Here is a 224,771-nt window from a genome sequence, read left to right on the forward strand (position 1 = left end):
CAGCTCAAAGCAGCCTGGCCTTTCTCCTCTGAGCTCTGACATCAACGAGGCATTTTTACCCAGTAGATCAGCAGATACTGAATACTTAGACCAACCCATCAGGCACTTTCAGAGTCACTTAAATCACTTTCTTCCCCATACAGATGCTCAGTTTTACCTTCAGCAGGTCATCTTTACCACATCTTTTTGTTTGTGTTTTTAAAGGGATGCCAAATGCTGTCATTTTTCTGTAAAGCAAATTTACCTTGCCTTTGGGTATAAATAAAGTTACCTTGACCTACCTTGACCTTGACCTTGACATCTATATGTCCAGTGAAGTTGATGCCGTATGACTGGCTGAACAGATTGAGTGAACAGTTGTACCTAACAAAGTGGCAGATGAGTACATTTAGGCTTACCCTATTGCACTGCTATCTACTTACAGAGGCCAGAGTTCAGCAACTGGTTCCAAAGTTCATGCCTCCTGTTTAAAGCCTAATAAATCATCACAAATCACCATTCTAATCAATTTATGTGCTGCACTTTAAAAAGTGACCCCGAACTCTTAAGCACTAATAAGAAAAATATAAATGAAAAAACCTTGATGTTTTTGTAAAAACCCCCAAAATTTTAATTTTTTTCTCTTGATAACGACCAAGATGATGTCATAGATGCACTGACACCAATCAAAATAAAGAGTTTTTTTTGTCCCAGCACTGTGAATCAAATCTGATAAGAACACACACACACACACACACACACACACACACACACACACACTGAGGTGTTATTATATTCATCTACTAGTATGATGTAGGATTATTAAGAATAACTGAGGAAAATCATTATGAAAAATCATGACCAAAATATATATATTTTAAAAAGAATGGAATACAATACCCTTTTACTAATTTTATAAAGGAGTGATAGTACAAACTCACACAGTAGATGCAGAGATATCTTCACAGAAAGATCATTAAACACTGAATGCATTACAAGTTGGAAAGAAAAATTTGTTATCTGTCACATTCTCACTAGTTATCACTTCAATTTACCAGAGGCATCGTATCAGGTCATTACAATCAAAAGTCAAAGTACAAACTGTCTTTTATTGACTGCAGTAAAGGTGGTGTGGAAGTAATCAAGTAACAATGCTGTAATTACCTCTTAGTAATATTTGGAGGTTAGTAAGATAAATTGCAAAACTATTTAATTGCTGTTCATGTTATGAAACTATAGCAGCCAGTTAGGCCAAATAAAGACTTGAAACAGGGACAAAAGGTAGCTTTGTCAAAGTTAACAAAGCTAGTGCTAATGAGTGCCTTGTAAAATATAAATTACTAGGATTATATATACATGCTTTGTCGTAAATTACAATTTAGCAGCAAATTTACAACACTGGCACCGCAGTTGGTAGATTATTACCACAATTAAACACAACAGCAGCGAGCAGGGCTTAAAGTGTGAGGAGTTTTTGAGCTGACGCACATACCGCTAACATTTGGCCTTTGCAGCTGCTACTGCTCACATTTTTATGTGAATCCTGTAGCTTCAACCCCAGCTGTATTTTGGGCCAAGGAGTGTACAGTGAATATGGAAATGTCACTGATACTGACACTGACTGGTGAACAAGATCTAAAATATGATCTGTGTTATTTCATCATCTGTGTCTTTCGGTTTGGATTTACCCGCTTCATTGTTAAATGGAAGTGGCATCTCTTGGTGACTGAGAGGAACTCTAGAGGTATACAGAGAGTATTCAGTATTCATGTAGTGAGCTGTGCAGCTCCGAGTGCAGCTTTACCGCTCAAGAATGCAGCTATAGTGCCCCATTGTCCATGGACACAAGCTTAATGACAATTAAGGACAATACCCGCAGTGTTTTGTCCTCTATCTCGTCTGCTCTCCCTAAGAATGCATCTTAAACCTCATCAACATTGTGCTAACAGTGCTATTATGTTTGAAAATCCATTCATATTTATCATTTTTCATAATATTTATTGCATGAAAATGTTTTCTTGGTGGAGTAAGTTATGTCGGTTATTCATGTTGTCAAAAAAATCATTTAGAAACTAACTTGGTCTCCCCTAGCAGACTGGGGACTTGTGACAGCCTCACATGTACAGTAAAAACTAAACTACAGTTTAAAACTACAGTCACCAGCCATAAAACACACATGTAGTTTACTGCAGCAGGTACGTTCACATTAGGCAGATGCCATACAATAAAACTATCACAAGTGACTGAAAACAAGTAACATAAAGATCTGTAGCAACTCTGAACAGGTTGGATGAAAAAATGTTAAAAGTTAAGCAAGGGTAACGGATAAAATGCAGGAAATAGACAAACGAGAGAGTGCTAAGACAACAGAACGTGTTTGATAATTATTCTAGGTAAACCATTTAACTTATTAGCTAAACATTACTGATGAAAGCTTGATTTGTTTCGCTAATGCTATGGCTAGCAGTTAAACGTTTAGCTAGCAGTTTTGGACGAACAATTGAAACAATGCAAGCTAAACTGTTAAAGGTGAACATGAAACAACAATGAATGGTAAAAACATAAAAATAAAAAGTCTAAATAAAGCTTAAAATATGTTTAAATGAACACATTTTACCTCGAGAAGTCTTGTGAGGTGGTTTTTGGGCTTGGGTCCATCTGACAGGGTTGTGGGGCTACAGATGGTGATAGTTTTGGAAACACTTTTGGTAAAGGTAACATTATTTTCATCTCTAAAGCACATAAAAACATACATCCAGTTTGTTTTTAATGTTATCCCACAAGTCAGTTGATGGAGACCTAAAACAGACGGATTATATTTTTAGTCAACAATACTTAACAGTGACAAAAACTCATTCTGGTGGATTGCATGCATGCCTATGCAAGTTTTGGTTTTTTTAATACTCATAAACCTAATGTTGTTTGAAAATATAAATAAAGTTAATAAAGTTTTACAGTTCTGAAACTTTGCTGACACTAACATTGTCCTCAAACTGTCCTAAATAGAAAGTTTGGGGTCCTCTATGAGGCCACACTAAGGATGCATTGTTAAATGGACCATCATTTTCATGCTAGGCACAAACTGTGTGACAATGAAAAGATTGAGCAGTAGAAAGGGGCACCCATTCAAACAACTCCCTCCTTTCTTTTCCCCCTGCAGAACAATGCAACAGTGTTTAACTGTGCCAGATTCGCAGAGGGGAGTTGCCCTCCTGTCATTTATCAGCGTATCCTTGAGGTCATGCAGCTATCGGCCTACATTTGACACCGTCTTTAAATGGCCACATCAGCAGACAGATAATCAGTGAGATAAAGAACAGCATCTTCCATGCCAGCTCAAGGAGGGGTGGATGTGTATAAATTGAGGCCTTTGGGGAATCACAATCTCACGGTCTGCTGTAGCGCTTCATCATCAGCTGCCTTCAACCCGACGAGCCTGCAGCCATGTCCTTTAATGGAACCTGGAAGATCGACCGCAGTGAGAACTATGTCAAGTTCATGGAGCAAATGGGTGAGTGTGTGTGAGAGCACTTGACAGTGTTTAGTTCACTGTCAAGCCATGCACTTAAACTCTGTTTTTTCTGAGCCTGGCCGTGTGAATTTATGAGGATAATGTGTGTAACTGTGTTTCCATAGAGTTCAGTATGGTTGTGCAGGTGCTGCACAGAGCAGTGAGATGTTAGGTTTTAATGTAGTTGTTGTAACAGCATTCATCTTAGGACTGATTATAACACTAATCACTATCATGTGGCTATAAAATCACCTCAAGGGGTTAATGACCAATAACTATTCATTCAACAATCCAGTTTCATATTTCTATGCTTTTTTGTGTTTTACAAGGTGTTAATCTTGTGAAACGCAAGGTGGCAGAGCACGACAACCTGAAGATCACCATCGAGCAGAACGGGGACAAGTTTCACGTCAAAGAGTCCAGCACTTTACGCACCAAAGAGGTTGACTTCACTCTGGGCGTTCCGTTCGACTACACCCTGGCTGATGGCACTGAAGTCTCAGTGAGTGCGCTAAAGAGAAACATTACTGAAGCACAGGCACTTGGTCAAGGTGCTGTTCCATAATTGCACAAAGGCAACCAGAAATGGTTTGTTTTAGGAAAATCTGGCTTGTTTTTAAGAATGATGGATTCTCTGCTAATGGAAATAGTGGAAACCAGCTGCAGTTAAAAGCAAAGGAACAGTTTCCAGTGAATAATTCACTCTGCGGTGAATTAAAAGTCGCTTTTATGCAAATGTAAAACAGTAAGGGAGAGTGTTAAAGAGTGCTTTGACTGTATATTTTTAACCAGGGTGCATGGGAGATGGAGGGGGACATGATGAAAGGCAAATTCACCAGGAAAGACAACAACAAGCTCCTGACCACTACTAGAACTCTGGTGGGCGGAGAGCTCGTGCAGGTCAGTAGGTCCAAAGGTGTCGATCCCGAATTCAGTCCCAATAAATAAACGTCTCCACAAACCATTGACACTTTTTGTCTTTGCAGAGCTACAACTATGAAGGGGTGGATGCCAAGAGGATTTTCAAGAAGCAGTAACCTGGATATTGAAGTTCAAATTTTATTTTTATATAAATCACACAGCCCAGTGAACTGTATCTGAAGTTATTGTTGGCATTTAGCTTATTTTACAAGAAGAATTATGGTCACCATGTTCATGAAACACTGAAATGGTCACACAGCGCAGTTAAATTTGCATCCCTTTTCCTGTGAAAGGAGAAAACAAACACTAAACAGCATCCTGGCAGTGGATATCTATCTGTAGCAGTAGCTAAACATTCAAATGGGTTTAGTTTTATTTGTCTTGGAGGGGTTCGGGATTTTCCGCACATCATAGTTTCAACAAATTTCACAGGACTCATTCATTGGTATGGTGTAGGTTATCCACAGTAATGGCTGTTTTCAGGTAAAGCTCCACAGCAACATGAAATACATGAAATGTTATTGTGTGTGTTCAAACAGGGGGAAAAAATCAAATTGCACTAATGGTTCTCATGTATCAGATTGTCCTCTACAATAAAGCATGTTTATTATGTCACTTGAGTTTAGTGTTGGTGTTATTAAATGACTGAATTGCATGTGAATTAAGTCCGATAAATATAATCAGTCAAGATTGTCTTAACAGATGTGATAAAAGTCTATAATCTTAGTCATATTGCTTCCATGACACAAGCACAAAGCTCATGCCTCTACGATATCATTTTTTACGAGCATCAAAAGTTCTTCATCAGGGATTTAAGTGAAATACCACGTTACCATTTCAGACTGCTTTCCAGTCACTCTTATAGCGCATGATTGGAGTGTGACCTTCTGCTGTCATGTGGCGGCCCTTATGTGCTATGTGGAGAACTAATGGTTCATCACATGGTGGTTTTCTAGAAAGTGAACAATGATTTTCATTCAGGGACAAAAAGCTCATGGCTGTTTTTAGCCACGAAGGGTGTAAAGAGTAAGAGCATGTATGTAATGAGGCTGTCTGACCACAAGAGGGAAACCCGTGCCTCCTTTAATTTTACTGCTGTAGATACAGCAGCACAATACGAATTCTAGGACCTGCCAGCTTCAGAAAATGCTAGATAAAAATGTTTTTTATGGGTTTTTTCATTATTTGTACAAAAACACAAGAAATGGCAAAGATAATTATTTGATCATTCTCGGCATGTGCGCAGTATTGAACAAGAGGGGTATAAAAAAAGCAAAAAAAGTGGCAAGCCTAAAAAAAACTGTTTACAGAAGATGAAAAGTATCATGAGATTTTGAACCACTATACAGTTTGGAAAGCTCATTGGTAACTGCTCCATTTTACAGTATGACGATGATCCTAAACACACTCCTAAAGAAGTAAATGCAAACCTAGAAAGAAAAACACAACGACACACTTTCAGTCATGCATTGGCCTCCCCAGAGCCTGGACCTGAACATTGAAGCAGTGTGGGATCATTTTACAGAGTGTGCTGCACAAGGCAGCCAACATCCAAAGAAGCGCTTTGAATGTCCTTCAAGATGCCTGAAGATATTCCTCAAGATAACTTAAAGAAATTACAAGAAAGCTTGACAAAGTACAAACTCTGTTTTTGTTTCTATAAATCTCAGCACCCATTCCCATTTTCATAGTAAAATATAACAAATGGTGGCTCAGGACTTTTGCACTCTGCAGAGACAGTGCCTGATGGACAGGTTCGGTAAGTCTTCACGCCTGCGTAGTTTAACTTTTGTGATGTTCATCATGTGCAATTTAAGCAAAATTAAGCAACAGGTTTCCAGTATTTAGAACTTCCACTGCTCAAAGTGCTTGAGTTTTCCAGTCTTTGGCAGAGCAGGCATCAACATGACACAGATTTCCTTACATGGGCATCTTGGCTAATAATTATCCTACTGAAACCCAAACTCTTGTTTTGAGACCCGATAAGTATAGAAACTAAACTGCTTTTGAACAGGGAGTCATCAGATGTTACATGCTTAAAAAGAAGAACTCCTATGAGTTACAATAGCTTTATTTTACGGAGCCCCACAGGGGACATGGGAGAAATAAAAAATTAAGACGGAATTTTGCGGGATCTCGCAAAAGTTTTGCGAGATCTCGCAAAAGTTGAATTCCAACAATGGCGGCAGCTACTTAGTTGTAATATTACTCTTTCTGGGTCACAAAATACATTTTTAAGATATTTTGAGGCGTGAATGCAGTTGTGTAAACGTCAGATATCTGCTCGGTTTACAAGATATCACATATTTGCAAAAGTGCTCCGATGTTTTCGGATATTGTATGAAACTTTTGCGAAATCTTGCAAAAGTTTTGCGAGATCCCGAGTTAGTTTTGCGAGATCTCGCAAAAGTCCGTCTTAATTTTTTTTTCTCCCATGTCCCCTGCGGGGCTCCGTATTATTTGCATTGCAAAGCAAAGCAATAAATGTTTTATTGGGCTGAATGAAGTATATGAAAAGCCAAAACATAATACCAACAGTACATCATCATGGTCTCAGGACTCTGTACTGTATAGTTCTGAGGTTTGTATGGACGTGGTAGGTGATGTCTTTAGATATAAACCATAAGTCCAAATAAAGTAAAACCAATAAAGTGTTAAAGTCTTATTGGCTCTACAATGATAGACTGAGAAAGAAAGAGTCTAATATCGATCGATGGCAACTTCCCACTGAGTCCTGAGTGGCACCCTTTTTCACAGAGGTAAAAGCCCTCCACGAACAAGGCTAATCTGGCAGGGGCTGGGCTGCTTTGAACACCAGTTTTCCGCTGAACCCTCCTTAGGGAGGAAAGTCCCTGGAGACCTGTCAGATGCTGGAGGGCTGAACAGATTTCAGTGCAGGGAAAAAGTGGGCCGCCAGGGCTTCTTTTCTCTGTCAAGATGTGCAGTCCACACTCATTTTATGTTTTTGACGTTTAAATCAGCAACATTATGGGATGCATCTCCATCACTGATTAGCCTGATACAAGACTTCCATGCAATGGATAGGATCACCTTATAAAGTGTAAAGTTCAGATTTTACAGCTGTGGCAGTATTACAAGTTAAAATATTTTTTGACCTGTATTAGCAAATGAAGGCTTTCATTTTGTCCTATTGCTATGTATACACACATAGAGAGAGAGAGGATTATTTTTACCATAACGAAGATGTGTACTCTTTATCTGCCACTGGTTATGTGTGAATCATAAATGCTTTGTAATATCTGTACCACTAGGTAGCACTGTGGAGCTCTTTATTGTCTGAGAAGAAGGTCCTCAGCTGCTCTATGATGTCATCCTAAGCCAAGTTACCATATGAAACACACCCTGTTTACACAGACGCACACACCCACGTGCATGCACACACAAAGCCCCACTACACAATTATTGGATCTCAACTCAAATTATTGGAATAATATCTCTGGTACTTATCTGGCATCCAGTAGAGTTAGAGTGAAATCAGTGGGAAACAGGAAAGTCGTGGGAGAGTTAGCCTTTAGTGTTTTGATTGCTGTGAGACTGTGGGCGCAAGGGGCCCACCCGAGGGAGGTGGAAGCTGTGGATGAGAGGGGAGGAGGAGGAGGTGGGGAAGGAAAAATAATAGGAGGACAAGAAGAAGTGTGTGTGTGTGTGTGTGTGTGTGTGTGTGTGTGTGTGTGTGTGTGTGAAGAAGAGGAGAAAGAAAGGACAACACAGGGAGAAGCCACTCCTCGCCCAGCTCAGCCCCTCTACCGCAGTGAAATCAAATTCACTGACTCACTCTGAAGTCGTCAGCTCATGTGAAAGACTAACGATCACAAAGACACTGACGGCGTGCTGGTGAGCATCGGGGCTATTAGTTGGCCAATGCTTCCAAGAAGACACGGCCCAGCTTTAGCCAATCACTGTTTGGACAGTGACTCTGCAGGCCTTTGTAGAGACGCATGCAGACTGCTGGATGATGAGTCAGTAGACAGTCAGCACAGATTCCAGTCTTACTATAAACAATTCATGCCAGCATACATGCTCAGATGTGACTTCAATTCAGTTTTATTTATACCGCGCCAAATCACAAAATCACCTCAAGGTGCTTTATATTGTAAAGTAGATCCTATAATAATAAAAACAGAGAAAACTTCAACAACCATATGACCCCCTATGAGCAAGCACTTTGGTGACAGTGGGAAGGAAAAACTCCCTTTTAACAGGAAGAAACCTCTGGCAGAACCAGGCTCAGGGAGGGGCGGGGCCATCTGCTGGACCGGATGGGGAGACTTGTGCCAAACATGTTCATTTGAAAACATTATTGTGTGAAAAGTATGATGATGATGATGGAGCTGAGACAGCTGGCCATTGGCTGGCCTTTATGAGATGAGACATTAATAGGAAATATATCATCAAGCCTTTATAATTTTTCATCCATAAATCAGAATTTCTATTAGTATTATTAGTATCATTATTAGTAGTATTAGTATCTCAAAATCTTGAGTTACTCAGAAGTCAGTTGAAATTTTGAAATAATTATTCGAACTTGCTAGTTAGCGCTGCCTTATGTAAATTTTTATTTTCATTTTATTTATTTTTATTTTGTTTTTACATTTCTATTTATTTTTCCATTCATTTTCAGTAGTCATAGTCATTAGCATAACACACACAATTATTGTCAATATGATTTAAAAAACCATATATATAAAAAATAATTAGTAACAATAAAATCAACATCCTAGTATTATCAGCATGAGCGTGTTAGCATGTACTTATTAACTGTAAGCTCAGTTGCTAGCATGTATGCTAACATGGCAGTGGAAGCTTTTTTGCTGTTTTCTGCGGTAGCTGATTGGCTTATTCTCTTTGTGTGTCTACAACTAATAAAAGGGGCACAAATAAAACCCATTAGAAACCAGCTAGGAAAGTATTAAATGTGTTAAACATCAGTTTTTAGCTGAATGTTTGTTAAGCAATGCTAATGTTTGGTCTGTATTTTACAGGCACGATCCCAAAAACGAATTCAAGTATACAAAAACATACATATTCAGGTAATGTATTAAACCAAGGAGAAGATTTTTAATTTACCTGAATTTTGACTGTTCACTTCAGTGACATAAAATAAAAATGCTTGTCAGCAAGTCCATTTGTCTGACATCCTGCAGCCAGAACAGCATGAGACAGAAACACCTCTTTAATGGGCTTGTCAAATGGACTAACACCATTACAAAGTGTTGCCGGTTGGGCGTATGCATGCATGCACCAAGATGATTACGTACCTTTGCACAAGCATTTTCGTCCTTCACTTTGCTCTGCACCGACACCCTGCGTGAACGCCACCGGGCACGGACGAGTGTGTGTCGTGTGAGAAGCTGTTGTGTGCCACCTGGTGTGACTGAGCTGACAGGAGAGTGGAGACAGTGAAGAGAGAAACTAAATTGGCTGTGGCCTCTGTCTCAGGAGTAGCCAGCCCCTGGGTTAGGCGGGCTATTCTTATAGAGGGCAGTGAGAGGTTTCCAGCTCTCCTGATACACAAACCATTTTATAGAATCCCACATCATGTTTTGATGGTCTACTGGGATTACGAGGGAGGTATTATCCAATGAAAAGTGTAAGAATGGAAGAGGAAATGGAACTATACGAAGGTGGATTTCTCTGTGGGTACAAGGCCACTTCTAAGAGGAGCCAAAATTACCAAATGCAGTCTTGAAGTCTAAAAATATCCTATGATGTAAACCATGGCCTGTAATATAAAGGCCCAGGTAGTACCAGTTATTTACATAGTTATTAAAAGACTAAACATTGGCAAGTTCACAGGATACTGCGCTTCAGTGAGCCTGCTCAGATTGTTAGCACGTAAGAGGAACCAGTTAGCTTAATGGTTATTAGGTTTGCTATAATTATCCTGTGACCAAAAAGCAAACAATCAAACAAAAAAATTTTGATTTCATATTTTCTCATCAAAAATACTCTTGTGCCATTTCATTAGGTATAATGTTCTACTGCTCATTAATGCTACTGTCTAATCAGCTAATCAGTGACTGATGTAGACATGGTTGAAACAACCTCCTGAAGTTCAAACCAAGTAGAATGAGGAAGAGAGGTGATTTGTTGATGCTAGACATGCTAGTCTGAATTTGAATCCAGGAACAGCAGATCTGCTGGGATTTTCGGACACTACCATCTGCTCACTTAGCAGTTTTCTGGGTGAAAATACCTCATTGATGAACATTCAGAACCACATTCAGAGAGTAGGGTCCACATTTGGTGTAAACATGAAAGCATGGATCTATTCTGTCTTGTATCAGGCTAGCGGTGCAATGGTTTGAGGGGCATTTCCTCTTAGTAACATCTGAGCATCATTGAAACACTACAGCCAGCCTGAGTATTGTTGTTGACCAGGTCTGCCCCTTTATAACCACAGCAAACCCATCTTCTGATGGGTCCTTCCAGCAGGATGACGCACTATGTCACAAAACTCAAATCATCTCAAACTTGTTTCTTGAACATGACACTCAAATGTCCTCCACAGTCACCAGATCTCAATCCAACAGAGCACCTTTGTGATGTGGAGGAACAAGAGATTCTCATCATGGATGTGCAGCAACTGTGCGATGCTTTCATCCCCTTGGATGAATAAAGACAAAAATCTCTGAGGAATGTTTCCAGCACACTGATCGATCTGTGCCACCCCCATCTGTCCAACCCAGTACTAGCAAAGTGATATATATATATATATATATATATATATATATATATATATATATATATATATATATATATATATATATATATATATATATATAATATATATATCAGAGTTTTATCAGTGTCTTCACATTTCAGAAAACTTGCACACTCTGAACAAATAAGGTAATCATGACAGCACAGATAATGTCAATCTTTAATGGCAGATGGCCTGAAATGTCTTCATTTAACATTTTCATAAAAACGTCTCATTTTGATCATCTCCTTTTTTTTTGTTTCAAACAAACAAACCTCTGCAATTCACTGAAATACAGTTTCTCCTTACAGCGGCTAAAGTACATAAATATCAACAGTACTGTATGCATTAGGAAAAAGGAAAAAGAACACGCACACACACATGCCGTGAACATGCACTGAACACACAGCTACACACGCGGTATACTAAAACAAGTAAAGAAATGATTTGTCACTGACAAAAGGAGGGGGAGGAGTCGTCTTATTCGTTTTTTCAGGAACTTTTGTACGGTACCGCTGGCGAAACACAAAAGACCCATTCGTTCGAGGAGTATATCTTCTTCTTCTCTGGATTTCACAGTGAATGATGCAGGTAAAACAGTATTCACATGTTACATACAGTATGCTCCAATCGGACCGATACAAACGAAGGAAAAAGCTCTAGTAATTCTTACCAAATGAAAATACAATTAAACTTACAATAATACTTACAATGAATTATATGATGGGCGTTTTCTATGAACCTTAAAAAGACAACACCCATTAAAAAACACACATAACATTCACGCACGTTGTATAAATACTTGTTCTAATAAATCTGAGTGCCACACTTGGCTTAAAAATGTCTGTAAAAGCAAAAATAAAAACCAAAACAAAAAAACCCTTCAGCTGATTTAATAGATATGATGCATATTATCATTAATTACAAACACTTGGCTACTGTATGATTCAACCAGTCCGATATAAGTGTACACAGAGGGGCTAAACATCACAGGGGACACTTGTCTCCTTACGGCGTTTGATTGTCACATCAGCGTGAAATGTGACTTGGCCTTCGGAGACTGGTTTCGTATTAGCGAATGAAGATTTTGGCGTCAAGATGTCACAGAAATATGATCACTCGATGATATGTCATACAGCAAAGACGTTATTGCAAGATTACAAAAGACTGTTTTATCTTTTCCTTTTTTTATACATCTCACTCCAATCATTATTATGTAAATTCAAACTTTACAAAAGCAGGTTGAATCACAGCGGCTCCCTAAAAATAGACAAAAGACACAAATCGCTTAAAGTGAATATCCTTTCAGATGCAGAGTGGCTCTTTGGAGTGACACCAAAAGGGACATGCTGCAAAAATAATGTCATACTTCATAAGAAATCAGACTGAGGACTACAAAAGTAGTCAAAAATGGAATAACCACTAGCCTAGATAGCTCTCCAGTGTAAAAAAAGAAAAAAGAAGAAAAAGCTTTGGTCTTGTTTCTCTATACTGTGCTGCTGTCCTCCACAGCGAAGGAGCGATTTCCTAATTATAGCAGAGCTCAGTTTGCCGCGTATTGCCATCACGCTATACGTGACATTGGGGTCACGCTACCTTCCACCGGCGATGGCTTTTTCCTGTCAGTGCCTCTTTTCACACATCTGATTACCTCAAACAGCCAAACTACGAGCTGGATCAGGTGCGTTTTGTCACTCAACGTTAAAATCGCTTCAGACAAAAGACTTCTGTGTTTCGTTTCGTCGGGTAAAGACGCCACAGAGGGACAAAAACCCCCCCAAAAAAAACAAAAAACACAACACATATGAGCGAATCAAAATTCCTTTTGGAGCAGAGACAAGAGCAAACTGGCAGGACTGCTTTGGTATAGCAGGGCGACTTGTTGTTTTAAAATGGCACCGAACAGAAAGGGAACAAAAAAAGAAAAGGTATAAAACGTCCTCACAAGATTTAGCACAACATAAATCAACCCAAACAAAACCGTTTCAAACATCGTCTTGATTACAAAAATACCTTTTTGTATTTCTTTAAAATATCTAAAAATGTACAGCATTGTTTTTTCGTTGTTTTCTCTCTCACGCTCTATTTTTTTTGTTTTTTTTGCAAAGTCATGCGTCAACATGTAATTTCATAATCATAATAACATTAATATGAATGATATACAGAATAGTAATAATTATAGTCATATAATAACATTACTCAGTAGCACTTTAGCCACACTTCCGGGCGTCTGCAAAGTGGCTGCATAAAACAACGTTTGCACTCCTTTTAGGTGGCCGGCTTTACACCCGCACGTAGAGGATGCAGAGACCAGCTAGGCGGGCGATGCAGTCAGTCGGTAAACAAAGAGCGCGGACGCCTTTGTTGTGCATGCCTGGTACCTTTCACGGAGGTGTCAGAGGAGGTGTAGCCAAGCGCTGCCTGTAAATTTACGTAACAGTATAAAAAAGATTTGGAGGGACTTTCGGGGAGGGGGGGGACTCGATGTGTGATGGAGGCTGGGGTCTAGTATGTCCTGAGGCCCATGAGGCTGCTGCTGCCTGAAAGAGAAAGACAGAACGACAGCAGGGTGAGGCTGAAGTTCGCAAATGTATAATGGGAACACCGGGGATTACGTGGAAACACTAACAGCCGTAAAAGTCACACAGATTTTTTTAAATCCCCACCCGATCCAGTGCCAAGACCACACCCACATTCAATGCACGCGCGCTCTATCTCGCGCTTAAATTCTGGTGTATTTGTTCAAAACATTTCGCAAATCTCAAACATGCACAGATGAAAGTCGACACGGTGTCAGTACAGTTTGGCGCTGCTTCCTTCATTCAAGTGGATGTTTTTGACTGATGCTGTCTCTCAAATTTGTATTTTTTATTTTTAAAAAAAGGACTTTCACACCTTTTCCTGCAAATCTACACTTTCAAAACCCCCCGTCTCCCCTGCAGGGGCCCGCTACACGGGCGACGAGGTGCGATCTACACCTTTTGTCCTCGCCTGTTGGGATCAACGGTTGTGACGTTCCGAGACGTAGAACTCACCGACGGTGCGCTGCTCCAGCAGCTGGAGTTAGGTCGGTCCTCCTGGTTTCTAATAGGACACGAGAGGCAATCGGCAACGCCCGTCACAGCCGGCCACGGCCACCATCACACATCAGGAACCTGAGCACACAAAAGGAGACAGTTGGAATAAATCCTTTTGATGATGTTTCAGAGGAGTGAATTTTGGTTTTATTTCAACAAAAATGTATGATTTTTAAATGTTCTCAAGCTCTTCGATTACTGGTATGACAAAGTTCAGCTGCATTGAACACACTGGTATATGTTTGAAGGGCAACGCAGCAGCTTATTAGTGTCAGTTTTACAAAGTTACAAAGTTGTTAATCGCATGATTTTGTTACTTTCACTACACAAATTCTCTATTTATTTGCAAAAGAGAGAAAAAAGATAAACACAACTGTCTAACCTCATGGAGCGAAGACAAAAATGGCAGAGAGGTCAACAACTTTCGAATGGTGGTGATTACGTGGTGGACATTACTTAGAATTTGTTGCACAAAGGGGAAATCATTTCTGACAGTAAAGGGACCCATGCCCAGGAACGAGATCCATTCTTTCCGATTGCCTGTAAAGGCAACACAATACACAATATTACAGAGCAGGTATCAAAAGACCCCTGGATCCAGAGCGATAATTAAGCTGATTGTACAGTGTGGTGCAAAAGTCTTGAGCCTCCCATAATTTCTCTATATTTTACGTCTGAGGAACAAGACTTTCTAGTCATTTTTAAAGTGGTCTTGTGCAATAGTTCTCCAAGCTTTCTGAAAGTATTTCAAAGTTTTTCTTTGAACACTGGCTGCTGTTTCACTCATTTAGTCCAGTTCTTGACCATTTCGTTTATTTGCATATCCATGTAACACTGACCTATCAAACATAGAAAAGGCACAAAAATCAAGGGATGAACTAGAGTTTTGTCTACATAACTTGTTCTCGTTTATTTAAATACATCTACAAAAATGTCAAAGATAATAATTTTGAAGGGTATAAAATAGTTATTTCTTCATTTTTCAGCATCTCAAACACACTTTTACAGAAACATACCTAGATGGAAAAACACACAATGACACAGTATCAGTCAAGGACTGGCCTCGAAGCAGTGTGGGATCATCGTGATAGGAAACAGAACAAAAGGTAGCCGACGTCTAAAGAAGAGCTTTGAATGTTCTTCAAGAAGCCTGGAGAACTATTCCTGAAGACTACTTAAAGAAAATTTTAAAAAGCTTTTCTAAGATAGTTCAGACTGTGTTGAAGAATAAAGGTGGTCATACCAATTATTGAATTTCAAGCTTGTCACTGTTTTTTCCTTATATACTGTATTTCCATGTATTTTTGCACGTATTTGTGCAAATTTCTGTGCCTGTTTTCAATTATCCTGGCAAAATATAAAGAAGTGAGGGGTGACTCAAGACTTATATATGTATATCAATCTGAAAGACTGATTTTAAACAAATACAGAGATATGCACTGGTTCAGACATAGTAAAGGAAATCTTGCCTATGTTATACTACTATAGTGACTTCTGTGTAACATCCTTTCTGGCTGGTTTTCCTGTGTTGACGCTAAAATAACAACACAAAAAACCCCACTATCATATGTCTGCTCTACACATTAAATCAGGGATTTATGCCGGTATGTGTGCACATGAAAGGCTTAATGCTGTGTCATAACCTGGCACTTATGTGGAAATGTATCCTAGGCAATGTTGTGGAGTAACACGACAGTGATCTAAGCAGCAGTGTAACTAATTTCTTTGTTACAGAGGAAAAATCAATAGTGTATCTTGTTTCTTTAAAATCAGTAGCTCAAAAGAGACGAAACCAAGCAGCAGAAGACATCTTAAGTCAAGACTCGAGCCACATACAGAAGCCCATTGTCCAGCAGTTTTGTCAGGACGTGTATTACACAGTTTTATTTGTGAACTATTATTGTAATATCATGTCCATTCAGAAGTCTTTCAAGCTCAAAGTTTTGCATTGTCACAGGATGTCTGCCTGACATGATCTTCCACAAACCCCCAACCTCCACACTTCAAAGAGAAAGGTCAACCATGCAAGCTCCCACACCAGATGGATCACCAAAAATAGGAATTTGAGTTTGGGGGGACTCGGTGGAACAATAAACAATTACTAATCCAAATATGACCTTAAGAGAAAGAAGGAGCTGGATAGACTGTTCAGAGAACAGTGCGTTTTTGAAGGGGGATGGCTGGCCTAGCTAATGCCCCATTGCGTGTTCAATCAGGGATGAGGCAATCGATGCGTTATACAGCCGCTTGGCTAAACTGATGCGACGCATACTTCCAGAGCACCCTGTTTGTTCTGGCTGAGACACCAAGGTTAAAGATTGGGTTGATCATTGAACATGTCTGTGCGGATTAGGGAAAGGTTTAGTGATTTGTCGGCTTAATGTGTTACATCCAATAACTCGGCCTGGGCGCATGATGTGAGATAAGTAAACAAGCAGTTCTGAGTGTGGGAGGTGACTCGGTTTCTCGTGAATGTGTGGGTTGTTTCCTTTTTTTCCCAAAATTTTCAACCAGGTTTCGTGTCGCAAATGTTCGTCCCGGTGTTATCACTGACACGGTGCTGCAAATGAAGAAGAGAGGACCTTTTTGTTCTTTCTTTTTATGTCTGTAAAATTTCTCTTTCAACATGTCTTTGTAAACTTTGGGTTTCAGATGAAAAAAACCTCCCAAAAATGTCCCTCGGATTCCTAATCTGCCTTTAAAGGGGTCAAAAAAATCTACAGTTTACAAAATGAACTCAGGCTTGATGTCAGTTTTTGTGAAAAAATGATGAAAAAGCAACAGCAACAACAAAAAACTGTAAAATATATCTAATATCGAGCTAAAACTTCAAACACACCCCTGTGGTCCTTTAAGATCTCTACCTGCGCAGCGTGGCCATGAAAAAGATCGCCGTCTGAAACCCCTTTAATCCGGGGAAAAGCCTTTAGGCCCTGGCTGTGTTTCTCACATACCAGCAATAACTGCTGGAGCTGGGTGGTGATGAATGCAGCTGCTGACATGTATCCAGCTCCTACAAGCTGGTGCCACAGTGCAGCTACACTGTACTATACACTGTGTGTGTTTGTGTGTGTGCATGTGTGCATCTGTCAGCAGGGGGTGGAAGAATAAAGTCCCACTTCCTTATTAGAAAGGGCCCCAGCTGGCCCTCAGCTCTCCTCCAGTGGGAGTTAGTGCAACATTGTGCAGGAACCATGGGTTTTGTCAGGCTATTGGCCAAAAAAGCTCCTGAAGGCAGGCAGCCAGGCTGCATACACACGCACATTTGTCTCTTTCAGGGTCACACACAGGCATGCATGATAGGGGTTTTACACCCCCCTACACTTCCTCACCATGTCTTGTCAGATGGAAAATCCGGATTACCTTTCCCTCCAGTTCACTGGGCATTAATGTCCACTATTAGGTTGTCTTTGGAACCTAAGACCAGAGCACGAATGTCAAATATAGTTCAGGTTCTCAAACAGCCAGACGACTGACCAGACAAAGCCTCCTGGGGGGATCACAAGAACAAAAACTTAAAGCCTCTAATAAAAACCAGTAGCTGCTTAAACTTGCATGAGGTGCTGTAAATAAAGTTGTTGTTTTGTTAAACAGCACTTTCCTAGAGAGGCAGGAAGCCAGGTGATTGGGACAACTCATTACCAGTCACGCCTGAATGCTACCTCACTTCCAGCTGTTCACACATGCACATTCAGGCCTGCAGTTACGCTTCCTAAGTCGCATACTCAGACAGTGAGTGGTCTCCGTTCGTCGACAAGTAGCGACCGACCACAGGCCTCTCTGAACCGCAGAGCTGCGGGCTTTTGTGAGCGTGCATCTCTCAAGTTTACCCAGTTAGCTTTAGCAACAAATTCACAAATCTTGTCCTTTCTGCTGTTTTTGTAAAGACAATATCAGACAGATTGCACAACAGTGGTGCAACACAGACGCCTTCTTTCCCTAACCTCTGTTCAAGTTTATTCTTGTAGTCATGCAGCTAAAAATATTTCACAAGTATTCTGCCCAGCAGATTACATTGCACAAATCAGTTATACCCTCATCACAGCCAGCTTCGAGACATCGAGTGCAAGTCGACTGCATTTATTTGAAATGCGACGAAGGCCTAAAGACACTTGTAAGGATTAACTGTTTGTTTGCTAAGATGCAAAATGTCAGGGGCAGCCTTCAGTAGTAAGGTTAACTCAACAAGGCAGACACTGAGCTACATAAGTGTCATTCAGTTTTACTATGGCAACATGGTTACTGGGGAGATGTGTTTTAGAGCATCAGTAATATCCCTGCAGCTCTACTTTGAACACAAGTAGCACATGTGTAACATAAGCTACTCTTAATAGATTTATTTATGAGACTGCTTTTGTCCACTGTAAAATCATCTCTTCTATCATTTTAATTAATACTGTAGCTTGCATTATGCTGCAATACACCTGTATATAATATATATTCTTGCTTCCCCACCTATGGTTTAGGATTGTGTTTAGGAAAGCTTGTCTTTCTAGAAACCAGATTGAGGATCGAGGGAAAGAAACCTTTAGAGGTCCCACGTAAAAATTTGTGTTTAGTGATTCTAGGAGGATGTTAAAGTGTTTATTTAGAAGCATTCAGGCAATATTGGAAGCAATATAATTGGAGTGAAAGAAACAAAAACAAATCCCCTTAAAGCCGAGGCAAGTAAATCAAGAAAGTATCGGCGTGAATAGATGCAAGTAAGCGTGAGCTGTCTTCTGTAATGTTGATGAACCGAAGCTTTTCTTTTGTTTGCATACCGTGTGTGCTCGTCTGTCTGAAGCTTTATGTTTGAACATGTAGTAATGCTGCACACTGCATAATTTGTGTGCTCCTGCACCAGTCACCTGTAATTATAACAATATTCTGACTGGATGTCTCGGCTGCACTTTGCCCTCCACCGTGAGCCGGATGTGGGGTCGTTGCTGTTTCACTCAGGGCCTAATATCCACTGGGGCAGCCTGACCAGCCAAACGACTTCCTTCTGGTTTGATAGAGAAGTAATTATTTCCTCCAAGCCCCTCCCTCCTTCCTCTTTTGTACACCCCACCCACCCCCCACCCACCGCAGGCAGAGAAGGAGTCATAGAAACATCCAAATTACTCAAATGGCTCGTTTTCCTCACACAGCATGTTTACATGTCAAGAAACGGACATGTAAGCTATGATGTAGGCTTCGAAGGAGGTGATGGAGGAGTAGCACCAATCAACAGCTTGATGAATGTTAGGCTCCACACTAGCACCTCCACCACCACCCACCCACTCCCTGCTGACTCCCTGTGGGGTTGGGGCAACATGTTTCTTCCTGTCCTGAGACTGAAGGGAGGGTACTGGTGACAGTGCGACTGGCGCCACATGCACACACACAGAGTCAGAGCCAACAGAGATACACAGACTAGCAGGGGATTTGTTTTGCTTTGTGGTTTTGTTTTTCTGCAAGCACAACAGCGTTCAGTTTGTCTGAACCCCCAAGCAAAGCGCACGTGCTGCATTGCTCATGCGTGGTTATAGCTGACTCATGTACTTATCAAAGCACTTATTAGCACCTGTGTACCGTCTGCCGCTCCACTAAAATTAAGTCATCTGTAATTTATTTGAAATAAAGATCCCACGCTAATCAGTTTCTAATAAAGATTCATAAAAACGGCCCTTCCAGCAGTACCCAGGTACCTCAGTGGTTCTGGGTGAATATTTCCCATTTACGACCTTTTGGATCACGTCCTCCGTCTCCCTCGGCCCCATCTTTTTTATGCTTCTCCACTGTGCACTTTGTCAGAATGCAGAAATGCCAAAAACAGGGTTTTAAATTAAAAAATGTATTTCATCCTGCCAGGGTTTGACAAAATGACAAACAGCACCTAATATCTGTGCTATATAACTAACAACATTACACAACAATATTCCGTGTTTATTATAGCAATGCAAGAGCGGGTGCATAATAATAAACTTTCCCTCACACACAAGTATAATAAATATCAGCCGTCTTTCCGCTAGGCAGGTCTAATTTCCTCTGATCCTCCATAGAAAAACGACTGAGCACATGTAATCATATCTTAGAACTATTTCACTGCAGAAACCTGATGCTTGTCCTGAAATTGTAAAAAAAATTGATCCTCATTAACTAAGGATGAAACACAAACAAAATCCAACTGTGTGGCTGCTTCAAAGACAGAGACCAGTTCAACTCAATTCAGTGTTATTTATGTAGTGCCAAATCAAGGTGCTTTATATTTTAAGGTAAAGATACTACTGATGCAGAGAAAACAGAGAACTCCAACAATCATATGACCACCTATGAACAAGCACTTTGGCAACAGTGGGAAGGATAAACTCCTTTATAACAGGAAGAAGTCTCCAGCAGAACCTGGCTCAGGGAGGTGCAGCCATCTGCAGTGACCAGGGGAAGAAAAAAAAGATTTCTTCCTGCTAAAAAAAAGAGTTTTTCATCTCCACTGTCACCAAAGCGCTTCCTCGTAGGGGTTGTCTGATTTTTGGGATTTCCTTTATATTATTGTAGGGGCTTTACTTTAAAGTTTTAAAGGATTCGTCTGTCAATGCATTTTAAGGTTTTCAGAGCTTTATTCCCACTGTGAATGGACAACTTTGAAATAGCTTAGAAAAAATAGCTTAGCAGCTTTGGTCGAGACAATTTGAGCACTTGACTTTACTTTTCAAATTAACGGTTTAAATCTTGTAAATTTTCGTCTGAACTTTGGCTGGAGTAGAGCTGATGTAAAAAGCAGCACAGAACAGAAATAGCCAGGTTAAATGTCTCAAAACTGTAGTGCGAGTAGTGAAAGAACTGAGTGACTTTCCCTGCAGCTGTGTTGCCTTTCAAAGCAGCTAGCATTAGCATTTTAGTCATATTTGCAAACCTCTTCTCGGTCTGATTTATTAAACGTTGGCATTGGCACTCATTGTATATTCTGTTTGACTTGCTGCTTTTGATGCCTGAGATCAACCATAACATCAATGGGAAAAGTCGACCCTCTGTACCTTGTGACCAGAGTGGGGAAAATAATGGAGTTCCCCTTTAGATCGCACCTTTCATCTCCTATGATCATGTGTGAGGAGCGTGTGTGGTTTCATCGAACCACAGGCTGTACTTTTGTTAGCAATTAGTATATATGTTTTTGACGTCTACTAGAGGAAACGTGACTAATTAGCCGGTTAGTTTGGCAGTTAGCAGGATGGACGTTTTGTGAGGTTTGAGGGCCAAAAGAGGTAAACACGCGTGAAGTAACACCCCGTGATATTCCTGGCATGTGTTTAAGATAACTCTACTTCTGTTTATGCAAAGTGTCATAACATTTACAAAAGAGGTTTCACACCAGAGTATGTACACTTCTTTGACGCAGCAGGGCAGGGAGCTATGTGTGCGTACGAGTGTGTGAGTGTGTGTTTGTGTGTGTGCATGTGTGTGCTGTTACTCACACATACTTCAGCAGAACTGCCTGGACTTCCATCCCTGAGGAGTTCCATCTGCAGGCGGGAGCCAACGAATCTAAACACACATAATCACATATTAACATAAAACTGTGGAGCCTAAAAGGTGAGCTCATGTTAACAGAAAGTAGATTGACCATCTCGCAACATCACACGGCAACGATCACTTTGCACGTGTCAGAATGTGTGCGTGAAGGGCGGCTCAGTCGTGGCCGCAGAGGAGACTGCTCGCCCTCTGTTTCTTTTGAGAGACAAGAGGGAGATCATAGTATTTAAAATTATACAAATACAGATCGTCTCAAAAGTGAGATCTGCAGGGAAGAGGCAGAGGGTCAGTCAGTGTGGGGTCGTTGGGGTCAGTCAACTGGCCTGACATGAATATACGACTCGATGTGTGCCATCTCAGGTAAGCAGATGCACACAAAAAAGATGCATTTAAATGAGTATTCGCAGTTTCTGTCGCTCTCTGCAAGCTGGTTCTGCCAAAGGTTTCTTCCTGTTAAAAGGGAGTTTTTCCTTCCCACTGTTGCCAAGTGCTTGCTCAAAGGGAGTCAGCCGATTGTTGTGGTTTTCTCTGTTTTATTGTGTTTACAATATAAAGTGCCTTGGAGTGACTGTTGTTGTGATTTGGCACTATATAAATAATACTGAATTGAATTGAATAAAAAAAAAGTGATGCAGCTAAAAGTGGCTAATGCTGCCAGCTGGGAGCAGAAGCTACACTGCTGTAGCTCAAGATCAGTCTCAGTGAATGTGTGTGAAGTTTTTTTGTACTTTTGTTTGATGCCTCAGTTTTAAAATTGTTTGAATAGAGTATCTCCCTCTGTGTTTAAAAAGTATTACAATGGCTCATTCTTACTCATAATATCCTACTCATTGTTATTTTCGTCTAGCGTCTTTACTGTTGTGGTTATTGATTATCTCCACTCATTACACTCATATTTCAGCTGTAATTTACTTGCAATTAAAACATTTAATTAATTGACATAAGTAGTTTTCTTTATTTATTTTCGAAATCTCATTAAACATCACAATAATAAGATTAAAGAGAATTCTTTTGGCTAGATGTGATTTCTGATAGCCACATATTGTTTTTCCTTAAACAGCAGCCAGGGTAAGGCAGCAGAATTAGCAGTCTGATGGTTTGCATGTACAGAGTAGTCTGAGAGATGATGTCCCAGCCTGAATTATAGCCTCAGTTCGCCACTGAGTCTGACGTCCTCAGGGCGGGACCTCTTCCATTAATTTAATACACTTTGGCTTCGTTCCTACTACTCTGTTAGTGAGCAGAACACGTAGCATGATGCTCTAAAGGAGGACAACCTCAGCCAGAACATCCACAGTAAAACACTGACACTGTGTTCTTCCACTCGTCAGATCTCTTCCACTATATTGTACAAATGTGATTAACTTCGTGACATTTGATTTGGGTCTTTTGAAAAAAGTGCAGGACATATAGAATTTTCCCCATTTCATTTCTCTTTTTAAAAATCAAGCAGTAGCTAGCTATTTGCACTAGCCAGTGGTAACATTAAGGCAACCATGAAGGACTAGCATAGGAAATAGATTTGGACTGGAGTGACTGGATCCCGTTGGGCAAAGGGTAGAGAGCTCTGCAGTGATGGCACAGCTTTAGCCCTCATTGCTTAAATGGTTTGGAATAAACTGACTCACTAAAATCAAAAACATCTTTCTTGTCGTACTTATTATTTTTCCAGTTTTCCCGTTTAGCTCAAGGTCGGTATCTGCGGTAGTGATCACGGTATCACTAATGTGCACAAGTTTGACCGCTCTAAACATCAGTAACTATGAAAACATGGCAATATGTAGGCTGGTAATTAGTTAACTAATTATTTTGGTGTATTATTATTGTGGGCTTCACAGAAATGCGCACTGCTGTCTGTCCCTCTGGTCCATTTAAAGGGCCAGTTTCTTCAAAATGACCAAAGCTGGCAGGCTTCAAAGAATACATACATCATTCCCATCCAGAGCACAGGCACTGTTTTACTGCTTCACCACGAGAAAATGGAAATATACTAACTATTATAACATAACATGAATTGATTTTCTCGTCCGTCCTCGTTTTTTCAGTTATCAGCTGCCACTGGTGTGAATATACTCGATGCATGTGGGAAAATGCCAGCTAGGCAGATTCTTGCATTCATTTCAAATGCTGACATCATCTGAGCTTCAGCTAGTGTTTTCGCCCAGAGGCCTTTATACTTAAATAACCTTAGTATCTATATTATAAGTGGAAATGCTCAATTTTCCCTCGAGCAGAGAAAAGCAACACCACATGACTGTATAACACATTGAGTTTGAAACACTGCAAAGTGAGCAGTGAGAGCTTGCATTCAAAACCGTACATACTGTATGCGTGGCATTAAGACTGCATGAGGGCCTGCCTGCATCAAACGCTCTTCATGAGAAGAATTTCAAGAGATCGATAATGAACTTTAACATGAACTCACAGCAGAGCTGCGCAGATTAGAAGACCTCAATAAACTGGATCATGGCTGGTTGGAAAAGAAGGATTTGCTATAATTAATGAGGTAGATGGAGGTAAAATGATCCAAACCCTTTGTACAGCTGCAGATTTTAGCTGTGCAGATTAAGCAGCTACAAGATCTGAAAACTGTGTCCTGTGATGCCATTTTTAACATTATCTTGGTGTTGAATTCTTTATTTCATACTACCTGGTGGTGCAATGGTATCACTGTCATCTCATTGCAAGAAGGTGTCTAATTTGAAGCCAGCTGTGACCTCTCTGTGTGGAGTTTGCATGTACTTTCTGTGTGGAGGTTGTCACACAGTCCAAAGACTTACACAGTGGGTTAAGTGGTGATTCTAAATTATATGTGGATGTAAATGTATCCATGCATGGATACATTCAGGATTTTAGTCTAAAATAAAAAGCAAAACAGGACAAATCAGTTTCAGTTTGAGGAATTTATTTTTTACTGATTTAAAAAAGTATCATTTGGAATTTGTGGAAGAGTTATTTTTCCTGCTTGGACCTCCTAAAACTCAGCCCAAACCACAGGCTCCATTATGTGACATGCAGTTTGAGAGTGAGGTGAACAGCTAAGTTTACTTCGATTTCTGGAAGGTGCTGGGATCGGGTAACAGCTCCGCTGAGAAGGGTTGGTGAAAATGGACTGACAATTCAATTATTTATAAACTCACTAATTTCAGCACCAATGTAACAATTAAATTATACCAAAATTCTGCCTTCACTGTGCTACTGGTGCAGCAGATGAACATGACTGATCAGTATCAGCGGCAATAGTTATATATATGTTTGCACTTGAAAGTGTTTCAATAAAAGTCAACATGAAAACCTGCAGCCAAAGAAAATGTGTATTTAGATGCTTTTATAGAGAAGCAGCTTGTTTACACTGATGAAACTGAGTGATGCTGGGTATACATTTCCTTGTCTGTAAGGAAAATAACTCCCCAGCCCCAAAAATAGATAGACATTTGATTTAAACATGACTGTGTTTAACAGTGACAATGGGTCATGTGTGCTCTGAGGTGCACCTGTGGGATGAAGCAGAGAGTGATAACAGGGCTGACGGCAGCAGGTCTTTGTGAGGTGGGCTAGGTGACTGAGGCGGCGGTGGCGGTGGGGGAGGGGAGGTGGGTTTACCTGAGCGTGGAGCGAGGAGGGGTAGGTGAAAGCGGGTGGAAGGGCCGGCGACAGCTCCGCCGGGTACAGCGGGTATGAGGCCCACACGTCTGGGCTGCTGGGATAGAGAGCAGGCACTGTGAGCTCATCTGTGGAAAGAAGAAGAGGAGGAGTGGAGTGAGGAGAGTGGCAAGTGGATGGGTGGGGTGGCTAGAGAGACAGGGTGGAGGTGGCGGTGATGGTGGTGATTGTGAAGGTGGGTGCTGGGGGAATGTCAGTTGTCTGAAGTCGCTTCCTCTTGTTTAAACCAGAGACTGGGAGACAGACAGAGATACTCAAAAAAAGGGTTTTTTTAGAGGTAGGAGTAAAACTTCTGAAATTTGAGTTCATTTAGATAAGTTTTAAAATAACTACCCAAATAAAACTAGCCCAAATGCCGTTCTACACAACAGACCTTCTTCACAGTGGGTACTTTGATGTAATATGGTTGGTAAATACTGTTACAATAATCGTAACTGCAATCACATTACATATATCTACAATATTGTATGTTAAAGGCTGCTGTTAAAGGCTACATAAAGCTTTTGTGTTTAAGCATCATTCAGGCATCGAATAACCTCAAAATACATGAGAATAATAGTTTACTTTTTTGTTCATGATCTAATTATGATGAGGTGGTCAGGCTTTTCACAAAATGATTTTATTTTCTCTTTTTGATTAATACCTCCTGAAGAAACACAGGTGTTACTACTCACTGTAATTAAGGCTGCGTACATAAACAGAACAATGCCCTCATTACTGACATTAGTAACATCTGTGTTTATTTCATGTCAATACAGCCGAGAAAGATTTATTTTCTAAACTTGCAGCTTAACTACTGTCACGAGACAGAGACTGTCTACATAACTTTGAGTGTTTTTGTGGTTTGCTTCAGGCTGGAGTAAGAATGATCCATTCATTTTTCCGTAATAGAAAATATGTTTCTCTCGTCAAAGCTAACGTTAGCTTTGAGGAAAGCTAAAAGCTAACAGCAATTAGCTGTTAGCTTTACTACCTACATGTCTAACCCAGCATTGCTTAAAATGCTCAAGGCTATCAGAGGCAGCTAGAAAACCCAATACTATCAGCCACCACTAAACTTCATTTACATGTTCCTACATACGAGTGTTTCCATATTATAGCAACGAGTCTGGTTCCAGTGATTGTAAAACACATCGTTAAGACGCTTGAGGCAAAAGGATAATTTACATGAGTTAAGAGGCTGCTCATCTCTGAAATATAGTTATGTTTTAGACAGAACTATGATGATCCTCTTAACTCAAGCATCGTGAACAAGCAATTAGCTAGAAAAGCTAACAGCTAATAAATACTGCATTTATTAGCTATAGCTAATTGCTACAGCTAATATTAGCTGTTCATAATAAATACAGTATTTATTTGTATTAGCTTGTTGCTGAACTTGTTGCTGAACTTGATGAAGTTTCTGCTTTATCATCCCAAGCCAACAGTACCTATGAAAGCCTTGCTTAGCTTACAACATTATTGTGAACGTAGCCTTAGCTTCCCATATGGAAAAGAAACAGAAAAAACTTATAAAAGACTTGCATCAGATGTGGCCTACCTACTTGAATCATATAAGGCTTATATGATTTACTAATGAAAAGTGGCCACTTTCATATATTTTTTAGTACCGGTAAGTATCCAAAAAATACAAGTTTCATTTATATAATTTTTCTGGGGATCTTATATCTGTTTTCACTCTTGTATGCTTTTTATACAAGTTTCACACAAGACAGATACAAACGTTATAAGATTTATATATATCTTTTCCATATGGGTTACACTGTTTGATTATGAAATTTTAACCCAGAGATTTTTAGCCTTAGTATTTAGAAAAATGTCTTTACTATAAATCATCATGTAAATATTTAAAATGCCTTTTACAGAACCAGTATGGTCTAAAGATGTTTCTTTTAACCAATGCAGTGAACTAATATTAGCTTCATTAGCTTCATATATAGATAGTTGGACCTGCCATCGCTTTAGCCAGGAAAACTGATGTCCATCAGCCACTAATGTTATTATCTAGTCGCTTCTGAAATGCAGGACCTTTAGTTTCACAAATTAAAAATTTCAAGGGGAAATTTTATTAATTCAAAATGCACATGTATTATGCAAAAACCTTGACAGTATCTGAGAACGGTCATTGACACTACATGATTAGATTTCATACTTTAGGAGAGGTTGAGAGGAAACAATGTCAGACATCACGATTTACTTGCTAAATCAAGTGCAAAGTGACTGTGAAAAACGAGCATCGGTGCATGAGTTAGGAGACGGTGCTGAGTCGTACAGAGCGGGTGAGCATTTAAAAATGCAGGGAAAAAAACACAGCAGCTCATTGGATAATTAGCAGATAATCTCGAGGAGCATTCCCTGTGCTCTCCATGTCTCCTGGTAACCATTTATCCAAGCATGATCACAAAGATGGCTGGTTTAAACATCTCTTATCAGGAAATGACAGCAATTTCTCTCCTAGTGATTACGTCACGGTTTCATTAATCGTTTCCTTCCATTTTCCTCCGGGGCCTCATGCACACACCCTTTCCCCGGCTATAAAAAAATAAAACGATCTAAGATAAAAGCAGCTTGGTCATACAGGAAGAATGTACTACCACAGCTGGCCTATGTTTAACTATCAATAGCTGATTCTTTCAAAATCCTTAACTCTTGGAAAAATATTTAACCACAAGAAAAAAGAAAAAAAAAAGGTGGAAAGTCGCATTAGCAAATTATTATACACACATTGTACTTGAAGACCTTGAGTCCAAGTTATTAGAGTAAACGGTTAAAGCTGAAACATGCTCTGTTAATGAATCACTAGTCTAACATCATCAGTTAACACATCACAACGACAAACAGCATTACACGCCCGCACAAAATTAACGTTTCACAGAGGGACAAATACGTAAATGTTTAATTTAGGGGCAAACAAAACAGCATTCAATGAAAGAGACCTGCAGCAGACTCAACAGTCTCCTTTTCATGCACATTTACAACAACAGCACAGAAAAGCACCTCGATTACAAAATAATATCCTAAAAGGAAACAGCTGTCCAGTCCAGTACAGCCAGAGGAAGTAGCAATGCAGACGGACAATATGTAAAAGTAAGACAAACTCAGCGACAGCCGGGTAAACAGTCGGCGTACTCACATGGGTCTCTGCTTATGAACTGTGGCCCGGGGCTCTGCTGGGAAGGAGGGGGGTTGGGAGTGCCAACCAGCTTGTTTTTGGCCATCTTGGTGTTGGCCTTGGCGAACTCCAGCCGCAGAGTCTGGGGAATCTCTGGGTCAAATCGTACCCCCTGAGATTAATGAGACAGATATGTTAGCGCAAATATTGTTTAGTGGAAAGCTTTTAGGACAGGTGAGTCAGAACTGAGGGAGCACACTGACAGGGGTAATGCATATGGACAAGTCTTTAAAAAGGAAATATGAAGCATTTTAGCCGTGAGATTGTATCCATGTCTTAGCACTGAAAGCAGGTGTCATGAGTCATTCATCCCCAACCCCCGGGCCACGGACCGGTCCATGAGTCGTTTGGTACCGCGTCGCAAAAGTTGAGTCTCCGGTGTGAAATTTATGGTTTTCAGGGTTTTTATCGTTAACTCTGTTTCCCTGGGTGTTGTAGTTGTGTGTCTTATTTTGAAAGAAATATTTACACGTTATCAAAGCGACCAGAGCGCATTAAGGGGCAGAGAGGAGGATGTTACTCTCAATGTTTTTGGCGTATTTCAGGAGGACGCTGCTAATAAAGTTACACAATTACACAGTGAATTCGCGTTTATTATTATATTTATAAAATACCAAAGTTTTTGTCTTGGCAGTATAATTTTATTCTGTTGTATTTATTCACGACACCTCAAAGGCCGCTCCGTGAAAATACTGTCTGACTACTGTCTGACATTAAACTGGTCCGTGGGGCAGAAAAGATCGGGGACTGCTGCATTAATCAAAATCTGAGTTCTGCCATATCTGATATTCAGGGGTGCTTGAATTATGTTTTCATTATTATATGCAGTTGTGTTGAGGAATAATATTTCCTCAACACAACTGCATATAATCAGATTTATTGTTGTGATTAAATCAAGTTCATTTTCACAGCTACTATAACTTCTACATGCATGTTGTTGAATAGTAGACAGGTTGTTGTGGCACAGACAGAATACTGGAACCATGGATATTTCAGTTCTTGCATTTGGTTTCAACTTATCTTAAATTTCGACCGTTTACATATTTAAAATGTTTTTTTCCTCACATACTGCTCCCAGTCGAAATATAAGCACAGACAAGCTGTTTATAACGTTCTTATCTGTCTTTTGCTTTCCTGGAAGGTTTAGTGAAGTGAAATTAGCGCATGATCAGCATATGATGACGCTTTATGATGTTAAAAATGCAACAGCTAATACCTTGGTTTGGCAACCGTGCATTAAAGAGGCTGACCAAATAAATAAGTCTGCTCATCAGTGAAGCGATGATGTTATAAATAATAGGGAGCGACTGACAGACGTGCCGCCTTGTGCCTTTAAGTAGTGACGAAGCAGACTAATTTAGCCCACAGAACTTATTAGATAACGCGTACAGTTTCCATTGCTGCACTTCCTGTCTTGTTATCTGTTGTTTAGCTTGATCTGGAATTGTCACTTTGTACAGTACAATTTACTGCTGAAATCTTGGCGTGACGAGAGCGTTTTCATTTGTTTAGCCTTTGAAGCTGCTTATTCTGAGCGACACATGCAATGGGAAATCAGAACTTGATGACACAAACCTGGCTGGCGCATGATGTCATTTACAACACAAGCAGACAAGCCACAAGGCCCTCACTCTGTTCCCCACTGAATGCAGTGTAATTTAATACCATGACATCAAATACCCTGACATACGTCAGGCATCACCGCTTAGAGTGAGCCAAACATTTTGGCGAATTCTTGAGATGCCACTGCTCACGACAGGCCAAAGGAAAAAGCTGCCCTGCCATCAGATCTTCATCAAACATCTCCACATATGGGGATTAAAAAAACAACAGGAATGTGGCATCGTCAAAGTTGCTATTCATTTACTCCGCTTGGACACATTTTTACCAGGAACTATAAACGCCCTGAAATTAACCTCATTTGATTGCCTGTAAACGATACAGAAAAGCACGAAGGTCAGATCAGCGGAGGAGAAAAGCAGCCAGGAGTGCAAGTTCTCGGCAGCAACCGAGAACTTGCACTCATCCCTGCAGGCTCGGGCGAAGCAAGGCTGAAACAAGCGAGGGATGACTCTTCTCATGAAGGGGAGGGAATTAACTGGGATTGCCTCGGCTCAGCGCACTCGCGGCTTCTGCCAGTAGAGGCTGCAGAGGTGTAATAAGCTACATGGCAATAATGAGGCCCGAGCACACCTCTGCTTGAAATGTGTTGGAATATCTACCTCGAAATGTCTTTTTATAGCACCTTCTCCATGTAGAGCTTTGATTCTGACTGTTGGAGGTAATTCAGTTTTTTGTTTTCGAGGCTCACAGCTTGGAGGGAATATAAGAGAGCTACTATGATAGGAAACAAATCCCCAAATTCTCCCACAGTTTTCTGCGTCTTGCCCATATTTCAATATGCAGATGGATGTTTGCAGAATCTGGCTTATCTCCATATGACCCCCCGGGACGTAGCTTTCCCTGAAAAACAAGAGCAGCGTTGAATTCTCAGCCCCACTGAGCCCTTCTACGGAAACAGTCTCGCTGTTGTTGGCTCATAATAAGATGATAATTTTTATCCTTTGTTCAACTCTCTGCTCTACCTTTGACGAGCACCGATATCTCGACATCTGAGAAAGCTGACACACCGCTCGCGCTGTCACGGTCCCACTTAAGAGGAGGGCCGTTAAAGTGATCCGCTGCCTTGATAAAGACATCAACAAAAACTTAAGAGGCAATCGGAGGAGGGCGGTGCATGGTGAAGACAAAAACAACAATGGAAAAACAAAGGTGTAGGAGACAGGCGGCGTTCATTACCGTCCGTCTACACTTTGTTTCAAGAGAGTCGAATAAAAACCGCGTGAGAAGATGAGCTCTGTTTTGTGTTAGAGTCTGCCTCATCAAGGCTTTCTACTGAGCCACATTCTGAAATACGAGAGATTAAAATTAAACCCTAGATCAATATCTTCTATTTTTATGTGGAAGAACAGCTAATTTTCTTCTGACCTTGCAGGATCTCTCGCAGAGCTTAAAGTAAAAAAAAAAAAAGACTTTATTTACTCAAACAGAAACATTCAGACACACGCTATTTTAGAGCAGCTGTGATATATTTGCCTTCGCTGCTTCACTTTTCAGCTTTTTCCTCATGTGATAGAAAACGCTTTTCCCCCGCTTTCAAATACATTTGCACTAAAGGCAGTAAAAAAAAAAGAAGATGAGATTTCATGAGAAACACTAGAGCTGAGCTGGAGCACAACGAGGGCATGACACTTACGTTCAAGGCATTCTTAGCAGCCTCCGCCTCTGATCGACTGTCAAAACTGACAAACCCCACTGGCTGGGGAGACAAGGAGACAGAACAAAAGAAAGAAACATGGTTTAAGGCAGAAAACTGAGTCGGCATTTCTGTCTGAGTGACAAAGACATGTTTTTATATATATATATTTTAACATCTTAGCATACCCCACCCCCTACCTCTCTGCCTCCCTCTCCCTCTCTCCTGTTTATAAAACCATTGCGACAGAGCGGGGAGGGGGAGGCGGAGGGCGATTGGAGGCTGGACGCACTTTCATTGTAGAGTTCATCATTCGGCTCCCCTTTGCCCAAATACGGGCAATGCAGGAGTGAGAACAAGCATGTAAGAGTTTAGTGTGAGACAGGCAGAGAAGGGAGTAAAAGCTGAAAAAGGAGAAGAAGATAGAAAGGGAGGGGGGGGGGGGGAATTTCAAGGGTTAAAGGTGAAAATGAAAGCAAGTGGGGCAACGGGTAGAAAAAGTTGGGGGTTTTTTTCTTAAAGACCTCCTCAAACAGGCCTGTCAGTGCAGCATTTTCTCATTCGCATCTGTTTCACCCACACTTGTTTTATATTCCAGCGACATCGCTTCAAAGCCAGTAGTAAAGGTGAGGAGAAATAAAACAGGAAAAAAACACACACTCACAGGGGTGTAGGTGCGGCTGCAGGATTTCTGACTGCAGATATGAACAGAAAATACATATTTTTGTCTTGTATGTGGATGGGGACGTTGGGAGAAGGTGGTGGTGGTGGAGGTGGTGGTGGGGGAGAGATTGCAGAAAACTCTAAACATGTTATTCCCATGGGGTCACACTGCTGCGTGTGATCTGGAAAAGCAGTCTAGGGTTATGGGAATTCTGAAGAAGTGCAGTGGAGGAGGAGGATGTGGAGGAAAAGAAAACCCCCGAAAAGTAACACAAAAAGAAAAGAAAGACTAAGTGAAGACGTCAGGAGGAGGAAGCATAACAGGAATATAAATAGAAAGGCTCTGAGATCAGGCTTTTGCTATATATGGACATGGCTGGGAGTTCTTGGACTGGAAGAGAGAAACGGAGATCGATCGATTTGCGTGGCCATTGTCATTAACATTAACAAGGAGGAGAGCTGCTCCAAACAAACCCTGAGGAAATGGGGGGCAGCACTTTGTCTTAACATAAGCATCAGTTCACAGCAGTTCTCTCGCTGAAGATGCCACTTAGGCTGGAGAAACATCGCTCCGAGTCACAGTTTAATCACAAAGGTAAAACAGGTTGTGAATTTCATCATAGTCTAAAAGCCAAATATTCTCCAGGGGCTGAAAATTAAGCTAGTGCAGTTTCTCTAGTGACCACTTGAGGCTGCCAACAAAAGCGAGTCAATCCCCATAGACTCTCATGTTAAAATGTCCTACTAAACAGCATTAAATAGCATCTTACAGCAAGCTGTTCAAGTCTCGGTTCATAGTTTCTTCCTTCATAACAACTATATCATACATGATGTTTTTAATAATTGATCCGTCTCGATAGGGTAAGGCTGAAACTCAGGGGAGAGGCTGCTTCGACTGGCAGGTGTGCCAAAACAGGTAGCTGCAGCTTGGCTAACTTAGGTGGAACTATCTGACAAACAACACAGTCTGCTGTGAACAACACCAAAACAACAAAAGTATCGAGCCACACCTTTTAATCTTTGAATTCGGCCACTTTCAGGCCCACTGCCACACGTGTATAAACCTTGACTGTAAGAAAATAACTGGCAACAAAATCACCAAACAAGTGAGAAGAACCGTTAATGCTAAATTAGACTTCAATCATAGATACATACATTAGAATGAGTTTTTCTGAATGCACGCAATAGCAGTGAAACAAAAAGAGAGAGCCTAAAGCTTTCCTTTGTACTTGGTTTCAGGAATAGTTTTAAGGTATTACACTCAGCAAGTTCAACCCAAATCGCTTTAAACCCTTCTAATGAGCATGTCATGTCTTTATGAGAAACAGTGTAAAGTGGCAACAAGTAAGCTGACATGAAGCTAAATTGCTCCACTCTGGACGTGGACACCTGCCAGCTGGGCTCATTTTCAGTCCCGCAACCCTGGAGGCAAAACTCAACCATCAGTGCTGCTCTTGTCAAAACGCTCACTTTGACACCTCGAAACTCTTTCCCCGTCTCTCTTCCTCGTCCTCACACAGCCCACCAGTCGACTCGCTGTAACTACAAGCACTACATCCGACTGCCAAAGGCAAGTTGGTGCAACACTTTTCCCCTCCTATCGTTCTCCCTCCCCCCGGAAACCTTTGTTATTTGTTATTTTCTTTTCTATTAAAGGCACTTCCTGCTAATCCTTCTTTCTCAACAAGCTAAACACACAAAGAGAGAAGAAAAAGATGCAAAGGTGTCGATGAGCAAGAAGTAATGTGGACAGTAACAGTGTGACCAGAGACTGACCGGCTTCATTCAGGAGTTTCTTTGAACACAACACAGATCCAAGACTTGTTAGCATACCTGTTTAGAAGTGAGCTTTATCAAGGAGCCTTCATAGCCCTGAAAAAAACAGAAAACAAAATGTCAGAAATACACATAACAAAGCAAAAATTCAACTTTAGTGGCTAAAAAGCTGCAAAACACGCAGGCTGCTTACACTTACAAAAGCTTTTTTGCTAAATTACTCAAAAATGTTGGCATGTTGGGGTCACGGAGGACTAAGCTTGGCAGTTTCACAGGTCACGGCGCTCTTATGAAGACCATATGGACTAGATTGTTGTGTCTTACCTGATTAAGCAAGATTTACTGCTTTCAACACTTGTGATGCAAACCATTTACTCAGAGCACATACCATGAACATTGCTTAAGTGAGCGATTAGATGCATTAATCACTTAAACAGCGCTGCTGCTGCACCATTAAGGCGCGTTAGTCTTGGTCGATAGTTCAAAAAGCTTGCAACATCTACATGTATTCACCTGAACTAAACTCTGGGGGTCTGTGTTCTTGCAACAAAGTTGGAGCTTCTGAGGTGAAGCAAACAGCTTTGTTTTTGTTTCGCAGGCATTGAGCCATTTTTCCATGAGACATAAGCTTCTCATGGATCAAGATGTGATTGAACGTCGGCTTTAAGAACACAGACACTTGAACCTCGCGGGAGAGTTTCCATTGCCGTTTATTTCATCACCATTAATGGAGGTCCCATTGACTGCTGGAAAGTAAGCTGCTAAGAATAGCAGCAGGCCATCCATTTAAAACATACAAACATACCTTAAATGGTCTGAAGAGGAGATAGAGCTCCCGCGGTTTAATATCCAGTGGTAGCCCACTGACAAATAGTGTTCGGACCTGAGGAAGACACGAGAGAGACAAAGATCATGTATTTTTCATTAACCTCCACCAGTTATAAATAGCTACATTGCCTTTCTGACAATAACAGATGAGGTTAGGAGGAAAAAGAACAATGAGCATGAGTTAAACAGTTACCGAGGCTGGCTTTACACTGAAAGATAAACTTTTTAAATCCAGATACGGGTATCTTTCAGCTCTGCAAACACACTAAGACACACAGTGCGTTCTACAGTAAGAGCATTGTGTTCTCCTGTGTAATCTACAACCTGCTGTGTTTTATGGTAACCCTCCCTCGCAGCTCTAGCCTCTGTTTTACATTTGAACTTTTCAACTTGAAACTTGAGCTGGCATTGCTGGGGAATTATAATGTAAATGTTAGCTACAACAGACTAAATGGAAATGTAATTGTTGTGGTCCACAGCCCATAGTCAGAGAAGGTGCAAAACCCTCAGGGTGCAAAATAAGAATAACTACAAAAGTGCTTTCAGGGAAGGACGGGGTTCTTATGTTATTACATGCGATGATGATGAGGAGGAAATGCACGCAGCGTGATCGCTGGAGGTGTGCTGAAGGTAAAACTTTTTAAAGCTTTTCATTTCAAGTGTGGAATCTCTAGTGTTTTTTAGGGTTTTTTTAGAGGATACAAAGTGCATAAACCCCCTAAGTGTCAAACCTTAGATGATAAAAAATAGTTAGGTGACGTCAAAGAAAGAGATACCAGACATGCTTGAGTGGGGGTTAACTCACCTGCACAGAGACTAGCAATAAATCTGGAAGTTACACAAGAAGTTTGGTACTGCTGTCAGATCTGTATAATATATGTAAAGCAAACCTAAGCAGCAAGTTAGCTTAGCTTAGCATTAAGACTAGAAACACAGAGTACAACCTACTATGTGTTTGTCTGCAGATTAGGTTATTAATACTTCTGAAGCCGCTATATTGATCTCGTTTCTTCTAAATGCTTTGCATGGCTTGACTCTTGTTCAGTTTGTAAGCATGCTAAAACATACCAACGAGTCCAATATTGATTTCCTTGCATTCCTTTCACAAGTTAAATGTTTAGTATGATAAGGTGAGCACCTCACCAAGGCCTCAGTCACACAGGCCTTTGCTCGCTGACAGAACATTTAACTAAACAATACTTCGTAGAGATTTCCTTCCTTTCAAGATTCATGAATAATTAATACCATCCTGGTTTGGCAAAACAATAACAGGAGTTACCTTAAGTTAATTAGTCAGGCTCGCTATACATATCAATTATCCCTGACATGGAAACAGTATTGATCGAATGGTTGGGTGACAGATGCATTTGTTCCACATTATTGTTCAAAATAATATTTCTAGTGACGCAGAAGGGGTGTAAAAGCACAAATCCTTCAGTTATGCAATCGGCAACCTGGCTACCAGATCTAAAAAACAGATGAATACAGCAGTAGCCCTGTAACACACATTAGCCCCAGCCGCAACATTTATGAAACGCAGAGCAACACTATAGGATGCAGATGCTGGGATGCCCCACCACAGCCCGTGAACGCAGATCCCGTTACACTCTGGAAGCAGCAAAACAGTGAAAGTTCTGTTAGTTGCATGTAATTGTAGACACATCTGCCCTTAATGAAGGGTCAGTCCAGGAGATGTTACACATCTGTCTCCTATTAATGCAACAGCTGTACTTTTGCTTTTAACCTCCATCAAGCTTTACAAAACAACAAGCAAACAAGAGAAAGAACTCCCTATTATAATAAAATGTTACAAAATTAACTGGCTCATACGGGGAATAATGGGTACTTTTAAAACTGTTTAATTGATTTAATGACATCATCGGCCAATACTGGCCTGTTGTGAATGTATTGGTATAGGTTATTTTTCTAATATATATATATATATATATATATATATATATATATATATATATATATATATATATATATATATATATATATATATATATATATATATATATATATATATATATATATAGGTGTGCCAGCATGCAATCTAAGAAAACAAATCAATCCTGACTCATACCTGGAACTTTCACCGAATGAAAGATCTTGGTTCAGGAAGACAAATGCTTCAGCGCACAGAAGACAATACAATCAAACAATGCAAACACACACCCCTGCAAACGTCACAACATCCCACAGCATGATACTGTAATCTGATTCTGTACAGGGCCCAGTTTAGAATAAAACCGTAGCTATGCAATTACACAGAGTATATTCAAAGCTCCCAGATTCATTAGATAGTGGATTCACAACTCAGGGGACAAAGGAACTGCTGAACTCACATGGCACCTCATTCCCACATGTAACCTGATACGCAACAGTGAAGCCAAAGGCAGAGCAACACACAAACAAAGGAGCTTAGCAACTAGGAGAGCGAGAGCTGGCGAGTGCCAAACCACCCATCCATCCGGAAGAAGAAAAAAAAGAGAAAAATCTCACCTCAGCGACTTTCTCACCTTTGCTCTTATCTTATCTGAGCTGAGCTGAACCCTGCAGGGCCGTCACTGCGCTCTGTCTCTGGCAGTTCTGTTTAAGTAAACTCAATTGAAGGTCTCCTTATATGGAGTTACATGGGAACAAAGAGTCAGAAAAGGATGGTATCAATCAGACACAAGCAAGGTCAGTCTCTGACAGCTGTTGAGGCTGATAAAACTAATAATGCCGTAGTAAAAAAAAAAAAGTGCTGTAAAAATAGAAACGGTGCTCAAGCTCTAAAAATCTAAAAAGAATAAGAAAAACTCTTTGAGATGAAGACAGATAAGTCAAAAGAAAGACACCAAAGCTTTCAGATTTGAAATCTCTATCAGGGACGGTGTTTGTTTTCTCTGTCAGCTTTGCCGTTACAGTGAGCATTACTCTGCACACGACCGCAAAAATAGATGCCAAATTCATCCCAAGTGAACGACGTCGGGCTTTCGCACCGACGCGGTTAAGACGACAGATTTATACGACGCTCTTTTTAGGAGTTGTAATTTTACTCTAGGTGGAAAAAAGCCAAGAGTGAACGTCAGAATTGCACACGTTAAGAAAATCTTAGTCGTCTAACCCTTCCTTGCCAAGCTTCCTAAGATCTTATCTGTGATTTAAGTCCTGTCTTCAGCCTTGATAATAGCCACTTAGGAGCTGGATGTGATGCACGAGTAAGACAAACACAATGACTCCTGTGCACACTCGGAACAAAAGGACATTCTTGGCTGTCTTGAACCTCATTCCTGAGACTTCCTGACGTCAGCTGTTATGATATATGATAATTTTTTCCGGTGTGTGTGTGTCCAGCGTGGAGCTGGCTGCACACACGCTGGATACAGGATGATTCACAGGTAAATCTATCAGCTGCTCTCTTCTTCAGACATCTGCTGCTGATTATAATATCAGTCTATATTTATGCCTCTATCAGGTTGGCTTAAAAGAAATAAATAAATAAAGGGAGGGAGCTGTAAAGATGCTCCCACCAGGTAAAGTGAGACATCAAACTTTCATGATGCAGTAAACTAAAGCGAAGGTCAAGCCGGAGGTTGAGCAGATTGTGCAGATTTGTAAAAAAAAGCAAAGACAAACCTTCGGCCGCTGTTTTATTGGGTCTGTTTTTATTGGTTCCCCGTGAGTCACATACCTATATTTCCATAGTGCTGAGTGGCCTGGTTTAAGCCTTTGAATCGCTGACCATTTATGGCGTGCTCAAACACTATCACGCAGGCAGGTTTCGATCAAAAACAGCAGTCCCTACCTACCACAAGCCAGCTGAGTACTTCCCAGCCGGCGTGCCAGTGCAGTTCCCTGGCAACGCCTTAGCGGTGCACAGCAGAGTGCAGAGCCCCAGGCCAAAAACATCAGATTCTATTAAGGCCACTTCTGCAGCAAGTCCTAGGGGATCTGTGCACCTCTAATCAGAGATCTTTGACTCAACAAGCACCGGGTGAGGTCATCACCCTATTGATATGCTATCATTGCCGTTGTTGCATCCTATGGATGGAGGGAGGAGCCTGTGCTCATAATAAGACTCAAGTGCTGTGTTGAAGAGGAAATCTGTTTTGTTGTTGTTGTGGGTTCAATCATTATTTCACTATGATTTGAAAGTCTTTCAGCTGGCACTAGTATTTCAGCATCAATCTATGACAAGTATCAAGGCTAGCTGGATCTCTGTGAGATGTCAGAAAACAGTAACACAATGAAATCACGATTTCCTAGATCATACGTCAACATGTGCATGTCCCTTATTGAAACAACAAAGATATACTGTATCTGTGTCTTTGTATATGAAACTGGGAGATCTGGATGGTCGAGTCAGGTTATTCAGATTTATTATTTCTGTTAACAGTGCCATGCATTGGGTTAAGCCCCAAATAAATACTTTATATTTTGCTACTCTCAAAGAATTTTCACTTTGCTTATATTCCATAAAATAAAGATGGGCATCTGAAATAACAATTTATTGGAGACTTGTGGCATCCTAGCTTGCATTTGGCAGATCTTGCACTGGACTTCATATTTTTTTATTTTCTGGTGGCGATCCACGCAGAACTCTGTAACAAACTCGGGGAGCATTTGCATTTTTTCTACTGTTAGTCTAATCTCACACACAGTTTTACTCTACTAAGTAGTTAATAGTTAAACTGCTGTTGGAAAACAATGGAAATACACACTTTAAGACATGAACTAGGTTCTTTTTGATGATTTATGGAGTTTTCAAATATTAGGAAATCATAAAAATAATCAAACCTTTGCACACAAGTTTTTTGAATCAATAGTAATAATAAGAAGAATGTTTTCGTATGACTGAACCAACAAAAGGCCTCAGACGTACTTCCACCAAACAGCCACAATTTTATGCAGATTTAATCACCAAAGCCACATCTGACACCACAGCTGTTTCACAGCCATAACCATGACTGAAGGCAACACCAGTCGAAATGTGTACAAATGAACGTCGAATTTTCTCCAGTGAAGACGCTGCAATTCAGCAGCCGTTACGAAGAGGCCCGATTTGTCTAAGTGGACAACCCCGTAACGTATTAATGTGTCATTTCTATTCAGCTTACGTTGTAGACTGTTAAATTTGTTACAGCAATTGCCTGAAATGCCTCATTATATCCGGCTGCACTATGTGGCTCTCTCACATATTTGCCCTGACTTTAATTGAGTGCTTTTTTGACCGCTCGTTCTGGCTGAAATGAGGGACGCGACCTTGGTGCAATGTGAGAAGATTACTATGTGTTTCGTTCTCCCTCCCTGCGCGTGTGCGCGTGCGCGCTCGACAGCCAAGTTAATAAACGGAGGTCCTTCGAGCCAGAAGTGGCAGGACACGGCTCTAACCTTGAGGAGAGGGTACAATAGCATAACGTAGCAAGTGTGCATGCAACAGTGAGGCGAGTACCTGCACATGAAATAATAAAAGAAGAAGGAGAAGAAGAGAAAAAAAAAAGCTCAGAGGAAATGTTTCATTGCCCGTCCACCACGCGGCTTGCTTTCAAATCCACCCGAGTCCTTGTTCTCTGTGACCGAGCTAAAAAAAAATCAAAGTGAACCCGTAAGCCCACGTGAGCACAGGGCAGGTTGAGTTTTCTTGCATCAGATGAGCACGGCGTGATTAAAACCCAGCCCGACTGACAGACTCCCACACCCCCTGAACTGTCACTGCTCCGGCTTGACATCACTCTCCATCATCCTCACAAGTTTTTCCTCTTCATCTTCTATCAGGGAATGTGAGGAGTGAGCGACCGCAGGCCCGGGAGGTGTCAAACAACCATTAATGGATGACTCGGTTTTGCCTCTTAATCGCCAGGGTTCAACGGGTCAAGTTTCACATTTGGGGTCGGAGGTCGCAGATTAGCCCGGGGTTACTGTGCACGTCTGGGGTCAACTGTGAGACTGAGCACACTCCTAACGGCTTTGTTTTTCCTCTGTCTCTCTCTCTTACTCCCACAAGTGCTTTGGACGAGCAGTTCCTGCTCAGTAAGGGTCTGTAAATGTTCCAACAGGTTAACCTTTAAAAGACATTTAAAACAAACGGCCTAGGAAAAGCGAGCAGGCGCCCGCTTCAGTTTTTCCTTCTTTTGCTCTTTTCTTCCTCCCACCATAACACTTCCACTAGCTTTTAATCTAACTTAGAAAATAACCTCTTCTCTTGATCATGCACAGATGTCTTTTATTTCTCATCAACCCAACAAACGACCCATTCAAAGAGTTCATCAAAAGTCTTTCATACAAACGCCATTCTCGTCTTTCCCTTTGTTATCTGATGACACTCGCTGAATGGACTTTAAATTCCTAAGTGCTCATTAACGTGAACTAATCTCCGCATCAGCCTTTCCCGAACTTCCTTTGTTGTCGCCTACCCAACAAGGATACCTTAGACTGTTTAGTGTTGTGGTTGGTTGGGTGGGCAGAGGGTTAAAGCGTCTTGCGCAAGCGGAGGAACAAAAAACAACAGGAGGATACTCAGTCATCCTCGGCGTCACCATGAAGAAATCCTAGCCTGCTGCTAACAAGTCGTTTCCTTTATGCGTTGCAGCTGTTTCTTTTGGTTTGTCATTGATGGCACTAAGTGATCCCATATTTTCATCTGCAAATAATGACTGCTTTTTATCCATCCGTCCATCCATACAGCTTCAGCATTTTTGGTGCAATTCATTGTTTTGAGAATCAAAGGTCAAAAAAGGAAGGCATGATTGCAGAATATTACCCTATAATAAAAACCACAGCAGCTTTTCTTAAATCTTTCAGCAACTCTTTACAATTTTTTAAGCATTTGGACAACACAAAGGGTTTGGACGTGTCAGATATTGGCCACTAACACCGGTAAATGGTTTTAACCAACCAACAGAGAATGTTAAAGACTCATATAGGCTTTCTAAGACTGATACCAGTGATTTAAAATTATAATATAATAGATGATTTTTTTTCTTTCAGGTACATTAAACAAACAGATTTCCATATTATGTGTAGTTATTTATGAGTATTTACTAATTACTCACAAGTAGGGCAGTTGCAGAGCGCCCTGTAAAGGACAAACTATGCAACATCAGCACTCATAACATGGTTGAACTGTGTTTCTACTTTTTCTTTTTTCATCACTATTATAAATGTCAGTGCTAATATTACTGGCAAATAACTACTATTGGCCAATAATATTGGCCTGCCAATAATCAGTCAGGCTGTTGTACATGGCATCTTATTTTCCAAGATGGTCAAACCAACAGGGCCACAGTGTTATCAGCCAATGCAGATATTTAGCTGATATCTTGGGGATATCTAGTAAAAACACACAAAATCCCAAACATAATTAGTTTGCTAGCATACACAACAAAACAAATAATACATTTTAGAATCTAGAACTAGAAAAATACCATTATTAATTATTAGATAAGTCATTATGTATTATATTATATTATATTATATTATATTATATTATATTATATTATATTATATTATATTATATTATATTACAGTAAATTCTGAAGTCCTACAGTCAGCAGCTTTACTGTGACAAGAGAAAAAGCTAGTTTGCTATGGGTAACATTTTCTCTAGTTTTTTCAGGTCTGACCTTGGATTGCTAATTCTTGCTGGTCAGCCAAAGGGCGGCTGGCACGCAGCTGCATAGTCAGACTGGCACGTTTCTCCCTGGCTAGATTGTGTCTTTAAGGCTCTTCCATGTCCATAAATGGTCCCTATGTTCAGAGATCTCTGCGTCAAGAGTCCATGGCCCTGAGAAGGGATAAGGAGTTTGTCTGGTGGGACTAAATTGGGTGCACGGGAGGGGGGGTAAAAAGAATGGAGAGCTATGAAAGTGCAGAAGAAGAGAGAAATTATAAACAGTTACTGGGGTGGAGGGAGGGAATGTGGGAGGAAATGAAAAGAGTACGATAAGGAGGTAGCAAGGGAAGAAAAAGGGTGGGACATAGAAAAGGACGGAGGGAAGGAAACAGAGGGGAAGGGAGATAAAACTGTAGAGAGGGAGTAGGAGAGGAGGTGGGGGGGCTGGTGGCTGGGCACAAAATAAAGAAAAAATGTAATGCGCTGGGCCACCATGTGCTGCCAGCCTTGGCATTGGTTGTACCAGTCTCTGGAACTCTAGTGAGGGTATCAAATGCCATTCTTGACTTAATTTTCATCATCGGCAACCCCTCGCGGCCTGTGAAGGAAACAGACCACTGCCTTCAGGATAGAAAGGTTTCATCCCAGCATAAAGGTGATCACTCAGAACAACTTTGCATCGATTGGGAACGACCCTTCCTTTTAAACTGGATCAAAACCATTCCAGCAAAATGCGACCTACTGCAGAAAAAGCACTGGACGGCCTCATCGTACGGCCCTAATTACTTTTGTTTCCCTTTAATTTATCGAACACCTGAGCTGAGACAATGTGGAGAGCATAAAAGGAGAGCGAAGGCAGGTGCAAAGAGACAAAGATGGGATACTGTATACAATAAGGCAGATAATTATAGCTCATGAGTAAGCAATATTAATCAGAGGTGACAGATGAAGTGCATAAACACAGTATTACCAAGCAGAACAAAATGGCTGGCGCTGTCTAGGAAAAAAGCGCACGCTTCCTTCTGCTGTGCAGCATGTGATTTATTTCAAAGCAAGTGACAGGTAAGGTTTTTAAAGAGGAGTAATATACATATAGAGGTATGTATAATTATCCACCTGGATACAGTTATTATCTCTGACTTTTGTCTTTTCCCCTCACATCTGTTTTTCAGGCTCTTTTGCCAGCCGGCTGCTCCTGACGCTGAGCCTTGTTGTTGTCTTTTCAAATACCTCTTGTCGCGCAGCTGACAAACGGCTAAGATAAGATGACAATTCCCTTGGCGCTTTTATAAATAAACGCCAAACTATCAGACGGGTAGATAGAGCAGGGTTTTACTGCTTGCCTGAGCCTGTATAGGGATTTTTTATCGTGTATATGTCTATATATCTGTCTGACATAGGCTACTTCACAGACAATCCTTTGGATGTTTTTTCCCTATCATGGCCACTTTACCCTCTATACTCCCCTCTGGTCATGCTTCTTGTCATAGAGAGTTAATATATCCTTGTGCCCTTTTCATAGATACATGCACATGTACAGACCACACACATGCCCACGCCACCGCGCTTACAGACTGGCACCGGCCTTCATCCGCTTCACCGTGCTTCTCCAGCAGCGTAGCTCCCCACCTACATCTCTTCATGGAAAAGGTCACGGTGGCCACATGACCTGCTATTTGAAGAGGACCTGCTAGATACCCAAAGCAGGCCAAGCACAATCCAATTACACCCCAGGGAGATACGCCACATTTGCTGAACTCTGCTTGAGTGATATTCGGTTTCTCTTCGGGCACTTGTAAAGATCCACTTAAATGTTTATGATCAGCTGGGAACAAGAATCAACAGATGTCTGACAAGTTTCATACTTCTGCTGCCTTTGGAGTGTTACATCCGGGGGAGAGACAGCTCCGCTTTCATGTAAACTACGATTTCGAGTAAGAGACTGTTTCACCTTGTGGAGGAACAAATAAAAAGAGGGATGTTCTGTGCTCAGTCATTTGTCAAAAGGCAAGAGGTTGGCTGGTGGACCTCCAAGTTTGGTGTGGGGAGATTCAACTTAAGTAAATACACTTTAGCTGGAGGGCAACTGACATCAAAGAGGTGAAAGGTCAATCTTCATTGGGTGAATCGGTCAGCTACAAAGCATTCCATGTAGTCATACATACACCTTTTCTCTCTGTAGTGAACTGCCTACCAAGTGCTAGAAAATCCAGGCGAAAGATCCCCATCAGACCCCAGAGCCAAAGGTTACGTGTAACAAAGAGAGGATTTTGTCTTATAAACTGTCTATAAGTCCAAACATGGTCCTTTCTCAGTAACAGAAGACCAGAAGACTTTATTCAGTTAATAGCCTTAATTACTAACAGATAATCAGTGTTGCAAATCACTAAAATGTGCTCATTGTGCTTACATGTGGTTTTCAAATAGGGTTGCACACAAATAACTGCCTCACTTCAGTAAATAACATGCCATTTGTCAGTATAAAGATTTTTTGCATTGCCTAAATGCTCAAAAACAGCAATTAATAAAGATTTAGTAACGTCTCCAGAAAATTTCACAGTCACTGGATTCCAACTTCTATTTATTTTCCCAGCAATCAGGTATCCGACTGATCAATAAATCAGCTAATCGTTTATAAACTGATGGGATTAATTTGAGGTGAACTGGGTTGTTTCTTCAGTGTGCCCCCGTTGTCATGGACCGTCTCCTTCCTGATAACACATCTGGAATTAATCACTTGAACTCGGGGTTTTCTGAGTACACTCCACATCGCTGCCGCCGCCGCGGTCAAGACTACAGAAAAAACACGCTAGGCCGATCTATTAAAAGCATCTTCGAGTCAAGCTTTGGAAAACCCGCTCCAGGTGTCTTGTCCATACAAGGTCTGGAAACCGGACCTCGTTCAAACTCTTATCTTTTGACATTCACCAATAAGGCGACGGCGTGTCACCTCGGCAGCATCGGCGAAGTGAAGTGCCACAGTACGCGAAAGCATCCAGAACACCTGATAATGTCGCTTATCAGAGCGGCTCATGAGATTAGATGCTGCCAGGCCCCCGAAACCTGCATACCTTGCCTGCAACAAGACCATGTTTGGTGAGCAGCGGTCCGCAGAAGATAAACATTAAGCATCGTCGAGCTTTCGTGTACACAGACGACGGCATGCGGGGTTGAGCAATGAAGCGGGCACGAGGAGCCGAGCTCGCTGCGGTGCTTTAATCAGTGATCCATTGAGTCACATACTACACTGCCCAAGAGGAGGGGTGGAGAGCTGCTGCTGCTCAGCATGTGAGAGTCATACCAGCAAGGCTGTTAAACTTTGGCTCTCTTGAGGTTATAGTTTATGGTTACCTCTGTGGTGCTGTTGCTGGCATTTTTATGCTTTCTGCATCAAGTGAAGGGACATTTGTGCAGACCAGACTTTCACGCAAACCCCCCCAAGACAAGTGAAACTAAGTCAAAGCGTGAATTAGTCTGAGTACATCCGCACGGGCCTGCAAAAAGCTTGAATATGTATCTGCGCTTGTGACAAACTCCCTGCTCCTCTGCATGCAACACACACCGTTCCACAAAAGATAAAGTGGTGCTGTCTGACCTTAACGTTAATTCACCCAAGTAAATGTAAGTCCCTGCCGGTCTGGATGGCTTCCAAACATTTCCAAAACCATTAGATCTCTCTGGCTATTAGTCTCCTTTTAAGGTCTCTGTCTGCCTGCCTTTTACACAACCTGCACCTCATCTCTGAGCTTATGGACATCACAGAATTTTTAATAGCTGGGTAGAAGTTTGAAGCCTTGTGTCTTTGGCGAACCACAGCTGCAGCTAACACAGCTTATTTCCTCGTAGACCTATCCTGCAGTTGAGATCTTTGAATAATCTGAAGTCCTCATTTAACTGTTTGGTCTTACAAAAATGATCCGTAAGCGGCGTGACTGTAACCGAGTGTCACGAAAGCAAAAAGAAAAGAAGCAAATCCTCACATTTTGAAAGCTTTCGTGCTTTAATATGATCAGTCGCTCATGAGAATGAGCAACTAAACATTTCAGCTACAAAAAGCTTGTGTCGATAGTAACAGATCAAGTGCTTTTCTTGTGTTTTGCCCTATTTTGGTTTAATTATAGCTGTGTTGTGCTCAACTTAATTCAAAACAGGCAGGTGCTTAAGAAGGTGCTTTAGACAAAAAACTCAAGTATTTCTCTGGCGTCAGCTTCTGAAATGTGAGTATTTGCCACTTATGAGACTTTTAATTGGACATATTTGCAGTTTGTACAGTTAGATGGTCATACACAGACATCTTTTGGTGCTGAGTAGTCATCTTTCTTTTGTTGAATATGTTCATTTTACACGGAGTAGTTGTTTTTTATTAGATTCAATAACAAGAATACCCTCAGGGCCGTGTACTGGTTACAGAGCCCTACTTGACTGACGTGTTGTTAGTAAAAGGAGAAGGTGACACAAGCTTTAAACTCAAACTCCCTAACCTCAAGAAATCAGCTCTTTGGTCTTTACCTCATCTGTGTGGTGCTACAGCAGTTCCCCCGCATCCATAGCAACCTCAACAGTGGACCAAATATGGTATTACAGCAGGCTGGCTACATCTCACTATTCAGTTACAAAGTGTCTAACGCTACACTGAGACCTAATCAAATTGCTCCAAGAGAAATATCTGATATAATCTGATACACCTTCCTTACATCACTCGACTGCGGATGTGCAGAGCTCTGAAATAACAAGTCTGTCATTTGAAGAGAGATTCATCTGAGCCAAAGAAAATCGCCTCATGCAAGGAGAGCCGTTACAGGCTTATTTACCAAAGAGGAGATATTGTTGGGCCGGATTGTGCAATGTTTACAGAGGAGAAAGGGAAGAAATGAGGCTATTATAGAGATAGAGAGGAAAACATACTTTGAGAACACGTTAAATGGATTTCCACCAAATGTTTTTCTTTCTTTCTTTTTTTTTTTTTGGGGGGGGGGGGGGGGGGGGGGTAAACAAAGCCATTCTGTTTGTGTTTAGATGTAATTAGAAGAGGCTATTCTTGCTCCACTGTAATGCAGTGGGCTCTCTGTTACAGCCTGCTATTACCTACATGTTGCAGCGGCAGTTGTTTCAACTTCAATTGCTCCCTCAGCTTCAGTGAAAACTAATTCGCCCTGGCTCTGAATTCCCTTTACTACTGCTTTCCAGTGCTGTGTGAAGTCTGGCTTTATTGTACAGTAAGACACAGCTAGCAATGCCGTAGCACAGCCAGGAAAAACACAATCCTGACTTCAAAGTTATTCGAGACTTGCTAGTTAGTGATTCATCAGTGCTTCGTGCCCTTCCCTGTTCTTGCTGCTGTTTTTAAATTAAAAAAAAAAATGACGGCTAACTTCAACAAGGCTACAATACAATTTAAAGAAAAGTAGAGGAGAGACGTAAAAGTGAAGACAGGTGAAGAATTCAGTGCAATAACAGCGCATTACCTGCAGGAAACCGGTGATAGATGCTGTTATGAGCGAACCATACAGTCGGTCTAATAATGTAAACAGCAACACTGGAAACTTTTATGAGGTAAAACCAGATTACGGCACAGAAAACAAACAAACCAGCATACGAGCTACACCTTAATGAATACAGGAGTGGAGGAAAAGAAGCAGTCGCTGTTAGCATGACTCGGTTTTTATTAAGGATGTCATTACGGGTCAAGGAGCCACCCACAGTATCACAGACAGACGCTCGAGCACCTCGGGCTCGCATACGTACCTCCTCCTCGTGGTTGGTGAATTCACTCGGCTCGTTTTCTTTCTCGGGTTTGTTGTTATTCATTCTGAGCGGGACTCTTTCTCACTTTCACTCGGACGGCTCTTCTTTTCTTTCCTTGTTTCCCCCTCCTCCTCTTCTCTCGCTCTCTCTGAATCTGCTTCGCGCTGCGCTTCTTCTCCAGGACCCACAAATTCAAAGCACCCTCCAACAGTCCGCGCGCGAGCCCGCTGTCCCCCTACTGACCCGAACTTCCCACTAATTTGGCCACATCAATGATGACGGATAAACCTCATTAATTTATATATATATATATGTACATATATATAATTACAATAATTCGCTGCGGCTGATGTTGCTGTTGAGTTGGATATTCCTCGGCATTCTCTAGAAAGCCTTACTTTTCGTCTTTTTTTAATTAGTATTATTTTTCCAGAGCCTCTTGCTGTTGCTGTTCCCCAAATGAAATACAGTAATGTTCACCGGACCGCGCCGCGAGCAAACTTCTCTACCCATCTCCTGCGTGCGGCAGGGGAGGGGAGGAAGAAAGGGAGGCGGAGAGCGGAGGGGAGGGAGGGGTTTGGTGTTGGTTGGGTGGGATGCACCCTCTGCTCGGCTTTATCAAGATTTATCAAGTGCTGCAGGAGCTTCAGTGGAAAATCTGTACCAATCACCTTTTGGACCACATGAATGTTATATCTGTCACCACAGCACATATTCTTATATGTCCTGGTTTTATCCTTTGTTTTGTTTTTCATCAGCTGCTCTGGGCCTTTATTACACGTGCATGTTCTTATAGTGTGTGTTTCTTATATATTTACTCAATGTCAGAGGTGTCAAACTCATTTTACATTGTGGACCACGTACAGCTAACTTTGATCTAAAACTCCTCTTCCTGTCAGCCTATAGAAGTTTAACCACACATTTAACCCCACTTTTGTTTTAATAAAAGAAAAAGAAATATGTGAAAAAATAAAAATTACACAAAAGGTTCTGTTAGCTACGTAAGAAATGTGGTTATGTTTGTATTTATTTGTTTGTTTGTTTGTTTGTTTGTTTGTTTGTTTGTTTTTACTGTGAAAAAACATAGGAACTTGAACCAGATTGGAGTCTTTGGTGGATCTGTTCTGGCCCCTGGGCTTTATGTTTGACACATCTGCTGTATGTTTAAGTTGTGATATTTTATATGAAACCAATTAAGCATAAAGCCAGGAAAAAGTAGAACTATTCCCTTCAAATGAATCTAAATTGAAAAACTGATTTTCCTCACATTGTGTATAAAGAATATTTTTTTCAAAAGTCTTTCGTTTGGTAATGTCCAGACCTTTATTAGACCTCTTGAGAACATTCATAAACAAAGTATGGACACAGTTAAAAACACAGTCAAAGTATCTGGGGAAATCACAGACTGTATATAAAAGATGGCATCAAACACTGTGACATCACACTTTGGTTCGTCGGCTTTTGTTATGAAGCATAATCCTCCACTGCAAAACATGAACAAGGTTTACAAAATAGTCTTAATTTATTATTCAATATGAAGTGAAACGGGTGACTTAGCCTATAAACTCAGAGGTCAGAGCAGAAAGCTGTTTTCTGATAAACGTGTGTATGACAGGAAGTCTTTTTGCAACTACAGCTATCACCACCTGGCTTCTTTCAATAGAAAGCAGATTTAACTTTCTGCACTGGCTTCATTTGTCAGAGACAGAAGCTACATTCATGTTTATGGGTGCAGCCACAGGTTGTAAGGGATTAATCACATGGACACAGGTACTTGTTAATTAGTCCAAAAATAACATACAAAAGGCTCTACAATTAAGATAATCCACACTATCACTGGATAAATGTATAAAAAATGCTCCAAAGGCTCTAAACACTACAAACATGGACAAAAGGTCAAAAGGAGTTCATGGAGCCTGGCTGACACCTAGCAGCCTAGTCAACCACACACTTAACTTTAAAACGATGTAAACTGATCAAATGTATTTAAAAATTCAGTATCTGTACAGTTGTTATGTAGGGAAAATATGTTTTTTAAACTATGTGTTTAGTTTTGTAGTAAACTTGGGCCATTTGACTAGAAGTCTACAGGGACTGACTCACGTTTAAAATCAGCCTCAAGTGGACATTTGAGGAACTGCATTTTATGACTTTAAAATTTGACTTCAAGGTTGCTGTTGGGGATTAAATTCAGCTGAAATGATTCAGCACTCAGCAGTACTACTACATGCATGTTTATTGTTTTTCTCCCCCCCACACACATCTATACATGTGAGATGTTCTAGTCACTCACGGTGACCAACACTTTTAAGTCTCACTCACATTCGCACCTACAGGTGCTTTTAGGACTGCAAGATGAAAACTCATATAAAAATGAATCACCAAGGCTCAAAGCCAAAACTTTATTGCAGTGGGGAAACAGCACAAATCAGCACACTGCTGTGCCACTGAAAGTATACACGAGGCGTGTGAGATTGTGAGACAGTCTTTTATACTGAGTCTTTATATATTGGTACTCGACACATGAGCAGCCTTGTATAACCGTTAAACCCTGATCAGTAAGCAGCTATTACTCGTAGTATATTTTTCAAATGCGTCTTCATGTTGCCATATAGTTTTATGCACCATAGTTTCAAAGTCACTGATTTTACTGTATGTCTATAACCTGTTGACTTATTAACCAAGTTGCACTGCAAACATGGTGAGCATAAAGGCATGCCCACTCAGGAGTATTTCTCCCCTCTTGAAACGCAGAAGTTAGCAAAATTCATTGTCTGCAAAGCAGGAGTTACAGACAATTATCAACCTGACTGCTTAATAAATTTCACGTGGCTCTCAGTTCATCAGTTCAAGGCCTCGGAGGGCTTCTGCCGTTTCACCCGAACGGTTCTTCTCAGAGTTAGAGCCCGTCTCCGTGTGGATTTACAGTGAGCAGGTTGAAAACAAAAGAGGAACTGGAGATAACACCTGTAAAGTGCTCAAGATTGGAGCGTGATTAGTTGCGTCACTTCACGGTGAGCTCACTTATAACCTCAGGGTGCAGGGGTAAAAAACAACAACAACAAAACAGCTAAACCCTGGAGGTGTGGGAATAATGGAGAAATACTAAAAGTTAAAATATTAAAAATGTCACTGGTGTTGCCTGCTGTTGTCTACGGTGAGGGCTGCAGAACAGCCTTAAAAGCGGCGATCAGGTGACAAGGCAGCCTCGAATTGTTTTTACCGTTTCAAAACATTTATTTTGAGCAACTGCCTCACTTTGTATTCCGCCGTGAAAAGTTCAGGAGCTGACAGCAGCTCCGTCGTGGGGACTTTGACTATATGTTGCGTGACACTTATTGCACAGGACAGGAGCTCGCTTTTTTATGACAGCCTGCGCAGAAAAGAGAGAGAGTCTGTCTTTTTTTGCTGAACTTGCACCTCAAAGGCAACAAAAGAAGGAAAAAGCAGTCGTCGTGGATGGGTCGTACAGATTTCTGCTCTTTCCCCTCCCCGATCACGTCTGTATCAATTACGCCGCGTCTGAAGCGCGCGCGCCGAAGAAGGGACACGGCAGAGTCTTTTTATGCTGATGAGAAGCGGCTGATGGGAGAGGGAGGAGGGTCTCGGAGCCTTCGAAGCAGATAAAAATGGAAATGTTCCCCTTTGCTTCTCGACACCCCTGTATCAAAGCTTCCAGCCCGAGTCTGGGGAGCAAGGAGGGGGAGGAGAGGTAGGAAGGCGGAGGAGAGGATGGGATAGGAGTTGAGGCGGGGTGACGGAGAGAGCGGGGTGGGGGAGATGTCCCAGCTGTGTTTGACAGGTCTCAGGGCTGAGCTGTGTGGTCTGATGCTCGGAGAGGGAGGGTGCCCACCACCATAAAAGCACACACACACACACATGCATATATAAAGACAGACAGACACGCTGAGGATGTGTGTGTGTGTGTGTGTGTGTGTGGGGGGGGGGGGGGGGGTTGAAAGAGGAGCCGGCAGGAGACAGACTGGTCACGGTGTCCTGGGTAACATGTCAGCAAGCTTTGACATGGTCCAGCCCAACATGAAGATATCTCTGTGTTATCTAAGGGGCTGCTGGGTTAGCAAAAAGCAACAATGTCAGGCAGGCTGCTCAGAGAAGCTTTGTTTCTTTGAGAGTTGATAAAAACAGAAATAGCGTGCATAAATCTTGTTAAAGAGTCGGGGGAAGAAGGTTAGGAGTAATACTTGAAAGCTACAATTGGGAGCCAGTAAAGTTGGATCAGCATAAACATCATCTAACCCAGCTCTGTTTGAACCTGAAAAAAAAACAAAACAGGCACCTACTAATAACTCAGTTCTTACCTTATTATATTGGTTTGATATTTCACCACCTTCCCTGAAGTTCTTTTAAAAGAGCCCTGCTGGGGAATTTCCTCAGAATCAGGTCTCAACAATGTCCGAAGACTTCTCGGCTCACATGTAAAACACAACAGGAGACTACTGAAAGCACTCGAGTTTGGTTTAGCTGTCTGAGAGGGCTTCAGGAATCAGACTTCACACAGATTTTGTACTAGGGACCTGGCAACACAATGTGTGTCATTTGTGCCTTCCTATACATGCATCTCCACTGGGAAATGTCTGGGAAAGCTGAGGCCAGGGATGCATGTGTGAAAACAGCTGGTGGCTCTTGTGGAAGTGAAAATGGAAAGGCATTTTTGTAGCACTTCCCCAGTCTTACCGACCACTTGAAAGCGCTTGACTACGCCTTTCAGTACAGCCCGTAATTGTTTCATTCTTATTTTATTATTCCAAACAAAAAGTGAAAGTAAGAAATTTGTTGCTGCACTGCTGCCAGATCATTAGCACGTAATAGCCCAATATGTAACTCTTATAACATAAAGTGTAATTTTTACACTCTTTTTTTTGTTAAACAGATCAAGCACACGAGCCTTTGCATAATAACTATTTGTCTTTAGAGATCAGCAGTTACCTTTTCTCTGAGCCAGACCAGCTGTTTCTTTACTGTTTCCACACTTTATGCAAGACTACAAGCTGAAACTGAAGCTTAAAAATTTTCCCAGTATCCTCCCATTGTTTCCCAATATGTCAAAGCACTGCTTCAAGAACCAGAGAACTTTTCTGTAACAAGCTATTCAACAACCAAAAGCTGGAGTATTGAGATACAGATTATCTAGTACCTTCTTCTGGATCAGTGACTCATGGCTAAAATGCCAGCTTGATATTAAGCCCAAAACAAAAATCTATCATGACACATCGCCGATGTATTGACCAGCGGTGGATCCCTGAGGGAGGACTCCCGTGGATCTTGCAATCCGCTCAGTGAGCACTGCAGTCAGATGACTCAACAATGTCTTGCTTTGCCTGTAACTCTTCCACACCCTTTCTTTGCATTCCAGCAAACTCCTTACAAATCAACAGTTAGTATCTTTATCCTGTATTACCAAAAGAAAAAAAAATCAGAGGATGAACAATGTTGCTAGATGTCAACTGTAAAAACTGTCTGTAAACCTAGTAGATCAGTGTTTGGCAGGGCAATGCACTTCACCCCTTTGAGTGATGTGGGATAAGTGGCTCTCATTGGGCTTGGAGCCAGGTCATTCCATTCCTTGGACTTACTGATACAGAGTGTTCCTCCCTTATTCTCGCTGCCCTTTGATCTTCCTCTAAGATCACTAATGAGCAATTTGTGGTCAGATTGACCCGCTCTAATTGGGCTAGAGAGGTTTGGTGCTTTGTTTCAGTTTGATCAGTCCTTTTCGCTCTAATTAATTACCCCCACCTCCGCGCCACAAAAAAATCACACTAAGTGACAATACCAGTAATTTTTTTAAAGCTTTTTTTAATGGGCGAGCTTGTTCTCTTTCCTTTCTGTCCTTTCAAGTCGTTGTGCTCAGAGATCGCTGCCTTCAGAGACAACATTTTGCTGCAATAAAGCCTTCTCTATTTTTTACTAAGCCACTGAAGCCTTTTTTAAGCAGTGTCTTTTCAGCTATGCCTTTGCCTCTGGGCAGCCTCTGTGCATACTTATTAAATGTGCATACTGTGTTAGCTTGTAAAGTATGTTTTGATCAGTTTTCCCTGATAGCCAGAATCTGTAACTATTACGTCCATGTTGTACAGATCCTGTCACCCGCCATATCATGAAAGGAACATAAAACACAGAAGTCAGTATGGCTGACTACAAATCCAGAAAAAAATTAGAAGACAAACATTTCCTTAACAGTGTGGACAAAAGGAGGGGATGCCTGACTAAGTTCCTGGAAATCTACTAAGAATAGAAAAAAATAAAAAACATTTTGTGCTCTCTTTTCTACAATGAGATTCAGTTTTACTGTGGAGATACTGTAGCTTTTCTAAGACTTTAAGCCACGACATATCATGGGAAACATTATTTTAATCAGGGTGACCAACTGTCCTCTTTTCCCCGGACATGTCCACTTTTCACGTTCTGTCCGGGGCGTCGGGGGGGATTTTCGAGATTAATAAAAATGTTTCCTGTATTCCGACAGAGGACCCATGTGTGAGGAATGCAGTAGTTGCTCAAATATTGGTGATAAACCAAATAATTGCGCTGCTTAATTAGCTTTATTTAATTTAGCTGACTGGTAGAAAAAAACTTAAGCAACTTGCAGAAAACAATGATTACCGTTTCGTTTTGTTTCGAGAATCCATGTTAGCTTTATTTACGGTTACATTAATATTTCAACAGTATTAACAATATTGAAGTTGGACTGAACATAGCTTCATCATATATTGTTGTGCCACGTTTATCACCTAAGATTAGACTTTAGGGTCAATGTGAACCACAAGTCTAGCCCATAAATGTGCCTAACCTGACTCATCAAAATACCTTTCTGTCTTTATGTAATGGACCTGCAGTTGTGTGAAGATAAAACATCCTAAGCAAGAAGGCACAAACTTTTGTCAATAGACACTACCATAAACCTTAGTGGTTCGCTGGGCAGAGGACGGGTTAAGTAGAGAGCAAGGCATTGTGTCAATTCCCAACTGTTGACATAAGACATTGTAATGGACTCTGATGTTCCCTTTGAATGTTTTTGAGTGGTCCTAAAATGTCTTGGGACAACTACTCTTCTGTTGTATAGCAGAAGTAATAAAAGGTTAAAATAAAACCAGGGCCCTAAAGCCTTTCTCATTCCTACTGCCTTTAATCATTACTGAACAATGTGCAGGTTTAAAAAAAAGTAATTTGCTTTCTGCAGGTTGCTTTGACCAGCCGAATTACTTGGCACGTATGTTACATTGGCCTTTGCTTAAAGTGGATATAAATTATGTATGTATGGTCATTGTCATTTTTGCTCCATTTCGTTCTTGTTCTTTGATTCTTATTCTTGTGAAGTCACCATTTTAAGCTATCGTGATGATATATTTTTTTAATGAAATATTGATTTGCAGTGCAGAAAAAACATGTTCTTAAAAACTGTATTTTGAGTACAATATTTAAATTTATACAGGGGAACATCTGCGTTGAGGATGCTGAGCTTCATTTATTTATTTCACGCATTCTTGTCTTTTGTCCATTAAGTCCTTATTTCAGTGCCATATATGCACATATAAAATGGAAAAATGTAGAATTCATTTATGTAAATGGTAACATTACCATGCGAACAGGCCGGTGCTCAGGAGAGGCAAGGGCAATGGATGAGAGAAGGAGGGAGATGGAGAAACAGACAAATATTCTGTGGCAAATGGAAGCATTTAGTGCGACATTCACCTCAAAAGGTCCTGTCATCTTAATCTCAAGAACTGTCACCATTGGTGGGCAGAGTAAAAGACCTCGCCCAAGCTGGTAAACATGCTATGACTGAGTGCTTCCAGACCAAGAAGCATCACTTTTCTTGGCCTGCAATCAGAGGGTTTAACCTGGGACTTCATGATTCAGTTCTGAATCCTCTTGAAGTGTTGACCTATTTGTAAAAAACAGAAAACAAAACCCAGGAAACTTAATTAATAACCTGGAAATCTGCACCACTCGCTCATCCATCTCACAAGGTCTGGGGTCTAGCAAGCTTTATTCATCAAGATTGAGGTTGTAGGTTTTAAATAAACCTTCTAATTAGAATAATATAAAAAAATAAAAAAATAAAATTGCACTTATCAACACTGAAGCAGTATTTTTTTGGATAGTCTGTATTACACAGTAAGCCTTAATATTAATCAGACGACATCATTAAATATCCAAAAATGCTCCAACAGCACAAACAAAGTGCAAAGGTCCAAATACGTGACTCATCGGTTCCAGTTTCGCATCAGGGTGTGAGAGTCGGTTCTCATTCCCAGTGTGTAACATACCGACAATTTGTCACATCCCGAGGCGTCTCATAGTAAGGTATCCTTCTGCGTCCCTATGAAACGCGCCAGATTGTGGATGGAATTCAATAGAATGACGCTCCTGGCAGTAACACAAGTTTTTGTATTCCAGCACTAACCCTAAATTTATCCCTAACCTTAACCACAAGCTTAATCATATTAGATAGTGTTTTCCAAAGTGATTCATGATGAGAAAGTAAAATAAATGTACATGTCTAGATTAATTCCAAACTGTTCTCATGTTTCCGAAGACGTAACATACTGATAATTTTTCACAAGTGTCCATCACAGCCACTGTCTGTTCTTTTCGTACTTCTGTTTTCTGATGTTTGATGTTGTTTTCACACTTTTGCCATTTCTGGTAAACTTCATTGACACATTCCCTTCCCTGCTTTGGTCTACTTGTCAACCAATCAGCATTGGACTGATGCACCCACATGGAGCATGCTATTGGGATTTCAGAGGACTGCATGTAAGCACGTTTACATTGGTTGAAAAATCCTATGTGTAGCCTCTCAGCTAGCATGGGTAAGTTAGCCAGTAAGCAATTAAGTATGCAGACTGACGCAGGTAAGTATACTCCAGTGGTACATTACATAGAACAAGGTTAACATTATTTCTTTAACTTGGCATGTCTATAATGAGGTACCACCAATGTTCCCTCTAAGCTGCGCGTGTGCGCAATTACGCAGGCACGGTCTCTGCGCACAGAAAATCTGCGTTGCGCACAAAAAAGAAAAAATCTAATCTGAATTGAAATTAAAATGAATACTTTAACAATTCTGTTTTGCAGTGTTAGTCTCTGACTGGCTGCTGCCGTATGGCATTAGAACGATGCCACCATATCCGATAGTCCAGCCAATGATTCACATTCGTATATACGCAGCTAATCAACGTCGACAGGCTATGACAGCGGTGTTTTGAGATGTGAGAGATTTGAGATGTTTAGTGCAAATCTTGTGTACTTAGTGTGTAGTGTAGTCAATAGTTTTGTTGTGTGTCAGAACAATGAGGCGACAACTGAATGTTACAGGTGTTACAGGAGCGATACATCCTGTTGTCAGGCCTGCAGGTATCAGGCTGTTGTTCTCCTTCATCTCATAGTGGACAGAAAGTATTTTTTGGAGTGGCACAAATAATTTGTGTGGCAGAAAATTTGATGCAGAAGAGCTGATTGTTCTGTAAATAGTTTGAAATGTTTATTTTAAAAATGCCTTGGCTGCATTTTTAGGTAAACAGCTGCAAAAAACTTTGTTGTTTGCATAACTTGGATACTTTTTTGAAGAAGTAACTATATAATTAAATTGCCCAACATTGGTCATTATATACTGTATTTTGCAGACACAGAGTTACAGGACTCTCTCCCAGACCACAGACTCATAATACAAGTCAGAGCTTTATATATATATATATATATATATATATATATATATATATATATATATATATATATATATATATATATATAGAAAGAAAGAAAGAAAGAAAGAAAGAAAGAAAGAAAGAAAGAAAGAAAGAAAGAAAGAAAGTTGTGTTTTCAAAATTGGAGTTCAGGTTATTGTTTACTTACAATAGTGTTAACATGCCACACAGGTCATGAACAATTTTTTTTTAAAATTTTCATTGTATGTGGGCTAAAGCAGTTAATTAAAAGTAGTCTAACATAAATGTAAATGCTGTAATTGGATTATTTTAATAAACCAGGTAACTTGGATGGATTTGATGCTGGCGTGACCACAGTGCACACGTCTGCTGTTGCTCACAGTGGTCCAAGGGACCGCTCAGGGAGTTTGTGTGTTCGCTCAGACACATGAAAAATTAGAGGGAACATTGGTTACCACTACTACTACCATGACCTACCACTACTTTCATCCCACATATACTACTAAAACTAAGCTAACTTTGGCCATGTTAGCTTAGTTGGCCTGCTAGCTTATGAGAGCTTTAATTAAAGCTATTTTCTGCAGTGCCAATCATATAAAATAATTTTACAATCACACATTTAGAAAAACATGCTTTCAAGCACATGCTGCATTGTCTGTAAATATCTTTATGTTTACTGCATTACTTGGATCTAAATGTCTCCCAAGTAAAAGTGTAGGTGTAAGCTAGCAAGCTGTGTGGTTGTAATGGCTTGCTGGTACACTGAATGGAAGTGATCCATTTATCATTCCACCAGTGCTTTCCCTGCTGTAAAGTCAAAATGTTTGCCAAGCAAAAAAGTCTCTTGGCATTAGGTGCGCATACTGAAGTGACAGTCAATAATGGTTAACCAGCATCAAGCAACACCTGCCACTGGAAAGTGGCTCAATGAATACCAGCAACATACCACCCGAGAGCAGCAGGGAATGTGACATATGCCACTGAACCAGGAGTGGCATACCACTCCACACTTTTCAACAAGGGTGTCACTTGGTGTTTAGTCATAAAATAAAGTGCTGTATGTACTGAAACCGCGCAGCCACAGTAATTCAGATTTGACCAAAAGTGCTGCACTAACCGAGTGACGCTGTAAGCCACAGAGCCAGGCAGCTAACACGGCAAAAAAGGCATGACATCCAGAGGTTGTGGGTCCCCTTGTGATGAAATTAATTATTTCTGTGGGACTGCAATGGAAATCACTGCGGCCTATAGGTCACATTTCACTTTTCGAAGGTGGACCGGACCTGGATGCAAAGGTCAGCTGTCAGAAAGCTTTTATGTCCTCCAAAAGCAACTGGTGGCCTGTTTGAACATGACGGACTACAGTGGATTAGACCAAGACTCTCTGACTCTGACTGCAAGTGCTGCTGAAAGCACCATAATAGCTCATTAAAGAGCAAGAAAACACATTCTCTCACCCTTTTTTTCATACCAATAGTTACATGTTTCCAAACGGTGCTGGCTCACATTGTTTTCCAGCAGCCTGCTCAGTATCCAGCACTGTTTTCCCATCTAAGATCTCATACTTCTCTTTGTTTAAGATAAGACATTATGGAGTGTTCAAAGAATGCTGCATATTGTAGCTAAAGCCAAATAAAGACTTGAGATTTAAAAAAAGAAAAAAGTGAATACCACTGCAATCTAGAGCAGCCCACTTTAACAAATAAGTGGAAGCTGGATAATTCAGTTTCAGAACTGTACAGTAAGGGAGGGGTATAAATAACTGCTTCCAAATATAGCACAATATTTGAACTTCCCCTCACATTCCTGCTATGAGCTGCTATCACCATGGCCATTTTGCCTGCGTAAAGAACCCACTGCAGATTAAAGGCCACACCAGCCCCCCATGAGGTGTTTGTCACTCTCCACATCCGTGCAACTGTGCGCAGCATCTGTCTTCCTTGTCACATTAAAGTAAACTGACCGCTTCAGCAACACCCCAAAATAAAAATGAGGGTAGTGGAAAAAAAAAAAAAGAAAGCTGAAGAAGTGAGAACAGAAAAGAGCCTAGACGTGGCCCCGGCTGCACTCCGTTGTTGAAGTAATTAGCCCCCTGGTTGACGTGCACTCCTCGTGGGACTCCACCGTGACATGTTCAAATGAGTATTGGCAATGTGCGACACCAGCTGTGGGCCTCCTGCAGGGAGCCGCTGTAGCATGCACTGAGCACGACACCAGCCCTTTAGACTCCGAAGAGCATGAGCAGTGGCCTTGAGCTTGTTTTACAGCTAAAGGAAGCAACTGTAAACTGTGACTTCTGAACTTTTTATGTCAGGTGATTCAGGCGGTGATGCTCTACTGACTGTCCACCAAACACACACACACATTCAAATCTGTGTCTGTGCTACAGATGGGCTCAGCAACTCTAAAAGGGGGCTTAGACACGATGAGGGGAGGGCAGCCAGGCATTAATCAGACCCATTCTGCAGCAGAAATTGAACCACACCCGCTCTGTGTGGAATTCCCACTCTACCCACCCACAGCACCAATTTGGTAACCCCTGGTGGGAGGACACATGACTGGCAACACCAACATATCCAAGAAAGGGGGCTGCCACACCCATCCTTATCTTTTCAAGGCCTCACTTTTGCTCAGTGACTGCATAAACGAGTCACAGCCAAATCACGCTTCATTTGAAAGGATTATATTTAACCACACACAAACTCGATCGTGTGAGTATTATTTCTAGAACACACACAAAAAAGATATTTTTAGTCGTGTTATTTAAGAACGCTGCTTTAATTGGATATTTTGCATCACCTGATGAAACAAAGGCTTCGTAGCCAAGAGCTGCTCAACAGTTCCTCCTAGTGGTCGAATAATATTATTAAAAAAACTGAGCTTGAAAGGAAACCTATTTGAATCTTTACTGCATTATTTATGCCATTTTATTGGAACATTTATAAACATAGATGAGACACATTAGCATAAACAGACATGATAAATTTGAGATTTCAGGTCCAAAGTAGATCATAAATAGTCACAATATTGATCTAAAAAGCGAAAGTGCACGTGGTTGTTTTCGTTGGATCCGTGAAGACGGGCATGGAGAATCAGAATCAGACAGCGAAATGCTGAAGTGTAAGATAAGTACACATGAATTCAAGTGAAGTGCACGAGTAAGGTGTCTGTGTGTGGAGGTGCTTGGGACTGCAGGAGGTTTCAGTCCTCTGGATTCTCATTAGTTTCTTACAGGCGTGCCGTTTCCTTTCACCGTTTTCTTCAGGTGGTGGTAGTTGGGCAGGATCTTCATGAGGAAGTCCAGCTGCAGAGTCTGAGGCTATGTGATTAAAAAATAAATTAAAAATCATCCCAGGTTATTACAAATGTGCCTACAAGCCAGCAGAACCTGGAGGATCGCAGACAAGCATCAGCGTGAAGCACTGACCTGTGGCTTTTCACTCTGCACACGCCTGATGCAGTTTGATCCGTAGACGACTGTGTTCTCCGGCACGACCTCGCACGTGTTGATTTGACAGCACGCGCCGACGATGCAGCCGCTGGTCAGGATCACGTTTCTCCCGAGATCAGCTGGGAATGAACATTACAAAAACACACTGTCAAAAATATGAAAACTGGGCTCACTGTAAAACCATATTTACATGTGAGTTTTAGTGGTTTTTGTAGATTTAAGTAAAGACATGTGAACAAACAATGTGTCTTTGTGACAGGCTGCTAGTAACATAGTACCTAATGATGCGTTGTTGCAATCTTTGCTAGGTTTTCCATTATGTGTTGTGACACTGTCAAATACAAAGTTCATCTCTGAGCAAAGTGACTTTCTGCTTGAATGATTTATAGGTTGGTAGTGAGTGGCTTTAAAAGACAAATGAAAATGGTTAGGTACAAGGACTGGACTGGAAATGGGTGAAAAGGCAGCCAGTATCCAAAGAGAAATTTTAAAAGACCTTCAGAAAGCCTGGAGAATTATTGCTCAAGAGCACTTTAAAACATTGTAAGAAAGTCTGGATCCTTGGAAGCAAAATATCAAGAACTCAGGGCGGGGTCAAGACTCAAGTTTTTTCTAATGTTAATGCAGTACTTACCCTTGGACTCAATCACATTGTTGTCTCCAATTTTCAAAGCTTGAGAGACTGTGTCAGACTTGTCAAGGACTTCAACCAGTACATCAGGGGAATGAAACAACTGATATGTAATCAAAAGATATTGCATACTGACTTATATTGCTGTTTTCATACGTGCTTTCCCTTATTTTCTGTCATATATATTGTTACAGTTGTGAGTAAACATGGACAAATACTAAATACTAAAGTCAGCATATGTACAAGTAATCCCTGTGACCACTGAACTGGATAGCTCAAAAATAGTCATCTCAGGCACACAGCTCTAGCTGTGACCACAGAAGCTCCACCCACCAGCCATTCAATCCTTCTGTTTGATAGGGACAGCCAATCACAAGGAAGTTGTCTTAATATGATGGTTCTTAAAATTTTTCCACAATGTCCGCTTCGGAAGCCAAAAGTTTGATTTTTTTTTAGGTTTTTTGTTTTGTTTTGTTTTTTTTACAATAAACAATAAAATAACAAAGATCCAAGATAAGTTTGAATGTGATGTGATGCAGTATGTTAAAAACTAGCCAAAAATGCATACCAAGGATCCCAGCTGAGCACAATTACAAAGAAGCGATGACACAGTGATGAATAATCAGACTTTCCCATATTTGAAATGTTTGTTATCTTAACTTCACTGTCTTCAAACATTCTCAAAACTATGTCAAAAAGAAAGTTGTTTATTTAACAGTTTGTGGGGCATAAACTGCAACTAAACATGGCACTACTTTGTCCTAAACCTCTCGGGCGTGAGAGGAAAATCCCTGCTCAGCACAGGGGTGCGACTCGGCCAGTCAGCCAACAAAAATTGCTCCCTTTGGCACTGCTGGTAACTTTTCCGTCTTTAGCCTGAGGCGATGACGCTGTGTGAGTTGTGATCATTGGTTTCCTGTAAACCTGGTGGAGTTTTTAATCAGAGATTTAATCATTTACGAATGTGCTGCTATGACTGAGTATTTTTCTACTAAATCACCGTCTTTCAAAGAATTGCCACAGTTTGACATATTCGAGTTAAAAATTCATAAAAAATAAACAAAGAGAAATTGATTAAAACTGCTTAGTGGCATGGTAACCTACATGTTTTTAAATTACCGGAAGCAAAACCGTTTTCACACGCTATGCCAAAAAAAGAAAGAAAAAAAAAACTGGCCTCCTATTTCTTAACTAACCCTTCATAAAACAGTTCATGTCACATTCAAATCATGTCCTCCAAATCAAATGAGTCTCTCACAAGGAGGCCTGCACCACATGTTTGAAAACAGCTGGGTTGAGTGGATGAATTTAGAGGCAGCACAGTTACTTTTAGAATAGTTACTAGAACAGTTACTTTTTAGAATATAATAGGAGTGTGGAGTAGATAGAAATGAGCATTAAGGAATTGCACTGTACTGTATGTATATAGTATGTGATGAGCAAGTCAAAGCCTGTTAGTGCTCTCTGGTGGACAAACTCTATATGGACAACAATATTCCCAAATGAGAAAAAGCATTTAACTTATAAAGCAACAACAACAAAATGTAAACGATAATTTAAAAAAATAATAATAATACAAAAATCAGGATTGTATATATTTATTTAATAGGCTAATAATTATAGAGGGCCACGAGTGCCAAAATGAATCAAACAAATACATCATTAAATGTGTCATTAAATCATTAAATTGGAAACAAACACAAATAATTAATTAAATGTATTATATTAATTGATATATGATTAATGATTCATGTATTTAATTAATTATTAATTTCCATTTTAATTAATTAACCACACATTTAATTAAATGATTCATTACGTATTTATTTAATTATTTTTGGCATCCGTGGGCCTACATAAATAATGGCTATTGTTACAGCAAAGGATACCACATCCAACTTCAAACACATTGTTAGTCCCGATTGTCATGGCCTTTGGCTCGACTCCCTCCGAGTCTGGCATTATATTCTCTGGATAACTATTAAGAGACATTAAAGGGATGTAAGCGTGCATGAAAATGATCACTCAGGAAAAAATAAATTTAAAAAAAATAAAAATAAAAGCGAATAAATAAATAAATAAATAAATAAAAGTCACACATCACCTATGGGTTACCTGTTAATGATAAGCGCCTGCTCCTCTATTAGATTCCCCTCTCCGATGATTATAGGCCCTGCTTCTGCTATGATCCGCGCTTTTGGGTGGACCACTGTTCTAGCGCCTGTGAATGAAGAAGAACTGGATTTACATGGAGCTTAAAGCAGCAGCTGTAGATTTCTTTATTCTTTCTTTTTATTTTGAAGGTAGTAATAATATAAAAGACTCACCGATAGTCACATCTCCTCTTATTTCGCTTTCAACACACACAACGGCTCCAGCGGCGATTTTAGCACTGCAGGAAAACACGCACAGACACACACAGATATACCGAGATCATCATTCAAATAAACGAGGACTACACGACAGCGAGAATAAGCAGCACATATAGATCATCGCCTGGCTGCTACAGTGTCAGCCAGTGCAATACATGGAGAATATGATTGAACATTTTAATTTCCTGACATCTGTCATTGCTTCAAAATACGCCACGCACGGTGCAGTGCAGGTTGGAAAGCAGGGGGGTCTACCTTTTCTGTGCCATTAGTTGCTTAGCGTCGGACATCTTCGTGATGAAGAATGAATTGATCCACGGTCGATTATTTATCCTTCAACTGGGGAGCTCTTGGGTTGATTGCATCTGTCTGGCTGGAACATCGTTTCCCCCCTCTGCTGGGACTCCAACGCTAAAAACGAGGTGCACGAAGTGCAGATTGCAACTTAAGCGACGCACAGTCTAAATTATCTGTGATTTCAAGCCCAGTTTAATGAGCACCAGAAGTTTGTTTGTGTTTTTACACACTCACGCTGACATAAAGATCGCCTCCTTTTTGCTGCACTGTCGGTGTGCCTCCTGCAGGGTGCAACAATCACCAACTTTTGGGAGCTGATGGAGCTGTACAGTGAGCCAGTGACATTGATGCCTTTAACTAACAGAGAGGAAACTCTGTGCTGACCTGCTTGTTCATTTAGTGTCAAATACTCTCACATTTTTGTGTCTACTGATTTCTCCCGGAGAGCGTAGGCTTTTTCAGAATAATCCAATTTCTGCCTTTGGATTGTCCGATAAGTGGGATTTATATTTTGTAAAGTCAACCGGAGTTCACTAGGAATAAACCGGAAATTGAACAATGTGTTATTTTCAGATTAAAACGATCTACTTTGCCATGTTTAAAACAAGCTCAGTTCAATTTTCTAGTCATTACAAAGTGCATCTGATGTTTGTTATGTCCCCCTATTATTATTATCATTGCTATTATTATTATTATTATTATTATTATTATTATTATTATTATTATTATTATTATTATTATTATGAGAACTTGACTCGTCTTGTTAGGTCTCTTCGGGCTTCTTCAGTTCAAAAAATAGATTTGTTAGGAAATGTCATGTATTTAACCCCTTGTGGGTGTTGTGCCCTTTGGAGGTGGTCTTGAAGTCTGTGGACCCACTCTTAATCGTGTGAGTCGTCCAATGAATGTAATTAAAAAGGCTTGGGTCATCATTGTGCCCTATACTCAGTGTTGGGGAGTAACGGAATACATGTACCGCCGTTACGTATTTAAAATACAAAATATGAGTAACTGTATTCCGTTACAGTTACCGTTTAAAAAGGTGGTATTCAGAATACAGTTACTTTGTTGAAATAAATGGATTACACTGCGGTACTTTCCTGTTTCATATTGTCGCGGGTCAGGACTGTTTGGGTTTTGTTTGACAGCTGTGTTACGGTTGCCATGGTTACAGGGCGACGCTCTCTCTCTCTCTCTCTGCGACTGTGTGTTTCCTGGGTGAGAGAGCGCCTTTTCGTTGTTGTTGTGCTAAGCTAACAGGCAGAATGCTACAAGCATAGCTTCGGTGTTCGCTGTTCGCGTTCGGTGTGAACACACCGTAAAGAATGTAGCATCATGGGCAGTGTAGTCCGTGTTGAAGGGAGAATGGACTGCCATACACGTTATGGGTCTGTGAGCGCGAGGAGGGAGAAAAAGGGGAGTGGAAAGGTACGAGTTGTCATCGAGGAAAAACGGGAGCTGGAAGCATGTAAATATAATAATAACCACTTCAGCCAAGAAGAGTGCCTGACGAGCCCAGTTGTAAGTAAGCTATTAAGACTCGACTGTACACCGTGTTCGTGTTTTCCTCCGAAAACAATAAGTTCCGTTGGAGCAGTCTTTCAACGCCTCTCTCTGTCTCTCGCAAGAAAAGTTGACCCACACAACAAAGTAAAGCTATTTTTCGGCTACGAGCCGACAGGGACCCCGCCGTATTAGTCAGAGGTCCCTTTACTAAGGTTCGGAGCCGCGGACCTTCAGTAATAGTAATAAATCACACAGCAATAGTACATTCACGTAGTTGTAAACAGCATGATAATATATTAAGTAATCTAAAGTATTCAGAATACGTTACTGTCATTGAGTAACGTAACGGAATACGTTACAGAATACATTTTGGGGCATGTAATCTGTATTCTGTAATGGAATACATTTTAAAAGTAACCTTCCCAACACTGCCTATACTATTATGCGACCTAATGAGGTCATCTGAGGCAAAGTGTGAGTGGGGGTTGAAGGGATTTCAAGATGGCATTGTGGGTGGCTGACAGCTTTCGTCATAAGCCATGATCTCCTTTTGATGATGGTCCTTTACAGTGGACATAAATAGCCTCCTTTACCCCTTTTTCAAGACACATGTCTTCTCAGTCCAAAATGTGAACATTGACATCCTTGAAAGACTGACCTTTATACTTTAAGTGCTGGTGTATTGTTGTAAAGCAGATACTTTCAGCCAGAGGTTTCTTCCTCTTAAAAGGGAGTTTTTCCTTCCCAATGTTGCCTGTGGCTGCTGGGGTTTCTCTCTATATTTTTTAGGCTCTTTACCACACATTGAGGTGACTAAGTTGAACACACCCACATTTTGATGAATGCATAAGAGAGAAACTTGGGGTTCAGTGTCTTTTCCGAGGATACTCTGACATGCCAGGGATCAAACCACCAACCTTCCAAGATGACCTGCTCTGTCTCCTGAACTAGAACCAGGACCACCCAACAAAGGACGTAGGAGAAGGAGCTTTCAGTGGGGAGGAAAAGAGGAAGACCTCAGAGGAGGCTCATGTATGTAGGAGGACATGCAGACGGTTAGTGTGATAGAGGAGGATGCTAGGAATGATGGGGACTGCTAAATGGAGCAACTAAAGAAGATGAAGAAGAAGGTGGTCACTTCTGTATACAGATTAATTTAAAATAAATAAAAACTCTTGTAACAACAAACAGCATGTTGACTACTGTGGGTTTCCCTTCTTGAGCGGCGCTGAATAAGCGACATCATTTTCCGACTTTTATTTTGAAGTTAAGCAGCGGAAGTCCAGCTGGTTATTCCGTCATACTTGTCGGCTGTTGAGTTTTGAAGGAGAGCGAAGCGTGTCAAAGCGAGCTGCGAAGGGGGAGCGCGCAAGTCGGAGTACATTAATTAGACCGCAGCTCGTTTGAACACCGGCTTCCGTACACAATACAGCTTAAACACAACTTAAGTGTACCGTTAATATATACATTTAAAAAAAAAAACAGCCTTCCTGAAACAGCAGGTATATTTTTTTTATGCCCCTTCATTTCTCTCTTGTTCTTTCTCTAATGAGAGTGAAGAAGTGGGTCTAGCGGCGCGGCGGGGGAGCTGAATTTCACGCGTTCGCCTCAACTTTGTGGAAATATGTGAAGTGTGATAAATGCCACTGGAAAATGGAGCAGTCGGCTACTCTGGACATAGAGACTCTGAAGGTAAGCCCGTCACAGTGGAAAAAACACCTTTTTTAGTCTTCGTTTTAATTGGAACCGCGCACGTGCACAGGTGGCATTAATCATAGCTTAAGGCGCATGTCCAGTTTGGCAGCATTAAAGGGGTTTCAGGCGTGTTCTGGCCGGCAGGAGGACACCTGTGGATGCCTGTGACATTTTTATCAACGTGGATGATGTTGTTCGTTTTAAATGCAGCAGCTCAAACTCGCGCAGAGTCCTCTCTGCAACAGGTGCGCCCTCCGGCTTCAAGTGTTCCTGTTAAAGAAAAAAACTCCCAGCTAATTAAAGATGAATGGAAAGTGTCTGCTTCTCTCTACAGGCAGTAGTGTGATTAATAACAACTGACCAGCGCTCAGGCACTTCAAGAAGCCTGTCTGCATGGACTCCTTCACACATCTCCCCCTGCTCCTCCTCCCCCCCTCTTCCTTTGCACTACACCTCATATTGTATGCATCCTGCTCTTCAAGAATCACTGTAATGTGACAGCCTATGAATATTCTGCTGCTATGCTTTCTCATTATTATTCCAGCCTAGCAGTGGAGGCAGTAACCTCTGGGTACAGTATGTGCATCTTGTCAGTTCTGCAGCCCCCCCCCCTCCAAAGAAAAAAAAAAGAAGCTACTCTGAAGCCCATCACCCGGTGGCTGGGTGACTCTTATCAGTCGAGAAACCCCTCCTGCCCCGCTCAGAGTCCGTCCTGCAACTTTTCCTTTCACCATTTCCTCCCCGTTTCCTGCGAAGGCTGTGCTCCGTTGAATCCTCTGAATTGACACTGTGTTATCTAATTAAAACAGAGGCTTTGTTCGGGGTGCTTTGTGACAGTATTTCTGTTGATAACGCTGCGCTCAGTCTGGCACTTCACCCTACCCCTGCCCCCAGTGCGTTCCTCTGATGAATGCAAATGATGACTACGGGGTGCTGTCCAAAATGGCCCCGTTGGCTCTCGAAGGATTTGCCAGGGATTAGCAGGGAAAGCTAGTTTACTGTGGAGAAGTGTGTGCCTGTTTACATCAGCAGTTTGTCGACTGTCTCGCACACCATCACTACCACGTTCCAACCTCCCCAGAGCTGCTGAAGAGACTTCACACCAGCTCTCGACTGTAATTAACGATGCGAGGGTCAGAAGGTATTGTCGGCCACATGATAGGTGAGCCACGGCCGGCCTGCCCATGTTGCCACAGCGTCCTTGAGTAAGGCCCAAATTGCTCCCCGAGGCAGCTGCCGTTTGTGTGCGCAAGGAAAACACATTGTGAAAACACTCTGTAAGAACCCATCTACCTCTCAAAGGCTCTGTATAAGTGCAGGCAATTTGCCATTTGAGGGAAGTGTCTTCAAAAGCAGAAAGGAAACTCGCCCCCAGCCCCCCACCCAAATGGCATCTTCAAACAGCCTGTGATGTGATGCTCACTCTTGGTGCCTGTGAGTGCTCCGACTGAACAGCTGCGACCTTTTGTTGCGCTGGGCTTATTGGAGATCTTTGATCCCCGCTGGTCTCGTACTTACAGTAGAGTTACCTTGTTGCTTTGACTTTTTAAGGAAGCGCGCGCCCGTCCATCGATTTGCCTAGAAAGGGCAACCAAACCGCAGAAGATGAACCCACTGACAAACTATTGTATCTCCTGCAGAGATGAAGGAGCCGCAAAAATTGGATTTCGCGTACAAGTGGAATGACTATTGACAGCAGCACCACCCTACCCACCCCTCGCACCCAAGTGCTTGATTGTCACATCAACAAAATGTGAGAGAGTAACGTCGATGCGGCGAGCTTGGCTTTGAGGAGCGTAATTGGCTTTCCCGCTTACAGTCGTGTATTCAGGCTCAACTGTGCGACCTTTTTGATTGAACTTTCTGTCAAAATAAAAGCCCAAAGAACTGAAATAAATAGGTGCTTTAATACTGTGTGTCAGACTTGGAGCTAGATCGTGTCCATCTATTTTCCGTGCTGCTGCCTCAGCGATTGTGCAGCGCTCGCACGCGGGATGGACGCGTACGAGCTTTCCAGTCATTAGTGCGTCTCAAATGTTTTCTTACCTCCAGCTGAGGCAGCCCTGTGGGACTCCAGTGGCACCGCTGAGCGAGAGAGCGCTCGCCGATTTGCTGATTAACATTATCAAGCATTAATAACGTCTCATTTTCTTTCATTAGGGGCTTCTCAGCTGTATTTTGCTGCCTCTGCAGCATGTCGTGCATTTGATCAAAGCAGCGTGTAGAGTATCACCCTCTGTGCTAATTGCTGAAGATGAGGCACGCCAGCAGTGGGAAGGGACTGCTGGGTAATTGCTGGCTTTGGATCCAGCTTTAAGGTCTGTAGTGAAAGCAGGACCTAGTCCCACCCTCGAGGCGAAAAGTAAAGTGACAGATTCAGATCTCAGCACAAACTTAAATGGGATTGATGAAGAGGCATGTGCAAGGATAACTTTGGTTGTGCAACAAATCCACGCGGATGTTTCCAGCACACTGTTTCATCTACAGAGATAGCAGCTTTTTGGCCTTTTGTACCTCAGAGAAGCTAGTTTCTGTGTAGGCGTTTACTTCCTATGAATAGAACCTGCATGTAAAACAGGTTGTAGATGGTAAACCATCTGAGAGGATTTCAGACCCACCTGTTCACGATAATTCGTTGACATTTGTCTTGAGTGCTGTAGAACATATTTCGATGATTTCAGCACTGATAGCTCTGTTAAATTACATACAAATACAAATCGGTACCTACAGATTTTAGCCATCAGATTAAAATCATTCTCAGACCTGCAATTGTGAACACAAACGTATGGTTGTTGTCAGTGGTGTAAAGCTTAATTGTTTATTTTCAGAAGACTCTAAAGCTTCGAGTCTCATTTTGGTTAAACTACATGAATACTCAACAATGGTCAGATTATTTTTACTTTAAAGCAGTTCTTGTGACCTGTGCAAAATTTAAAAGGTCATTATTATTATTATTATTATTATTATTAACAATAATAATAATAATAAATCCTTTATTTAAATTCGTGTGATCTCTTTTTTAAGAATGACCTCTGTGCAACATATTATAACGACACATGCTTCATCACAAATTTACACACGTACAAGAGTAGTTGTTGCGCGTGGGGGATCGATACAGCATATAGTGTTGTGACATGTTGCATGGTGATTATGTGTCGATACAGGGTGACCAAATTTAAAATATTTATTAAATAAATTAAAATCCTCTGGGAATAATACGAACTAGAGGGATCATCCCATGCACCACCATCCTGTTATAATGTTAGCTGAGCAAAATTACATTAAATTGGCTCAACTGAAAATCCGTCCAACACTGGGTACACTTAGTTTGACAAAGCTGCCTAATTCAGACAAAGCTGATGGAGGAGTTGCACCAGTAAAAATAGGAAGGCATCATCGTTCATCTACATCTAAAAACAAGAACCAGTGTCTGCCTGGTGATTGTATTGAATTTCAATTGTGACCGCTTTTGATGACAGGGTGATGGCACAGGTCGCCTGATAGGAGACAGCTTGTCTGCAGGCAGTCACAGTCTGACTTGGACTGACTGCAGTCACTCTCAGATTGTCAAAGGGTTGCAAATAACTGTTGTCTAATTTACAAACAGATTGCCATCAGTCTGAAAGAGTCTTTGTCGATGAGCACAACCTGAGGGGACTCAGCTCGTTGCCAGCTGCTTGTACTCTGGTTATATTCCTGTAGAACAGGAAGGCTGATGAGGGCAAATGTCATAGTTAATTGTGAGTTTACGTATATGTGATGTTTGGTGCTTTATCACAGTTAATTGTTGTGTTATTAGAAAAAGGCTGCATGTAATTGCCAGCTTGACCCCCAGTCAATCACAGACTGATATACGTGATAACAGGAATTGTATTTTTGATCTAATTTTTCAGTAAAAAAAAAAAAAAATACAATTAATAATTAAAAAATCAACAACTTTATCTCAGTGGATACAGCATATATTGGCAAAGATTAAGTTTAAGCACATAATTTAGAGTGGAAAATTGTTATAAATCACAATATATGTCGTTGCAGTACTAAAAATCTGAGTAATATTGCATCGTGGGGTTTCTGGTGATTATCCTGTCTTATGGTTGCCAGTGAATAGTGTCAGCAGGTAAACAGGTGGCCTTTGTAGTACAGACTTTTAAACAAGTCGTAATTCCAACACAGAATCAAGAGGCTTTGAAGTGGATGTAGAAGCAGGCATATAAACTAGATGTAGAAAGAAAATACTTTGATGAATTGCCAAATGCACTTGAATGGCCATTAAGATATCTGGGTTTGCCTAAAATGTAGACTTAAATCTTCAGTAGTTTTTGCTTAAACCCAACCTATGTATCAACTGATATTAGCTATTAGCTAGATGTATCGGTATCAGTTTCTATAACAGCTCATAAATTAAAGTTTAGAAAAGTAAAGAAGAGATGGAGGAAACACCCTTCAACAATGGTATCAGTGTTGATGTTGCCTGCTTTTTCCACTAGAGGTCACTCTGCAATTTCTCTGTTGTCAACACGTGTTTGAAACAACACAAACACAACATCCGAGTGGAGTTGGGCAAGAGTAAACGAGTAATCCACAACTTGTTGGTACAATAAAACATTAAAGTTTATAGTTTTCTCTTACTAAGGACTCATAAATAACTGCACCTAACAAATGTCAGAGATTTGCTTTGTCCGAAAGAAAAAATATATTAAAATAGATTTCTAAATCACCAAATGTCAATGAGGGGCTTAAATGCCCCGTTTCGGCTCTACTTTTACCTTCTTTCTAATTGCACAACTTGTGATATTCTGGGCCCATCATTAAAAAACTGAGAATTAGAGCAGTTCTATTTGTTATCAGTGTTTTCTTCTTAAAAGTCACTGTTGTTTCTTACACTTTGATGCAATTGGACATCTTCATCGGTCCAGGCGTGCGTGTTTGTGAGCGTCAGCTGTGACCAGCATGCTGAAATGACAAATTGACAAAGTGCCAGCCACTATGCACTCCTCCATTAGCTCTATGAATAACCAAGCTTTAGGAGGCAAGAGTGGACCAGGGTAATATATGCATTAAAAACCCTTGCAAAGAAATCACAGGATCTGCTAGCATTGGGAACAGTGGGTTGCCATAGAAATTACAAGTGCTGAAGTTTCCCCTAGCAACAGTGGATTGAAAATAGACTAAAAGTGTCCAGCAGGGCCATGGCTGTAGGCTAAAAGATTGGTTGGAAATAGTTTTTTTTTTTTTCTTGGAGTTATTAATGTTGATAGGTCCTCTTGGATACCAGTTGTGTAAAGATCTCATGATAATTTTGAGGGTTCAGTAGCTCAGGTCAGTTTTGTGTAAACATCTTCCAGTGTTGTGAAAAGTTGTGGCTGTGAAAATGACTTGCATGACTACACAGAGAGTTGATTTTATGCCTCTGTGTAAGCACCTCTCATAGTGTTCTTGTCCCTCAGCTGTATTGCTGGTTAAATTGGAATCACTGACATTTCTAGGCCAGCGATATGGGTCATTTGTATTTGCTGCTAAGTCGCAACATCCATTTGTGAGACATCTGCCAGCACCAGCAGATGTGACCCAAACTATCCATCCATGGAAACAATCACTTGAAGAGTGGATTAGGTTGTTTAACAGCAGAAAGCTTGTGGGAGTCTTCTTTTAGATGCCGTATTGCAGCGAGGTATGCTGCTATTTGCAGGTATTAGTATTTTCTTCAAGGCTTAGCTGTCCTATGTTTGAATGGCTTTTTTTTTTTTTTTTAAAGGATCCATCACAGCAGTTAATGGCTATTTTAATTATTGAATGAGCTGTCAACATAGAAAAGGGGGTTTATTGTACTACATAGGGTGACAATGGTGGATGCTGGGCTCAGTCTGAAGTATGACTTCAAACTGCTCTAAAGGTTGTTTTTTTTTCCAGAGCAAAATAATGGTGCCAACATGGAAGTGGCAGAAATTGCAGTTTCTCTTGGTCAGGCATGTCAAACATAAGGCCCGGGGACCAGAATTGGCTTGGCAAAGGTTACGTCCACACTAGCCCGAATAGATTTGAAAAAACGGCGTTTTTGTCGGAAAACGCTCCACGTCCCCCTAGCGTTTTCAGCCAGAGTTGTGCGTCCACATTGAAATGGCCGAAAATGCTTACGTTCTAGTACTGCGCATGCGCGAAACGCATTTCTGTCTGCCGTTTATTTACTTTCCGGCTCTTTGAAACGTCGCGGCAAAATGTTGAGCAAAAGCACCGAGTTTTTTAAATATACTGTTGGTGTTTTTATAGACTTAAAAAAGGCGTTTCATACAATTGATCATTCTATATTAATGAATAAACTAGAGAGATATGGCATAAGAGGGATAGCATACAAGTGGATGAAAAGTTACCTGGATGACAGATATCAATATGTCGAATTCAATAATGTAAAATCTAAGCAGTTGAAGGTAACTTGTGGCGTTCCTCAGGGCTCTGTGCTGGGCCCTAAATTATTTATATTATATATAAATGACATATGTAGTGTTTCCAAACTGTTAAAATGTGTATTGTTTGCTGATGATACCACTCTGTACTGCTCAGGTAAAAACTTAGAACAGCTTCTGACTACAGCGGAAAAGGAGTTAAATATATTAAAAAACTGGTTTGATGTAAATAAGTTATCATTAAATATAAAGAAAACAAAATTGATTATTTTTGGCACTAGACAAATGAAAAATGTATCTAAAATAAGGGTTAATGGAATTGAAATTGAAAGAGTGTACGAAAATAAATTTCATGGAGTGATAATTGATGATAAGCTGAGTTGGAAGTCTCATATAAACCATGTGAAAACAAAAATGTCAAAAACCATTGCTATTCTCTATAAAACAAAGCATGTCCTGAACAAAAAATCATTATACACACTTTATTGTACTCTGTTGCTTCCATATATGACTTACTGTCTGGAGATATGGGGTAATGCATATAAAACGAACACTCTTCATATTTTCAAGTTACAAAAAAGAGCTATAAGAATTATAAACCAATCAAACTATATAGAACCAACTAACATTTTGTTTATTAATCTGAATACCCTGAAATTTTATGATTTAGTTGAATATAAAATGGCACAGATAATGTATAAAGCACAAAATAACTTGCTTTGCCCCAGTACTCAGAAGCTGTTCAAAGTCAGAGAAAGTCAATATGACTTAAGGGGAACAGATTTCTTTAAAAAAAACAAGATAAGGACAAATATAAAGCAGAGATGTGTTTCTGTTAGAGGAGTTAACCTGTGGAATAGTTATGATAGTGATTTAAAAAGGTGTAGTTCATTTTCCTTGTTTAAAAACATGTTTAAAAATAGAGTATTAGAAAAATATATAAATCAAGAATGAAAAGAGCAAAAAGGAGAAAAAACAACAACAACCTCTTGATTCTTTTGCTTTGATGTAGTTACTTATCTAAGGTGGAAAGTTTTTTTTTCTTTGTTTTTTTTTTTTGTTTGTTTGTTTGGTTTTTGCTTTGTTTTATTATTTTCTTCAAGCCCTGTGTACAGGAGCTGCATACAAAAAGATATTTTGTGAAAAGGGTTGGCGTAATAAGCAAATGCTTCAGCCAATACCTTTTGATTAGCCTTGTCTCATGCTTTCTTTCTTTATGGTAGATTTTTGTTCTGTTTTCACTGTTTTTTTTTTTTTTCACTGTTTTCACTGAGATTTGAATTTGAATGCTAATCAATAAATCAAAAAATCAAAAATAAATAAATAAATAAATGGACTAACAATGAGGTGGAGTTGTTGCTGCGAGTAACACAAAAGTACAAAGTTGCAAAAGTGAGTGAGAATTAAAGAATTTGAAGAAAAGCTATGTGGAGCATGTACAGACTGATATTAATCTTTAATAGGGCTGTCAAAATTGAGAGCAAACAAAACAGCTGCTGTATAATGCCCTCCGCTATCTTAGTTTAATTGGTCACATGACTGCATCATCATTTTAGAAAGTCTCAGTTTTCGCTGTCCACACTGCGACGTGAAAGCACCTTTTTCAAATGTATGCATTTCGAGAGCGTTTTGAAAACGCTGCATTTTCCATGAGCGAAAATGCCAATTTATGAATGAAACCATGTTAACTTCTGGCTGCAATAAACCAAAGCGGCGGCAGATTCAATTCAGTATTTCAATAATATTTATTCTCAATATGGGCTAGAGGGCTATCAAATAAAAAAATAAAACTTCTTCTTTTACATTTCAAAAGGGCTTTTGAGAAAGTTTTCTCAAGTCCTTAAATTAACAAAAGAAAGTAGTTTGAGTTTCCCCTTTCATTCTTTTTCATTAACAACATTTCACATGTAACCAAGCTCAGGAAACACTGACAGCAGCTCTTTTCTCTCTTTCTGTTTCCCTCACTTACTTCTTGGCACGTCTGCATCTCATCTCGTCACAGACTTTTCTGTTTACGCACCTGCGCACACAGACATTTTCAATGAAGTGACATGACTGGCTGATTAGCATCACGTGGATGAATTGCATTGGTGACCTAGGTTTGGGACTGTCTGTGGGTTTGTGACTTACCAGTGTCAACTATCATAGTTAAAAATAGTGTTGTTAAGTGTTGTAAACAAAAACTGATTAATATTGTAAACAGGCGATGGTTACTCACCAGTTTATTGCATCTTTCAGTAACCAGTGCATCCTCAGCTTATTGACACACTCCAGTAGAAGAAGGTGACTGCTCCTAACAGCATTCACTCCCTCCTCTCACTGAAACTTCTCGTACTCACTAGGAAGAGACTTGCCTCCCACAGCAAACATTGAGAGTCAGACTGAGTCACTCACACAAGTGCAGTTAGGCTATTAAGTGTTGAGTGAAGCAGTTGAGACAGGCGAACTGTTGTGGACTTAATTTTGGATTTAACTACCAGTTTATTATCTGTTCTTTCTCTCTCTGCACGCTGTTTAAATGCCCCGCTGTGCCCCATCCCTTGGCTTACAGGTGGGCCTGCAGTTTGTGCTGACTGAGTATTTGTTGTGGTTTAGGCAGGAATATTTTGCTAGCATTAGAAACATGTATTCTGGTAATGTCATTTGATATGCCACCAAGCACCTCCTTCATTCCCATAACATCAAATACCTCAATCCACTGAAATAAATGGCCATATTTGCCATGTAGTATAAAACCTATGTTCACAGTCCTCTCTTAAATGCTCACACTGACCATTTTTTCCTATTCTTGGCTCTGCATGATGTCAGTGATAAAAGATATTCCGAATACGGTCATGCTCACAGCTCTGGCTGTGAGCACAAAAGCCCCACCCACCTGCTGCTGATGAAACCTTCTCTTTAAAAGGGGCATCCAGTGGGAAGAAAGTTGGCATGAAGGGGAGGGGAGAAGGGAAGGGGAAAAAAAACACTTTTTACACACAGAGGATAAACTGGGGAGCTGCACGAAGGCCTGGTATAAGATAAAGAAGGATAAGTGTGAGTCATGAAAACTCTCTAGTAGAGTTCAAGAATAAAAATATGGAGCAAGGAATGAGCAGTAGAGGTCCCATTTACGTGTGTGTGTATATATAAAATATTACAGAATAGTTATAGTGTATACATGATGTGATAGGTTGCCCCTCAGTGCAGGAAAGCTATAAGATTAATTCATGTTTTGTCCCCTTGGTCTTTTGAATATCACATTCTTCAATGAAGTCACGAGTTGGAGTTGTGGAGTAAAGAATCTGAAAAAAGAAAGAAAAATGCAGGCGTTTCCATGAACTCATCCGCAGCCCGAAGGTTGTGTCTATTTCTAGCACCAACCTTTTACCACCACTCCACACACTGCCTGATGATGCAATGCTGCACAGTTGTACAAAAACACCTTCAGTGTCTCTGCTTTTATAATGACTAAAATTCATCAACCGCTCACCCTTGTAAGAGATATTGATTTGTTGCAACAACACAATACCTTCACAGACTGCGACTCTGGCCTGACTGTTAAAACAGATATTGTTCCCTCCCTCTATAAGACTCCCTCTATAAGTAAGACGTCTGCAACCATATATATATATATATATATTCTGCTTTACCGTGCTCAAACCTTGGCAAAGTAGTTGAGTTCTTCTTGGAAAAAGTCTTTACCCTGCTGAGAGTCTTTGCCCGTTCTGCCACAGCTAATGAAAGCCTGTCAGGGGGGGAAAAACACATACAAGCTAATGATGCCTGCCATAAGTGTCTTATCAGAATCAGAATCAGAATCAGAATACTTTATTGATCCCTGGGGGAAATTATTTTTTGTTACATTATGCTAATGGCATGCTGAGTGTGAATAAAGCATGTGGGGCATGGCTTTACTTGTGCATGCATTACACATCTGGGGGTCTCTCAGAGGGGAACTGTGCACAGGTGTGTCAGTTATGGATGTGTGTGTAATGGAATTAAAGCATTTCATACTGCTTTGATAAATTTATAGTTTCTGCTTTGTTGGTCTAAAAAAAAAAAGTAGAAAAGAACAAAATTGACATAATAAAACGGACGTTTTATCTTGGATTGTATGGGCTGGTATCTTTTCTTCATGTATATCTATGTGAGTGAGTGGCATGGCAAACTTAGTATAAATTCAGGCCAGCTACAGCTGAGCAGAGCAGCTGAGAGCTCAGCCAACCTTGCACCCTGTGATCGAGAGTTTCACGCTGTCAGCCAGCGGTCACGATCTGCTGAAGAACAGCGACTGCTCGCCCTCATTCGGACAGCCGCACTTGACAGACATCATCTTCTCTGATCTCAGATCAGAGCTCCCATGTCGCAGCTTCTTCGTGGCTGGCAGGCACCTAGTTATTCAGGCAGAGTGGTGAGGCACTTTGATGGCGCAAAATCGACCCTTCAATCAAATTCCAGTTTATCCTGTTTTGATTGATGTGGAGTGGATGGAAAAACACAGAAATGAGCATCGTAATTTAAGCTGTGTTATGTGGATGGGGTGAAGTGGAGCACTAAATTCTCTGTCATGTTTTGTTATTTTGGGTTCAGCAGACTGCATTAAAAAAAATGAAAGAAAAGTGCATTTTTATTTATTTTTAGTTGTTTTTAACGTTACACACTAACAGTGCCTCATTGGACATTGTTCCATCTCACAGTTAAGACCCCTAAATGCTGGCATATTGTAGAAAAAAGAAAAACAAATGTTAGTAAGAAATCAGCGTAAAGCTTTGAAGTCATAGTGTGTAGAGGGCCATCACTGTCCACGAAGCCAAAAGCTTATTGAAGTGATTTTAAGATCTGCTGGTGCCTATTTGTACAGGACAGACAGAACAGAGCAAAATGAAGATCTGAAGGGACTCTAGCAGGGCTTTAACCCCCCTGAGCACATGTTCAGATCTTTTAAGATAACGATCTGTGATGACTGAGTGTAGACATACGGCATTGTTCAAAATTCTTTAGACGCCCTTAATTTCTTTATAATTTGCTTCCCTTTTAAAATTGGTCTTGAGCAATAGTCCTACAGGCTTTCCAATGGTCTTTCAAAGTTTTTCTGTGGACATTTGGACATTTCCACGTCTGCAGAAAACGGTGGAGGCTCAGTGGTGTTGGAAACAAGCGCAGTGAGATTTTTGCTCCATTGTGTAAAAGTTTCTTGCCGAAGACAGTTCAGGCTGTGATGAAGAATAAAGGTGACCTTACACGTTATTGACTTTAGAAATTGTTTTTACTGTATTTCCATGTATGTTTGCAAATATTTCAATAAATGTCTGAAGGCTATTTACTATTTTCCCACCAAATACAAAGTGATGAGCAGTGGCTCAGGACACTTCAGTGTCTCCGCAGTGCTAAACATGCCTGTAGCTTAAGTTATCGCTTTGGCGTGGTTTGAATCTCCAAAAGGAGGCAGCTTTAATGATGTAGAGAGAAGAGCTCGCCTTTTTAGCCTTTTACTTATTAAAGATGGCCTGATCCGGCTTTCTTCTAGTTCCATAGTGATACCTCGACTGTGTGTATCTGCTGATAACAGGAACTGAGCCGATACCAGTGTTAAATTAATAATGGGTGACCATAACTGAACAACAGAGACCGAGAATCATTGTTATATGTGTAAAGAAACATCAGACTCAACTTTAAAGATCCTTTCAAACTTTGTAACATAAAGTTTAAGAAAAAAATACATCCAAGAAATTTCCAGAATTTTTGGTTGATATCAACAAGATAAATACAATGGAACAGCAATGTACTTGTGTTATGTATCTGATTTATTTGCATCGGACTGACTTTAAAAATCACAAAGTGAATGCTACTGCTTCATTGTCAAACAGCTACGGAGCTGACAGGAGACAGCTGAAGTGAAATATTATTTAATGGCATTGACAACACGTTACTTTATCACAAGTATAATGAGAGCTTAAAGCAGCGTCCTTCTAACGTCTTGGACAAACTCTCTGAACAAAGTGAGAGTGAGTGAGAGAAAGAGAGAAAGCCACATCTGATCTTTTCACCCATGATGGCTCACTTTAACCACAGTTTGTTCTTACGTGAAACAGTTTTGCAAACATACAGACAGAAGCTGTTGGTGTAGCTACAGTGAAACACCTCCAACTCCAACAGAGAAGTGAACTGAGGGGACTGACACCGGATGATTGTCAGAGAGATTACCTTACAATATAAAGCGCCTTGAGGCGACTGTTGTTGTGATTTGGTGCTGTATAAATAAAACTGAATTGAATTGATATGGGCTCCATCTTTTTGGGTCTATATCAGGCCGATATCCAGTCCAAATATCGAGTCGGCACAGCCCTATTACTTATGCTAATTTACCTTAGACTGTACATAAAAGATGGCTATCACCTTTTGACTTTCTGGCCACACGATTTGAAGCCTCAGAGTTGGTGCACTGGCTGGCACATTTTTGTTTTTGTAACCATAGGTGAGTGTTTGCAGATAGCTGCTGGGCACAGCTACCCATGACCAACAAAATCCAGATGATTTAGCTTTAAAAAAAAGATAATCTGTAATATTGATTTGAAGGTATAAATTCTTATCTTGTGTTGACTTGAGGCTGGAGTTGACCCATGGTCACTGTCAAAACACACTTAATAGATAAATCATTCATCACAGTAATTGGTTGTAAAAATCAGAGGGAGTTTCTAAGTTGCATACTGATCAGCAGGGCTTCGTGCATTATGTTGGTCTGTGCCGATGTCACAAGTATTTTACTTGGTTGTTAACAGTGTGTTTTCTCAAACGTTAATTTAGGTGGGCTGGATTTACAACGATGCAAAACGAGAACATCGCCGAGAAGCTGAAAATGGCACAATGACCATTTTCCTCTCGATTATCTCGTTCTCATAATCATTGGAAGTCAAATTAATTGAAAAAAAAAATAATTGAAAATAAAATAGTCTGGGCAGAACTCCTATACTTAAGTCGTGTGCTGACTGCCTGTGGCAACCGTCGCAGTGTGTTTCACATCTTGTGCTGGATGTAGCTCCATAAAGCCAGCCATGTGAAATATTTTCCACTGAAAGGTTGATGGGTAGTAACATTGTGAAGTTCTCAGCCCGAGGCGAATGCTGCACAGGTCATCTGCAGGAAGCCGTTGCTCTCAGTGACTTTCTTTTCCAAGTACTGGAATGACAAAATGTCAACAAGTAATTAGCAGTGAAAACAAAGCTGTGACACGTTATTAAGCCGGTACAAATGAAGTTTGATTTTTAAAGAACGTAAATACAAGAAGAAGAGAAAGGTCAAGGACCTTGTTTTCCAGAGTGTAGCTTACATTAATCACTATGATTAGCTCGTTAGTATCTAGTTTTGGCTGTAGATTTATGCTCATTGACTTGCAGTATATGCTGTTTAAGAGCTTTTCCACTTCGGGGCCAGTTACTCCGACAACTGATGGCTTTTCTTCTGATCAATGAATGTTGACAGACGATCCCTCTTTCCTTCAGTGGGATGAAATGCACAACCTTTTAAGGCTTTGATTTGGTTTCTTATGTTGTTGTTTTTTAATAAAATTAAGTCAGAAAATGACTTTGTCTTTTGGACACAGCTTGATTAATCACTGGGCTACTGTGCTTGTGTTTCCAGGTTTATGCACATTGCAAACAACCAATAAATAAATTGGCTATTTGCAATTTTCTCAGTAGAAATCTGTAACTGTGGTCTAAGATGCCGAGATATAAATTCTTAATCTAGTGGTAATACCCTAGCTGATATTCATGCCATGCTTTCATCTTTTGTTTTTTTGCGTAGTGGCACTACTTTAAAAAAAATTGTAAAATAACACAGCCGTGCCTCAGCATAGAGTCATTTTAGTGGCATTTGCAAGGTAATAACCACTTAGAATATGGGATTGCTTCTGTGCGGAGTGAATATATCCTTGACAGCCGACTAACACACAGTTTTTTTTTTTGGTTTGTTTTCCAGATTACCCAGGAGCAGTTTATTCTTGCATCCCAGTCCCTGCACCTCCAACGACCAGGCTGTGATGCCGTGTACCCGGTGGGTTTATACGGGTGGAGAAAAAGATGCCTTTATTTCTTCCTGCTACTGCTCCTGGTCACCATGATAGTTAACCTGGCCCTCACTGTCTGGATCATAAAGGTTATGAACTTCTCAGTGGTGAGTACAGCACGGCAAACACACACTTTGAGTTATCAGAAGGAAGCCTATGATCTCATCATTAAAGTCGACATATGAATAGATTCTGACTGATGTTAATATTTGGTGATTTAAAAAGTTGATTTGGGCCAGTAATTATTTTTCTTGCAGGCACAAAAAACATAAACTGATTTTTTTAATAACATTTGTTACATGTATTTATTTGTGAATTCTTACTAAGATAACATGACTGCTGTTTAAAAATGATCTTGTTTTATTGTCACAACAACTCGTGGATTACTGTGCCCAGATCAGCTGGTTCTTTCCAATCTTTCCAATCCAGTTTATTTATAGAGCACTTTTTATTGAAAACACAAGTTTGACAAGGTCTCATACAAAGGAGCAGTACACTCTCAAAAAGTCAGTGAAACAAAAAAACCCTTACCAATAATATTAATAATTCATTCATTCATTCATTCATTCATTCATTCATTCATTTATTTGTTCATTTCAGGCACAACAAAAATACATATATTGAACATAAAGTGCACAAAACAAAAACAAAAATTACCTGAAAAGGAGTGGGACGAAGAAAACTTATTAAATCCCACCCGTGTACTCACTCATCAACAAAAAACAATAAGCTTCCCGCAACTAAATAATAAATATAAGGTAAGAAAACACCATTCTGATTTAAATACCAAGGAACAAAGATGAGTTTTAAGATGTGTTTTAAAGGGAGCCAGTTTAGCTCAGTGAGTGAGCAGGTGACCCTGTGCCTTGTTTGGTATCATCCTTTTCAGCACAACCTCAGTTGTGTTTTCATTTTGACATACTGTATTAACACAATTGATCTAAAATTAGACAAAAAAACAAAATCAGAGTAGAAAATGTTATATTTTTTACTGTAACAACCAAAAACATGTTTAATGAATCATATTTCATAACTTTAAATGCAAATATAAATAGTCAAATCTAAAATCCTATGCACAAGTTTTGCAAACAAAGTTTGCAGTTATTTATTATTTCCATCCATTTACCTTTTACCTTGATTTTTTTTAAATAACCATTTCAAACTATTTACAGAACAATCAGCTGTTCTGCATTCAATAAGATGCCACACAAATTATTTGTGCCACTTAGGGATGGGTATCGTTTAGATTTTATCTGATACCAGTGCCAAACCGGTACTTTTGAAACGGTGCCGGTGCTTAAACGGTGCTTAAAGAATGGAGAACACAAACTTTGTCCAAAAACCTCTCATGTTTAGCTGTTTTTTTGTAAAAAGATAACAATGTTAGCCTTTTCTGTAGCTATAGGTTGTATTAGAGAATTTGCAGAATTTATCTGCTTGTCTTGCATAAAATGAAAGGCCAGTTTGAGACCAATATTAGCCACTGTGGTTTTAATATACGGCTGCAGAAGGCCCAGGATCAAGAGAGGAGCAGCGCACTACAGCAGTGGTTTAGGGAAGCTGACATCATTATTTTTATGGACATGTTTACCATTTCTATGCAGATAACACCCAAATTTACAACGCCATGGTTAAAAAAAAAAAATCAGTCCCAGCAGGAGACGGTAAAGAGGAAAAAAGAATTCCACATGACAGAGAGGCTAAGGAAGACAGTAGCTGTGTCCCGAAACGTAGGCCGCATCCTCCTGAGGCCGCATTTGTAGACCGATTATGTCACAGTGACGCGACAAAGGCTGTCTCAATTCGTAGACTCCTACGAATGCGGCCCACAAATGCTTCCTCCTTTTCCCCAGATTTGAAGGGTGGGTCGGGTGTATCCTTCATGGCCCAGCCAATTCCAGTTTCCAACAATGGCAGCTGCTACTAAGTTTTAATATTACTCTTTTATTCTTTGTGGGTCACAAAATAAACTTTTAAGATAGTTTCAGGCGAGAATGTAGCTGCGTAAACTTCAAATATCTGCTCGGTTTATCAAGACATCACATATTTGCAAAAGTGCTCCGATGTTTTCGGAGACGTCTGTTACCCACCAGATCGATAGCGAGTTGGGGGTTCAAGGGTCACTAGAACAGCGGACTCCCGTCTTCATCGTTTTCAGACCCCCAATGTCTTTCGCTACTCAGGTTAAACATGATATGTAAGTCACTCAGATAACTTAAAAATGTTATTGTTTGGCTTTTTTCAGTGTTTTATTTGTTCCTGAGTAAATCGGTTTGGTTGAGATCAAAGTTATTAGATTAGATTTGATTAAATAAAACTTGATTAATCCCTCGGGTGAGTTCCTCTGGTATTTTCACACAGCTGGATAAACATCAAACAGAAAACTGATTAAAAAGAAGTATGAGGTGGTCAAGAATTTCGGCAGTGTCCTGTTATATTTTAGACAGCAAGGAGCAGACAGCTGAGTTTATTAAACTCCACCGAGACAGCGGTGACGCAAATCTGAAGGCTAGACCGTCCTATTTCAGTCTTGCACTTCCGGCTTTTTCTTTGAAGGACCCGGCCTATGTAGACCGCTGCAGAGTCACCAAAGTGGACTACTTTTGTTTGTGGCTTTCCAAAAACATAATGCCTACAAGGAAGTTGGTTAGTGCCCTCTGGTGGACAGACTATGCAATGCCAGGACTCATAATATTGGTGGAATAGTGTTTCTCACCTTGCTTGTGTAATTTTTAAATGTTTATTTGCCAGCTGATAAAAATCCCAGTAGATATATATCAGCAAATGGATAATATTGGGCAATAATATCCGCCTGCTGCTATATCAGTCCCGCTCTAATCTGAAGTATGAAGAGGAGTATTTGAATAAGCCAGGGCTTGTCTGTGATTTGTGGACTCCCGTAGATAGAGGGAGCGGTCATGATTTTGGCTGCTTTGCTGCCTTCTGATTCCTAACAGGTGCCCATTATTGAGGGGAAAATGAATTCCCACATTATCTTGCAGAATAATGTCACGGTGACTGAGTAAAGTTTGCAGGAAAAATAAATCTCCGACTGAATTTCATCAGACAAAAAAAAACAAAACAGTATTGTGTTTGGGGTGGCCTGAGAGGAAATCTTATTTCTGTATGTGCAGGTAGATATTTGAGACCAGCACTAGAGATCATATATTTATACATATATTCATAGGATCTCTAGTGCTGTCCTCAAACATGTAAAGAAAACTGGTCCAGAATTTCTCCTTAAAGCTGTCCGGCTCTCCTTCAGAGCTGTCAGATGTGCACGATTAAGCTCATTGTTGCAAGGAAGGCTTGTACTCTTATTAAATCCAGCATCACTGAAATGAAGTGTTGGTCTTAGCCCGTCCTCCTGTGCCTATCAGAGGTGTCGACCGCTAACTCAGTAGGAGAACCATAATGCTGTATCCAGAACAGCATTTGTGGTGTGCGTCTTGTTCTCTCAGACACATTAACAGTCGTTGGAAGCTTTTATTGCGCTTAGAGCAGGCTAACAAGTTGTTGGCAGCACTGTCTTCGCTTTACCGTCTTTACCCTCTCTGATACACTCCAGTCTGTGCTGTGTTCCAACCCTCTCCTATGAAAAGCATTTATAGTAATAACATAATTATATAAATCAGACAAATCAGCCAGTGTATAGCAGTTAGATTTGATTGAGACTGCTTTAGTGTCTAAACTAAACAAGTATTGACAGCAGGGTTACAAATATAGGGGATCAAATATATAACGGGCATCTCGTGCTGTGTACTGGATTCGTCTGGATTCTGTAGTATTAGGAAAAGCCTTGGCAGCAGAACGTGTTAATCTCAAGCAAAATCCAAACAGGCAGAAGCTGCGAGCTCCTCCCGTGACATTTTCAGGGACAATGCACACAATTTACCATTTTGTCAACAAATTCCCAATGGCAGCACCCCTCCCAACCCCCCAAACCCCCTCGACTATTACAATCACTCCTCTGCTCCTTCTTCTGTCATCAATCTATGTCATGAGTGAAAGACCTTATCAGTGGTGTTGGTGTTGCTTCAGAAAATGCACTTCGCTGCTCCAGATCTCTCAGGACTCAGCAAGTTTCATTAAAAAAAAAAAAAAAAGCATAACCGTAGCTTCTAAGAACCGCACCACGAGGGCATTGCTGTTACATTTTAAAGTTGCCACTGATTATCATTTATTAAAATGAGACGGTATTGGAGAACTTGCATTAAAAAAATAAGTCACTTTGAACACTTGGTGCACGCAACAATGCTTGATTTAAAATAAAGCAAGATTTTCCACTCAGCAGCCATATTGACAATCCTATCAAGGGAAAAAATCCTCAACATTAAGTTTCATTTTCTCCAGTACATAAAAACTGCATTACTGCATTTTGTTGCGGCAAAATGAGATTGTCAAGCACAACAACAAATTTCATTAAAACCTGCTATAAATGTTGCCAGAAAGAGTCAGTCTGCTATCAGTGAGTGATTAAATGGAGTCAAATTGGTAATATAACTGTAATAAATCATGAAAAATCTCATATCTGTTGTTGTCTACGTAGACAGAAATCCACAGAAATATAACCAGACTATAACCAGCTGGCAGTCAGTTGGGTCGAGTCCCCTGGAGTTGTGTTCACTGACAAAGACTCATTTAGACTGACGGCAACATGTTGGTAATCTGTCTATAAATGAGACAGCAAACCTTCAACAATCTCTCTCAGAGCGATTGCAGTCAGTCCAAGTCAGACTGCAGCTGTTTGCAGAAAGGTTGCCTCCTATCAGGTGACCTGTGCAATCGCCCTGTCCTCAAAAGTGATCTTGAGTGTGCAACACCCTCATGTTCTGGGTAACCACTTAGTCTGCCACACAATATGAAAAAATTCAAAACAGTCATCAGACAGCACCTGATTCTTTTTTTTTTTTTTTTTTTTTTTTTTTTTTTTTGGAGATGTTGCTCTCCTATTTCTACTCATGTGACTGAGCCATTAGGTTTGGCTGAATTAGCTTTGTCAAGCTAAGTGTGTCTATTGCTGGATGGTAATTCAGTTAAGATAATTTAATGTAAGTTTTTTTGGCTAACATTATCTCTGGATGGTCGTGCATCAGATGATCACTCATATTTGTAGTATTTCCAGAGAGTTTTCATTTAATTGTTTGATGAAATATCGATATTTGGTATCCTTGTATTGATACAGTATCGTGGTAGTACAGTTTGTTTGTTTTATTGTGGTAACATGGTTTGACATGTAATATGTTGTGTAAATACAGTATAAGTAATTGCTCAATGATAATTCCATCATTAGAAAAGTAATAGACTGTCTTGCGTGTTCACTATGTTAATGTATTAGCAGGTATTCTGTTTGGCTAGAGATACACCACGGTGCTTCTATCATAACTCTGACAACCTAATCACACATTCAGTTGCTTCTGAATTTGACTCTCTATTCTGAATTTCAGTAAAAGTAGTTGTTCAGTATTTATAATCTCCAGGATGAACATTATTAGCTCAGTTCAAACAATGATGTTAAGCACTATGATGTAAGGCCAACAGGGATTCATTGCAGGTCTAGCAATCAAGCTCTTAAGACTTTGAGTCAACTATTAATCTTAGGATTAATAATCCAGTGGGACGGGATAAACACTCACCACAAAGCTGCCCGGTAAATCAGAAGTCACAACCTGAATGTTTCCAGCAAGCTGAGTGTGTGAATATCTCTGCGGTTACATCACACGGGCAGCCTGATGATGCACACTACTCAAAAGCATTGATTGTTAAAAATAAAGTTTCTCTGAAAATGCTTTTTTCCCCTCTAAATATGGGAAAATGGATTATGTGAGTCAATCCTTTTTGAAGTCACTGGTCTGAAAACCATGTGGGCTGTTTTCCCTTTTTATTTATTTATTAATTTTTTTCTGGGTGAAGCTATGTGCGTGTGCTATCTTGGATCCTCTGACTGGATCAAATAGGATGATAAAGCAGATATGTAGCATTAAAGAAACAACTCCAAAACTTCTGCCCGTCTGTCGAGGGCAGAGGGGGTAAAGCTCAGGTTGTTTTTGGCTCTACAGTTTCTCTTTTAACTGTGGCAGGAGTTCCTCCTCTGGAACATCACCCTTTGTTTCACTGATGCTGACGGTCTCCTTTAGCCTTTGAACATTATCGAACTGGGGCTGTTTGTGACGCCCTCCTTTTTCTCCTACCTCCCATCTACTTATTTAAGTGACTGCAGCGTGTGCTGAATTCTTCACACCCACTATGCCGCCTCCTTCCAGCACAGCAGCAACTTCACAGTCTGACCTCCACACTGCCGCACACACCTCCGAAACTCCCCTGACTTTGTTCTCCTGTCTGTCCCTGCTCTTTGCTCTCATGCATGATGGCGCTCTCCCTGCTTTTCTCTGCCTCTGTAATTCACTCCATCCATTTGTGCCGCTAGCACTATGGACTCTTTCAACACATCCCTCAGGGCCAATCTGTTCATACACATCTCTACAAAGCTGCCCTCACACTTCAGTCTGCTCATTGTGGTGCAGCTAGGCATAACCTTGTCCAATTTCTACTGAATTATATACAGCCCAAAATCAGCCCCCGAGTAAATGTGAGGTGAAGTTGCGGGATCATGCTTCATTTCATACAGTATTTGGTATTTCATTTTTTTTTAAAATTGATGTAGCTTCTGTTGAAACGGGATGGCAAAGAATCAATTTAAGTGCAAACCACTGGGCTGTTACCTGTGGAGAGAGGTAGGACTAGCTGTACAGCTAGATAGTTGAAAAATCAGTGTGACTTTTATTGGGTGAAGCAAAAGATCCCACCAATGATGTGCTGCTTTTCAGAAAGTTCAATCACACAGATGGCCAGACAACTTTTAAAGCTGAAAAGTTTAAATTTAGCTTCTTACTGCAGGAAAATCTCAAGTGAAACAAATTCGTTATTAACGACCCCTATTTTGTTCATTCTAGCATTAATTAACAGCTACGGTTACCCAGACGTTGTGCTATTAATAATGAAAACTTAAACGTGAAATCCTGAACACGTGGAAAGGTAGTTAAGGTGGAACAAATTTCTTTTGAGAATCAATTTTTTGAAAATATTTTTCTATTTCTATAGCAAAACACAAACTAAGATGCATTGAACATATTTACAGTCCGGACAATCAGAGAGAAAAATTAATTAATTAATTAAAAGTAAAGAAATTACTTAATTAAAACAAATATAGCAATAAATAAATAAATGAACAATTTAAATAATTTTAAGTACTAGTATTGGGACAATAATGCAACACACAAAAATAAGCTGATAATTACCAAAATCCTTTTTTATGTTAACACCATTTATTTCCAAATGTACAGTTTTACCAAAAAAGAAAAAATGAGTAAAGCACATTGTTGCTTTTTTAATCAAGATACCAAATCAGTTATTTTCTTGCGTTCCTGAGTAGAAGAATCAGCTTTAGTGGTTAAACTTGAACGTTGAACTAGTTTTAAGCAACTTTTTTGATTTCCCGAACTTCCTTGTTTTTATATATAGATATGTATATAAGATGTTTATTTGTTCATACCACATACTTTTTATTTTTTAATTTTATGAATGATGGATGTAGCCTCAATGACACATCCCATTGTGTAGCCAAACCATCAAAAAGTATCAAAGATGGTACAAAACAATGAAGCCAGTGCAAAATGGCTTAAATCTAAACACCACCACGATAGTTGTGGCTACAGAAAGACTTCCTGTCCTATAGAAGTATATGAGAAAAACAGCTTTCCGTCTTGACCTCTGTGAACTCTTTCCTGCAGAGTTTATGGGCTCAGTCACACAGTTTGAGAAGCGCTTATGTAAAACTTGAAGGTGAGTAAGATAATGGATAATAGCTGGAACGGGCCATCTCTGCAGAATATGGATGTCTTTAATGTCACGTGCCTCTCCTTTCTAATGGTTTTCCTGCTATTACATGCCAAGTGTCTGATTTGACTGTTAAATTCTAATACAGCGCGCTGCTTGAAATGTAAGTTGGTCCTTTTTCAAAGAGGAGTTGGCTGGCTCTTGCAGTTATTAATCATTAAACCGTGTGTGGCGAGGAGCATCTTGAGCCGTTTTGATAGCAGTTAAAGAAAGCTGGTGTGTAAGTGGCAGTGACTGTCAGGTCCCATATGGTTAAAAAAGCTCTGTTGACATTGTTCGCAGCCATTATTTTCCACAGCAGTGTCTTTAATTTTGTCCAATTTATCACACGTGCCCATTTATGTAAATGCAGTGGACAAAACATTAGCAGCAGCTTTGAATGTATCACAGTGCAGTACAACACTACCCACTTTGACCTTGGTAAGAAGAAAACTCCCAAAACTTGCATATTAATATACAATATTGAGCTAATACTATTTCATGCAAATCAGCAGGACCATAAATCTAATTTCTTTCTTATTTCCATGAGTCTTCTCAACATTCGCTTCCATAGCTGCCACATTAGTCTGTTCCTCCTCAGTTTGCCTCCCACTGCATGCAGCCTGTCACCCTGACAGTGCTGAGTGTCTGTGGCATTGTCACCTCGATGTCATGTCCTACTTCTTCCCTGTCACTCAGCCCCGCTGCCTGTCCACCGGCCTGTCTGCTACACAACAGCTTGAGCTCCGTCTAATGTACTTCACCGACGCCAGGATCCTTTTTTTTTTCTTTTTTAAAAAACGTTTGGGAAGCTATAACCCTTTAAATCAAATCAGGAAAATGAACACAGCTTCTTACAGTGTCACTGATGATCATGACTCTGTTTCAGGATGGAATGGGAAACCTCAAGCTGAACCAGGATGGGATTCGCATGGAGGGAATCAGCGAGTTTCTTTTGCCTCTGTATGTTAATGAGATTCAGTCCAGAAGGGTAAGTTGCTCCCTTTTCTCACCAGCTTCAAGTTGCTTGTTGATCAATACTCTGATGCACTAGGAATAAGTACCATTGACTGAAACGCATGTGAAAAGCTCTCAGGGAGAAAGATGTCTCTAAAGCTGCAGACAAGTTCATATTGATCTTTCACTGTTGAGGAAGTTATGATCAATTTATTATCAACAAAGGCCAACGTTCCTCCAAGCTCAGACTTTATGCATGCCTGGGTTTAAAAAATAAAATAAAATAAAAGACGACCCCTTTCCTCTCTGTGTATTACTCCTTTCCTCTTCGGCTTCCCTCATTTCCCGTCGTCCTATTATCAGGGCCTCCCATCGGCAGGAGGTGGGTAATAGGCTGCTTCTCAGCTCCTCTCAGGCCACATACAACCTACAGGAGATTACAGACGATTACAGGGGGGGACCAGAGTGTCCCTGCTGGATTTCCAATCAAGCCCACACGATAAATTCCTCCCCCTGTGCACTTCCTCCCTCTCCTTTCTCCTCTTTGATGTTTAGTAGATTAACCAACACAGCTCCAGCCCAAAGTTGATCCAAATGTTCTTCTCCCACACAAATCACAGACACTCAGTTGGATCATCCCCTTTTTCAGTGATTAGGCATGGTGCAGAAAGCAATTTCAAGCACTGTAGGCTAGGGTTCCAGTATAAATTTGATTTTTTTTTTTTCCTGCTTTTTCTCCTTTTTTTTCTTTTTTTTGAGGGACATGGATGGAGGAAGTGGCTCGATTATGGCTCCAATTTGCCACAGCAGATTGAGAAACAACTCCGAATTGCCCACTCGTGCTCTTTGATGTCCTACTTGGAGCTAAATGTTGATTTAAATATAACGCTCTTGTGCCTTAGCGGTAGAAGGAAAAACCACCTCACGGCCGTAGCAGATGCCCAAAACTGAGTATTAGACAAAGCCAATATTTCACCGCTTAGTTCAATACCACCTGCAGACATTTTTACGGTCTTGTTTTACAGACAGCGCTGTGCAGGGCCCCTCTTATCTGCCGCACCAGAGATATTTGCAGGACAAAAGTCTCCATGGGTCACTCAATATTTCCTCACCTGAGGAAATATGTCAAGCACACACAGAGCAGGGATTATGGTTATGTTTACACAACAGTGCACGGTGCTTCTCTACAGTCAGATAACCAGCATTGATCAATAAGCCATTACCACAAATGGCAGTGAACTTGGTAGTGCATCAAAGGTTTCTTAAAATCAAATATAGCATGACCTTCTTTATTTATTTATTTATTTATTTATTTTTTCAAGCTGCAGCTGCTAAACTCACAGTAAGCTGTAGTTTGATATGTTTTTTTTCCTTTTCACGAGTCAATCATTGCTTTAAATTTTAATCAGTAACTGAAGCTGTAATCTGCGGGTAACATATTGAAATACTCCCTCTGCTTATTTTGGCAGTAACTGTGATCGCTGGCAGCAAAGTACATGCTGAGTAGCCCCTTAAAAAGGCAGAGCAGCGTCAGAGTAGCATGTTGCGAGGTGACAGCTGTTCTCTTTCAGTTTACATTGATTAACCGAGTAAAAGGCATGGGAAAAATGCAATCAGGTTGTTTTTGTTGTGTTTGTGAGGTGTCAGCAGGTTAGCATTTTGACCTGCAGACTCTTTTGCAGGTCGAAATGATTAAAAGAAAGTCACTGTGGATGATACGCTCTGTTTAAAGGCGTGTGTGTGTGTGTGTTGTTGTGGGGTTTTTTTTTTTTTTTTTACTGTCATTCTGTATCATTGTTGCTGTTTGGCCCTACTTTCAAATTCAATTGAATTCAAATGAGTTGAGTTGAAGTTCAGTTTATTCCTGCACATTTAATTGCATCCACCTACCTGTCACCCAGGGGAGTGAGGCAGACAGGAGGGAAATAAGAAAGGAAGGAAGAAAGAAGCCACTGTTAATCATAAAACCAAAGTCTTGTCGGTTTTGTTTAAATCTTTATTTAACCATGAAGTGGAGCTCTTGAGATTTAAAATCTCTTTTGTGCGAGTCCGCTGGAGAGCGGGCTGCGCCAACCTAGTGTTTATTTAATGGTAGGTTAATGCAGTTTACAATCTCTGTGTGACACTGGTGATAATGGGTGGATGACTGGATATGTAAAGCGCTTTGGGGTCCTTAGGGACTAGTAAAGCACTATATAAATACAGGCCATTTACCATTTATTTTACCATAAATAGGCCACATTAATAAATCAGGGTAGTTACCCACAAAACAAAAGCTAAAGATTTAAGCAATGTTTTAATAAATATATTAGTAAGAGTTTAAATTAGATTTTTAACACATTTTATTTCATTTTTCTTGTAGTATAAATTGTTATTTAACAGTATTTATTGGTTACATGTAACAAGTTTTGTCTCGGCAGTGTACAGGATCACTGAATGTTTGGATTTCTGTGTGACTTTTGTAAACCTTTTCATATTGAGAGCTTAAAATCATGTATCATAACCATATGTATATCAGAGTTCTTGTTTTGATGAACCTACAGAAAAAGGCTCTTCAGTTTTATTTTGTGTGTGTGTGTGTCTTTTTAGTTTTTTTTCACCCACAACTTTAGCGTTTTGAGTCGCTCTGTCAACCTCAGCAGCAGCATATGGCTGTTTGAGTAGAAACCTCTGATAAAATCACTTTTCACAACTTGTTAGGCACCAAACAGCAGGCAGAGTCGCCGGTCTGCTGCTGAACATTTTGCAGATAAAGAGCCCGATATATGACCGAACAGAGTTAAAAGGAAAGCGCCTAAAAGCATCAGTTCAAAGGAATGCTAATGATGGTCAGCATCTGCTGCTGCATGTGTAAATAGTGTGTTAGTGTTAATGGGTTACCCATACTAACATCATGAGATGATCATATGTCTGCGTTCACAGCTTGTTGCACTTTACCAAGTGGTCAGAAAATCAATTATTGCTGCTTTCAGTTTTGATATTATTAGTAAGTTTTTCCAGCCGTGTCTGTGTAACCTTATAGCCATGAAAATGTATTTGCTCCTTCCTGATTTTTTGCTTTTATGTTTTTTGCATATTTCTCACATTTTTTATGGTAACCTGAGTAAATAGCCACAGATGCAGTTGTTAAATGTTGATTAATTAAGAGAAAGAAATAATTCAAATCTATTTGGCCCTGTGTGAAAAAGTAATTTGGCTTTGGCTTGACCTTAAACAGGCCATTAATGTTGGAAAATCCAGTTTGGCCTAACTTAAAACAATTCTGCAAAGAGGACTGGCCGAAATTCCTCCAGATTGAAAGACTCAATGACTATAATCACAAAGGCTGCCACGATGACACAACCAGTTATTAGGCTTAGGGGGCAATTACTTTTTCACACAGGGTTGAGTAGATTTCAATAATTTTGTTCCTTTTAATAAAAAATGCTTTGCCCATATTGTAGAAAATGCTCAATAACACACACGCCATCAAATGAGGGTCTATTATCTATATTCATTCTAAGTGTTACCATAATGTTGAGTTGAAGAGTTGAAATAGTAAGGACATAAATGAAGTGTAAAACGTTAGAGCCTGTGAAGGTTCTCAGTCATCCAGGTCATCGTAGTCAAAGGAGCTTGCAACGAAAAGCGTCTGGACTTCTTTAAGTTGCTTGAAGACGTTTCACCTCTCATCCGAGAAGCTTCTTCAGTTCTAAGGTCAAATGGTGGAGAGTCCCAGATATAAATCTAGTTGGAGTTTCCCCCCACAGAGGGACAAAAGGACCCCCTGATGATCCTCTAATCGCCCCCCAGACGCTTTTCTTTGCAAAACGTTAGAGCCTAACACTCAGCTTGTTTTAATATGTGTGATAATGTTAGCCTCTTTTGCTGCAGTTCTCATATGTACCTGTGCTGAGTTGTCTGTCAAAACTGACAGGCAGATGGATGGAAGGAAGAGTTTCGATATTATTTTTTTCCTGCCCCGAAGGCTTCCTCACTGCCTGCATGTCTGTCCACCTATCTCAGCCCTCCCTCCTTCCCCGCCTCTCTCCCGTCACCTGTCAGCTTCTGCAGATAGCACATTACATGCAAACTTGAGCTGTCCCACCAAACACAGTCTTGTATGAGGACTGTGAAAACAATACCGCGAGATGACCTTAATATCAGACGTTTGGATTACAACAAAATTCAAGCATATGATTGCGAGACAATAGCTTAAATTACACCTGTGAAAGCCACAATACTGTTATAATTTCAGGCACGACAAATCAGTTTGGAACTCAACATTTTTGCCCGTCTGAGTGCAACAGCAATTTCAGGCTTTTTGAAATCGTCGTCACACTTGGAGTTTTACCTGTCAGAGGAACACTGCATTTATAATTTCAAGTGTTTGTGAAAGCAGACGTGTGAGCGGGCACTTCTTCCCCCTCCCGCTTTCATCGAGAGGAAACTTCTCACAGGGTAGATCAGTACTAATCACTATCAGTATTGCAAAGATGTTGGAATAAATAAGGGTTGGATAGCTGGTTAGTATAAACTTTTAAATGACACTGGGACTGCACAGATGAATATATATGGCTATCTGAATATTTTGGTTGGGGCAAAGTTAAAGTTGGTTAACGTCAAGTTAAATGAAAGATTTTAGGCACGTGGGATTGCATAGCTTAAAGTCTCAGCAGATTTCTCTGCAAACAGAAAATGAATGCACAAAGGAGACGCGTCTTGAGTTTAGCAATTTATCTTTTGGAATTGCTCCTGTTTTGCACATGCATTAGGCTAATAATCTCTGCTGCCTTTAAGGACAAACTGTGGTCAAATTAGATTCAGTGAACAGCAGTGATATATTTTAGCAAAGTGGCCAGTCCACTCTAATTAGTCTTTTTGCTGTTTTTTTGTAATTTAATGATGTAATTCCAAGAACTTTCAATTACTGGCGATTAAGAGGCAAGTGTTTTTATTTATGATAAGAACTTTTTTTTCTTCTGCCAGCTCAAACATTTACAGAAAGAAAGAAATCAGCTGCTGGACTGGACATAACACAAGGCAGGAGGCCTGGGATGTACACCAACTACAAATTCTCCATTTATATAGTAAAGTAATTGTAGCTGAATTCTTTAACCCTCTCAAGCCACAGCTGCTTGCAACTGTAGAATTTTACCCCCATTAGGAACAACAGTACGGAGATCAAATCTGACAGCTGGGAGGCTCTAGATGTGGGAGCAGTCAGTCTTTATTTAAAGGTAATCTTCGCAAATCATGGAGCAGACATGGATTTTATAATAACACAACATTTCTGGGGTTTTTATAAATGATCTTGTAACTTTTTAACCACTAGATACAGATGGTACTGTCGCTGATAAAGATGTAAATCAAATGAAAACTTGGTTGGAATTTGAAAACTGAACACAGTGGTACGAGTGCATCGCAGTGCCCAGATACAGTTAATCACATCTCTGCTGTTCAGACTGTTGGCTCTCGTTATCGTCTCCGGGGAGCCTGACTGATCTATAAATAGCCGCAGATGCAGGTGTATCTTTATTGGAGTGAAACTTCTCCTTCACTAAGCCTCACCTACTTGCATTTGATAAGCACGAGAGAGCTGATTGTAAGCACTATTTCTGAATTCAAGTCGGCAAAAGACGGCTTAAAGCCATCCACCTGTTAATCTCGAGCAGCTTAAACCGCAAACTGCAGCGTCGCCTCGGAAAGCTAGAACCGCTTTGATTTGCATTGCACTAAAATACAGGCAACTTTTAATATTGAATATGACTGCAGACATGTTTTTAAACAGCCTGCTGCAAGATTTCTTATTTAAATGAGGAAATTAAGGCATAATAAGCATTGCTTTTTCACGCCTGGCATTTTAAAAAAATTACATTTAGTTGTGCCGCTCAGTATGTAAATGAGCCTCCAGCACAACAATCGGTATAATTAAAATTTAAATGTGTCTATGCAAATAGATAGTTAGGCTTACAGTTAAACTCTGAACAGTGCTCTTTATCTGTGCTTTAAGCAGTTTTCATTTTATACTCACTCGCTGAAAGTCAACAGCGTCAGACAGCACACATTTGCTTTGTTTTGAAACTATTTCTTAGGAGCAGGGTGACGTGCTCTCGCTTTCTGCTCTGAACTTATTCATCATATGCGGGGAGGCATCCTCTGCCGTATACCAGTCATGGTAATTTTTCAGTCTGATGGGGCCCGGTACACCTACAACAACAGGCTCCGTTTACGTGCATTCACTCTGATCTGCGCTTGACCTTCCTCGGCAGACACAGTGACTTTAAAAGCCTTTTATGTGATCCCGGGGAGGTTTTAAGGAGAGCACGAGCGTCTCAGCCGTGCCCCCTCAGGATACTGTTAAACACCTATAAACTCTTTAAAGGGATACTTCAAATCAAGAAGTCAAATTTCTCCATGATGCCGCTGCCTCGTGGTGAAACTTGATGATGCACATTAACATCGGAAAGGAACGAGCGGGGAATGAAAATGAACCAAATGACCTCTGCAAAGTTGAGATAATTATTAAGGGAACGGCAGAATTATTTGCTCAAATACTAGACTGTGATTAAATGCTTGTAAATGTCACTTGTTTTAGTACAATTGTAGAGCTAGTGACATGACGTTTTTCCTGGGTCAGAATGAGCCTGTGGTTGACTAACACACGATCAGAACGATCAGAGTGCTGCAGTAAAGTAATAGTAAAATTCTCCATCAGCACCAGTTGGTGTTTTAAAGAAAGTAGCAGCTGGCTTACCTGACTAAACATAAAAAACCTTCTACAGGTACTAGTGTACCCCTAACATGTACGGAGGTAAATTCTCATATATTCAGGCCACTAAAATAGCAAAATAAAACACACTGGCAATGAGTGCCCATGCTGTTTGGTCTGTTTGTGCAGTTGGCATCCTGCACTGCTTAATTACATTAAAATTTAAAAAACAAAAAGAATAAATCAAAGCTAAATATAGTACTGTTTATATAGAGTAAAATATATTTAAATCCCTGTGTGATCACGGGACAATGCCAGCTTTCCATTGTCTGAAAAATAAGCGCACTCCTACACTCGTCAGCCAGACACAATCCACCTCCATTTAATAAAATGTGTAATAAAATATTGGTATTCAAGACTTAAGTAAACACCCATATGGTAAAAAAGGATTTCAGAAATCAACTGTCATTATGTTTGCATGTTTATGCCTTATGGTTTACCCATACCTGTGAATAACATGCACCTGGCAAAAAAAAAGCTAAAATTACATGCTTGAAATGGACCCTGCAAAGCTCACGTGTTGTTGTACTGTATGTTGCAGCTTTAGTCTGGTCTTAACACATCATATGATCGTATTAAGGATACCCATTTTTATCGACATAGAAATAGAAGAAAGCGCCTGGAATTGACTGTTCAGCGGAGTCGCATGGATTACTTGCACATATATCTCAGCTCACATGCAAGCAGAATAGATCCACTTTTACAGAAAAGCTTTTCAGCACTGTGGCTAAAACATCGTTGGGATGCACCAGTTATTCATCTCTCTTTACTTCCTCCTGGTGACTAACTCGCATAGAAGTATCGCCCAACCAGCCCTCTGCCACTAATTTACACTGAATGGTCTTGTTGGATAGATTGAATTGTGTTATGAAACTGTGCTGAACTACATGTGTACAGGGGATCATTTTTAATATAAAAACAGCGTGTTTAAAAAGGAAACGACACACAGAGCTCTCAAAACAATTCCAAGTGAAGGGTAATTTCGCTCTGTGGCATGTGTAAAAGAGTAACTGCTTACTGCTAACTTTTCACCATAAGAGTTATACGGTGGCGCTAGGTCAGTGTTGCTACAGCTTCTTATACTGCCTGAAGATGTCCAAAAATCAATTAAGGCAGTCTTGACATACTGTCTGGGTTTGCAGCCCTAGAGCACAAGTTGTCATTATGTCACTGAGCTTCCAGCAACATCTGCTTTTACAGAATTCTTATTTATGTTGCTCTTATAGGTTTATAAAATATTTTGGTCAAGTACCAAGAGAAAGATCTCTAGCTGCTTTAGGACGTTTGACAGACCGATACAACACACAAGAAACATTGATATGTGCGTCACATTTTCGCAGACCCACATAACCCTCCCAGAGTATGTTGATGTTCAACCATATATACTTTGTGTGATAGCAAGTGTGTGATTGTAGCGGTCAGGTATTTAAAATCTAAAGTCCAGGTAGAAGTCTCCTAAATGTATTCATAAGATGATGTTACTGGGAAATGTAGACGTCTGAGGTAGAATGGGTGCATTTCAAAGCCTTTTCAAAATGCACATGTGCCATCATTCAAATGTCAACAAGCTATAAACTTGCAAAATGCAAAGCTGCCAGAAAGCAGGACAGGTCCACAGCCGAAATGTCTGCAGCGATGAAAAGAATGCACCCACGCTCATCACACACACGTCCTCGGCTGCCCCGCAAACCCCTTCCTCCTCCTCTATCTCTTTCTTCACTTCATTACTCATCTTTCAATAATTCGGTTTTAATTTGTTCCATTTTAGCCTTAATGTTGTGTAATTCGGTGGTTATTATCCAGGAAAGATCCACTTGGGAAACCTTTTTACTGTAGACTACAATCTACTTCGAACCAGCATAATTACATTAATTCTGATTTCAACAAGACAAGGCAGTCTCTGATAGCTGCTGAGTGTGGGGATTTAAATAATTCCTGTTCAGTGATCTTACATATTTAATTTCTTCCTTCCTCTGTGGTTCTTTAACATTGAAAGAATAAGTTTAACAGTTTCCAACGCTGTTTATGAGATTTAAGCTTTTTAATGCAGCATTTTTTTCCCCTCTCTTCTCCGTCTCTCTCCCACTGTGTGTCTCTTCCTCCCCCCTCCATGCTTCCCCCTAGGACAGCTTGTTGGTCTTGCGGTCAGACAAGAACGTAACGCTGAATGCCAGAAACGAACAAGGCCTGCTAACTGGTCAGCTCACAGTGGGTGAGTTTCCACTTCCTCCTTTGTGTACCTCTACACTACTACTGCTGGTGCCATTTCCATCCTGAAACTATAAATTGCTGCTTGCCTCACCTGCAAGGAAACACCTGCTGTGGAATGACTGTCTGCAATGTAGCCTAAAAGTAGTTTCAGTTTTTACAGTGCTGTGCAAAGGTCTTGAGCCACCCCTCATTTCATTATATGTTGCTGTTTGCCATTTTAAACTTTAACTTGTGCAAACGTTGACCAGGCTTTTTAAAGGTTTATAAAATATTTTCCTTGGAGATTGGCTGCTTTTTCACTTATTTTCCATTTTCCAATTTAAAATTGTATTTTCAAGCATTTTATCACCAGCAGGCTGTCGCAAAAAGGCTTTTCATCATGTGTATTTATGAAAATTATGATTATGAGAACACATTTTGACAAACATAAAATTTTGTTTTGAAACCTTACCTTCAAAAACTATCTTTAGTAGAAGAACAGTATCTGAAAGTTATGTTCTTAACAAAAGGAAAAAAGTCCTGACAGAGACCTGAGGGATTAGGCCACAGGTTCGACTCGAACCTTTGCTGCTCCATTTCATCCACAAGGCATATGGGCGCTTGCTCAACCAGTAACCTAAACGGGTGCCAAAGAAGCCATTCTTAAGGAAGCAAAACAAGGAGAAAAGGCTGAGTTCTGCCAAATTACAAAAGAACTGGAAAAGAAACACGCGATTAGATTTTGATCCAACATGTAATACAATCTGGAAAGCTTCTGATTGGCAACTCAATTCATTTTTCAGCATGACAATGATCCAAAACACACTGCCAATGCAGTAAAAGAATACCTGGATAGAAATAAACACACAGTGGTATGCTGTCCGTCATGGATTGGCCTCCCCAGATCCTAGAGCTGCACATTATTGAAGCAGTTTGGGATCAACTCGACGGAGAACAGAACAAAAAGCAGCCAACATCCAAAGAAGAGCTTTGAATGTCCTTTAAGAAGCCTGGAAAACTGTTCCTGAAGACTATTTAAATGACAAGAAAGCTGCCTAACAGTTCAGGCTGTGTTGAAGAATCACATTTTTATACCAGATACTGACTTTCAAGCTTGTTAGAGTTGTAGAATCTCTGTTTTTGGCTTATGAATGTTTTTCTAATAAAATATATGAAGAAATAAGATGCACTTCCAGACTTTTGCACAGCATTGTATTCCTCTCTCTTTGTACAACTTATTATTGAAAAAAAAAACTGGTCTTGGATTAATCTGGCCACAGCTGTATAAATTACCAGATCAATACCATTTGTTGATGACTTCATTTAAGATTAGCACAACAATTTATCTTGAAGTTCTCTTTAATGCTTCTACATCTTATTCGAGTAGTTTTTTTTTTTCTCCAGACGCTAACCTTTGATGCTCTTATTGAAAGAGCAATAGTTTCATCTCTTTATCATCAGGTTCAGCCATCAGTCAGACTAAATTACCAAAGTCATTTACATGATTAATCACCACTAGAAAGCAAATGACCTGCTTATTAACATTAATAGCTATTGATCTTAGCCAGCATAAGTAGAGAGTTGATGGTGATTTGACAAGACTGTTGATATGACACGTTTTGGTCACGCTTGACCTTCCTCTGAAAATTACGCCTGCTTTTGTGGGTACTGCGTTTCGTCTGAAATGAGATGAAACTCAGCGAGAATAATTAAATTCCCCAGCCGTCGCAGGGCATGGATTAATGGCAGAGAGAGGAGAGGAGAGCAAGAAAAGGAGACGAATTTTGTGCATGCACATCTGGAAAAACACCAAAGTCTGGAGAACAGGAATTAATATTCCTCACCAGCGGAACAGATTACTGATTTGTCTTCATTCATCAGAGAAGCATGGCTGATCCAGCTTTGTTAGGAGCCTTTCATTTGCAAAGCAAGCACTCCACAAAGTATTTCAGATTGCTAATAGTCTTACATGCACAAACATACTGTAGCTTCCCGGAGCAGATTTAAAAGACCAGAGTCGCATAAGTCAACCTTTATTTGACAGCGATATTTTCAAAAAGTGAAAGTTGTTACCACTGCAGACTAATAAAACTTTTGAGGTGGAAATTTTTCTAATCGTAACTAAAATGTATAGTTAGATCTAGAAACATTAATAAAATACTGGAAAATGCAGTAGAGGTAAATGAATACAAATAAGCTGAATCGTTCCTTTGCCGTTAAATTGAGTGCACTCAGCAACGTTTACTGAAGGTTTTCAATGGAAACTTGAGTATCTACGTCTCTCTTGCAGGTCCCGAGGCTGTGGAAGCCCAGTGTCAGAGGCTGGAGGTGCGAAGCAGAGACGGGGGCACACTTCTGTTCACTGCCGACGAGGAGGAGGTCATCATGGCAGCAGAAAAGTTCACAGTCACAGGTAAGACGATGCTGGAGTCTCACTCAGTTGTCTTTGGATATCTTAAATAAACCGTGATCAATGGTGTATTGTCTAAAACTAAAAGGGCAGATTTGAATCTTAAGTTTTTGTACTGTAGGTTTTCCCGGAGTATATTAGAAGTCCAGCACATTAATGAGTAAGGCATAAGTAAGACTTAAGACTTTAATCCACAATATGTCAACACAAGTAATATACACTATCTGGTGATTTCATTTGGTACACCCGTTTGGCTGCTTGTTTGTCAGTTATCTAATCAGCCATGGCAGCAATGCATTTGGGCATGCAGTCAGATGACTTTGAACGTGGCGTGATTGATCTACTAGGATTTTCCCTCTAAAACATCTCTAGAGTTTGCAAAGACGGGTCCAAAAAAACAGAAAATATTCCATGAGCAGCTGTTCTCTGGGTGCTTTGTTGATGCCAGAGGTCAGACTGCTTCATGCTAATTGGAAGGCAACAGTAACTCCAATAATCACTCGTTACAACCAAGGTATGCAGAAGAGCATCTCTGAATGCAAATATACAGCAGAAGACCACACTGGGTGACACTCTCAGCTCCAAACAGGAAACTGAGGCTACAGTTGACACAGGCTGACCAAAATTGGATATTGGTCACCTGGTTGGGTGAGTCTTTTTCCTGCCACATCATGATGTTAGGGTCAGAATTTGGTGTAAACAACAGCATGAACGAGTTGCCTCCATTGGTCTTCTGGTTTTACACATTTGCTTGGCAAGTAAAAAGGCAGCAGAGCTAATCACACAGCCAGTGCTGGGCTTAGCTGTTCTAAGGATTTTAATGATTGAAAGACTGCAGCAGGAGGTTTATGTGGACAATACGTGCCCATTGCCTGCAGTCTGTTCACTTGTTTTTTCTTCTCTTTTAAATGGTGATATAATGTAATTGAATCATGCAAGTCACTGAAAAATATGGATTTAGTTTCTATGTTTAAATCGTTACCAAAAAAGTATTTTGTGGAACATAATATAAAGCTGCACTGAACACGATCTGGGATTTGTTTTATCCGCAGGCTCGGAAGGAGCCGTGTTCGGACATTCAGTGGAGACTCCTCTGATCCAGGCGAGGGCTTCTGAAGACCTGAAGTAAGTTCATATTCAATGACTTTACTGAAATTCATTAAAGCTTAATGTCATCTGTTCATGTCCTGTTAAATTAAAATTAAGATCTTTAAATAATGATGATAGATGTTCTGTGGCATTTCAAAGTCAATGACTGTGCTTAAAAAAAACACATGTGGCAGGAGCCATTATTCACCAATATCATTATCTCAAGCACCCTCTTGTACTCAAGCGTCTCCTGGTCGCCTTGTTATGATACAAATGTAAAAGAAGATTTGACCAGTTTTACAGCCGAGGGTTGAGCTAATTTGTTAGTTATTCTCTGGCAGGCAGGATTTGATTAAAGCACTAAGAGAGCTTGGAGAGAAGGGGGTAAGGTTGAGCTACGTGTTGGAGTCCTATACTCCCTCGTGCGTGTGATCCTCACTGCACTCTGCCTGAGGCTCTGAGCCCTGCGTCGGTCCATTAACGAGCTATAACGAGTGTGGTTTGTTGTCCACCTTACTGGTCCTGAAAGGAGGGCTGGGATCAAAGTTGGCAGAAAAAGCGGTGTTCTGGCAGCTAATTCCCCCAGAGTGAGAGGAATACTGATGAGTTTCACTTTAAAGCGTGTGCGCACACACAGGACTCACACAGACACACACAGGCTCAGCTCAGGAGCGACCATCTGCAATGTGGTCAAAGTCTTAATGAGAGGAAACCGAACAGGAGACGGTCGACACACAGAAACGGCAACATGACTTAAGCTGGGCTCTGATTTTCTTCTGTTTAAAAGCATATTCGATCAAAGATATTTAATTTATCAAAGGTTGATTCTGTTTGGGTTTAATTTAAAGATTTCCAAATTGAATTTCCTAAAATCCACGATGCCGTCTGACTGTGGACGACTGTCTTCCCTCACTGGTGAATTACTGAAGTATTTCCAAGCAAACAGATGTACAAACTGTACTGTGAGGACTAAATAAAGACTCCTTTTATATAGACCTAATTTTCTTTCCAAATGTCTTATGAAAGATTTTTATTTCTTTATTTTTTATGTTGAGTCAAACGGTTTTCTTAAAAAAGTAAAATGAAGGAAACATAATCCTGTGAGTTATTTATGACATCACTTGAAGCCTAATAACATTCTGTCTGTTTATTGAATAAGTGGGTTGTGGGAAAAACAACATTGCAGTTGATGCAAAATAAATATAAAAGTTAATTTATTTTATTTTATTATAATTCACAGAAATCTTCAGAGGATATCCTGGGGGACCTGCTTCCTCTTTAGTTATTGCAAGCTATTAAAATAATCATTAAACAAGCTTTTTAATCAGATTTTTTTCAAATTTAAATCTACAACCAAATGTATTTTTACCTGCAAATTAGCAAAATCACAATTTTTATCTCTTAGTTGCAGTCATGAAAAAAAAAATGCAGGACTCTTCTCTTGTGAAAAACTTAAGCAGACCCTTAATGCTTCCATGGTAGTTAAGAAGTCACAGCAAGGTAATTCTAATCAAATATACTTGCTTAATTGATCATCAGCAAGTGTGAGCACCTCAATGAAAGCAAAGGTTTTGGCATTTTGCTGGTCTGGAGCATTTAACTGTGCGTTAACACAATGCCACAATCTTTTCAGGAGTGGAAGTGCCAGCAAATTCACACCAAGTTCAAACTATGCTCAGAGAAACTACCGAAAACCCAAGAGCTTTACTGAGACTGTACAGGCCTCAGTTAGCATGTTAAATGTTAAAAATCATGACAGTAAAATTAGAAAAACAATAACAAGCATGGCTTGTGAAGAGAAAGAATATATCAGTATGGGCTATGTTTTAAAGTGGCATCTGAACACAAGACTTCTTCAGAGAGATGAGACCAAAGTGATGTTTGGTTATAACGTGCAGCACCAAATTTGGAGAAAACGTAACACTTCATACCAGCTGTAAAGCACGGTGGTGGATGGGATGAAGACTTGGGTTTGTTTTGCAGCCACAGGTGCTGGATATCTTGCACTGGCTGAGTCGACCATGAACCCCTCTGAGTACCAAAGTGTTCTGAAGTCCAATGTGAGGACATCTGTCCAACAGATAAACTTTGACTGGACCACTGCAACATCCTGATGCTTTTCTTTTTTAGCAGATTTGTCGCTGTGCTTTGGATCATTGTCCATGACCCAATTTCAGCCAAAGTCCAGACTTCAACTGAAACTGAAATAATGTTGGGTATTACCTTAAGAGAGCTGTGCATAAATGAAAGCCCGTAAACATCAATGAACTGAAGCAACATTGTAAAGAAGAGATGCGTAAAAGTCATCCACAAGAATGTGAGAAGTTGATGTATAGATGCTGAAAACGATTACTTAAACTTATTGCTGCCAAACTTGTGATTCGTGGGGTGTTCTTGGTTTTTCAGAGATTCCTGTGAAAACTTTCTTGTCCACATGACTGTAAATGACCAAGATTCAGATTAAAGAGTAAAAGTCTCTTGCATATTTTAAATTCAGTATGTCAGTGGTTACATTTTTTAAATACTAAACTAGGCTTTACAGTAGAAATTGGATGAAGTGGAACGTTTAATATTTTGTCCACAAAAAAATTAAAATGTAATCTTAACCTTGAATTAGTGATTTAGAAACTACTTTCCTTTGTCCATTAGATGTGTTTTTTTTCCAGCAATGAGCAGTTAAAGCAGCCATGTTTTGAGTCTGTGAAAGCGTGACTGTTTCCTAAAATAACCCAACTCTCACACGGTGCCAGCAAAACTCCATCCCCACAATCGCAAAGCAGAGACTTTTCATGATATAGCCAAACAGTAAAATGTGAGCTGGAACAGCCTCGAATGATTACACATGTAGATCTAATAAAGTAGTCAGTAAGGTGACATCATCTTCAGAAAACACTGTCACTAAAGTAAAATATATACTTAGATTTTTACTTTAATGCCCAATATAGCTCATTCAACAATCTGATTATTTATCCAAAGAAAACATTTTTTCCCACATCTCCAGTATTTCTTTTAAAAGTGGCATTTGCCTTGTTCAGCATTGTTTATGTATGCAGCTCTGGGCCTTTCCGTAAATGCTAATGAGGCTCTTCCCTCCCGCCACCTCGCTGAAATCATGACAAGTTAAGCCCTCCTTGCAAATCGTGTGTCACCTGTGCAGTAAGCCCCTCCGGATGATAAGGACACAGCTTGGCTTGCGTCCACATCACCTTTCTTTCCCCGTTTAAAGAAACATCACTCTCTTTGTGATGCGTTTTATTTCCCTGAAAGCCAGGAGTAATCTGGGAGATGAACAGAGCAGAGTCAAATCAAAGAAAGCCACATGAGAACTTCTTCCTCTTTGAAGCACCTGTTCTTCTCCTGGAGTTTACCCGTGTACGCTGGCACTCAAGTCTGTCTTTGTTTGTTATGATCATTGCCTTTTGTGATTTAATTTCTTATTATGTGTGACTTTTACTGGTGGACAAGTGCAAATGACTTAGCCAGAGTGGCTTCCAGCATCTTTTGCGTTGGCAGCCTATTTAAGCGTGAGACAACTGAGATGTACAAGTTTAAACTGGAATGAGAGAACTGGAAATCTGAATTTGTAAATCTATAATATGTATATTTGTTGATGTAGATGCAGACCTAGCAGGAGAACTACATCTTTCCAAACTACAATCAAGAGCAGGAATAAAATCAGACATAGTTTCACATACTGGAAAGATTGTGCTTACTTTTCTTCATCTGCTGAGTCATCTGCTTTTTCTTAATTTGTTTTATTGGCTGGTTGCCTTGTGAGAGTTCTTAGTCTATGTGAGAATATCACCTGATAGACTTTTGTGACACAGCTTCAAGTGAATTTGTGGGGACAATCTGAAAGCCTTACGTGCTTGGGACTCTGTCCTGCTGGGGAATTTCAATGCTCACATGGTAAACAACTGTGTGACCGTTGGAAGGAACAGCCTCACAAAATAATAGTGTTTTTGTATTTGTTTTGCTTTCATGGTAATCACTTTTTCGCCATTAGTGCACTTGGCAACAGGACATCCTAAGTCAGAACTTGATGATTGATTTTATAATCATATCATCAGACCTTATGTGTTGGACACTAAGGTAAAGAGTGGAGCAAAGCTTTCAACTAATCAAAACCAGGTGGTGAGAGGGTGCTCACTTATCAGAGGCCCTGATCTACAAGATCTTCAGTTCCCACCTCCAGCAGAGCTTTGACAGCATTCTGAGGGAGACTGGTGGTCTGGTGCCTGGTCTGGTCCACTCAGTGGTTGGTGCCTGGTCTGGTGGTAACCTCAAACCAGATATTGGACACCAGAGGGCAGCTGTCAAGTTGAAGAAGTAGTCCTATTGAGTTTGATTTCACAGGCAGCCGACAAGTCAGGCCAACAGGCCAAGTGGGTTGCAACCACAGCTGAAGTCAAAATTTGGATGTTGGAGGAGTTCGGTAAGCAAGACTTTCGGTCATCCTTAAGGCAATTCTTGGAAACAGGAAGCAGGAATATCACACTGTGTAATCCTGACTCTATACTGTGCACAGTCAGGATGCAGTACCGCCTGACTGCAGCTGAGGATATTTTAAGTCCCACTGATATCCCTTATGTAGCAGGAGCAGAATTTGGGGGTGGTGGGTTGACTTGCTCATCATTGTCGTGTTAAAAAGCTGGGATTTGTAAGGCTGTTTTGGTTAACACACTTGTGCAGCATTCATTCATTCATTTCATTCATTTATTTGTTCATTTCAGGCACAACAAAAATACATGTGGAAGTTGGTGACAGAGCCAATGGTTTGGGAGACTAGGGTGTTGGTCCCATCTTATATGCCAAGCTGCTGGGGAAGAGAGTCCTTTTTTTTTTTTTTTTTTTTTTTTTTTTTTTTTTTTAAATCAAAGTTACGATTAAAGAGGGGCAATGTGGTTTTGATTCTGGTCGTGGAACACTGGACGAGCTTTTTAATCGTCTCGAGGTTACCTAATATGCACGGAAGTTTGCCCAATGAGTCTACGTGTGTTTTGTGGACTTAAGATTTGGCATTTGACCGAGTCCCTCAGGACTTCCTGTATGCAAAGGCTGTCTCTTACTCCCTCCCAAATGAGTTTTGTCTTTCAGGAAGGGGTAAGAGACCTTGATAAGCAGAAATGAGCATTATATTAAAGATGAAAAACAAAGACCAGGGGTGTTAAACTCACTCTTGTTTATGGGTAATGTATAAACAAAGCTGCATAATAACCTGACTTTCTAGAACTACAGGTATATTGTAAAAACAGTGAACAAACAATTTATAAAGTTGTGATGAACATCTGAGATTCTCACTAATAATAATTGTAGTAATATTTAGCAATATTGATTACCACATGTGCACTGCATATTTCACCGAATCTGCAAAAGCAAAAAACCTTGACAGGTAACGTTGAATAACAGAAGTATTTCACTTTTTATGATTCAAACAACTTGTTGAAACTGATTTTCTGAGACCGACTATTTTCTTCACAGTAACACTGACATCACCTCATGTCAGATATTAATGACTTCACTGCAATTTCCACACTTTCCACCGCACTCTAGGGGGCTGAATTGGTCCATTTGGTGGGATGGTTCTAGCAACCGGTCCTCATGTTTGATGAAAACAGAAAAAGTCATTCTGAAGTAATTTCAGCCACAAATATCAAAAGACAAAATTAAATTCTTAATTTCTGAATACTTTGACAACACTGCGACCTGCATAAGTAAGAATCTAACTAATTACTTAATCACGCTACTGTTTATGCTTTAGTCTCCTGTGTAATGAATGCTATGACAGCAATGTGCAAGGTTTACAACTGAGTAGAGTGTTTGGTCCTCTGCTTCGTCACCTGCTAACTAAAAGGTATGCTTGCGTGCTGCGACTTGTGGATAATTGCACTTGTGCTGACAAAGAAGAGAACTCTTGATGTTAGGTCTGTAAAACGAGGGGATTGCAGTTATGAAGCGGATCTGGTCCTGCTGGAGAGGCGCCAGTTTGTCATCTCTTGCTCTCAGCTCACAGCTTCATTACCTTTAGACATAGCTGTTTTCAGACTCCGATCAGCTCCCTCGCCCCACAGTAATTTCTTTAGTTCAGTTCCACTCGTAAAATGCGCCCCCGAGACTGAGTTTGAGACAAAACGAGAGAGATAATTGCTGTAAACTTGGCTCCGACTCTCTACCTAACTGCCCTCTTAGCTTGATGATAAGGAGCAGCTTGCTTGTAGCCCACAATTATAGGCTTAAATATTAAAATGTTTCTGTCAATTACATAATGACATAATTTCACATCTCATTCTGAAGGATGGTGCTCTGATGTGTGATACTGCTGTGATATTATCCTGGTGTAGCTGCGATACTTCTGTCATCTAGTTTGCATACACTTAGGGAGACTTCATCTATTCTTTTGACATCTCTTGACAACAGATGGTAGATTCACTTCTAATCAATGTGACACAAAGTCTCCAGGTCTCAATTGTATCAAGAACGAACATACTCAGTTTTTTGGGGTTTTTTTTTGCTGGCTATAAACTGCTGCTTGAACCCACACAGGAATCTGCAGTGAGACAAGTCTGACATTAAGCAGCAAAGGCAGGACAGACAGGATTTGAAGGCTCTCTGGGTTCTTACAGTGCAGACATCACATGATGAATCAGGCCCAGAATCAGAGAGCAGAAAAATAGTTTTTCCATTTCGTTTTCTCTGTAACTTTCTGCTACTAGAGCTCTCCTCTGCAATGCGGCCAGCTGCACGTCTGTCTACAGTTTATCTAAGCAGCTCTGAGGACAGTCCGTGCTCTAGCCGTGTCCACACATGACTGACATGTTCATTAAAGAGATAAAAACTCTTCTTGTTCCCACTTAGCTCTGGTCGGACTCTACTACTGCTACCAGTTAGGGAGCACAGAGTTATTACAGAAGTGTGCACATGTTCTTTTCCTCTTATTTTGACTGCAGCAGTGAAATATTGTTTCTTGGTTATTGCAGTGGTCTTGTAGACCAGATGAAGAATGTTTGGACTGCTGATAACATTACTTACAGATATATTGGAAATAATTGGTGTAAACCTTGTTAGGGATACTGATTCACTGTCGTACTTGCTTCTCCATGTGTCTTCATAAGTAAAGACATGGACAAGTGTGTGGAGCTTTTGGGATATCTATTATCGTACCCCCTTCCTAAAGGTCCAGACTCCATCAAATCTCAGCATACGGTTAGGTCCTTAAGTATTTGGACAGCTACACAATTGGCCTCTGTACACCACCACATTGTATTTAAAGTCAAACAGACAATATGTAACTGAAGTGCAGACTCTCAGCTTTTATTTCATTTATAACAAAAGTACTCCATTAGCTGTGGCTCAAATGTAATTGGACATCATTTTAAATGTAAGGATTGCTGAGATGCTTTGCCAGGCTTTTAATGAGAACACCTTCACTTCGTGCATGTTTGTGCGTCTCTACTTTTGGCCGTTGAAGAACATCCCATTTGTTTTCTTTGAGAAGTTCTTGGGTTGCTTTCGCATTACGCTTTGGGTGATGTGCAGATTATTTTGGCTGAATCTGAGCAGAGAGTAGAGCCGTGTACACTTCACAGTTCATCCTTCTGTCAGCAGTCACATCATCAATAAACACTCGTGGCCTGGTTTCACTGGCAGCCTTACATGCCCATACATTAACTCTGGATCATGAGCAGTTTCTCTCCTTCTCTATACTTTTCTCTGTCTATCATTCTGGTACAAGTAAACCTTGGCTTTGTCTCTCAAAAGATTTTCTTCAGGCATGTGCAGGCTCTTTTAGATGTTTTCTGGTGAAATGTAAATGCCCTTCTCATCGTTTAGTGCAACGAGCTGGTTTGCACCTTGTTGTAAACGCCTTGTAATTGCGTTGAGTTGAAGCTGTCTGCAGTTTACATATTTCAATTGGTCTGAAAGATTTCTGATACTACAGCATCTGACCTGTGTCATATTTTCTGTGTATTTGAACAGTTTGAGCCATTTCAAAGCGGATGAGGATGGATGGATGTTCCATCCTCTTTGTCTCTCCTATGGGAGATTACTAAAGGGCGGGTTGATAAGACAGGAAATGTATGCTCATGAGCAGTCGGTGGATGACGTGTCCATAATATCACATTTCTGGGGTTGGTGGTGGCGTCGACCACTGGTGATTGGCAGAGATGGTGTCTCTTCATGACTCATGTTTGGTTTAAGTTTGGGTGGGTTCTATATTTTACTCGCCTGACAGGAGATTGTGACCTGAGGAACAATTAGGTTGATTTTAGTTTTGTACTGCAAAAACCATTCATGTCCTGCCTCTTTTGTTGTGCCATTTTAGATTGCATCTGAAAGAGTTCACTGGGAGTTCAAGTAATGTCTGTGCATGCATGGCTTTTACCTTAAAGATGAGATTTCTAATAGTGTATCTAAAGAGGCCCTTTTAAATGTTTCTGATCAGCTGCTAATATGAAGCTTTCCATGTTGATGAATATGTGTCCTTCCATTGTGGCATAGTTTAAATTCTGTCCATGTTTTATATTTTTCATACTCCATCCTATGTTTTTGTGGCCACAAGCCTGAATATAGCTTTCATATTTATGGTGGGGAAAACAGTAGCATATTACCTTTTTTTCATTCTGCACCCATCACATTACTGTTTAGTGGTATGCTGTAGTAGTTTTGGAAAGTTTTTCTTTTGCTGTGTAATGTTTGAGATAGTTTTTGGGTACTGCCACACATTCACCACAACCAGTTATTGAACTTGTGCTAAAAGGGAAACTGATAAAGATGGTAGTATATAAAGCCCAGTGGATCCCTGTAAGTGATAGTAACATATAAAAATAAATTAGTCTTTCACCCCCCAAGCAAACATGCTAGATATGCACTATTTAAACAAATCTCTTTCTCTTTGGTATCACCTTTTTGGTCATCAGCACATCCTACAGCTATTTTCCTCCAAAGCTCTGTGATACGGTGACCTTTATGTGGACGTAAAGGTCAGCTTGAATACACCACAAAAGGTTGGTCAGGTTTCCCAGAGAGCGGGAGAGCCTGTCATAAACAGCCTTTACGACTGCAAATACCAGATAAGTTATCACTTGTGACGGCTTTACGTTTCAAAGCCCTGAAATATGGTGGATGCGTCAACCTCTTTTAACTGACGCCCTCATCAGTCAGCCTAATGATCGTAACGTTTTGGGGAATTGTGACATTTTAAGAAAAACTCATTTAATGTTTTATCACATTTTCCCATTCTTCTGCAAAGGCAGAAGACAGTTTACCAACTTTGTAAAAAAAAAATGTTGAACTAATTTAAAAAATGTTTGATGAAAAGCTGTGTTTTTCTGTATTTTTACCCAAGTCTTTTAAAATGTGGTTACAATCTGTGACACGGTAGAGAAATTTAACTGCTGATTTGTTAAATTTGAGAAGCAGAACACAAACAACTCAATCAAGTCAATCCAAAAATGTTAAATGCAGACTGTACACACTCACTGACCTTGCATCTAGTACTGGGTTAGAGCCCCATTGTAGACTTCAGAACTGCCTCAGTTCTTTGTGGCACAGATTCAAGAAAGTTCTGGATCATTCCCCAAAGATTTTGGTCCATATTGACACAATAGCATCACGCAGTTGAAGAAGATTTGGACATCCCAAAAGGTGCTCTCTTTTTTTTACAATCTAAGCATAGTGAACTCATTTTTGTGTTCAAGAAACCAGTTTGAGATGATTTGAGTTTTGTGACACGGTGCGCTATTCTACTGGAAGCAGGCATCAGAAGATGGTACACTGCAGTCATAAAGGGGAATGGACATGATCAGCAACAATACTCAGGTAGTCTGTGGTGTTTAGACTTTGGTCAGTTGGTACTGAGGAGCAGAAATGGAAGGAGTATGGCACAACTGTAAACCTACCAAGACAAGGCCGTCCACCTAAACTCACAGGCCGAACAAGGAGAGCTCTGATCAGAAATGCAGCCAAGAGGCCCATGGTGACTCTGGACGAGCCGCAGAGATCTATAGCTCAGGTGGGGGAATCTGTCCATAGGACAACTATTAGTCGTGCACTGCACAAAGTTGGCCTTTGTGGAAGAGTGGCAAGAAGAAAGCCATTGTTAACAGAAAACCATAAGAAGTCCCGTTTGCAGTTTGCCTCAAGCCATGTGGGGGACGCAGCAAACATGTGGAAGAAGGTGCTCTGGTCAGATGAGACCCAAAATGGAACTTTTTGGCCAAAATGCAAAACGCTATGTGTGGCGGAAAACTGCACATCACTCTGAACACACCATCCCCACTGTCAAATATGGTGGTGGCAGCATCATGCTCTGGGGGTGCTTCTCTTCAGCAGGGACAGGGAAGCTGGTCAAAGTTGATGGGAGGATGGATGGAGCCAAATACAGGGCAATCTTGGAAGAAAACCTCTTGGAGTCTGCGAAAGACTTGAGACTGGGGTGGAGGTTCACCTTCCAGCAGGACAACGACCCTAAACATGAAGCCAGGGCAACAATCACCTTTCTTCCCCATTCTAGTGCTCAGTTTGAACTTCAGCAGGTACTCTAGATCATGTCTACATGCCTGAATGCTTTGGCTTGCTGCCATGTGACTTGCTGGTTAATTATTTGCATTAACAAGCAGCTGAACAGGTCTACCTAACAAATTGGCCAGCGAGTGTATAGTGTGCTAGATTTAGCTTAAAGGCCATTTTCATCTGCACCCCCTGAGCGACGGCTTCTAATGATTCACAGCTTACTAAGAAAAACAGATAACTACTGTGGTAAATTAGAACCTGGCATTTAAAAGCACAAACACAATAAAACACTTCACAAAAAAGCACAACATTAAACAAAATAACAAAACTAGAAGACAAAACAAACCCCCCCACGCACAAAAAAAACAATGGTCCTTTCTATCATCAGCAAAGCAAAAAAAAAAAAAAGGAAATTAAACATTTTATCAATGCCAGAAAGTGCTGATGCTGGCCTAAATGTTAGTGTCAACCTTTTAACATGTGGAACTTATTAAACTCACACACGGCTCTTTTCCATTCACTATATTTAATACAGTTATCAGGAATATTGGATTTAAATGAATCTAATGTTACACATGTAATGCACGTCTTGAGCAGCCATCGATGAATTCCAGTTGGTATGTCGTTAGTGATTGCTGGGTTTATTCATTTATTTATTTATTTATTTATTACACCAGTCAGTCTCAGGCAGAGTGAAGTGTGACTTCACGCTGCTGCGTTAGCCTCACAAAGGCCATACATGATAATGGAAGGAGTCTGAGACGGTTATAAAACCGAAGAGACATTTTTAACTTAATTCATTTAATGCTTTTTTTTTCTTCTGGACTGTGCCTGAAACAAGCACTCATGGAAATTGCGCACTTTGTCTTTTGGCAGAAGCGCCTGCTCTGCTCTGCTGTGTGTGTGCGTGTGTGTGTGTGCGCTCAGTGGGTGATGACAGAACTGCTTTGAATGGAGTGAAAATATCACAGGCTCATGCCTTACATATCACAGATTTCTTACGGCATGGCTCAGTGCACGGTGTTTTAAATGGATCTTTTAATGACTGCCCTGTCCATAGAGAATCAGCAGACTCTTAACAAATAATTATTGGGGGGTTTGAGAGGACAGATGGGATTTTGAGTGCTGCCACTGGAGATGAATGAGGTTGTTTTTTTTTTCGTTTTGGGTTTGTTTGTTTTTACACAATAAATAAAAAATTTGAAATTAGTACTTAAAATTACATTCTTGCCTTTTTTCTGTAATAAGCCGTTATTTGCATTCACAAAACCAACAACATGAAGGGTTTGAGATTAAAATTGAATTGGAAAACGTAATACGCAAACAAACATGTCATAACACTGTATGCTGAAGCGTGGCGTATCTGCTCACTGAACAGCTTTCATGGAGAAAACAATAGATGGGTATTAAAAGAAAAGCCACTCTATCTTCTTTATTCCTTCACGTCTAGAGCACAAACAATCCCGGGTCAAAGGCACGTTTTCACAGATCCCCTTCAGACTGTATCTACTGACAGGCTTTTCAAATGCAGATGAAATTTGTTTGCTCGTCTTTCTTCGCACCCTTATTTCCACTAGTGCATAATCCAAAATGTGTGTCACTTTCAGAGCGCATGGAGATTTAAGCGATTTAAAGGCAGCTCCTTAAAGTCTTCCATTTAAAATTCATTGAAAACAGATTTGAGAGAGATGTGCGCGTGGGGGGGCGGAATCAATTTGAAACGGTTATGAGTTATGAAAACAAATTCCACATTGATTGGCTCTCACACTTATCTTTCCCTGTGTAAACAAATAGTCCACAGGAGGAAAATGCAAATTGCATTAGCCTCAGCGTGGCTGAAGGTCAACATCAGCTGATACAATTATGGGCTGTTTAGGACAGCCATACTGCTTTGGAATAATGAAAGCAGCTATTTAAACATGAACAGCAGCTTTAATATTCCTCCGGTAGGGAAGCAGTTGGTACGGCAAACCCCAAGCTGCACTTGCTCAGACAGAAATATCAGTGCGCTTTCTTTCCTTCTTTCTTGTTAAATTTGAGACATTTTGACTCAAATTTGAAATCCTTGGATTTGTTATGAAAACAAAGACGATTCGCGTCATTAATCTGGCCTAAACACGGAGAGATGTATAAAATATCAACTGAATAACAATCAGTGTAACCTTGAATGAATTTTGTATCCTTAGCTATTAAATCCAACTGAAAGGCAACGTTTTAATAATGCAAACATGCTGAAAGTATAAGCAGAATAAATCAATGAGCTCATCCGCTGCATCACTGAGCTGCTTCTTTTTTTTTTGTCAGGCTCGAGTCTCCCACACGAACCCTGACCATGGAGGCTCCCAGAGGGGTGGAAGTGAGTGCCGCTGAAGGGTCGCTGAAGGTCAGCGGTCGCAAGGATCTACGGCTAGAGTCCACTGAAGGAGAGGTGAGGAGCATTCGTTTCTATATATGTATATCTATATATTTGTTTTAAATATTCTACCACAGGGCATGTGATATGAAGCAATCAAATGTGACTGAGTAGTTTTAGCTTTAACACAGAAGGAAATAAGAGACTTTTTTTTATAGTCTTTCCATTTTCACAGACTTAAAGATCTGTCATTGTTTCTTTAATCATAAATTAAGGAACTCACAAGTCTGGAGTTGATTCCAAGTGTTCAATTTATATTCATGAAAAATGCAAATGCAGTATTTATTCAAGTCAAGAACACCGCTGTCATGATACTCCTGATGTGATATTATTGCGATTTTAAACGTTTTGCTATATGCTGAGTATCACATTAACATATATTGCGATTTATTCCCTTTTTTTCCAAACTTGGTCAGCATCTCTTTCTTTTACTTTGTAAAGTTCTCGCATTTCTGTCATTTTATTGCAGCAAAATAGAACTGTGAAGCAGACAGACTGACCAACACGGTCATTAACACCCATCAAAATGTTGCATGCACCTGACAGACTGAGCTGTTTGTGCTACATTGTGTTACATTGTGTGCGACTGAATTCAAATGTGTGGGCTGCTGTACTATTAAAGGTATTTTAAGCAGCAGTAGCCAGTCATCGGTGAGATAATGAGCCACATATGAATCCACAGCATGTAATGTCCAGATGTCTCAAGTTAATGCAACCCTTTGCTGTACTCACATTTATGCCTGACCTCTCTGTAGAGCCTGGGTACAGCTGTATCCATCAAAGGTGTCACACACCTGGGTTCCAGTGCCTTGAGATTGGGGAGGGGAAAATGCTTCTTTTTGTCCTCCACGTAGTTGCACAGCCAGGTGTCCTTGAGTTTCTTGAAAGGCACCTATAAATATTTTCTTAGCTCTGAATTGGGAGGTAGTTTTGTCAGTGGTCCCAGTGTTGGTTGTTTTGTAGAGACAGCAGCCAGCAGTGAGGACAGAAAGTTTGCCAAAGTAAACTGTATGGTGGACCACCACGAAAACGTCTCTAATAATAAACCCAACCAGATACTATTTCACCTTCACAAACATGAACGTTTTCATGAAACTAACAAAGGCAACACGAACAAAGCTAAAGCTATTCAGAGCTCAGAGCCAACCGCGAGCTAGGAGCCTCGGTATGAGCAAAGGATCAAGACTGTGATGAGGGGAAATTATGGAGACGAGTGAAAAAAAGAGAAAGGGGCTCATCTGGCGACTTTTTAAAAACACCCTAAAAGTGATGTAAGAACCTGACATTTGTTTTGTCGTGTAAATCTTTTGCTTTTGTTTGAGGTAAATATGTCAGGTAAAGGTGGATGTGCAGCAGCTCCCTTTTAATTAATTATTTGTAGCTGTCTCCAGTGTCAGAGCAGTTTTTCGGTTTCAGTGTGAGAGCACGTGCTGCAAAATCGAATAATTCATTTTAGTTTGAAGAATTTTATAATGTAGAAAATTAGATTTAGCAAAGATCACTATGAGCAGGTCACACATAGAGAATAACCGAAAATTTGCATCAGCCAAGCTAATGTTCATAGTTCTCCCAGAGTATTTTATGACACTCCCGTGTATTATATCCACCTCCTTTGTCCCTTCCTTTTTTGTAAATCCAAACATAAGTCCAAGTTCTTTTTTTCTACAATGCTGCCATCTGTTTTAAAAACTTCCTCCCGTATGCCGATGTCACTTGGGGAAAAAAAACCACAAGATCACCATCTGTTGAACTGTTAAAGTAATTTCTTTTATTATTCTAGGGCTAAAAAGTTAGTATTGTCTTTGCAGATCATATATTAAAATATCAATATTTGATGGGTCTGTATCAATACAGTATTATCTCTCAAACTATTGCAGTACTCTGGCGTATCAGTACCCTCTGCCCTTGTTACCTGGATGATGGAAAGAGAGGGAAAGCAAGGACTAATTATCCAAAGCAAACATCATTACTTGTCAAATATGGAGGATTCATTGTGATTGCATGTACGGCTACCTGTGGAGCTAGGTCTGTAGTATTAATTAGCTTCAGCAAGGAGGTTATGTGGTTTGTTTATTTAGTCTGTTTGTTAGCCGGATGACTCAAAAAGTTGAAGATGATTTGCATGAAAACTTGGCCAGAGCCTGGGCTTGGCTCAACTTATTTATTTCAAATTTGTCATTTTACAAACTAGTCTAAATTCAGACATCCTTCTGGATCCAGGAACTCGTGCATGGTGCGGAGGAAATGATCAGCCTTGGCTGGGTTTTTGTAGTCTCTTGTTGTGAATGCTGATAAAAGAAGCAGGCTAAATTCTGGGCCGTGGCTCTACTTCCTGCTCAGATTCAGCCAAGTGCTGTAAAACGAAAAGGACGGTTTTTTACGGTGCAAATGAACAGTGACCTCAAACATCCCAAAACAACCCAAGAGCTTCAGAAGGCAAAGGATATTTAATGCTCTTAAATCGATGAGTCACTTGCTTGATTTTTTTAACCCAACCGAGCCAGCTGTTCACTTATCTGAGACAAAAACTGAGCCACGAACGCTGAGACAGAAGGCAGCTGCAGTAAAGGCCTGGCAGCGCATTTAGTGATGTCATTGCTTTCAGACTGCAGGTGGTAACTGACTGCAAACAGTCTGCAACAAAGTCACAATGCAATCCTTATATTTATGAGTTTGTCCAGTTGCTTTGAGCCTGTGGATATGGTGGAAATGAAGTCGTTTTACTTTTCTGTTTTTCTTTTTAACATTTGAGCCTGGTGGTGGATGGAAACAGATCTCCAGAGTTCTAATAATGGTCGTTTAGAGAATTGTCAGTCACTAATTGGGAAATCTTGGCAGTCTGTTTAATAGTTGTTGAGCCATTTCAGTCTGAACCAAAGCAGCGACCCACCAACTGACACTCTGCTCTCTTGAGCCACTAGTGTGGCCAAAAAAACAAAAAGAGAGAGAGACCAATTTAATGTTCCAGGCCAAATCCACCTTCACTGCTGATCTAACTCATCAGATCAGGACTGCTGTATCTCACTCCACCTGCTACTGTATTTACTGATTGTGCCACAGTCATTTATCAGTTCCAGTTGGTACTATATCACTCCAGGACACCCCTGACAGTGTTATTTGAATGACTTCCAGCTTGTCTCCAACGTTGTGTCCTTCCAGATACTTTTAGATGCCAACGCCGTTCAGTTTGGAGGCCTCCCGCTCGGCACCTACACAGCGTCGCCCAGGCAGGCCTCGCAGGAGCAGACCGTGTACGAGGTGTGCGTTTGTCCCAGTGGCAAGATCTACCTCTCTCCCGCAGAGAGCAGCTCCACCTGCCAGGCCATGAGCAACATCTGCCTCTGGAGCTGACCTGGGAGCAGCGGCGGTTGAGCGGAGACAGTTAGAACATCTGCTCTGGAGCTGCAGAGAGCGGGATGGGTCTCTCCGATGGTACAAATGACAGAGTGGGACACTGAGATGGAGCTGGTAAGAGAGACTGCAGTCAGGTCAGCACAGAAGCATCCAGGTTGCTACCTGCAGTGCGTTGAAGGAGGTCAGGACTCTTCCACCAGTGGAAGTCGCGGCGGCTCTCTGAAATCAGGAATATCCCACACGGAGAGGAGAGCCTCCATCTCCTTATTAGATTCAGAGGACACGACTTTTATTTTTCTACTCCAGGTTGAGTGCTGGCAGGCAGTGACTGTTTTTATGATAAGGAAGAAGAGGAGAGGTGGGGATGGATGAAACACAGGTGCCTTCAGCTTTAAATGGCTTCATTCTAAAACTGTCTGTGCAGCTGGAGTCAGACATTAGCTGTAATGGTAGAAAGTGGAGTAAGCACAATGATGTTTTTCCCTCTAAAAATCCCATAGACTGAATATAAAAGATGGACATAATCACTGCAAAGCCGCTAACAGGTGTGTGAAGCCTTGAGTGTAGCTTTTTGATGGTCACATCTTTGTTAGATCTAACAAACTGAGCAACACTGCACAAACATACAAAAAAAACTTGCTAACTACACGCATTACCCAGTTTGTCCTTGATGGCACCAATGGTGACGTTTGTTAAAGTAGCCCTAAAAATACTGATTGAGCCCAAAACATGACAGAAAATGGTTTAATGTGTTCATGAAGAGAGAAGTAGGATCATTTTCTCATACAGTCGAGCTTCTTTCGCAACAAGATGAGTCGCCCTCTGCTGGTCATTAAAGAAAATGCAGGTTTATCCATGTTTTATATGCAGTCTATGAAAAAATTTAGATTGTTTTTGTTTTTGAATGATCTCAATAGGTGGTGTGTGTTTGTTTTCTACTCTGTCAGAGGCTGTGTATTAAACTTGTTTCTGTGTGGCACTCATCGTTCTTGACATTTAACTATTCCCCGAGGTTCAGGTGGACAGATTTCCAAAGACTTCGCTCTCTAAGATAACTGTGACATGATGTACTACAACTTTAGCTGGAAGACCGTCTCATTGAGAGTACACGTTTGGAGCGTATATCACATATTATGTGATATTCATTGTGTTGAAAATTAAGTTTAGCTGAATCGAGGATAACTTAAACTACAAAGAATGAACATTATGTGATCAAAAGCTCCAGAACAGCAGGTCAATGGACCTTGTGGTAAGTGTTTCTTTGACATTTGTTCAATGACAGGGGAAAGTCCCCCGATTCTCGAGTACTACAGCGCCACCAGTAGGGCAGAAGTTGAAAGTGCATTTAAGTCGTACTTCACAAAAAAATTAGGTGTGGTTGGATAACTTGCATCAAGCCAATTTCAAAGCACCCTATTAAGTCAGTTTCTGCCATACTGAATGTTGTTAAAGCATTTAATACACCGGGCACGTTTGTTATTTTCCCCAAGTCAGCACCAAAGAAGGCACAGACCATCTTCAGATTAAGCCTCACAAAAGCTGAAATTAGCGGCAAAGTTGACAAACAAGCAAAGTCGTGTACCGTCAAAGCTGCGATTAGTCTAAACTAAACTCCAGACAAACGCACGTTGGGTGACTTAGTGAATCTAAATTTGCTGTAGACGTGAGTGTGGATGGTTGTGTGTCTCTCTGTGTGTTTGCCCTCTAAGACAAACTGGTGACCTGCTCAAGGCGTGCCCCACCTTTCCTGCTATGACAGCTGGGATAGTCTCCAGCTTCCTGTGACCTTAAATTAAACAAGTGTTTAAGAACGTGGATGGATGGAAATGTATTTAATAGTCATCTCAAGGTATTTTATATAATGCATGCTGTACACCTTAACTGATATTCACTATCTTGCTTCTTTCTTTTTAGGTCTTGAGGCTCAGCTGGTACTCCAGCCTCCTCTTTCATACTGGTGGATGCTGTAGGTAATACTCAAGTACTACCAGACTTACAAAACTCCAAACTAACCCTTTAAGTTGCCGTGCACGTGTCATCTGTGTGGCCGCTGCAGCTTTGTCCCACAGGGTGTGTGGTGCACGTTTAGCAATGACATGTGACAGACGAAAACCTAAATCATATTATTACATTTAATTTAAACATACCTGTTTATTTAAGGTCAGCAAATGATTTGCAGACTGTATTTAGGTTCTCTTCTCTCATGTGAAATATCTCTGGCTGAAGAAAACGAAAAGCCAGAGAAAGACACAACATGTTATCCACCGGTACTTTCATAGCTGTGATGCTTTAGCTTCTCTGCAAGTATCAGAATTCTTTCTGAATACATTTCTGCTGTCTGTTGCATCGCAGCTCTTTAACATTTTAGCCACATTTTCTTGCAGAAGGTATGTGCATTTTCCACTCTGCATGAGAGACTATAGGGGCTTGTGTTATAGGGTGATGTCATGGTGCAAAGCCTCTATAGATTGGACGAATTACACCCAGAAAAATGCATAACGGCGCTGCAGGTTGATACGCTCATTTTCCAAACCCCACCCGGTTAATCGGAGCCAGCCTAGAGTTTTATTCTTATAAATTGAGAGACAAAAAGGGAAGATTTTGGAGTACTTACGATGACACATCCAGTGAAGGGGGGAGGAAAAAAACGCCCTGCTTTTCCAGCCTGTGGCCTGGAGAGGAATGAACAGCAGTCTGAAAAAGCAGCAGAAGCGATTCAAACCTGGCTTTTAACAGACGCCGCTACCTCTCTTTTTCATAATTCTCTCTGCCCGTAATGTTCGTCGTGCACGGGAGCAGGAGCATTATAAAACCTTTTTTCTCTGCCACAGGCAGTCTGAACAGAAGAGGCAGAGAAGAGTGTTTAAGGAGCAGGGTTAAGAGCTGATATTATCGAGCCCGCTGCTGTACATTCACGGCTGGGTGCACTTCACACGTTTTCTGCCTCTAATTAGGTCCAAAGTTGCCATCAAGGAACCCGATTGGTGTCGCAGGAACTCTGTGGCTGCTGTATTTTAAAGTCTCGCTTTTCAAGAGGGGCTCTGCGGCAAGCAGGTAGTTAGACGATTCACACAATTAACACCGCAGGCCCCTTCAGAAGTCGCATCAAATCTCCAAACTAATAACTCGCTCCCCTCCACCTGTAAGAATACATAAACCCCGTATGAAGGGAGTAGGGTGACAGGTGAGAGGAAATCTGTTCACATTGGGGAGTTGAGTGTTTTCGCTCCCGGCTAAAGACGGCCTCTTTGCATTTGTGATCATGCTGAAGCATTCATTTGACTCAAACACGCACCATATGCTTAAGACCTCTGAGAGTATCCCTGCTTTGGATTCACACCTTCATATGCATATCAGTTAAGAAGCTCAGTGTGAATATTTGTTTCTGATCCCAAAGGGAGGGGGAGGCTTGATTGTTTGGCGTGCCGAGCCAGAAAAAGTTCAGATTTTGTGCTTCTGTTCAGATCTGTCCAATTCATACACCTGTTCAGAGCTTTTGCTGATGAGATGCCATGTTGTTAAAATGCCAGCTTTTTTTCTTCGTCTTCTTCGTGCACGTGGCTCTCTATTTACAGGTTGAACGCATCTTGCCAAGCTTTCTGTTTCACTCCTGTCTTTGAGTAAAATATTAAGCACACTCGTAGCACGATGCGATAGATTTGTAGAGCACTATACCTGCAGTCACCCACGTAACAAAATGACTCAAAATTGAGGCTGCAAAGAAAAGTCAGTAACACAAAACCGTGGTGTTTATTAGAGTGGGTGTGTATTAATGTTTCCAGTGGAGAAAGCATGTTTAATGATGGCAAATGTTGAAGCTGCTGTAGCTCCAGGTGCTACAAAGGAGGTGTGTGGTCCATGATTTTAACTCCATGTGCCATAAGGGTGAATTTATAAAATATAATTTGTCAGGATTTTTTTCCAGGCTGGAACACCATTTACTTCTGGCTCACATTTTAATTCGCTTGATTTTGCTGCCATCTATTGGCTGATATAGGTCTCACATTTACAGCTCCCTGTTCAAAGCTGGATTACTGCCTGAACACAAAGGACACATGTCCCGAGAGCCACTCCCACAGTTTACTGAGAGCTAATTATTTTTGATTTAGTTTATTGTAGACATATGCACTGATCACATATATTTAATTACGTAAGTCCTGCTCTAAATGTTCATCAAGAGCTCCATCTTATGTGCACATTTTCCAAGTTTGACATTTACCTACGCCCACACACCAGTGCAGTTTCCAAGAAAAATATAAATTAGTCTTCAATCCAAATGTAATTGTTTTCATCCTTTTTCTTTTACTTATCCTCATCAGGGTCATGGGCAGGCTGGGGCCTATCCCAGCTACCACAAGTGGGCTACACCCTGGGCAGAAACGTGGATTTCAGTATTCTGATTTACCAAGATTTCTGCATCTCCTGGAATGGGCTCCATCCAATTTCGGCACTTTGACTCACTCATGTTTAGGGATGAACTGATCATGTTGGTCAAAGCGTCAGGTGACTTCACAGCAAAACAAAAGTTTAAGGCTGATTATGACAAAAGTTCAAGACATGAGCCAACAGAGTGAGTGGGTGCCCCATCACCATGGTGGTTAGCACTGTTGCCTCACAGCAAGGTCTTGGGTTTGAATCCACTGGCTGATGAGTTTGCATGCTCTCCCCATGTCTGGGTTGGTCTCTCATGACACTTAAGACTTCCTCCCAAAGTTCAAAAGTATGCAGGTGTAGCCTACCTCTCACCTAATGACAGCAGCAACAGTCTTCAGCACAACTACAACCCTGTATGGGATAACTGGAAGAAGACGGCTTTGACTCTTTAGTTGTCTCTACTTATGAGTTTGAAAAATGACATTTTGCTGTGATTTTGGTGTTCCACCGTTTTTCTTGTGTGTACCCGCTGTAAGGAAATCTTTTTAGCGAGATATTTTTCTGTTTCATTTTCACCTGTTTGGGTTGCAGATGGTTTGATTTGTGTAAACAATGCCCTTCTGTAGGGGGGAGCTGGAATAGCCGTAAATGTGATGTCAAGATCAAGACCTGATTCACACAGATCTGGTCCACTTCTACACTTTCAATCACATCTGTAACAGGACATCCCACTACAAGCTTTCTCTAGAAAGGTCCATCTATGCCCCATGAAGTTAGTTCATATCTTTAAAAAGAAAAAAAAAAGAAAAAGAAAGAAAAGGATGATGCAGGAGTCCAGAGTATAAAGAAACTTTAATTGTTGGATTAAGAACAACCGTCACAATTTGAGGACTTATATATTTTAAAAAAAGAAATGTGCAATGGCATTTCAACCCTTGAGGTTTTTCATTTAAGACACGTTTCAGGTAAAAATAAACTAGGAGCACTGAAACCGCATAATGCTTGTGTTATACAGCTGTATTAAGCTTATAGTAAATGTATAATAAGAATTATGGATGACCACAATGACTACAGATAATTTTGGAAAACCGGCTGACCACAGGCCTTAATTGAACATATGTTTAGGCTCTATATATTATTTAAGTATTTCGACATAAAACTTTAGGGATTCCTGCTGCTTAACATGTTTAAAAGAAATTATGTAATACTGTATTTGATGACCAATGTTACTTGCATCACTCAAAAATTGTCCACGGAACAACTTTTTAATTAACACTCAAATGTACTTATTTACTCAAACAGACTGGTGTGCTTAGCTGTAAGCCTGCTCTGCAGTCTTAGACTAATCCGCAGACTTTAAATAAACAAATATGTAAATTATATACTGTTGTTTTCTGAATACTAACATTTAAAATACATACCCAACCCTTCCATGTAATTTGTCAGACTGAAAATTTTGGCAACATGAAGCTTTTGTTAACATCTGGATTTATCACCTTACAATAACACAATATTTTCAGACATAACTTACGGTACCAGGTAATTTTACATAAAGCTATTACATCAGGAGAACCTGTAGATAGTGTTGATTAGTCTGTACTGGACAAGAAGTATTTATTGAAAACACAACATTCAGGCCAAGTAGCAGCTGGGTCTTCATTCAGTAGTCCCCTCTGTGGTCGGGGATGGGTTTCTAAGGACGTACTGTCCTTTGGCTGTTCTCGTTATGCCTGCAATAAAAACAAAACTACATTTTAGGTATGAGTCACTTAAATTTAGCAGTTTAAACACATAATCGCATTATAATCCTGCTATTTATGTGTTGGATAATTAAATAGCTTGCTCCTTTATGCCAGGGAATAAAGTTTTGAACTATTCCTTTAAACTCTTGGCCCATTTTCACACATTAAGTCTCATCCTAGCAGGATGGTGTCCCCAGGTGTCCTTTTTCTTATGTAGCTTTCAGCAGGACACTTCCAGTAATCAGACTGACACTGACACTCTCTCACTACTTAAAGTACTCGGTTTGGTTCAGGTGAGAGAGCTGCCCGGGTAGAGCGAGCAGGAGGCAGCACAGTCAGAGCTGTGAAGTCTGGTATGAAAGGACTCACCTCACGTTCTAATCTGGCAGGTCATCAGCTCTCAGGGCAGATCTGGAAATACCCAAGCCTGCAGGAATCCTGTCCGGATACCTGACAGCAAGCTTGTTGTGATTCAGCTCAAAGCCCTGACGAGTGAACACAATACTAATTTAATGGGTGGAGGAGTAACCTGGGCATGTGACAAAGTATTCCCCAAAATCACAGAGCGACGCGTGACCGGGTGATAAGAATTACACATCAACAACGCATTCACAGCATGATCTAGACAGTTTCAGAAGACTCAAACAAAAACTAGACAGACACAAGTGTAGAAAAAAAACTGACCTAAGGAGATTAGGAAAGGGGGCACACATAAAGATGAACCCCTAAAATGCAAAATTCAGGGCTTGAAGCAGGGCAGATTTCTGACCCTGGAGATTGATGCACTTCTTTGCCTGCAGTCTGAATTTTTATTATTCATATTTAGTTGAATAGATAAATGACAAATTAAAACTCCTTTCATAAATTCAAGGGTTTTTGTAGCTTCGGTGTCTCAGGGAGTAAAAATTTAATGATACATTAAAGAATCTAAAGTGGCCCCGCTTCCTGGATTTCCACCAGAGAGCCATCCTGCAAATTACAACAGCGACTGCCTCTCGGCAACTTCACAAACAGTACTACGGAATTACGACACCGTACCACAATAAAGGATGCACTTACATGAAAACGTCGGATTGCTTCATCACAGTGTTCTTGTTTTGTATAGTTAACAAAGGCACATCGTTTGGCAGTCAAAACCTTGACGCTATAGACGACCCCGACCCTGCAGGACAGGAGTGTGTAAAAAAACAAAACAAAGTTACCATAAAAAGTGTCTCACTACACTACAGCAATGCAGAGCTATTTACTTTTATTACATAACAAACCCTAGAACTCCACTACAGGCTCTTACTTGTTAAACAGGTTTGCAAGCATGGAGTCAGTTACTGGGAAATTCAGGTTTCCCACCCAAACTGGAAACAGCTCCCTGTTGAAAGATGACACCATTTAAAAAAACAATATACGACCTATGCACAAAGTCTGTTTTGGGGATAGCTACACAATAATTGATAATATGCACAGTAAACAGTTTAAAAAAAAAAAAAAGAGAAAAGCCTAATGACTTTCTGCTCTAATGATTTCCTGGGATACACCATCTAATTAAAGGTGAAAGAATACCAATAAAGTACCTTGTCTCTTGACTAATTAAATTTTGCAATTATAAAAACAGATCGAGAATCAGTTTTTGTTTATTTTATTTTAGCCTTCCTGTCTCGCCACATATACCCACGCTGCTTCTGCTTCATGTAATCAATCCACCTGTTTACACTAGCTGTGGATGAAATGGTGGCTATGAAGTTTGTGAGGCTGTGCCATTTGAGGTCATTATTATCCAAGTGGAAACCAGTAAATCAGCAATAGTAACACAAAGGGCCATTTTTGAGCTAAAATATCAAACTCTGCTTTTGTTTTTTTAGGCACAGATTCAATCCAAGTAGGGCTGCCACAAACAATTTTGATAGTCGACTAGTCACCGATTATTTTTGCGATTAGTCGACTAATCAGATCACGTACGTACTGATTAGTCGCTGTACGTTTTACGTCCATTGGATGTAAAGTGTACGGCTTATTGCACCAGCCTACATCTGCTCTTATATAACTATCATTAGCTTACAGCTTTAAGTGTTTAAGGTATGTGCTAACTAAAAATAAAGACAAGATGATAGTTTATTAAATTTTAATGAAATTTGCAGATTGTTTCGGTGAAGTTTAATAAACTCCTTGCTATCTAAAATATAACAGGACACCGGAGTATATTCTCCAGCATCTCACACTTCTGATAATCAGCTGTCATTTATTCAGCTGTGTAAAAACTATAACTTTGATCTCAGCCAAACCGATTTACTCAGGAACAAATAAAATACTAAAAAAACCAAACAATAACATTAAGTTATCTAAGTGACTTATATATGTTTAACCTGAGTAGCGAAAGACGGCGGTGGGTTTGAAAACAATTAGCTGGGAGTCCGGTGCTCTCACGGACTCTAGTCAGCCTAGCTCCCGGCTAGCTATTGAGCTAGTGGGTAACAGACGTCTCCGAAAACGTCGGCGCACTTTTGAAAATATGTGGTGTCTTGATAAACTGAGCAGATATTTGAAGTTTCCACAGCTACATTCTCGCCTGCAAATATGTTAAACGTTTATTTTGTGACCCAGAAAGAATAATAAGAGTAATATTAAAACTAACTAGCTGCAGCCATTGTTGGCAACTGAGCTATGAATTCTGGGACACAGCTTCTTCTTCTTCTGGGTTTAACGGCAGCTGGCATCCTTGTACATGCAGTGCTGCCATCTTCTGTTTCAGTCCGTTATTACACTCTTAAATCCTGCTATTATTCCTGCGTCTTTTGTGATCTTACAAAGCTTCAAACGACGCGTCGACTATTAAATTAGTCGTCGACGATTTTGATAGTCGACGTAATCGTGAATAGCCGACTAATCGTGGCAGCCCTAAATCCAAGCTGAGTGAGTGGCGTGCTTACGGTGTTCTCTCGCTTCATTAGTGGTGCCGCACGGGAGCAGTAAGCAGAGAAATTAAAGGGCTCCTGGTGTACAACCTCAATCCCACATTGTTACTTCTGCACAGTTATATTAGACTACATTTACTCCAAGAATTAATCTGTTGTGAAATCTAAACCAATGTATTTTGAGAACTTTAAGCCAAGAGTCCAGTCTGGATTTTTTCCCCCCACCATCACTTCAAAAGATCCTTCGTGAGAAACTTCAATGTCCACTTTAAACATTATCGTGTTAAAAATGCAACATCTCAACCTTCCACATAAGCACCCTGCAGTGAGAGTGAATCAGTACTCACAGTAGTGGTCGATTAACGCCGTTGCTGGCCTTCATGGGCTGAGTAAGAATAGGCTTTGATTGACTCTGAGCAGCAGATGTATTCTGGATTGCGCCCAAAGGTTTGTTCATAAGTGTTTTTTTCAGCGCATCCTTGGACTGAGCAGGACGCACAGCGGCAGCAGGTGCAGCGATTGTGTTGGCTGAAAGGATTGGAGACACTCCAGCGACATTTGCTACTTGAACAGGTGGGAGAGAGCCGTTCGGAAGAGCTCCTGCACACAAAGATCAGCAATTAAACTGGATAAAAATACACAGTTAAACACATTTCGTCAGTTTAAGCCTAATATACAAGTGATACTCTCTGTGGATAATACACAGGTGGGCTACAAGAACAAAAGACTTATTTCCACAACTGCCTGGAGTGAGAAACTCACCTGGTCGATCGTTTAACTTAGACAGCACTTCTAGTGCTTTTTTAACCGTCCCATGAATTATTAAAGCATTTGAGCTCTGCTCTCGAGTAAAACCGAACTCCTGAAGCAAAACAGAAACACACAGTAAGAAGCACATTCAAAAAAAAAAAAAAAAAGGCTCAGTCTTCATTTTCCCAACTTTCCCTCACAGCTGAAACCTCGAGCTGCAGGCCATTTTTCTCATCTCAACTATGAACATGTTAGCACTGTTTCTGGTTGGATTCAAGTACACAATGTAGTTACATGCATGTAGTGTGACTGCACCACTAAGCGCAGCTGCTACATACCATTAGCTGTGTTATCTGCACACGCATCAGCTCCTGCGCAGCTTCTGCACACGAACTGTCCAGTTTGAGAACTTCCGTGAAGGCCAGGGCAGCTTCCTCATACCTCTGAAACATTACGGACAGCAAGAACTTCAATTCAAAGTAAACCTGGGTTCAGATCAATTTGTTGCTTCACTAATTGGCCTAATTGCTGTCAGAACACTGAGTCAGAAAAAGTCTAATGCTTCTTTCTCAATAGTATCTACTCGACTCGACTGTTTCAGTTGCTCTCTGTTACAGTTGAGGATCACCTCAATGTGTGTGGGGTTGTTATAGCAACACGGCTGATGTCATCTGTATGTGAGGCGATAGTATACGGCTTTTTAAACAGACTTTGTGGAGCCATTTCCCTCATTGACAGGTTTCAGAACTGGCGCTCTCATGACTCATCAAGTGATGTGACTGACTGGCCAATCAGTGGCACGCGGTCTCTTCAGGTCACATTCTCAGATTGACTCAGCTCACTTTGAACCCCGACCGAGTAGGAAAAAAAAGTTCCTGGTTCCAGGTATTACTACGTAATGGAAAACCCTGAAAACTGAGTTGAACTGAGCCGAGTTGGTCTTAGGGGAAAATAATGTGAACCTGTGCAACAACTGCAGTGATGCTGCAAACAAGGCGACATTGTCAAAGTCGCTGTAACCTGAACTGTAAACATTACAACCGCTGACGGGTCACATCCAGTATGTGCCGCTACACAGCCGACTGCAGCTGCATCAACAAGTTAAGACTAAGCTAACTTCCCTGTGACCAGCACTCAAATGTATGTCCCTTTATAATGTTTTCTCATTGGTTGGAAAAATGTGTTGCTACTTTGGTTAAAGAGTGCTTTGTAACAAAGGACACTGTTGCACAAGAGTCTGCTCTTAAAATCAGAAACACACAGCATATTAAACATGACATGTGAGGGTTGTTAAGATTAGATAAAAGCTTTATTTTTACCTTTAGACCAGCCAGTGCTCTTCCCTTCCTATACAGGCCTTTATCCCAACCTGGACATATGCCAAGCGACAACTCTGCATCCATTAACGCCTTCTCGTATTCTTGCAACTTCTCAAAACAGAAGGACCGATTTCCAAATAGCCTGCGACAGACGCAAAGATGGCATTAAAGCTAGTGGTGCAAGTGAAATCACTGCTGTTACTTAAATTTAGGTAAACAGGCATGTTCTTACTTAAACTCTTTAGGGTTGTGCTTAATTGCATCTGTGAAATACTTCACAGCCATATTAAAGTCTCCAGCACTCGCATGCTTATTTCCAATGACTAGGGGGAAAAAAAGAAAGATAAATATTTATTTTACGTATTCTTTAAAAGTCAAATCACTTCACTGAGAATTTATGTGAATGAATAATGACGAAACTTACCGGCAAGCTCTGTGCTTATTTTTACATGGTCTTCAAAGGAGGGAACCCTGGACGCAGCAGAGTCCTGCGTAGACAGCAAGAACAGAGTTTCAACCTTTAACGTGCACCAAAAGACACAATACAGCAGGTTTTACAGCTTTGTGGTCATTCTCCAGCGTTTCCTTCATCACTGCTGTTTTATCTAAGATGTTTAACTAACAGATGTGCACACATTTCATTTCTCTGCGGTGAGTTTCACACACCCACACATTTTCGTTTTGACATCTTAGTGAGGACATCTAATTGACATAATGCTTACCTAACCCTTAGCCTAAACATAACCATAACCTAAATGTAGCCCTGACACTAAAACCACATTTTGAGTCTCAAAACTTCCTTCAAACCCGTGAGGAGAGGCACTTCTGTCCTCACATGTGACTGTTGGTCCACACAAATATAGTAAAATTCCAATTTTTGGTCCCAACAAAGACGTCTAAACGGGTACAAACACACACGAGTAAAAAGGAGGAAAAGCGTAGTTTCCATCTCCTACTTAACTCACTCGTATGGAGGAAACACTGTATCAATCTGATCTGTATGAGAGCTTCTTCACCTTCTTTGCAGCCTCTCGTTCTTCATGTGATTTTTCGGGGACTGTTTTGTATTCTTCTTTTTCTGGCATCTTCTTTTTCTCCTTCTTCTCCAGTTTGGGCTTCTGCTCCAGTTTATGCATGGCTATGAGAGCAGCTTTTCTCACAAAACTACTCGTCATATCAAGTTCCTTAAAAAGAGACGAGAAAAAAAATGTAATTGATGAACAGAAAGTGATATAATTTACAGCCAAATCTTATGCGATCATATTTTCCTGTATTCAGTAAATTGGATTAAAAGAACAGTATCAGGTTAATGGCACTTTACACCATCAGGCATCAATCAGTGGTTCATTTTGAGAATGATATCCACTCTTAAAAGTGCTACCTCTGAGTCGCCTGAGTCGTTCTTGGAGTTGCCGTCTTCATCACTGGAAACCTCGCTACTGTCACTGCTGTCTGTATCTTTGGCTGAGGCCTGCGGTTTAACACTAATATTGTTATTGGCTCTGTGTTCATCATTAACAGCTTCACCCTCCTCTGCATCATCTTTTCCCTGTAAAGCACAGAAGACAAGTTTGTGAAATAAGAGGACCGTTTCTTTTTTCGAAACGTGTTGCATAAAACAATCATCACCTCCTCGTTTTTTTCAGGGTTCAGCTTGTCCTTCTCCAGCTTCTCGAGACGTTTCCTTTCCTTCTGTTTCTGATCAACAAACACACGCAGTGAACATTACTCACACGAGCTGACATTTATTACCAATCACTTCATATTCAAGAAAGCAGGATTTACCCGTTTCTTAAGCCGCTTCTTCTCAGCTTTGTCTTTCATTTTTGTAGATTCTTCTAATAATCTGGCTTTTCTCTCAGCATCCTACAGAAGCAGATTTGAATCCTTTAGAGTCTGCAGCACAACTTCCCATCAAAAAGAAAACGGTAAAACTAAACACTTACACGCTCCTTTGTCTGAAATCTTAAAGGGGACGGGCAAGAAGAATTACGGGCTGAAGGGTATACAGGCTGATATACAGCGCTGGATGACCTCAGGCGGTTTGCAGGGTATCCATGGAAATCATGACTCCAACTACCGGTAACATAATCATCATTGCCTGGGTCGTCTAGATCGTCATCGTAGTCAATACCTATAGGAACAACAACAAGTTTCATACAGTCACACAAATAAAGACCGACACACTCAAATGTGCACAGCAGACATGTTGCACAATATCTCCTTACCAAGAAGGCCACATCTTATTATTCTTTGCATATGAGGACGTCCTTCAAACATCCCTAAAACAGTTCTCTAAACAGGAGGGAGAGAGACAAAGAGATTTGAAAAGTATTCACAAACAGTCACGTACAGTCCTCACTCGCAGCCTCTCCAGCCTTGAATTCTTACCCACATCCCACCTACATCTGGATCCCAGTATGATAAGTGTGGAGTTTTCCCACAGCTGCTGAAAAACTGCACCACTGCCACTACTCAGCATGCCTCTGAGCTCCAGTAAGAATGCTGGCACTGAAAAGCACCATGTCCAAGAGTTTCACTTTCCTTTATCCAGAAGCTCTGAGTCACTGGATCAGCAGGCAAGCCCCTTTCTCTGGTCTTGCACTATAATAAATACACGTGAATGCAACAACAAAGCAGCCTGCATCTAATTTGGGGATGTGGAGCATATTCTCATACTGAATACTATCGTTTATTTTAGTCAGACTTATAGAAGAATCACTATAAGAGCTGTAATGTTGAGCACAAATGCAAATAGAAGGTTGGTGGGGCAACAACATGCCACTTAATGAAGAAATGTCACTAACCCAACAGATACGAAGACGGCACTTTTCCTTAGAATAATCCACGGACTGGCTTAGGATTTGTTATGGAGTCAATATATTATATTCGGAGCAGAAATGTCCAATTAAGACCACTTTGCACGTACAATACGAGATTATTACCTCAAATATCCGCCTCACTGTCACGCAAAAAAGCAAAGCGTGGTTTGTAATTCCTTGTAGACGGATTACTAATATCACTGTTTTCTAAACCATTTCACAGACATCCTGCTCACTGGTAAAACTGTGTTTAGATTTCCGTAAGAAGCAGCTGTGCACGTACAGCGTTTCTCTGAATACAGGATATGTACAGGAAGTGACACGGCGCAGTGTTTACATGTTTCCATTCAGCAAATTAGACTGTGCTGCTTTTACGGCCAACCTGCGAGGAACCCATTGATGATCTTAACACCTTACCCATCCGGTCCCCAGACCCATAAACTCCCCCCACGAAGTAAGACCCAACACGCGGGGAGCTTTTCCACAAAGCGTAAGCTAACGCGCGCGTAAACTTTAAGGAAGAGAGCATACTTACGAACATATGAGGATCCGGAATCTCTGCAAAAGCAAACAAAAGAACAAAGAGCAATATAAATACAGTCGTTTCAATAACCAGGCTTTGGCTCCTCTCTACACAAACATGACTCCTACAAGCGAGCTAGCTTCGTAGCCACGTTAGCCAACAACTTTTTAAAAGACACAAAAAGCGCTTTCTTACCCCCCTCTTCTCTATAAAACTCCATGTTTACTAATATAAGTCCTGTCACGGCTTTACACACTCTCACGACGCAGTTAATTTCACCCTAAGTTTCATTACTAATGCTAATGTTAGCAGCCTCTAACTTTTGCTGCCAACATACTGGCGCGCTCCCTCTCGATCACTTTCAACATCGCGTGAACGCACACGAGCGCACGGGCGGGACTTGGCTTTTATTGAACGCATGCGCGCCGTCTTCCTGCCCCCTTCCCGGACACATGGATGACCATTTGTTGTTTATTTGCAATAAAAATGTAAATGTAGTGGGTCTGTTTCAGTCCTTGAACCTGCAGATGTGTCTGATAGCTCTGCAAAGCCTACTTTGGTATGGAATTTGGTAGGAATTAACAGCATTAGACTGTGTTGTAAATGTTATGTCATTATAACAATATAGCCAAGTACGCACCGTAGACACTGGATTGACAAAAGCATTGGTTCGTCTGCCTTCACACGCATATGAACTTCAGCGGCCATCTTTAGGTTTAATATGATGTAGATCCACAGCTTTTACAGCTTCCAGATCTCATGGAGAGGCTTTCCCTAAGGTTCAGGATTGTGTTTATAGGATTTTTTTTTTTTAAACCATTCCTCCAAAAGTGCAAAGTAGGGTTTACATGAGAAGGTCTCCTGTTTTTTTCATGCTAACAGTGTTCTCTGGTTGAGGTCAGGACTTTGTGCAGGCCAGTCAAGTTTTTCCACACCAAACTCACTCACTGTCTTTATGGACCTTACTTTGTCCACTGTTTGTTCAGTCATGCTAGAACAGAAGGGTCCATCCTCAAACTGTTTCCACAAAGTTGGGGACGTCCAAGATGTCAGTATGCTGAAGCTTTAAGAGTTCCTTTCACTTTGAATGAAAAACAAACTCACGCCATAATCCCCCCACCACAAAACTTTATTAGTCAGAAAGTATCGTTATCCTGGCAACCAAATGCAGAGTCATCCATTGGATTGCCAGAAGAGGTCTGCAGTGTTATTTTTTCTTTAAAGAGAGGGAACACTTCCTGCCTCTTCTCATGTTTTTTTTTTGTTATGGTTTTTCTTTAACAATTTAAAGTGCACAGCTGCTTAAGCCTTCTCTGAGGAGCAACAATGTTAGGCTACACACAATACATTGTCTGATATAAAGAAGCCCACCTCATCATAAGATATACACACTAAATACTGCCAGCACAGGGTTAGATAAAATCTTAAACAGTTTATTTATTAATCAGTTTATTGTTACCATACACACCCGCACCCACCCAGACATTTCTGAATATTTTCCAATAGACAAAAACCCGCAGTTTTAAACAACTACAGGTTAAGCCATTAACAGAAGGAAAAATAATATAAGTATTTTTTTCCATTAAGAAAAAGAATTTAGCAGGAAATGTTAAAAATTGTCAAATGTAATGTTCTATGATGTAATGCATGTGTAATTATGTTCATCACTCAAAGACACACTTCTGTCATGTTTTCTTTCCCAACAAGTGAGCTGCGCGTTCACTGCAGTTTTAGCTCCTTTATAAATCATGAAGCAGCGGTCTTCGATCATGTTATGAAAAAAACTGTCTTTGCAAGAGTTAAAAAGTCAAAACCCTGAGTTACAAACTTTTAAAAGTTTATCCGTCCCCACTTTTCAAAGTGGCAGCGACAGAATATCACGATGGCCAGGACTTATGTGCTGAAAGCAAGTATAACAAACGGCGATCGGTTTCCATCAATGTTACTCTACAATCCTTCCATGGCGAACAGAAAAGGCAATGAGTCTGCGGTAGGCCGAGATGAGGAGGATGATGGCTCCTGCCACAATGCCGCAGATGAGGCTGAAGGTCCAGCGAGGTCCCAGGTGGGTGTAGACATGGGAGACGAAGACCGGGCCGAGTGTCCGTGCCCCGCTGCCCGACGCCGTCAGCCAGCCCATGTACACACCCTGGTGAAACATTTGAGAAGTATATGGGTGCGTTCAAAATTATTTTAAAGCATCACACATGTTAGTATTTACCTGAGGTTTGGGTCCAAGGATTTTGGAATACAGTGTGTAGGACATCACATTGCAGGCTGGGTATCCCACTCCAATGAGGAAGTCCGCTGAGAAGAACTGAGCTATGTGTATAGCAGGAGTATACTGGCACCAGGTTTGTTCGATGGGACACCCCGTTGGCTCCACAGTACTGTTCGGGGCTGGCACGAGGTCAGGCATCTGAGTCACAAAGGAGTTGTTTTTTATGTCTGTTTGTGAAAGAGGAGGGTAGAAATTAGTTTAAATCTAAACAGATGCTTGGAAAGATGTAACAACTACACACTGAGCTGTCAAGAGTCAAAATGGCAACAACTGGAAACTAATCTGACTACTTAATTCAACTGATCAATACCTGCCCACTGGATTTTAGGATAATGGTTTCCCCATGGGAGAAGAATAAAGAAGCCACAGAAAATAATGACCAAGCCGATTAACAACACAGGCCGATCTCCGAATCTGGAAGGAAATTAACGAAATTCAGGAAAGGCGATTCTTTATTTGATGTAATTTATATGTGCAGTGAGAGGGGTGATACCTAAGAGCAGCCACTTTTACAGCCAGAAACACCAAGATTGATACAAATCCGATGCAGCAGAGAATGATCCCGTTGTACAGCACAGCTTCTTTCCTTGTCCAGGCAAACATGTCCATAGATAGGGGCGTGGTAATTCTGAAGAAAAACACAGAATCACAACAGAGTACAAAAGAGGTTTTAAAGAGAGAGAAAGACTGCCTAGACTGGATATAAAAGACAGGCATAGCTCTGGCTGAGAACTGTCACCATGCTTGCGTTTTGAAACCAGGAAGCTTGTCAATCGCAGAGATAATGTATAAAATGATCTCCTTTATATTTTTCTGTTTTATCCTCAGTTACTTTGACACAAAGTTATCTGCTGTGATGCTTACACCTCTGATGAAGTCTCACATGTACTTGTAAATGATCATTATCACAATATTTCTGACTGAGTCAAAATGAAATCAAACCGGGACCTCATCAATCAAAATTGAATAACTAATAGAAATCAGTGGCGATACCCAGCCCTACTTGGAACCAGCTTTTATGTACCATCTGTGAGTCTGACGTCTTTGAAGAAATACATACGTCTCAAAGATGGCAAAGATGAACATGATGATGAAGAACAGGATGTTGGATGTCATGACAGCCACCTGATCGATGCTTTCAACAGTTTCTTCTGAAATATCAACTCTCTCTAGAAAACAAATGTATCTTCCATCAGAAACTGTAAAACATGACTCATTTATTTCCATATTCAAAATGTATGATTCCTTTAACATTAGCCATTCAGACTCAGTGCAGTACTGCTTTATGTCACTCTGTATGTTAAATGACTTAAAAATAAATAAATGTTTTAGTCCAAATAGTTTTCATTTTTTCTGTAAATTGACTTCAGCAAGTGGTCTTTCCTTGGCATACAGTAAATGCTAAAGAAAAATAGATACACCTTCTGATGTGTAGTTGATAGATTGAATGTGCCTTCCATCTTCATCAACGTGATGCTCTCTGATGGAAAGAATCAAACATTTTAGTTAAAGGGTATATCCACAGTATTTTTTAGTCCATGTAAAATAACGAAATAAACAGTCAAATACTGAAATTTTCCAGAACTATCCTACTGAAGACCGATCCTTTTTTTTTTTTTTCCTTCAAAAAAAAAAAATGGTTAAGGAAAAACAACTTCACACGTTAAAGACAAGTCAAAAATATTTCAGGATGCAGGAGTATCATTGTCAAGGTCTACAATCACCTTCATGAATGTAAATATGGAGGATTTAAAAGGTGCAAGCAACCACTTGAAGGCCAGACTAGACTTTGCCAGCAAACATCTAAAAGAGCACAGCTCTGTAAAAAAAAAAATGTTTGGTCAGATAAACCCAAGATTAACTTTTATTAACTTGTATCAAAATGATGGGAAGAGAAAGGTATGGAGCAGGAGAGAAACAGCTCATGATCTGAAGCATACCACATCATCTGTCTAACATGGAGGGGCTAATATTATGGCATAGACATGTATGACTGTCAGTGGTGTTTTGTGACTGCTGATGGAAGCAACAGGGCTGCACTCTCTGCTCGGATTCAACCAAACGCTCCTGATCAGACTGTGTAAACAGATAATGACCCAAAGCAAACTGCAAAAGCAATATGAGTTTCTCAAATCAGCAAAATCAGATGTTCTTCAAATTCAAGTCACCTGATCTCAACTTATGTTTTTTAGGTTATGAAGAGAAACTTGGATCATTTTTTCAGTATGTTCAATAAAAACCAAAAGCACAAATAGTGCTTTAAGACAGAATTCGAAAGAATTGTGAACCTTCACATTTATACGGCAAAGGAAGTCAAAGCTGTCCTCAACATGAAGAAGAAGGCTTTCAGGAGCAAAGTGAAGGAGGAGATGAAGGCAGCACAGCGGGAGGTGAAACGCTGCCTGAGGGAAGCAAAGGACACCTACAGGAGGAAGGTGGAGCAGAAGTTGGAGAGGAACAATATGAGGGAGGTCTGGAATGGTGTGAAAACCATCACAGGCCACAACACCAAGAAAAGCACAGTGGGGGGGACTGTGGAGAAGGCAAACGAACTCAACAACTTCTTCAACAGGTTTGACCAGCCCACAACCCCCCCACCCTCACCTTCACTACAGAGTCCAATCCCCACTCTCCTACCTCCCTCGCTTCCCCCCCTTCCTGACACCATGACACCCCCCTCCTCCAATCCCTCTCTCAGCAGCAAGACATCTCCCCCCCTCCCCTCTTCCCAAACATCTCCCAGTGTCACAGTGGATCAGGTCAGGAGACAACTGAGGAAGCTTCGCCCCAGAAAGGCAGCAGGCCCAGACAAGGTGTGTCCTAGGATGCTAAAGGCGTGTGCTGCTGAACTTGGGGAGCCGCTACAACGAGTCTTCAACCTCAGTCTGCGACTGGGGAGAGTGCCCGCCCTATGGAAGACATCCTGCATCGTCCCGGTCCCCAAAAAGAACCAGCCCAATGAGCTGAATGACTTCCGACCGGTGGCACTGACGTCACATCTTATGAAGACTCTAGAGCGGCTCTTCCTCAACCTCCTCCGACCACAGGTACAACATGCCCAGGACCCACTACAGTTTGCATACAAGGCGGGTGTCGGAGTGGAGGATGCCATCCTGTACCTCCTACACAGAGCCCACTCACACCTGGATGGGGGAAAAGGCACGGTCAGGATCCTGTTTCTTGACTTTTCCAGTGCCTTTAATACCATCCGGCCCTGTATGCTTCAGGAAAAACTGAACAGGATGGAGGTGGACCCCTGCCTGGTCGCTTGGATCTCCGACTACCTCACCGACAGACCACAGTACGTCAGGCTGAAGGACATCACGTCTGACACAGTGGTCAGCAGCACAGGAGCACCACAGGGAACTGTGCTGTCCCCTCTTCTCTTCACCCTGTACACCTCTGACTTCTGCTACAACTCTGAATTATGCCACATTCAGAAGTTTGCAGATGACACGGCCATCATGGGGTGTATCTGGGATGATCAGGAAGAGGAGTACAGAAGTCTGGTGAGGAACTTTGTCACATGGAGTCACACAAACCACCTGCAACTCAACACTTCAAAGACCAAGGAACTGGTTGTGGACTTCGGGAGGTCCAGAGCAGGTCCACTGCCGGTTCAGATAGAGGGGGAGGAGGTGGAGGTGGTCAACAAGTACAAGTACCTCGGGCTGTGGGTGGACAATAAACTGGACTGGTCATGCAACACAGAGCACCTGTATAAAAAAGCCCAAAGCCGACTGTACTTCCTCAGGAGGCTGAGGTCTTTTAACATCTGCAGGAAGCTCCTGAGGATGTTTTACCAGTCGGTGGTTGCTGGAGTACTTTTCTATGCTGTGGTGTGCTGGGGGAGCAGCACAGCAAAGAAGGACTCATCCAGGCTGGAGAAACTGATCAGGAAGGCTAGCTCTGTGGTCGGCATGAAGCTGGACACTCTGGTGACAGTGGCAGAGAAAAGGACATCAAAGAAACTGATGGACATTATGGACAATGCCAGGCATCCTCTGCACACGGCCATAAACAACCAGAAGAGTCTGTTCAGTGACAGGTTGCTTCTCCCAAAGACAAGAACTAACAGACTTAAAAACTCCTTTGTCCCACACGCCATCAGACTGTTTAACTCCTCTCTGGAGGGGAGAGGGAGGGGAAACAGGAGGACAAAGGAGGGAACAACTAAGCTGTAGTGCCTCTTCACCTCACTGTACAATACCTTTTGTGCAATACTTTTGTAAATAGTCAACAGTGCAATAGACTCAATACTTGAAATGTGCAATTCACTTGTATTTTTATTTTTATTCCTATTTATTCTATTTATCCCCTTTGTATATTTTATTTATATTGTCTCTGTATTTATATATATATATATATATATATATATATATATATATATATATGTGTGTGTGTGTATAACTCTGTAACTTCTGTCGGTGCTGTGCTTTTTTGGAAATCGAATTTCCCACAGGAACCCACCCGAGGGATTAATAAAGTTCTATCTTATCTTATCTCTTATCTTTAAAAACATTAATTATACATAAACTGACAGATCAATAATACTAAACTCTCAAACAGTCCTGATTTAAATCTTTGACCCTGCTGACCGCTAAAGTTCATTTAGGTAGTGCCTCAAAAAACAAAGAAAGAAAAAAGAAAAAAAAAAAGGCCCAGTTGAGGGATGAAGACAGATTTACTACAGTACAGAGATCAAGTTTATGGCAAAACTATAAACAAACAAGAAGTCACATCAAGAATTTATTCAGTCACCTCAGCAGAATAACGACGAGCAGGATGTTGATGAGGCCGAACACTGCAGCCAGTAACGCTGGGGTGGTGTACATGTTGAGCTTCAGCGCTATGAAGTCCAGTGTGACACCTTCCTCTCCAATGAAGGACAGACATGCCTGCAGGGCTGACATGTACACAGAAAAATAAACAAACATTAAAACTGATTTTTCCTTCAGCAAACTCACAGCTTTGCTCCCTGTTGTCAAACTTACCTGGCCCGAGGATGAAACCGAGGGCCTGGCAGGCACTCATGTTAGCCATGGCACCCGTCCTCTCGTTCAGTGATGTAGCTCCAGCAACATAGGACCTCACCACAGCTACGTTACCTAACATGGAAAGACTGAAACGTGTCATGGATCATCATAAAGGAAACAGATCAATTTGCTTACTAAGGAAATTATATCAAACTTTTAGGTCTATATTTAAATGATCACCTGCTCCGAAGCCCACAAAGACTCTGGACATGAGGATGTGATACTTGTTATAGGTCTTCGGCAGGTACGCGTAGGCATAGTAGATGTTGGCTGCCAAGTTAATGGAGATGGAACACACCAGTGGTTCCCTGCGTGGCCGATGATTGGACCACCAGCCAAAAATGGGTGAGGCCACCATCTGTCCGATGCTGTATGCTGCAACCACCCATCCCAGGAAGCTGGCATCAGTGCTGTCATCAGTCTGTAAGAAATGAATGCTCCACATTAGACCTCATAGGAAACCTAGTACAACATCAAACCCCACTGTTGATCAAAGCCACCACATATTAAACTGAATACATGTTTAGGCAATAATTCCACCGGCTTCCAAGCTGCATGAAGTGGGAGGAAAGTTCACTGGTAGACCACCGTGTTCTGGCTAAAATGTCTCAGTGTAACAGTAAAATCAGAACATGCAGGGTCCTACACATTGTCTAACCATAAGGGGGGCTTATACACATTATTTCACCTCTTCATTGTATACAAGTGTATGTAGAAAGGTAACAGCATTTCAGGTTTTCAAATATACTTGGAATCCAGTTTTAGGACACTGAAGTGACATACATGAACATATACTGCTGAAGTGTAGCTTCAAAAGCACAACATGTGGTGCAACTGAAGTATACTGCAACTTAAGCAAGACAGAAGTTGAAATAAACACAATGGAACAAGCAAAAAAAAAACAAAACAAAACAGCAGAAGTTCAAGGAGATAAATGAACTCGGCGGCGGGCATGACAGGCTAACAGAAAACAGTGGATCATCCTATTAAAACACATCATGGGTCATGTAACTGCAGTCTGTTCATTATATACTTGAACAGACTGCAGTTACATTCAAAGCAGTTTAAAGCACTCAATTAAAAATCCAAGCACCTTTGTAAACCTTGAAAACACTACATAAATTCAAGTATTCTCCAGCACCCGTATAGGAACCCTGCTTACAAGTGCTTAATCTTTCAGTCATTTGACCAGGGCAAAGAGCAGGGCACTATATCCTAAATTAAATCCCCAACAATCCTCTTTGCAAAAACAAACCACGGAGCTTAGTTTGTATTATTGACATCAGTTGAATCAGGCAACAATCTTCAGCCCAAAAGACACCGTGTCATACTTACTTACCTTTTGCAAATAGGGCCAAAGTGATGTGATGACAATAGTGAAACCTGAGAGAGAGCACAGATCACATTAATGACACACAAGCTGTTGAAGATGCTCAACATGTTTTTAGGCTAGAAGTGACTGAAGTTATTTCATGTCTCTTCAAATGGCATCACAGGTCAGAAACCACAGTTTTTCCTGTAACAGTGCTGAGATCATTACTTTGAACGTGATAAAAGTGTTATATTCCCGTGTCCTCACCTACACTACTGAGGAACATAGTGAAGTACATGACTCTGATGGACCTCCACCGACTTCTGTAGTCATCATCCTGCGAGTCATCGCTGCTGACATGGAGTACAGATTATCCATAAAGGATGACATACCAGCAAGACAATGTAACCTATACGAGTAATGTACGAGCCAGCAAGATATATGGCCAAGTGACAGGTCAGCGTCTCCTTTTTATAGGAGCGAGAACACAGTATGATGAAGAAAAACTGGGTTAAAGAATAAAGGTGAATAAAGCTGCTGCACCCACCATCTCTGACTGCAGTTGCGTGTTTTATTTAGCGACTGTAAATAAAGTCTACCTATGTTAAGTTGCTTTGTAGCTTAGCTCTGTTGCTTACATACGGCAAAACAGACACAACACAAGGCCAGTAAATCCAGTGCTTCTACAACCTGTTGGGTAACAGTGTATTCATACTCAAGCTTCCTCTCGTTGTTTTTATTTAGGGAGGCGGCTATCTGGACTTACCTGCTCCTCTCATCCCTGAGCAGCGGGGTGGTGCTGTCGGGTTCAGGTTGAGACATCTTTTAACAAAACACTAACTCTGCGATATTATGACTCCACCCGTGGACTTTGAAAAAGCAAAACAGTACTTTTAGGTCGCCATGTAGTCGAGGGTCAGTGAACGACACTTGCTAACTTTCACCTCTCCCATAAAGCTCCGGGTAGCTAGCTAGCTAACGTTAGGGAGAAACATTTGGCCCCTTAAGTCATATGCACGAGTCTAACTGATACCGCAAACCATGATAAACGGTCGTTTTACCAAGAACAAAGCACAGTACGCCACATAAAAACACGCAAAGCTGGACTATGATATCAGTGACAGCTCTAACACGCAAGGCACCCATTATTTAAGCATCGGCTTCCGGTAAATTCTTTCAAAATAAGGCAAATTGAGTCCCAAATAAACTGTGTTCTGCCGAGTTTTTTCTTCAGTACGCTTATCATATCTTATCAAAAACTTAACATGAAATTATTTATATAAACATTAAACACTCTGAGGTGTCTTTCCTTTGTTGTTGCACAGGCTGCGCAGTGTTTTAGACGCTAATTTCGAATAACATCCGTGTTTACTCGACTGTTAGCGCGCACCTTGACGAACCGCGCTCACGTGAAAACTAGCAAACCACCCAAACACAGTCCGAGGGTCACTTGATTGGATCGGCGAGAAGGACGCCGTGCTGCGATTGGTGGATGCAGTTATAGTGCGGGGCTGATACAAAAGTTATTTAAAGGGCAACTAGTTCAGCTTTAATGTAGAAGAATCTGAGCACAATTATTGACTTTTATATGTGAAAAATTAGAGTAGAATAGAATAGAATAAAATAGTCCTTTATTGTAATTGTACATGTACAACAAAATTCTACAGGAATAAAATATAAATATCAAGACGGCATAAATAAATAACAAACAGGAGAAATATGTACAAAACAAGAGGAATATATACAAAACAATAGAAGGACACACATTAGTGAACAGGATGCAACATGCTTGAAAATAGTGCAGAGGACTTGGTCTGAATATAGTTCATGTGTGAGTGACCTGAGTATTAAGGTAGATCAAGGGTTATGACAGATCACCTTTTAATCTACTCGTGGCACTATTAAAGTATTAAATCACATGAGATTTCAAATTGCAGGAAAATCACTGGAGTTATAAGAGGCAGACAACTAGACACACCACGTGTATGCTATTGCTATTTATTGTGGTTTAACCTGTCAAGGACAAAAATGTAAAGAAAATTCTGCATCAAGCCTTGAAATCATAGCTTTCCTACTTTTGATAAGCCTGGATTGGTGGCATGATGGTTAGTGCTGCTGTCTCCCAGTAAGAAGGTCCTCGTTCAAATCCACCATCTGGCACAAATGGTTGTTTGTCTCTGTGATAGAATGGTGAGCTGTCTGGGGTGTAACCTATCACTTCAGGATTAGGCCCCAGCCCCCCTGCAACCAGGATAAAAATAGGAGGACGGTAGTTGTTGTAGATCCATTCACTTTATATGGTAACCAGACTCTAGACTTTGTTGAACATTATGTAATATGAAGACAACATGTAGTATTTAAGTGACCAAGTAGTATTGGGCTAAAAGTTATTGAATAGTGTTGAAATAAAATGACAAAATTGTGAAGGATTAAAATATTCCAAGAGCTCAACTTACTTCATCTAAACATGTTTCAATCGCATTTTATGAACCTCTAAAAAGAATGGGTGTGTTTTTCTTATAATTTAAAGGTTTACTGAATTACATATAAAAACATAAACACAGAACAAGGCAGTTCAAATACACTGACATAGAGTACGGTGTGCAAAGAAATGTGTACAGTGAGTTATTGGGTGATATACATTTGCCAAACATCTAGTGCACAGTCTCAAGATCAATACAGGTCATGTTTCCACTTTGTCTTTGGATTTGAACCCACATAAACTGTCCCAGTGGTCTTTCCTTGTCATTTTTACAGTTAAGCCTTATTAACATCCTCTCACATGCAGCAACAGTGTTCATCATCTGTCCACAATGGGACTATGCTATATATTTTACAGAATTCAAGTGCAATAACTCAATTCTAACAGCCTATTGCAAAACCTTTGAACTCGTAGCTTATTAATTAAATAATGCTAAGCAAATTATTTAAATTTGTATAAAATAACTCTTATTTAGAACAGTGTTTTGAGTGTGTGCAGGACAAATGTTTTTAAAAAATTTCTTGGTTTTAGTCAAAGGTGTCTTTTCTTCACCACTACATCCACACACCTCCTCTGGTCTTTCTCTGTTTCTCCACAAGGACCTCCTGTTACACAGCTAAAGTCATTGCATCGTCTGCTCTGCCACCTTTAGTCGTTTTCAGTGTCACTGTCTCCAACCCGTACATCACCTCGTTACCACCTTATATACAGTTGGGTGTCTGTTATTGTCATTTTTTAAATTTTTCTGTTTTTACTTTAGAGAATAAATACTGTACATCATGATGTGTCATCAAAACTGATTTAAATATCAATGATGAATGTCATTATCTTGCTAACAGAGTTAGCTTATAAAAACCTCCCCAGTGCCAATAAATATTACACCGCAGTAATTAAGTAATAAACAACAAAACAGTTTTTAACTACTGACGTCTGTTTTTAGTTTAAAAAAAAATTTATTTTTATTTTTTTGCAAAAAATACATTTTTTGGCTAATTAACACAAACTTTCTCTTTTATAATTAGAGGACCGTCTGGGGACTGATCAGAATCTTTTCCTGTAATTTTACACATTTGTTTCTTAAAATTTAACAGTCAGATTCAAACTGAAAGTTTTTTCCATTTACTATAGCAGTTTCTCTATCTCATGGAAAATCTAGTACATAATGCTGGAACTGTACTTCTTTTTCTCATATTGTGATAAGTTTCAGTCATCGGCGTAACTTTGTGCTGAACATTGGGGGTGTCAAGATCTCTGTCTAAATAAATAAATAAATATAATATATTTGGGTAAATTTCCAGATGATTAAACATGCAACTAATTTGCTGGTAATACCTGAAACTAATTATTGGGGGGGGGGGAATTACGCCCCTAGTTTGAGTGGTCTATCATTGGTCTATCAGTGGTCTATCATTGCCGATATCATTACAATACTGATATTTTTAGCTAATAAACACCAGCTTATGTAGGGGAGATCCGTGTGTCATAATAACTTATGAGATGAATGATCAATTTGCAAACTCTGATTTTTCATTTTAATCACCACTAAATCACTGTGAGTTTTATTTTCCACAATAATTAGTTAACACAACAAAACACCTTTCAGCTTTTCATTAATTTTGAAACTGGGACTTTTATAAATAAAACAGACAAAACGTTCAGACATTTTTATTTTTTCATTTCAAATAAATAAATAAATAAATAAATATCTGACACAATTCAGAGGGCTACATACCGAACAGAGGATAGAAACAATGTATCGATCCTATATCGCTGGTTTTGCAAGACCTGTCAGCAGTCTGGAGTTGCTTCACACTGAAAGCATTTGGAGCCTCGCTACATGCTGCCAAACCGGCATTTAATCTCCGAGCAACCTATCCCAGAAATGTGAAGCAAGTGCGTAAGTTCATCTCTGAATGTTTTTAAAGCATTCCTACATTAAGCTTTACAGCCGATATATGCAGCTCAGAGGTCTGTGCGTTGTCATTATTAAATCTGACCGTTCAATGGATAGACTCAAGTCTTTCTTTGGAAAAAGCAGTGTTGCAGACGAAACCGTTTCGTGGTTAAAAAAAACAGGAACTATGAAAAAGAAGTTTTTTATACTTGTGTTAAGCTGTGTGTAGAAATTAGACAAAATTCAGTCTCAGGTTAAATGTGATAGAAACAGCTTCCGTCTTGATAAAATATGAGTGTCATGAAGCCATGGTTGCATTTATTTGCACTGCTTTCCAGTCTGGGTGTCAATTTATGTTCAGCTTTAAGTATAAAAGGGTCCATTCTACAATGTGTTGTTATTGTTTTTTAAGTTGTTGAATATAAACATTATTTTTGTGCTGATACTGCACTTCTTTTTTTTTTTTCCAGAGCCAAAGAGTTTTTTTAAATATGCATAGAATTGCATTTTGAATTACTTTTTGAATATTTCTTAAAATACTTAGATTTAAAGTTCTACCAAAAGTTGAAATAAAAAGAACAGTATTGGTGAACTTTAAATATTTTGGGTGCAATGTATTTTTGCATACGGGTATAATAGAATAGCTTTGGAGTTTTGTTTTTTAAAACTTGAGTATGTACTTATACAAAATGCAACAAGACCTAAAAAACTGTTTTATTGATTATAAAATACACTATATCAGATTCATATCAGTATCGGCAGATATCCAAATTTATGATATCGGTATCGGACATAAAAAGTGGTATGAGCCATTTTAGTTTGTATGAGGGCACAGAGCTGCACGCCATCGACCCAGTCTGCGGCTCTTTTTCAAAGTCTGCAGTCATTCGTAGCGATGCATGAAACAAAATCACGTGGCCGATACAAACTACGGTGACCGTTAAGTTACATACGGGCAACCTACGTTGAGCGTGTCACGTGAAACAAACGCAAACGGAGAGTAGCGTTACACTGAAGTCAAAAACATTTTAGATTCACATTAAGTCTTTTTTAAAAAATCATAGCGATTGTAATCATCACTGTATGTGTGGCGATGTTCGCGCAAAGTTTCGCTGAGATTGGCCCAAACGGGAGACGTTGTACTTACAGACATCCTGAGATCGATATAATAAAAGTTGTTTCAGAGTTCAAATCCTCGTCTCTCCGCCCTCTCCGACGAAAATGAAAATGAAAGTGAAAGTAAGAGTAACGCAAGCAGCAAGCTATCGAGGTCAGCGGAGAAACTGCAGAGAAAGAAAGGACTACCCGGACTGCTGGATTTCACGTTTTCTCGTCCCTCCCTTTAAGCTGCACATCTCTGACTGTGTGAGGGTGATTTCTCGGTGGAGCTACAGAAACACGATGGGTAGGTCGATACTGATCACTTGTTTTGTCGTTTAGCAGCATGCTAATCGTGAACTAGCCCTCGGCCCTTTTTTTCTGCCGTCAACATTAAACGCTTGTTTTCTTAAGCGTTGCTGGATTTGAGTTATGGGGAGGAAATTATAACGTCTCCTTACAATTTTCCGTCACCTCCCTTTTTACAGATCGACGGGTGACAGGTCTGTGTCTCCTGACGCTGTTTATATCTTCCTGCACTGCTGCTCCCAGTAAGTCTCTGATTAGTAGCACACAAACACACACACACACACAATCTCAGTGTCTGATTCTGCTCATACCTTTAATGTTTCTGATTTTTTCAAGTTTAGCCATGTTATTGTTACTTCTCTTGCTAAACCTGGAAACTTGATTGACTTCGTTATAATAAGATTTATCTTTCTGTGTTTAACCATCTTTTCCACTCTGTCAGTGTAAAAGATAAATGATGCCAGCGTTATTTATCTTACAGCTTCAACCAACTTGGTGGTTACCACCACTTCTCCTGTCACTGGGACTCGTGGCCATCAGGTCACATTGCCGTGCTGGCTCAGTCCACAGCAAAATGCAGAGGAGCTGGAGGTACGCTGGTACCGTACTAATCGCTTTGACAGCCCGGTAATGCACTACCAGTCAAAAAAGTTCAAATATCAAGAACCTGCCTACGTTGGCCGAGTCTCATTTGGACTCAAGGATGCAGCGTCAGGCGGGCTGAAATCAGGCGATGTGAGCCTGAAGCTGCTGAACGTCACAACTGAGGATACAGGAGATTTTTTTTGTTATGTCAGCAGCAACCAGGGATATGATAGTGCACCTGTTAATCTACTCGTGACAGGTGAGTGACTTAGGGGTGGAAATGTATATATGATGTTTAAAGCTTTGCTCTAAACCGTCGCATTAAAATGTTCTTCATCTTCCTCCTCGGACACTTTATCTAGCTTCGGGAAGTCCTCCTTTTCTATCAGTAGTGTGGGGAGAAAATGACAAGGTGAACGTGAGCTGTGAATCTGAAGGCTGGTATCCACAGCCTGTGCTGCGCTGGTCAGACAAGAAGCAGGATGTGAAACCTCAAAGTCTGGTGTACAGAAATCTGTCTTCTGGACTTTTTTTAGTCCACAGTTGGCTTCTTCTTTCCTCCACCTCTGAGCCTTCCTGCTCAGTGGGTCTCTCTGATAAAGAGGTAAAGGAGGCCAAAGTCAGCCTGGGAACTCTTCATAAGACTCTTGAACCTGGTAAAGAGACTTTTTGTGTGTGTGTAATAGTTATATTATGTTTATTTGTTTTTGATTGTAAATACAGTAAAAGCTGAAATACAAGATTTCTTGCTTTTTGTTTATTAGAGTCCTCGCCAGGTGGGTGGGTGGCCTTTGCACTGCTTCTTATAGCTGCATTAGTGTTGGCTGCATTGGGAGTGATGTACTACAGAAAGAAAGGTACCGAATACATACACAATACATTTATATAATATCTTTAAATATATAACACTTTAAAGTTGTCACTGTCATAAGAAAGTGTTCACTGTCTGAAATTAAATCCTGATATGTTTGTTTTGTGTTTCAGTGAGGAACGCCCAATCAGGAAGAGACCAAATTGATGGTAAGAAAGAGCACACGACAAGTTCAAATTAATGCTCTCAGTTATATAAATATGTGTCCGGGCGGAAAATGAATCCTGACATGAATATTTTGTGTTTCAGGGAACGGCTTAAGTGGTAAGAACGTCACACTGAACAAATCATTTTTCACATCAGCTGTGGTTTTGTTATATATGTAATAACGGGATAAAAGAATGATGCATTTGCTTGAAGATGGAGCAAAGTCAGCCTCTGACACAACCTGGATCCTACTTCTCTCTGTGATTTGTTATCCCCATGCTGGTGTTGTGCTTACATCATCATCATAATGTTGGTCCAGGATCAATATTGCAAGTCTCCAATCATATTGTCTGAGCACTTCGTTAGCATTAGCCAAGAAGTTAGCTGATGCTTTAAAAACTGTCACTAGGAAACCAACAGGAGTAGCTTAAATTTGGCTAACAGCAAAGCTAATCTGATAATATATTTGTTATACTGAAAAAAATAATAAGTAAAACACTCAAAATACTTGTCATGTCTTTCAGAAGAGAGTTTTATCTAAGCCAAGACAGTTTATTCTTTTTCCCCCACACTGCAAAAATGGACATCACAACATTGTGATTGGTTGGTTGCAATCTTGATCCTGGACCTAGAGTTTTATGATGATGCAGGAACAACACCAACATGGAGATATCAGATACACCTCCTACATTGCAAAAGTTATAGGATTGCAGTATCCCACACTGACCCATCAGTATCACTGTGGAAAGCTACACAAGACATTCTTTAATCATTTGCACAGTGTTGACATGACAAAGAAATCTGATTCAAATGATTCTTCCATTAAAACGAAAAATACAGATAAACTATTTGTTGTATTTCTCTGCAGAGACTGATAAACTTTTAGCAGGAGGTAAGACGTTACTAAAGCTGTCCTTGTTCTTAGAATCACGGTGACACATGAAGGTTATGTCATTAGGACATAATATTATAAACACATGTATTCTCTATTTCCCCACAGAAGATGGACGTCTTTCAGAAGCTAGAAATCATTATGGTAATAACTTCATTCATTTTGTTGACAATCTCACATTTTCACAATTTTTTCTCTTTCATGACTTTTGTCACTCTTTCTGATTCAATTTTCAACAGTTAATGTTAAACTTGAGGACAGAAACAACCCATACCTCAAGGTTGTAGGCAACAGAGTGAGAGAGGCCCACCCAGATGATCTTCCTGGAAAGTCTTTTCCTGATGGAGAGATGGTTACCTGTGTCACAGCTATCAAAGGAACATCTGGCTTCTCTTCTGGAAAACACTACTGGGAGGTTTCTATGAGGAGAATTAACACAGATGAGAAGCTAGGCATCAAACAGTCCTGGTGGGTAGGAGTTACAAGTGCAGCTGAAATCCCCAGTAATTCATCCACATCTTTTCCAAACACATCGAATGGTTTCTGGTTTCTGTCTTCGTCTCCCAAAAGAGCAAATAGTTTTCAGTTTAGCACACAACCTGAGATTTCAATACCTTTCCATTCAAGACCAGAGACGGTCGGTGTGTATTTGGATTGTGACAGTGGTGAGCTTTCATTTTATAATGTAGAAGAGAAAACACTAATTGGATCTTTCACGGCTACATTCAAAGGTGAAATCTTTCCATTATTTAACCCTGGAAAAGGTGACACATCACCTATGGAGGTAGTACAGAGGGAAGTACAGAGTCAAACAGGTGATGAAGGAAACTGTGCAGAATCAGTTGAGAACAAGACTGAAACTTAATATTGTAAGTAAGGAAAACTGTACAAGCTGAAACATTTTCTTTGTTTTTATGGGAAAAGTAATGAATGACCTCACATTACTTTTATACTGACTTACTGAGACATTAAATCCATCAATTCTGTCTCATGTTCAGGTTATTTATACCGTTTAAAAATTTGGAGGTCATATTAACTCAAACTCCATGGCTGCAGCATCATTTTATGTAAATACAATTGAAACTATGAATTTCTTGCTTATGGTTAAAAAAGTTAAATAATATCTATTAAAATTTAGGCAGGCAAACAAGAAAGAAAACCTTTATGCCTTTAACACATTCGATTCCAAGTGGAAGCAAAATACGATAAACAAAATGAGTAGTGCTGTGGAGGTTTTTTTGTAAACTAAAACAATGGCTGCTCTAAAATTCTATACACAGGTAATGGACTATTTCTGTTAGCAGTGTGTTACTGTGCTTCTGCCAGTGGTAAAGAGGGCAAACTTTCTTATCATCATCCTGGGAATAAAAGCTCCTTACCTTTGTGATATTCCCTAAATGATAAAATCCTGGAATGTGAGGTCACTGCCTTGCATCTCCAACTTGTGTGAAACAACAGTTAATGTGCGTAATGATGACGATAGTGCCATAAATTATGATTCTTGATAAGCTAACACAAATACCACAGGGTTAGCTTATCAATAACTGATCATTGATAGTTTATCACTGTTACAAACCAAAAATATGACAAAATAGTAAAATACTACCAAAAATATTAATACAAACAGAGAACACTACACATCCAGCCATCAGTATCTGACAGTGTTTCAGTGATGCAATGATTACTGTGGTTGTTGACAAAGCTGACCCTGTGGTAACACAGAGCACAATAATTGATCCTGGAGAATACCACAGATCTGTACATAGTAGTTAGTATCACTCAGTACCTTCTTCTTATACCCAAGTGTGTAGGATACTGTGATTGCAGCAGTGTCTGTGGCTTGGTTAGTTTTACAGTTGTTCTCAAACCCCTCTCGTCTTAATGTGGAACCAATGTTGGATGTTGCGTGTTTTACTTTGTATACCGAGTGTATTTGTATGCCAATAACACCATCTCGTTTTATTTATACTGTGATTAGGACATGTGTTGCTTGTGCAGTAGCTATAAGATTTGTTAGCATCACATGACCATTTTTAAGTTTCTTTTTTGGTGTGGGGGTGAGGGTGTACTGATGTGTTAGATCACTTTCCATTTTAAATTTTGTGATGGGTCACTACTGTAGTGGTCTTTGTATTGTTGTCAAGTTTTGATGGTATGCATATGTAAATAGAATAGCCTTTCAAATACTCTGAATTAAGCATTACAGTAATTAGCATGCATTTTGAATACTAATCAGAAAGCAGTGTACCTGACAACATGTTGTTTGTGTACTGCAAAGCTCTGATATTTTTCGTTGTGTTTGTAAAACAATGTAAAAGATTGATGTGCATTTTGTTTGATAATGTTGACATTTTGCAGAGCTGCCTCTTTTTTTTTTTTTAAATAAACAAAATCGATACAGGATGAGAAAATTTGTCATTTCATTTTTCTTGTCTTCAGCTTACACAAACCAGTTTACGAAAACACAGCAAAATGTCATACACTTTAATAAGTACAGATAGTATTTACAGTATGTACACAATAACACAATACTTTGTAATCACTACTGCATACTTTGATAGATTAGTAAGTATTTACATTGTGAATAAGACCATATGTTGATTTTGAAATACAATTATTTTTTTTAAATTATGTTACGCAATAAATTCAGGCGTGCCTTGATACATACTAGTTCGACTATGATCATGGTACAGAGGTTTGCAAAAAACACTTCACAGGTGCATCATGGTCCGAGATTTTGAAGAATACTTTAATACACTCTTCATGTGGGAGCCATGAGTTGGGAGAACAACGTCAGTCAGTATCAAACACAAACTATACAGTTTCATACATTTTTTTCACATGACATGTAGTCTAGTTATAAAGATCAGAACCACTGGTTTCTTCTTCCAAAGCTTTACACATTCATGTTTGGTCTTCAGCCTTCAGTGGAAAGAAATGCTGGACCAAGGACTAACTGCTGTAGTCACAGACCTTTGTTGCTTGTTTCTTCTCTCTCTCCGTTACACTCACTCGCTTGCCACTGTTTTGTAGTAAAGCAAAATGACATAAAAAAATAATAATAAAATAATACAAAAAAAAAAAATCATTCGTTGTGTTTCAATGCATATTCACACAAAAGTACATTTTTGTACAACCGCTTGAAGACATTTAAAAAAAAAAAAAAAAAAAAGAGACACCGGGCATCCGCAACACCGAGTACACTCATCATCCTTAACTGGAGTAACCCATCTGTCTTCTTAGCTTACTCATTGTTATTACACTACTCCCATATGACCAGAGACGGGGAATGCAGCTATACTTCAGAGTACGGCACCCATGTAAAAAATAAAATAAAAATAAAGGGGAAAGAGAAACTGCGTCCGATCGTGATCTAGAGTTTTTCCTCTTCATTGTGATTGCTGGTGGTTTTTACATTATGATATCTGTCCTGCTAGCGCTCGGCCCTAGCAGACTGCAGCCGCGCTCTCCCTCCTCCCCTGCTTCTTCAGCAGCTGGATGCGGTTGTGGACGTAGAACTTGATCGCCCTCCAGTCTCGCTGGTTGCTCACCAACAGAGGGCAGAGTTCGAGGCATCGTTCGCAGTCCGCCTTCGCAGGGACGCGCAGTTCCATGAGGTTTCTCTTCAGGTGAGTCTCCACTGCTACACGCTCGGCTTCTGACCAGGGACGCTTCAGGACGCCGCGCTTCCCTGTGTGACCGAGGCAGAGGAGTGACACGGTTTAATGACTGAAGTATTAACACAGATGTTTGTGAGGTCACGCACTAATGATGACAGATTTTACCTGATTTAGGTGGAATGTTTCTTCTCTTATGGGCATTAGCTAAAGACGGGCTGACGACAGGTGATGGAACGGGCGCCTTTTTCTTCCGCGGAGGTCGGCCCGGTCCCTTCTTTTTCACCGTGACCTCTGTCTTCTCTTTAATTTCCTCTTTCACTTCCTCTGCCTCAGAATCTTCTGAGAAGGAATCTGCCGAGTTGCCAGACATGACTGCATGAAAAGAGATCAAACAGAGGTTAGTTATCCAAACGTACTAGCAAAGCAAAACTGTTCAACCACACGGTTAATGTTACTTCAAATGGTAATAAATAAGTTCAAAGTTGTAAAATGTTCTTCTCAGACAAAATGATGAAGTTTTTTCTCGAGGGCTTAAAATGGGTCTCGGATTTGTAAACTTCCTCTCATGGGTGTGTTGCAGTTTAAATTGGAGACTACAGTATTTAAATAATGTTGCATGAAAATAACTGAATACATTTTAAAAATGAAATTTCAGTAACTACTTTGCATTTTTAGAACTACAATTTACATTATTCAAGTTTTTAAAATGAGCCAGCCAGCAGGTGTTTGATTTAGCATAACATAGCATAATGACTGGCTAATCGTTTTCCCTGTTGATTTTATGCAAAGCAAAGCTAACCAGCAGCTGGCTGATGCTCATTTTTTAGAGATGAGCCGGAGTTCCATTGATACTCTTATTTTATTCAATGAGCACACTACATTTCCCTGAGTCACTCAAACACACTGACAATTCTTTACCCTTGTTTAAAAAACAACCCCCCCTCCCCCGCCAAGTTTCATATTAACCTCTAGTGCCATCTAGCTGCACTAGTTTGTTTTAAATCCATGAAAGCTGCACTCTTATTGTTTGCACTGAAGCACCGCAGCAAATTCCTAATGTTGTAAACCTCAACATCTGGCAATAAACCCATTCTGATTCTGATTCTGATTCTCTTAACCGGTGAAATTAGGGTTCACTGAACTTTCTAAAAAAAATTTTAAAAAAGAAAAGAAAAAAAAAAGAAGACAGAAATTCATGCATTAAATAGACGTTGATGGGCAAACACTCCTCAAACACTCAATCATTTCTACTGAATAGAAAAAAATTAAGTTAAAAAAAAAAAAAAAAAAAAAAGGGTTTCCTTACCGTCCAACTCGAGGCAGATGTGCTGCAGGCTCATCCCTCTGAAAAGCACTCCCTCCCTCTCTCCATAGAGAACGACTCGACCCACACGACCCATCAGTGCTGGGTCTCGTATGATAGTGGAGCAGTTCTGGATCACGTGGTACTCGTGCTCCAGGAAGTCCTCCAGCCGTTTGATGGCTCCTCCCTGGGTGTCACCCTCCTCCAGCAGTAGCAGCTGGGTAAGGATGGCAACCTGTCGCCGCACTCGTGTTGCCGTTAATGCTCCGGGGTTTTTAGCACCACTGGCTCGAGCCAGGTTTCTCAGGAGGTCTGTGCCACGGAGTGGGGTAGCAGGGGAGTGGTAGGGCCGGGAGAAGACGTAGGGGCTCTCTGGGTCCACCCCTACGTTGGGGCTGGTTCGAAGAAGCAGGTCGAGGCAGGATTCGCAGTGTGGCGGGAGAATTAGTGGCTGAATGCGCCCTCGCTTGCCTAAGACACCAGCCCGTGGGAGATGACACAAGACCTGGCGCTCAAAGGGGGACAGGAAAGCTTCCATGCCAGAAGGGGAGCTGTTGCTGGCGTTGGGCTGAGGGGTGATGCGGTTACGGTAGTCCTGGATAGTGAGCTTGGCCACCTCGCATTCTCGGTGGCGATTGTAGAGGATGAGCAGAGAGAGGCTGGAGTGGCAGAGCAGGCGCCAGGCCTCGGCAGAATGAGGAGAACGAGTCAAAGAAAGGAAGGAGGAGTGCTGCTGACGACGGAGATACAGGACCAGGCAAGAAAGGGAGGAGAGTAGTGGAGACATGTGATGTCTGTGTGTGCTGGAAAGGGAAGAAAGAGAAACATGCTTTTAAATTAACAGTTGAATCTCAACCAACTTTCAAAAAACCTCAAACATAAAAACACTCAGATACAGCAGAGCAGAAAAAAGACAATAATTCACCACACCTTACAATCTCTCCATTCTTCTCTTCAGGTGCATCGTCCTCCCCTTCCGCGCTCAGCTCCAGCTCTTCATCTGGATCGATGTCTGGGTCCGGTGTAGGAGGTGGAACTAACTCCTCTTGATTTCTTGGACTCTCCACTTCGACTTTTTGCTGTTCTTCATGCTTTTCTTTCTTCATCCTCCGGCCCCTTCTGGGGGTAGACAGTGGCGGAGGTGACGGACTCTTTACCCGGGGCACCATCGGGGGTGCTGGGGGTTTTGTAGCGGGCAGTGGTAAGCTGGGTGCTTTCTTAGCAGCTGCAGGCTGAGCCGAAGCATTTGGTGAAAGCGAAAGGGAGAACGAGACGGCGCCTGTGCTCGAACGGGTGGCAGGTGATTCCCTCTCCCTGGGGAAGAGAGATGGGGGAGTTGGGTTGGAGGAGGACGACTGAGGGACTGCGAAGGAATGACTGTGAGTAGCAGAGGTGGAGGATGAAGAGGGGTGGGGTTGCGAGGCGCTGCCATTTGAAGAGCTGTGCGTGTGGAGGTGAGCCAGCTCCATGGCTGTTCTGACTTCCGGTTGGTTGGCGTGGTGCTTCTCCAGGTGGCGTGCCAGGGATCGGTAGTGCCGGCCGCAGTACGGGCAGTGCTGCCGCCGGCTCACCGTGGGACTACTAGAACTGCCGATGTTTATGTTGATGTTATTGTTTATGTTAGTGGTTGGGGGTGTCAGAGAACTGACTGCGGGCTGGGATCTAGGTGGGGGTGCAACAGGTGTCGGGCGGGAGAAGGAGGAGCAGGGGCGCCCAGGTCCTCTGGAAGAAGTGGGCGCATTATTCTTCTTCTTCGAATTGACCGCCGCAGGCAACTTGCGTTTCTTGCGGCGCCGAAGCATTCGACCCCTTATCTCTTCCATTTCCTCTTCTTCATCATCGTCGTCGTCGTCATCATCTTCCTCCTCTTCATCCTCCTCCCGGTCTGAGTCACTGGGTTCAGAGTGGGTGAGTGGGGAGGAAGAGGGCGATAATGACCACGAGGGGGTAAGGTAATCAGAAACAGAGAGCGATAGTGGGTGGGGGCCAGCCTCTTCCTCCTAAATGGACAGATTAAAAAAAAATAAAAGATGTATTTTTTTTTTTAGTTCACAGGCAAAAATCAAAAAGAAAAAAGTCCTCATGTGTGTCTCTCAATCGTTTCAAACTTCATTCTGTCTGCAGTGCCCATTTGAGAGTCTCCTGGATCCTACTGAGGACACAGTCACGTTTATGAACGGGAAAATAATTCCCCACACAGCTACCATCTGTAGCTTTTAGCATTAGGGCTTAAAGCTTGATTATGCATTGGTGGACTGTCACCTCATAGCAACAGGGGTCTATGACACAGAACAATTGTAAGGAAAACTCTTAGAAGGCTCTAGTCGCAGTTGAGCTTTTATCTTTTCATGCCAGAGACAAATACAGAATAACACCAAACATGTCACGTTTCCATCAGTTGGTAACTCACCATTGCATTCTCGCCCCAGTCCGTTAGGCTGTAGTCCACTGTGATCTCCTCCCCTTTGGCGATGTCTCGGATCGCTATGACAACTAATCGCACCTGGGTTCCGCAGTGGACTTCTCGAATCCGGCAGTTTGGCGGAGGGTGGAAGAGCACGGGTCCTCGAACACCACTTCCCCCCTCCTCCCCCAACTCTGGCACACTAGAAAACATGATGTCAAACTTGATTTAAACACAAGTGGTCCACATAAAGGCTTGAACAAATCAAAACAATTCAACAAGTCTTAGCAGGGCTCTAGACTAACTTTTTGCCATGGGTGTACCGGTACGCCTAACTTTAAAAAGTTAGGCGTACCGGCACAAAAGTTAGGCGCACACAAATTTTATAATAATTGATATAATATAATGTGTTTTTCTGGATACACTGTGCTTTTTCAGCATTCAAAGATTGATGACACCGTGTCAGAGCACTGGCTATGAATTTCAGAAGGATCAGGCCTTAACTTAACAGAAAAGTTAGCAATAGTTCGTTTCCTATTACAGCTACATCCACTTCTGTTGTGCCTAGGCTGCTCACTAGGGCTGGGTATCATCACTGATTTCTATAATCCATTTGATTCCGGTTTTCAAAGTCCCGATTCGATTCAATTTAGCCTCAGATAGTCAGAAATATTATAACTCTGATCATTTATCAGTACTGACTTCATCAGAATTGTGAGCATCACAGCAGATGCCTTTGTGTGAAAGTAACTGAGAATAAAACACAGAAAAACATGAAGGAGATTTTCCTGGTCTGGCTTTTTATAGCAGATAACCTTAAAAATATTCTACAATGTTCTGCATATAAAGTTAAAATTTCTTCAGTATTGAACAACAGAAAAAAATAGGCTTTCTTGTCCGAGGTCATTTAAGTGAAAAAAAGAAAAAGAAAAGAAAAGACAGCAGCGCTGTAAACAACGGTAGACTGGTGGGTAATAAGCGAATGAATAATACACAAAACAGAGATTGGAGACGGGAAACTGTTCTTGAAGTACAGAGAGAGAGCTAGCTGTGCATGGAGTGTGATTTTAATAGTCGTGGAAGCAAAACAGCAAAATTCACGACGACATTGATCAAATGTGAAGCGCAGTTTGCTGCTTCTTTTGCTGCTTCTTTTGCTGCTGGCTCGGTGAATTTTGGTTGGAGAGAGACAAAACCTGCAGCTCAGAATCAGCACAAAAAGACGTAATCACAGCGCGGACCGGACGCATCAGAACCGCAAGCTCCGACAGCGTGTCCGTCTACGGGCCGTCGGGTGAGAAAGCCGAGAAAGACAAAGTTGATTCTGATGCGTCGGTCCGTTCTGTGTTTACGTCTTTGTGTGGAATCCGTGTACCTGCTCTCATTTGCTGTTTGGTTGTTGTTGAAATGGTTTTGTGAGCTTTAATCTGAGAATCTGGCGTTTCTGGCAAAACACAGTTATATTTAAAAGTCGATTCAGGATTTAATGAATTGATATCGCTTTATTCAAGCTACTCACCTCCCACTTCCACCTGCACTTTCAACTGGACCACGGCCAATCAGAGAGGTCCTGCCCCTTACTATCTCTGATTGGTTTAGTCCACGATAGGGGCATAATGTGTGTCTGTTGTTGACCACAGGGAAGGTTGCAGATTTTTTTTTTTTTTTTTCCCTACCCGAACAGTTGGTCTCACAGGTGCAACCAAATATTTTTTTTTTTTTAGTCGCACCACTGAAAAATTTGGTCGTATTTGTGACCAAATTGGTCGCACTCTAGAGCCCTCCTTAGCCATTACTCCAGTTAATCAACTGAAAGTGTTTTACAAGAAGGCCACAATAAAACCAACCTGCGTCAACATGAATATGGTATCTGCTGGGAGTGTGGTGCATTAATAAAAATCAGTCACATGTTTATGCTAAAGCCAGTTTAGTTATTTTTTCTCTGCAGTTATATTTATACTAGAGATGGCACGATACCACTTTTTTATGTCCGATACCGATATCATAAATTTGGATATCTGCCGATACCGATATGAATCCGATATAGTGTTTTTTAATCAACAAAACTGTTTTTTAAATATCTTGCTGCATTTTGTATAAGTTCATACTCAAGTTTAAAACAACAACTACACTAAAGCTATTCTGTTATACCTGTATCCAAAAAAAATATTTCATAGTTCAGCAATACTGATCAATCTAATAAACTTAAACCTACACCATCCTCCCTATTCTGGTATTTTAAAGAGTACTTAGCGTAAATATTAAGCAACCTAACTAATAGGGTTCCAACTCCCAGCAACAACAAAAATAAATAAATAAAAAATAGGGAACCACCCCTCACGCTCCACCTCTTGATGCTTAATCGACGTAATCAACCTTAATTTGATGCAGTGTGAAAAAAAATGCACAGAAATCAATTATTTTTCAAGAAATATTAAATAGATTCAACATCTTTCTTCAACAAAATTGCAGACGGCACAGATGGTACCTTCACAAAGGAAAAAGTACTATAGCTTACTAGGGTATATATATTAGACTTAATAGTTACTATATACAGTAATGGACTTCTATTCATTTTACATCAAATTAAAACTTTGGGTGTCAGATAATTATTTATTAAAAGCTTGACATTTTAAATGAGAATAAGAAAGAAAAGTATGTCTTTGTGCCCCCTTTTCCCTGTTAATGCCCTATCGGCCCCCCTGGCTAAACTTTGCTAGATCCGCCCCTGCACAGTTACCAGCGTCAGCTACGTAGAAAAAGATCCTGGTGTAGAAAGTAATATTAAATACATTCTAACAACAGCTGATCAAGCTTAAACGTGCTGCTGTTGTTCAGCCGCTGGTTTCCTCTTTCTGGTGCAAAGTGGGCCAAAAACAAACAAGAGAGACGGACTCGCGACAGAAAAGCCGATCAGCTGATCGTTAAGCAGTTTCATGATTGAAGTAGCAGCCGGAGAGCGAGAGGCAGTCGCTTGTTAAGCTTAACGCAGGAATGCTTTACAAACATTCAGAGATGGACTTACACACTTGCTTTACTTCTCTCGGGGATAACTTTGTCGGAGATGAAATGCCGGGTTGCTAGCGAAGCTCCACATGCTATCCAGACCACCGACAGGTCCCGCATGCCACAGCCGCTCTATCACGTGATGCATACTGCTCCGAGTGCTAACGTTCTGAGGTGAGTTACGGCGTGTTGCAAGTTTTGTGAGGTGCTTTCGTGATATTTAATGGATCGGATTACATTTTTTATTTTTCTCCGATATCCGATCCAGTAATTTAGGTCAGTATCGGACCGATACCGATACGTAATATCGGATCGGTCCATCTCTAATTTATACAGGTACACTGCTTGCTTCACAGGCCTGAACATGACTATCATTCAGTGGGAAATTTCAAAAAAAGCAAAACACATGGATGCACATAAAAACTTACAAATCATCAACCTCACAGTTTGGTTTTTTTGGTGTAAAATCACCATCTGAATGGCCTAACCAACTTAGCAATTTCCTTTCATATAATGAAACTTTCCTTTACAGTTGAACCAGAAAGTTGCAGCTCTCTGCCTCTTTTCCATTTCAGTGACTTTCTGAAGCCTCTGTACCCCTACGTGGCTCCACGTCTTTACATGTGTGTGGTTTCAAAATGACAATGAAAAGCACATATGAATGTTCTGAGGTTGATGAATGTAGGAGCCTTGCTTTTTCGTCAGCGAAAAAACAAACTCAATTTAGCACCTCTCTTGAAACTTTCTGCCTACAGAATTAACTTTCCTTTTCTGTGACACTGTGCTAGCTTGCAGGTGTGGCTAGCTCCACATGAGTCTTTTTTTCCCCTCAAAGATCATCTGAGCAAAGTGGTGAGGGTCCTACTTACCAGAGCTGAGTGGGGTCAGGCAGGTAGTAGGGACTCCCTGGTGGAGGGAGGCGGTCTTCTGCACCCTCAGGGTACTGGCCATCACCTGGGACAGAGTAAACGTTTTAAATAGGACCCATTATGCTTCTCCATATTCCTTTTCCCATATATACACAATGTTAAAATGGTGAATTCGTTTATTAAGCATGGCAAGTTTCAAAACTTCAGGTCTGCATGAGCTCAGAACGACCCTGAAGCTTGTTTTTTTTTTTTTATGCTTGGCTCTGTATGCCGTTAAAGGCTATCCATAACAAGGTCCTCTCAGCTACATAGCTTTGGTTGTGGATACAGAATCCCCACCCACTTGCTGCTAAAAATTGAGGGACATCCAATCAGCAAGAAAAGAAAAAAGAAAGTAGCAGTAAATGGAGGTTGCCTTTAAAGTAAAAGAAAACAGATTGAAACAAGCTGTTATATACTGGGTCATCTGAGTTGGAAATTAGCATAATAGCTCCACTCACACTTGTTATCACTTCACAGGTTTGGAAAGTAACATTTTCTTTCTCTCACCTAGGTATCAGTGGACAAAAACACATCAACACCAGGTGGCAAACACATTGTGTGAGTCTTCACATTTACCGGGGCTGTAGCTGTGCTCTGACATGCTCTCCTCCTCTTCATCTTCTGTCACATATGCTCGGTCACACACCTTTACAGGTGTTCCCTTCCTTTTCCTCCCACACACACGGCTGTAGAAACAAAGTCAGGTCTTCATTTAGAAAACAAACAAACAAAAAAACCCAGCACACTCACATGAAGACTTTGTATAAACACGGGAATGGATCGCAGAGCAAACAAAGTGATCATGTGTACCTGCAGCAAAGCAATACAGGTGTATGCTCACGTGGATGACCTACTTAACTAGTCACGGTGGTAAAAAGTGATAAGAAAACCATTTTAAACTTGTGACTTTAAAAAAAATTTTTGGGATATATGATGAGGACTAGAGCAGGATCTAGAAACTTCAGTGGTGGGTTGATCTATTAAAAATGGATTCTGTGACTTTATGCATTTACTACACTGCACATCTACATCAGTGCACCACCTGCTAGTGGGAGAGCAAACAAGGAAAGAAGGAAGCTAACAGGAAACAGTCTGCTGCTGGTGCAGCCAACAGCATTTGTAACTTAACCACAAATTGTGGCTGAGCGAGCTGGCACGACTGATGTCAACACTTTCCCTGTCAGCACCTCTCTTTCTCTCGCGCTCTGACTCGCTGTCACTCTCGTTATGTTGATGCAACATCTGTGTGGAATTTTTTTTATATTGCATTTACTGTAACTTAATATTTAGTTGTCAACTCAACTTCATGTTAATACATCTCAGCTCTACTCTACATATGTGTGTGTGTGTGTGTGTGTGTGTGTGTGTGTGTGTGTGTGTGTGTGTGTGTGTGTGTGTGTGAGAAAGCAGGTGCACTCACAGTGTCAGCAGGGAAAAGAGTAAACTAGTCTGACTTTAAGTGGCAAGAGGATGTGGTAAAATCTTTACAGCTGAGCTGAAATGAGACCAGTTCTAATAAATTAGGTTAATAATAAAAAATAAAATGTGTGCTTTCGATAATTCTTTTACTAATAAATATTCAATTTTCTACATTTTGTTTTATAAAGTTAGGAATGCAGTGTTTAAGTCAAGCCTGATGTCATCACATACATTGAAATATCCCCAGTCTCCTCAATGAGGAATATATTGTACTAGCTCAACACTGGTACTGAATCAGTAATCTGTCTCATCAAATGCCCAAAGTTTAGATATTGTGATCTAACAAATGCTTTAAAAACACAAATACATACAAGTATCACAGAAAATTGTACTAAACCCTACCAAACATATTTAAATTTGTTTGGCATGACTAGCATTGAATTTTGAGATTGACGTAGTTTAAAAAAGAAAAACAACAACAACCAAACAAACTCTAATATAGTACAACACCATGATTGAACAGCTTAAAGAACCACCTCAGCTTGAAGGAATTGTGTTCTCCATGATTTTATCAGGAATTTTGGTCCAGCCTTCTGTACAGCGTAGCTTCAGTTCATTGTGGTTTGGAGGCATTTGTTTATGCTCGAGTCTCGCTTCAGTATTTCAGTTTTGTAGAGGTCTGGACTCTGACTGGGTCATCGCAGCACCTCAATTCTTTTGTTTTTCAGTCATTCTGTTGTAGATTTGCTGCTGTGATTGAGATCACTGTCCTGCTGCTCGACCCAGTTTCTGCCAAGCTTTAGCTGTCAGACAGATAGCCTCACATCTGACTAAAGAATACTTTGGTATACAGAGAGCTCGTGGTTAACTCAATGACTACAAGCTGTTCAGTTATGTGGCTGCACAGAAAACCCAAATCATCACCCCTCCACCACTCTGCTGACAGCTGGTAAGAGGTCATCTGCACTTTGGTCTAAACTAGCCAAAGGATATCGCTCCAGAAGTCTTATGGTTTGCTCAGATGTAACTTTGTAAACATGTTCCTTTTAGAAAACAGACTTCCTCCTAGCAACCTTTTCCAACAAGCCATACTTATTCAGTTTTTTCTAATTGCTCACTGTCATGAACTTTAATATTTAACATGCTAACTGAGGCCTGTAGATCAAGGATGTTAAACGTTAAAGCCCAGGGCCAGAACTGACCAGACTCCAATCTGGCCCACTGGAACGCTTTAGAAAATGTGAAGGAGTGCTTAGATTTTGACCTTTTAGCTGTAATGTTTAATCTTTTTTCAGCTTTTCCTATTGATAAAGTCTCCACCGCCATCATCATTCATACTACACCAAGGTGGTTAAGTCATAGATAAACAACTAAATGACAGAAGTTCATGTTTCTCCGCTATCTACTACAGATTAAATAAAACAGGTCTACTACTTCCATTTCAGTTATAGACGGGCTTTGGTTAAAAAGAAAAAAAAATCAAACACTATGTTGTATAGATTCAAGACACCCGGGGCAGTAAGCTACCAGAACCTTTTCTGTCATTTTATACAATTATCATGCAGAGAGAAAAAAAAAAAAAGATCCATTCTGTTGGTCTATATCTTTTGACTTATTTGAGCTACCCTGAAAAGTTCTGCTGTGCTCAAAGGAGGACATCCTGGCCTTTCCAATGATATCTCATGTGTTCGGGTGGCCTCTTAACTTCAGATAGGCAGGACTTCCCAAAAAGAGTTAAACTATAAGATACTTGCATCCTCGGTTGTCAGGAGGCGTGGAAGGCGTAAAGGTGTACTTGTTTTTACAGGACAACATATATGTTCAGTAACGTTTGTACTGACTGCTGTCTTTATAAATAACACTTCTATATAATTAGTGATTTGCTAAAGAAATCTTTAATGTATTTCACAAACATTAGAAACTTATAACCTCTTATATCAACAGAGTTCACCTATGGAGAACCTGTTCACTTCCGATGAACCCAGTTACATTGACTCTTTGACTTCAATTCACCTACATGGTGAAAAAAATACAATTATTTACACACAAAATAATATTTGTAGATGGATGTAACACTGACTATATGTCTGAACGTTAATTAAAAACTAGGGCTGGGCCATATTATACCGTTCACGGTAATACCGGTATAATGTTAGGCAATGATAGGAAAATGAAATATCGCGATAGAATGGGAGTAAAACGCGCATGCGCAGTGCCTTTGTTTTCATACGCACATGGCCGATTGTTGAGTGAAACAGATGAACCAGAATTGGTTTGTAAAAATGGTGCAACTTCCGTGATGTGGAACTGGTTTGGTGTTTGTCCGTCAGATACACAACAAAGCACATTTTTTTGCAGAACATGCAAGCGGCCGTTGTTATTGTCATATTTGTCGGACTAAGATGCTCTTAAATCTGGGAGTAATCTGGGTCCTAAACTCCGTATGTTTCAGGTCAAACAACACTGCAGCATCACTTAGAGTTAAAAACTGTCTAAATTCTTTCATCTTTAATAAAACGATCAGCATTGCTGCTTTACCAGGTGTAACTATGAAGTTTAACTTCCAGGCATCCATGAAAACAAAAGTTATTACATTTAACGGAGTTAGAAGTTAGCCGGAAGCTAGCGGAAGTTAGCTCGCTAGTTACCTAAGCATGATATTGCATGTTCTGACTGAGAGATTTCTGAAAAAAATCAAACGTACAGCTCTGCTATCACTTCCAACATAAATGAAGACAGGAAACTAAACAGCAATGACGTTTGTAGGGTTACTGAAGTTGGGCTAGCTGGTATATAATGATGTGCTACGTGATCGCTAGCGACACAGCTATGTTAGCATAACATAAACAGTGAAGCTGGAGGACGAACACTAACACTTTTCCACTTATAAAAGTTAACGTGAAGGTTCTTCATGGTTAGAAACAAATGCAATCGCATGGCAGGATGCTGTAAACGGACCAAATTTCAGTCAGGAGAACAACTGAGATAATCCATCCACAATACGAGGTTAGTCATTAATATACTGCAACAACATGGGAATAGAGCAGCTGCCAGAGAATTCAACATTAATGAATCAATGGTACAGAAGTGGAGGAAGCAAGAAGAATGAGTTTAATAAAGTTTGATTTATCTGACTGCTTTGTTTCGCTTAATGTGCCTTATAATCCCGTGCACCTTATGGTCTGAAAAATGCGTACTGCACACTGCAGTTTAATGTTGCAAAGCACCTCTTTTTAACTTCAGTGGATATTATACATGGTTATGCTCAGGATATGTCAGCCCATTTCTACTGGAAATGCCTTTTGGTTAAACTTTCAGCAAGGAATTTGCATTTGCACTGTTACATTTTTATAAAGCTTTAATGTACATAAAAACCAGCTTCTTGTTTAAGTGAAAATAAATGGAAGGTTGTCTTTTTGCGCTAGTAATGTTGTGGAGTTGTATTTTGTCTCGCATCAATTATATCGTCGGTTATATTGTTATCGCAAATTTTCAAATATATATCGTGATAAATATTTTTGGCCATATCGCCCTGCTCTATTAAAAACTATGAATGTTATTCTTTTTTATTATTATTTCTTTTCTTACAGGAAAGGTTACTTTGCCTTTAAAATGCTGGCAGCCTGGTAAAGTGTGTTGATTGTTTGGATAAAGACTCATCGATTGTGAAAGATAAACACAATTTGCAATCATTGGGAGTGTGACTACACAAATTACCATGCACATTAGAAGTTTAAATACCCAGCTTGCTGTGGTGGTGGACCGTAACTATTATTTCGTGGCTGCTGCTAGTTTGTGTGAAATTAAAACGGCAATGGCCTTACACTGAAAACTAACAGATTTTTTAAAAATCGCATCGTGAACATTAGATTACATTGTAGGTCTACAGCTTCAGAGGGCTCAACTCATTCTGCACAATTTTGCCAGCACCCTCAATGAAACAGGAAGTCCTCACGGTGGTAGTTGTCGCCCATTTAGAAATTATCTGACCCCTCTGGACTCTGCACCACCACCTGCTAAGCACTGATGTGAACATGTGCTGCAGATGGTGCCAAGAGTATTAAAACAAAAAACAACCCCCCCCCCCCCCCCCCCCCCCACACACACACACACACACGTAAAAAAGCATGGCGTCAAAGCTGCTGGAGACCAATTCCAAACTACTTCCCAGAAAATCTCTTGCATTATGTCCCTATAAGTTTAATATAAGACAACATATAAGCTTCATAGGGACATATTTGTGTTTAAGTTATTGTTCTACAAACAAATAGATCATTGCATTCAACGGAAAAATAATCTCATGCAGTCTACTCAAATACTACTGGATTTACATCATGTGGCTAACTAATAAAAATGCAGAGAAGAGGTGATCATTGGAGAGGATTAACAAACCCTGATCTACTGCACAGCTATTGTGAGGCTTAACACTACACTTATTAATCAAAAATGGCCCCACCCCTTTAAGCAATCACGTCAGTCTGTAAAAAGGAAATGACCAAAAAAAAGAAAAAAAAGAAGCATGATTAGCAAAACACTGCGTGCCTAATTCACTGAGCACGGTGACAGTTAAGTGTTTTTGGGGGCATTTTGGTCGCGGTCAGCAACTTTGTTTACTTACACCACACAAGCCACGAGTCATGATCTACAGCAGCTGAGCACTCGAGAAGTGCTGAGAGCTGAACGACATTGTCTTTGAATAATACGTTCAGTCTAAGAAATCATATGACTGACGTTACCGAGGAGAGGGAGAGATATAACTGACAGTCTGGGTTACACAGCTGACGGCTCCTGTTGAGGACATGCTAACATTAATGCTAAACCACGGCTAGCCCCGTTAGCTTCCAACGGCTAACGTTGGTACTTCTGTCCCGTCAAAATCTCAAAAAATAAAAGGATGGCGCTTAAATGCACAGCGGGTTGGATGGGGGAGAGATGCACCTTCGCCGGGCACACCAGCTGCAACCCGCAGCTGAACGAAAATCACTTTCCATTCCCCGTTTTCTGCAATATTACGCTGAAATCATGCACGCGAAAAAAGGGCTTCTAATGGTAACTAAAGAGACGCGCACGGCGCGTGCGTCTACGGCGTTGCATTTTGCTCACAAATCTCCGCTGAGAAAAAAGGATCGCTCGCGGCCACAAACCGGAGGCTCGCCGGTCTCACTCACCCCCGTGGTGGCGGCGGTTTGCTTCCATCCCCGTCGCTGTCGAGGGTCGGTGGCTCCCGGTAGTCAAAAGGCGACCGAACATTCTCCGCCATTAGAACTGCCTTCCCTACCTCTCGCGCTCCGGTAGATTGCACAACGCGCATGTGCACAACATCCTTTGGGGTTCTATTGGTAAAATGGGGTGCACTCACCTCTATGAGCGAGAAGCTAGTTTAATTTTATTGCCGTGTTATTTATGTATATGTTTACTTCATATGACGACAGTTTAACTTTCAAAGACCTAAAACAGAAATAAAGACTAGCAGCAGACACGAGTGAAATACAACTAATATAACTATACCTGCTAAATACACGTATCCAAGTGCGTTTAAATTTCGTATACCTCACGATAACACAGAAGAGCATTTTAAAGTCTAGGCTGTTTTACAGCTTTAGTCATTACGTCTCAGATTACAGTCTTTCATACCCTCAATCCCAGTGAAAACCAACTAAATGTTAGTGTATAATATACAGAATGATTATACGTTGATAAAATTGCCCTAACTTTTAAGCTGAAAAGCTAAATAAACATTTTTAATTACCATCTGCAAAATGGACTATCACAAAGATGAAAACAGGTTTTCTGAGTGCACGAAAAGCTGTTTTTTTTTTTAGAGATAAGGGGGGTTGGCTGGTGATGTTCTTATTTGCTCAATGACAATACATATACATAACACATTTTTACAAAAATGAAAGACTTACTTGTTTCCCCTGCTAGTGAATGTTTAATATGTTTAATACGCCACTTAAATAATTACAATACTTTGAAACTCATTTTCTCACTCAAAAACGAACGATTTCAGAAAATTTCAGAAAACACGAGACATAAAGTACACGTTACATAAGGCTTTATTAACAATTTTATCTTTGGTTTGCATATATGGATGAATGAAGCAGGACAAAGAGGTCACATATCATTTATCATTTTGTAGCAATCCTGAATGTTGCTGTATACATATTCACCATCATATAATGATAATATATGATTTAACTGCATGTTTTTCTCTTGTTTTGTTTTTTACACAGTTGTGTGGTTTTTTTTTTTTTTTTTTACCATCGGTGCGCTGTGTGTGTGATCTGAAAACATTGGCTGTGAGCATTGATAAAACTGTTTTGATGTTTGGTGTTGTCAAGAGTCGGAGAATTTGTGAATGTATTTTTAACAACTGGCTTTTGCACTTTTGAGATAAAAAGGTGGAAGGTTTCAAGAAATGTAGCTTCGCAAATGTGAAAAATCATTACATGCAATTCCCTAAGTGAAAACGCAAAGTCATTTTCTTCCTGCTTTTTTTTTTTTTTTTTTTTTTTGTTTCTCATGGAAACCAGTTATGGCTTCAGGATAAAAATGGTGGGTGGCATGGATCAGTTTACTTGTTGTGGAATATTTCTTCACGCTGCTTTAGCTCGGGATAAAATTGTGTCTGATAATCTTGAGAATCTGTGACCTGACCCCAAAAAAGACACAAAATGCTGCTGTGGCAAACTGATCATGAAAATCCTTTTATTCTGCATTGACCTTTTTCCCTGTTTCTATTTATTTTTGTGCTACAATATCCGAGAATTCAAATCTTTTTGAAAATGCATGCATTTTTGTGTTTGTATTCTTTTATGTCATGTAACAAAGTTTCTCAGCGTTCCCTAAGCACCATCCCTACAGGTGTTGATGTCCTGTAGTGAAATTCATCTTTAATGTAAATTACTTGGCCTCAGTGAAAGTAAACACACAGTTTCTTTCTATGTTGAGTGATTTGTTGGTTACAAAGCAGGAAACAGTTTCGAATACAGTGTTGACTTTTTCACACTTTTTTTTTTTAAAGAGAAAGGACTAAAGTATCATAAAATATATTAAACAATGATGGGAAAGAGTAACATTGTACATTTTATGATAACTGCTTAATATATCAACAGATGTACAGTAAAATGACCTTTGACCTAATCTCAGCTGCAGCAGCATTACCTCTCTGTTATATACTGACGCTTAAGTATGCAACGTTTGTATGTAATAGCTTCATGGGTGCTATGCTGTGTGCATCACGACTTTCAGACATTGATTTTATTCAGAGAGAGGACACACTTGTCGACGAGCTTGTTACATTGTAGCATGTAGGTTGTGAGATGGTTGTGGCTTATATATCACATGGGAGAGGTCTTTGAACTCTTATGCTTTTTCTTCAATCATTCCCCCGACTTACACCACTACCGAACCTTCCTCTCTCTTACTTCACTAGACGTTACATGTCCTCAGGGTCATCCATGATCAGCAATTGTACTGCTCAAGCGATCTTAACAAGAACCTAAAACAAAGTGCGACTGGTTTAAAAAGCAAAGAAAAAGTAAACACAAAATTGAAATGATTTACCAATTATTACATATTATGTGACAAGTCTAAATCATATTTTTATTATCAGAGGTGGACAATTCATTTTCCTAAGAGGCTATTTGAAAAACTGTGACTGCAGTGGAGGTCCGCACCAAGCTTATAAAAAGATGAAATTGAGCAGAATGGAGTTAATCTTACTGGTGCAGCCTTTCACAACAGTCCCAGTTTCTCACAGGAGGTCTTTGGAAAATTAAGTGTCCACCCCTCATCTATACTAATGGTTTATTTTCTTGGCACCAAAACAGCTAGGAGATAACTATCCCTTGAGGGCTGCGTCAGGAAGGGGGCATGTTTGCTGGGTATGACCTGCTGTTAGGTCAGTAGTAACATTGACACAATTTCTGTCATTATGCTTCTGTATGCCACCAAAGTGGATTTTAAATAAACAGACAAGCCAGTTGTCCAGGGACTTTTCAGTTCCTAAAAATGGGGGTTGTGTATAAAAACGATCGTAATTTCTAAAAAGGTCAAGCAGTATTTTCATTAAAGCCCTGAAGTTAAAGCTGAAAACTGCATTAAAACCCTCCGTAGTGGTTTGCAAAGAAAAAAAATTAGACCGAAATGTGCAATTGTCTAAAAACCTAATCCTAAGTGCAGTTCATCATACTGTCTGCATGCCTCAGACTTGATGCCCTAGCCATGTTTATTATAGATATTTGATCTTTTACAGTGTGGCTTGAATTAACTTGTATCCAATGCCACAGCGACACGCTTGACATCAGAGTTCATAGGACATGACCCAGAAGACAAAGTAGAACCAATACCAACAAAAAACAAAGATTAAGATGAGCTTTTAATCTTCAATAAACATCCAGTTATTCATCACAGACATAAAAGAAAAGCATGGTCATCGGATATTCACCATACCGGCAAGTGTGCAAGTCACAGCTCATTCACTGCGTGAGCGTATACTGTGTCAGGCATTTTAGACTACAGTGAAATCGCTGCGTTTCAGAATGTTTAATAGTTTTGGTAACAGACAGTACGGCTCTACTGTAAAATATCCATCCGAGGGCAGGAGAGAAAAAAAAAAAAGTTTGAGAACCACTGGTCTAATAGTTCCAACTTGTGAACAGTGTAGCAGCAAATTCAAGTATAACAACAGGAGAGAACCTGGCGACCAAAGCAGCAAAACATGACACTTGATCATCACAGACTGTGCCAGCCCCATAAACATCCGATCGGCCAGCCTATACACGACAACATGAAATCTAATTTGGAATCGTTAGATGTGTTAGTAACGTGGTACATGAAAAAAAGCTGTTTAAATTAGTAAATGGCTACATATTTAGCTGCATGTCAGTCACAGTTTAACAGTCGTGTTTTTATGGTGTTAGTCTAGCAGTCAGATTTTGGAGTGTTAAGAACAGCAGGTAGTTAGTCATCAAAAGTAAATCTACTTAAATAAAATAAATTACGGTATACACAGCATACACAAAAAAGTCACTTTCAAACGCTCTTAAATGCCACTGCACAAAGCAAACTGATGGTTACACAAGTGTAAAGTCTGCACACTCTTTTTTTTTTGTCCAAAGAACCGACAACTGTGGGAAACCAGAGGGCTCTTTAGCGCTTGCTGTGGAAATAGTAATGCCTAAGAAAAGCTGTTTACTTGGCTAAAGGAGCTTAGCTGGGATTTTATTTGAGTGTTCACAGAGTATATTCCACATCACCTTACAATTTTGAATTTGGAATACATCAAGGGGAAAGCTGGCTGCTGAATAAGCTCGTTCGTAGATGCCGATCGACTCTAACTAGGGAATTTAGGCCTCCTCTGCTCCTTCTCTCTCCGTGTGCAACACATGGAGAGTTTTCGCGGCATGATCAGACCAGTGGATCAGCTCCAGCAGCACTTGGTAGGTCCAGAGTTTGAACCCGAAAACTCCCCCAGAGCCGTCGGTTTCCTACACAGAAGAGAGCAAGACAGAGCAATAGATGTCTCTCATTAGGAGTGAGCCCTTGCATTCAAAATCTGCTAAGAAACTGTTTTGGCCTAATGAACATGTCCACACTTGGTGAAACTCATTTGGATTGTTTACTAAATAACTAATTAAAATTAATGCCGCCCTTTATATTTGACAATGACAATTTCACACACAAGCACTTAAATCACACATCCAATGGCTACAAAGTACCATTAGCATACATCTGAAGTTATCAACAACCAGATGACTTCACATTAAATATTTGGTGCTTCAATTCAGTTTTATATAGTGCCAAATCACAACAGGAGTCACTTTAAGGTGGTTTATATTGTAAGGTGAAGACTTCAATAATCAGACGATCCCCTATGAGCATGCAGTTGGCAACCAAGGGAAGGAAAAACTCCCTTTTAACAGGAAGTAACCTCTAGCAGAACCAGTCTCAGGGAGGAGCGGCTATCTGCTGGGACCACATGGGACTGGATCTGCTGGATGTGAGGGGAGGAAGAAAGGACAGAGACACACTGTGGAAGAGAGCCACAGTGAGTGGAAAAAAGTGAATAAAGAATAAACAGTGGATTATGGGAAGCTTGCAGCAGCAATGGAGGATTCAGGGTCACCTGATGCAGCCCTAACTATATCCTTCATCAAAAAGGAAAGTTTTAGGCCTAATTTCTCAGCACTGGAGCCCCCCAGGGGTGTGTTCTGAGCCCCCTGCTGTACTCTTTGTACACATATGACTGTGTGGCCACTACCAGCTCCACCACCATCATCAAGTTTGCTGACGACACCGTCGTGGTGGGCCTGATCTCTGATAACAACGAGACGGCCTACCTGAAGGAGATTAGGAATCTGGAGAACTGGTGCCAGAGGAACAACCTCCTTCTAAACGTCAGTAAGACAAAGGAGCTGATAGTGGACTTCAGCACTAAGCAGGAGAGGAACTACCAGACCCCCGTCATCAACGAGTGCCCAGTGGAGAGAGTGGACAGCTTCAAATACCTCGGAGTTCACATCACGCAGGACCTGTCATGGTCCTGTCACATCAACACCGTGGTGAAAAAGGCCCGACAGCGTCTCTACCACCTCAGACGCTTGAGAGACTTCCAACTGCCCTCCAAGGTGCTCAGGAACTTTTACTCGTGCACCATAGAGAGCATCCTGGCGGGAAACATCTTAACCTGGTTTGGGAACAGCACCATGCAGGACAGACGAGCTCTACAGAGGGTTGTGTGGTCAGCTGAGCGCACCATCCGCTCCGAGCTCCCTGACCTGCACTCAATCTACAGCAGGCGGTGCTGGACCAAGGCCAGGAAGATCGTGAAGGACCTCAGCCATCCCAACAACAGACTGTTCTCTCTGTTGAGGTCAGGAAAGCGATTCCGCTCCCTGAAGACCAACACAGAGAGACTGAGGAGGAGCTTCTTCCCGCAGGCGATACGGTCTCTCAATCACACCACCACACAGTACTGACCCACACATACAGTTCTTACACACACACTGGACTTTCTGGACATTGTTTTTGCACAACACTGGTCACTATATTCTTCATTTCCGGTTAATACTTGTACAGCTGCTGTTATTGTGTATATATTTATTTATATTTATATTTCTTCATACATTCTTATATAGTTCTATATTGTGTATTTTGTTGTACAGTTATTTTATTTTCAACTTTAATTTATATATTTTCTTATTCTTCCCAGTTAAATTTACCCTTCATTCTAATTTGTGTTGTACAGTTATTTCATTTTTAACCTTAATTTATATTTTATTCCTTCCTAGTTAAATTTACCCTTTTTAATTTTTCATATTTATTTCCTATCTTATTCATAGCCTTTTCCTTTTTTGTTTTCTTTAGGTCACGAGCAGTTGTCCAAGCATTTCACTACATATCGTACTGTGTATGACTGTGTACGTGACAAATAAAAATTTGAATTTGAATTTTAAAAGTACAGAGGGTTTCTGTCTTCCTAATCCAAACTGGGAGCTGGTTCAACAGAAGAAGAGCCTGAAAGCTGAAGCCTCTGCCTCCCATTCTACTTTTAAATACTCTAGTAACACCAAGTAAGCCAGCAGTCTGGGAGAGAAGTGCTCTATTGGGGTGACCTACAGCCCTCTATTTTGTTCCCCACCAACCTGTGGGAGAAATATCCATCCGTTTAGTCTGTTGTCGATGTAAAAGGACAAATACAACCAGGGTTTTCTTGAACATTTCAGGGCCTGAACTAATGATTTGAACTGTTTGTAAACAGCGTTAGTCACATTCACACAAAAGCTGTAATTCATGTAATACAGGGTTTAGTCACAACCGTGCTGAGATTTTAGGTTTTCCATCTGATGAGAATGTAAAGTCAGAGCCTGGCTACTCTAAAATAAACTTTTTTTTTTGGGTTCTTAGTCAGATTTTGTGATGACTTTAAAATAAATGCATTTAAGCTCATAGATGTAGGTGTTGAAACTGAATTTTATCCACTTCAGGGGGTTTACTTGGTCAACCTGATGTCAAAGGGTTGAAATCAGTTACATGGAGAAAGCCAGGGACATAAAGACACATCATAATAAACCTTTACAGCATACTGCGCTGCATGCACGGTTTTAAGTCTATATGATGCCACAAAGTTTAATTTTTAATCAGGGTTGTGTCGAACCATATCACATGCGATGATATCTGTATGAATTTTTACGTGATGTAAAATAAATCACTGCTGACTTTACTGCTATTCCGACACCATTTACATTCCCTAGAGTATAAATATAAATAAAGGAGACAAACCTGGGCATGTCTGACGCCGAGAGCTGTGCGTCAGCCTCCAGTGATGATGATTTAGTACCTAAAAAGGGAGCTACTGCAACAAGCCCAAACAAAACAGAAAACATCTGCTCCCACTGAAGGTGGAAATGACAAGCTTGGTTCACTACATTAGACAGAAACCACACTATTACTACCAAGCAATGAAGGAGGAGAGATGATCAGCTGGTGATGCGCCACCACACAGCGATCAGATGACTCCACGAGCATCGCTGGAGCGCTCACTAGCTGCACTCGATGCGTCAGGAAGAGCAGACAGTGGATGGAAATTACTGATGCGGTTACACGGCGGTGAAGGAGGGATTTAAGCAGCTGGTTAAAAAGCTTGAGCTGAGATACAACATCACAGGCAAAGCATATATTTTCAGTGTTATTATGTGATGATACTGTGCTGCTCCTGCAGAGTTAGAGGGAGCAGAGGGTTCACACTGGATCTCAGTGTGAAGAAGTTATTTTATACATTAGTTAAAATTTCCGGGGAAAACTCTACCTAAGCTACTTCTGAGCTCACATTTTCCTGTCCTTCGTCACTGCTATTGCACTATAATGCAACTGCTGCTGGCACCTGTTTCCATAGATTCACACTTCACAATAAGGAAGTGTGTCAGCTCACTGGAAAAGGGTGAAAAATGCTGCTAGGTTGCAAGTATCAATAAAACGTTCTTCGGTATTTTCCCCTAGATTGTCAGAAATCTCCCAAACGTTCTTGAAATATTGTGATATATTTTGAGGCCGTATTGCCCACCGCCACTTTTAATGTGTTATGGGCTGTGGACAGTTGTGAGTGTCACCATAATAGAGGAAAGGCCACAAGGACATGACTAACTACAAAACCCCCGAAACGGCACCTCATTTACCTCATTACACTGATTATCAGGGGTAACCTCCAGGTTGGTGCCGTCAGTCTCCACCAAACCTTTGGTGCTGTAGAGCAAGTGTTCCAGTCGGGCTCGCACGTTCTTCCTCATGGACTCGTACTCATCCTCCAGCTTGCCCCACTCCTCCTCTTCCTTCTGGATGACACGGTGGAGCAGCCCGAGGCACTGTCGCAGAGCAGAGTGCAGCAAGTGCACCTGCTCCTCCGTGCTGGGCTCCTCAGATTCTGGGGACGCGGACACGAGGCGCTTCCCATCTGGGGTGTAGCTGGACAGGAAGGTCTCCCTCTCCGTCTGAAAAGATAAATAAATATAAATTTGTCCCACTCCGATGCAAACAGGTCACTTACCTTGCACCCTTTAATCTCATTTTAGTATAAGTCTATTTCAGGGACCAAGAGATAACCATTGATTAAACTGATCGGTTAAGAGCTTTTCTAAAAGGATGGATGGCAGCAGGGGAAAAAAAAATCCAATACAATCTATCCATTAGGTTCCCCTTGGGAAATTGAGTGGTGGGGGTGGAGGGTATTTTTTAGTGTAATTACCCCCCTCCCTCCAGTATCTGCTCCAAAAACAAACTAGTCAGCGTTAAATCCTGCTGTGAAAGACAGACACAGTCCAAAAGCGACAGGTAGCAAGCTGCCTGGATACTGAAACACTACGGCTTTAAAGAAAGCTCCAAATAACTGGGAGGGGAGCGTCCCAGACAGAATGACCCGCATGAGCTAAGCAGAAAGAGTGGCTACTCTGATCACTCACGTATAGCCGGAGCAGACTGGTACACTCATGGTGCAGTAGCCGGGCAAGAGCCACCGCTTGTCCCGTCAGCGACCGGCCAGCTATCGGCTGCTCCTCCTGCTCTGCCATTTGCTCTCAGCCGTGTTTATGTCAAAGGTGGGCTAGCAGCGAGCGGGGCGCAGACCGACCGACAGGAGCAGAAACAGTCCCCCTCCCCTCTGGCAGCGAAACTACGCCGTGTGGCTGTTTCTGGATACTTTTGCGGTCCGAACACGAGCCGGAGATGCACGCGGGGGGACAGCCAGTGGAGCCCGATTGTGCGGGTGCTCATTTGGCATGTACACCAACAAGAGGGGATGTAATTGGTTCCGCCAGCCACGATGTGCGTGTCTGTGCGCGTGTGTGTGGTGGGGTGTACAGAAAACGTCACCATGCGGCCCACCCACCCTTCCACGCATAATAAAAACTCTGTTTATTGGAATAGCTTTCCCCCCCCCTTCTCTCCAGCAGCTGTAAACAACGATGGAAAACTACATAGGTTTATTGTATAAGTAAAAAAAGAGAACAAGTTTATTTTTGTTCAATGCATTGCTTGTTTAATTTTTTATAGTTTTTATTAAAAGGCCAAGGCTAACAATTAATTTTGCAATGCGCTGGAGATGTGTGGGAAAGTATATCTCAATTAATGTTTAACGTGGACCCATTTTATTTTCCTTATTTTGTGTCTACACACAGCTTTGTGCAAAAAGTCTAGCGCTACCCTTCATTTCTTTATATTTTACTTCTTGTGATTTATTTTTGAAGTGGTCTTAAATAATAGTTTTTTAGGGTTTCTGTAGGTCTGTCAAAGTTTTTCTTTGGACATTAACTGCTGTGTCCTTGTGCCTGACCATTTTCAGAGGAATGTTTTTTGCTTTTTCAACCATTTACACCGACCTATTAATCATTTAACCATATAAACGCACCTAACTCAAAGGGATGAACCAGTGTTGTGTCTACACGTGACAGAAAACTTAGCAGAGGACCGGTTTTAAATTGCAAAATTTCCCCTAATTTCTTGAAGTGACAAAAAATGCCAAAGATAACACAGTTTTAACACATGTTTTTGTTTACTTTTTCTGTTTTCACAGCTTAAGGATGTCTTGTTTTACTTGCACGGAGAGCTCCTTTGACTGCATGTTGGACAATCTTCGAAATGCAAACACTACACAGTCACCTCAGATCAAGTCCAGGCCTTTTATCTGCCTAATTGATAATGACATAATGAAGGATTTGCCCACACCTGCCCATTAAATAGCCTTTGAGTCAATGTCCACTTACTTTTGGTCCCTTTCGAAAGAGGGTGGCACATGTTAAGGAGCTGAAACTTCTAAACCCTTCATCCAATTCAAATGAAAGCTGACATTCTACACAATATGTCCATGTCCATCATAGAATTATAATTGGAATATGTTTCAGTAAACAGATAACAAAACAAAACAAAACTTGAGGCAGTGTCCAAATATATATTGACCTAGCTGTATATGCTGTATTACCATGCACATTTGGATATTTCAATAAATCGCTGCACCTATTTCCCATTTTCTTTCACTGTGACGGTGGTTGATGAACATATTAAACACAACCAGAGTTAAACAATGAAGTCAGGGTATGAAAATCTCTGGCTACAGACTGCACTAAACACAGTATGATGTCAAAAAGAGTGGATATGCCTAACATCTAATATCTGAGACACACAGCTTTGGCTGTGAGCACAGAGGCCCCACCCACCTAGTATTGAAACCTTCTGTTTGTAAGGGATAGCCTATCAGGAGAACGTTGGCTTAAAGGGAGTGGGCCTTAAAAGGAAAGAACGCTAATTTCAGGCTCTAAGTTAACTGAGAGGTTGACCTAAGACCCAGTGTAAGTAAATTATTTATTTTATTTCATTTTATTTTTCAAATGAAAATTCATTCAAAACTAATCTGACAGAGATCAGAAGAAAGCCAGAAATATGCAGAATAGAATAGAATAGAATAGCTCTTTATCGTCATTGTACATGTACAACAACATTGTGGGTACTCCACACAAACTGTACAGGACATATAAATAGTAAGACAACACGAATAAATAACAAACAAGAGTAATATATACAAAACAAGAGAAAGGCACACATTAAAAGGACAAGTTGCAAAGTGCTTGAATACATTTGCTAATGAGCAAAACCCTTTAAAATATAGATATTCCTATTCCTACGACCACCTGGATGGATGATTTAAAGATTTCTGACCTGTGTGACAGCTCATACCTCTGAGCAAAAAACTACTCCAATAGAGTCAGAAGAATATACTTAAGCAGTTAGAAATTATCATAAAAAGAACACCCCAAGTTTTCACTATAATATGCTAAGCCAATGCTCTACTCTGCTAGTCTCTAGGTATCAATGCATAAAATTATTTGTTAAAACAGAAATGAAAATGAACATAAATAAAATGTATTGCACAATGTGTCCACCAGGGGAAGCACTAGCAAGGAAGAAGCCATACCAAGAAGGAGCGCCTTAAAGTGGGGAAGAAATTCTGACTTTGAGAATCTTTTAAATTAACAATCAATTCAACAGAGGTACATCTAATTGATTCCAGAAGTGTCACAATTAGTGAAACGGTGACCACCTGACTACAGTTGATGTGTATTCACACTGTAAACCGTAAAGTTGCTATGTTGGTCATTTTAAACCACTTCAAAGTCACTTTAAATCTCAATTGTAAATTTTAGACTGTTATTAACCCCTTTACCCCAAAGTGTATATTTGCTCCCCTTACCTCAGTCTCAAAGTGTATATATATTTAGTCTTCTTATTCTTACTCTTGCTATATTTATTGTTGTTCTTTTGCAATGTATGGAAATGGAGCCTCGTCATCTCGTCTCTCTATATACTGAACTGTATATAGCAGAGATGACAATAAAGTTTACTTTGACTTGACATGTAGTGAAAACATTTTGTCTCTGGTTCATCAGTATTCCTGCTACAATTGACTCCAAGCAACTCACAGAAGTCAAGAGATGGCTGCAAAAAGATTTCCAGTTCACTGGACATCCCACAGAGTTCAGTTAAATCCATCTTTAAGAAATGGAAGAAGTATATCACTTAGTCTAAAGCTGCATAGATCTGGCCATCACTCACAAACTAAATAAGAGAGGCCACCAATACACCTGTAACACTGAAAGAGCTTCAGTGGATCTGATGGGAAAGAGTGTACATATTAGAACTGTCTGCCAGGATGGGAGAGTGATAAAGAGAAAACTGAAAAAAGCTTGCATGAAATCTTGCCTGGAATTCATTCAAAGGGATGTCGGAGACTCTGAAGTTAATTGGAAGAGGGTTCTTTGGTCAGATCCTGGAGGATACTCTATATCCACAGGAGAACTACGACTGGAGAGAAGATATATTTTCTAGCCTGGTTCTCAATCCAATCAGGAAGTTGTGGCTGCACTTCAAAAGTGTGCCCGATCCCTGAGCAACCTAGCAACACAGACTCTTAGCAATCTTTCCTAGTTTTGTATTTATACTATCTTTCTATATACAACTTGATTCTCATTTGCATTTTATTCCTTTAAAGACCAGGCGCATTAGAGCCCAACTGTCCAGAGGTTGAATTAGTGCTTTAAAGTGCCATATTTATATTACAATTTTGTCATGTAAATATCACAAAACAGTGCATTAAGATCACACTTCTGCAAAGACTGCCAGACAAGAGAGGCTAAGGAGAAGAAAGAAATGTGAAGTATATCACATCAATGACATGTGACACATAAAGAGTTGAGAACAGATTTATTTTTAATAATTATTCTGAACACATTCTGAACTTATCTTGTATGTTTAATATTAGCAACATACAGAGGTTTATATAATTTGTATCATATTACAGTGGTCTGATAAAACCACACAAAAATTATCAAATTAATTTCAGAGGGAACATATTTTCCTAACATGATACTGCTGCCTGTGAAGAACGTGAAGATTTGGAAAAACAGTTTATTTCCCAAGTGTGATGCTCCTGGTTTACTGAAATATAATGAAGCACAGAAAGCAACTTAAATCTTTTCTTTACAAACTGCAACAGATGAGAAGGAAGAGGAGCAAGAGAAGAACAAACGTAGGTGGTTTTCAGAGTTGTTCACGCTAACTCTCTGTCACAGTGGCTGGGCCACTAGAACAGAAACATTTATACACTACAGCATCAGCTTACATTGTGGACCACATACAGTTCACTTTGATCTCAAATAACAAGATCAGGGAAACTCCACCAGTCTTTTTACTTTTTTACTGTGAAATGTAAAAAAAAATTCTATTACTTAATTACTTTGGTGTAGAATGAATGGCAATGAGGGATATTTTTGTTAATAGGAACAGCTGTTTACCTGATGAAAGAGTTAATAGTTACAAATCTAAGCACTCCTTCACATTTTCCAAAGCTACACCGGAGTCTTTCCCAGGCCGATTCTGGCCTTGTGTTTATAACCCACTGTCCTACTATTTCAACTCACGAGGACTGGAGTGAGACATATGTTAACAGATTTGAACTCAGTTACATCAGTACAAGGTGGAATCGAAATGTGCTGGCTTTGACATCAGCCTCATCAGATCCTTATGAAGTGCCGGGTCTCTTCCTGGGGTCCTGTCACTTTGACATCAGTCCCTGGAAGTCCTGTTCAGACCACTTGAACTTGTGCATTTATGTATCGAGATAGTGTTAAAATGAGAAAAAGATGAAGGTGGTGAGTGACGACTGTATTATTCAGGTCGTTTAAGCTGAATATTTTCCCTCAGATGCCTCCAGATGATTTCTTTTTTTCCCATGTAGGAAGAATTTATGGTGCACAACTCCATGAATGTCCAAACCCCATGCCTGAGACTCTCCAAATACAAATGGTCACAATGGGCCTTTCAAGGAGCGATCCAAGCTCAGCCTCACAGTGATTTGTAAGGTTTTGCCCTTAAAAGGACAAGCAACCAAACTGAAATCAGGTATGGTTGTTTTTTATAGTTTGAGGATTAATTGCACCTTGTAATTCTCATTAGTTCACCATTCAAAAGGACACACATCAACACAACAGGAATACTACAGGGAAATACAAATAAGCTGTGATCTTCTTGTGCATAACCAACAATCATTTGATCTCGAAATTACATGACAAACTCCAAAATTTATAAAATATTAGGTGGTCAAAAAGTATGTAATCCATTGTATTAATTTAAAAAAACAACAACTCCCTGATACAAAGTAGCTCTGTACTGAAAGTGACTGTATATAGATCACAAAGACAGCTTCTATTATTTTAAATATCCATCATGTATGCATTTCAAGTGTTTCAGTGTTTTATTGGAATAAAATGTGCGTTTCCTTCATAAACATAAAGTCGCCCTTCAGTTCATTTCGCCCTCTTTACATCTAGATCAAACTATCTCCACCTACATCTGCACACTGTGACATCCGCTCTCCCTCCCTCTCCCAAACAGTGCCTTCATTTTCCTTCCTCCTCTCCGCGTTAGCCCCCCACATCATTTCCCCTACATCCTGTCCGCCCCCTGCCACCACCACCCTTTCCCACAGATCACCCTCTCCGCAAATTTGCGCATCCACGTCCCCCTCCCTCCCCCAGTGCACGGCCTGCTGGGGAGCCACAGATGCTGTGGAGGCCAGGGTGGTGACGGAGCTCAGGGTGAGGAGTGTGCTCTGGGGTTCCACACAAGCCACGGATGTGACTGCACTAACTGGAAGAGTGGAGAGCTGGATGAGCTGAGGGTAGCTGGTGCTGGAGAAGTGCATCAAGGTTGGGCCCTGCTGCTGATGTGAAACTTGCACCATGCGGGGCAGTTGGAGAAACTGTCCTTGAGATACATCCTGTTCAGACTGTGGAGCAACTGGGAGCACCACCTGCTGCAGTGGAGTGAGCCCACTGCTTGCCGCTTCCTGGCTCTCCTGACTCTTTTGGTCCTTGTGGCTCTGCTGGCTAACAGACGGCTGCACAGGCTTAGTGAGTAGTGGAGTTGTCTCGAGGACCGGGGTGGTAGTGCTTATTACTGAGCAACTCTGCTGGCTGACAGAAGGCTGCTCAGGCTGGATGACTGCTGGAAGAGTCTCGAGGACTGGGGTGGGTGTGCTTATTACTTCTCCTCCATTGGCTGCTAAAGCTTCTGCTATGAGCACCTCAGGGTGGGTCTTGGCTTTATGGGCAACAACAGAGTCCTTTTTCTCAAACTTTTTTCCACAAATGGAGCAAGAGAACTGGTAGGAGGCTTCTGCGTCATGCTTCTTCATGTGCCAGTTCAAGGAGGCCTTCTGACGGCAGGTGAAGCCGCAGATTTCACACCTGCCACAAGATGGAGACAAAAAACAGCTTAAGGTCTGAACGCACACTGAGATCAAGCCTCACTTAAGACACTTTAGTTTTAGTTGATTTTTTTCCTGAATCAGTGAGAGAAGTTTTATGTATTTTAATTAAAATTAGAGTAGAATAAATTCCAGTACATTCCCTCACTGACCAAATGTTGCAGAGTGAATAGGAAAAATATTTCAGACCTTCCACTGGAAAGATGTCAAATTTAAGTATAAACAAGTATTGTTGGAACAGGGTTGGAGAACCTTTATGGAAATGTGTGCAAGACCTCGATTTCTCTTGCAGAGAATGAGCAAGAAGAAAAGTTTGTTGTACTTCTGAATTTCTGAAAAGATTTCTTTTTGGAGAATTAAGTTAAACAGGTCATTTATTTGCTGGGATGTGGACTATTGTGTGGAACAGGAAGAGCAGTTCACTTTTTTAAAGGCATGGATTTTATTACAATTTAAAAAAAATCAGCATTTAAGATCAACATTTTGTATCAGCAAAATATGTAAAAACAAGAAATGTCACAATCATAATGTTTGATTGTTACTGTCATTGACACTGCCTTATAAAGAGTGCTTCCTTTTGGGAATGACTCAGCAAAAAACCAAGACAGAGTTAAGCAACTTTAGTAACACAGGTCTACACATTTCTTTTGTTCATTTGGCCATATGATTAAACAAAATGTATTTTAAGTTTAAGCAATTGAACCATACTTGAAAAATTAAAAATTGTTCTAATATATTCCGATATTTGTATTTGATTTTTTGTTTGTTTGTTTTTGGGTGGGAGGCCAAAATCTCCTTGATGGATGCATAACATTTTTAATATGCGAGATAAACCCTAATTTATACAAACCTGACCTATGACCTTTAAGGTAAAAATCATGTGTGAAATTGACCAACATACCGATACTCATGTTTATAGCAACCGATAAAAGACAATTAAAGAAGTAGAGATTAGACAAGAAAAAACACCTTCAACCATGCTGTGAGTGATGTTGCATAGTTTCACCAAGCCGGGGCGATCGTGGCTCAAGAGTTGGGAGTTCGCCTTGTAATCGGAAGGTTGCCGGTTCGAGCCCCGGCTTGGACAGTCTCCGTCGTTGTGTCCTTGGGCGAGACACTTCACCCATTGCCTACTGGTGGTGGTCAGAGGGCCCGGTGGCGCCAGTGTCCGGCAGCCTCGCCTCTGTCAGTGCGCCCCAGGGCGGCTGTGGCTACAATGTAGCTTGCCATCACCAGTGTGTGAATGTGTGTGTGAATGGGTGGATGACTGGATATGTAAAGCGCTTTGGGGTCCTTAGGGACTAGTAAAGCGCTATATAAATACAGGCCATTTACCATAGTTTCACCACCTGAGGCCACTCTACACCTTCCCTTATATCTTACTAAGGACTCTCAAATAACTGACAATAACAAATGTTTCAAAAATCTGTTTATATCTTGTGTCTGAAAAAATATCAGCCAGTACAATGTGGTTTTAAATCACCAAACATTGATACCCTTCTTAAAACGTCTACGTCTACAAAATAAAAAACTAAATAAAGTATAATTTTCCTAGAATTTTATTGACCACACTGTACCAGTAAACTTTGCACTCTGTTCCCTGCTGAGAAAAGAAAAAGGGTTTCAGGGAGCCTTAGGGAGAAATTAAAATCCTTTTGAGTGACGTTTAAATAAATGAATACTGTATCACTAAGATGATCAGCTGAAAAAAAGCTATCGCACTAATGATTAAATCATTATCTAATAAGAAACAATAATAATCCAACCTCTCCCATCCGCTGATACATTGTTTGTAAAGAGGAGTTGAAACGTTTTCATTCAACTGAAACGAGTCAGCAGTATATTCTGCATGTGTAATACAAACACTTGTGTGACGTGTTTATACTAGCGAGTGCTATGACATAGATGACTTTGATGTCACTTGATGTCATTTGTCTGCCAAAAATTCTTGTAGCTAATTTTAAGACATGTGATCCCACAGTGGGGTTATACAAGATTTTTCTTGAAAAAGACGTGCTTCCTTCTTTTGTTACTGGAACTTATGTCAGACACTCAGACGTGACTGTTTGTTTTTCATTTCATTTCTTCCTTGTTTACTTGTGTTACATTATCAGATGTATAAACTCACTGTATTGGCTTCTCTCCTGTGTGGATCATCCTGTGCACAGCCAGATTATGGGAGCTCTTGAAGGCCCGAGCACAATACTCACAGATGTAGTCCCTCTGATCTGAGAGAAACATGTGAAGAAGACAAGAACACTAAGTATGGAAAAAAAAAGAATGTAATTGAGTTTTAAATGAAACATCTTTTTGCTTTGTGGGTACATCTTTTTCCTAGTCTAATGAAAATTGTTACCAGCATTGAGTATAAACATCTTTGTATCACCTGTGTGATGTTTAGCGTGGCGCAGCAGCTGCTTCTGCAGGCGAAACAAGCGCCCACATGAGGGGTGATCACACACGTACTTCTTTTTTAACAAGTGCTGGTACTTTATATGATGCTGAAATCGAGAGATGAGGAGAAATGAAACTGGTTAAAAGGCAAACATCACAGAGTAATCGATCCATTTCAGTTCCCCTGGTGACAGCAGACCTGTAGATAGCGTGGGTGGGCCAAAACAGTACCGCAGCCCTCTATTTCACAGCGGACATACTGCACCGGTGGCTTTTTCCTGTGAAGATGGGAAAAAAGAAATGTATAATCAACAAGGCTTTAAAGAAAATCCCGTCCTGTCTGGCGGCTTTTGCAATCAGAATTATGATCTAAATGCACTGTGGTGCCAAACATATTTTGCTTTTGCAAACACAGCTATACAGAATCTCTGTAGGCTCTACTTGTTCATGTGAAACTTTTGTCTGTTTACTTATTCATTTTATATTTGTGTTACTTCAGTTATTACTTTATATGTTGTATAGTATGATGATGTATGAGGCAGGACAGGAAGGAAAAATTATTTTTTTACAAAGAAGGGGGAGGGGGGTATGATGAAGAAAAAAACAAACACACAGCACCTGTAACACACAAATTAGAACATACACAGATATATAAATCAACAATCCTCTTACAGTGTGTGTGTGAGAGACAGAGCGAGAGTGTGTAGGAATGCCTGTGTCTTTGTCATAAATGTACTTGATAATGGGGGAGGGAAGCCACAACAATGCACCCCAGGACCCACAAGCAGACATAGTGGCTCAACCGCACCATCTGCAGTGCCCCCAAGAGTTTGAATGGGGCCACTGTAGCAGGCCCACTCACCAGCCTATGGGTAATGCACCTGCCCCCCTAGGTATGCATGTGTGTGGTGGTATGTTATGAACTGTAATGACTAGAGTAATTAAAAAGGACGGTCTTTTAAAAAAAATAACAACATCAACAAAAAAAAAGCACTAGGGAGTTATAACGAACACTTTACCTTCGTTTTGGCTGCCGAGGGGATCTATCATCTCGTTTACCTCGTCTACAGTGAAAAAAGGAAGAAGAGAGATTTAGATTCAAAACAGATTTCAGATTTGGCTTTAAATGAATTCAGATTTCTATGATAAAAATCAGTAATGCGTTTTACTGTTAACAATCCCACTCTTGAGTTGTTTAACTTTCACGAACATGAGAACTAGAGAGACGAAACCAAAACCTACAACGTGACTCGCTGTGGAAAGAATGCTTTCCACTGGCATGGTCACTGAAACTACGTCAGTGAGCTTTCTTCAACCCCTTAACATCTACATCAGTTATGAGTTAGTTATATTAGTCAAGTCAGTTTATTTCGATAACACAATTAAAACAAACTCAGCTGACCAAAGTGTATAATAAATTCAAAATATACAATACACACAGTCACTAAATCAACAATAAAATACACAATCTATATGCTATATTGTCAATTAATCTCAACGAATCCCTCTTTTAGTCAGCCTCAATAACAATGCACATTTCTAAACAAAAAACAACAACAACAACAAAATAAAACAACCTGTGTGTGTGATATGATTTGAATGTTTAGATTGAAATCCATCCGACCCTTGAAACTCAGATTGGTTTAAAATCCAATCCAGAATATTAAGCCAAATGTGAAACACACTTAAAACGGGTTACTGCCCCAAACAACTGAAGCAAAATTGGCTACAGCTCATTACTCTATAAGCTATTAAATAAGCAAAACTGAGAATAATTCTATAAAAGCTGTACAATCTAAAAATCTAAACCAAACTGTCCGACACTCAAATTCGTAATGTCGGATGACCCCCAGACCCCTACTCAGTGTGTAGTTCTACTGCTGGGACTTTCTTTAACTCAAACTTTCTTAAAAGCTAAAGAGTCTTCATTTCAGATCACACAGTCTCACACAAAAAGGCATGTGCTTGGGTGTTTGATTTAAAAAACAAACAAAAGCAAAAATAAAGCAAATGAACTAAAAAGCGTGTTCACACTCATATCTCGGCTAACTGATGTGACAGAAATCAGGGTGCTTTATTTGTCTTTATTGGCCTTTTGATAAGTAAAAAATGCTATATCTTAGTAAGTGAACCACAGCTGATAAATTCTTGTAATTTTTCCTTTACTTTCTTTTTTTTTTTTGGGACCAAAACAAGGTGCCAAAAATTCTCACATGGGCAAAACCCCCCCTCTATTATCTTTTGGTTTACTATCATCTCCTACTTACTTCCTGACTGGCTCAGGATCAGTGCCAGTGACTCCATCTTGACCCTGAGCTACATTCCTGGTGGTTTCTTCCTTTTTAATGCCACAATCTTCTTCCTCCTTCTCTGACTCTTCTTTCTTGAATTCATTGTGTTGTGATGTTGTGTGGCGCTTTGATTTATTCCTAAACAGAGGGGAAAAATAAAGAAAAAAGAGCAAATTTTACCACTAATGTGCTTAATCTGATGTGAAGTAAATTGCACGATCGGTGATCAGGTAGCATAATCGACGTACGTCTTTGTCTCAGTTTTGACAAGGTCATTTGGATCATCTCTTAATGCAAGGTCCTCCTTGAGAGCCACATCTGGATCTGCAACGCTAATAGGGACATTAACACGACACTGGACATGTTGAATTTCACAGTACCGCTGGTAACATCCTCCCTCGTTCCCTCTGATGTGCTTTTGATAAGTTATCACTCACCTGCCATTGCTTTCTTTCACAGAACCAGTGTCCCTCACTGAAAAAAACCACACACGTCTGTCAGTTTATTTTGAGTTGCTTGCACTTTCATTTCAAGATATTCACACAGTTCAACAAGTGCACAACAAAAAGGATGCAAGGGGTCTTCTCTTACCACATGAAAACGCCCCTGACTCAGCTTCGAGCTTGCATGTTGCTGCTGATGTGTGTGAGGCTCTGGTTGAAGGTTTCCCCCCACCTTTTCTAGTTTTGGGAAGCTTTGGTCCAATTGTTTTTGTGGATGCTGGGGAAATAAATGTGAACATGGGTTAATAACACACTTGTTAAGTGGTAAAAGGTAAAATGACTGCTTGCAGATGAACGGGATTCACATATGTGCATTACCCCGACTGGCTGTTGGTTTCTTTATTGCACTTCTGCAAGAAAGAAAGTTAAGAATCAACACATTTAAAGGTTTAGTTTTATTTTATTTATTTTTTGTATGCAGTAAATACACAGTTTTAAGAAGTCCCACCGAAATAACACTTCTGAGGTGTAAACAAACTTGTTGTCAAGGATGTGTCTAGCTTCTTCAAATAGTTTCGTCCATCAAAGTAGCAGCGCACGCACTTACTGTATGACAGGTGTGTTTCTGGTGCGTGATCCTGCAGGTCGACTGCGTGCGTCCCCTGAACTGGTCGCTTTTTTCTTGCATGTGATATTTCTGGACTCGCAGGTCGTACCAGCTCCAGCTTCCCTTGATCGTAACACACGCACAGAGCCTGAGGTGACGGAACGAGTCTCACCGGAGTCCGGGAAGAACAAGGATGTTTTTGTCCGCCTTTTGCTTCTGGCTCTACCGCAGGAGGGCTCACTCGAGTCCGCGGATGGTTTTGAGGCCGCTGTCGACTCTGCGGTCCGAGTTCCAGGACCAGTGCCTGAAACCTCGCCTTTCCCAGACTCCATTTCGCTCTTACAGTTATAGCCTTTACCGACTTTAGTGATTACTTAAGTCTAGTTACTTATGAGCGTTCACAATGAAGGCCCACCATACAAGGCCAGAGCCAGCCCAAGTTTCGTTAGCCTGGCCAACGATCAATTTTTGTGCCACTGCATAAATAGCAAAATAGATTATTTAAAATATATAAGTTTAATGACGCATATTATTTTAGAAATATCCAGTATTATTTAGTTCTTAAAGCTATAGCATACCTCATATTTGTTTGACCGGGAGTACCCTCGAATGAGGTACGTCTCCTTTAAGAGTAACAGCGGCAGACGAGCCAGTATGACAACGTCAGTTTTGGACTGACCGGCTTCCATACTGATGAGGGCGGACGTGTATGGGAAAGGTAGTTTTGGAATGTAACATACAGTTTGGGTTGTGTAACAACAACAACAACACAAAATACATCAGTTAACCATATATTGTATTTTATGAATATTTTATAACTCATTATCTTTTATTATTTGGGTTACATTGTGTATTCCCTAATAACTAAATAATAGACAGTTATATTTAAAAAATGAATTAAAAAGATATATTTTTTTTAAATTCTTTTTTTTTTTATAGCAGGCTAAAGCGGCTTTAGCTGAACCCTAAACAATGAACAAGTAGCTTTCACATATCACGCAGTTTGTATGAAAAACTTGATAAAGGTAGGTGTGACTGTGTCACTGATCATAATTCATGATATTTTCTGCATGGTGGATGAAATGATAAAGAAAGGATCCGCTCCACAAACAAATACATGAGAAATGTGTTATTATTAGCTGTGGCACAGCCATGTGAGAGGAGTGGCTGGGAAAATGCAGAAAGTTCCTTGTTTTATTACAACTGTCCTTTGTTTTAGTCAGTTACCATAATTGGCTTGGTTATGTTGCAACCAACTACAAGAAATGTGAAGTTGCTTGTTTAACAGGTTTGAACACAGAGGAACATCTGACTGCAGTCAGTTGATGAAACTTGGCACAGAAGTGATTTTTTAAAATTTCATAACTTTCCAACAAACCATGTTTCATATGAACTTTGTAGAAACCCCAAACTCACTTAGATATCTAATAATATGCATAAATTGGTTTATTATACACTGATTATCCATATTATCACCTATCTAGAACCGTGTTCAGTAAAAACAGCTTTGAGTCTTTAAAGCATGGACATAACATGCTTAGGGGATGTTGGCAGTAGATGACTTGGGTTGTTCAAAATGCAGTAATGGAGAAAATGCATGTTATAGTTGAAAGAACAGAAGTGTAAATACATTTGACGACATGTGACGTTACACAACAATAAAACTGCACATCAGTGACATATTTCAATCCTGTCTGTGTGGACAAATGGGAGCAGTGGTGCTCATGGAGCCGGACCTAAGCTGTGCGTTTTTGTGAAGCAGCCCGTTATTGAAGGAGCTGCTCAGTTTTTACTCAGTGTCCTATACAGGCATCCTCCTCTAACAAGGAGGACACCGTATTTAATACTGCCCTGGTTCTAGGGTGCACAGTGTTGATTATTTATTTTCTGTCATCCTTTTAGAAGCAGCTGCCCTAGCAGACTATTCCAAAGAAAGTGCAAAGTGCACCACAGAGTCAGAAAGGCCTGCAGCAGGTGTGCCTCTCAGCAGATAATCTGCTTGCCATTTCATTTGTTAAGAGTGTTATTCACTTGACTCGTTTTAATATTGTGTACTCAATTTGACAGTGACAACATACGTGCAGTTTCTAGTGAAATCAGTAAAAATTGAGATGTTAAGTATTAAACCCGGCCTACATTACTTCTAAAACAACTACAGCTTATAAAACAATTATATCTAATCATTATCTAAGACAAAGACACACGTCTACAGTGTGTCTTTGTCTTGTCTCCTTACCCTCACCCCAACCAATTGGGGCAGATAGCTGCCCCTCCCTGAGCCTCGTTCTGACAAAAGTTTCTTTCAGCTAAAAGAGAGTTTTTCCTTCTCACCCTCCCCAAGTGCTTGCTCACAGGGGACTGCTCGTTTGTTGATGGTTTTCAATATACAATATAAAGAACATTGAGGTGACTGCTGTTGTGATTTAGTGCTAAAAAATGAATAAAAACTGTATTACATATTTGCCTATGTCATTGTAAAGTGCAGTTAAAAAATGTATGTCTGTGAGCACATAAGTGAGTACAGTACGACCACATAAACCTGAAACACAGTAAAATTAAAAAATAAAGTAAAATTGAAATATAAAAGTTAGGTTTGTAGTGTAGATTTTTTTCAGTGTACCGTGTCTCATTTGTAATCTTTTTCTCTTGTTCTCGTGTATTTTTTTGTTGTATTTCATGTAGTGTATATTTTATTGTGCTGCATAGTTTTCATTTTATGTGTTTTGCTATTTTCAAAGAACATTTATACTAAATCTTAACAAGAAACAAATTGACACATTTGTTACCTTCGATCTTCTCAGAGAGCCCTGTTTAAAATGTGGCTGCACACACAAGAACACAGGTAAATAACTGGCTGCTACTTTTGGAAATTAGATACTCTCAGTAATCAAATTATAACAATTATAAGAGATTTTGCTCAGGTGCAAAACATAGTTCTTTAGTTACTAACGCACAATCAAGCTCTGGTATAAAAAATGATCAGTTATCAGCCATGATCTTTACTCCGTTTGTCTGTGTTGGGTGTGTCTAAACAGTGTTAAAGAAATTCATGGAGATTTTTTTGTGCAGGGGCCAGACTTCTGCGTCATAGTGAGACAGAAAAACTTGTTGAACAGGATCCCAGGTATCACTGATGATCAGAAAAGATGAGGAAACATTTTTAGTTACAATCGAGAAAGAAGTCCATCATGTTTTGTCATTTTTTCCAATGAAAAGCAACTGCTCAGGTGACAAACTCATAGAAGTTTAATTATTTGAAATAAAACATTTGCACTAGTCATATATTCCTTCTTTGTAAACCACTTCCTTAAATTTACAGCAGTCACAGTAGTCACTGATTTGCATCTGACCTGTTTACATTGTAACGGCTGTGAGATGCCACACTCACAGGTGTATGAAGCAGGAACAACTGGTTTCAGAAAGTGACTCTACACAGTTCATCTTTTATTTCTTTTTTAATCTTATTTACGCTTGATGGTGAACTGAAGATTTGCACTAGATTAAGTATCAGTGGTGTTGAAAGGTGAGTATGATTTTTAGATTTTATGACTCCCAACCTTGGGTCTTCCCAACTTGCCATATTTGAACTTCTTCCTCTGTCTGTTTCACGTTGGTTCAGGAATGTGTCCAAGTTAGATCTGGCCACCGTTAAACTCTTAATTATTACATCTTTTTAAGACTGTTATTCTCTAGAATCAGAAGGAAAGGGGGGGAATAGCGGGAAGAAAAGTGCACATGTTTAAGACACTAATCAGAGGTTCAGACAATATTCTATGATTTGACCAGTTTTTTTGTTAAGGTAATATGTTGATTGGTTGTAAAAACACCTTTGCTCCAAATACTTACAGAGTTTCCTGAAAACCTACATTTTTACTATAGCTGTTTACCTGTATATAAAAGTATTCCCCATGTGTATGCACACACACACATATATATATGTATATGCATTATCCATAATATACATGCCTTTTAGGTGCGGAGAGTCTGGTGGTAAAGCAGTATTATTTCCCACATTCATAGTATTAAATTTTGTTGACAATCATTTGTACTAAAGGGCAACATTTAATGCAAAAGTCCTCATGTTTGTCCAGTAAAACAAGTACAACTTAATGTACAACCTTAAATTTACAATAACACAAACAACATAAAAAGATGTTTTTGGTTTGTCTACTGGAGGAAAATACTACACCTTGTAATGTATATTTTATGTACATACAGTGGGGCAAAAAAGTATTTAGTCAGCCACCGATTGTGCAAGTTCCCCCACTTAAAATGATGACAGAGGTCAGTAATTTGCACCAGAGGTACACTTCAACTGTGAGAGACAGAATGTGAAAAAAAAAATCCATGAATCCACATGGTAGGATTTGTAAAGAATTTATTCGTAAATCAGGGTGGAAAATAAGTATTTGGTCAATAACAAAAATACAACTCAATACTTTGTAACATAACCTTTGTTGGCAATAACAGAGGTCAAATGTTTACTATAGGTCTTTACCAGGTTTGCACACACAGTAGCTGGTATTTTGGCCCATTCCTCCATGCAGATCTTCTCGAGAGCAGTGATGTTTTGGGGCTGTCGCCGAGCAACACGGACTTTCAACTCCCGCCACAGATTTTCTATGGGGTTGAGGTCTGGAGACTGGCTAGGCCACTCCAGGACTTTCAAATGCTTCTTACAGAGCCACTCCTTTGTTGCCCGGGCGGTGTGTTTTGGATCATTGTCATGTTGGAAGACCCAGCCTCGTTTCATCTTCAAAGTTCTCACTGATGGAAGGAGGTTTTGGCTCAAAATCTCACGATACATGGCCCCATTCATTCTGTCCTTAACACGGATCAGTCGTCCTGTCCCCTTGGCAGAAAAACAGCCCCATAGCATGATGTTTCCACCCCCATGCTTCACAGTAGGTATGGTGTTCTTGGGATGCAACTCAGTATTCTTCTTCCTCCAAACACGACGAGTTGAGTTTATACCAAAAAGTTCTACTTTGGTTTCATCTGACCACATGACATTCTCCCAATCCTCTGCTGTATCATCCATGTGCTCTCTGGCAAACTTCAGACGGGCCTGGACATGCACTGGCTTCAGCAGCGGAACACGTCTGGCACTGCGGGATTTGATTCCCTGCCGTTGTAGTGTGTTACTGATGGTGACCTTTGTTACTTTGGTCCCAGCTCTCTGCAGGTCATTCACCAGGTCCCCCCGTGTGGTTCTGGGATCTTTGCTCACCGTTCTCATGATCATTTTGACCCCACGGGATGAGATCTTGCATGGAGCCCCAGATCGAGGGAGATTATCAGTGGTCTTGTATGTCTTCCATTTTCTGATGATTGCTCCCACAGTTGATTTTTTCACACCAAGCTGCTTGCCTATTGTAGATTCACTCTTCCCAGTCTGGTGCAGGTCTACAATACTTTTCCTGGTGTCCTTTGAAAGCTCTTTGGTCTTGGCCATGGCGGAGTTTGGAGTCTGACTGTTTGAGGCTGTGGACAGGTGTCTTTTATACAGATGATGAGTTCAAACAGGTGCCATTCATACAGGTAACGAGTGGGGGACAGAAAAGCTTCTTACAGAAGACGTTACAGGTCTGTGAGAGCCAGAGACTTTCCTTGTTTGAGGTGCCCAAATACTTATTTTCCACCCTGATTTACGAATAAATTCTTTACAAATCCTACCATGTGAATTCATGGATTTTTTTTTCACATTCTGTCTCTCACAGTTGAAGTGTACCTCTGGTGCAAATTACTGACCTCTGTCATCATTTTAAGTGGGGGAACTTGCACAATCGGTGGCTGACTAAATACTTTTTTGCCCCACTGTATATGTACATATAGATTCACTTTGACTTTATTACCCGATTCATTTATCAGATCTTTTCCTTTAAAGTCTTGCTTTTTATATTTATCAGTGGACATAAGAATGTGCATTATGCACAGCACATAGTAAAATAACTTGAACTTGAACATGATGTCAAAGATTCTTCTGATGGAATGAAGCTTTTCACTACAAATTCTAGAGGAAAAATGAACTGAATTTGTTTTCTCTTTGTGTTTGCAGTAGTATCAGTTGTACATCCTCATGCTTGGATAAGCATCAGCTGCTACCATGAACTATGCACTGTTTCTAAACCTGCTGGCAGGTGGGTCTAAACACAGCTTTCAGTTTTTCCATTAACCATACAAGAATAGCACACCAGACATCAGATCTATTTTATCAGCATCTAGAAAACATGCAGGTACCTACCAGGCAACTAAACCAGAACCCTCTAACTTTCTTTTTTCTATGCTAGAATGTTATGGGCTTCAATGCTGCACAAATCTATAATTATGTTAGCAAATTAACATAACAACTTGAAAAAATAAAATGTTGTATGAGGATTTGAAATGGGCATTAAAGGTGAGAAAACCCCGACGCTGATGGAACTTTGCAGAGAACACTGGTCATTACAGCAAATCAATACTGAAAACTGGTGAACAATTATGTAAAATCCCCATAGAAGGTTTAGTTCAAAGATGGCAATACAAGCGTCTGAGGTTTACTATTTATTTTACCCATTAACAAATATAAATGAATTCATCCTTTAGTTCAGGGGTCGGCAACCTTTCTGATGAGTAGTGCCATCTAAAATTTCCTCAGAAGTCAATGTGCCATATGATTGCATTAGCAATACATTTAATAACGCTCTTTATGAACAGTTACACACTATATAGAACCACTTTATAGAATTATATTTTGTTCGCAGATGTTGGCAGCTATCAGCAAATAGTTATCAGCTATTTTGAAACAAAAAAAGACACTTTTTATCCATAAGAAGAACTCCATAACAGCAAATGAACTGTACAACAGAAAATGCAAATGCTATTTATGGTCTCCTCACAACAATAAAGAAAAATAAGAAAAATAAACTGGGCAAATATGGCATGTTTGTTAATACAGAGATACACATGTTAATGTGATATCTGGTCTCCCACTCAGATAAAAAGGTCTCCGAGTGTCCAGTGTTCAGACGGCTACCTAAGGACACTCTTCGTGTGAGAGAAAATCTGCTCACACAGATATGTAGAACCAAATACTGTCAATAAGGCCTCTGCAATGTTCTGAAGACAGTTAAACTTGTGAGATAGTGATGTCCAGCAGGTGAAAATACAAGCTCCATGAACACGCACAGCTGTGGATTCCAGCTGCGTTCATAGTTCCGCAAACTTTGACCCCCACAGAGTCAAGGTTTTCAGTTCAATCAGCTGCAATTCAATGTCGCATTAACTGGCATTTTCTCAGCCTGTTAATGTGAGACAAATCCAGCTGCTCATTAAAGCTTTCTGGTTTGATTAGAAAAGCAAACATTGGTCCATGCACCTGAAAGTCCCGAAAACACATTGTGAATTCTGCCTCGAGTCTACGGATGCATCCGTTTATTTCTGCGGTGCTGACGCTGTGCTGAGCGTACAGCTCCTGACGCATTTTTAGTGTTGGAATGTGGAAATTTCAACATCACTTGAAAAAACTGCCAGCTAGCACGTCCCTCTCACAGGTAGGCTAAGTTATTTTTAGCCAATTACAAGATGAATCTGGTAGTTGGGGTTGTTAGCTCACGTACGACAGAGGTCGATTATGTCAGAGGTCGATTATCTTGTTAATAATTTTACCTCCTCACTACGTACGACTCTGGACACTGTAGCTCCTGTGAGAATTAAGGTCTCTAATCAGAAGTACCTGACTCCGTGGTATAATTCTCAAACACGTAGCCTAAAGCAGATGACTCGTAAGCTGGAGAGGAAATGGCGTGTCACAAATTCAGAGGATCATCATTTAGCCTGGAGAAATAGTTTGCTGCTTTATAAGAAAGCCCTCCGCAAAGCCAGAACATCTTACTATTCATCACTGATTGAAGAAAATAAGAACAACCCCAGGTTTCTCTTCAGCACTGTAGCCAGGCTGACAAAAAGTCAGAGCTCTTTTGAGCCAACCATCCCTTTAACGTTAACTAGTAATGACTTCATGAACTTCTTCACAAATAAAATTTTTATCATTAGAGAAAAAATTACCAGTAATCATCCCACAGATGTAATATTATCTACAGCTACTCTTAGTACCATTGATGTTAAGTTAGACTCTTCTTCTCTAATTGATCTTTCTGAGTTAACTTCAATAATTACTTCCTCCAAACCATCAACGTGTCTTTTAGACCCCATTCCTGCATAACTGCTCAAAGAAGTCCTGCCATTAATTAATTCTTTGATACGATCAACCTATCTCTAATAATCAGCTATGTACCACAGGCCTTCAAGCTGGCTGTAGTTAAACCTTTACTCAAAAAGCCATCTCTAGACCCAGCAGTCTTAGCTAATTATAGGCCAATCTCCAACCTTCCTTTCATATCAAAAATCCTTGAAAGAGTAGTTGTCAAACAGCTAACTGATCATCTGCAGAGGAATGGTTTATTTGAAGAGTTTCAGTCAGGTTTCAGAGCTCATCACAGCACAGAAACAGCTTTAGTGAAGGTTACAAATGATCTTCTTATGGCCTCTGACAGTGGACTCATCTCTGTGCTTGTCCTGCTAGACCTCAGTGCAGCATTCGATACTGTCGACCATAATATCCTATTAGAGCGATTAGAACATGCTGTAGGTATTACAGGTACTGCACTGCAGTGGTTTGTATCATATCTATCTAATAGACTCCAATTTGTGCATGTAAATGGAGAGTCCTCTTCACACACTGAGGTTAATTATGGAGTTCCACAGGGTTCAGTGCTAGGACCAATTCTGTTTACATTATACATGCTTCCCTTAGGCAGCATCATTAGAAGACATAGCATACATTTTCACTGCTATGCAGATGACACCCAGCTCTATCTATTCATGATGTTACGGCCGAGAGGGCCAGGCTGTGGGTGTGGACTCAAATGCAGACACGGAGGGAGGCAAAATAGGCGTGAACACAGTGCTTTATTTACAGTGCCTAGTAAAATTACAAAGCAGGAAACTATGAATGCTATGAACTGAGGAAGCTATGAACTGAGAACTATGAGGCCAAACTATGAACATGAAACTCTGACTGAGTGCTATGACTAGGTGCAAGATTTCATGGACGGATCCTGGGAATGGAAAAAGGGGCAGCGGCTTGGGTGGAGGTACACAGTCACTATAATGACAAAATACAGGCAGTCAGTGGCAGTCTAGTGAATCATAGCCGAAGGATTAGACTGTGGTGGTTAGGGCTTACGCGTTGTAGGTGAAAGTGTCATGCAAGGAGTCTCCAGAGAGGGTCCAGAATATACTTGGAGCAAGGGACCTGGCAGGGAGGCAGGCAGGTGGAGTCTTATGATGATAAGGAAGCAACCAGCATCCAGGCGGAGATGTGTGTAGTTCAGCGTGACGGCCAGGTGGGTCCTATGACAAAGAAAACACGGTGAGGAGAAATGCAATTTTTAGGAGGCTCTCACAAGGGCTTGGGAGCCTAGCACTAACGTGAGTTAGCAGTAGATCTGGCAGAGGTCTGTTGTGAGTGCTGGCCTTATATACTGGTGACTTGATTGGTGTGAAAGCTGATTGGAGTCTCTGCCTGAAGGTGGAGCCCAGCAGAGTGGAAAAACCCCGCACTCACCCGGACCATGACACATGAAGCCAGATAACACACACCAATTAGTTAAACTGCAGGAATGTCTTAAAGACATAAAGACGAGGATGGCCGCTAACTTTCTGCTTCTTAATTCAGATAAAACTGAGGTTATTGTACTCGGCCCTGAAAATCTTAGAAATATGGTATCTAAGCAGATTCTTACTCTGGATGGCATTACCTTGGCCTCCAGTAACACCGTGAGGATCCTTGGAGTCATTTTTGTCCAGGACATGTCCTTCAACGCACATATTAAACAAATATGTAAGACTGCTTTCTTCCATTTGCGCAACATCTCTAAAATTAGAAATATCCTGTCTCAGAATGATGCTGAAAAACTAGTTCATGCATTTATTACTTCCAGGCTGGACTACTGTAATTCATTATTATCAGGATGTCCAAAAAACTTGCTGAAAAGCCTTCAGCTAATCCAAAATGCTGCAGCAAGAGTCCTGACAGGGACTAGAAAGAGAGAGCATATTTCTCCTCTTTTGGCTTCCCTTCATTGGCTTCCTGTTAAATCCAGAATTGAATTCAAAATCCTGCTCCTCACATACAAGGTCTTAAATAATCATGCCCCATCTTATCTTAATGACCTTGTAGTACCATATCACCCTATTAGAGCACTTCGCTCTTGCTCTGCAGGCCTACTTGTTGTTCCTAGAGTATTTAAAAGTAGAATGGGAGGGAGAGCCTTCAGTTTTCAGGCCCCTCTTCTGTGGAACCAGCTTCCAGTTTGGATTCGGGAGACAGACACTATCTCTACTTTTAAGATTAGGCTTAAAACTTTCCTTTTTGCTAAAGCATATAGTTAGGGCTGGACCAGGTGACCCTGGATCCTCCCTTAGTTATGCTGCAATAGATGTAGGCTGCCGGGGATTCCCATGATGCATTGAGTTTTTCCCTTTCCAGTCACCTTTCTCACTCACTATGTGTTAATAGACCTCTCTGCATTGAATCATATCTGATATAAACCTCTGTCTCTCTTCCACAGCATGTCTTTTATCCTGTCTTCCTTCTCTCACCCCAACCGGTCGCAGCAGATGGCCACGCCCCTCCCTGAGCCTGGTTCTGCCGGAGGTTTCTTCCTGTTAAAAGGGAGTTAGGGGGTCATATAATTGTTGGGTTTTTCTCTTTATCTATGAAGCGCCTTGAGGCAACTTTTGTTGTGATTTGGCGCTATATAAATAAAATTGAATTGAGTTGAACATACCGTCATTAAGAAGCGGCACAACTAATGTGTCTATGTGAGCTAATTTGCGATGTGCACCGCTGGCTAGTATGCAGTACGAGTTATTCTAACTGAGTGTAAAAAGTCAGCACAACGAAAATAAACCACACCTAAACTTGTTTATATCTGATCCCAGATAGACTGCAGGTCATAACTTCTTACCTGATGTTCAGTTCACCTGACACTCGGACCGGTGGCTGCCTCGGGTCTCTCCTCCTCTTGCCTCCCCTTTCCCTCATCCACCAGCTGGAACCCAAACTTGAGTGACAATGTGACCTAAATTACATCCTGGGGAAAATTGTGTCACCACCTCAGAGTTCATGTCAGGAGTATGATCACAAACGTCCTAGTGTCTTCACCAGGGCTTTTAGAATAATAATGGGGCGACAAAAGCCTTAATCCTTAAAAATGTATCACATACATTTGCAAAGTTATGGTTACAGACTTGTCTCACCTGTTCACTTTTATTTTGAGTTTAATTAATTTGCTAAAAGGACAATGCACTCAAAAGTCATTAGAGTACATGTAAAAATTTTCATCTATTTTTTCTTTTTTTTTCTTCTTTTTTACATATTGTGTAAAAATGTAAGTTAGTGGGGTTGGGTTAATTGGTGAACCACTTGATGTGAGTGCGAATGATTGTCTGTCTCTCTGAGTTAGACCTCAGTTAGGCTGGCGACCTCTCCAGGTTGTACTCTACGTTTTGCCCCAAGTATTAAGGGAAGAAAATAGATGTAAAATGTTAACAATTTAAACCTATCTGGTTAAGTGAAGTTTACTTGACTGGTATATATTCAGATTATACCAAGCAAATGTTCCTTAACGACTAATTATTTAAGTCAGTAAACATTTGATTTGATATTTTTCGGCTGCACTTTACTCAAAATTATTTTTTTGGGTTTATGAGGGCAAATCATTTTTTTTGAGTGCACTGTGATACATATACTCACATCTACGGAAGAGGATTAGGGCCACTGGGAAAAAAAAAACAGAATTCTGACTTTAATCTCAGAATTCTGAGAAAAAAAGTCAGAATTCTGAGATTAAAGTCAGAATTCTTTTTTTTCCCCAGTGGCCCTAATCCTCTTCCGTACACATCACAGCAAAATGATTTAGGTTTTAATTTTTGCTATTGCTTATAGCATGTTATACTACATTAGTTTATGTAAAACTGTTTGGTTTTCATCTCTTCCACAGCTTTGTACATAATTCAGGACAAATCGATAAATGAGGCTTTTGCAAATGAAGAACAGCTGCTAAAAAGTGATAATTCATCCACACCAAAACCAAGGATTTCATCTACAGAAGCAAATACATTTACTCCAACAACCACTCCGAAAACCAGCTTGAATAGAACAGAGGAAATCCAAGGAGAAAACAGAACATCAGAACCAAATAAGCATAAACTTACAACATCAAAAAATGAAATTCAAAATATAAGCCCTGGTAACGTTACACACTTGACTGATAGTCATGAACGTACCCAAATCAGCCAATCACCAAATGCAAACGTAGGCCAAGCAGTATCAGAACACGAAATTCTATCAACAATCTTAACTCCGGCAACACAGTCAGAAACTCCAGCAGGAGCTAGACCATCAGAGACAGTCAAATCAGCGGCTTCACCAATGTCAACGTCAGCATCATCTACAACAGAGCCATCCAAAGGTGGCAATCAAACCTATGGCTCAACAACAACAACCCGACATACAACACCAACAAACAGTGCATCTGGTTCTAGTACAACAGGGGTGAAAACCCAAACTGCAGGATCTGCGGACACAGTGGCCATTACAACTCCCAAACAGTCTGGTCCACTCACAACTGATATACATGCATCTACAACAGCCCTTACATCAACACAAACGACAGTGTCTATTACAGCAACAACAACTGAGCCTACAGCATCTACAAAGGAAAGCATCACCACAACAAGGCAGACAACATCATACACAGAAACAGAATTCACAACACCAACAAATAGCACTGTACCATCGAACCTAACCACAACATCGTTTCCAATCACATCAAATCAAAAAGCTTTATCAGGAAACACAGCATCACAACAAAGTACAGGCGATGAAACAACAAACATGCAAACAGAAACTTCCACTTTTAAATCAACAAAAGAAATGCCAACAGATGTCCCAAAACCAACCTACACACCATCATATAGAAGTGAAGGCACAACTCTTCAACCACTGGCCACAGCATCCACAAATGTGTCACCCACATCTGTAACAAGACCAGCAACCAAGGAGGAAGGTAGCAGTACTGATCAGTTTACACAAGAATTTACCAAATCTGCAGCATCTGTGACAACTACGTCAGTAACACCAACTCAGGTCATACAACATATAGCACAATCAACCATGACAGAAAACACTTCACTGGAAACATTTCAGAGTACACCTGAGGGAACACCAGAATCACCAAAAAGTACGGCTATTCTAACAGGATCTAGCACATCAGAAACGGCCCCATCAAAAACAAATGAATGGTATACAACTTCAAATCAGTCTGCTGGATCAACAGATGGTAAAGGTTCCACACCATCATATGGTGAATCAGTGACCAACACAATAACGCAAACTACAACAGCTTCGCTTGCAACATCACAGGATTTATCAACAATCTTAACTCCGGCAACACAGTCAGAAACTTCAGCAGGAGCTAGACCATCAGAGATAGCCAAATCAGCGGCTTCACCAATGTCAACGTCAGCATCATCTACAACAGAGCCATCCACAGGTGGGAATCAAACCTATGGCTCAACAACAACAACCCGACATACAACACCAACAAACAGTGCATATGGTTCTAGTAAAACAGGGGTGAAAACCCAAACTGCAGGATCTGTGGACACAGTGGCCATTACAACTCCCAAACAGTCTGGTCCACTCACAACTGATATACATGCATCTACAACAGCCCTTACATCAACACAAACGACAGTGTCTATTACAGCAACAACAACTGAGCCTACAGCATCTACAAAGGAAAGCATCACTACAACAAGGCAGACAACATCATACACAGAAACAGAATTCACAACACCAACAAATAGCACAGTACCATCGAACCTACCCACAACATCGTTTCCAATCACATCAAATCAAAAAGCTTTATCAGGAAACACAGCATCACAACAAAGTACAGGCGATGAAACAACAAACATGCAAACAGAAACTTCCACTTTTAAATCAACAAAAGAAATGCCAACAGATGTCCCAAAACCAACCTACACACCATCATATAGAAGTGAAGGCACAACTCTTCAACCACTGGCCACAGCATCCACAAATGTGTCACCCACATCTGTAACAAGACCAGCAACCAAGGAGGAAGGTAGCAGTACTGATCAGTTTACACAAGAATTTACCAAATCTGCAGCATCTGTGACAACTACGTCAGTAACACCAACTCAGGCCATACAACATATAGCACAATCAACCATGACAGAAAACACTTCACTGGAAACATTTCAGAGTACACCTGAGGGAACACCAGAATCACCAAAAAGTACGGCTATTCTAACAGGATCTAGCACATCAGAAACGGCCCCATCAAAAACAAATGAATGGTATACAACTTCAAATCAGTCTGCTGGATCAACAGATGGTAAAGGTTCCACACCATCATATGGTGAATCAGTGACCAACACAATAACGCAAACTACAACAGCTTCGCTTGCAACATCACAGGATTTATCAACAATCTTAACTCCGGCAACACAGTCAGAAACTTCAGCAGGAGCTAGACCATCAGAGATAGCCAAATCAGCGGCTTCACCAATGTCAACGTCAGCATCATCTACAACAGAGCCATCCACAGGTGGGAATCAAACCTATGGCTCAACAACAACAACCCGACATACAACACCAACAAACAGTGCATATGGTTCTAGTAAAACAGGGGTGAAAACCCAAACTGCAGGATCTGTGGACACAGTGGCCATTACAACTCCCAAACAGTCTGGTCCACTCACAACTGATATACATGCATCTACAACAGCCCTTACATCAACACAAACGACAGTGTCTATTACAGCAACAACAACTGAGCCTACAGCATCTACAAAGGAAAGCATCACTACAACAAGGCAGACAACATCATACACAGAAACAGAATTCACAACACCAACAAATAGCACTGTACCATCGAACCTAACCACAACATCGTTTCCAATCACATCAAATCAAAAAGCTTTATCAGGAAACACAGCATCACAACAAAGTACAGGCGATGAAACAACAAACATGCAAACAGAAACTTCCACTTTTAAATCAACAAAAGAAATGCCAACAGATGTCCCAAAACCAACCTACACACCATCATATAGAAGTGAAGGCACAACTCTTCAACCACTGGCCACAGCATCCACAAATGTGTCACCCACATCTGTAACAAGACCAGCAACCAAGGAGGAAGGTAGCAGTACTGATCAGTTTACACAAGAATTTACCAAATCTGCAGCATCTGTGACAACTACGTCAGTAACACCAACTCAGGCCATACAACATATAGCACAATCAACCATGACAGAAAACACTTCACTGGAAACATTTCAGAGTACACCTGAGGGAACACCAGAATCACCAAAAAGTACGGCTATTCTAACAGGATCTAGCACATCAGAAACGGCCCCATCAAAAACAAATGAATGGTATACAACTTCAAATCAGTCTGCTGGATCAACAGATGGTAAAGGTTCCACACCATCATATGGTGAATCAGTGACCAACACAATAACGCAAACTACAACAGCTTCGCTTGCAACATCACAGGATTTATCAACAATCTTAACTCCGGCAACACAGTCAGAAACTTCAGCAGGAGCTAGACCATCAGAGATAGCCAAATCAGCGGCTTCACCAATGTCAACGTCAGCATCATCTACAACAGAGCCATCCACAGGTGGGAATCAAACCTATGGCTCAACAACAACAACCCGACATACAACACCAACAAACAGTGCATATGGTTCTAGTAAAACAGGGGTGAAAACCCAAACTGCAGGATCTGTGGACACAGTGGCCATTACAACTCCCAAACAGTCTGGTCCACTCACAACTGATATACATGCATCTACAACAGCCCTTACATCAACACAAACGACAGTGTCTATTACAGCAACAACAACTGAGCCTACAGCATCTACAAAGGAAAGCATCACTACAACAAGGCAGACAACATCATACACAGAAACAGAATTCACAACACCAACAAATAGCACTGTACCATCGAACCTAACCACAACATCGTTTCCAATCACATCAAATCAAAAAGCTTTATCAGGAAACACAGCATCACAACAAAGTACAGGCGATGAAACAACAAACATGCAAACAGAAACTTCCACTTTTAAATCAACAAAAGAAATGCCAACAGATGTCCCAAAACCAACCTACACACCATCATATAGAAGTGAAGGCACAACTCTTCAACCACTGGCCACAGCATCCACAAATGTGTCACCCACATCTGTAACAAGACCAGCAACCAAGGAGGAAGGTAGCAGTACTGATCAGTTTACACAAGAATTTACCAAATCTGCAGCATCTGTGACAACTACGTCAGTAACACCAACTCAGGCCATACAACATATAGCACAATCAACCATGACAGAAAACACTTCACTGGAAACATTTCAGAGTACACCCGAGGGAACAACAAATGGGACTCCTTCCCAAAGTAAAGGAACTGTTGCTAACAAAAATGTAAACAGCTCTGTCACACCCTCACCCTCATTCAGCCCTTTACCATCTACAGTAATGGTTCCAAAATCCACTGCTGTAATAGAGTCGAGTTCGCCTTCATTATTTTCTACAGAGCAATCATCACCAAACACTGCCCAAGCCAACACAACAGGGCCCCAAGTTAACTCTACATCTTTCCCCCCATCTACGGCCAACACAATATTTTTTAAGTATACACCCAAGATTGCCACTCTGACCCCTCTTATCTTTGATTATCCAATTGTGAACCGCATCAGCTTTCCTGCTTCCAATGATTCAAACCCAGAAGAACAATTGCAGAACAACACAAATCAGGTAAAGAAAAATGCTCAGACCTTTTCTTTTTGACAGACAATTTCACATCCACCTGCTCTTGATGTTTAGGCAAACCAGCTTCTCCCTTTAGCTTTCTATTTTTTTTTTTTATCTATATCTTAAAGACTTTTCCAAAACCTCATACTGAAGTGTACTTGCCAACATAGCAAAGAACTTGCTTTTAAATTTTTAGGGTGTGCATGTATATTAATATAAGATGCTTGATGAATTCGCTAATACAACTATATTTAAATACAGAGGTGGGTAGTAACGAGTTACATTTACTCCGTTAAATTTACTTGAGTAAGTTTTTGAAAAAAATGTACTTTTAAAGTACCTTTTTTTGCACGATACTTTTTACTTTTACTTGAGTACATTTGTGAAGAAGAAACGTTACTTTTACTCCGCTACATTTGCAAAATTTGACTCGTTACTTTTTAAAAAAAATAAATAGTTTAACACATTAGATAACACGCCGCCAGTGGAGTTTCCGGTAACTTTTTTACCAATCAGATGTGGCCATGCAGTCACATGACCAGTTTGAAACTGTGGCGGGCAGAGCGGCCCAAGCGTCTGAAAGTAGTGGACACACGGAAAGAAGAAACAATATAACATGGCAGAGCCAGTCGTCTACGCTAGAGCTGAAGAGGATGGACAGCCTTGGCCTCATAGACAAACAATGTTTAGTTTAAAAGCAGTACAAAAGAACAGCTATGTCTTCAGTGAGAGCCAAAACAAACCAACTTTTCAGCGTGAAAAAACTCAGCTCGTGTAACCTGAGGAAACGGTAAGTTTTCTCTAAATATCTTTTTAGCTGTAGTTAACTGGATGTCAGTCTTATGTTACAGCAGCTGTGTCGAGCTCGAGCTGCGAATCATATTTTCGGCGCTACGTTGTAGTGAGGTTTGTGAAGTTTGTGGGTGTTTTGTGCAGCTTCGGCTGTCCTTTTAACTGCACGCTGGTTAGCTAGCGTGAGCTATAAGCTAACAGCTAGCCTGGTTAATGACGCTAGAGTTCAACACACATGCGAACAGCTCGTCTCTACTGCTTTAACTGTTAAAACAGAAGGCAATACTGCGGGTGACAGGGTTTATTATGTGAAACAGCAGCTTGTTTAGTTTAAACAGTCTGTATTAAGCTTGGCAAACACTGCGATTTTTTTATTCAGCTCCTGCTCAAACTGTACAATTAAATCTCAGGGGTTAAAAGTTCATAGGTCACCATGCAGGGTCTCACACTAGACGGCCTGATGCTCTGATGCAACCTGATTGCTCAAACTGTGCGTCGATAACATGAAGCTTATCATACAAAATCTGTCTCTCGCTCTCCCTCTCTCTGTCTTACAGACACACACACACACACCACCACCATCAACTTTGCTAAATTACTAATGAAAAACATTGACCAGGCACCTGTGATTGAGCAGCAATGTCCATCCAACTCTTTTCATGGTTGTTGTAGTCGAGATAATTTTGTGAGGCCACATTGAAAAGCCTTGGATACGGAAGCGTAGAGCTGCCACCCAGGCAAAAGAAAAGCAGAGCTATATCACGTTATAACATGAAAAGTATATTGTTCTAACAATATACCTTTCGCGTTTGAACAATATATTATCACGTTCGTACAATATAAATATTATATTGTACAAACATGAAAAGTATATTGTTGGGGGTTAGGAAAGCCAGAAGCAGGGAAGCTGGAGAGGTACCTTTCATGTCCATTCACTGGAGGTGTGGATCTATTGCATGGCTTTCCTCACATCAAGAAGCTGTCCATCAAAATCAATACAGCTCTTCCTGCATCTGGAGCTTGTGAAGGACTTCTCAGTGATGCAGGACTCCTGTTCACTGCTAAACAGTTACAGCTTCACAGAAAGAACCTTGAGAGCAAACTGCTGCTGAAGCTTAACCATCACCTCATTGAGTGAAGAAATGGCACACCCATACAACTTATGGTAAACTGAGATCCCTTGTATGTACATATGTTGAAGATGCCTCATTCTAATGTTTTCTCTGAGGCAAAAATGAATATAAAGTTTACAGCATATCTTGGCACTGGAAATTGTTTGCACTGTTTATATATTTATATTATTTACTGTAGATATTGGTTAAATAGGCTTTAAAACTGAAATCTGGAAATTAAAATAGTTGTGCCTTATTTTGTTGATGTTTTTACATATATTCCTTTTGAAAATACTAAAATTTGTATATTTATTAATTTTTCTTTGTCTGATAGCATTTATTTAAAAAATAAATCTGACATTTCAAACAGTTACTCGCTACTTGAGTAGTCTTTTCGCCAAGTCCTTTTTTACTCTTGAGTAACGTTTTTGACGATTACATTTCACTTTTACTTGAGTAATAATATTTTAAAGTAATGCTACTCTTACTTGAGTACAATTTTTGGATACTCGACCCACCTCTGTTTAAATATTAAAAAAGCTAGCAAGATTTTACTTTTTATGCTGTAATAAATGTTCTTTCTTTTAATTACACTCAGGCAGGCAGCACCTGATTGATAGTCACCTGATGGCCCCCTTGGAGAGCAATAACACAGAAAAAAATGCGTCAGAGACTGTAGCAAAATGTGTTGTATCAAGTGATGTAAAAGAAGAAAAAAAAATACTTTGCCTTCAGCTTGTCTTGATCCCAAATGTCTGACAGTGAAAGACCTGGTTTTGCAAGCTGCGTGTTATTTTCATTAGCTCACCTGCCCATTGATGTGAAGCACAATGTTACATAGATTAGATAGGCTGTAGCTCTGAAATAAATGGTGTACAGCAAGAAGTAACCTGAGTTTCATTTATGCTCTGAATTGTTGTAACAATGATTGTAAAAGTGAGCCAAGCACTGACATGTTCGTGGTGGTTGTGGTGTTTAAGTAAGGTACACTGCACTCCTCTCTTTGTTTGAATTCAAGATTCCAGGTGTGTTAACGAACATAATGAAAAAAGAACGAAAAAGAATACACATATGTACAAATTGTATATAATTTGTGCTTTTTAGTATGCCAAGCTGTTTTTAAGCTCTTTTCTGTGTATAAATGCTCAACAGTCTTTAATCATAATTAAGTTTAACGCATAATTAGGTGCACCAAAGCAAAAGCACTGGAGCACAGTAGTTGCTATTTTTCAAATTTATCATTATTTAAATTCTCATTGTTATGTATTATTAGTCACCAAAATTCTCTCCCAGGCTCAGGCAGCAGGGCTTTGGTGTTTGTCCCTCTTTTCATTCGGAACATTCAAAAAATAGCTTTGAAGTTAATGAGCACACTCGATTTTCATCATATCAGCAACACCTGCACAACATTACAGAATTGCTAGATTATACAAAAGCTATTCAAGTTTAAATGGTTTTCAGGGATCGCAACAAGTGTGACAGTTTCAGAATTAACCCTGTCATGCATAAATTATTACAACCTCAATCAGGATTTTTTCTCAAGTATTTTTATTCATCTTTTGGCATAAAAAAGGATTTTGGATCTTCATTTTTTATCAAGGAGTTTTTTACATGTCCACTTAAGTGGACAACACTGACTGACCAGTGGGTGGCAGGGTGACATGAGTGACACATCAGTGTCCAATGTGGTAGCTTATGTGCTAGTATACCATCAACACTGTCACAAATACAAGAAAACAACCTTTTAATATCTGTCCACTAAAGTAACCACTATGCGTGAAAGGGTTAAAGCCCATACATCACATATATAACATGTGTCCAGCTGCCTCTGTCACACAGAGAGACCTGGTGATTAGCACAGTCTGGACATTACAGTAACAATTTAATCAAAGTGTGCTAAATCTGAATGATAACAGTTTTTCTATATCTAATTAACTATCCTGTGGCCACCATTTGTTTTGATTTATGACTGCCTGTAAATATTTTGGACTATCAAAATAAAATCTTTGATATAATAAAGACCGTTTAAAATCTGTTTCTTTCTTCCTTTTGGGATAGCTTTTGTTTCAAACTGCTTACATTTTTCTCCCAGTTTTTCTTGCAAAGTTTGAATAGCCATTTTTTATCTTCTGATGGCTCTCAATAGAGCCTGCTAGCTCATATTGACAGATGACGTTCAAAATCTCTTCAAAAATGTGTAATGATCTAAAAGTACTCTAAGCCACCCATGTGTTTGTCAGGAAGATAGCCACTTGTGCATCTGGTTTTCATAACTACTGTGAAAGAACAAAGAAATGAGTGATTTCCAAGGAATGATTTAATTTTAAAATCTATACATTAAATTCCATTCAATTTTATTCATGCCGTCACGGTGGGAAGGAAAAACTTCCATTTAACAAGAAGAACGCCCCGGGATAACCAGTCTCAGGCAGGGCAGCCATCTGCCACTACTGGCTAGAGATGTGAGGAGGGAGAGAGGACAAAAGACACTCATATATTTTACACAGTAATCATGATTTACTGCTATTGAAAAGATAGCAGTAAAAAGAAAGTAGTTACAATTGAGGAGTTCACTTGAATAGAATGCATAAAGAACCTCACTTAGGTGAAATGTGAACTCAAAATGCAGCTTTATTGCTGAGAAAGGAAAAGGGATACAAAACTGGGAAAAATAACATGAACACAGCACGGGGGACACAGCTGACACAAATTAACATGACACCACAGGGAAAGCAAAACAAGATACGTGAAACATGGAAATACGAGACAATAAAACAGGAAACTGGGGAATGTGACACAGGAGTGTAGGAGAGGCAGACGAGAGGGAGAGAGAGAGAAGAGACGAGTTAGACATGACGGACTGGGAAAACTGGATAAAAATGGAATAAACCGGAAAGGGAAAACAAGGCACAAGAACTCAGACAAACACACAAACAGAGACGCACAGAGGGAGACGCAGAGGGAATAAAATAATCAAGGAACTAAACAGGGACCATAAGAAACTCAAAACAGGATAACCAAACACTATAATATACTAGGCAAATAAACTTAAGACAAGCAAAGAGAACATATACATAGGTCATAATACAAAATTACCAAAAAACAGGAACGCTAGGTCAAATGACCCAGGACCATGACACACTCTCATTTTTGTTAAACATCTTTGTTTATACACCTTTCTACATTCAATTATTAGTTATTATTAATCTCTGGCTCTCTTCATCTTTGTCCTGTCTTCCTCCCAATATTCTTAAGATTCTGGTTCTGACTTTTAGAGGTCTTCATGGACAAGCACCACCTTACAATATATCTATATATATATATATATATATATATATATATATATATATATATATCTATATATCTCTATATCTATATCTCTATATCTCTATATCTATATCTATATCTATCTATATCTATATCTATATATATATCTATCTATATCTATATCTATATCTATATCTATCTATATCTATATCTATATCTATCTATATCTATATCTATATCTATCTATATCTATCTATATCTATATATATATCTATCTATATCTATATATATATATCTATATATATATATCTATATATATATATATATATATATATCTATATATATATATATCTATATATATATATCTATATATCTATCTATATATCTATATATATATATATCTATATATCTATATATATATATCTATATATATCTATATATATATATATATATATATATATATATCTCGACTACGGAACGGAGCAGTTGTCAGCCACCTCCTGTACATGGATGACATCAAGCTGTATGCCAAGAGTGAACGAGACATCGATTCACTGATCCACACTACCAGGCTATACAGCAATGACATTGGAATGTCGTTCGGACTGGAGAAGTGTAGTCGGATGGTAACAAAGAGAGGGAAGGTAGTCAGAACTGAGGGGATTGAACTACCAGAAGGCAACATTGCAGACATAGAGGACAGTTACAAGTACCTGGGGATCCCGCAGGCAAATGGGAACCATGAAGAGGCCGCTAGAAAGGCTGCAACCACCAAGTACCTGCAGAGGGTCAGGCAAGTCCTGAGGAGTCAGCTGAATGGTAAGAACAAGATCCGGGCCATCAACACGTACGCCCTGCCCGTGATCAGGTACCCTGCTGGGGTAATAGGCTGGCCAAAGGAGGAGATAGAAGCCACTGACATAAAGACAAGAAAGCTCCTGACCATGCATGGAGGGTTTCACCCCAAGTCCAGCACCCTGAGGCTGTACGCTAAGCGGAAGGAAGGGGGCCGGGGACTGGTGAGTGTCAGCACCACAGTCCAGGATGAGACAAGGAACATCCAAGAATACATTGGGAAGATGGCCCCAACTGACCGAGTGCTCAGTGAATACCTCAGGCAGCAGAAACCCAAGAAAGAGGAGGGAGACGAGGAACCATCATGGAAGGACAGGCCCCTGCACGGTATGTACCATCGGCAGATAGAGGAGGTGGCTGATATCCAGAAATCCTACCAGTGGCTGGACAAAGCTGGACTGAAAGACAGCACAGAGGCACTAATCATGGCAGCACAAGAACAAGCTCTGAGTACAAGATCCATAGAGGCTGGGGTCTATCACACCAGGCAAGACCCCAGGTGCAGGCTGTGTAAAGATGCCCCAGAGACAATCCAGCACATAACAGCAGGGTGCAAGATGCTAGCAGGCAAGGCATACATGGAACGCCATAACCAAGTGGCCGGCATAGTGTACAGGAACATCTGTGCCGAGTATAACCTGGAAGTCCCGAGGTCAAAATGGGAGATGCCCCCAAGGGTGGTGGAGAATGACCGAGCTAAGATCCTGTGGGACTTCCAGATACAGACGGACAAAATGGTGGTGGCTAACCAACCGGACATAGTGGTGGTAGACAAACAGAAGAAGGCGGCCGTAGTGATCGATGTAGCGGTTCCGAATGACAGCAATATCAGGAAGAAGGACTGGGTATGAAAAAGGGACTTTGTTCCCACTGAAAGAAGAGGTAGTTTAGTCTATGATGCAAATGTTGAATGTTGAACTATAAATGTAAAGGCCTTTACACGCTAAGTGTGTTGCCAAAAAATGAGATGACATTCCAAATTTTTTAGATGCAAACAGAAAACACAAGGCATAAGGAGCAAAGCCTCGCCTTGCTTAGCCTTGATAGCATGAACCCTGATTTGAGCTATGTTTATTTACCTGTTTAACTCTGAATTCTTATCCATGAATGAAGTAATTTTAAGCATCTGATCCACTGAAAGAGTAATATCAACTGAGAGCTTGAATACTCATGTGCATTTTTCTACAGAAACTGAACACGGCTGGAAGATGTTTTAATCCAAATAGGAGCAGTTCACTTGCTGTGTGTGGCATGCAGATGTCATCTAGGGAAGGACGGATGTTGTTTTGCTGTGCTGTATTTTAATGTGAAGTGTACTTATTTATATTTTTATATTGCATGTACTGGTTATATTTTGTGCAGTGTTTTATTTAGATTGCATGTTTTGGTTATACCGTCAAATTGTCCTGGAGAGACTCCGCCTTTCCCCATTTTTACTAATTGGACACACCTGAGAGGAAAGGCAGTGTAATTTACAGAGTGCTGAGTGACACATAAGAGGGTTGGAGCTTGGCGTTCGAGGAGGACGGACAGCACCAGCGACGCGGAGCGAACAGGCGGACGGCAGTAGCAACGAGAGCCCAGCTTGTGCACTGCGGGAGAGCAGAGGCGGCGAGACAGCTGGTGCCGATTTGCAGTTTTAAAGAAGCGGCGGGCGGAGTTGAGAGCTCTGCCCACCCGGGGTAAGTCTTCGACTTATCCCCTTTTATTGAATGAAAATTGCCGAAAAGAATAGTGACTGCTGCTCCCTCCCTTTCTTCAGCGTACCAGGACGCGGAATGCGGGGAGGAAGGCGAGGACTCTGCTGGGTTTCCCTTTTACATCACTTCGCTGGACTTTTTTAGTTCTTTGTGACTTTTATATCGTGGCGGATGCCACTGGACTTTTAATGTTGTGTTTTATTGATTTTTATTGTGTTACCCCTTGGCCAAGGTTGTTTTAATTCATTTTACATTTTTAAACTATTTAAATATAATAAATTATATTTTAATTATACAGATTTTATTCGTGTGCCTTTCCCTTGGCGGCTCCACTGCTCTGTCCGTTTGGAGGAAGGTTTCCTTCCTTTAAAAAAAAAAAGACACTGTGGAAATAAAATCACTTTTGCTCCGTTACACATAGCCACAGGTTCCACACCCCATCCCCTGCCAGTTCTTCCTCAAACTTCTCTACCATTATAAGCGCACACTCCTTGAACTAACAGTCCCAGCACTTTGATGGTGGCATGTAAAATACTTCTGTAATACTTCTGGTATGAATGATGGTAACTAATGACTGACAAGAGGAATCAGAGAGACATTGTTGTCTGTGGGAGAATTCACAACAAGTGATGAATTTAAAATTATATAGCATTCATTAAGCTCTGGGGGAAGCCAAAGAGACTCATCATACCTGCTAAATTCAAGATTAAATAATAAGCAACAAATCATTACGGTAGATGTGGTATTTGTGAAACTTTGGGCCCCCTAAACAGTAGTTAGTAATCACAAATTTGACAAATATTACTGTTTATAATAATAATGGATTGGATTTATATAGCGCTTTTCAAGGCACCCAAAGCGCTTTACAATGCCACTATTCATTCACTCTCACATTCACACACTGGTGAAGGCAAACTACAGTTGTAGCAGCCTCATGCATGATTTAACAATATTCCCCCACCTTTGCTTCCATATTATTTCAAATTCCAGATACATTCCACAGAGTATGCATTTTGGCTATATGCTGATATGATCAGTTTAATTTGATCACATTTATTTACCCCTTATTTAATGAGGGATAAAAAAAAATCTATAGTCAAGAATATACATATTTGTGGAGGCGTCATGACATAAATAGCAGAATATATATGCCTTTTAAAACCAAGGGTAAGCATCTTTGAGCCTTGCTTCACTGATCCCCAGTCCAGTCCTATAAACTGTTACTGTACTTTAACTGAGTTGCAGTATTGTATATATTGACAGAGCTTTTTGACCATAAAGTACTTCAAAGTTAAATATTAACATTGCTCAAACATGGAGAAGAACTACGAGTTATTCGCTAAAGAAAAACGTTGGGAACAAAATCAGTTAAGTGATCAATTAAGTGAGCTTAATATTGCTAGGACATCCTTGCATAATTTGATAATGCGAAAGGCTGAAAGAGATGTCCTTTTTGCCAGAAAACGTCTTTTTGAATCAGCTAATAAGCCTAACCGCTTTCTGGCTTGTCTTGCATGGAATACTCCATCAAGTTATTTTATCACAGCTATTGTGGATGTGAATGGTGAAAGGCAAGTAGGAAACAGTCAGATTAATAAGTGCTTTAGAGCAGCGGTCCCCAACCCCCGGGCCTCGGACCAGTACCGGTCCGTGAGTCGTTTGGTACCGGGCTGCGAGAGTTGAGGCTCAGGTGTGAAATGTATGGTTTTCAGGGTTTTTATCGGTTTTCAGCGTTATTTTGTTGTTGTTTTTATCGTTAACTTGGTTTTCCTGGGTCTTTTCAGGTGTGTTATCAATAAATCTCCTTTTTTTCGGTACCGGTACTAGTTTTATTTTGTTGTATTTATCCGTGACACCTTAAGGCCGGTCCGTGAAAATAATGTCGGGCAAAAAAGGTTGGAGACCACTGCTTTAGAGAATTCTATACAAATTTATACCAGTCTGAGATGGACATAACAAGGCTTAACTCAGGCTTTTTCCTAAATGACTTAGTATTCCCTCAGCTCTCTGAAGATCAGGTTAGCCTGCTGGAGTCACCCATCACATTGATGGAGGTGGACAAAGCAATATCTGCACTCCAGTCAGGGAAATGTCCGGGGGCAGATGGCCTTCCAGTAGAATTTTTTAAGGTAATGAAAGTGAAGTTAAATAGTTTATTATTAAGGGTTTTTAATAAAGCATTTGAAGAATCGAAACTCCCAGAATCTATGTACCAGGCTAATATAACATTGATAGCTAAAAAAGATAAAAATCCGGAGTCATGCTCATCTTACAGGCCTATTAGCCTTCTTGGTGTTGATAATAAAATACTTTCAAAGACACTGGCTCTTAGGCTAGAAAAAGTAATGTGCTCTATTGTGGATGTTGACCAGACAGGTTTTATTAAGGGGGGGAATTCTTATAACAATACTCGACGCCAATGTTCCCTCTAAATTTTCATGTGTCTGAGCGAACCCACAAACTCCCTGAGTGGTCCCTTGGACCACTGTGAGCAACAGCAGACGTGTGCACTTTGGGCACGCCAACATTGAATCCATCCAAGTTACATGGTTTATTAAAATAATCAAATTACAGCATTTACATTTATGTTAGACTACTTTTAATTAAGTGCTTTAGCCCACATACAATGAAAATTAAAAAAAAAAAATCTTGTTCATGACCTGTGTAGTATGTTAACACTATTGGAAGTAAAAATAACTTGAACTCCAATTTTGTAAACACAACTTTCTTTCTTTTTATAAAGCTCTGACTTGTATTATGAGTCTGTGGTCTGGGAGAGAGTCCTGTAACTCTCTGTCTGCAAAATACAGTATATAATGATACAATGCTGGGCAATTAATTATATAGTTACTTCTTCAAAAAAGTAACTATATAATTACTTATGCAAGAGTTATGCAAAAAAACCAAAGTTTTTTGCAGCTGTTTACCAAAAAATGCAGCCAAGGCGTTTTTTAAAATAAGCATTTCAAACTACTTACAGAACAATCAGGTGTTCTGCATCAAATTTGATGCCACATAAATTATTTGTGCCACTCCAAAAAATAATTTCTGTCCATGTAACAGTGTGGCCCTTAGCGGCTGGAAACACAGTGAGATGGACCAAGGCAAGTGTAGTGAGAAAGAGTTTGGTGCAGTGAGATGAGTACCTGCTTTCAGTACCAGAAGGGCCAGGTTCGAATCCTGCTCAGGGCAAGTGTAGTGGAACAAAAAAAGCATTTATTTGCTATACAGCTCTCCTTACAACAATTAATTTGTCAAGCTTCTTCACAGCACAAAAATCCACACTCTAATGACAACTGGCAGCCTTAAATATGTGCAGCTGTCACAGACTTAACCATTATTCCACTCAGGTAAATTCTTAAATCCCAACCTTCCACCACAGTATACAATATATCAATAAGAATAAATAAATACATAAATACATTTTCACATTTACATATTAATAAATATTTCACACTTTAATGATACACCAAACCCAATATTATAAAAACCCAGAAACCCAAGCACAAAAAGATTCACCACACTCTCTTTACCAATGGTCTCTCTCGGAACCTTTAAATGGTGTCTGGACCCCCGGGGAAACATTTGCCCAAACACCTTGAAGAGGACACAGGCAAGAAAGGTGAGTAATCATTATCTTACAAACACCTATTTGCACCACTTTTATCCCTAGATTTCACACACAAATTTGCATTAGTTTTCCTTACTGGTAAACCTTGATCACAACCACCATTCTTCTCTCCTGACAGACAACCACCACATTCCTTGATGAGGAGCAGCTGTGCCGGATCTGAAATAAGGCTACCAACTGATTTTAAAATTCCCAATAAATAGTCAATAAATATTTAAACTTCTTGTGTGTGCAAATCCATGCTTAAAGTGCCATGCTAAATAAAGTGCTTGATAAGGTGCTTTTAATAAAGTGAAAGGTGTGCTCTAAAGTGCTATACAGATAATATAAATAAATATAGTAAGGGAGTCCTCTTCCTTACAGTCCACTATGAGATAAAGGAGAACATCACAAGCCTGATACCTGCAGGCCTGACAACAGGAGATGTATCACTCAATGAATGCGGCAATATTAATGATAATACTTAAATGTACAGAAATATACAGTTGGTTTAAATAATAATGGATTGCATTCATATAGTGCTTTATGAGACCATCAAAGTGCTTTACAATTCCACTTTATAATTCCCCTCTGGCCATCACCAGTAGATGGTAGGTGAAGTGTCTTGCCCAAGGACACAACGACCGAGAGTGTCCGAGCCGTGGCTCGAACCAGCAACCTTCTGATTACAAGGCAAACTGCCAACTTTTGAGCCACGATCGCCCTAAATAACAATAATAATATGTCTGTGAAGGTTCTGAGTCATCCAGGTCATCGTAGTCAAAGGAGCTTGCAAAGAAAAGCGTCTGGACTTCTTTAAGTTGCTTGAAGACGTTTCACCTCTCATCCGAGAAGCTTCTTCAGTTCTAAGGTCAAATGGTGGAGAGTCCCAGATATAAACCTAGTGGGAGTAACCCCCCGCAGAGGGACAAAAGGACCCCCTGATGATCCTCTAATCGCCTGAGCCAAGGTGTGAAACTGGGTGTGGGTCCCAATCAGCCAGAGTTTCGGGTGTGTTCATCGTGAAACCTGGCCCCACCTTATCATGCGAATTCCTGAGGTCAGATGGCCCAGGATGTGATGTGAGTGGGCGTTAAGGCGTCTGGGAAGGGATCTCAAAACTGGCAGAGAGTTGGTGTCGTAAACCCCCGCCTCTGTTCAAAGATGGTCGCTCACAGTGGACATAGATGGCTTCTTTCACTCTTTCAAACCATCTGCCCTCTCTGTCCAAAATGTGAACATTGGCATCCTCCAAAGAGTGTCCTTTATCCTTAAGATGCAGATGGACTGCTGAGTCTTGTCCTGTGGAGGTGGCTCTTCTGTGTTGTGCCATGCGCTTGTGAAGTGGCTGTTTGGTCTCTCCAATGTAGAGGTCTGGGCATTCCTCGCTGCACTGTACAGCATACGCCACATTGTTAAGTCTGTGTTTTGGCGTTTTGTCTTTCGGGTGAACCAGTTTTTGTCTGAGCGTGTTGCTGGGTCTGAAATACACCGGGATGTCGTGCTTGGAGAAAACTCTCCTGAGTTTTTCTGATACACCGGCTACATAGGGGATGACAATGTTGTTGCGTCTGTCCTTCTTATCCTCCCTCGCTGGTGTCTGGTCTTCTTTTCTGTGCCTCTTTGCTGACTTTAAGAACGCCCATTTAGGATAGCCGCATGTTTTGAGTGCTTCCTTTACATGTGTGTGTTCCTTCTTTTTTCCTTCAGGCTTAGAGGGAACATGTTCTGCCCGGTGGTGTAGGGTCCTAATTACTCCAAGTTTGTGTTCCAAAGGGTGATGGGAGTCAAAGAGGAGGTACTGGTCCGTGTGTGTGGGCTTCCAGTAAACTTTGATGTTGAGTTTGCCGTTCTCTTCAATGTGCACAGTGCTGTCCAGGAAAGGCAAACAGTTGTCCTTTGTGTCTTCCCTGGTGAACTTGATGTTTTTATCCACAGCGTTAATGTGCGCAGTGAAGGATTCCACTTCTTGTGTCTTGATTTTGACCCAGGTGTCGTCCACATATCTGTACCAGTGGCTGGGTGCTCTTTCAAAGGAAGAGTACCCAGCCACCAGACAACAATAATAATAATAATTATTATTTGATGTAAAAAAAGTTTATACGAATCATTTTATATATTTTTCCATAGCATTACATTTGAATTTAACAGTTCAATCTTTCAAATAATGGACAAATATTTGTGAAATTATGATGCATTTGTGAATGTATTTTAACAATCTAAATATGCATATGTACAGACAGATACTTTTAAAAAAACAAGAAAATTATGTTTTATTACATTTACAGTGATTTTATGTTAATTTACATTTGACATGTTAAATCACAGTCTATTTATGTGAATTTAATGATATTCTAGAACAGTGGTTTTTAACCTGGGTTCGATCGAACCCTAGGGGTTCGGTGAGTCTGTCTCGGGGGTTCGGCAGAGCTTCCACCGTGACAGGCACGGCTCATTTTGTGCACCAATAAAAAACATATCTATGTCTTGAATTTGAAAAAAATCATATTTTATTTTTCACTAAAGAGGGGTTCAGTGAATGCGCATATGAAACTGGTGGAGTTCGGTACCTCCAACAAGGTTAAGAACTACTGTTCTAGAAGAACAGTACAAAACTGTAAAATACACAGTAAAATACTTTTATATCATGATTTTTTTTTTTTACAGTGTGGAACAGTCGAGACAATTGCAGCTAGCACATCATAGGACACCAGGCAGAATTCTTTGTGTGATCTCGTGCACGAGGGAGATGACCGAGATGAGCGCTACCGCTCGAACCCCAGTCACTCTCAGTCAGCGCCCCGTAGCACTGCTCTTTATTGTGGTTACATGAATATGCATAGTCTCATTAACATATGACATCTCAAAAGGAATATACGTGAACAAAGAGTACCAGTCTGTGTATGTGTATGTATATGTATGTGTGTGTGTGTGTGTGTGTGTGTGGGGGGGGGGGGGGGGGGGGTTATGTGTGTATGTGGGTCAAGATATGACCCTGTGATTGCCTCCTTAAAAAAACGGTGCCAGGAGTCCAGCGGTCCACCTAAAGAAAGGGCTCTTGTACTCAAACAGATACACAGTAGGTGTCCTCCCATACTATATAGGCAAGGCAAGTTTATTTATATATAGCACAATTCAACAAGGTGATTCAAAGTGCTTTACAGAGACATTAAAAAACAAAAACAAATAAAAAGCATGATTTAAAATTGATTAAAAAAAACTTTTTGAAATTTAAGCTTAAAAGTGTGGATTTGGTGTTTTATTCAAATGCAGCTGAGAACAGGTAAGTCTTCAACCTGGGTTTAAATAAACTGTGTGAAACTGAGTGTTTCAGCTGATCTGAGGCTTTCTGAGAGTTTGTTCCAGATATATGGAGCATAAAACCTGAATGCAGCTTCTCCATGTCGGGTTCTGACTCTGGGAACTGATAAAAAACCGGATCCAGATGACCTGAGGGATCTGGAAGGTTCATACTGGGTCAGGAGGTCACTGATGTATTTTGGTCCTAAACCATTCAGTGCTTTATAGACCAGCATCAGAACTTTAAAGTCTATCCTCTGACGGACAGACAGCCAGTGTAAAGACCTCAGAGCTGGACTGATGTGGTCCACTTTTTTGGTCTTAGTGAGACCTTAGTGAGAGTTCTGAATGAGCTGTAGTTGTCTGACTGATTTTTTAGGTAGACCTGTAAAGATGCTGTTACAGTAGTCAAGCCTACTAAAGATGAATGCATGGACTAGTTTTTCCAGGTCCTGTTGAGACATCAGATCTTTTATCCTTGAAATATTCTTGAGGTGATAGTAAGCTGATTTTGTTATTGTCTTAATGTGTTTTTCTAAGTTTAGGTCTGCATCCATTTCTCGCCTGGTTTGTGGTTTTTAGGTGTATAGATTGAAGTTCTCTGGTGACCTGTAATTGTTTTTCTTTGGCACCAAAGAGAAAATTGTGGCACAACCAATCATTAATTTCCTCAATGCATTTACCAAGAGCCTGTACAGGGCCTTGGTCTCCTGGTGACATTGTGATATATATTTGTGTGTCATCTGCATAGCTGTGGTAGTTTATTTTGTTGTTCTTTATAATCTGTGAAAGTGGGAGCATCTAAATGTTAAACAGAAGGGGTCCCAAGATGGAACCTTGGGGAACTCCACATGTGATACTTGTCTGCTCAGATGTGAAGTTACCTATTGATACAAAGTATTTCCTGTTTTCTACGTATGTTTTGAACCAGTTTAGTACAGTTCCTGAAAGACCTGCCCAGTTCTCCAGTCGTTTGAGTAATATGTTGTGGTCAACTGTATCAAATGCTGCACTGAGATCCAGTAAAACTAAGACTGACATTGTTCCACTGTCTGTATTCAGACATATGTCATTAAACACTTTGGTCAGAGAGGTTTCAGTGCTGTGGTTCTGTCTAAAACCTGACTGGAAGGCACCGTAGCAGTTATTCTGTTTTAAGAAGTAACTGAGCTGTTGAGAAACTGCTTTTTCAATGATCTTACTTAAAAATGGGAGATTTGAGATCGGCCTGTAGTTGTTTATTTGTGTCTTGTCAAGATTGTCCTTTTTCAGTATAGGTTTGATTACAGCAGTTTTTAGTGGTTCTGGAAACACACCTGACATTAAAGAAAAGTTGACGATCTGTAACAGGTCTGACTCCAAAGTCTTTGAGACCTTTTTGAAAAAACTTGTTGGCAGGACATCTAAACAGCAAGAGGAGGAGTTCAGTTGACCTAAGATGTCCTCCAGGTCTTTGCTGTTAATAGGGTAAAACCGTTTGATGGTGTTTAAACAGTTTTTCGGTGGACACAGTACATATCCTGAATCTGCTGTTGATGTACCAATTGCTTGTCTAATCTTTTGGATTTTTTCTGTGAAGAATTTGGCAAAGTCATTGCAGGCCATGGTCGAATGAAGTTCAGCTGCCACTGACACAGGAGGGTTTGTTAGCCTGTCAACTGTAGAAAATAAGACCCGAGCATAATGGCTGTTTTTGGTGATGATGTCAGAGAAGTAGGACCTTCTTGCACTCCTCAGCTGTAAATTATAATTGCGAAGTTTCTCTTTATAAATGTCATAATGAACCTGGAGGTTTGTTTTTCTCTATCTGCGCTCAGCTTTCCTACACTGTCTTTTTTCATTTTTCACTAGTGTGGAGTTTCTCCATGGAGACTTTTTTCTTCCAGAGATAACATTCACCTTAATGGGAGCAATAGTGTCCATTACATTTAACATGTTAGCATTGAAGCTATTGACGAGCTCATTGACTGAACCTTTGGACAGGTCAGGTGTTAATGGGAAGACCTGGTTAAAAATTGCACTACTGTGTTCAGTTATACACCGTTTTGTGATCACTGTTGTTGATATATTTGTGTGGGCTGAGATTTTACTTTCAAAGAAAACACAGTAATGATCAGACAGGCCCACATCAGACACAGTAACCTTTGAAATGCTCAGGCCCTTGGAAATCAGTAGGTCAAGAGTGTGTCCTCTATTATGTGTGGCCTCTGTTACATGCTGAGTCAGCCCAAAGTTGCCCAGAGTGTTACTCAGGTCTTTAGTCCCTTTGCCCTGAGGGTTGTCCACATGGATGTTAAAATCCCCAACAATAATTACACAGTCGAAATCAACACAGATCACAGACAGCAGTTCACTGAGGTCATTAAAAAAGTCTGTGCAGTGTTTGGGAGGCCTGTAAACATTAAGAAACACAACTTTGGATGGGGCCTTCAGCTGTAAAGCCACATATTCAAAAGACTGAAAACTTCCAGGAGATAGCTGCTTACATTGAAATGATTCATTAAATAAGACAGCAACCCCTCCTCCTCTCCTGCTCGCCCTGACCTCACTGATAAAACTGTAGTTAGGAGGGGTCGTCTCGATGAGAACAGCTCCACTGTTACTTTGGTCCAACCAAGTTTCAGTTAAAAACATAAAATCAAGGCTGTGCTCAGTGATTAAATCATTAATTAAAAATGTTTTCCCAGCTAAAGATCTAGGGCAGCACGGTGGCACGGTGGTTAGCACTGTTGCCGCACAGCAAGAAGGTCCTGAGTTCAATTCCAACATCGGGCCGGGGTCTTTCTGTGTGGATTTTTACATGTTCTCCCCGTGTCTGCGTGGGTTCCCTCCGGGTACTCTGGCTTCCTCCCACCGTCCAAAGACATGCAGCTTGTGGGGATAGGTTAATTGGCTAACCCAAATTGTCACTAGGTATGAATGTGAGTGCGAATGGTTGTTTGTCCCTGTGTGTTAGCCTTGCGACAGACTGGCGACCTGTCCAGGGTGTACCCCGCCTCTCGCCCTATGACAGCTGGGATAGGCTCCAGCGCCCCCCGCGACCCTGAAAAGGATAAGCGGAAGTGAATGGATGGATGGACAGCTAAAGATCTAATGTTTAATAAAGCCAGCTTAAGTGTTTTAGAGGTATT

At 40.5% G+C, this 224,771-nt stretch overlaps 11 protein-coding genes across 17 annotated transcripts; 4 read left to right on the plus strand and 7 right to left on the minus strand.

Moving 5' to 3' along the window:
• Positions 1 to 3,139: 3,139 nt before the first annotated feature.
• Positions 3,140 to 5,031, plus strand: LOC113018666 (fatty acid-binding protein, intestinal-like). The gene is made up of 4 exons (XM_026161961.1): positions 3,140 to 3,490; positions 3,820 to 3,992; positions 4,283 to 4,390; positions 4,477 to 5,031. Exons 1-4 carry the CDS (start codon positions 3,424 to 3,426, stop codon positions 4,525 to 4,527), a joined length of 399 nt encoding a protein of 132 aa, XP_026017746.1. The 5' UTR covers positions 3,140 to 3,423; the 3' UTR covers positions 4,528 to 5,031.
• Positions 5,032 to 11,301: 6,270 nt separating this feature from the next.
• Positions 11,302 to 48,940, minus strand: LOC113018667 (RNA-binding protein with multiple splicing). Of its 4 annotated transcripts, none has more exons than XM_026161963.1 (9): positions 48,410 to 48,940; positions 35,042 to 35,119; positions 34,294 to 34,332; positions 31,798 to 31,860; positions 28,503 to 28,653; positions 25,310 to 25,437; positions 21,655 to 21,718; positions 14,171 to 14,290; positions 11,302 to 13,675 (listed from the first exon to the last, which is right to left on the minus strand). In XM_026161963.1, exons 1-7 carry the CDS (start codon positions 48,470 to 48,472, stop codon positions 21,656 to 21,658), a joined length of 585 nt encoding a protein of 194 aa, XP_026017748.1. In that variant the 5' UTR covers positions 48,473 to 48,940; the 3' UTR covers positions 11,302 to 13,675; positions 14,171 to 14,290; position 21,655. The 4 variants fall into 4 exon arrangements, with proteins under 4 accessions (XP_026017748.1, XP_026017747.1, XP_026017750.1 ...); XM_026161962.1 differs by having other exon boundaries at positions 21,649 to 21,718; XM_026161965.1 differs by lacking the exon at positions 25,310 to 25,437.
• Positions 48,941 to 60,860: 11,920 nt separating this feature from the next.
• On the minus strand, positions 60,861 to 65,146 carry dctn6 (dynactin subunit 6). The gene is made up of 8 exons (XM_026152343.1): positions 65,087 to 65,146; positions 64,811 to 64,966; positions 64,511 to 64,575; positions 64,299 to 64,404; positions 64,073 to 64,161; positions 62,187 to 62,234; positions 61,529 to 61,671; positions 60,861 to 61,420 (listed from the first exon to the last, which is right to left on the minus strand). Exons 2-8 carry the CDS (start codon positions 64,843 to 64,845, stop codon positions 61,322 to 61,324), a joined length of 585 nt encoding a protein of 194 aa, XP_026008128.1. The 5' UTR covers positions 64,846 to 64,966; positions 65,087 to 65,146; the 3' UTR covers positions 60,861 to 61,321.
• A 2,505-nt stretch (positions 65,147 to 67,651) lies between these two features.
• LOC113018669 (zeta-sarcoglycan-like) lies at positions 67,652 to 121,031 on the plus strand. The gene is made up of 8 exons (XM_026161969.1): positions 67,652 to 68,050; positions 82,414 to 82,608; positions 91,266 to 91,367; positions 100,209 to 100,296; positions 102,565 to 102,687; positions 103,737 to 103,809; positions 116,590 to 116,713; positions 119,858 to 121,031. The coding sequence occupies exons 1-8, from the start codon at positions 68,012 to 68,014 to the stop codon at positions 120,047 to 120,049; spliced, it is 936 nt and encodes a 311-aa protein (XP_026017754.1). The 5' UTR covers positions 67,652 to 68,011; the 3' UTR covers positions 120,050 to 121,031.
• A 4,228-nt stretch (positions 121,032 to 125,259) lies between these two features.
• On the minus strand, positions 125,260 to 134,887 carry LOC113018668 (tetratricopeptide repeat protein 31-like). Of its 2 annotated transcripts, XM_026161967.1 has the most exons (19): positions 134,684 to 134,724; positions 134,501 to 134,523; positions 133,535 to 133,747; positions 133,372 to 133,438; positions 133,090 to 133,277; positions 132,929 to 133,009; positions 132,773 to 132,841; positions 132,525 to 132,692; positions 132,160 to 132,327; positions 131,568 to 131,631; positions 131,376 to 131,466; positions 131,144 to 131,285; positions 130,163 to 130,267; positions 129,837 to 129,936; positions 129,422 to 129,674; positions 127,460 to 127,534; positions 127,228 to 127,330; positions 126,538 to 126,653; positions 125,260 to 126,156 (listed from the first exon to the last, which is right to left on the minus strand). In XM_026161967.1, the coding sequence occupies exons 3-18, from the start codon at positions 133,538 to 133,540 to the stop codon at positions 126,546 to 126,548; spliced, it is 1,788 nt and encodes a 595-aa protein (XP_026017752.1). In that variant the 5' UTR covers positions 133,541 to 133,747; positions 134,501 to 134,523; positions 134,684 to 134,724; the 3' UTR covers positions 125,260 to 126,156; positions 126,538 to 126,545. The 2 variants fall into 2 exon arrangements, with proteins under 2 accessions (XP_026017752.1, XP_026017751.1); XM_026161966.1 differs by lacking the exon at positions 133,535 to 133,747 and having other exon boundaries at positions 134,684 to 134,887.
• Positions 134,888 to 135,905: 1,018 nt separating this feature from the next.
• On the minus strand, positions 135,906 to 144,485 carry mfsd8 (major facilitator superfamily domain containing 8). 2 transcript variants are annotated; one of them, XM_026161972.1, is made up of 12 exons: positions 143,884 to 144,485; positions 143,385 to 143,470; positions 143,145 to 143,188; positions 141,986 to 142,226; positions 141,764 to 141,877; positions 141,531 to 141,675; positions 138,191 to 138,249; positions 137,830 to 137,938; positions 137,263 to 137,397; positions 137,080 to 137,183; positions 136,710 to 136,936; positions 135,906 to 136,637 (listed from the first exon to the last, which is right to left on the minus strand). In XM_026161972.1, exons 1-12 carry the CDS (start codon positions 143,937 to 143,939, stop codon positions 136,431 to 136,433), a joined length of 1,527 nt encoding a protein of 508 aa, XP_026017757.1. In that variant the 5' UTR covers positions 143,940 to 144,485; the 3' UTR covers positions 135,906 to 136,430. The 2 variants fall into 2 exon arrangements, with proteins under 2 accessions (XP_026017757.1, XP_026017758.1); XM_026161973.1 differs by having other exon boundaries at positions 143,385 to 143,467; positions 143,884 to 144,484.
• A 3,815-nt stretch (positions 144,486 to 148,300) lies between these two features.
• On the plus strand, positions 148,301 to 153,797 carry LOC113018671 (butyrophilin subfamily 2 member A2-like). The gene is made up of 10 exons (XM_026161971.1): positions 148,301 to 148,898; positions 149,080 to 149,142; positions 149,382 to 149,744; positions 149,848 to 150,141; positions 150,250 to 150,342; positions 150,470 to 150,505; positions 150,606 to 150,620; positions 151,372 to 151,395; positions 151,504 to 151,539; positions 151,635 to 153,797. The coding sequence occupies exons 1-10, from the start codon at positions 148,715 to 148,717 to the stop codon at positions 152,258 to 152,260; spliced, it is 1,734 nt and encodes a 577-aa protein (XP_026017756.1). The 5' UTR covers positions 148,301 to 148,714; the 3' UTR covers positions 152,261 to 153,797.
• Positions 153,798 to 153,865: 68 nt separating this feature from the next.
• Positions 153,866 to 169,419, minus strand: LOC113018670 (uncharacterized). The gene is made up of 8 exons (XM_026161970.1): positions 169,227 to 169,419; positions 163,216 to 163,325; positions 162,598 to 162,682; positions 158,729 to 158,924; positions 157,249 to 158,318; positions 156,322 to 157,121; positions 155,181 to 155,387; positions 153,866 to 155,086 (listed from the first exon to the last, which is right to left on the minus strand). The coding sequence occupies exons 1-8, from the start codon at positions 169,367 to 169,369 to the stop codon at positions 154,842 to 154,844; spliced, it is 2,856 nt and encodes a 951-aa protein (XP_026017755.1). The 5' UTR covers positions 169,370 to 169,419; the 3' UTR covers positions 153,866 to 154,841.
• Positions 169,420 to 172,419: 3,000 nt separating this feature from the next.
• Positions 172,420 to 178,421, minus strand: LOC113018673 (ciliary neurotrophic factor-like). The gene is made up of 3 exons (XM_026161974.1): positions 178,017 to 178,421; positions 177,237 to 177,548; positions 172,420 to 173,549 (listed from the first exon to the last, which is right to left on the minus strand). The coding sequence occupies exons 1-3, from the start codon at positions 178,122 to 178,124 to the stop codon at positions 173,409 to 173,411; spliced, it is 561 nt and encodes a 186-aa protein (XP_026017759.1). The 5' UTR covers positions 178,125 to 178,421; the 3' UTR covers positions 172,420 to 173,408.
• Positions 178,422 to 183,340: 4,919 nt separating this feature from the next.
• Positions 183,341 to 190,828, minus strand: LOC113018674 (E3 ubiquitin-protein ligase ZFP91-like). Of its 2 annotated transcripts, XM_026161976.1 has the most exons (12): positions 190,683 to 190,828; positions 190,105 to 190,580; positions 189,876 to 189,907; positions 189,646 to 189,774; positions 189,492 to 189,528; positions 189,303 to 189,386; positions 189,031 to 189,192; positions 187,783 to 187,827; positions 186,963 to 187,041; positions 186,756 to 186,870; positions 186,498 to 186,597; positions 183,341 to 184,349 (listed from the first exon to the last, which is right to left on the minus strand). In XM_026161976.1, exons 2-12 carry the CDS (start codon positions 190,434 to 190,436, stop codon positions 183,428 to 183,430), a joined length of 2,037 nt encoding a protein of 678 aa, XP_026017761.1. In that variant the 5' UTR covers positions 190,437 to 190,580; positions 190,683 to 190,828; the 3' UTR covers positions 183,341 to 183,427. The 2 variants fall into 2 exon arrangements, with proteins under 2 accessions (XP_026017761.1, XP_026017760.1); XM_026161975.1 differs by having other exon boundaries at positions 190,105 to 190,828.
• Positions 190,829 to 202,092: 11,264 nt separating this feature from the next.
• Positions 202,093 to 210,892, plus strand: LOC113018675 (mucin-2-like). Its single transcript, XM_026161978.1, has 2 exons — positions 202,093 to 207,007; positions 209,507 to 210,892. Exons 1-2 carry the CDS (start codon positions 202,583 to 202,585, stop codon positions 209,519 to 209,521), a joined length of 4,440 nt encoding a protein of 1,479 aa, XP_026017763.1. The 5' UTR covers positions 202,093 to 202,582; the 3' UTR covers positions 209,522 to 210,892.
• The last annotated feature ends 13,879 nt before the right edge of the window (positions 210,893 to 224,771 follow it).

The sequence above is a fragment of the Astatotilapia calliptera genome, chromosome 3 (assembly GCF_900246225.1).
Source record: "Astatotilapia calliptera chromosome 3, fAstCal1.2, whole genome shotgun sequence".
Lineage (NCBI taxonomy): Eukaryota > Metazoa > Chordata > Actinopteri > Cichliformes > Cichlidae > Astatotilapia > Astatotilapia calliptera.

Bases quoted from the DNA above. Each gene is read 5' to 3' on its own strand.
- LOC113018675 (XM_026161978.1), top strand. From the start codon at position 202,583: ATGTCAACGTCAGCATCATCTACAACAGAGCCATCCAAAGGTGGCAAT.
- LOC113018666 (XM_026161961.1), top strand. From the start codon at position 3,424: ATGTCCTTTAATGGAACCTGGAAGATCGACCGCAGTGAGAACTATGTC. The intron at 3,993-4,282 runs GTGAGTGCGCTA...ATTTTTAACCAG, and splicing joins CTGATGGCACTGAAGTCTCA to GGTGCATGGGAGATGGAGGG. The intron at 4,391-4,476 runs GTCAGTAGGTCC...TTGTCTTTGCAG, and splicing joins TGGGCGGAGAGCTCGTGCAG to AGCTACAACTATGAAGGGGT.
- dctn6 (XM_026152343.1), bottom strand. From the start codon at position 64,845: ATGTCCGACGCTAAGCAACTAATGGCACAGAAAAG. The intron at 62,235-64,072 runs GTATCCTTTGCT...AGTCTGACACAG, and splicing joins TGTGTTTGAAGTTGGATGTG to TCTCTCAAGCTTTGAAAATT. The intron at 61,421-61,528 runs GTCAGTGCTTCA...TTAATCACATAG, and splicing joins TGCAGAGTGAAAAGCCACAG to CCTCAGACTCTGCAGCTGGA.
- LOC113018671 (XM_026161971.1), top strand. From the start codon at position 148,715: ATGAAAATGAAAGTGAAAGTAAGAGTAACGCAAGCAGCAAGCTATCGA. The intron at 150,343-150,469 runs GTACCGAATACA...TTTGTGTTTCAG, and splicing joins GATGTACTACAGAAAGAAAG to TGAGGAACGCCCAATCAGGA. The intron at 151,540-151,634 runs GTAATAACTTCA...AATTTTCAACAG, and splicing joins AGAAGCTAGAAATCATTATG to TTAATGTTAAACTTGAGGAC.
- LOC113018674 (XM_026161976.1), bottom strand. From the start codon at position 190,436: ATGGAGTCTGGGAAAGGCGAGGTTTCAGGCACTGGTCCTGGAACTCGG. The intron at 189,908-190,104 runs GTAAGTGCGTGC...TCTTTCTTGCAG, and splicing joins AGAAACACACCTGTCATACA to AAGTGCAATAAAGAAACCAA. The intron at 186,598-186,755 runs GTGATACAAAGA...TGTTTCTCTCAG, and splicing joins CCACGCTAAACATCACACAG to ATCAGAGGGACTACATCTGT.
- LOC113018667 (XM_026161963.1), bottom strand. From the start codon at position 48,472: ATGAATAACAACAAACCCGAGAAAGAAAACGAGCCGAGTGAATTCACC. The intron at 34,333-35,041 runs GTATGTTTGTAT...TGTTTTTTTCAG, and splicing joins TCCTCTTCAGACCATTTAAG to GGCTATGAAGGCTCCTTGAT. The intron at 25,438-28,502 runs GTGAGTACGCCG...TTCTTTCCACAG, and splicing joins GTTCATAAGCAGAGACCCAT to ATGAGCTCACAGTGCCTGCT.
- LOC113018673 (XM_026161974.1), bottom strand. From the start codon at position 178,124: ATGGCAGAGCAGGAGGAGCAGCCGATAGCTGGCCGGTCGCTGACGGGA. The intron at 177,549-178,016 runs GTGAGTGATCAG...TTATCTTTTCAG, and splicing joins CCAGTCTGCTCCGGCTATAC to ACGGAGAGGGAGACCTTCCT. The intron at 173,550-177,236 runs GTAAATGAGGTG...TCTTCTGTGTAG, and splicing joins CTGATAATCAGTGTAATGAG to GAAACCGACGGCTCTGGGGG.
- LOC113018669 (XM_026161969.1), top strand. From the start codon at position 68,012: ATGGAGCAGTCGGCTACTCTGGACATAGAGACTCTGAAG. The intron at 82,609-91,265 runs GTGAGTACAGCA...ACTCTGTTTCAG, and splicing joins AGGTTATGAACTTCTCAGTG to GATGGAATGGGAAACCTCAA. The intron at 103,810-116,589 runs GTAAGTTCATAT...TTTTTTTGTCAG, and splicing joins AGGGCTTCTGAAGACCTGAA to GCTCGAGTCTCCCACACGAA.
- mfsd8 (XM_026161972.1), bottom strand. From the start codon at position 143,939: ATGTCTCAACCTGAACCCGACAGCACCACCCCGCTGCTCAGGGATGAG. The intron at 142,227-143,144 runs GTAAGTAAGTAT...CATTTCTTACAG, and splicing joins TTTGGCCCTATTTGCAAAAG to ACTGATGACAGCACTGATGC. The intron at 137,939-138,190 runs GTGTATCTATTT...TTTGTTTTCTAG, and splicing joins TATCAACTACACATCAGAAG to AGAGAGTTGATATTTCAGAA.
- LOC113018668 (XM_026161966.1), bottom strand. From the start codon at position 134,708: ATGGAGTTTTATAGAGAAGAGGGGG. The intron at 131,286-131,375 runs GTAAGAACATGC...CGTCTGTCGCAG, and splicing joins CACAACCCTAAAGAGTTTAA to GCTATTTGGAAATCGGTCCT. The intron at 129,675-129,836 runs GTGAGTTTCTCA...CTTTGTGTGCAG, and splicing joins TAAGTTAAACGATCGACCAG to GAGCTCTTCCGAACGGCTCT.
- LOC113018670 (XM_026161970.1), bottom strand. From the start codon at position 169,369: ATGCGCGTTGTGCAATCTACCGGAGCGCGAGAGGTAGGGAAGGCAGTT. The intron at 158,319-158,728 runs GTGAGTTACCAA...CTGTCCATTTAG, and splicing joins ACTGGGGCGAGAATGCAATG to GAGGAAGAGGCTGGCCCCCA. The intron at 157,122-157,248 runs GTGTGGTGAATT...TTCCCTTTCCAG, and splicing joins AAGAATGGAGAGATTGTAAG to CACACACAGACATCACATGT.